This window comes from Ovis aries, chromosome 17 (assembly GCF_016772045.2).
Source record: "Ovis aries strain OAR_USU_Benz2616 breed Rambouillet chromosome 17, ARS-UI_Ramb_v3.0, whole genome shotgun sequence".
NCBI classification, from domain to species: domain Eukaryota; kingdom Metazoa; phylum Chordata; class Mammalia; order Artiodactyla; family Bovidae; genus Ovis; species Ovis aries.
In genome coordinates, this window is record NC_056070.1 from 31137911 (window position 1) to 31426268 (window position 288358).

Genomic DNA, 288358 nt, shown 5'->3' on the forward strand with positions numbered 1-288358 from the left:
TACAGTGATTTCTTTCTTAAATTCTTTTGGCTGTTTTGTGTCCTTTTCCATATGAATTTTAGGATCAGTTGGAATTTTGATATGTGATTCCTTAAATCTAAAAAGCCTATAGTTTTGGGAGTAGTGTCATTTTAACAGTGTTAAGATTTTTTTAATCCGTGAATATGGAAGCTCTTTCTACTTCTTTAGATTGTTTTTAATTTCTTTAAACAATGTGTTTTATAGTTTTAGTATACAAGTCATGCACATCTTAGGGTAGTTTTATTTCTAATTATTGTATTATTTTGGCAATTTCTTCAAACACCCAGAACCAAAAAACACAAAACCTTCCACTACTTCCCAAGGGGCTTTGTGTGTGTTGGGCTGTATGTGTCACCATCAACACACATCCAGGAAGTTTAAAATTGTGTCTGCATCTTCACTTTATGCTTCCTCAGAGCCTTAAGATTATCAAGAGATGACAGCTATGGCTTCCTCTAGTCTTTCCTATGAACTTATTATTGCTCAGTCTCTATGTCATGTCTGACTCTTTGTGACCCCATGGACTGCAGCATGCCAGGCTTTCCTGTCCTTCACTGTCTCCCAGAGTTTGCTCAAACTCTTGCCCACTGAGTCAGTGATGCCATCCAACTATCTCATCCTCTGTTGCCCTCTCCTCCTCCTGCCCTCAGTCTTTCCTAAAATCAGGGTCCTTTCCAATGAGTCAGCTCTTTGCATCAGGTGGCCAAAATATTGAGCATCAGTCCTTCCAATGAGTATTCAGGGTTGATTTCCTTTAGGATTGATTAGTTTGATCTCCTTATGGTCCAAGTGATTCTCAAGAGTCTTCTCCAGCACCGCAGTTTGAAAGTATCAATTCTTCAGCACTCAGCCATTTTTATGGTCCAGTTCCTACATCCATACATGACTACTAGAAAAACCAGAGCTTTGACTAGATGGATCGTTGTTAGTAAAGTGACGTCTCCTTTTTTATTAACTGTCTAGGTTTCTCATAGCTTTCCTAACAAGAAGCAAGTGTCTTTTAATTTCATGGCTATAGTCACATCTTCAGTGATTTTGGAGCCAAAGAAGTTAAAATCCATCACTGTTGGCATTTTTTACCCATCTATTTGCCATGAAGTGATGGGACCAGATGCCACAATCTTAGTTTATTGAATGTTGAATTTGAGCCAGGTTTTTCACTCTCCTCTTTCACCCTCATTAAGAGGCTCTTTAGTTCCTCTTTGCTTTCACTTTCTGGCATTTGAGTGGTGTCATCTGCATATCCTAAGGTTGTTGATATTTGTCCAGGCAGTCTTGATTCCAGTTGGTGCTTCATCCAGCCCAGCATTTCACATGATGCCCTCTGCATATAAGTTAGATAAGCAGGGTGACAACATGCAGCCTTGATGTACTTCTTTCCCAATTTTTGACAAGTTCTATGTCTGTTGCTTCTTGACCTTGATTAGATGTTTTTCTGGAACTCTCTTGCTTTTTCTGTGATACAGTGGATGTTGGCAATTTGATCTCTGGTTCCTCTGCCTTTTCTAAAAAAAACCCAGCTTGTACATCTGGAAGTTCTTGGTTAACCTACTCCTGAAGCCTAGCTTGAAGGATTTTGAGCAAAACCTTGCCAATGTGTGAAATGAGCACAGCTGTACGGTAGTTTGGACATTCTTTGGTACTGTCCTTCTTTGAGACTTGCAAACTGTGCAGTTATAAACATGTGCAGGAACTTTGAGATTCCCAGGAAAATTTTAAGGTTTTCAAAGTCCTTAAGGACACATCTTTCCCCAGCCTTTCATACAAAGCCTTTTTTTTTTTTTTCTAGGCTACTGTTTGCCTCAGCTGTTATCTATCACCTTGGGCAGCGGCACAATGTAAATATTTTTGACAAATTCTCTTGGAAGTAGCAATAGAAATAAGCTTTTAGAAATACACTAGTCAATTCTGGTAGGTGAAATAAAGACACACCTTTTATGCTGTTATTCTTGGGCACAGGTCAGAACAAATAATTAGTGATAATTTATGAATGAGGTCCATTCTGCTCTTTCAGGTACTGGGAATGTAGGCTGTGACTTTCACTCATTCCATTGAACTGGGGTGTGGGAGATGGGACTGGGGTAAGCTACAACTTCACTATTCTTGCCAAGAATCCACTTTTTTTTTTCTTCTTCCTTTTTTTTTTGTTTTTTTTTTTTTTTGAATAAGTGTTCCCATGGATTTCTTCAAGCCTTTGGTTAATTTTGAGTTCTGAAAAAGTTTATTCTGATGATCTTTGCCCATTTGAAAAAAAAATTGCTTTATGGATGGGCAGAATTTCCAGTTCCCTATTGTGCAGTTTTTGCTGATATGCTGACATCATTGTATGCTAATTTTTACTAAAAAAAGTTTTTACCCTTTTATTGATCAACAAATTTATAGTCTTCTTTTCTTAGTCTTTTATTAGTTGATGAAAGCTTTATTTTTGATAATCTATTTTGCAATAATGGCTCTTCTGATAATAAACTTTATAAATATGTTTGTGCAACCTCTGTTAATTCAGTGAACATTAATTGAATGCATGCTATATGTGAGGTGCATATCTTACTAGACATAGGATATAGACAAGTGAGCAACTCAAAGTTTAGTGAGGGCAGACAAGCATCTAAATTGTATGATCATTTATACACTTTCGCCATTAATTATAAACATCACATTTTTTCTAATATGAATATATTTACCCATTAAATAAGTCACTTAAATTAAAATAACAAGGTTAATTTAGCAACTGGGTATTTCTAATTTTGAAAGCACAGTCCTATTAAGGTATAGAACAAGGATTCTGAAAACCAGACATTCTCCTTGAGTTTGTTTAACTTGGACCAAGGACTTCCTTGCCTGAATGACATGCTTCATTCCAACTTTTAAACTGTCGACTGAGTTAAGATGTGTTGATGAATACTAATTTCTTTTACTAAAAGCTCTAACACTGAGACATGCCTGTTGTCTGCTTGTTCCATCAAATAATGAAAGGTCTTGGTGATTTCCTCCAATGTGTGGATGTTGGCACCTGGAGCTAATGGACATATTTCAGAGAACCCATGCTATAAACTACTCTGTTTTGCCATTTATTGATGGCCTCGAAGGTGCCTTTATTCTATTTCTGCTACACGTGTTTGATACTGTAGCCCCCTTTTGAGACCGTCTCAGGGATTATTTATAATGTACTGATGTTACCTTCTTAGTAGCTGCTATTTCTACACAGAAGCATGAGGTTTGTTGACACTTGTTTTACTGCTGAAACTTTATTTTTGGTGTCTGGTAGATCACTATGGAGTTTCACTCCTGAAACATTATGGCAGCCTGAGTGAAAAGTCATCCCATGCTCATTTTCCTGTGGGCCCTAAAGGTTCAAATAAGCACCTGAATAAGCTTTAGAGCTTGACAGACAATGCAGTTTCACAATGTTACTGCATTCTTGTTTCAACTGGCACTTTTAATATTCTTACAGTTTGTGGAGTTGATAACTTTCCTTTGCAGGAGTATTTAAAAAATAGGTCCAAAGTTATAGCATGAATGCAAATTTACAGAAGGGAGACATATTAAAGCATTTTTTCAAATTTAATTTTGGAACAGTGCTTTTTTAGCACTGCTGAGTATTTCCCAAGGCTGGCTCTCCTGTGACCTATCCACAGAAACAATGTGAGATGATGGGAAGCCTTCACTCTGCCCAATTTGCAGGGGGTGCTTTTTCCTTCAGCTTCTTCATGAAAAGCTCCAAGCTAAGGCACTTTGGGCAGCTTTGGTTCTTTTTCTTCTCTGCCCTTTAGACATCTCTGCACCATCTCCTTTCTAGTTTACAATAATCTAACTATTTTTAAATGGATGCATGCTAACTAATTTTTAATTTAAAGTACATCTTGGGGAACAAACATTAACAAAACTGTATTTCCATTCTTTGAGGCAAGCTGTGTTTGTAAAAATGTTTCTTTATTTATGGCTGTGTTGGGCCTCAGTTGCAGCATTCTGTCTTCTGTCTAGTTGTGGACGTGACACACTAGCTGCTCTGCAGCATGTGGGATCTTAGTTCCCAGACCAGGGATAGAACCCACGTCCCCTGAATTGGAAGGCAGACTCTTAACCACTGGGCCACCAGGGATGTCCCAAGTTGTGTTTTTTAATTAAAGCTTTTCCCCTATAAAATATGTATCTAAGACTGTTTTGTTGTTTCATTTTTCTTTGATTATAATACATTATAAAACAAGAAGGCTAGAGCTACATGTAAAATAACCCAAAATTTTGTAAAACCGAGGGTAAGAAGATGATATTTCTCATATATATACACACATACATATATATATATGTGTATGTAGTGTGTGTATGCATACATATAAATATACAGATTACTCATCAGTGCCTATATAGATACATTGATTGCATATAGACAGTATATATACATACGCATATATACTGTCTATTGTATGTCTCTTTGTATACATATTTATTTGTGTATATATATGTGTGTATACAGCTGGGAAAGATTGAAGGTGGGAGGAGAAGGGGACGACAGAGGATGAGATGGTTGGATGGCATCCCCGATTCAATGGATATGAGTTTGAGTAAACTCCAGGAGTTGGTGATGGACAGGGAGGCCTGGTGTGCTGCAGTTCATGGGGTTGCAAAGAGTCAGACATGACTGAGTGACTGAACTGACCTGAACTGATACACATATAAATATGTATACAAAGAGACATATACATTGGTATATGATATATATCCATATGTATATATGTATACGCACACACACACACACGGGTTTCCTAGGTGGCATAGTGGTAAAGTATCCCCCTGCCAATGCAGGAGACACAAGAGATGCAGGTTCAATCTTTGGGTCAGGAAGATCCCCTGGAGTAGGAAATTTTCCTCTGGAAAATTCCATTGACAGAGGAGCCTGGTGGGCTACAGTCCATGGGGTAGCAAAGAGTCAAACACAACTGAGCACATACACATACACCCACATATATGTGGTTATATATGTAAATATGTGTGTATATATATGTACATGAAAATGGCTAAAATTTAGAAACAGATAAGTAGAATATAATTTTTCTCATTTATTCGACATTTGTTTTTGATTCCTCAATGTATGCTAAGTTATGATGCTCAGCACTGAGATACAAAGTGGCAAATTAAAACTTGGTCTTATGTGTAATGACTACTTGTGTTTCTTTTTCTGAGAGATTCTTGTTACTCTTCTTGGCCTGTTTTTCATTGGGGATTGTTTATTCTTTAGTCATTGATTTGTATATCTTATTGTAAATGAACAGACATAGTCATTTATTTCTCATATATGCTACAGGCATTCTTCCAATCTGTCTTTTGCTTTGACATTTTCAATAAGAAAGCCTTGCGTTTCTTTGGGGGAGGGGACTTGGTCTTGCTTTCAGGTTACTTATACAGAGGAGGTTACAGATAGCTAACAGACAGTTATAAGAGCCTGTGAAAACTGCTGAGACAGCAAGCCGAGGGTACTAGAGGAGGAGTCTAAACCACCTGAGGAGGCCCAGAAGACTTCTCTGAGGAATTCCTGTCTACTGAGACCTGCAAGGTTGGATCATCCTTACTAGACAGAAGAAATGAGTGATGAGGAGGAGGTGAGGAGACAAACCAGAGTGGAAGGGACAGCATATCTGAAGGCCAAGAGACCAAGTGGAGAGAGGAAGCAGAAAGAGGGCATATATTTATATAGCTGGGGAAATAGGAATGGTCTTCATCAGGAAGATTTTCATAACTCATGTTAATGAGTTTTGAGTAGGAGAATGAGACGGTCACACTGAACATGTAGCAAAGAGCTGCACAATAGTGAGGTTGGAAATTCTAGAGTAATACAGTCATCAAGGAATTTTAAAACATGTCATTGATACTTAATAGCTCAGAATCATTTCTGATAAGTCTATAGGGCTTCCCTGGTGGGTCAGCCTATAAAGAATCTGCCTGCAATGCAGGAGACCTGGGTTCAATCCCTGGATTGGGAAGCTTCCCTAGAGAAGGGAATGGAAACCCACTCCAATATTCTTGCCTGGAGAATCCCCATGGACAGAGGAGCCTGGTGGGCTACAGTCAATGAAGTCACAAAGAGTCGGACATGACTGAGTGACTAACACTTTCACTTTCATGTAGGTTAGCAATAGTTTAACATCACTTAGGTTGATCTTGTTTTGTCCCGTAAATTATATAGTATGTGGTAGTGAAGATCCCTTAAAATTCCGGGTTGACTTTGCTATGAATGTTTTATCTTTGGTTGCTGCTGCTGCTAAATTTCTTCAGTCATGTCCGACTCTGTGCGACCCCATAGACGGAAGCCCACCAGGCTCCCCTTTCCCTGGGATTCTCCAGGCAAGAACACTGGAGTGGGTTGCCATTTCCTTCTCCAATGCAGGAAAGTGAAAAGTCAAAGTGAAGTCGCTCAGTCGTGTCCAACTCTTAGCAACCCCGTGGACTGCAGCCTACCAGGCTCCTCCATCCATGGGATTTTCCAGGCAAGAGTACTGGAGTGGGGTGCCATTGCCTTCTCCGTTATCTCTGGTTAGAGACAATATTAGTATTAATATCTTCTTGTTTCCTCTCTTAGTTTATAATGAGTAGCAATTAGGTAAACCTAGTAAATAGTAAGTTGTCAAAAGAAAACAGGAGAGAATTACAGACATGTGAATGTCCAATTAAGGAGGGAAATTCAGATTCTATGTATTTTGGAAAATCAAGTAAAAAAGAAAACCTGTTATGGGACAGGTCAAATTCCCTCCAAAAGAAAAAAAAAAAATCGTGAACATCATCAAGCCCCAAAGGGAGAAATATCTTGAGGATAAATAATGGTTAAATATTTGACAAAATGTGAAAAAAGTCCTAAAGTTGTTGATGGTCCAGAGGACATGTGCACCAGGATTTTCAAGATTCCTGGGATTGTCAATCTTATGCACCTCTTTGAGTTGGATCTGGCTCTTGAAGATCATATTAAAATACTTTCATATTTCCCTGGAAGAGTTATATATGAATTCATTAGCCTAGATTAGTTTGTCAGCTGAGTTGAATGTTGTCCAAGAGATGATAAAGTTGAAAAGAAACAGGAATTGGAGTACATATATTCTATGTGATAGAAGCAAGTTTGGGAAACTTGAAGATTTTAAAAAGTCAGGCGTAAGTGGGGAGCAACAACAGCAGTCTCACTATCTGGGGGCAGGAGGAGTTAAAACTTGGAGGTATGTTAAAGAGAAATTGAAGAAAAACTTGCATCTTGAAACTGGTAATTGTATATTGGGTCTAAGAGCAAATTTAATTAACAGAATTTTAACACAGTTACAACTATCTGGGGATATCTTACAATTAATTGCAATGAAATGAGTTTTAGCATTAAAGTTCAGAGAAACAGTTTCCTTGTCTTGCTGTTGTTTAGTCGCTCACTTGTGTCTGAGTATTTGCGACTCCACACATTGCAGCACACCAGGCTTCTCTGTCCTTCACCATCTCCCAGAGTTTGTTCAAACTGATGTCCATTGGTTGGTGATGCCATCCAACCATCTCATTCTCTGTCGTCCCCTTCTCCTGCCTTCAATCTTTCTCAGTGTTAGGGTCTTTTCTAATAAGTCAGCTTTTTGTATCAGATGGCCAAAGTATTGGAGTTTCAGCTTCAGCATCAATCCGTCCAGTGAATATTCAGGACTGATTTCCTTTAGGATTGATTGGGTTGATTTCCTTGTAGTCCAAGGGATTTTTAAGAGTCTTCTCTAACACCACAATTCAAAATCATGAGTTCTTTGGCACTCAGCCTTCTGTATGGCCCAACTTTCACATCTATACACGACTACTGGAAAACCCATAGCTTTGACTATACAAACCTTTGTTGGCAAAGTAATGTCTCTGTTTTTTAATGCGCTGTCTAAGTTGGTCATAGCTTTTCTTCCAGTGAGCAACTGTCTTTCACTTTCTTGGCTGCAGTCACCGTCTGCAGTGATTTTGGAGCCCAAGAAAGTAAAGTCTGTCACTGTTTCTATTGTTTCCCCATCTATTTGCCATGAAGTGATGGGAATGGATGTCATGATCTTCATTTTTTATTTTATTTTATTTTATTTTTTATCTTCATTTTTTAAATGTTGAGTTTTAAGCCAGCTTTTTCACTCTCCTTTTTCACCATCATCTAGAGGCTGTTTGGTTCCTCTTCACTTTCTGCCATAAGTTTGGCATCATCTGCATATCTGAGGTTATGATATTTCTACCAGCAATCTTGATTCAGTTTTTACCTCACTGAAGAAGAAATCACCAAGACTTGGAGTCTATTACATGCTCCAGCTTCTGACTGTTTTGGTACTTGATTAACATTGAGAAGCGAACAGCTAATAGATCATATAATCCAATGATGTCTATAATTCAGTAGGAGTGTCGTCACTGTCACTATGTTCCCTGGGGTTTCTGAATAGGTTGCTCATAAGGATAATGAGGAAATGTAACAATTGCTTTTTGAGGAACTCTTGCATTCTGTTCAGGAGCTTTTAGGAAAGGAGGGAGAGGGAGGCTAGTACTTAGGCCCTCCCTTCTCAAGCTGAAGAGGGCAGAGTCACTGTTTTAGTAACTAGGGTTCCATACAAGATTTCCTTGAAAAAAAAAAAAAAGCCATTTTTTATAAAGAAGAAGAAAAGTATGTAAATCCATTCTTCTTAGTTTACCTTGAAAAAACACTATGTACACAGAGGTTTAGCTCAGGGTTATACACAGATTAGAGCAAAATCAGGCAGTGAACTGGGATGCCTTATTTTCTAGTCCAATTTCTAGTCACAATTCGGTTCTACAATACAGTCAGTACACATGGGTATCCGCTTTTTAATTAACAAAATGTGTTAGATCACAGCTCAGAAAGCAGGCTTACTCAATCATTTATGCATACTTAATCATATATATCTTTTAATTTCCTAAATTCATGGCTAATGCTAACTGATATAGTGGATGACTTGTGATGCATTTGGTGATAAATTGAAAGTAAGCCTGGTGTTTTTCTTTTCTGGCATACCTAATTCTTATTTGTGGATTAATCACTGATCCTAATCAAGCAGCTTGAGATAGATTTACTTCTTCTAAGTAGAAACAGCTCTTCTTGGGATAATAATGGATATAGGACACATCCACATGCTTGGTCATATTTTTGAGTGTTTTGTGCTTATCTTCATGCATATTTTCCTGTGTATCTTATCAGTAGCATGGATTGAAATGAAATATTTTTGAGACAAAGGATTGCTTGGTAAGCTTGACAAGGGGTGCAACCACAGTTGTCTGGATAGGCCTTGTGGAGGTAAACATTCTTTTATTAGTTGGAAGTGTGCCCATTTTCAAATTTGTTTAAAAGGAAAAGGAAATTTTCTCCTCCCTGCTTATTCCATTTCTAAACATCTTGTAAAGACCTCTTTTTCATCTTTTATTACAGGACATTATGAGGATGGCAGAAATTAGACTTTCCTGGGCATTTACAAACCTAGTGTTTTGAAAGGTATATTACTTTTTCCACTGGAAATTAATGTAATGAGAAATGTTTTACTGATACTCTAAACTATAAAAACACAAACATGATTCGTGTGTGGCATTTCTATTTCAATGGAACCCTAGTTTCTGGGTAGATCATCCCTCCATGGCCCTGACACTGTGACCTCGGCCTTGCTAACTCACCAGTTTTTCTCCCTGGCTCACTTTTCTCCTAAATGGTCTTTATACCTTTGTTCCTTTTCAATCTGCCTTTACTTCTTATTTCTTTTCTCTAACAATTGTACTTCCTTATTTGCTTGTGTTTATATGAATAACTGACATTTTTCTTTGAGGTTTGCCTTGATATATTTCTATTCTTCCTGGATTCTTTTATGCTGAGGACTCCTAAATCAATATTCCTAACCACTGGAGGAGGAAATGGTAACCTACTCCAGTACTCTTGCCTGGAGAACCCCATGAATGGTATGAAAAGACAAAACGATATGACACCAGAAGATGAGTCCCCCAACTCTGAAGGTTTCCAATATTTTACTAGGAAAGAGTGGAGGGAAGTTACTAATAGCTCCAGAAGCAGTGAAGAGGCTTGGCTAAAGTAGAAATGGTGCTCATTTGTGGCTGTGTCTGGTGGTGAAAGTCAAGTCCGATGCTAAAAGAATAATATTTCCTAATATTTCATAGGAACCTAGAATGTAGGTCCATGAATCAAGGTCAAGCAGTAGATGGCAAGACTGAACATCGACATATTAGGAATCAGTGAACTGAAATGGATGGGAATGGGAAATTTTAATTCTATACGACTATAGGCAAGAATCCCTTTGAAGAAGTGGATTAACCCTCACAGTCAATGGAAGAGTCTGAAATACAGTACTTGGGTGCAGAGCCTCAAAAATGACAGTATAATGTCAGTTCATTTCCAAGGCAAATCATTCAACATCACAGTAATCCAAGTCTATGCCCCAACTAGTAATGCCAGAGAAGCAAGCTGAAGTTGGACAGTTTTGTGAAGATCTGTAACGCTTCTTAGAACTAACATCACAAAAGATGCCATTTTCATCATAGGGGATTGGAATGCAAAAATGTAGGAAGTCAAGAGATACTTGGAGTATCAGGCAAGATTGGCCTTGGACTACAAAATGAAGCAGAGCAAAGGCTAACAAAGTCTTGTAAAAAAATACTCTGGTCAAAGCAAACACCCTTTTCTAACAATACAAAAAATGACTCTACACATGGAATCACCAGATGGGCAACACTGAAATCAGATTGATTACGTTCTTTGCAGATGAAGATGGAAAAGCTTGGTACAATCATCAAAAAACAAGGCCAGGAGCTGGCTGTGGTTCAGATCATGAACTCCTTATTTCAAACTTCAGGCTTAGATTTAAGAGAGTAGGGCAAACCACTAAACCATTCAGGTATAACCTAAATCACATCCCTTATGATTATATAGTTGAGGTGATAAATAGATTCAAAGAATTAGATCTGATAGATAGACTGCCTGAAGAACTATGAACAGAAGTTTGGAACAGTGTACAGGAGGCAGTGACCAAAACCATCCCAAAGAAAAAGAAATGCAAGAAGGCAAAGTGGTTGTCTGAGGAGGCCTTACAAATATCTGAGAAAAGAAGAGAAGTGAAAGGCAAGGGGGAAAGGGAAAGATAGACCCCAGCTGAATACAGAGCTCCAAAGAATAGCAAGGAGAGATATGACAGCTTCTTAAATGAGCAATGCAAAGAATTAGAGGAAAATGATAGAATGAGAACATCTAGAGGTCTCTTCCAAGAAAACTGGATATATCAAGGGAATATTTTAGGCAAGGGTATGCATGATAAAGGACAGAAAAGGTAAGGACCTAACAGAAGCAGAAAAGATTAAGAAGAAATGGCAAGAATACACAAACTCTACAATAAAGGTCTTAATGACTCAATTAATCGCAATGATGTGGTCACTCACCTGGAGCTGGACATCCTGGAGTGGGAAGTCAATTGGACCTTAGGAAACATTACTATGAACAAAGCTAGTGAAGGTGACAGAATTCCATCTGAGCTATTTTAAATCCTAAAAGATGATGCTGTTAAAGCGCTACACTCAATATGCCAACAAATTTGGAAAACTCAGCAGTGGCCACAGGACTGGAAAAGGTCAGACCCAAAGAAGGGCAATGCCAAAGAATGTTCAAACTACTGCACAATTGCACTCATATCACATGCTAGCAAGGTTATGCTCAAAATCCTTCAAGCTAGGCTTCAGCAGTATCTGAACCAAGAACTTCCAGATGTACAACCTAGGTTTTTGAAAAGGCAAAGGAACCTGAGATCATATTGCCAACATTCATTGGATCATGGAGAAAGCAAGGGAGTTCTTGAAAAACATCTGCTCCTGCTGCTAAGTCACTTCAGTCGTGTCCAACTCTGTGCGACCCCATAGACGGCAGCCCACCAGGCTCCCCTGTCCCTGGGATTCTCCAGGCAAGAACACTGGAGTGGGTTGCCATTTCCTTCTCCAATACATGAAAGTGAAAAGTGAAAGTGAAGTCGCTCAGTCGTGTCCAACCCTCAGCGAGCCCATGGACTGCAGCCTTCCAGGCTACTATGTCCATGGGATTTTTCAGGCAAGAATACTGGAGTGAGTTGCCATTGCCTTCTACTTTTGCTTAATTGGCTATGCTAAAGCCTTTGTGTGGATCACAACATGTGGAAAATTGTTAAAGAGATGAGAATATCAGACCACCTAACCTGTCTCCTGGGAAGCCTGTATGTAGGTCAAGAAGTTAGAACCAGAACAACTGATTGGTTCAAAATTAAGAAGGGAGTATGATTAGGCTGTATTTTGTCGCTCTGCTTATTTAAATTATATGTAGAATATGTGCTTGCTAAGAGTATCGCATGGACTATAGCCTCCCAGGCTCCTCTGTCCATGGGATTTCCTAGGCAAGAATATTGGAGTGGATAGCCATTCCATTCTCCAGGCGATCTTCCCAACCCATGGATCAAATCCAGGTCACCTACATTGCAGGCAGATTCTTTACTATTTGAGCCATCAGGGAAGCCCAAGCATTATATGGATATTGTTAAATGGAATTTAAATTGCAAAAATAAATGCAGTTTCGTACTGATGCTATGTAAGATAATATAGTTATTCTTTGGAAATACACATTGAAATATTCAGGGGTAAATGACAATGGCATATGGAAAATACTCTTAAATGGTTTAAAAAGTTATGTTAATGTACACATGCATGTATATGCACATAACATATGTAGATGTATGTTTAATTGGGTGGATAGGTAGACAATGAAAAAGCAAATGAAGTAAAATATTAAATGTAGGTAAATACAGAAGCAGGGTATACGAGTATTCATTTTATCGTTTTTATCTTTGTCTAAGTTATGTCATTCCCATATGTGATGTCTGTGATTTATTATATGGGCCTCAAAGGGAAGACCTTTAAATGAGTAGATGTTTTTCACAGACTTCAAGAACTTTTTATTTATCTGCATGGTTTATTATTTTTATTTTTAACCTGACTTTCTCATAAATTAGTCTGTCCAAGATAATAAATAATAGTTGATTATACCCATATTAATTAAAAATTGATGATATTCAAAATATGTAAATTCTTAACAGTCGGGCACTGACTAATCACAACAGACACTTTGGATTGTAGTCATTTAGCTGACATGTGAGGTCAAAAGCTACCTGGAGCTGAAGTGGTGTGTGCTAGTGAAAAATTAGCTATGATATTCCTACTCTGAAGAAAGAATGAGAAAAATCTCATCTTTAAAGATAAGATAAAAGATAAAGATAAAAGAAAGTATGAAACTTAGCTGGTTAGATCACTTTAAGGACTTTGTTGATAACTTTATGTGGTTCTAAACTTACATTTTTTCCATGAAACTACTTTTCTTCTCCCCAAGTTGCTGCTTTTCTCTGTAGAAAACCAGGTTTGCTTGGCACTTCACCTGTGTTACCTTTTATATCAGGCATAAGAATATATGTTTTACAGATGAGGAAATTGAGTCAGAGAGAGGTAGATAAATAAAATGCTTTTAAATTTACAGGTTTTCTCAAGGTTAATACAGTAAATTCTATTCTAGAGGGTCTAGTTTTAATAAAGAATTTGGTCTATTTAATCTAATACTGTCTTAATTAAACAACACATTTATGCACATATAGTACATATACCAAATATATACACAAAATATATATGTAACATACACATATATTTATTTGCCATATATAAAGAAAATTCTCTCCAGCATAGTCTAAAAAATTTTTATTTTCATAAGCAGTGTATTAGGTCTATTTCCTGAAATCTTCTCCAATAACTTGGCAGTTTTGTTTTTGGGAGTTCTGTAATCTGATAGATGTGGTTTGGGAATTTTTCTTCAATACCTAAATATTTTCAGTACTAGATAGGACCTTCAAAATCACCTATTTCAAATCTTCATTTTCATGTAGAAAAATGAATCTCAGGACCGTTAAGTGATTTAGCTAAACTTTTAGAATCCATTACTTGACTCTCGCCCAGTCTTATTCCCATTCTAATATGCTACAACCAGTGATCAGTGATCTTATCTATATAAATTGCTTCATACACTTTTTCTAAGTTAAACTTTTTTCAAATCATTCAGTGCTAATTTTAATTTGAATTATTTGTCTGAGAAGCTATAATACAGAAAAATAGAAGTTGGTCTTTATGATTTAGATCAGCAGATTCTTTCAAGCAATTAAAATTGCTCCATAACCTGATTGAATGGCACTGTGCAATTAAATTATTTATTCATTGAATTGAAGCTTCACTATTTACAGTATGCATTACACTTTCTGAGATGTTCTTTAGTTTTGCATTATTAACATGGATAAAATTAAGTATTAATTTAGAACATTCTGTAAAGTATTTATAACATTCTATAATTTAGAAACCTGTGCCCTAACTCTAATGTTATCACTGTAGTGGATAATGACTTTGGAAGTAAAATTGAATTCGCTAGATTACTTTAGTAATTCAAATGTGGTTTTACTAAAACCATTAAATGTGCATGAAAACAACCTTTAAATGTGGATAATTTGAATACTTTCTTCACATTTTAAAATGTTAGTTTTGTTTTTCCCACTACCCTCCAATCGTTGTCTTTTAAAAAAAAAAAGCAATTAACTTTAGAATACATACTTGACATTACTCTAGGGACCTAATTCTGAAAAAGATTAGCCAGGATAATAGAAGAGGGATAGGGTAGTTTTGTATTTCCCATGAGCTGATGCTTGATTTTCCTCAGGTCTTCATTAGATTTACCTTATGCTTCTTGGCATCTGTGTTGGTGCTTATTTCCAAGATTTTATTAAGGTAGTTAATTATGCTGTTGTTTGTGGACTTTTAATCTGAATCTCATTATTTTTTCAATAACTGTTTACTCTGAATTTAGAATGCACAGCAGGAAAGCCAAATTAAAGGGGTCATTATAGAGCAAGAGGTGCAGAATGCATAAGAAGCTTTAAAAAATGAATTTGATATTAAAACAGTTTTTAAAACCCTTAAAAAATTCCCTCTCTCTCCCTGACTCTCTGTCTCTCTCCGTCTCTGTCTTTTATTTATTTTTTGACCTGGAGTTTATTTGTGTGCTTTAACCACACAGGAGATGATGTCAGATGACAGGAGAGTGTTATAATGTCTATATGAATTATCATAATGGGTTACAGACTTGATGGTCCGCCATGATCTCACCAAGGAAACGAGGTTAATACAGATTCATATGTTGGAAGCACACAATCTGGAGCTATACTAGTGAGTCAGAGAGTAGATATCTTAATTTGGGTTCCTACAATCTGCATATTTCTAAAATACTAATTCATCAATAAACTGCATTAGTTTCAGAAATTCACTGACAAAGAATTTTATATTTTAGGTGGTGAATAGGGAAGTTATCTCTTAATATACTTGAAAAATATCTCTCGTATTTTTTCATCTTTAAGCTAAGAAGTATTTATGAAGAGTTAAAGTTTTATTATCTTTATGTTTGCAGTTTTGAACCAATGACTCAATATGAGTCCTAATGGTGCAACAATGAGTACTAATTGAGTAGATAAAACCGAAAATTGTTATGATTGGTGGACAAATGGCATAAGTGTAAAGAAGGTTTCTGCTTCTTTCTCAGTACTTTACCCTGGACTCACAAGTTTAGATTTTAAGAAAAGATATCACTGTAGAAATTGCATTTAGAAGGTATCCTGTTCAATAATATTGTGTAATAGAGTAAAAATAGCTTTGCCAAAGTGGTAGGCAATCTAAAGTAGCTCAGTTAGAGAAAAAGACAAAGAGAATTTGCTCTTCCTTTCTCTGAGTATGAATTAGTCTGGACTCAATTAACAGCTACCTACCTACCCAACGTAAACTCAATTATAACATGCTATTAGGTGACTATCTTTTAATTTTTATGTCTTTAGTCATTTATACTTAAAATACTTTCAAGTTGAGTTTCCCATATGAAATGTTTTACTTTAAAACAGATAAGATAGTATAAAATGTATACTTTATATGATCAAATATATATGTTTAGAGCATGTATATTATTGTTGATATTGATTACATAATACTCACTCAATTAACAAGTGAGTATTTTGTGACTTATCATTAGTAGTCAAAACAATGATTTATCATTAGTCCCACATGATTATCTTAGCCTACGAAATTCAGATGTTTTCAGTTTTTAAACATTAACATGGACAACAGCTGGATGATGGAAAACACGTTCATGTTCCCCAAGACTGCTTTTCATGTGAACCATAAATAGAAAATCTTAAAACAGACAACTGAGGGTTCTAAGATTAGCCCAGCCTAAAGATAGAGATAACATATCAACATGAATTTCCCAAAGTAATTGAGCAAAAGAACACATGAAAAATGTAGGTTCTTTTACAGCCCTAACTCTAATATGTGCTATCCTTTTTTATCAGATGGAAACTAAAGCATAGGATTTGGATCTTGCATTTTCTTTTTAAGTTCTCTTTCCTCACCTTGTGCATCTTATCTTTGAAAAAATCTATCTCTGAGCAACAGTTAACTGATTTCACTTTCTCATTTACAGTGATTTCTAATTTATATAGTTTTACATATATGACATCCAACTTCATTAAACCACAGAAGAGAGAAATAGTCTTTTAGGCAAGAATGTTAGTGTATCTTGAACAGAAAAACTTAAAAGGACATAGTACACATTCTAATGACCCAGCAATCCCACTGCTGGGCATACACACCAAGGAAACCAGAATTGAAAGAGACACATGTACCCTAATGTTCATCGCAGCACTGTTTATAATAGCCAGGACATGGAAACAACCTAGATGTCCATCAGCAGATGAATGGATAAGAAAGCTGTGGTACATATACACAATGGAGTATTACTCAGCCGTTAAAAAGAATTCATTTGAATCAGTTCTGATGAGATGGATGAAACTGGAGCCGATTATACAGAGTGAAGTAAGCCAGAAAGAAAAACACCAATACAGTATACTAACACATATATATGGAATTTAGGAAGATGGCAATGACGACCCTGTATGCAAGACAGCAAAAAAGACACAGATGTGTATAACGGACTTTTGGACTCAGAGGGAGAGGGAGAGGGTGGGATGATTTGGGAGAATGGCATTCTAACATGTATACTATCATGTGAGAATTGAATCGCCAGTCTATGTCTGACGCAGGATACAGCATGCTTGGGGCTGGTGCATGGGGATGACCCAGAGAGATGTTATGGGGAGGGAGGTGGGAGGGGGGTTCACATTTGGGAATGCATGTAAGAATTAAAGATTTTAAAACTTAAAAAATAAAAAACTAAAAAAAAGAAAGAAAGAAACTGGAAAAAAAAAGAAATATATATGGTCTTCTTATTTATCTCAGAGGCTTGATACCTTATTTTTTTTGCCTGGTGTCTTATTATAATGTCTCCCAACCTGATGTAATAACCAACTATGATGCCTTTGTTTTTTGATAATAAGTTTTGTAAAACTTTCCAGATTAATGTCAAACCAACTTTTCTGATACACAATGAAAAGGTGCTTATTGGCCTATCTATATTCAAAAGCAGAGACATTACTTTGTCGACTAAGGTCCATCTATTCAAGGCTATGGTTTTTCCAGTAGTCATGTATGGATGTGAGAGTTGGACTGTGAAGAAAGCTGAGCACCGAAGAATTGATGCTTTTGAACTGTGGTGTTGGAGAAGATTCTTGAGAGTCCCTTGGACTACAAGGAGATCCAACCAGTCCATTCTGAAGGAGATCAGCCCTGGGATTTCTTTGGAAGGAATGATGCTAAAGCTGAAGCTCCAGTACTTTGGCCACCTCATGCGAAGAGTTGACTCACTGGAAAAGACTCTGCTGCTGGGAGGGATTGGGGGCAGGAGGAGAAGGGGACGACAGAGGATGAGATGGCTGGATGGCATCACTGACTTGATGGACATGAGTCTGAGTGAACTCCGGGAGTTGGTGATGGACAGGGAGGCCTGGCATGCTGCGATTCATGGGGTCAGAAAGAGTCGGACACGACTGAGTGACTGAACTGAACTGAACCTAATACTGCTATGTTCTAGTCAAATATCAAAATTGTAAATCTCATTTAACTATTTCCTTTTGGTTTTCTGAAATTAAGGAAAGTTTGCAACTACTAGTGAATAAAAATATTATTCTTTAGGCAGAAATATAGTATTTATGACTCTAACTGATGTAATTAAGAAAAGAATATAAAATACAGACATTAAAGAGGACTTCTAATAAGTCAAAGAAACATGAAACATAAAGGAAAGACAAAGAAGTGGGGTAAACAAAGGGCTAAATAGTGCACTAAGTAGAAAAATATATTTCTAAAATTTACATTGATATCATTAGATAAATCTTTTTAGAAATATTTGGAAAAAATCTCCAAAGCATAAAATATTACAAAACATAGTTAAGTATGATAAATTAGAGAGACTAGGCTAAAAATATGCCTATCAAGTTTAACAAATTTGACAATGATAGAAAATAGTTTAAATTTTTCTTTAAATAGGAATAATCTATTATTAAATAGAATCCATTTATCTGCTAATACAGGAGGCACCTAAAAATCACATTATTTAAATACTAATAAGAAAAAAAATTTATAAATTTAACTCAAATAAGAGTAGGGATTTTATATCAATTTTGAAACATAGAATTTAAGCTGAGAAAACTAAGTTTCATTTCATGTGAAAATCACTGATTACAATATATTAAAATTTATGGTGACTTATTACATCTTTTGTATAAAAGTCATAGCAGCAGGACAAAACATTGTTAAAAACCATAATAAATAGAATTTTAGATAGAAAATCTTAAACATTATTATTAGTATGTCAGACCAATTAGTCAGCAGGATCAGTAAAGAAATGGATAATCTGAGTACAGACAGAATAAAATGCATCACATTACACACTTTGCAAATATAGACTATGCTTTCTATTGTGTCCATTTAATATATATGTTGTTGATCTTTTTTGACAAATACAATTCCAATAAATACCATAAGAAAAAAGACAGGGTTCTGTTTTCTGATGAAAATATAATTGTGTGTGTGTGTGTGTGTGTGTGTGTGTGTGTGTGTGTGTGTGCACAGTCACTCAATCATGTCCAACTCTTTTGCGACCTCATGGACTGTAGCTTTCCAGGCTCCTCTGTCCATGCAGTTTTCCAGGCAAGAAAAATGGAGTGGGTAGCCATTCCCTTCTCCAGGGTATCTTCTTGAAGCTGGGAATGAACCCATGTCTCTCTGCATCTCCTGTGTTAGCAGGCAGATTCTTTACCACTGTGTCACCTGGAAAGATTTAATAAACATTAATTTAAGGTCAATAAAAATTAAATAGAAACAGTGACAGATTTTATTTTCTTGGGCTGAAAATTCACTGGGATGGTGACTGCAGACACAAAATTACAAGATGTTTGCTCCTTGGAAGAAAAGCTATGACAAACCTAGACAGCATATTAAAAAGCAGATACATCACATTGCCAGAAAAGGTCCGTATAGTCAAAGATATGTATGGATGTGAGAGTTGAACTATGAAGAAGGTTGAGCACTGAAGAATTAATGCTTTCAAATTATGGTGCTCAAGAAGACTCTTGAGAGTCCCTTGGACAGCAAGGAGATCCAACCAGTCAATCCTAAAGGATATCAACCCTGAATATTCATTGGAAGAACTGGTGCTAAAGCTGAAGCTCTAATACTTTGTCCACCTGATATGAACAGCCAGCTCATTGGAAAAGACTCTTTTGCTGGGAAAGACTGAGGGCAAGAAAAGTAGGGAGGCAACAGAGGATGAGATGGTTGGATGGCATCACTAACTCACTGGACATGAGTTTAAGCAGCTCCAAGAGAGCAAGCCTGGTATGCTACAGTCCATGGGATTGAAAAGAGTCAGACATGACTTGGTGACTGAGCAACAATTAATTAAATAAATTAAATAATTTAAAATTTTATAATAAAATATTAGATAAATCATCTGATAAAATTAATTCAGCTAAAATAATGACAACTATGAAATAATTCAGTTAAAATAATTACAACTATTGCATCAAAACAGCTAATATATTTATAGCAAAGTAATATAATTACCTTAAATAAAATTGATAATATGATAAAAAACTACAGAATTTGGATTTTTAAAAATTATACTTTTATGCTTTCATAAGTAAATATAGAATAGATATATGTGAGCCAAGCTTTAATATCAACATTTAATAAAGTATAAAATACTGTTAATCAAAAACTAGTAAAAATAATGAATATACATAAATTATAAATGAGACATTAATATATACATTATATTAATACATTATATTTAATAAATATATAATATAATATATTTATATATTTATATTATATTTTATAAATATATATTTTTATATATATTATATAATAAATACATTATATTTAATAAAATTATTTCCCATAGTCACACACTATTTATTTTATATTACAAAATTAATTATCAGAGAACTATTAAAAAAAAAACCCACAAACCCCATTTTTTCTTAGTATATTCTTGAAGCCAGAAAGGGAGAAATAAAGAGACAAACATTTGAACTGTTGAACATCTTTTTCTCTGTATAACTGAATATAAGGAAAATCTTACTCTTTTGGATTTCATGTACATCCTAGCATATTTTCTGATATTTATTGTCAAATATGGGGCTTCTCTCATAGCTCAATTGGTAAAGAATCTGCCTGTAATGAAGGAGACCCTGGTTCAGTTCCTGGGTTGGAAAGATCTGCTGGAGAAGGGATAGGCTACCCACTCCCCTATACTCGCGCTTCCTTTGTGGCTGAGCTAGTAAAGAAACTGCTTGCAATGCGGGAGATCTGGGTTCGATCCCTGGCTTGGGAAGATCCACTGGAGATGGGAAGGGCTACCCACTCCAGTATTCTGGCCTGGAGAATTCCATGGAGTATACAGTCCATGGGATCGCAAAGAGTCAGACGTGACTGTGTGACTTTCACTTTCATTGTCAAATATTTGAGGGAATCTATAGCATTTATCTGATGTAAACTGCTCTCCACTATAGATGGACAGGAATAATCATCATCTCCTTCATCTTAACTTCCATTTCTTTTTCCTCCAGTAATGTGAGTGTTTGTATTTACTTTATTAAAAGTTAACCTAGGAAACCCCAACAGGAGAAAGGGAAATAAGGCAAAGAACTGAAAGAATTCATGATACAGTGTATTAATGAGATGTTATCCTTGTGGGCAAATAAGGCTTTGACCTGTTGGAGATTGCTCATGTAAAGAACACTTCTGGAATCAGTCCCACTGAAGGAGAGTGGAAGCTGGGGCATTTATTCTTCAGTTCTCATTCATCAGCGACCAAGATTGCCAGGGTTGAGAGGCAGTTATGTCCCCAGCACTAGTGAACTGTCCTTTGTTGAGAGAAGACCCTGGATGAAGAGTCGCAGGTACAAGTACTAGATACTAGATCTGAGGGTTACAAGTAGAACACCTGTGGTAGGAGAGCTTCCTCCCCTCCTGCTTTAAAGAATCTTTTTACACAAAATTACTCTGATGAGGCAAGCAAATTGACATTAGTAGTACAATATCTGAGTCATAATGAAGTACTATAGATGGTAAGTGAAATATTATTCTTGGAAAGAAGGAACTGCTGAAGTTTTTAAAAATAGGAAAGAGATCAATAAAATATATACAGAAAGATTTTTTTGGACATACCTGAAAAAAAAATTCAAAACTGAGCAGACTTGTTAAAGTAGAAGATGGGATTAAATGAGAAATTTTTATAGTCTATTTATATGGAAAGCAATAAATAGATGTTTTTTCAAGTAAAACATTGTAAATTATTTCAAATTATACCTATGCTCAATTTTGGAATAGTGGTTTATAATGGAAATTTAAGAGACTTTGCATTTTTTAGGACAGGTATTTTAGAATATATATACGTGTGTGTATATATATATATAAGCATATTTAAAATATATACTTTAAATATATTTTTAATATGTATATTTTGAAAATATATATTTCTCCCCACTTGAGAAACTGAAGCATCTTTGTTAGAATATAGAATACACAAATAAGAAAATATCAATAGAAAATGCTTTTAAGTTCATTAATTGATTATTCAGTTTATAATTAAAATAAAGTTTTTAATTTTATGACATTTAATAATTTGAACATGAAAAGTGGCTGGTGAATATTTTTATTATTCAGTATGGAAAAACAACTTATATATTTGATTCAAACTTCTTGTTTCAATTAAGAAGTGCTATGCATTAGAAACCTTCAAAGCTATGCATTATTTTCACTTAAAATCAGTTACATTTATTTATGGTGGTTGAAGTAGACCCACATTTTAAAGGTGGGATATTCCTGACTATCACAGTTTTATCATGAGATTATTTTTAGGTGTGATTGGAAATCCTATGTTCTGTACTTCTTATAATTAGAATAATGCACCGATATATTTTTGTTCTATCCTCCCTCCCTCCTTTCCTCCCTTCCTTTCTTCATTTCTTCTATCCTCCCTTCTCTTTTTATGTGGGATTTTCTGTAATATTTAGGTCTATTTACTTTTCTTATTTCAAGTTCAGTGTAAATGGTTGTATATATTTTATGTAACACTGAGATTTTCACAGTGTAAACACACAACTTGTATAATTCCAAATTCTGGATTATTCTTTTTTTAACTCCATTTTTTTCCTTCTATTCAAAAAAGTGTATGGAAATTCAGTCAAGTAACAGTGACAATTAAAGAGAGAAAAAATTTCAAAATCCAGTTTCTTGTTGCTCAGGCTATTAGTCTCAAACTAGCTTTCAGTATTCATCAAATACTGTCAGCACTTTGATCTACAGTCTGTTCTAGAGGGAACTTCCTTGTTGCCTTACTGAGTGTTATTGCTCAGAATTCTGAAGGAATAAGTATCTGTTCATAATCACCCTCAAGATTTTGTTCATTTTTTATCTATCTTTCTTGAATGGTTATTGCTAATGGAAATTACCTTGATCTTTCCCAGCTTCACTTTTTCTTAGCTAGTTTTTTTTCCGCAGAAGGATGAGGCAGAGTGAATCAGGTGTCAAATAGACACTATTCAATTTTACTGTTATTAAAATAGTATTGAACTATATTCATATGAACAACTTTCATGTTTATGGATTCCTGATTAAGAATAAGAGAATTTGTGATTTTTTAAAAAAAATATGCTTACTCTGACAACACTAGATTTTTCTTCAGAAGAAAACTCATGTAAGCTCCTGAGCCTGGCTTAATTCAACACTTACTGTTCTAATTGGGCTATGTTTATCTTCTAATGACATCTGTTTTTTCATTTAAAAAATTTCAAGTTTCTGTAGGGTTTAGACTCAAACTCAGAATACTATGATACACAGAAATTAATATGTGCTTTCTTGAAGGAAATTATTCAAAGTTACCTGAAAGGAAGGCAATGATATTTTTGTTTTCATTTGTAACATAGGAAACCTCGATTTGAGGAAAACAAAAAGCAACAGCAACCACCTAAAATTCTATGTCCCTCTTCTTAGTAAGGCATGAAACACTGCTGATAATCAACCCAGGATCTAATCAGCCTATACAGCTTGAGAAAACTCCAGCTTCTGGGTTCCTTAACAGTAAACCAAATGCATCAGATTATCTGCTACTGAGACCCAAAATTCACCCTCCTCTAAGACTGTTATAATTGTCTACTATTTTCAAATCCCTGTTTTCCTCAGTCGATGTCTAAAATGTAAGCCTTTAGCCACTGATTTTTTATTTTTTTGCCACATCATAATGTCACCCATAATGGTTGTACCTCTTTACTCCTAATGAAATCCTTCATATATCCCCACTATGCTGGAATTGGTCTATAGCAGTCCTGTCCAATAGAAATATAATGTCAGCCCCATATACAATTTAAAATTTTCTAGTAGCTGCATTAAAAAAGTAAAAAAGAGAAACAAGTGAAAATAGTGTTAATAGTATTTTAACCTCTTGTATTCAGTATTACTATTTTATATGTATTGACAGATTATATATTACAGGTTGAATATATAATCGGTTTCCCAAGTGATGTTAGTGATAAAGAACCCGCCTGCCAATGCAGGAGACATCAGAGTGGCGGGTTCAGTCCCTGAGTTGGGAAGATCCTCTGGAGGAGGGCATGGCAACCCACTTTAGTATTCTTACCTGGAGAATTCCATGGACAGAGGAGCCTGGCAGGCTACAGTCAGTGGGGTTGCAAAGAGTCAGACATGACAGAAGTGACTTAGCATGCATACATATATGTAATACATATAAAAATAATTTTTAAAATATTGTATATTTTTCTATACTAAACCTTAGAAATCTGGTGTGTACTTTACACTTATATCATGTCAATTCCAAGCAGCCACATTTCAATGTTAAAGAGCTACATGTGGGTAATGGATACCATGTTGGACAGAGCAGCCATGAGGAACATGGCATTTATTCTCAATCTTTCTTTCTGTATTTCCTGGGTATCAAATTTGAAGGGATAAACTTACGTGACCCAGAGAAGCCTCAGCAGGAAACTGAACATAGGAGTGGGTCAGACATCTTTCTTGTGCAGTGGCAGCTGGCAAGCCGTGTTGAACATAGTGAGTGTGGTGGCTAGGCTCCACGTTTCCTGTGTGGTCACCTCCTCATGGGGGTGGGGCAGTGGGGCAATGGGCTGGGGGGAGTAGTGGCAGAACCGCCTGACTTTTTTTTCCACCTGGGGTCCTGCAGTTTTCTCTCAATGTCTAGTCATCTTTTCCTCATATCCTTTCTTTCTTTGAGTAATACGGTTTCAAGAGCTAGCACAGAAAACATCTCCTGAGCAACATTCCCTGACCTCATTCACTCTCTTACCCATGTACAATTACTTCTTCCCTGAGTACTTACCATACTATTTTATAGTCGCTTTTTAAATCTCTCTGTCTTACTGAAAGTGGGGATAGTCTTTTCACTATTGCTGTTTTTATTGTTAATAGTTGTTTAGTATCTGGCGCATTATAGGTTTTCAGTAAATGCTTACGAAATGAATGACTGAAGAATGGACAGAATAACAATGGTCAGAGTACATAGAGCTAAGGCTAGGACAATCCTGGGGCATGTGGTGCAAAGGGAGTTCTGCAGTGTGGGAGTTTTTGGCACTGGGCACAGCATTGGAGAGTTCTGACAAAACGTGGTCCACTGGAGAAGGGAATGGCAAACTACTTCAGTATTCTTGCCTTGAGGACCCCATGAACAGTATGAAAAGATAGACACTGAAAGATGAACTCTTCAGGTTGGAGGGTGCCCAGTATGCTACTGGAGATCAGTGGAGAAATAACTCCAGAAAGAATGTAGAGACACAACCAAAGCAAAAACAGCCCTAGCTATGGATGTGACTGGTGATTGAAGTAAAGTCCGATGTGGTAAAGAACAATATTGCATAGGAACATGGAATATTAGATCCATGAATTAAGGCAATTTGGAAGTAGTCAAACAGGAGATGGCAAGAGTGAACATTGACGTTTTAGGAATCAGTGAACTAAAATGGACTGGATGGATGAATTTAACTCGCATGACCATTAATATCTACTACTGTGGGAAAGAATCCCTTAGAAGAAATGGAATAACCCTCATAGTCAACAAAACAATCTAAAATGCAGTACTTGGATGCAATCTCAAAAACGACAGAATGATCCCTGTTTCCAAGGCAAGCCATTCAATATCAGAGTAATCCAAGTCTATGCCCCAATCAGTAATGCTGAAGAAGCTGAAGTTGAACAGTTCTATGAAGACCTACAAGACCTTGTAGAACTAACACTCAAAAAAGGTGTCCTTTTCATTATAGGGGACTGGAATGCAAAAGTAGGAAGTTAAGAGATACCTAGAGTAACAGGCAAATTTGGCCTTGGAGTACAAAATGAAGAAGGGCAAAGGCTAATAGAGTTTTGTCAAGAGAACACACTGGTCACAGAAAACACCCTCTTCCAACAACATAAGAGAAGACTCTACACATGGAAATCACCAGATGGTCAATACCGAAATCAGATTGATTATAATCTTTACAGTCAAAGATGGAGAAGCTTGATACAGTCAGCAAAATCAAGACCAGGAGCTGACTGTGACTCAGATTATGAACTCCTTATTGCCAAATTCAGACTTAAATCAAAAAAAGTAGGGAAAACCACTAGACTATGCAGGTATGACCTAAGTCAAATCCCTTATGATTATACAGTGGAAGTGACAAATAGATTCAAGGGATTAGATCTGACAGACATAGTGCCTGAAGAACTGTGAATGGAGGTTTGTGACATTGTATAGGAGGCAAGGGTCAAGATCATCCCTAAGAAAAAGAAATGCAAAAGGGCAAAGTGGTTGTCTGAGGAGGCCTTACAAATAGCTGTGAAAAGAAGAGAAGTTAAAACAAAGTAGAAAAGGAAAGATACCCATTTTAATACAGACTTCCAAAGAACAGCAAGAAGAGATAAGAAAGGCTTCCTCAGTGATCAATGCAAGGAAAAAGAGGAAAACAATAGAATGAGAAAGACTAGAGATCTCATCAAGAAACTTAGAGATACCAAGGGAACATTTCACGGAAAGATGGGCACAATAAAGGACAGAAATAGCATGGACCTCACAGAAGGAGAAGATAAGAAGAGATGGAAAAATACACAGATGAACTATACAAAAAAGATCTTCATGACTCAGATAACCATGATGGTGTGATCACTCACCTAGAGCCAGACATCCTGGAGTCAAGTGGGCCTTAGGAAGCATCACTACAAACAAAGCTAGTGGAAACGATGGAATTCCAGTTGAGCTATTTCAGCTTCTAAAAGATGATGCTGTGAAAGTACTGTGCTCAATATGCCAGCAAATTTGGAAAACCAACAGTGGCCACAGGACTGGAAAAGGTCAGTTTTCATTCCAATCCCAAAGAAAGGCAATGCAAAAGAATGCTCAAACTACTGCATGATTGCACTCATCTCACATGCTAGTAAAGTAATGCTCGAAATTCTCCAAGCCAGGCTTCAACAGTATGTGAACTGTGAAATTCCAGATGTCCAAGCTGGTTTTAGAAAAGGCAGAGGAACCAGAGATCAAATTGCCAACATCCGCTGGATCATTGAAAAAGCAAGAAAGTTCCAGAAAAACATCTACTTCTGCTTTATTGACTATGCCAAAGCCTTTCAGTGTGTAGATCACAACAAACTGTGGAAAATTCTTAAAGAGATGGGAATACCAGACCACCTGACCTGCCTCTTGAGAAATCTGTATGCAGGTCAAGAAGCACCAGTTAGAACCAGACATGGAACTACAAACTGGTTCCAAATCAGGAATGGAGTACATCAGTGATGTATATTGTCACCCTGCTTATTTAACTTATATGCAGAGTTCATCATGAGAAATGCTGGACTGGATGAAACAGAAGCTGAAATCAAGATTACCGGGAGAAATATCAATATCCTCAGATACGCAGATGACACCACCATTATGGCAGAAAGCAAAGAACTAAAGAGCCTCTTGATGAAAGTGAAAGAGGAGAGTGAAAAAGTTGGCTTAAAACTCAACATTCAAAAAACTAAGATCATGGCATCCGGTCCCATCACTTCATGGCAAATAGGGAAACCATGGAAACAGTGACAGACTTTATTTTGGGGGCTCCAAAATCACTGCACATGTTGACTGCAGCCATTAAATAAAAAGACACTTGCTCCTTGGAAGAAAAGTTATGACAAACCTAGAAAGAATATTAAAAGGCAGAGACAATACTTTGCCAACAAGGTCCATCTAGTCAAGGCTATGGTTTTTCCAATGGTCATGTATGGATGGGAGTGTTGGACTATGAAAAAAACTGAGTGTCAAAGAATTGATGCTTTTGAACTGTGGTGTTGGAGAAGACTCTTGAGAGTCCCTTGGACAGCAAGGAGGTCCAACCAGTCCATCCTAAAGAGATCAGTCCTGAATATTCATTTAAAGGCCTGATGCTGAGGCTGATACTCTGATACTTTGGCCATTGATGCGAAGAACTGACTCATTTGAAAAGGCTCTTATGCTGGGAAAGATTGAAGGTGGGAGGAGAGGATTGCTGCTTTAGTCAGCTTTTTGATTATATCCATTTTTTTTTCTTTAATTTGTTTCAAGTGGTGAACTCTGCTTTTCTTCTTTGGAAAATATAGGTTATTTTTCTTTGCAGCCCTCCTCCCTGTTTAACTGTGTAATAGAATTTGATTCTGTCATCATACTTCTGATCATAAAATTAGCACAGAATTCTTTTAGATACTCTAATATTTTATACTGAGAGCAACATGAGAAAATAAGATTTTAAAGAAGTTTAATGAAACCTATCTGTATTACTGATTAAAATATATTAATCAGCATATATTTTAATACACTATAATATCAACCTACATGGTGCTAATGCTAAAGAACCTGTCTGCCAATGCAGGAGGCTTAAAGACACCAATTTGATCCCTGGGTCAGGAAGATCCCTGGAGAAGGACATGACAGCCCACTCCAGTATTCTTGCTTAGAGAATCCCATGGACAAAAGAGCCCGATGGGCTACAGTCCATGGGGTTGCAAAGAGTTGGACATGACTGAAGAGACTTAGCATGCATGCATGAGCTCTGATAATTTTCACATGATTACAACATCTCTGTTGTTAAGGATTTCAGTCAGTACATTTGCAGAATTCCTTTTGATTAAGCAAGAGGACTTTCTTTTATTGCCCTATCCTCTCTGTCCAAACCTAGCAACATTTCTTGATCTTAGCATTAAAATTTTCTACACAGGCTTTTGTTGAGCAATGTGATCTGGATGATATTACTAGGTATTCTATGAAAGAGGGCATCCTTTGGGAATCTCAGTTGGGTAAATGCTCTAGCTTAGGTACTAAAATAATTTCAGAGTTTTTAGTATGTTGACATGGAAGGAAACTCTCTAAGATGAGAGAGTATTGAACATTTTATCAGCTGATTGAACTACAGAAGTGTTTTGCTTTTTGCTTTAACATTTTTGTTTTTATCTTTATTATGTTGAATGTTTTTGCTTTTAAAGTATTCAAGTTAAAGTATTGTTATGCTGCAAACACTTAATTTTCAATTATTTGAAAAGATACATTTCATATATACAAGAATACTAAATATAACTTTTAGTTTCCAGAATACTCAGGCAGTATTACCCCTCAATTCAAGAGTAATCTAAATATTACAGTTCTTCCAGGATCTGTTATATTTTTAAAAAGGAATTATATCATGGGGTTAAGTCTGATCTTTCTTTTGTAGAGAGGAAAAATGGTTTAGTCACACAACTCTACATTCTCTGCTACAGTGGAAGGAGGTGAAGAACCTGTAGCAGGAACTGGCTCTCTTAACATTTTAATTCTCCCCAAGATACAGCACCTTCTACTGTATTACACTGGTCTTTCATAGTAAAGCAGCAGCCACTTAGGTACTCTGCTAGAAATAAGTTTAAAATGAAATTAGCAGCAATATATCCAACCTTAAGAGTCCTGAGGGAGCAAATGTTAGGTTTCGCTAGGTTGCTAGGTTTTGAAGCAAAGGTTGCCTTCAACATCTTTGGAAGTACAAAGATCACAGAAAGCTACCACCAATAGAGTGGGCCACTCCCAACACCAAAGTTTATGCAGGAAGTCTCCCTACACTACAAAGAACCCATAGATCTACCATCTTCCTCTACCCACATGACTTCCCACAATGATCACAGAAATTAATGGTCATTTCTTATGTTTTGTCTTTAAAGTCATGTCTCATTGGCCATGTCAAAACAGACCTGCTGGCAAGTAAATCCATAAAATATTTGTGGGATTTAAGGCTCTGTAATCTAGGAGAGACCTTAGAAGGATGGAACTAGAACCTGAGTGACAACAACAAAAAATATCTAGTATACCTACACTGTAGGCAGCAAGTAGAAATGTATAAGGTGGCCGTTATATTGAGCAGTTAATATCCTTTCAGTGTTGGAGGAAAGGGAAAAATTACAAAGAAAAATGCTGTCCCTAATTCCACTAATTGGAGCAATCAGTTATCAGAAAAGATCATATACATTTTTGGTTCTTAAAGTATGGTTTGTGTTTCAGCAACAACAATGTCACTTGCAAGTTTTCGAAGTGAAAAATCTTGGGCCACCACAGACAAACTGAATTAGAAACTCTGGGAATGGAGCCTTGAAACCTGTGTTTTAATAAGCTCACTGGATATTTCTGACATACACTAAGTTTTGAGAATCATTGGTATAAAGTTTCTGAAGGGAGTATCCCATGAGTATGGCTTCCGTTCTTAAGAACGGTAAAGAATGCTTGAAGCTTTATAAACTCTTAGTAGAGGCTAAAATGCCTGAGATTCTGTCCAAGAATATCTGGATAGAGCTGAGAAATTTAAAAGGAAGCAAGCCAGCTGAACTTTCCATTTTGCAGAGTATTAGTGTAAGAGTAGGAAGAGTGGTGTCTGAATTACTGAAAATGAGCTGGCACTCACAACAAAAGACATTAAAAGGGATCAATGTAAGTGATTCTAGTTTTTATACACATACTCTGTGTAAAAACGGATAGGGTATGGGACATGGATATGGAGTAAGCCACCAGAATTACCAGTGTAGTTCCCTGGTCTTCTTCAAAATTCATGCATCCTGAGCAACAATTCAGAGCTTCAGGCAGCTTCTGTTCTGTGTTTGATCCCCTGTAAGTTTCTGCATTAACCCTTCATCCACTCATGAAAAGCACCTTGCACTGACGGATCATGGGGATGTGAAGACCTACCGGCTTTACAGCCACCATGAGGCTAATTATGGTAAAAGCAATGCTTTCTTTATTACTTCCAAAAAGTGATCTCTGTGTTTCCCCATCCTTAATTTTAAAAGCAGGAAGAAAGGAAAAAAAAAAAACACAAAAAACACCACCACCACCACCAATTATTGGTTAACAAAACTGAAGGAGTTTGAACTCTTACCATGCACAAAGTGAAAACAGGTTTTCAAACTGTCTTTTTTAATTTAAATATTGCTTCTGTATAAGAAGATTTTCCAAAGTCATCTAGCAGGTAGCTCAAGGGCAGAGTTAGTCTAGCAGCCATCCTTCCCTGGGGATTGAAAGGAATGACTTCTGAAACCAGCCATTTCTTAGCAAATCATATAAAAACCTCACTGGAGAATTTTGCTGCCAGGAGAGAGATTTTATGCATCCACTGATGAAACCTCTAAGACAATAAAGAGTGCCAGATGCATCCGATTTGAGTTTTAAAACTGCTGATGTCCACATTTAGCCTAAACATGCTTTATCCAATCTTGAAGAACTAACGTAGTGCTACATTCTTTCATGTGAGGTAATGTCGATTTGAAGAGATTTTCTTCTCCTGCTAATACAAATCAGAAGGGTGGCTGTCTGTATAAAGCAGAGAAAAACAAAAATAAAAATAAAACATCCTGATTAATAGTGGAAAGAGAAGGGTATATGTTTTGGTGGGGGGAGGTGGGTTGTAGTTTAAAAGGGAGGGAGTGAGGGAGAGAGAGGGAAAGAGAGATGCATAATACACATCTCCTGTTCTGAAAGAAATGAGAGTTAAGTCATTCAATATATTTGATTTTATGTCTAATCATCCTATAATTGAATATCTTCTATTAATCAGAGCCAAAGTAAAGAAAAGATATTAAAATTTTGTCATGGATCAGGCTTTTAAAAAGTAGCTCTTATTAAATTCTTATAAGTTTGGAAGTGATCAAACTCTTCTATGTCTTGATTGAGGCGCTGGTAGCATCCCTGCATGCATCTGTCAAAACTTACAGAACTGTGCTCTCAAATGGGTGAGTTTTACTGTACTAAATGTAATCTTAGTAAGAAAGTTGTTCTCCATGTTTTAGACTTCTGAGAGAGAAATCATTGTTCTGAGCATCTCTGAAGCTGTCAGTAAAGCAAATTAATTTTATAATTTGTTGAATTAAGTTATATAAGAAATATGTTTGAAATTAACACCAAGATCAAGTACATCAATCAGAAAAAAATTGCACTGGAAAAAACAATACTAGTAGTTTAACTTATCATGGGCTATAAATGGAATATTTTGATTTAACTTCCTTGAGTGTATTTTTCTTGTTCCTTCAAAAATCTAGATCCATCTTCATTTTTAAAAAGAGTCAGATGAGGTAACACTGGCAATCTTCATTGTGGAAAATTTTACACACTATTTAAATGCTCTATTTCTGTGACATGAACAACCAATTATTTTCTGTATATATATACACACAAATTTTCACATAGATGCCTAAGTAGGAGGAAATATGCATTGACCAGGTGATGAAAAATTATCTTATATTAGTTTCACTTTTATAATAAGCAATTAATGATTTTGGATTTTTTGTTTCTGCTTCCACAGTGTACTTCTTAAAGCATTTTAATAAAGTATATTTTTAAACTTGATTGTTAAAATGAGTTTTAACATGACTATTTCCAGTGTCTTTAAACTTTGGATTCCATCTCCACCCTCTCCCCTCCCAGCCAAGCCATTGCAACCTTCTAATGGGTCCCTTACTTTTCCTTGTTAAATCTTAACAACCTATTACTGGCTCTAGGCTGGCTGGCTTGCTGTAGAAATATATGCTGTTTTTGAATCCTAAGTGCTTAAGGGCTTTTGGGTCAGATAAGGGCCATGGGGTAGAGCCAAAGGAACTGGTAATGTTGGTACCTAAAAGAAATCTGAAATGAAGGCTTATTATGCAGAGAGTGATGAGGTGAGAAACCAGGAGGTTTGTGTGTAGCTTACTGTATTTGCTGTTTGACATGTCATTCTTTAAAAATAAAAACCCTTTTCACTTAAAAGGTATGAATTACATCATACAACCTACCCTTTCTCTCCCTTCCTTTTTACACACTTGTCCCAATGCATCAGTTGACCCAACTTAATGAATTTTCTTTATCCAATATTACTGACTTTTGCTCCTTTTTTTTTTTTCAAAATCCCCAAAAGAAGAAAATAAGAACAGTTTGTGATTGTCATGCCCATTGTTTTTAAAATTACCATTTTATTTAAAAGTAGATGAACCTTAAGGTCACTTTGAAATAAACTGTAGTTATGTTATCAAACTCAGGTCCGGCTGCTCACTACTGGAAAATCAATACTAGAGAGACAGGCAAATGTTGGTAAAAAAAAAAAAAGGAAAGTTGCTTTTAATCAGAATGCTGGCCATCTTGGGAGATGGTGTACTCTTTTTGGCAAAAAAACCAAAAATTCAACTTCGCCTTACAAGTTTTTGAAGGAAAAAGGGAAAGTAATCTGAGCTAATCATTTGAGATAGGTCAGACTCTTTTCTGTCTCCAGCCTTGTACAGTCTTGTGACTTCCTACTTTCTTTATTTAGATACTATCTTGTTCGTGCAGTTTGTCCACATTGTTAGGTTCTTCTTCCTTGACTCTTTTCTGGTTATAGCAAAGAACTGAAATTACAGACCATGATAGCTCATGCAGGCAAAATTCATTGAGTATACTGTAAGCAGTACTCTTTCTCAAGACATGAGAGGGGACCAACCCCTGCAGGAGTGGTCCTAGCCCATCTTGGCTTCCCTTTTAATATCCTTTATTCCCTCTCTTAGGCAGTTCCTGGAGCCTGATTGGTTGTGCCCTATGCAAATAAGGCATGAGCCTGAGGCCAATCCGGGAATGGGGTGTGCCAGGCTTGTTTTCCCTCAGGAAGTCTTCACTCAAGTTTGCGGTTTTCTTTACTTTTTTTTTTCTTTTTCTTTTCTTTGTTCAGTTCAGTTCAGTAGCTCAGTAGTGTCCGACTCTTTGCAACCCCATGAATCGCAGCACACCAGGCCTCCCTGTCCATCACCAACTCCTGGAGTTCACTCAGACTCACATCCATCGAGTCAGTGATGCCATCCAGCCTTCTCATCCTCTGTCGTCCCCTTCTCCTCCTGCCCCCAATCCCTCCCAGCATCAGAGTCTTTTCCAATGAGTCAACTCTTCGCATGAGGTGGCTAAAGTACTGGAGTTTCAACGTCAGCATCATTCCCTCCAAAGAAATCCCAGGGCCGATCTCCTTCAGAATGGACTGGTTGGATCTCCTTGCAGTCCAAGGGACTCTCAAGAGTCTTCTCCAACACCACATTTCAAAAGCATCAATTCTTTGGTGCTCAGCTTTCTTCACAGACCAACTCTCACATCCATATATGGCCACTGGAAAAACCATAGCCTTGACTAGACAGACCTTTGTTGGCAAAGTAATGTCTCTGCTTTTCTTTGTTGGCCCTCTGTATATGTGATCTCCTAGCTTCCGCTTCCTCTAACCACCATTTTGGACCCCTTTCTTCCTTTTTTAACTGCTTAACAATGTGATTACTGAAGAGGAAGCTATGGAAGTCATGTGTTAATTACTTACTCTTCATTTCTACTTCTTTGACCGATGGAAAGAATCAACAGGTTAGGCAAGATATTGTGTAATCAAAAGATCTGAAAGGTATGCTAAGGCCAAAGATGAGTAGATCATGGGGGTGCCTGATTTAAAAGTTAGTTACAAAATTGGCTTAAATTGATAAGAAACGGGGTTTCTTCCTTAGAGCAGTTTCCTGCAAAGTGCTGCTTATGGTTATACTGAAAAAAATTTCAGTGAAGAGATTAACTTTTATAAATCACCGTAACAGGTCAGTCATCCTTTTATTTGAAGAACTGTAACATTCTTAATATTCAATTTAACACCAAGCTCATCATACCAAAGTGACACTAATAGATAAGTTACATATAATAAAACTGTGGGCCATGTCCAATAAAGTTTGAAATAATTTCCAGTTAAGTTAGTAACAGACACCTTGAAAGAGGTGAGGACCTAGAATGGGTGGAGCTACCACTGAGAATTCTGGGAAGGTATTTGTACAGATAAATTCCCCTGGTAAAACTTCACATCTTACTATTGCTGCAACTACGCACTGAAGCAAATCCTGTGGTTCGGATACACTGAGTTCATTTTCCTCACTTCTGGCATTGTTTAGATTTGGTCATGCCCACTCTTTTCACAGTAAAACACTAGTGGAGCTGGTATAACTGACAAAGAGTTTACGGTGTTTGAGGAACTGGCAAGAAATGGAAGGCAGGCTGGATTATGAGTGTAAATGTGAAGAAAATGGTTGTACTTGGTAAGAATATCAGTTTATTGAGGATTGCTGGTAACTTGTATGGCTTCTTCAACTAATTAGAAGCAGAAAAGGAGGGCAGATTCCTTTTATGTTATGGTCATCCTAGAAAAGCAGAGGAGCCTCCCACTCAAAATTTGATTCATATTGAGACTGATGATGCTGTCTGAATACATATGAAAAGTATATAAAGAGTTTATTTCCTACAAAATTGAGGTTTCTGGGGAGAACAGGAGGAGAGAAGCCAGGCCTGGGTTTTAGCTGTGGTGCTTTGAGGGGTGGGGCTGGAGTGGCAGTAGGGGTTTGCGTGGTTTCAGTCTCCCTAGGGTGCTAAGGGGAAGCCAGGCTTTCTAATCAGCCTGGCAGATGTAGGGTGCAGGGGAATAGGGAGGGGTAAAGCTTAAAAGCTTTCAGCACTCAAACATCAAAAAATGGAATCAGACTCCTCATTATAACATAGGCTCCAAATTCCTGCAATTCTGGTCTTACCTCTTCCCTTGAGAAGGAAGTCCAGGGTTTATTTATTTATTTATTTATCCCCCTCCCCCATTATCTTTCATAACAAATTGCCTCAGCATTTTTGTGTTGTATTCAAAACTGAGGTCTATTAACTTGTTTATCTGCTAAAGGAAGGGAACTCTCATCTTCTCTTTAATGCATATATAGGCAGTTTCTGGCTTTCAGCACAGCCCTGCCTTGATAAGCTCCTTACAGAAATTGCCTTATTGTTTTTTGCTGAAGAGGAGGTCTAGAAAGAGAACTGATATCTTGACAGGCTCCATCTGCAAGAATAGAACCTCAGTGATTTTTACTGACCTCACAGTCATTGCTGCCAGTGTCAGCTGATTTGTGCAGGTCTAGTTGGCAATTCGCAAGGCATAAAATTAGAGGAGTCTTGGTGGAGAAGGAGAGAAGTTCATCAAATCTCACTCAGATTTTTGTGACTGAGGAGACCAGCAGCAATTCCATTAATGATAGAGATTAACATGCTCATGTAGAACAGCTTACAGCAATAACTTCTCAAGGTCCTTACTAGTTAACTTGCATGAGAACAGCTATGTATTTCAGGGCAAATGCTCACTCCAGCTCTCATCCTGTTTGTTAGAGCCCCTAAACCTCTAATGCTGCTGCTGCTAAGTCACTTCAGTCGTGTTCGACTCTGTGCGACCCCATAGATGGCAGCCCACCAAGCCCCCCTGTCCCTGAGATTCTCCAGGCCAGAACACTGGAGTGGGCTGCCATTTCCTCCAATGCATGAAAGTGAAAAGTGAAAGTGAAGTCGCTCAGTTGTGTCCGACCCTCATTGACTCCAGGGACTGCAGCCTTCCAGGCTCCGCCATCCATGGGATTTTCCAGGTAAGAGTACTGCAGTGGGGTGCCATTGCCTTCTCCAAAATCTCTAACAGATACTTACATAAAAGCCCATTGTTACATTTCTCAGTGTCAAAGGTTTTTACTCTCATCAGTGTGGAGAGCATACTGTCTATACTAGTGATTATATTTAAATACTTCTTCAGGATAATCTAGAAATCTTGGTTAAAACCAAAAGCCAGATGCTTCAGTTAATATGGAGAACACATCAAGCACCCTGCTTGTTTTGGTTGGTTATAGAGGTATGACATGATAAAGCCTGAGTGTGTTGTTACCTTGGGGTGCTACAGGATTTGAGGTCCTTCAAAGAGGATATTGAAAGGAACCCTGAATGTGCTACACGAACCAGGCTCCCTTTCTCTGTCTTCCAGTTGGGTTCAGCTCATGGATTGGCCAATGCTATGCTCCTCTACGTAAGGCCAGAGCCCTTGATGGAGGCTTCCGTCTCATATTCTCATAGCTACAAAGAAAGCTAAGGTTTCTTGGGTCCAGTAGCTGCTTGTCTTCCTTTGCTCTTTCAGACTTTGGGGTGGTGACTTCCACACAGTTTCTAGTCCCAATTTTTGGTTTCTTTGCCCTGCCTGCAGCTTTGTAAATAAACTCTTTATTAAAATTTCCCCAAGTACTCTGAATTTGCTTCTCTCTTCTCCTGGAGCATTGTCTGATTTCCTAAAATATAAGAAGGAGTCAGCCATGCAGAGTTAGGGGAAGGGCATACCAGGCAATGATGTCAGCAAGTATATTTGTATGAAACATAAACATGTAATGATGCAGATAGTTTTGACATAAAGGGGACAAATTAATTATAAGATATCCAGAGTTATTTTAGATGGGTGACTTATACAGCTCATTGTTGTTACACAAACTTTTTTTTTTTTTTTTTTTTTACCACCTGTTTAAGATGATGAACTAGATACCGCAGCTGTATTATGGATCCAGTTCAAATATTCCAATATTCATTGTTGAATTTGAGTCTGTCAACAGATCACATTCTTTTGATGCTGACTTATTGGGAGCAAAAGCAGTAGCATATTTTAATAGTGGGATCACTTAAAGAATTCCTTCCTTAGTGACAGTGCATGAATTGAGATGACTACTTAGAACTTTCCATCCCTTCATGCCCTCTCTCCATACACACACACAGAGACACACATCCACACATCCACACATCCACAAAACAAAGTTTCAGTTTATTCAAGTTTCAGCTTCATACTTGAAATTGTCTCTAACAAGGTCATATAGGTTCTTTGCTACAGGTTTTATACTTCAAAACATATTATCCTTAGCTTGGCATCTACTCTAATATTGCCTTTATAAGAACATTCTTTTCTGTTTTGGAGTAATATACTGCTTTGATATGATTAATGACAGCCCAATATTTCCTTCACTTTTTCAGTGGAAGAATATGGTTTTTCACAAAATGTCCTCATGCGATAAACAGATGCCAGAATTTTGTTCCATGCAAGTTTTCATTAGATATTAAATCAGAAATGAAAATGTAGTTTGGGGAAATAAAAGGGAGTCCTGTTTAGCTTTGATTTTCTCTGTTGGTCTTATTTTTACAGTGACTTTTATCAGCCCTCTTCTCTACCATGAAGCTTGGGAAAGTTTGGGCTATTTACATTGCTTTTCCTGTTTTCATTTGGCTGACATGCATTGTTAAGAAAATAAAAAGAAAGTCTTCTGTTAAAAGCCAAAGGCAAGAGAAAGAGAGAAACTGTCCTGAAATTTTAATCATGTTTTTTCTAGTCTAAATTTAAAAAAATTTATATTTAATCTTTTTTAGACCATACATCTCATTTTAAAAATAATTATCTTTCCATCAGAAAGTTTTGTTGATCACATATTAATTTTTCTTAACTTTTACTGGCTTAGATTTTTAAGAAAATTTTTCTTTTTTTCTATATTTATGACATATTTGTTTAGAATACAAATCTAAGAAAGTTTCTTCTGGTGAATTTTGATTCTTCTCTCACATTATATATACTTGTTCAATTTACAGTTTCTATTTAGTTTTGAGAATTTTATTTCTCCCTAATTAAATGTTTGAACAAAGAAGAGATGTGGTATTGAAGGCAGAATTGGATAAAGTACACAGAATTATGACATCTTGCATATAGAAAACTCTATTGTTAGTACAGAGACTAAAAGAACATTCTGAAATCTTATCAGGGAAATGTTTGATTTGTCCAATTGTGTTTTACTTATGACTGCTTTTGGGAAGGCTTAATAGGTAGAATTGTCTCCCAAAGATGTCTATACCCTAATTTATTTAACCCATGAATATGTAACATTACATGATAAAAGTAAGAAAGATTCAAACCTTGAGATGTTCTCTATTAGATTATATCTATCAATTATCAGTTAATCTTATTATATATTGGAAAGAGTTTGAAGGTAGTCATTTAAATATAGACCTCTCTGGAAAATCCTGAAATGCCAATATCATCTGAGTCATTAGTAGAAACACTGATACTTGGTGGATATAGATTCTAGATGACAAATATAAAATCAGTAAGTTTGTGATCCATGTATGTTGGGGTAGGTGTGAAACTGCCTTCAGTGTTGGGTAAGGTGTTAAGAGTATCCCTCAAGCTGGGTAGAACCAAGAGAGTTTTTACCCAAATTCCTGGGCTTGCTGGGGGTGGTGGATCAAACTAAGAAAACTAGTAGAATGGAGACTTGTCTTATGTCAGTAAATGTACTACTATCCACACACTTGCTCAAATCATAATTTAGAGATAATCCATGACTTGTTCCCAAGATATTTCTATCAACCTTCTGATACATATTATTCCACTCATTATATCTTTCCATACTCACTCAGTGGTACCATCCTACAAAAGGATACCTACAACTTATAATCCTCTTACTACTAAGTACTAACTCCAGTAATATATATGTGGGCTTCCCTGGTGGCTCAACTGGTAAAGAATCCGCCTGCGATGTGGGAGACCTGGGTTAGATCGCTGGGTTGGAAAGGTCCCCTGGAGAAGGGAAAGGCTACCCACTCCAGTATTCTGGCCTGGAGAATTCAATGGACTGTATAGACCATGGGGTCACATGACATGACAGAGTCAGACATGACTGAGTGACTTGCACTTTCACTTTCTTTTTTTCACAACACCCTGTAGCCACTGTTATTATTTTCTTTGCAATAATAAAGAATCTAAAGAAGTGACTTGCTCAAAATCACACAGGTTGTAAATACCAGAGAAGAGTTTTGTTAATCTCTTTCCATAGCCTGCACTCAACCACTCCATTACATTCTCTTCCAAGTCCAGGCTCAAGACCCCTTCACACTGCACTGAAACACCAATACCTTTGTCCTTCTGTGGACATTTATCTAGGAAAATGATGCTTCTTAACATCTCTGCTTAAGTTTAGGGAGTATTCTATTGTGTGAGAATTGGTTGGAGGCACTCCCCTCTGGTTTTCACTCAGAAAACAAGGGGACCAGCTTCGTCTTGTAACATCCTTTGTAAGTTTGAGTATGGACATATGACACAGTTTAGACCTTTGTTTGATAGCACTCAGGAGTTTGAATCTGAAGACATGATGCACAGAGGCAGAAAGAATAGGAGAAATGTTTATGACAACAGGGAAGCATCTAGAATCCAACAGATTATGAGAGTTTAGCATATGCATCACTGAATAATCAGTGGCAGTGACATTTGGGAAGGCATCCCTCCAGATTGTTTTTATCTTCATTTTTCTGTGCTTCCTGTTGTCCACCCTTTCTTGATTCCTGTTGGCTTTTATATCCAATCCTCCAGGCTTCTGGATGATTCTGTGGGTTACTTGACATTCTTCCAAACAGTTCCTTTCCTGTGTAAGTTAGTCAAAGTATGTTTCTAATGCTTGCAGCCAAGAACCTTCAGTCTTCCAACTTCTACTCTTGGTCTACTTGTGTTTTTTTCTCTTCTTGGCAGTTAGAATGGCCTTTAAAAACATTAATTGATATTATCTCCCCCATTAAAAACTCACAATTGCACTGAGAATAACATTCAAATTCTTTACTCAGGCTTACAGGCTTACAAAGTCAAATACTATTTACCTACAGACTTTTCTTATCTAACCATGTTCCAATAACTCTGTTTTTCAGAGGTGTTCTCTCTGGTTAGAAGGCTGCCCATCATATGGTTCAATAAATATATTCTGGATAAACTAGCATATAAATTAATAATTGAGCTTGTTATGTTTTAGCCTGCCTCTCCTTTCATCATATTTCTTCTTTCTTTCTATTAGCACACTTCTCATATGGAAGGAAAGTGGCCAGGTCCTCGTTCTCTTCCCATAAATGCAGGGTAAGCAGGTAGCATGGGTTTAGATATTCTGACTTGATGCCCAGACAAGGACATAGAGACAGGTAGAGGTCATATTTTAACCACTGGCAGGATCTGTATTGAAACCAGCCTCTTCTGTTGTATGGCTTTGCTATGTACGTTTTTTATTGCCTCACTTTGTCAGAAGTTCTTGGTACCTGTCAATTTCCCAAAGCTGATATTCCAGGTTCCTATTATTTCTGTGAGACTATGATATTTTTCCAATAAATTCATTTTTTTTTACTTAAAATATGTTGCTAACCTCCAAAAATGTCACTGATGATTATAGCTTGGTAACTTAGGTCTACATGGTGGGAAACAAAGCTCTGTCAAACTTAAAAGATAAGACCAAAATAAAACCGCAGTATGGTTGGTTGGATGTATGACTGGGGATATAGAGAAGTGAAATGCAATAAGTTTAGGAGATTTGGTTCGTTAATCAGGCTCATATTCTCAGATCGCCATTTTACATTTTTTTAAAGGGGATCTTATCTGTTGTACCTTCACCTTAGATAGTATCATGTCTATAGTAAGAGCAAATATTTTTCTCAAAAAAAAAATAGTTAAGTGGAATTTGCATTTACTAAACTGAGAGATAAGAATTTGTGTGGAGCCCTAGAGTTCTGTGTCATAAATTAAATGTGGAAATGAAATATTGTGGTGATATTGAAGTACCAATGAATGTCTAGTTACGTGTGGGCTGGAATGATGGCTTGCTCTAGGTGGAGTTCATTACAAACATAATCTAAGGATAGTGGCACAGCCATGCATCTCAAGGTAACAGGAAATCCTAATGATGCAGGGAAATTTCATTCAAATTTAACAACTCAAAATTGAATGGATTCTTTGTTGGGCCTCAAGCAAAAATGTCTAGCTGATTATTTTCGTAAAAGTTCAGTTATATTTATTAGAAGTGGGTTGGGAGTTCTGCTAGAGTGTTTACTTATGTTCATGATGCTAATGACTACATTTAGTTTATTTTGTTACTTTTTCTATGACCCATTCTTCAGGATCCATTCTTCATATGGCTGCCAAAGAGATCTTTTAAAAACAGAAATTAGATTATGTCACATTCTTCCTTAACCCTACAATGACTCCTATTGCATTTTCTGAAATCAGCCTCCTAACCATGCCCTAAAAGGACTGCCCATATCTGTTTCTGTACATTTTGCTTTCTAATATCCAATCACAGCAATATACATAAAATATATCAGGCTTATGCCTATTTTCCGTCCTTTGTCACTCACCATTATCTCTGTCTAGAATGCTGTTTCCTCAATGGGCTTTCCTTTGGCTGAGTTGTGCTTCCAAATGTCATCTCTTCAAACAGTACTTGTCCATGACTCTAAAATACTTCTTCCCCATTACTTTCTATGTTTTGCTGTGTTCTGCTTTGTTCACAGCACTTAACACTTCCTTAGGCTTGCTTTATTTGCTTGGTATCTTTCCCACTGAAATTTAAACTATTCACTAGGAAATCTATTTATTTCATTCACTGAGGCATTTCCTATATATAAAACAATGCCTAGGTGAGTGAGTAAGTAGTGTTTTATAGAAGATCTAGATGAAGATTAGTAAACGGTGCTCTACCTGTTGATAGGGTTGTGGATTTGCTACTGGGTGAGACCGCAGTAAAGTGGGAAGCCAGGAAGTGGGTGATGAAGAATAATGACTCCCTAAATTGGGCCCCCAAGTGGTTCTCTGAGATGTGTTCTCAGTTTGAGGGGAACTCCCTTTAATGAAAACAGTCTTTGAGGCACTAGTAGCCATGTAGCCTTCTGTCAGGCCTTTAGCTCCCATTACACTAAAGCACTTTGGGAGCATCCCATCACAACCCACACGCCTTGTTAGGAAGGCAGAGTAGCATGGAATTTAGCCAGTGCTAACCAGAGCTAGACACAGAGCTCAATTAGTTTGGCTTCTCTGCCAGATTTCACAGCCAAGTCAGTTCATCCTTTGGGCCTACTGTGAATATTTTTTGGTATTACACCGGCAGTGAAATATGATCCCAAGACAGTTCTTAAGTAAATAACTAAAATGCAGAGGCATGATAATCAATGAGATGAAGGAATAAAATGTAGAAGTGATTAACTAAGTAATTAGGTAGAGTCCTCACAGAAAGATATTTGAGCTTGAGTTTCAGGGTAAAGGATGAATAACATTTAACCAGGCAAAGGAGAAAGATCAAATAAAGGCATATGTTAAACATGAATAGAGGTGAGAAATTCATAGCGTGGATAACTGAGATTAGTTTGGCCTCACTAAATTATGAAAGAAGGATAGAAGTCAAGATATGATGGAGGTTGAGACTGGAAACCTCATGAGAGTCCAGATTATGAAGGAGCTTGAGGGTTAAGGAATTTCATAATCATTTTATAGTGGCACAAAACTAATGATGTCATTTATTTTGAGGAATAGCAAAGTCATTTTTGTATCTAAAGCAGGTACTTTTTAATAACATTCATTCAATACACGTATATTCAGCATTAGTACTTCCAATGAATATTCAGGACTCATTTTCTTTAGGATTGACTGATTTGATCTCCTTGCAATCCCAGGGACTCTCAAGAGTCTTCTCCAGCACCACAGTTCAAAAGCATCAATTCTTTGGTGCTCAGCCTTCTTTATGGTCCAATTCTCACATCCATACATGACTACTGGAAAAACTATAGCTTTGACTAGATGAACCTTTGTCAGCAAAGTAATGTCTCTGCTTTAAATGTGCTGTCTAAATTTGTCTTAACTTTTCTTCCAAGAAGCAAACGTCTTTTAATTTCATGCAGATAATCAGTTATTATCTGCAGTGGTTTTGGAGCCCAAGAAAATAAAATCTGTCATTATTTCCATTGTTTCCCCATATATTTGCCATGCAGTGATGGGACCGGATGCCATGATCTTAGTTTTTAGAATTTTGAGTTTTAAACCAGCCTTTTCACTCTTTCACCTTCATCAAGAGGATCTTTACTTCCACTTTGCTTTCTTCCATAAGTGTGGTATCATCTGCATATGTGAGGTTACTGATATTTCTCTGAGCAATCTTGATTCCAGCTTGTGCTTCATCCAGTCTGGGATTCCACATGATGTACTCTGAGTATAAGTTAAATAAGCAGGGTGACAATATACAGTCTTCACATACTCACTTCTCAGTTTTGAACCAGTCTGTTGTTCTATGTCCAGTTCTAACTGTTGCTTCACAACCTGCATACAGGTTTCTCAGGAGGCAGGTAAGGTGGTCTGATATTTCCATCTTTTGAAGAATTTTCCACAGTTTGTTGTGATCCACATAGTCAAAGGCTTTAACACAGTCAATGGAGAAGAAGTTGTTTTTTCTGGAATTCTCTTCCTTTTTCTATGATTCAATGGATGTTGACAATTTGATGTCTGGTTCCTCTTTCTTATCTAAATCCAGCTTGAACATCCAGAAGTTCTCAGTTCACATACTGTTGAAATCTAACTTGGAGAATTTTGAGCATTACTTCACTAGCGTGTGAGATGAGTGCAATTATGCAGTAGTTTGAACATTCTTGGGCATTGCTTTTCTTTGGGATTGGAATGAAAACTGACCCTTTCCAGTCCTGTGGCCACTGCTGAGTTTTCCAAATTTGCTGGCATATTGAGTGTAACACTTTCACAGCACCATCTTTGGGGATTTGAAATAGCTCAACTGGAATTCCATCACCTCTACTAGCTTTCTTCGTAGTGATGCTTCTTAAGGCCCAGTTGTCTTTGCACTCCAGGATGTCTGGCTCTAGGTGAGTAATCGTAACTCAGTGGTTATCTGGGTCAGTAAGATCTTTCTTGTTTAGCTCTTTTGTGTATTCTTACCACCTGTTCTAAATATCTTCTGCTTCTGTTAGGTCCATACCATTTCTGTCCTTTATTGTATATTGAAGATTATATAATAAAATAAATGGCATTATACTTTTTAAGTACTATAATAGATGGAACATGGATCCACTGGATAAATTAGGAATATTTTGGATGGAATGCTCAATAAAAGAAACCAGAGTCTATAACTGTGGAAGATTAAAGAGTTTCAAATTCTTTGCTACTAATTCCAGTTGTTTTTGTTTGTTTATTTGTTTTAAGGGGAGGGAATATGGATTGGTTGTTGCAAACTTCTGTCTTTTTTTCTTTTGTTTTTGACAACCCATTCCAGTATTCTTGCCTGGAGAATCCCATGGACAGAGGAGCCTGGTGGGCTACAGTTCACGGGGTCGCAAAGAGTTGGACACGACTGAGCGACTTCACTTTCACTTTCACTTTTGGTCTTCATTGCTACACGAAGGCTTTCTCCAGGTGCAGTGAGTGGGGCTTACTCTCTAGCTGTGGTGCAAGCACTTCTCACCGCACTGGCTTCTCTTGTCCTAGAGTAAGGCTGTAGGGCACGTGGCCTCTGGTAGTTGCAGGTCGTGAGCTCTAGATTACAGGCTCATTAGTTGTGGTGCACGGGCTTGTTTGCCCAGAGGCATGTGGGATCCTTCCAGGCCAGGGATGGAACCAATGTGCCCTGCATTTTGGGGTGGACTCCTAACCACTGGACCACCAGAGAAGCCCTATGTAGTTGTTTCTAATTTCTCTTCCCTTGAATTTGGGATGGCAATAGTGAAATATGATCAATAAGCTAAACAAGAAATGACCTTCTGGAACTTTGTAAGTAAAGTTATTGAAGCCTTTGCAGCTTTTGTCCAGGCCTTTTAAGATACTAGCTCTTAGAACTCTAGATGACATATAAGGCATTTGGTTACCCTTAGGACATCATGATGGAGAGACCATATTGAGGGAACATATACAGTGGCCCTAGATGACTGTTCTTTATGAACAGTTAACGCTTAGCCAGTCCCTAGCTGTCCTAGCCACCAGCTACTACAGTGAACCCAGCTCAGGTACGAGACAATGTAGAGTAGAAATGAGTAGTTACTTCCTAGCTGTCTCAAACTGCAAACTCGTGGGTTTTTCAAGCCACGTGAAATACCAGAGAGTCTATCCAAAGTGAGAAGGGGAGACAAATTCAAAGTTAAACTGTCTAAAGACAAATAGACATGGGATACAAGAATTGGAGGGAAAAGGAAGACTTCAGGGTAATTGCTACTGTGATCACTAGTTGTCTAATACTAGTTAGAAAGTTAGTTCAGATTAAGAACACAGTGTCAGAGAAAACAGCCATAGAAATATAGAACAATGCCAGCATAAATCTTCTAACTTACTATAGTGGATGAAAAACCAGAAGTTGACCAAAAATATGTGTAATCTCAGAGCAGAATAATAGAATAGAAAAAATTTAAATATTAGAATAGTAGAATTGAGTAACATTTATATATATGCAAAATTATAATTAACTTTAAAAAATAATTCACATAGAAGTAAAAATCCCTCATTTTTTCCTCTGTGAAAACAGATACTACTTTTTGAAATTAGTATTTATATGAAAAGTGAAAAGAGAATGGGATGAAATTGAATGACAATAGTTTAGAATATTGAGACATTGAAGTTGTATTAGGGTGACTGGGTTGTGAATAATATTTTTTTTCTTTTCTAGTAATTTTTCTTTACTGTATTGTTGCATTGTTGGTTTAATTTAAAAAGTTAAAGTATGGAAATTTTAAAAAAAGAAAAATTCAAATAAAATGGTTTATTTCCTGAGTATATAGTACATTTTCATTTTTCCTCTAGATAAAACTGTGTTTTCTTCACTGTTAATATTGGTATTGCCAAGTCTTGCTAGTTTTATTTTCTTTGGAAGACTTGTAAATATTCTATAAATATCCTGGTATTGCAAAATTGTCTTCAGTTTTCCTATTTTTATTTATGGAAATTCTTGTGAAATTTCACCAACAGCATTGTAGTGCCTATTACTGTTAAAATAAAGAGTACAAATATTCTATATGTCAACATTGATTATAATGTATATGTATATTTTTAAAATTCTTGACTATGTTTGCAATTTTGGGTGTAATCACTGATATCCATTGTATTCCTTGTTCTATTTTTAGGTTCACAGGATATAGTTAAAAATAAACAAACATCATGAAAAGAAAAACATTTTTATACCCTGTGATACTTTTGTGAAATATTGGATTGGCCAAAAAGTTAGTCCAGTATTTTCTGTACCATCTTCCAGAAAAATCTGAATGGACTTTTTGGCCAATCCATATATATTTGTGTGAAAGGAGAGAATAGGAAAGAAAAAAAAAGAAATAATAGATACAAAGGATAAATTTTGATAGTGATAAGTATTAAGTAGAAATAATTTTTGGCGGCATCTTATTGGCTAGCTAGGAAAATACAAATCTAATTTTTACCATACCTGCTTACTTTTCTCTTTGTTTTCCTTAAGGCATCTAATCCCTTTATTGATATCATGAAATCTGTCTCTTTTTAAAATCAGTACATCCATCATTAAACAGCATTATTAATGTCTCAACTCTAAAACTCATTATCATAGATGACTGCAAATGTTATTTGTAATACTAAGTAATGAAATAACAACACTGATTAGTATATAATACATAGTTTATATTGTATCTAAGATCTTGGATGTTTTGTTTCTAAAATACGGAAATTGGTCTCAAGAGTTTTTAACCCTCAACTTGATTATAAATATGCAAATAAGTACATAGCCACAATTATATGATTTAAAAGAAAATTGAGCAGGGACTTAAGCTAACTACTCTGGGCTCCTTTATTTATATTTTTGGTAGTTTGGACATTCAAAAAATTATTTGCTACTTGGGACTTCAGACATTTGCTCAAGCAGAATCAATATTATCTTATTTTGAAGTGTAACATCTGTTATATTATGTAGTTTATTCTTCCCCAAAACAAAAATCCATGACTGTTTTCAGCCTTGAAATATATTTCATTTTTCCTTCTATTTCATGTTTGGGTGTTTTGGCCTGTAAATTTAATCTTTGAAGTTTCAAGGTCTTGTTAAGTTTACTGGTATATGAGATCAAACATGCTTTGAAATGCTAAAGTTTTATACAGTCCAAAAAAGAGCATCAGTCAATCATTCATTTCTATGATGCCCTTTAATGGTATTATTAGTTACATGGATTTACCAGAACTTGGAAATTTACAATGACTATTTTTTTAGGTATTTTATGGTGAATTTTTATATGGAATAGAACCTTCTTCTCTGTTAAAGTCAAAGATGCCATTTTAAATTTACTTTACATTTAAAAAGTCACTCTCAGAACTTTCTGAATGGCAATATTACCCTTCTACACCTTTAATGTAATTATAAAAGTTTGCCTTTGACTCTCTAACAGTTGGATATTTGTGTTTAAATGTATTATATCAAAGTTTCCCTAGTAATTTAATAAATGTGAGCCCTTAAATGAGTATGAGTTGTATTTTTGCTAAAGAAAAAAAAATTAACTTAAAAGTGGGATGCCCTGCACATATGGAGAAGATTTTATTGACCCAGCATCAGTTGGCCATGTGTCTTTAGTTGTTTTTCCAATAATTGTAATGGATTTACACTCATTCACCCATACCCTTTCATCCATTTCTCATTGTGAAGAAGAGCATCCATGTGCAAGATGGCTGGAATAGAGAGTGCATGTGATAGTCACAGAACAAAGAGAGTTAAGATACAACAAATGTCTGTTCAGTGTTTACTTATATCAGACTTTAAGTGCATTTTTAATTGATTCTTTTAATTAAATTTCACATAGAGGACAATCAATCAGCTTGTTATTTGTATAGTAAAGTTTTAAAATGTTCTTTAAAAGAAAGACATTCAGAGCCTTTAAATATAATATATATATATTATTATTATTATTATGCCAAATTGCTTTAGTCGTGTACAACTCTGAAACCCCATGGACTGTAGTGCACCAAGCTCTCTGTCCATGGGATTCTCCAGGCAATAATAGTGGAGTGGGTTGCTATGCCCTCCTCCTAGAGGATATTCCCAACCCAGGAATCAAACCTGAGGTACCTATGGCTCCTGCATTGTAGGTGGGTTCTTTACCACTGGTGCCACCATATATATATATATGTTTGTGTGTGTGTGTATAGCCTACCTGAAGTAAAGAAGAAACCATTTCCAAATGTAAATATCCTTTCGAAAGGATATGTCAGGGCCTAAGGGAATCTTTGTATTGGGAAGAGGCCAACTGGATGGGTGTTATATGCAGTATAGCCATTCTACTACTAGAATCAACCAAGAAGAATGGAAAAATCAGGGCACAGAATCCAAGCTGCAGACCGCAAAACAGCCTATACATTCCAGACCGTGTTGAAACTTTCTGAAAATCTGTCATGTGAGGTCCTTTCTGGATGAGTAAGAATTTGCTAAATATTTTAGGGCTTGTTTTTTATTTGTTTATAATGTTAGTACATGATTACCCTAGGGAAGTTATTTCTATAATTATAACTCCTTGGAAAGAGGGCAGAAATCAAGATAGTTTATGCAAGTATCATGGTACTAGAGGAAAAATAGCAACATATTTGTCCTGCTCTGTCCATGCTGACTGTAAGAGCAATTCAGTCCCAAATGCCACTGTAATTTTTTTACTCTGAGTAAGATACAACAGATATGCTAAATAATTTACTTCCTCATACCACATATTAGCCTTGAAAAAAAGAAATGAAAGTGTTAGTTGCTCAATCATGTCCTATTCTTAGTGATGCCATGTAGCCCACCAAACTCTTCTGTCCTTGGAATTCTCCAGACAAGAATACTGGAGTGGGTAGCCATTTTCTTATCCAGGGGATCTTCCTGACCCAGGGATCGAACCTTGGTCTCCTGCACTGCAGGCAGATTCTGTACCATTGGAAACACCAGGGAAGCCCTACGGGCCTGTAATCCAATGAAGCTCACCTCTTCCCATTCAGATGGACCATCTGTGGGCAAGACAGACCAGTGAATGATGAGGTAGCCTTCTCTTCCCCCTAATTCTGATGACAGGAATTGGGAGAAAATTTAGTAAAACATTAGCCTTATTAGATTAATTAGAGTAAACTAATAAAATATTAATTTTATTATACTAAACACTAGTCTTATTAGATTAGAATAATAGTTATGAGTATTATTAGTCTGATAAGAATGACCTTCTGGTCACTTGTGTCACTGTTTATATATCATTGTAAAAATAGGAAATCATAAATAAACATCAAACCTATTGCCATGGCCTAGACATACCTTTTATAATATTTTAAAGTAATTTTTGTACAGCATGTTTTTTTTGTTTTAAGTAGTGAAGCTAGTTCTTTTTATTTTGCCTTTAAAATATATACTTTTCCCTGAGTTTTATAATTTTTCATTTTCTATAGCTGTATGGTATGCCATTGCATGAATATACTTGGTTAATTTTAATCTTTATTTTGAGATCACTTGTTTCTTAGTGTGAATATGTTTTTGACAAGCATTGTTGTGAGCAAATCTTTACATATGTTTGTGTGTGTGTGTGTCTGTGTATACCCCCGATAGACTCCTACAAGTTAATATACTTGGGTCAAAGTATAAGAAAATGTATGAGGTTGTTAATAAAAATTGCCAAATTGCTTTCCAAACCATTGATTCGACTTTCATTCCTTCAAGTAGTGTATGAAAGTGCCTGTTGAACAACACCCAGGGAAACACCTTGTTAAAAGTGTGATGCCTAAAGCAGGAGGGACAGGCTGAGGCACTAATGTTCACACATTCTGCTAAAAATAGATAGAAGCTTGAGACATTTTGGCATAGAAAGCTGGCCACTTCCAAATCCCTACAGCCAAGGCAGGCTGAGGCCTTCTAAAGCCAGCTTCTCTCTGGTTATGTGACCAGCTGTGCTTGGTCCAAGCCAGAAACTGAGTCACACCATCTGGGAGTAGCAGTGAGTGTTTAATAATGTGCTCCCTCAAAACTAATCGAGTCATTCGCGGATTGTTTCCATAGCACCTATGCATTATTAAGTAAACTTTGCCTAAGTATATCAGGCTCACACTCTTCTACATCAGCTAATGATGGACTGTTTTAGAATATTTTTCATGCGATGTCTTCCAGCCAGTTATTTAGAAGTTGTGGTTTCATTGTCTTTGTCTAGAGAGCTTACTTACTTATGTGGCTAATTATGTAAAGAGAAGGCATAAAAATGAGTGAGAATTAGAGATGGGAGTTCTGATAAACTATTATAATTAAATTTAGAATTTTAGTATTAAGTATCAAGAAGAACAAAATGCAACTTGATTAAAGATAAAATGCACATTAATTAGGCTAAAACTTATAACTTATGAAATGATTTGGACTTTGAGAAACAGTACTTTACTTTCTTTCAGAATAGCTTTGGTGGATATCTAGCCTTTTTGAGATGAGCGTTGAACTGAAGGAATATAAAGGAAAATAACACTACTAAGGGTAGGTATGAAATAGTATGAATATACTATTAAAATTGTGTCCAAAATGTATTAGTCTGTTAACAAAACCCAGTTATTTCATATAAGCCTATTGGTTGGCTTTCTTTCACTCTCCCATCACACTCTATTTCAATAACACATCATGCCTTGATGTAGGTGTACTACTCATGCGTAAGAGCCTATTGGAGAAGCATTCAGTTGCTTATGATTCTATTTCTTTGAAATTACTCCTTTGTAATTTTTTTTTATTTTGGTGGTGATACTTCATTTCTTCTGGGTTATACATTATTTGTGCTATATTGTTGTAATAAGGAATTAACATAACATTCATACTTTTTATTGTGGTGCTAATTTACTTCACACACACAAAAGTGATCAGTGAAGGACTTCTTATTGCTTGGTCTTCATTCTAGATTAAGCCTTCATCAAAGTACAAAATTCCTGGCAAAAGTTTAGTTTGGAGAAGATGCCTATCAAATTATATTCATGGGTTTAGAGATCAATTACTAATGTTAGAGAATTTAACTTTGTGAGTAATGTTTCAAAGTTATAATGTGATATGATTTTCTTTCTATTAAGTGCTAACAAAGGTACAGAATATTTTTTTCATATCCACTGTGTTATTTATAATCATTCCTTCTTTCTCCACTTATAGTTTTTTGTACTTTTCTTATTTTTCTCTTCTAACAGTAAAGTAACTAAATAACTAATAAAAATTTTTAATTGCTATTATATTGCTTTCAAGTAAAAAGTATATATTCATAATATTCTATTATTCTTATAGTCCAAGTAATAGCATATATGGCTGTTGCTGCTGCTGCTGCTGCTAAGTCGCTTTAGCCGTGCCCGACTCTGTGTGACCCCATAGACAGCATCCCGCCAGGCTCCCCCGACCCTGGGGTTCTCCAGGCAAGAACACTGGAGTGGGTTGCCATTTCCTTCTCCAACACATGAAAGTGAAAAGTGAAAGTGAAGTCGGTCAGTCATTTCCGACTTGTAGCGACCCCACAGACTGCAGTCTACCAGGCTCCTCCATCCACGGGCTTTTGCAGGCAAGAGTACTGGAGTGGGGTGCCATCAGCTTCTCTGATATGGCTGTTAAGAGTAATCGATAAGGTAGTTAAAAAGTAATTAAAATTTTATTTTCTCTATACTTCATTGTATATATTTCTGTGTTGCTCTATGCAGGAAGGAGAAAACCATAATGAGAGGTAATTCATTTTACATTGGGTGGAATACTCTTATCTCTGAGTTTCTAACAGTCTACTATATGAATATCAAGGACCCAAGTCATAATAAGTAGCATTCTACTATTGTTGATAGCATGCCAAGCTCTATGTTAAATATTTTAACATATTTTATTTTAACATATTAATATTTTAACACTTTCTTGTTTAATCTTCACAATGATTCTATGAAGTGAGTGGTAATACTTTAAAAAAGGAATTGATAGAAAAATTAATTAATAGTATTGGTTTGCAGTTATTTAAACAAAAGCAGTGATTTGGGCATTTATGTGTTTATCAACTTATATTTACCATGAATAAGCACAAAAATGTTTTCTAAGAACATTAAAAAATGTACTGAATATTTTCTGTACACCAGAGTCTTTCTACTTTGACCTAACATATGTTGCTAATCCTTGATTCAGGGTTCAACCATATTATTTGCTTTATAAAATGGCGTGTTAACAGCAAGCAGAGTTTCAAAGCATGCTTTTTTGATTAGGCTTACTCTTTCTTGTGCATTTGCTATTGCCACAAAAATATATGCCTATCTGAACCCCAAAATACCCATAGGCAGATTACAGACACCCCAGAAGCAACAGTGAGACCCCAACCTAAATCACTCTGTTCCCAGTATTGTGATTTGTGAGCTGTAATAATTTTGGATTGGTTTTTTCATCAGCGGTAACTAACTGATACAAAAGTCTAGAGATGAGTTCCTCATAGAACCTCCTAAAAAGGAAAAATGAGAGTTGCAAATATGAACTTTACATAGTACTTTTCTGTCACTAACACATTTTTTTGTCCTCTAAATGGTGAAGTGCACAAAACTGATTGATGTAATGGAGTTGTCTGAATGTAATTTCATTCCAGGTGAGAAACTGGTATCACATGTATTCAGTAATAAAAGTGTTACTGAAGTATTATAACTCTCAGAGATCAATATCTCCAGTTTTTGTTTTTGTTTTTTTCTCTCTCTCCAATCCCCTTGCTATACTTTAGCCATAGGGGTCATTTAAAACAACAAATCTTATCTTGTCAGTTTCCTGCTAAAAATCTTTCATTTTCTCTTTATATAAGGTCCAAAATTCTTAATATGGTAGACAGGGTCTTATCTATCTTGTACATCTTTTTCTAGCTTAATTTCATGTCATTCTAACTCCTGTTTTGCCTGCTATGTTTCTACCTTTTAAAAATTCTTTCTTACTAGCTATTGTCTCTTTGATCCCTGTGCCTTCGTGCACATGGTTCCCTCCACCTAGGACATGTACCATGTTATTTCTTGCCTAACTTAAAAATTATATTTTTCCATTTTCATCTTAGAAATCACTTCATTTAAGAAGTCTTCCCTTCTCTGATGGTGGAGTTAGGTAGTCCTTCATTTAGGACAGGATACTTCCTTTTACTTTCAGTTACACTGCAGGCAATTGTTTGTTCATGGAACCCTATGAGACCAAGTACCCTGCGTATTTGCTTATTGCATTCATAGGTGCTTACATGGGACCTGACAAGGTGAATGCCCTTCAAGTTCTTAATAAACATATGTGCTGTGCTGTGCTTAGTCGCTCAGTCTGTCAGACTCTTTGTGACCCCATGGACTGTAGCCCACCAGGCTCCTCTGTTCATGGGGATCCTCCAGGCAAGAATACTAGAGTGGGTTGCCATGCCCTCCTCCAGGGGATCTTCCCAACCCAGGGATCAAACCCAGGTCTCCCACATCGCAGGTCGATTCTTTACAGTCTGAGCCACCAGAGAAACCCTAATAAATTTCATTTAACTTAGATCAGTCTTTCTAAAGTAGGATTAGTAAAGACTGCAAAGTATGAACCACTTTCAGTCATGCTGGTAAAGTTAAGAGGTAGACTTTATGATCTGAATGTTCAGTTTCCTGAGGATACAGACATCACTAGGCAAACTTGGGACACTTTGATTCATTGAAGTATTTTACAACATTTTACATAAATTATTTTTGGATGAATTAGTCGTATTACTAATGAACCATATAAGCCAAGTGTTGTGTTGTATTCTTTAAGGATTGTCTCCATACTTACTGAATATTTTCCTGGCACACACATTAGGCACCAGTATAATCATTGTCAGCACTTTTTCTAGCTTGTTTTATTTTCATACGTCTGTATATTATTTTGTTGTTGGTATTTGTAGCAAATACTGTAGTAGAGCCAACTGCATTTCTATTTTATGTTTATTTTATATTGAGTTTGAAAAACCTTATGGAAAAGTTACATCTTAGTGTTTGTGGAAACAAATACATAACTGGTTTAAAGAGATCTTCCTATAAATAACTCTTTGAGGATCTATATGTGTGCGCATGCAAGATTTTTTCTTTCCTTATTTTTTAAAATTAATGAGGCAGTGTTTCACCTGAGGAGTTGGGATAGGGAGTAGAAAGAGTGTGTCCTTTGTTTTGTTTTTCCTGAGGAAGAGGGCTTGTATTAATACTGTCTCATGATGTTGCTGGTAATGAGTTATTGTTGAATAAAGGATGGGTGTAAAGCCCACTGGACCTGAATGCTTGGAATTTATTAATATAACACTGAGCTCTTTCTTTTCGTAGGGGTATGTGGGCATATAATTCAGACGCAAATGATCACAAAGGCTAATTTTGAGGGGCAAAGTAGAATTGCATATCCCATTTGCTTTGGCACATCGATTAAAAAGCCAGATGTTAAGAACAGATGTCAGGGAGCTATTTTTCATATGCCATGGTTTACAGTTATGAACTCTCCATTTATCACCTCAGATGGGAACAGTTAATTTGACAGGGAGTGCTTTGGTTATTAGCCAATTTCAACATGAGTCCTTGGTTTTTGAAATCTGATGTACAGATATGTGATAAAAGACTCACAATGGAAGCACTGTTAACTTGATTTTTATGCTTTAGAGTTTACCAGTGTATATGATGCTCTTCTGGTGAATGAACATAAATTCAGTATTGGCAAATAAATAATGTAAATGTTATGACTAAAATAGAGAATGGTTAATCCAAATGTAGATTCTAAATAAGCAAAAGTCAGACCTTATATGGGTGAATGGCATAGTGAGTTTTGCTTATTTGTTGTATTTGATTGTAATAACAGTACATTGAAATATTTCTGGCTATGTTTGTTTTAAAAATATTTTTGGTGTTGGTTTCAAAATTTTGCTCTATTATGAAGTAATTATGGTATAGAATGCCATATTTCAAATTATTTGTAAGCTTTGTTGATATAATAAGTATTTTAAACCAGCCATTTAATATAATCTATAAAACTTAAGCAACAGATAAAAATAGCATAATTATAATTTTGAAATGCATATGGATAATATTTGGAATATTAAAAATATGTCTACACATATCTTTATATTTTCACATCAACTTTATGAGTTAAATCATTATTTTTACTTTATTATTCCTAACACTAGGAAGGATGGAAATGGAATTTTAGTTTGTTTTTTTTTCCATTTTCTATACTGTCTTTTTTTCTTACTATATTTTACTCCCTCTTCTTCAATTCAGAAGTCAAAAAAATAATAGTTCAATCCAGGGGTTTAAAAATGTATGATTTGGCCTTTGGAGATCTGATCATATTCTAAACAATTTAACCCCTTTCCAACTTGTTACCTAAAGTGATGACTTTGATAAGTGCAATAGAAATTAGGTTAAATTGCACTTAACCAACTGCTAGATTAACTGAAGCTCTCCATTTTCTCTGTAACATACTGATTTGAGCCAATAGCACACTGAAATCTCTATTTCTGTTCATACCACATTAACTGTGTGCTGAGTATAAGTCAGTACTGTGTTTTCATGATTTTTTGTACTATTAATAGTTGCTTCTGTTATATTAGTTGAATATTATATAAGCCAGTGAAATATGAAAACTAACAAATAATTATTTATATGAGAATTAAGTGGAATGGTTTGAAATGTTAAATCAAGGTTAGCTGCAATAATATTGTGTACCTGAAAACTTATGATTATTGGGGGAGGGTGTTATATAATACTAGAACACTTTTGCATTCAATTTGATTTCCATTTACTTTTACAAATTCTAGTTTCTCTTTAAAATGGCAAGAGGAGATGGTGCCTTTTGCATATAACTGTAGTATGAGAAACGGTGGGCTGGAAGAAGCACAAGCTGGAATCAAGATTGCTGGGAGAAATATCAATAACCTCAGATATGCAGATGATACCACCCTTATGGCAGAAAGTGAAGAGGAGCTAAAAAGCCTCTTGATGAAAGTGAAAGAGGAGAGTGAAAAAGTTGGCTTAAAGCTCAGCATTCAGAAAACAAAGATCATGGCATCTGGTCCCATCACTTCATGGGAAATAGATGGGAAACAGTGGAAACAGTGTCAGACTTTCTTCTTTGGGGCTCCAAAATCACTGCAGATGGTGACTGCAGCCATGAAATGAAAAGACGCTTACTCCTTGGAAGAAAAGTTATGACCAACCTAGATAGTATATTGAAAAGCAGAGACATTACTTTGCCAACAAAGGTCTCTCTAGTCAAGGCTATGGTTTTTCCAGTGGTCATGTATGGATGTGAGAGTTGGACTGTGAAGAAAGCTGAGCACCGAAGAATTGATGCTTTTGAACTGTGGTGTTGGAGAAGATTCTTGAGAGTCCCTTGGACTTCAAGGAGATCCAACCCGTCCATTCTGAAGGAGATCAGCCCTGGGAGTTAAAGCTGAAACTTCAGTACTTTGGCCACCTCATGCGAAGAGTTGTCTCATTGAAAAAGACTCTGATGCTGGGAGGGATTGGGGGCAGGAGGAGAAGGGGACGATCGAGGATGAGATGGCTGGATGGCATCACTGACTCGAAGGACGTGAGTCTGAGTGAACTCCTGGAGTTGGTGATGGACAGGGAGGCCTGGCCTGCTGTGATTCATGGGGTCGCCAAGAGTCGGACACAACTGAGCGACTGAATTGAACTGAACTGTAGTAAGAAAAAGGATAATTTTATAAGTAACTGCAAGCTGTAGATCAATTCTTCAAGAAGGCCTTTTTTCCTACCATAGAACACTTCTGTGTTTCAAATTAAAATTAAATGTTTAAATTATGATTGTATTGCTTATGAATTCCAGATTTAGCTTCTTTTTATAATAATTTTACCAATGCCTGATCTCAAATATTCCAGATATGAGCAATTCTCTTATTTCTAAATACCTAATACTGACTTATTAAATACCTGTTGGCTAGCGGGTCCATATCTCAGTGATAGTCGTTCATGGAGCCCCAGAGTAGACTTGCAGAGGTTTCAAAAGTCCCCATGGACTGTAGCAACCAGGCTTCCCTGTCCATCACCAACTCCCAGAGTTTGCTCAAACTCATGTCCACTGAGTCGATGATGCCATTCAACCTTCTCATCCTCTGTCATCCCCTTCACATGCTGCCTTCAATCTTTCCCAGCATCATGATCTTTTCCAAGGAGTCAGTTCTTCATATCAGGCAGACAGTATTGGAGTTTCAGCTTTAGCATCAGTCCTTCCAGTGAATATTCAGGACTGATTTCCTTTAGGATAGACTGGTTAGATCTCCTTGCTGTCCAAGGGACTTTCAAGAGCCTTCTCCAACACCACAGTTCAAAAGCATAGATTCTTTGGTGCTCAGCTCTCTTTATAGTCCAACTCTCACATCCACATATGACTACTAGAAAAACCATAGCTTTGACTATGGTGGACTTTTGTCAGCAAAATAATGCCTCTGCATTTTAATATGCTGTCTAGGTTGGTCAAAGCTTTTCTTCCAAGAAACAAGTGTCTTTAAATTTCATGGCTGCAATCACCATCTGCAGTGATTTTGGAGCCCAAGAAAATAAAGTCTATCACTGTTTCCATTGTTTCCCCATCTATTTGCCATGAAGTGATGGGATCAGATGCCATGATCTTTGGTTTTTGAATGTTGAGTTTTAAGCCAACTTTTTCACTCTCCTCTTTCACTTTCATCAAGAGACTCGTTCTTCTTCACTTTCTGCCATAAGTGTGGTATCATCTGCATATCTGAGGTTATTGTTATTTCTCCTGGCAGTCTTGATTCCAACTTGTGCTTCACCCAGCCAGGCATTTCACATGATGTACTCTGCATATAAGTTAAATAAGCAGGGTGACAATATACAGCCTTGACGTACTCCTTTCCCAAGTTGGAACCAGTCTGTTGTTCCATATCCAGTTCCAACTGTTACTTCTTGCCCTGCATACAGATTTCTCAGGAGGCAGGTCAGGTAGTCTGGTATTCCCATCAAATGGAGAATTTTCCACAGTTTTCTGCAATCTTTTACACAGTCAAAGGCTTTGGCATAATCAGTGAAGCAGAAGCAGATATTTTTCTGGAGTTCTCTAGCTTTTTCGATGATTCAGCAGATGTTGGCAATTTGATCTGGTTCCCCTGCGTTTTCTAAATCCTGCTTGAACATCTGGAAGTTCATGGTTCACATACTGTTGAAGCCTTGCTTGGAGAATTTTGAGTGTTACATTGCTAGCATGTGAGATAAGTGCAATTGTGCAGTAGTTTGAACATTCTTGGCATTGCTTTCCTTTGGGATTAGAATGAAAACTAACCTTTTTCAGTCCTGTGGCCACTGCTGAGTTTTCCAAATTTGCTGGCATATTGAGTGCAGTACTTTCATAGCATCAGTTTTTAGGATTTGAAATGGCTATACTGGAATTCCATCACCTCCATTAGATTTGTTTATAATGATGCTTCTTAGGGCCCACTTGACTTTGCATTCCACGATGTCTGGTTCCAGGTGAATGATCACACCATTGTGGTTATCTGGGTCATTAAGATCTTCTTTGTATAGTTCTTCTGTGTATTCTTCCACATCTTCTTAATATCTTCTGCTTCTGTTAGATCCATTCCCTTTCTGTCCTTTATTGTGCCCATTTTTGCATGAAATGTTCCCTTGGTATCTCTAATTTTCTCAAAGACATCTCTTTTTTCCTTTCTATTGTTTTTCTTTTCTATTGCCTTTCCTATTCTATTGTTTTCCTCTATTTCATTGCATTGATCACTGGGGAAGTCTTTCTCATCTCTACTTGCTATTCTTTGGAACTCTGCTTTCAAATAGGCGTATCATTCCTTTCTCCTTTGCCTTTAGCTTCTCTTCTTTTTTCAGCAATTTGTAAGGCCTCCTTAGACAACCATTTTGCCTTTTTGCATTTCTTTTTCTTGGGGCTGGTCTTGATCACTGCCTACTATACAGTGTCACAAACCTCCGTCCATAGTTCTTCAGGCACTCTGTCAAATCTAGTCCCTTAAATCTTTCTCACTTCCACTGTATAATCATAAGGGATTTGATTTAGGTCATACCTGAATGATCTAGTGGTTTTCCCCACTTTCTTCAACTTAAGTCTAAATTTGGAAGAAAGGAGTTCATGGTCTGAGCCACTGTCACTCCTGGTCTTGTTTTTGCTGACAGTATAGAGCTTCTCCATCTTTGGCTGCAAAGAATATAATCAATCTGATTTTGATATTGACCATCTGGTGATGTCCATGTACAGAGTCTTTTCTTGTGTTGTTGGAAGAGGGTGTTTGCTATGCCCAGTGCATTCTCTTGGCAAAACTCTGTTATTAGCCTTTGCCCTGCTTCATTTTTGTATTCCAAGGCCAAATTTACCTGTTACTCCAGGTATCTCTTGACTTCCTACTTTTGCGTTCCAGTCCCCTATGATGAAAAAGACATCTTTTTGGGGTGTTAGTTCTACAAGGTCTAGTAGGTCTTCACAGAACCGTTCAATTTCAGCTTCTTCAGCCTTACTGGTTGGGACGTACACTTGGATTACTCTGATACTGAATGGCTTTCCTTAGAAATGAACAGAGATCATTCTGTTGTTTTTGAGATTGCATCCAAGTACTTCATTTTAGACTCTTTTGTTTACTATGATGGCTACTCCATTTCTTCTAAGGGATTCTTTCCCACTGTAGTAGATATAATGGTCATCTGAATGAAATTTGCCCCTTCCAGTCCATTTTAGTTCACTGATTCCTAAAATGTCAATGATCACTCTTGCCATCTCCTGTTTGACCACTTCTAATTTATCTCGATTCATGAGCCTAACATTGCAGGTTCCAATGCAATATCGCTCTTTACAGCACTGGAGCTTACATCCATCACCAGTCACATCCACAAGTGCTTTGGCTCCCCTCTCCATTCTTTCTGGAGTTATTTCTCCACTGATCTCCAGTAGCATATTGGGCACCTACCAACCTGAGGAGTTCATCTTTCAGTGTCCTATCTTTTTCCTTTCTAATACTGTTCATGGGGTTCTCAAGGCAAGAATACTGAAGTGGTTTGCGGTTCCCATCTTCAGTGGACCATGTTTTGTCAGACCTCTCCATCATGACCCATTTTTCTTGGGTGGCCCTAGATGGCATGGCTCGTAGTTTCATTGAGTTAGACACAGCTGTGATCCATGTGATCAGTTTGATTAGTTTTCTGTGATTCCAGCTTGTCATTAAAAAAATATATTTCACTCTCATATAAAAATTTCTTTAAACGTATTTTTCTGACTAAAGGGCTAAAAACCATTGGTTAGGATAAACACAGCAATAGTGAAATATTTTTACACACATTAATTTTGAAACTTAAATGCACACACAGTTATTTTATATCAACTCTGGTTAAATCCCCTGGGATATTTAATCTTCAGTTATACATCTAAACCTTCTCTTTTGGTCCTTCTAGCACCTAGTTATATGGCAGAAAAGTGCTTATTTTTGCATGCAGATATTAATGATGATTACTAGAGGCAATCTGCTGCTAAGTCACTTCGGTCATCTCCGACTCTGTGTGACCCCATAGATGGCAGCCCACGAGGCACCCCCGTCCCTGGGATTCTCCAGGCAAGCACACTGAAGTGGGTTGCCATTTCCTTCTCCAATGCATGAAAGTGAAAAGTGAAAGTGAAGTCGCTCAGTCATGTCGGACCCTCAGCAGCCCCATGGACTGCAGCCTACCAGGCTCCTCTGTCCATGGGATTTTCCAGGCAAGAGTACTGGAGTGGGATGCCATTGCCTTCTCCAGAGGCAATCTAGTAATGATTATTACTAGAATAATAATTTAGATTATTTTATTAATTTAAATTTGGCTCTGTTAAAAATACTATAATTTTATTTTATGATCCATATAAATATGACCTTGGAAGGGAAAGCGTATAACTTAAAATAAAATATAATACCTATCAGTTCTTAGGTTTTGTTTTTTCATCTGCAGTCCTACAAAACACATTCCATTCCCATCCACAAGTTAATTTCTTAAAGTTGTCTTAAGAATTTTATCTGCATGAAAATTTTCAGTTACTGTGAAGCAACTCGAAATTTCTCCAAAGATATTATGATTAAATCACCAGGAAAAGTCTTACATGCTTGGAATTTCAGAATGATTTGGACAAGCAGCCAAAATCTTTGTCATCAAATCTGTGGTTGCTAAGTATAGCTAGATAATTTAATGCTGTTTTTGTGCTTCACATTCCTCAATTCTGTGACAGAAAAATCAAGATTGTACACATATCTATGAGCATAGCTAATGAGGCCATATTGACTGAATTGACCCAAGATGAGAAGAGAGACTGTTTATCAAGAAAAATGCTGGGTTTTTTTCCTTAGAATTTTCTTGCTATTTATTTGTCTACTAATTTAATCAGAATGTTCAAACAGTGTGCAATTGGCCCTCTGTATCTGCAGGTTTCCCATCAGCGGTTTTAGCCAATCTTGGATCAAAAAATCTTTTTAAAAATCCAGAAAATTCCAAAAAGCAAAACTTGAATTTGTGTTTGCATGGCATTTGCATTGTATTTATAACTATTTCCATAGCATTTACATTGTGTTACATATTATAAGTCACTTCAGTCGTGTCTAACTCTTTGTAACCTTGTGGACCATAGCCCATCAGGCTCCTCTGTCCACAGGATTCTCCAAGCAAGAATACTGGAGTGGGTTGCCATACATTCTCCAGGGGATCTTCCTGACCCAGGGATCAAACTTGCATCTGTTAATCTCCTGTGTTAGGAAGTAGGTTCTTTATCGCTAGCACCACCTGGGGAGCTGTAGAGTTGCTTTAAGGTTTAAGGGAAGATGTGCATGGGTTATATGGAAACATTATACCATTTTATATAAGGGACTTGAGCATCCATGGATTTTGGTATCTGCAGGGGTTCCTAGAACCAATGTCCCTTAGATACAGAGCGATGACTATATATTCAAATTAAATCAGAATTCATTGAGAAGTTCACTTTTTTCTCTTCTTTTTAAAAACTCTATTATTAATATTACCATTCTCTCTTTTTTTTTGCTTTACAACTGTTTTATTTTTTCAATATAAATTTATTTATTTTGATTGGAGGTTGATTACTTTACAATATTGTATTGGTTTTGCCATACATCAACATGAATCTGCCTCAGGTATACATGTGTCCCCATCCTGAATCCCCCCCCCTCCCCATACCATCCCTCTGGGTCATCTCTCTTTTATTGCAGTTTTAGGGTTCACAGCAAAATTGAGTGAAAGGTACAGAGATTTCCCATCTATTCCCTGTTCCCACACAAGCACAGCCTCCTTTATTCTTAACATGCTTCACCAGAAGGTACATTTGTTATGACTGATGAAACTACATTGGTACCAGAAACAAATAGTTTAGGTTTTGAAACAATAAGTTCTGATGATCTATTGTGTACCTCATATATAAGTGGACTCTTTAAAATTTCTGAAAAATACATGTAGCGATCTTTGTACAGAGAGTCCTCTTCTGTTGAATTATTTCTGTTATTTAATTTGGGAAGATTGTAGATTCATAGGTTCAGTCACCATCTTAACTGGAAATTTCCATCAGGCGTTCTAGACATTTATCATATTTTAAGGTGTGTGTGCTTAGTTGCTCAGTTGTGTCCAACTCTTTCTGACCCCATGGACTTAGCCCACCAGGCTCCTTTGTCTATGGGATTCTCCAGGCAAGAATATTGGAGTGGGTATCTATTCCATTTCCAGGGTATCTTTCCAACCCAGGGATTAAACCTGGTCTCCTGCATTGTAGGCAGATTTCTTATCATCTGAGCCACCAAGGGGGTATGAGCGAATTTGAAAATGTATGCAAAGTAATGAAGAGGTTAAGGATATAGAGACTAGATTATATTTAATAATCAAATAAACTGAATGCATTTCCTTTTGGTAAAACTGCTTGTGAAGGCATGTCTTCAAATATGTGGAGTGGTGTCATTTCAAGTGCAGATTAGACTTAGTGTTTGAAACTCCAAATGGCTGAGGGAACTAAAAATGAAATAACTGAATAGGAAAACAGATTTTAGTGTAAAAATGACATTTTTAAAATTAAAATAATCCAAAAATTGAAATAATGCTGCATGAGATTGTGGTGTATTTCCTTTTGTGGTATGAGACCATACTTTGTTTAATTTCTATTCTTTTAAATTTTGTTAAGTGTGTTTTATGTCCCAGAATATGGTATATCTTGATGACAATTCTGTGTGAGATTAAGAAGAATTTAGATTCTGCTGTTAATGGAACCCCTGGTGGCTCAGTGGTAACAAATCTGCCTGCCAATGCAGGAGAAGTAAGTTCAATTGAAGATCCCCTGGAGAAGGAAATGGCAACCTACCCCAATATTCTTGCCTGGGAAATCCCATAGACAGAGGAGCCTGGCGGGCTACCGTCCATGGGATTGCAAAAGAATCAGACATGACTTAGTGGCTAAACAACAACATGGCAGTTTGATTGATAGTGATATTTAGATCCTCTTCATCCTTATTCATTCTCTGCCTGCTGAATCTGCCTGCTGAACACTACTGACAGAAGAGTGTTGAAGTCTTCAGTTGGAGTACTGCATTTGTCTACTTCTTATTTTAAAGCTCTAAGTTTTTGTCTCACATATTCTGATCACACTTTTTAGGTAGATGTAGGTATAAGATTGGTCTGTCTTCTTGATAAGGTGACCTCTTTGTCATTTTGTCATTCTAGTCTTTATTCTTGATAATGTGCCTTGTGTTGAAGTCAACTGTGTCTGAAATCAGTAGTTATTCCAACTTTCTTTTGATTAGTGTTATTGTGGCATATCTTTCTTTATACATTTATTTTTAACCTATTTAAAGTCATTTTTTGTTGGCAACATAGAGCTGGGTCTCACCTCTTAATCCACTCTGAAAAACTGTCTTTTAATTGGTGAATATAGATCATTCACATTTAAAATATTATTGACATATTTGGATTAATATCTATCATGTTTGTAACTGTCTTCTACTTGTGATCTTTGTACTTTGACTTTTTCCCTCCTCACTCTTTTTCTGTAGCTTTCATTTATATAATTTGATATAATTCCATTTTATTTTATAATATTTTATAGCATGTCAATTACATTTCCTTTTATAAAATTCTTAGGATTGCCCCAGAATTTGTAATATCCTTTTTTAAATAACCTTAACCAATTTAAAATTATACAATACCACTTCCTTGTGTTACAAATATCTTGTGAAAGAGTATTCCCATTTTCTCTCTTTTCTCCCAGTTTTTCCCTCCCATCCCTTGTGACATTACTGTTATTCATTTCATTTATCCAGATGCTATAATCACACAATACATTGTTACTATTTTTACTTTAAACAGAAAGTTGTTTTGATGATCTTTTAAAAATAAAAAGGGGCTTCCCTTGTGGCTCAGGTTGTAAAGAATCCACCTGCAATGCAAGAGACCTGGGTTCAATCTTAGGTTTGGAAGATCCCCTAGAGAAGGGAAAGGCTACCCACTCCAGTATTCCATGGAGAATTGCACGGACTATATAGTCCATGGCGTTGCAAAGAGTCAGATACAACTGAAAGCGACTTTCACTTTTTTTCTTTCTTTAAAAAAAAAAAAAAATTGAAGGATTTTATGTTACTTTCACTTATTCCTTCTCTAATGCTCATTTCTCTATATGTTAATAGATCTAATTTTCTTTCTCTATATCATTTTTATTTTCATGAAGACTTTCTAAAATATTTCTTGCAAGACAATTCTACTGGTGATGAATTAGCTTAACTTTTATTTGCAGACAAAAGTTTCATTTCTTCTTCAGTTTTGCAGGATAATTTTACTGGATGTAGAATTCTAGGTTGATGGCATATTTTTTTCAAACACTTAATTATTTCCTACTCTATTCGTACTTCCATGGTATGAGAAATATACTCTAATTCTAATGTTTGTTCCTCTATAGTGAAGATTTTTCCCCTTTTAGGCTTTTTTTCCCCAAGAATTCCTTTTTCTCTTTCTGATGTTTGAATATGATAAGCTTTTAGTTTTTTTGTTTTGTTTTTTGTACAGGAGTGGTGTTTATACCCTAGGTACTCTTTGATGTTTCTAGATCTGTGATTTGGTATCTGTTATTGATTTTGAAAAGCTCTCAGTAACTATTATTCGTGACCAGTCCTCAGAGATAGTATGGAACCAAATCAAAATTCGATACAAAAGTTGACTCTGATGATAAGACACACACACACACACACACACACACACACATGAGAAAGGAGACTATGACTTTTTTTTTTTTTTTCTCATATAATTAGGCTGTCTGGAAAGAGCAGGAGAACTCCCTAGCAGATGGTAGAATGGCTTGTAAGAGCTTGTGAAAGGGAAAGCCTTAGGATTTTTGTGGTGGTTGGGTGAGAGAGGCAGGATGAAGATTCCTGCTTGTGGTGCGAGTTTTCTACTAGCCCCGAAGGAAGGGACACATAGGCTTATTCAGATGTGGAGGAAAAGGCAAGAGAGGGAAGGTGAGGCTTAAAAGATGTCAGTTAGATTCATTATTACATTACTTCCAATATTTTTTTTTCTGGCCCATTCTCTCTTTTTCTGATATTCAATTGTGTTTATGTTACAACTTTTGAAATTGTCTATTTTGGAAGTTCTGTTGTGACTTCTTTTTTTTATTCTATTTTTTGTTTGTTTGTTTTTTTCTATCTATACTTCAGTTAAGAGATTTCTATTGACCTAGCTTCCCTGGTGGGTCAGCAGTAAAGAATCTTCCTGCCAACACAGGAGATGCAAGTTGTGAATTTGACCTCTGGGGCAGAAAGATCCCCGCAAGGAGGAAATGGTAAACCATTCTTGTCTGGGAAATCCCATGGACAGAGGAGCCTGAAGGGCTGCAGACCACAGGATTGCAAAGTGTTGGACAGACTGAGTAACTAAACAACAAACAGTCTTCACGATACCTAGTCCTTCCTGAGTTCTTCCTCAGTTAAGTCAACTCACTATCAAAAGCATTCTTCATTTCTGTTACAGTGTTTTGGATTTCTAGCAATTAAAAATTATTTCATAGAAGGATTTATTAATACAATGGGAAATATAGCTAATATTTTACAATAATATAAATAGAATATAACCTTTAAAATCTGTGAATCATTCTATTGTACACCTTTTCATACTGTAAAAAAATAGAGGAAAACAATAGAATGAGAAAGACAAGAGAGCTCTTCAAGAAAATTAGAGATACCAAGGGAATATTTCATGCAAAGATGGGCATAATAAAGGACAAAAGATATGGACCTAACAGAAGCAGAAGATATTAAGAAGAGGTGTGAAGAATACACAGAAGAACTATACAAAAAAGATCTTAATGACCCAGATAACCACAATGGTGTGATCACTCACCTGGAACCAGATATTCTGGAGTTTGAAGACAAGTCACTATGAGGAAAGCTAGTACATGCAATGGAATACTAGCTGAACTATCTCAGGTCCTAAAAGATGGTGCTGTGAAAGTGCTGCACACACTATGCCAGCAAATTTGGAATATTCAGCAGTGGCCAAAGGACTCGAAAAGTCAGTTTTCATTCCAATTCCAACGATGTGAATGGAAAGATGCTGATTTGTGTCCGACATTTGCAACCCTGTGGACTATAAAGTCCATGGAATTCTCCAGAGCAGAATACTGGAGTGGGTAGTCTTTCCCTTCTCCAGGACTATCCCAAATAAAGGCAATGCCAGAGAATGTTCTAACTACCACACAATTGTGATTGTCTCACATGCTAGCAAAGTAATGCTTAAAATTCTCCAAGCTAGGCTTCAACAGTACATGAACTGAGAAATTCCAGATGTTCCAACTGGATTTAGAAAAGGCAGAGGAACCACAGATCAAATTTCTAACATCTGATGGATCATAGGAAAAGCAAGAGAGTTCCAGAAAAAAAAAAACTTTTGCTTTATTGACTATCCCAAAGCCTTTGACTATGTGTATCGCAACAAACTGTGGAAAATTCTTAAAGAGATGGGAATACCAGACCACTGACCTGCCTCCTGAGAACTCTGTATGCAGGTTTAGGAGCAACAGTTAGAATTGAACATGGAACAATGGACTGGTTCTAAATTGGGAAAGGACTATGTCCTTTTGTATATTGTCACCCTGCTTATTTAACGTATATGCAGAGTACATCATGCAAAATGCCGGGCTGGATGAAGAAAAGGGGAATCAAGATTGCTGGGACAAATATCAATAACCTCAGATAGGCAGATGGCACCACCCTTATGGCAGTAAGCAAAGAGGAACTGAAGAGCCTCTTGATGAAGATGAAAGAGGAAAGTGAAAAAGCTGGCTTAAAACTCAACATTTAAAAAATGAAGTTCATAGAATCTGGTCCCATCACTTCATGACAAATAGCTGGGGAAACAATGGAAACAATGACAGACATCATTTTCTTGGGCTTCAAAACCACTTGGACAGTGACTCCAACCACGAAATTAAAAGACGCTTGCTCCTTGGAAGAAAAACTATGACCCAACTTAGACATCATATTAAGAAATGGAGATATTATTTTGCTGAAAAATGTCCATCTAGTGAAAACTATGGTTTTTCTAGTAGTCATGTAGCATGTAAGAGATGGACTATAAAGAAAGCTGAGTGCTGAAGAATTGATGATTTTGAACTGTGGTGTTGGAGAAGATTCTTGAGAGTCCCTTGGACTACAAGGAGATCAAAGCAGTCCATCCTGAAGGAAATCAGTCCTGAATATTCACTGGAAGGGCTAATGATGAAGCTGAAGCTGCAATACTTGGCAACCTAATGTGAAGAACTAACTCATTTGAAAAGACCCTGATCCTGGGAAGGATTGAAGCCAGGAGAAGAAGGGCATGACAGAGGATGAGATGGTTGGATGGCATCACCAACTTGATGGACTTGAGTTTGAGTAAGATGCAGGAATTTCTGATAGCCCTTAACATGTTAATCATAGTTGATTTAAATTTTCTATCTGATAATACCAACATCTGTAGTATTCTCTTACGTCTATTTCTGATAATCACCTTTCCTCTTCAAGCTCTATTTTTACTTGCTCTTAGGCATTTCTTACAATTTTGTTGTTGAAAGCTAGGCATGTTTTATTGCATAATAGGAGCTGAGCTAAACAGAACTTAAGTGTAGGAATTTATGTTACCCTGACTAGGAGTTAGACTTTGTTTAATGTTTGCTGTATTATACATGCTAGAGCTATTTATTATATGTTTCTAATATCATTGTTTCATCTACCTCTTGACTTTGGGCTTTCTTAAGCATTCCTTATCAGTGTGATTGAAGCTCCTCCGTCTTTAATCTACTATTTTTAAATTGGATTCCTATTGGCGTGGTAATGAAGTTTGGAGGAACAGGAGCATTCTTTAATCTTCCACCTGTGTAAAAATACTTTAGTATGCCTGTGTTTCAAGGCTGTGATCTTGGCAAGTGTTTCTTCAGTGATACAGCTTTAATCTCCTGACCCTCTTATATCAATTCTGATATCAGCTTTTCCAATCCATTTCTTTGAAGCCTCAATCCTGTTAATAAATATGTTTTCTTTTTTTCCTTAAGTGACTAGAGGGTGCTAGAGTGGGAGACTACCCCTTCTTTCACCTTTGAAAAGACTCCAAACAAATCTTTTTCTTTTAACAGTAGGCTTTTGTTATGAAGAAGACTCTGCATGTTTAACAATGATTGCTGCTGCTCCTGCTAAGTTGCTTCAGTCATGTCCGACTCTGTGCAACCCCATAGATGGTGCCCACTAGGCTCCGCTGTTCCTGGGATTCTCCAGGCAAGAACACTGGAGTGGGTTGCCATTTCATTCTCCAATGCATGAAAGTGAAAAGTGAAAGTGAAGTCGCTCAGTCTTGTCCAACTCTTCACGACCCCATGGACTACAGCCTACCAGGCTCCTCTGTCCATGGGATTTTCCAGGCAAGAGTACTGGAGTGGGTTGCCATTGTCTTCTCCATTAACAATGATTTTTCTTTCTTTTATCCCTACCAGAGCCACAAGGGGCCATTCTGAGATATTCACCTGGTTGGGTTCAGGGAGGTAAAGTGCATGAAATTGTGGAAGTTTCTCTAAGTCTGCAGTACCTAGGAGTTTGTTTACTCTCAAGCTAGTCCACATTTTTGTTGTTCAGTCTTTAAGTCATGTCTGACTCTTTGCAAACCCATGAACTATAGCACACCAGGGTTCCCCTGTCCTTCACTATCTCCCAGAGTTTGCTCAAATGTCTATATTGCATGCATTCTCTTGCATACTCTGGCTTCTTTCTTATCAGTGAACATTGGGGTACATGTGTCTCTTTCAAGAGTCAGTTCTTCACATCAGATGCCCAAAACATTGGAGCTTAAGTTCACCATCAGCCCTTCTAAAGAATATTCAGGGATGATTTCCTTTTGACTGCTTTGATCTCCTTGCAGTCCAAGGCACTCTGGAGAGTATTCTCCAACACCACAGTTCAGAAGCATCAGTTCTTTGGTGCTCAGCTTTCCTTATGATCCAACTGTCGCATCCATATATGACTACTGGAAAAACCATAGCTTTGGCTTTGTGGACCTTGGTTGAGAAAGTGATGTCTCTGCTTTTTAATACACTGTCCAGTTCAGTTCAGTTCAGTCACTCAGTCATGTCTGACTCTTTGCGACCCCATGAATTGCAGCACGCCAGTCCTCCCTGTCCATCACCAACTCCTGGAGTTCACTCAGACTCATGTCCATCGAGTCAGTGATGCCATCCAGCCATCTCATCCTCGGTCGTCCCCTTCTCCTCCTGCCCCCAAACCCTCCCAGGATCAGAGTCTTTTCCAATGAGTCAACTCTTCCCATGAGGTGGCCAAAGTACTGGAGTTTCAGCTTTAGCATCATTCCTTCCAAAGAACACCTAGGACCGATATCCTTTAGAATGGACTGGTTGGATCTTCTTGCAGTCCAAGGGACTCTCAGGAGTCTTCTGCGATACCACAGTTCAAAAGCATCAATTCTTCAGCACTCAGCCTTCTTCACAGTCCAACTCTCACATCCATACATGGCCACTGGAAAAAAACCATAGCCTTGACTTGATGGACCTTAGTCGGCAAAGTAAAATCTCTGCTTTTGAATATGCTATCTAGGTTGGTCATAACTTTCCTTCCAAGGAGTAAGCGTCTTTTAATTTCATGGCTGCTGTCACCATCTGTAGTGATTTTGGAGCCCCACAAAATAAAGTCTGATACTGTTTCCACTGTTTCCCCATCTATTTCCCATGAATTGATAGGACCAGATGCCATGATCTTCGTTTTCTGAATGTTGAGTTTTAAGCCAACTTTTTCACTCTCTTCTTTCACTTTCATCAAGAGGCCTTTTAGTTTCTCTTCACTTTCTGCCATAAGGGTGGTGTCATCTGTATATCTGAGGTTATTGATATTTCTCCCGGCAATCTTGATTCCAGCTTGTGCTTCTTCCAGCCCAGGGTTTCTCATGATATACTCTGCATAGAAGTTAAATAAGCAGGGTGACAATATACGCCTTGATATACTCCTTTTCCTATTTGGAACCAGTCTGTTGTTCCATGTCCAGTTCTAACTGTTGCTTCTTGACCTGCATATAGGTTTCTCAAGAGGCAGGTTAGGTGTTCTGGTATTCCCATCTCTTTCAGAATTTTCCACAGTTTATTGTGATCCACACAGTGAAAGGCTTTGGCATAGTCAATAAAGCAGAAAGAGATGTTTTTTGGAACTCTCTTGCTTTTTCTATGATCCAGCGGATGTTGGCAATTTGATCCCTGGTTCCTCTGCCTTTTCTACAACTAGCTTGATACACTGTCCAGATTTGTCATAGCTTTTCTTCCAAGGAGCAAGCCACAATTTTGTGGCTGTAGTCATCATCCATAGTGATTTTGGAGCCCAAGAAATAAAATCTGTCACTGCTTTTTCTTTTCCCTATCTATTTGCCATGTGTAATGGGACCAGATGCCATACTCTTAGATTTCGAATGTTGAATTTTAAGCCAGCTTTTTCATTCTCCTCTTTCACCTTCATCAAGAGGGTCTTTAGTTCCTCTTTACTTTCTGCTGTTAGAGTATTATCATCTGCACTGTCCTTTAGAAATTCATCAAAGTTACCAGTTAAGTGTTTCTGCTAGTTCATGACTCCAGAAGTTTCCACTCTAGGTACATTGATCTTGGTTGTGTCTCTCAGGATAATTTGTCTCTCCAAATTCTAGGGTAGCAATTTGCCCTACCGTCTAATTTATTTTTATTTTGGGCCTTGCTGTGTAGCATGTGGGATCTTATTTCCCCAACCAGGATTCAAACCCATGCCCCCTATAATGCAAGCACCTGGTCTTAACTACTAGACCACCAAGGAAGTCCCAACAACCTCATTTCTTGATGAAGTCCCAACAACCTCATTTCTTGGTAACTTCAAAAGTCATTGATCTTCTGTTTATCCAGCTTTTGTCGTTGTTGCATGAACAGGAGTGATGACTTCCAAGTTCTTTACAAATTGGAGCTAAAATCTGGTCCTTTGTTTTTAATGATCAGTAGAAGTTTAAGATTAAGGAAAGGTTTAAATTCATGTAGTTCATAAATAGTATTGGAAAATAGTAAAGATTGTCTTTCAGCCTCAGAATAATTGTGTCTGGTTTCTCTTCTGCCCTAATTCTCTTCATTGTTTCCTCATTCTCAGGTCTCCTCTTAAAAGTTACTTCCTCAGAAGTGCCAGGAAGGTATAAATTGGTTTAGGCATAGACTCTGTAGTTAACCTGCATATATTTGACATCTAGCTCCATCACTTACTAGAGGCTAACCTTCAGCATGTTATTTACCTGTTCTCTTCATTAATTCCCTCATTTGTGAAATATAAACAAGAAGAGATCTACCACATTAATAAGTTATTTAATTCTTTTGAATAATATGTGGTGCATAGTTAAACACTCTACAGGTGCTACATATGTTAAATGAGTGGCCTACAGTGAGGGTAACTTATTGTATGTCTCCATCATGACCTTCATTTCAGGTCTCACTTTGAATAATCAGGAAGTAATACCTTGTAAAGTGTAACAATTTATAGAACCATTAAATTGATGTCAGCCACCATACTTTTTATTCTGATTGTCATAATCTTGTGATATAGTTTGGGCAGACATTATCTTTCTCACTTTATAAGGACTTCATTATCTTGCCAAAATTCTATCAGGAGGTAGCTGAACTAGCACCTCAGTCTATGCCTTCCTTCTATATATAGTAATTATTCTATATCCTGTACACCTTGGCAGGTTTTAATGAGCTCTTAACCATATTCATGTTATAGTTTAATTGGTATCCCATTATATCCGAGAGAAAGTAATGAAAATAAGAATTAAAAATTACTTTCATTTTAGCCTTCAATTTTCCTTTAACACTCTGGGCAAAGCTGTGGTTTAATTAATCAATTAATTAAAGTTTTCTTTCTGCTGAAATGCACCTTAGAAATCTCAGCATTTATAAATGATGATACTTACATAGAAAATGCAAGTCTAACCAGTATTTCTGTTCACAACACCTAAGAAAACAAAGGTGACTATTTTGAAGGAAACTGAGTTGCTGTATAATTGTCCCAGTTTTCACTTCATCTTAAATTTGTGTATGCTACATAGAATCACTAAAGATTTCACAAGTATTACATTAGATTTAATACATAGCTACGGTGAATGTAATTACAGCTTTCTTTCCAGGCCTATGTTATTGTCAACAGTTTAAAATATTCTACATTTATGTCTACTTTTGTTACCAGATGCTTTGCTATGTTTATTTGCCATCAATCTATAAGTTAGCATCATTGATATTATGGATTTCCAACTTGATAATGAAGTAATTATTACATGGAAGAAGGAATAGGTTGTTAAATTGCAACCATGATCCAATGATTTTATTTTTTCATAAAGTCCTTCGTAATCTATTTTTATAACCTAAACTGCTTTAGATGTTTTAAGAGCAGGACATTGTGCTACTGTTCAGATTATTAACTCACCCTGGATGGGTCCTTTAATGTCACGCTACAAGAAGAACTTGTTCTTGATCCAGAGGGAACCAGAACACTGAGCCAAATCTGTAAGCCAAGAAGAAAATAGGGCCTATATCTTTGTCCTAATTCTGTCAAATTGGTCACACTTCTATTACACTTGAGAAGAGTTGACAAATTTGTAGTGCATTTTCCAAATGTCACACTTAGCTAAGAACAATTTATATCCTTTGGGTTTTCCAGTAAGGCATTCTACTCTACTTTAATATTTTTGGCTTCTCTATCTTGCCTAAACAAAAGGCTAGGAAAAGGGAAATTCATAGTTTTAACAATGAAAATGCTCAGTCGTTTTGCCAGCTCTTCTGGAGAACACACACTTTATTTCCCAGCTGTATGAATTATATACGTTTCATTTTACAATACACAGAAATTTTTTTCATAGCTGTATAAACAAACAAATTAAACTGCTATTCAGGCTTGCTGAATCAAGAACCATAGTTCTATATTATTTGCTGTCTTTTTTTCTTTTTTTAGCACTAGCTAAACACTTTCTTTTATTTCCATTTATAATGAAAAATTTTAAGAGAAAATTTTTTTTTTACGTTTTCTGTAAGATCTGATAATGTTTTACTTTTATTTTTCAATTAATTTTTGAGAACCATTTATAATTCTCTAAAGGATGGATGTATTCTCATACTTCATGAAATAGTAGATTTCAAAATAGGTTTCCAGGATTTCTAGGGTCATTGGGAAGTGCCTCAGGGTTACTGCGGGCTTCCCTGGTGGGCTCAGTGGTAAAGAACCCACGTGCCAATAGAGGAGACTTCGGCTCGATCCCTGGGTCGGGAAGATCTCCTGGAGAAGAGAATGACAACCCACTCTAGTATTCTTGCCTGGAGAATCCCATGGACAGAGGAGCCTGCTGGGCTACAGTCTATGGGGTCACAAAAAGCCTGACATAATTTAGCAACTAAACAACAGCAACAGGGAGGTGGAGAAAGAATTGTGGAGAGGAATAATGAGTTATGGGTTTTCCAGTCCTATCTCAACCTGAGTAGGTGGTGCTTTATAATATTTATTTTGTTACTAGAAAAAAAATAAGAATTCTGCTGCTAAAAAAGCAACACAAATTTGAAGTCCTCTATTTTTTTGCAGGTGATATTTGTTTTTAAATGTGATATGGAGGGTATACTGTGTCAGGAAACAACATTAAAAACAAGTGTGATGATTTACTCTCAGACTTTTAGAATTTTTAATAGGGAATAAAACTTTTAGGAAAATGTTAAGGGTGAAAAGAAGCATATTATTTCATATATTTTTATGTATGAGAGGATATAAGGACACTGGAATTTCTATTCTGCAAGAAAGCCTATGAACATCCAGTTGGTCATTGTTCTTATGAATTGTTGTCTGCCATATAGTGATACTTAAATAGCCATGTTGTTCCCTCAGTTCCCTCTATTCAACTCTAAATACCCAAAAGAAAACACCAGATTTTCATCTTAAATTACTAAAAATTGGAGCAACCATTGAATTACCATAGGTGACACTAAGAATTTTCCCCTCAAATAATTTTAGTTCAATATTTGAAAAGTATCTAAGAAATGTTACTTTGCTAGCAGATGATTTGTATTATAGAAGTATGGATAGGACCTCCATAATTGTCTTCTGTGGACAGGTTTCCTTTGCTTGTCTCTTTGCTCAAAACATTCTTTTGTCAAATTTCAACCTTTAACCTTAAATTTCATTTTACTGTGAGGCCTGCCAAATTCTCATCAAGGCAACAGAATATAGATACAAAGGAAGTATAAATTATTATCATTAATAATCTGTCCCATTCTTCCCCCACCTCATTTAAACTAATGGACCATATGTTGCCATTTTCTTTCAACTATATCCAAGAATATTTCAGAACAAAAGAGGAGAAGAGATTGTAAAATGTTATATGGCCACAACCTCACATTTATTTTCCAATTAAGACAAGGAAAATAATGATAACTGTGATACTTTTCATCTGTCTCCATGGAAGCATTTTTTTGATTAAAAATAGGGTAATCAAATTTTTGTTTTTTAAGGTTGCAAAGGAGAAGAATACTTTTGAAACTGTTTCAAGGATTTCTAAAATTTAAAGGACAAACATCAATATAACTTTGTCTATCCTTTACAGTGTAATTACAGCTGATTTTTTTTTCTTTTACTACATAATTGGCCAAGTTTTCATTTGTCTGTGAATCTTGTCATCATTTTATGTTTGTTATGAAGGCATATATAGTGTTGAATGTGTAGAATATGCTTTCCAGGCAGTAGGGAAAATAAAAGCAGCAGAATCATAGCAGTTGGATCTAGATCCTTTTCAGGAGGCAACAGGCGGTGGAGAGAAACTGAGCTGTAGCTTGTAGTAAAGAAGAATGGACTTGATTTGCATTTCTCTAATAATGAGTGATGTTGAGCATCTTTTCATGTGTTTGTTAGCCATCCGTATGTCTTCTTTGGAGAAATGTCTATTTAGTTCTTTGGCCCATTTTTGATTGGGTCGTTTATTTTTCTGGAGTTGAGCTGCAGAAGTTGCTTGTATATTTTGAGATTAGTTGTTTGTCAGTTGCTTCATTTGCTGTCTTTTCACCTTGCTTATATTTTCCTTTGTTGTGCAGAAGCTTTTAATTTTAATTAGATCCCATTTGTTTATTTTTGCTTTTATTTCCAGAATTCTGGGAGGTGGATCATAGAGGATCCACAATGAGGTACCACTTCACACCAGTCAGAATGGCTGCGATCCAAAAATCTGCAAGCAATAAATGCTGGCGAGGGTGTGGAGAAAAGGGAACCCTCCTACACTGTTGGTGGGAATGCAAACTAGTACAGCCACTATGGAAAACAGTGGAGATTCCTTAAAAATTGCAAATAGAACTACCTTATGAAAGAGACACATGTACCCCAATGTTCATCGCAGCACTGTTTATAATAGCCAGGACATGGAAACAACCTAGATGTCCATCAGCAGATGAATGGATAAGAAAGCTGTGGTACATATACACAATGGAGTATTACTCAGCCGTTAAAAGAATTCATTTGAATCAGTTCTGATGAGATGGATGAAACTGGAGCCGATTATACAGAGTGAAGAAAAACACCAATACAGTATACTAACACATATATATGGAATTTAGAAGATGGCAATGACGACCCTGTATGCAAGACAGGCAGTAGGACTCAGAGGGAGAGGGGTGGGATGATTTGGGAGAATGACATTCTAACATGTATACTATCATGTGAATTGAATCGCCAGTCTATGTCTGACGCAGGATGCAGCATGCTTGGGGCTGGTGCATGGGGATGACCAGAAAGATGTTATGGGGAGGGAGGTGGGAGGAGGTTCATGTTTGGGAATGCATGTAAGATTTAAAGATTTTAAAATTTAAAAATAAAAACTAAAAAAAATAAATAAATAAATAAAATAAAATAGAACATTAAAAAAAAAAAAAAAAAAGAAACATAAAGGGATATAGAAACTCTACCATGAAATATCAACAGTAGAATTACTGATGTATCCTCATAAATACCATTAAATCATGAATGAAATTTAAAAAAAAAAAAAAAAGAAGAATGGAAACTGATATAGGGATTTTGAGTGTCTTGAATCATATATCTCTGAAAGATTGGGGCAAAATCAAATAGACTCTTGAGGAAGAATTTAGCAAACATAAGGGCAAATATGATTGAGGCACAGAAATTAGGTTCAGAAAACTTCCCAAGGGTAAGCAGAAAGAGGTGGATTGCTCTGTGCCATGGTAGTGATGATGGCACCCCACTCCAGTATTCTTGCCTGGAAAATCCCATGGACAGAGAAGCCTGGTAGGCTGCAGTCCATGGGGTCGCTAAGAGTTGGATACGACTGAGCGACTTCACTTTCACTTAATCACTTTCATGCATTGGAGAAGGAAATGGCAGCCCACTTCAGTGTTCTTGCCTGGAGAATTCCAGGGACGGGGGAGCCTGGTGGGCTTCCGTCTATGGGGTCACACAGAGTCTGACACGACTGAAGTGACTTAGCAGCAGTCTATCCAAGAATTCAAGTCTTGCTGGCTCTAAGCTGGGAGATCAATACAACATGTCTTTCATAACAGGTTTCAGGAGCCTCATTGTGTTACTTTCATTGGAGAGGAGGTTCCCCAGATTTGGCAATGCTATGAGATGATGCTGAGGCATAGTCTTCAGTTCTCTCAGTCTTGGACTTTGGAGGATTGTTATGTGAGTTAGAATATCTGCAGAGTAATTAGGGGCAAAGCTAAAGAAATGCTTCACTTTTTTTTCATTTTCAGTTGCTCTTATGAAGTAACAGAGAGGTGTGGCCAGGATGGTGGAATAGGAAGACCCTGAGTCACCTCCTCCCATGGGCATACCAAATTTACAACCATTTACAGAGCAGATATCAATGAGAATAACCTGAAACCTAGATGAAAAGATTTCCCAGAACTAAAGACATGAAGAAGGAAACACAGTGAACTGGGTAGGAGAGACAGAGAATGTGGTTTAGTGAAAACACACACCTCCAGGTAGCTGACCCCCAAACATAAAGGTAATCACAATTACAGAGGTTCTCCCCAAGGAGCAAGGGGTCTGAGCCCTCATCATGCTCCCTAGTGCAGGTCACTGTCCTGGGAAGACAAGTTCCCAGAACATCTGGTTTTGGTGCCAGCAGGAATTACTTTCAGGAGAGCCAGAAGGCTGTAGGAAATAAGCTGCTCTTAACAGATGTGTACAAAATCTCATACACTCTCGAGTCCCAGCACAAAGGTAGTCATTTGAAAAGAGCTTGGGTCAGCCCCACTTGCTAATCTTGTTTAGCCTCCCAGAGAGACCCAAGGCACCTGGAACTCCCTCTGGGGACATAGATGGCCATGGCAACCATGTTGGGGAGCTTGTTCAACTGTGAGGACAGTGGCGATGGCAAGCACGTTTGGAGCCTTCTTTCTAGCTTATCGGGGCTTCCCTGGTGGTTCTGCCTGCAATGCGGGAGACCAGGGTTTGATCCCTGGGTTGGGAAGATCCCCTGGAGAAGGAAATGGCACCCCACTCCAGTACTCTTGCCTGGAAAATCCCATGGACTGAGGAGCTTGGCAGGCTACAGTCTATGGGGTCACAAAGAGTCAGACACAACTGAGCAACTTCACTTTCACTTTTTAGCTTATTAGTGCCGAAGGTCTTATCCATTTAACAGCAGGCCAGCACCATCCCCAGCCTCACCTGGGCCCCACAACCAGCCACCCTGGGGCTTTGTCCTGCTCATCAGTGGCCTGGCACCAGCCCTCGCCCCTCAGCACCCATAGCCAGTTGTCCTCAGGACCTGACTCTACCCACCAGTAGGCCAGCACCAGCACCAGCTTCCCTGGGCTGTGTATCCAGCTGACCCAGGACTCAGCACCACATACGAGTGGGCCTGCACTAGCCCTGGAACCCTTCGGCCCCTGCAGCCAGCAGCTCTAGGAATTGCTCCCATCCATTATTTTTCTCAATAAACATGGAACAAAAGCAATCTCAGGCATCAATGCTTATATCAGATAAAAAGTACTTTAAAACAGACTGTAACAAGAAGCATGGAAGGGCATTCCATAATGAGAAGAGGGTTGATCCAAAAAGACGGTATAACAATTGTAAATGTATATGTACCCTACATAGGAAGACATAAATATACACAGTAAATATTAACAAGCAGAAAGAAAGAAATTGACAACAGCACAATAGTAGTAGGGGAGTTGAATATTTCTCTTAAATCAGTGGATAGAGCAACCAAATAGAAAATCTGTAAGAAAATACTGGTCTTAAATGATAGTTTAGGCCAGATGAACTTAATAGATACATATAGACTCCTCCTTCCAAAAATAGCAGAATACACATTCTTTTCAAGTACATGTTGAACATTCCCCAGGATATAGCACATGCTAGGTCACCAAAAATGTCCCAGTAAATTTAAGATGGCTGAAATTATATCAAGTATCTTTTCTGACCACAAAGGTATAAGATCAGAAATCAACTATAAGGGAAAAAAAAAAAAAAGAAAAAGAAAAAACTGCAGAAAACACAAACATGTGGAGGCTAAGTGTTAGCTGCTCAGTCTTCCTGACTCCTTGTGGACTGTAGCCCACCAGGCTCCTCTGTCCATGGGATTCTCCAGGCAAGAATACTGGAATGGGTTGCCATGCTGTCCTCCAGGGGATCTTCCCAACCCAGGGATCAAACACACATCTTTCACATCTCCTTGCATTGGTGTTCTTTACCCTCTGAGCCAGCAGGGAAACCCTGTGGAGACTAAACAGCATGCTAAAAAACACTAATGGGTCACTTAAGAAATTTAAAAAAAAAATACCTGGAAGCAAATAAAAATGGAAATACACAATGCAGATCTTTGAAATGCAGTGAAAGCAGTTCTGAAAAGGAAGTTTATAGTAATACAAACTCACCTAAAGAAATAAGAATATTCTCAAGCAAACACCCTAGCTTTACACCTAATGCAACTAGAAAATTAAGAAATAAAACCCAAAGTTTATAGAAGGGAAGAAATAATAAAGACCAGAGCTGAAATAAGTGAAATAGAGACTTAAAAAGCAATAGGAAAGACAAGTGAAACAAAGAACTGACTCTTCAAATAGATAAACAAAATTGATAAACCTTTAGCCTGAGTTCTCAAGAAGACTTATCAAAGAATGAAGGGATGGAGCCAAAGCAAAAACAATACCCAGCTGTGGATGTGACTGGTGCTAGAAGCAAGGACCAATGCTGTAAGAGCAATATTGCATAGGAACCTGGAATGTCAGGTCCATGAATCAAGGCAAATTGGAAGTGGTCAAACAAGAGATGGCAAGAGTGAACGTCGACATTCTAGGAATCAGTGAACTAAAATGGACTGGAATGGGTGAATTTAACTCAGATGACCATTATATCTACTACTGTGGGCAGGAATCCCTTAGAAGAAATGGAGTAGCCATCATGGTCAAGAAAAGAGTCTGAAATGCAGAACTTGGATGCAATCTCAAAAAAGACAGAATGATCTCTGTTGGCAAACCATCCAATATCACAGTAATCCAAGTCTATGCCCCAACCAGTAACACTGAAGAAGCTGAAGTTGAACGGTTCTATGAAGACCTACAAAACCTTTTAGAACTAACACCCAAAAAAGATGTTCTTTTCATTATAGGGGACTGGAATGCAAAAGTAGGAAGTCAAGAAACACCTGGAGTAACAGGCAAATTTGGCCTTGGAATGCGGAATGAAGCAGGGCAATGTCTAATAGAGTTTTGCCAAGAAAATGCACTGGTCATAGCAAACACCCTCTTCCAACAAGACAAGAGAAGACTCTACACATGGACATCACCAGATGGTCAACACCAAAATCAGATTGATTATATTCTTTGCAGCCAAAGCTGGAGAAGCTCTATACAGTCAACAAAAACAAGACCAGGAGCTAACTGTGGCTCAGATCATGAACTCCTTATTACCAAATTCAGACTTAAATTGAAGAAAGTAGGGAAAACCATTCAGGCTAGACCATTCAGGTATGACCTAAATCAAATCCCTTATGATTATACAGTGGAAGTGAGAAATAGATTTAAGGGTCTAGATATGATAGATAGAGTGCCTGATGAAAAAGAAGAGAAGCAAAAAGCAAAGAGGAAAAGGAAAGATATAAGCATCTGAATGCAGAGTTCCAAAGAATAGCAAGAAGAGATAAGAAAGCCTTCTTCAGCAATCAATGCAAAGAAATAGAGGAAAACAACAGAATGGGAAAGACTAGAGATCTCTTCAAGAAAATTAGAGATACCAAGGGAACATTTCATGCAAAGATGGGCTTGATAAAGGACAGAAATGGTATGGACCTAACAGAAGCAGAAGAAGAGGTGGCAAGAATACACAGAAGAACTGTACAAAAAGATCTTCATGATCTAGATAATCACGATGGTGTGATCACTCATCTAGAGCCAGACATCCTGGAATGTGAAGTCAAGTGGGCCTTAGAAGGCATCACTATGAACAAAGCTAGTGGAGGTGATGGAATTCCAGTGGAGCTATTTCAAATCCTGAAAGATGATGCTGTGAAAGTGCTGCACTCAATATGCCAGCAAATTTGGAAAACTCAGCATTGGCCACAGGACTGGAAAAGGTCAGTTTTCATTCCAATCCCAAAGAAAGGCAATGCCAAAGAATGCTCAAACTACCACACAATTGCACTCATCTCACGTGCTAGTAAAGTAATGCTAAAAATTTCCAAGCCAGGGTTCAGCAATGCGTGAACCAAGAACTTCCTGATGTTCAAGCTGGTTTTAGAAAAGACAGAAGATCCGGAGATCGAATTGCCAACATCCGCTGGATCATCAAAAAAGCAAGAGAGTTCCAGAAAAACATCTATTTCTGCTTTATTGACTATGCCAAAGCCTTTGACTGTGTGGACCACAATAAACTGTGGAAAATTCTTCAAGAGATGGGAATACAGACCACCTGACCTGCCTCTTGAGAAATCTGTATGCAGGTCAGGAAGCAACAATTAGAACTGGACGTGGAACAACAGACTGGTTCCAAATAGGAAAAGGAGTACGTCAAGGCTGTATATTGTCACCCTGCTTATTTAACTTCTATGCAGAGTACATCATGAGAAACCCTGGACTGGAAGAAGCACAAGCTGGAATTAAGATTGCTGGGAGAAATATCAATAACCTCAGATATGCAGATGACACCACTCTAATGGCAGAAAGTGAAGTGGAACTAAAAAGCCTCTTGATGAAAGTGAAATAGAAGAGTGAAAAAGTTGGCTTAAAGCTCAACATTCAGAAAATGAAGATCATGGCATCTGGTCCCATCACTTCATGGCAAATAGATGGGGAAACAGTGGAAACAGTGTTGGACTTTATTTTTTGGGGCTCCAAAATCACTGAAGATGGTGACTGCAGCCATGAAATTAAAAGACGCTTACTCCTTGGAAGAAAAGTTATGACCAACCTAGATAGCATTTTCAAAAGCAGAGACATTACTTTGCCGGCTAAGGTCTGTCTAGTCTAGGCTATTGTTTTTCCAGTAGTCATGTATGGATTGATTTGGACTGTGAAGAAGGCTGAGCACCAAAGAATTGATGCTTTTTAACTGTGGTGTTGGAGAAGACTCTTGAGAGTCCCTTGGACTGCAAGGAGATCCAACCAGTCCATTCTGAAGGAGATCAGCCCTGGGATTTCCTTGGAAGGAATGATGCTAAAGCTGCAACTCCAGTACTTTGGCCACCTCATGAGAAGAGTTGACTCATTGGAAAAGACTCTGATGCTGGGAGGGATTGGGGGCAGGAGGAGAAGGGGACGACCGAGGATGAGATGGCTGGATGGCATCACTGACTCGAAGGACGTGAGTCTGAGTGAACTCCAGGAGTTGGTGATGGACAGGGAGGCCTGGCATGCTGCGATTCATGGGTTTGCAAAGAGTTGGCCATGACTGAGCGACTACTAGGCATAGATAATTAAAATCTGAAATTCAAGAAGATTAGTTACAACTGACATCACAAAAATACACAGAATCATGACAGTACTTTGAACAATTATACACCAATAGAATAGATAACCTAGAGGAAATGGATAAATTCCTAGAAATGTATTATTTTCCAAGATTGTATCAGAAAGAAATAGAAAGTGTGAAAAAAACCAGTTGTGAAATTGAACCAGTAATAGAAAAGACTCTCAACAAACAAAAATACAGGACCAGATGGCTTCACATGAGAATTCTGTCAAACAGTTATAGAAGAGTTAATGCCTATCCTTCTCAAAATTTTTCCAAAATTTGAAGAGGAAGGAATGCTTCTGAACCCATTGCCTGAGGCCAACATCACCCTGATGTTAAAAGCAGACAAAGACACCACATCATTTATAAAGACTTGCAAAAAGTAGATACAGAGGAAACATACCTCAAAATAATTATGGCTGTATATGACAAACCCACAGCCAGCACTATACTCAGCATTGAAAAGCTGTAACCATTTACTCTAAGATCAGAGACAAGAGAAGCACACTCGTTCTCACCACTTTTACTTGGCCATAGTACTGGAAGTCCTTGCTACAGCAATCAGGAAAAGGCAATGAAAGAAAACAAGCAAATGGGACTGTATCAAACTAAAGATTTTGCAAAGGAAACTATTAACAAAGGGAAAAGATAGACTATTGAATGCGAGTATACATTTGTAAATTATATTTCTGATAAGGGCTTAATATCCAAAATAATATAAAGAATGCAAACAACTCAACATCAAATAAACAAGCAACTTAAAAAAAAATTGGAAGAGGATCTGAGAAGATATTTTTCCAAAGAAGTTACACAGAACAGACACATGAAAAATGCTCAAAATCACTTCTTATCAGGGAACTGCAAGTCAAAACCACGATGAGATGCTATCCCACACCTGTTGGAATGGTTATCATTCCAGAAGCCAACAAATAACAAATGTGGTGAGGATGTGGAGAAAATAAAACTCTGGTGCACTGTTGGTGTGATTGTAAATTGGTACCATCACTATGGAAAATATTATGGATGTTCATCAAAAAGTTAAAAATAGAACAGCCATAAGATCCTGTGGTCATGTATGGATGTGAGAGTTGGACTGTGAAGAAGGCTGAGCACCAAAGAATTGATGCTTTTGAACTGTGGTGTTGGAGAAGACTCTTGAGAGTCCCTTGGACTGCAAGGAGATCCAACCAGTCCATTCTGAAGGAGATCAGCCCTGGGATTTCTTTGGAAGGAATGATGCTAAAGCTGCAACTCCAGTACTTTGGCCACCTCATGCGAAGAGTTGACTCATTGGAAAAGACCCTGAAGCTGGGAGGGATTGGGGGCAGGAGGAAAAGGGGACGACCGAGGATGAGATGGCTGGATGGCATCATGGACTCGATGGACATGAGTCTGAGTGAACTCCGGGGGTTGGTGATGGACAGGGAGGCCCGGCGTGCTGCGATTCATGGGGTCGCACTTAGTCGGACATGACTGAGTGACTGAACTGAACTGAACTGAAAGATCTAACATTTTCACTGGGGATATTTGCCCAAAGAAAACGAAAATCAATAAATGGAAAAGATATATGCACTCCAGTATTTATGGTAGCATTATTTACAATAGCCAAGATATGGAAGAAATCTGTTTCCATTATCAACTAAAAGGATAAAGAAAACATGTTATATATAAGAATATTACTCAGCTATAAAAGATTAATGAAATCTTGCCATTTGATACAACATGGATGGATCTAGAGGGTATTATGCTAAGTGAAATGAGTCAGAGAAAGGAAAATTTGATGGTAAAGAGTCTGCCTACCAGTGCAGGGGATGTGGGTCCAATCCCTGTGTCCGGAAGGTCCCCTGCAGGAGGGTATGGCAACCCACTCCAGTATTCTTGCCTGGGATATCCCATTAATATAGGAGCCCAGCAGGCTACAGTCCATGAGGTTGCAAAGAGTTGGACATGACTTAGGGACTGAACAACAGCATGATTTCACTTACATTGGAAATCTAAAAACACACAAACAAAAAATGTAAACAGACTAATAGGATAGATATAGAGAACAAATTGGTCATTGCCAAGAGAGGTGAGGGCTGGTGGGTGAAATCTGTGAAGCGGATTAAGAGCAGCTAACCTCCGTTTATATAATGAACAACTCATGAGGATGTAATAAATGACATACGGAACATGATCAGTAATATTTTAATAGCTTTGTATGGGGACATGGGCTTACTAGACTTGTTACTGAACCAAACTTGGGTCCATTTACCTAGGCTCAGCAAAGCCAACCTACTGATACTGGGTTATGGTAAAGGAAAGTGCAGTATTTATTGCAGGGCACCAAGCAAGGAGACCAGTCCTTCTCAAAAGGCCTGCAGGGAAGTTTTTAAGGCTTTCAGGGAAAGGTTTTTAAAGACAGAGTAAAGGAGGGGGGTTGTGAGATGTGTATCAGCTCATGAACATTCTTCTGATTGGTTGGTGGTGAGGTAATTGGGAGTCAACTTCTGGCTCCAAACCCTCTAGGGTCTATGTGTTGTGGGCAGCATACAGTTAACTTCTTCCACCTAGTAGGGGTTTCAGTATCTGCAAAACAACTCAAAGGACGTGGCTTAGAATATTATTTGTAGCCCTTGAGGGAGAAACTAAATGTCCTTGACTTTGCTTCATGATTATTTTGTCTTGCTTGAGTGTTTTCCTTTCTTCCTGCATTTTCTCAACTTCTTTGATTAAATGTATTCTTTGGAACTCGGGGAAGGCTAGGAGGCTACAGTTTTTCTACAGACAAAAGGCAGGTGGTGGACATACTTGGGGAGCAGGGCTATTCCGGGAAGGCCCCATAGAGTCCTACTAGATTACTGACTCATTGTGGTGGGTCATTTTAGAATGTATCCAAGTGTCAAATCATTATGTCGTATACCTGAAACTAACATAATACTGTACCTCAACTATACTTCAATAAAAAAGTATAAAATAGTGACATAATCTAGACATTTAGGTGCTAATAAAATAAGTTTATTTTTGCTTTGAAAATTGTTATTTATGACCCTGGATAAATTAGGATAGGAAAGAAATTTATATCTTTTCCTTCTTGCATTTATAGTATGAAAGCCATGGAGAAAGAATAATAGACTCTGAAATTGTAGGAAATTATATATTTGACAACTCATATTTTATGATCATGTTTCAACTTGTCTTCACTAGTTAAAATTAGCTATTATATATCAATTATATACTGGGTATCTTGCTAGATCTTAGCTAAAGAAAAATTAAAAACTGAGGTCTCTGTTATCAGAAACATTTATTTGAGAGGATTTTCTTAGTTTTCTCATACTTTTTTTCTGAATAAATGGGAATAAAAAAGGATAGGACAAGAGGGCTAAATGAAAGAAGGAAGAATTTCACAATCCATAACCTACTATTTGGTCTCCCTATTTCTTCTCTTGCTACCCTAATAATATTCTTCACATAGAAGATTTTGTGAAGTTTAGATCATATCATTCTGCTGCATAAAATACTCAAGAATCCCCATATGGCTTAAAGAATAAAACCCAACTCCCAACTTTGAATACCTTGTCTCAAACTTCCTCTCTAAGATTCAGATATATTCTTTCCTCTCTATATTTCTTGCCTAGCACCATCACACTAGCTCTCCTTTGACCTGAGAAGCTCCTGGCCTGGATCTTGCCATGGCCATCTCCTTCTTCAGTCAATCACCTCTCCAGAGAACATTCTCATGATCTTCAAATAGAAAGTCATTTTCCAGAATACAGTCATATTCTGTTTTCTTCATGTGAATTCTTACTACCAGAGATTAATTGTTCTACACATTTTTTTTACACATTTTTTATTACCTTTTACTCATAAGAATGTAAGTTTTATATGTTTGTTTTATTTACAACTGAATAGCCACATCTTAGAATAAGCTCTTATATAAGATTTTCATTAAAAATCCTCATGTAAATGTCCAAATAAAGAAAACAAGGTCAGGTAAAAAATATATTAAAAAAAAATCATCCAGTAGAATTTGCAAAAATGTTGTCCAAATACACATTTCATTTGTCTGGAAAATAAATAAAAATAAATCATTAAAAATACTGAACATTACATGCAAGAAAGAAATTTTGAAAAAAAATATTAAATTTGTTGGTTTATCCTAGTGAAAATTCCAGTGGTAAGACAAACTTCAAGCATGGTAAAATCCATGTACTCTAAGAACATTTTCATAATTCAGTTTCCCTGTATTCATATCCCCAGTCTGCTTTTGTTATGTTGGCTTGATATTCAGGCTGAATTTCTCCACCTGTTGGCTAGCATTACTTCAAGGCTTATTATCCTGTAAAGTAGTAACCTAAGCTGAAGGAGAACTTTTCTTTTTCCAAAATTTTCCATTAAAAAAAAAATCTAAGCTTAGGTATCATTGAACTGGCTTGGACCCTGTGATAATTCCTGACTTAAATCCTATGGAGTACATTGACCAAAGCCTTAAAGACATGTGTATGGGTGAGATTATCTGGAACAATATGGAATGAGGGTGGGATAAATTCTCAAAGGAAACAGGAATGTTGTCATATGTGAAAAGAGATGGATAAAAGTAGGCAAAAACGAAAAAGAAAAAAATTCACAAGACCAAAGCATGTGTTATTAATGTACTTATTACATAAAAACAATAGAGATTGTAATATTTGACTACTCTAATATGAATCAGGAAGTGGAGTAGGAGGGACAAAACCACTACTTTTTATTTCAGAGAGAGCAAAATATTTTATCGTTAATGTCTACTAGATTGATATGAATTTAGGAACTATTTGAGAAACTTTAAGTCATTGACAACTAAATTTATAAAATTAATGGCTATTTCTCAAGCTACTGATATACAATCTACATAATATATTAAATTCTATTAAATGTTCACTGGCCAATGTTGATTTTAATGATATAGTACTTTTATTTAAGTTGCTATTATATTGGCATGAAAATCATATATTATCAGGCAATATAAGAAAGAGAACATTTTTAATCCTGTGATAGGGATTATACAAATCCTTGAATTCTTTTCAGTAATGGTGTCTGAAGCATGTCTTATTCAGTATGAAAACTTCAATCTATAAACACTGTCTGCTTCCCAAGAGCACAGCTCAGAAAGAAATACAGAACATACTTAAAGGTGGGAAGATCTGCTGGAACATTTCAATTTCTGGAAACTAGCTGAGACCAAAATGGGAGAGGAGAGGGGGTGGAGGTAACTCCTTATAAAAAATGTCACAAAAAAATCCTGCACATATGATAAACTTATAATTGCAAGCAGAGAGATTTTAATTTTTTGCATTGCCATTACAAACTTATACAGAAATTTTCCTTCAAGTGTTAGATAATCAACTACTGTCAGGGGTGAATTGTATTCCAAGTTCTAACTCCGGTATCTCAGAATGTGACGATATTTGGAGAAAAGTTTTGTAAAGTGGTAACAAAGCTAAAGAGAGGTCAATAGGGTGAGCCCTAAACTAATATGGCCGGTGTCATAGTAAAAAAGGGAAGAAATTGGGACATACGTATCCTCACAGAGTATCCCTCTGAAGCCTGGGATAGGTCCTTCTCTCATAGCCTTCAGAAAATACCAATTTTAATAACACCTTCATTTTAGACTTTCAGCCTCTGAAAAATAAATAAGGACAATGAAGGAAGGCACATCATTTTTTTCTTAAAAAAATTAGAATTTGATATCAGATCTACATTTTATACTATTGTATACTATCTAAAATGTGTTGTGTTTGGTAATCTAGTAAATTACACATAATTCACAGTATGATATTCAAAATAATACATTTTATTATCCTTATAAATGCTGAATTAAATGAACATCTTTAATAGAGATAAATTGCAAGTATATGCATAATTCTTGAGAAATATGTCTCTAGTATTCTGTTCCATTTTGGGGGAAATGAACAAACACATTCTGTGATATCCTACATGTTAGTGTAGCTCCTTTATCAAACCTAAAGGAGTTGACTAGGTTGGCACCACCCTCTGAGGAACAGTGATTTGAAAGAGTTTAGTACTTTACTCGGAGAAGGCAATGGCACCCCACTCCAGTACTCTTGCCTGGCAAATCCCATGGACGGAGGAGCCTGGTAGTCTGCAGTCCATGGGGTCGCTAAGAGTCGGACATGACTGAGCGACTTCATTTTCCCTTCTCACTTTCATGCAGTGGATAAGGAAATGGCAACCCACTCCAGTGTTCTTGCCTGGAGAATCCCAGGGACAGGGGAACCTAGTGGGCTGCCATCTCTGGGGTCGCACAGAGTCGGACATGATTGAAGCTACTTAGCAGCAGCAGCAGCAGCAGTACTTTCCTAGTATATTCCCACTTTATTTCTTTTTTGAATAATACACTGACATCCATTTGCATGAAAGGCAATTGAAATTAATAATTTTTCTTTTAGTCACAGCCTCTGAAATTTACATTTACTGTAAAAACTATAAAATATAGATCCTAATTTTTCAGCCTGAGTGTAGTAGATAGTTACCAATTCATAATCATAGGCTAAGAGTACGGTGTAGTTTACAGTGTTTGATTTGTTTTATAAAGAAAGAACTAACGTTTGAGTGTTTGCTTATTAGTCTCTTTCATATTTATGCTTTTATTTACCATAAGAAGATAAAAAAAAAAAACTTTTCCTAAATGAGAAAGGGCTAACTTTTTGAGACATATAACAATTTCTTTGATTGCCCTTGATTATATAATAATTAGATTCAGGTTTAAACAAGGCATGCTAATTCAGATTAATATAAAAATCTCTGCATCATTTGCCTTACTCTGTTGATGTTGCACTCTTTCAAAAAAAATATTGTCTTTCAAACTTTACTCAGGGATTCATCATTTGTTTAAAATCAGTTGTCCCAAATTAGTTTTCATGCAATATATTAAAGTAGGAAACTAATCAGCCTGAAAAAACATCGTATGTACAGTGATTCTTTTTTGTACTGGGAAACAAACCATGTTCTGTATTTAGAAATTCTGAAAGAGACAGCAAGCCACATTTTACTTTACAAATGTACAAATTTGAAAATAGGTCATACATACTAATTATTCGAAAAAGTTCTTAATTGTACCCTATATATATTATGAAAAGCCAGGGTAAAATGTGTAAAATATTAACTGAATTTTCAGGATTGTCTGTTAAGGAGGTATGCTTAAGTGGTCTTCTTTTCTAAGATGTTTACATTTGTAAGTCATTATTTTTTAATTAAACTAAATCAGGCACATCTGTGTCCAGAATGCAATGAAAAGTCCGTATTTCATACCTCAGTCTCTGTACTGCTAATTCTAAGTGAAAAAAGTGCCCAGTACAATTTTGTCCTCAAAACAAAATACCAATTAAATAATCTGGAAAGTGTTACTGATGAGCTGGAGCCTGGTTTCTGTATTTAGTTTGAAGTAAAGCATGCTTTCGGAGAAGGCAATGGCAACTCACTCCAGTACTGTTGCCTGGAGAATCCCAGGGATGGGGGAGACTGGTGGGCTGCCATCTATGGGGTCGCACGGAGTCGGACACGACTGAAGCAACTTAGCAGCAGCAGCAAAGCATGCTTTATCCTTTCTCAATATTTTAAAGGTGAAAACTGCCAAGGAGTTTTTAATAAGAATAAAAATCATTGCATGAATGCTTAATTATGTATCACATTTAATTTACCTGTGCCTATATGTCCAGCATTGTTATCCACCATCTAGTCTGTTCATTGCAGTTTGAAAAACAAATGTAAGTATTAAGCTTGTAGGAGAGGACTGTGAGGTATCCTGGGTTTATTTAAGGAAAAAATTTCAGAACAGAAAAATAATTGCAAAAAAAATATCTATAGCTTGTAAAAAAAAAAAAAAATCATGACTCTTACCACATCAGAAAAAGCAGGACTGTAATGCTACTTAAAAAGTTAAAGGCTACAATCCTTTCTATTTGTTTTTGTTATTTCCTATGTTTATTTTTGTGGTTCACAGTCCATGTAAGCTGTGGATATAAAGGCATTAGAATAATTGAATGATAAAAATTTAGCCATTAGAAAATAACATTATATAAAGACTTATGTTGAAGTTTTTCTTCTTACATACATTTATTTTTCATGGAATGAATTATTAGGTTATATTGGCAACATTTACAAATTGTTCTTTTCAATCATCTTTTTTGTTTGTTTGTTTGTTTTAAGAAACAAGGATTTTTTCCATGGGTGGTAACTATTTTGCTCCTTAAGTTAGCTCATGTGTAATCATAGGGTAATTTGTGCTTTAAAATATCTTCATTCTTTATTTTCTTTCTACAAAATTAAAAGCCAGAAACTGCGATTTCAATTATTTATTTATTTTTTCTTTTCCAATACATTATTTAAAAAGTGAAGTTGAGTATTTTGTTGTGTTATTTTATATAGTTTATGACTGCTGTTGAATTTTATGTCTCCAGATTCCTTTTTGATTAACCACTTATTTGACCAAAAACATAAAATTAGACAAAACTTTTCTAGAGCATTTCTACTGCTGAATGTGTAAATATAGTCAGATAGTTTGAAAACTACTTGATCTTGTCATCACCAAATCTGAATAAGTTTTAAAATAGAGTGGAGAGCAAAAGGTATAAAGTTAGACTGTCTGGATTCAGATTCAGACACTAAAAATTACTAGCTTTTAAACATGGGTAAAATACCTAATTTTTTTAACCATCAGTTTTCATATGTAGAATATGGGAAAAATAATAGTGCCAAACTCATGGTTCCTCATGCAAAATGGCCATCAAACTTCCTGACAAGTAATGAGCACTCAAATGTTTTTATTTTTAAGTTCCTTCAAAGTTTTATTTAAATTAAATTTAATTCTTATCACCTTTATAGATGGATTTATTAATAAATCACATTATTTTTTGAGTTTTACTCATTCAGTGGTAATAAATAGTTGTTAATCTCTTATTGCCATTATCACATGCATTGTTTTACGAAGCAAAATGTAGAGATATTTTTCTATTCTGCATAACGGTAGAGTTCTTTACTTTTGGGTAGCCTAGGAGTTTTCTCAGTAAATATTGAAGACTCTAATGGATCCATAGACTTACTGTCATGAAAACACCAAATTGACCTTCAATATGAGTGAGAATTTTAGAAGAAAAATTCTACTGTATGATGTTTAATACAACAGCACCCTTTGTTAAAGTTTGGGTTAATATGGATTGCCTTTTTTTCCAAGTTAAATATATAAAATTTTAGAACTGTAATTTCACTTTTCATTCACACTTCCTTCCATGATGGTTTCATTATATTTCAATCTCATGTTAAATGAATAAATGTATTCAATTAGCTAGTACATTTATAGCATTTTTGTCACAATGATTCTGGATATTCCACATTCAAGGACATAAATTAATACAGAAAGCATTTTTCATTTTAAATTTAAGCAGTTGTTACATTTAGCCAGGTATGCTTTACTAATTTCCTTTTATTTCAGAAGAGAATTTTCTGAACAATTTTATACCATCTTTTAAAGACATTTTAAATGTAACAGAAATTTAATTAAATAGAGTGATACACAAGATTCACCATTAATGGTTTAATTACTTTTAGTTTAGGTATTAAACATTCTTTGTGAATCATTATATTTTTATAACTTTTTTCTGAGAGAAAAGTTGTCTATTTTGGAATATTGCATTGAAACTTACAGAAAGTCCCTTTCAAGAGCTTTCTGTACATCAGCTGTCTCTCTCTTCAGTTGTCCCAGTTCAATAATGACTTCAGTGTTAATGTCTGCTTCTGCTCTATTTAATACCTCAGTTTCTAAGCCCAAATGACTGAGTGAAAGTTAAATAAGACTGAAGGTTGTTAACTTTAATTGAGACAGGCGGGTAACTTTATTTTTGAGAGAAGTAATAATCCCTAAAATAGATATCATGATTATACACATATATGAGATGTACTATGCGCCACCAAAAATATATATGCAGAACCAGAGTTATAGGGGTTTGTCAGTGCTTGGAGAAAAATGTGTGTGTGTGAGAAACAGTATATATGTAACATTGTATACATATGTTTATGTGTAATGTATATATTAACACATATGCTTACATATATGTCATTGATGCCTTCATATGTATGTATATATCAATACAAGGGTGCATATATGTTTTTAAAATTATACAATGTATTTATATGTGAATATATATATACATAAAATATCTGTTTATTTGTAATAACCTGTAACTACATATATCTCATTAAAAAAAAAGAACAAAAGAGTAATTCTTCAATCAATCTATCTTAATCCAAAAGCCTACCTTCTACTTAAAGGCAAAATATTGAAAGGGTTTTCAAAAAGAGACAGGCATGCCTTTTGTCACCACCGCAGTTTGGCAGCAGACTGCAAGGGACATAAGTGCAATTACACTTTTTTATTTTCCAGCAATTTATACAACATATTCTAACTTAAGTCAAAATGATCTATTATTTTTAAACTCTTCCTTAAGGTAAAGTATGAATGCAAAAAATGTAACGAGTCCAGATGTCCAGAATGATACATTCTTGGAGAGTACCTGTCAAGTTCTCAGCAGTCTCCCTGGTGTTCTCTTCCAGGCACTACTCACCCCAGAGTTTATATGCTTCCCTGATTGTTAACAGTGTATATTAACTTTGCCAAAAGCAGCTACTCATTTAACTACGTTTACTTATTATAAGCGAAGATATGCTATAGTAATAAAGCAAATTCTTTGTCAAAGTCAGTAAGATTCTGCAAGTAGCTAACAAATAAACAAGAACTAGGTAAAGTTGGAAGCTGTGCTAAAATACGCTAAATGTTCTTATCACATATAATGGAAGGAAGATGCTGGTGAGATTCATCGTTGGCCTCACTGGTGATAATAGAACCTCAGACCTGGGAATATGGCCTCTTGGCCATGTTAGAAGCTTTATTCTTGACCCGCTTTGACATTGGTCATTGGGAGCTTGAAATAAGAAGCTCAAATGCTTAGCTTCAGATAGAGAAGATAGTCTTAAGGGTAATTGTGGAATCTGAATTGTAGCAGCAATTGCTGAAATCCTTTGTGTTTGGCTTTAGCCTTTGTAAATACAATATTCACCTTCACTTTCTCCCAAGGAACATGAATAGCCCTGCATAGGAATTGGTAAATGAGCCATGGAGAATGAGGATGGAATCAAATTGAGTGAAATAATTTCAGCGGCTGGGAACTCTTAATAGGCATGTAAACAAGAAGGGGTTTGTTGTGTGTGAATGCTCTCACAGAGGTGTGTGAACTCTTATCTCTTCATGCTGGCTGCATTTGGAGCGGTTCATGTTTAATTTGAAAGAGTCTCCTGATGGTTCAGTTCAATTTGAAACTGTGCTCAACCCATTATTTTATTATTCTTAGCTTAGCTTTAGAACAAAAGAAAACATTGTGAAGTAACAGTCCTTTCAAGTTGGTGGGTTGCATAGGACGCTCCATATCATTTTTCAAAGTATCACTAGACTATTTGAATATGTGGTTAAAGGGTTAGAGGTACTACATGTGATGCATTTTATTTGCATCAGACATGGAAAAAAAAAAAAGAGTAGAGGAATCATGCCTAAAATTTTCTATAAAGCATGTAGTTCTTTTGTTAATGGGTCTAGATCTTCCTTTTCTTTTCCCACCCCTTACAATGTCATTGTCTATATATCCTTATTTCTGTTTATTTGTTAGAAAAATCAACGAAGTTAGACCTTTGATATTTTTCCTACCAAATCTCATGTCTTAGGGTTATTTTTCATACCTCATTATAATTTTTCTATGCTTTTCTCTGCTTTTACCGAAGGAGTGTTACCCATTCAGAGATTTGCAATGCTTAGGGCACTTCTGTTTTATGTATGCTTAACAGAAGAGCATTTTAATGACATTAGGTAGTTTAAAAGTAACTGTTTCAGAATAAAAAATTACATAAAAATCTTCAGTGTCTATGATTTAAATGGCTATTATTATATTTTAACAGTTCATGTATCAATCAACATTATTAGAAAAAACCCCACAATTTTGGGGAAAAAAAAACATAATTTTTTGAAACAAAAAACCCTTTTCCTCCTATAATTAAATGAACACAAAAGGAATTTTAGGAAAGTACTACTTTAATGCCCTGTCAATTAAAAGTTATCCATTCCCTCCGAACAAATTAATGTTTTTAGTGATTTTAAATACGATAGAATTTAGCCCCAATTTTCCTGTGCTGTAAACAAACTCTTGACTGTTGCAAACATCTGACAAAATTAAGTTTAATGCTCACTTTGTTTTCATTATTCCCACTCTGTCTTGGACTCTGCTAAATGCTACAAAAGAAAGAAGCAGGAAAAGAAAAAAACAAACAAACAAAAAAAAACCCTGAACAAATAGTTTCAGTTAGTCAAATAAAATTGCTGAAAACAGTAAATATATGTATTAATATCAATATAAATTGAATAATACATATTGAAGCTATTCTTCTCTGGTTTACTAATTGTCATTTTGAACAAAATCGTCCAGTCATAGTTCATTATCAGCAAGAGTATTTAAGATAAAATGGCCTGGGAACCACAGAACATTTGTGTATGTGTGCAGAGTATTATAACATGGAATGAAAACATGGCTCTGGTTCTGTTTTTGGTGTAATTTTGTCCTTCCTTAGATGTCAAGCAGTCCCAATGATTCATTATCACAAAACCTTAGGAAAAATCATAGAGGACGCGTTTTTATCTATAGCTTCTAGGTGGGGAAATAAAATGCCCCAGTACAATTTAGTAATTTAATTCTGGCCAATAAAAGAAGTAAAAACAACATCTCTAAATGTCTCATGTCCTTTTTTTTTCCTTCTCAAAAGACATTTCCCCCAAACTAATTGTTATAGAAACATAAAGTACAAAGCCCGCACTGCTTTAGATAATTGGTTCTGTGGTGAAGATGTATCATTCCATAAAAGATAATTTAGTACAGATAAAATTAGGAACTAGTAAAGGCATTCCTGTATTATCCTTTCTTTTTTGAAGAGGGATGGACAAAATACAGTCCTAGGGCCAAATCTGGTCTGCTGCCTGTTTTTGTAAATAAAGTTTTGCTGGAACATAGCTATTCCTATTCATCTACATATTTACTAAGGCTGCTATCATATTTCAACTGTACAAGAGTTAAGGAGTTACAATAAAGATCACATGGCCTACAAAACCTAAAATGTTTACTGTACTATTTGGCCCTTTAGAGAAAAAGTTTTCAAACCTCTATTTTAGAAAATAAGTCTCATACTACATCCTTGATCATAGTGCTTAAGCACTATGAATGCTTAACTCTATTTTTACTTCTTTTTCAGTACCTAAATTCAAATAAAACTTTAATAACAATAGAATTAATATTTGTCTATATTTATCACTTGACGTGAAAGGTGATGCTGTGAAAGTGCTACACTCAATATGCCAGCAAATTTGGAAAACTCAGCAGTGGCCACAGGACTGGAAAAGGTCAGTTTTCATCCCGATCCCAAAGAAAGGCAATGCCAAAGAATGCTCAAACTACAGCACAATTATACTCATCTCACATGCTAGTAAAGTAATGCTCAAAATTCTCCAAGCCAGGCTTCAGCAATACGCGAACTGTGAACTTCCTGATGTTCAAGCTGGTTTTAGAAAAGGCAGAGGAACCAGAGATCAAATTTTCAACATCTGCTGGATCATTGAAAAAGCAAGAGAGCTCCAGAAAAACATCTATTTCTGCTTTATTGACTATGCCAAAGGCTTTGACTGTGTGGATCACAACAAACTGGAAATTCTTTAAGAGATGGGAATAACAGACCACCTGACCTGCCTCTTGAGAAACCTGTATGCAGGTCAGGAAGCAACAGTTAGAACTGGACATGGCACAACAGACTGGTTCCAAATAGGAAAAGGAGTACGTCAAGGCCGTATATTATCACCCTGCTTATTTAACTTATATGCAAAATACATCGTGAGAAACGCTAGGCTGGAAGAAGCACAAGCTGGAATCAAGATTGCTGGGAGAAATCTCAATAACCTCAGATATGCAGATGACACCACCCTTATGGCAGAAAGTGAAGAGGAGCTAAAAAGCCTCTTGATGAAAGTGAAAGAGGAGAGTGAAAAAGTTGGCTTCAAGCTTAACATTCAGAAAACGAATCTAAGACATACAGATGGCTAACAAACACATGAAAAGATGCTCAACATCACTCATTATCAGAGACATGCAAATCAAGACCACTATGAGATACCATTTCACACCAGTCAGAATGGCTGCAATCCAAAATTCTACAAGCAATAAATGCGGGAGAAGGTGTGGAGAAAAGGGAACCCTCTTACACTGTTGGTGGGAATGCAAACTAGTACAGTCACTATGGAGAACAGTGTGGAGATTCCTTAAAAAAACTGGAAATAGAACTTCCTTATGACCCAGCAATCCCACTGCTGGGCATACACACCGAGGAAACCAGAATTGAAAGAGACACGTGTACCCCAATGTTCATCTCAGCACTGTTTATAATAGCCAGGACATGGAAGCAACCTAGATGTCCATCAGCAGACGAATGGATAAGAAAGCTGTGGTACATATACACAATGGAGTATTACTACTACTACTACTACTAAGTCGCTTCAGTCATGTCCGACTCTGTGTGACCCCATAGACGGCAGCCCACCAGGCTGCCCCATCCCTGGGATTCCCCAGGCAAGAACACTGGAGTGGGTTGCCATGTCCTTCTCCAATGCATGAAAGTAAAAAGTGGAAGTGAAGTTGCTCAGTCATGTCCAACTCTTAGTGACCCCATGGACTGCAGCCTACCAGGCTCCTACATCCATGGGATTTTCCAGGCAAGAGTACTGGAGTGGGGTGCCATTGCCTTCTCCAAATGGAGTATTACTCAGCCATTAAAAAGAATATATTTGCATCTGTTCTAATGAGGTGGATGAAACTGGAGCCGATTATACAGAGTGAATTAAGCCAGAAAGAAAAATACCAATACAGTATACTAACATATATATATGGAATTTAGAAAGATGGTAACGATAACCCTGTATGCTAGACAGCAAAAGAGACACAGATGTATAGAACAGACTTTTGGACTCTGTGGGAGATGGAGAGGGTGGAATGATTTGGGAGAATGGCATTGAAACATGTATACTATCGTGTAAGAAATGAATTGCCCGTCTAGGTTCGATACAGGATACAGGATGCTTGGGGCTGGTGCACTGGGATGACCCAGAGAGATGATATGGGGAGAGAGGTCGGGGCAGGGGGGTTCAGGATTGGGAACTCATGTAAACCTGTGGTGGATTCATGTCAATGTATGGTGAAACCAATATAGTATTGTTAAGTAAAATAAAAAATAAATAAATAAGAAAGAAAACGAAGATCATGGCATCTGGTCCCATCACTTTGTGGGAAATAGATGGGAAAACAATGGAAACAGTGTCAGACTTTTATTTGGGGGGCTCCAAAATCACTGCAGATGGTGATTTCAGCCATGAAATTAAAAGACGCTTACTCATTGGAAGGAAAGTTATGACCAACCTAGACAGCATATTGAAAAGCAGAGACATTTCTTTGCCAACAAAGGTCCGTCTAGTCAAGGCTATGGTTTTTCCTGTGGTTATGTATGGATGTGAGAGTTGGACTGTGAAGAAAGCTGAGCACTGAAGAACTGATGCTTTTGAACTGTGGTGTTGGAGAAGACTCATGAGAGTCCCTTGGACTGCAAGGAGATCCAACCAGTCCATTCTAAAGGAGATCAGCCCTGAGTGTTCTTTGGAAGGAATGATGCTAAAGCTGAGACTCCAGTACTTTGGCCACCTCATGCGAAGAGTTGACTCATTGGAAAAGACACTGATGCTGGGAGGGATTGGGGGCAGGAGGAGAAGGGGATGACCAAGGATGAGATGGCTGGATGGCATCACCGACTCGATGGACGTGAGTTTGAGTGAACTCCGGGAGTTGGTGATGGACAGGGAGGCCTGGCGTGCTGCAATTCATGGGGTTGCAAAGAGCCGGACATGACTGAGTGACTGAATTATCACCTGACGTGTCTAATAATATACTACAATGGGGATGGTTTAAAGTGTTTAGTCTGTGGTAATTCATTGTTGTGTTACTGTAGTGCCGTTGTTAATTCATGTCTGACTCTTTGTGACCCCATGGAATGCAGCACGCCAGGCTCCTCTGTTCTACACTATCTCTGGGAGTTTGCTCAAATTCATGTCCATTGAGTTGGTGATGCTATCTAGCCATCCTCATCTTCTGCCACCCTCTTCTTTTGCTTTCTATCTTTTCTTATTAATTCATTATTGCAGTTTAAAAGTAATGGAATAGGTATTTCTATTTTGTTGATAAATACCTCCCTCCAGATTTACCTTGGGGCTTTCCTAATAGCTCAGTCGGTAAAGAATCCGCCTGCAATGCAGCAGACCCCGGTTTCTGAACTGGGAAAATCTGCTGGGGAAGGGATAGGCTACCCACTCCAGTACTCTTGGGCTTCCCTTGTGGCTCAGCTGGTAAAGAATCTGCCCATAATGTGGGAGACCTCGCTTCAATCCCTGGGTTGGGAAGATCCCCTGGAGAAGGGAACAGCTACCCACTCCAGGATTCTGGCTTGGAAAATTCCATGGGATCACAAAGAGTTGGACACAACTGAGCAACTTTCACTTTCAGATTTACCTTACTCTAAACTGTTGGGCTTCCCTTTTGGCTCAGACGGTAAGGCGTCTGCCTACACCACGGGAGACCCGGGTTCGAGCCCTGGGTCGGGAAGATCCTCTGGAGAAGGAAATGGCAACCCACTCCAGTACTCTTGCCTGGAAAAATCCCATGGATGGAGGAGCCCGGTAGGCTAGTGTCCATGGGGTCACAAAGAGTTGGACACGACTGAGGGACTTCACTACCCTTCACTAAACTGTCGGGAGTGTTTTGGTGTTTCTTGGGAAAATCTATTCCAGGGTGATTTCCTGTCCTATAACATGGATCTGTATTTCTAAAAGACTGTTCTTATTTTCACCCAGTTAGACAGGATTACCAAAACAAGGTAAAATGTATATATTTATTTTACATTTAAGGTGGAGAAGAAAATGTTGGAATGCATTTCAACTTTCTTTCTGCTGAAAGATTGATCAAAAAATCATCAGAATATTATGAAGAAAAACAAACATCATTTTAAAAATATTGCACATGGTCTGTTTTATTATAAGATAATTTCCTTAGGACAGGTGGCTGCCCATATCATCATTTAAAGTGAGACATGTTATGTACAAGCAAGCTGCTCTGTTCATCATTTAGGATATCAGAAAGGAGAGAAGTGGAAACCTGTGTACTGTAAATTTTCAAATATAGAAAAAAAATAGATGAATCAGAAATAAAGAATGTGATCATATAATAATCAATAACAGTTTATAATGACAATACTTTTTTCTTTATTCATTAAATTAACAATGAAGTCAAAGTAAGGTACATTATGAAGTTAAAATTGATTCTTGGGGCTTGAAAATTTTTATTGTGTTAAGAAAGGTACAAGTGTTTATAGGTACACTAGAGGTAATGGAACTACCCGAGAGCTAATGGAACTAGAAAAAAATCCATATATTTAGGGTGTGACACTACATGGCTGTCTAGTTTAGAACTGCTTTGTTATTAAGGAGCATGCAAAGGAAGTTAGAGATTCTATCCTAACAACATCTGGTTACTTGAAGGCTAATCAAAAGTTGGGTAGAACTTTCTGGAGAGTCTTCTTCCTCAATGCTCTACACCTGTGTTTACAGAGAACCTTGAGACAACTTCTCTTCCCATGGGGTATCAGAAGCATCATTTGGATGCTGTTCGTCTATTTTGTAAAGAGCATGTTATTCAAAATTTCCTAAGCCTGGGAAATTGTAAACTAACTAATCATAGTGTGAGTTCAGTATTTAATGTTAACTCAAAATCTAAGGCAAATTGCAAAAGTTCTTAATTAGAGCCAAATGTTGACAACACATCAAAAACTGAGAACAAAACTTTCTACCAACAGCAATTTCTTTAAAGAATTAGTATGCTTCCTCTGTTTGTATGTTTTGGAAGAAATGACAGTGTGACTGACTTTAAAGTTTTCATTCAGCAACGTTTTACTGACATGCACATGAGAATACAAATTAAAAACTCACACCAGGTGATTTGGTTTTTCTCATCTAATTAAAAATAAATTTTAATTTTTATAATAATAAAAAAGGCACAAATTATGGGAAAGTATAAGATAATAGAGCTTAATAAATTTTGAAAGAACAATATTATAAAATGTCATAAATGTTATCTTTTTTTAGGATATGGCTAACATCTCAATTTTGACAGCTTTTTAAAAACTAGTTTTCAATATTTGGGAAAATTAATCCATGAATGATATGAAACAATATTATTTTGTTGCTATGTGATGTGAAACAATATTATTATAAATATTTTGAAGATAATTTTATGTCCTGTTTATTGTAATTATTGATCAATAGCTGCATGTACTATTATGAAGTCAAGATTAGAGACTATAAGGCTATATGTACAAACTTTAAGAGTTATTTAAACAAAAACTTTTTAAAAGGAAATTTTACTTAATTACCGAAAGTAAATAAAGATTGTGTGAATAAACTAAGAAGGATTAATCACTGTTTCTGAAGTCAGGACACTCCTAAATCAAACTATATGTGATTCCTCTACAAGAAACTAGGTATCTAGTTTATCTTCCCAGAAAAATACTGAACAGTATCCTAAATTGAATCAAAATGCATGCAGGAGAGCCTAATCCGACTGAAAGTGTAAGATTTCCTTTATTTTTTAGCTATTACTTTTATTGTTGTAGATTTTTCAAAAACTCATAAGTACCACTACTAATGGTTTTAATTCTACTGGAAGGATAAAGAGTGAAAGGATATGGGCTTTGGAATTAAACATGTCCCAGTTTGATGCTTATCTCCAATCCATACCTGAGTGAATCCTATAAACTTTTCTTGGGTTAATTACCTTCAAAATGGGATACATTTTGCCCATCATAAGTAGTCATAGGGCTAAACTTGTGCAAAATGCTACTACTCATTGTTTGGTTGCTCAGGTAATTTGAAACTTGTAGGCATTATTATGAATAAAATGATTATATCCTACATTAAAATATTAGGTAGTCTTATAACTATACATAAGGTAAGAAGTAGTTTAAAACTAAAGGGTATTAAAACATTAAAATTAAAATTTCTCCTTATATATTTGATTATTTTGTTTTATAACAGAAACTATAAAGAAATGTTAAGCTACAGGGTAGGAGGAACAGAGTAACAGAAAAGTCTAGCAGAAAATTAATGCTATAAAATAATGTGTAAAACAGAATATCAAACTCTACAAGGCATATAGCAGTGAGCAAATGCCAAAAAATCCTGTCATCATGGAGCTAATATTCTGGTATATATTGCTTAAAATTCCTTTATGTTTTTAAAATGTGCTCAGTTGCTAAGTTGTGTCTGACTCTTTGTGACCCCATGGACTGCAGCCCACTAGGCTTCTCTGTCCAAAGGATTGCTCATATTACGGATTTAGATTTAATGACCATGAACTTTGGCATTTTCTCAATCTCAATCAATGGAACAATCTCATTACCCAAGACACCTGATATGATGCTTTGTACAAGTATGAGAAATCAGTCATCTCTTTAAGTAGCAAAGAAAAACTTAAAACATTTATTTTTAAAAAAGGAAAATTATAAATACAGTATTATTTATTAGGTTGGTTAAATTTTCAAGCTTCTCTAGCTGCTAAATGTCATTTTTATTGAGGCTTTAGTAAAACTTGAAAATGTCTCCTTTATATCTCAGCACACCTTTTTACATATGCATGCATATGAATATATGTAAATATGTATTTATATGTTATAAATATATTTTAAATACTTGCATATTTTGTATATTCTTAGAAACTTTCAGTTATACCATATTTTATATTGGTTTCATACAATTACTGAAGATGCTAAATAAAATCCTACCTACTCCTAATGTATTTATTTGACTCTGTCTCGTATCGTCTTTACCCCATTTTGTTAGGTTGCTACTTCTCATACCTTTTGTTAATATCTGTTGTTGCTATTCTTCAATCATTTTGAAAGTTTCAACAAATAACAATGCAAATTCATTTAGCTGAAAAAGCAAATCCTTATTCTGGGTTGTAAACTTTCATTATATTGAGTCAAATTTATCCAATCACTAGTGCAGTGTTTCAGAGAAATAGGAATGTGGTCTGTGTTTCCATGCTCATTTGTCTCATTTTAAAATCTGTCATTTGTTCCTTTGCAAAATGTTCATGTTAGATAAAGGCAGTTTCTAATGATGTAAAAATAGTGACCTGTTATGATTGCAGGATTTAGAAAATAGCAACACTATTGAGAAATAGTTTTGTTTGGCTCAAACCAGTGAAATAGACTGAGTTCTCCTTTTGTTGCTGTTGTTCAGTCACTAAGTTGTGTCCAACTCTTTGCGACCCCATGAACTGTAGCCCGCCAGTCTCCTCTGTCCTTTGCTATCTCCTGGAGTTCGCTCAGATTCATGTCTATAGTAGGTAATAATATCTGTCTCATCCTCTGCTGCCCTCTTCTCCTCTTGCCCTCAATCTTTCCCAGCATCAGGGTCATCAGCCTCTTTCCAAAGAGTTGACTCTTTGCATCTCGTGACCAAAAGTGGAGCTTCAGCTTTAGCAATAGTCCTTCCAATGAATATCCAGGGTTGATTTCCTTTAGGATTGACTGGTTCTCCATAGAATACATGAAACCTGATTTCAAATAGCTCAGTTTCTTTTCCTCAATTAAGGTAGCTCTCTGAAAAGGTGCTCTAATACGATTTTAAGTTGATTGAGCAAGTTAATTATATTATGATTCAGACGAGAAACTGTTAGAATTTCAAGTGTGTGTTTTGGGAAGGTTCTTGCTTCTAGAATAGTATTAATAATTTGAACCTGTTTTTGTATCTTTTTCCCTTCTTCATGCTGTAAGTCATATAATGATTACAATAAAGAAGGAAAACCAAAAACATTTTTAAAATGTCCATACCCCAAAGGACAGGTCATTGTAAAACTACAATCTAGAGATTGTAGTTATGGCTTTGCTATGTTTAGATTTGTATTTTTTTATATATTATAAAACACATACTTTAAAATTGGATTATATTTTAAAATTTAATGTAGTATTTTAAAATGTTAAAATGTATAGTGATTGTAATTTCTTTAACATCATTGGCAGTGGTTGCATAGTGGTCCACCATATAAATAGTTAATAATTAATTTGCCTTCCCTGTGGAACTTTGGTTTGTTTACAGTTTTTTGATAATACAAGCAATGCTAGGGAAAACACAATTTTATCTATGTCTTTGAACAAACCATGATTATTTACTTAGGATAAATTCTAAGAAATGGAAATATGTAGTCAAAGTTATATACACACTTTCAAAGTCCTCATATGAATTGCTTGGAAATTTGTACAAATTTAGATCCTGTCTGATATTTAACATACAGTTAGCAAGAGCCATCATTAACAGTAACTAGCTTTCCATTTTTATTATATAGTTTTAATATTTGTTAACTTGAAAATGACACATTTTAAATTGTATTCCTTTGGTTTTTAGTCATTTTAAACTTTTCTCCTACTTATTTTAGTCATTTTTATTTATTTTATGTAAAGTTTCTTTCATGTCCTTTGCTATTTTCTGTCTGTGACATTGATACTATTTACTTGATTTGCAAATCACTTGGAGAGTAAGAAAATAATATATTATCTGTCATTATTTTCTGTATATTTCTTCAAACTATGTTTATAGGCATGGCAACCCACTCCAGTATTCATGCCTGAGAAATCCTATGGACAGAGGGGCCTGACAAGCTATAATCTGTAAGATCAAAAGAGTTGGCCACGACTGAAGTGACAGCATGCATAATATATTTAAATATATAAGTAAAATATATCATTTTAATGTCTAATTTATACATTTCATGTTACCAGCTTTCTCACAAGAAGCTAATACAACAAAACTTATCTTAGAACAGTGTCTGGCAAAAAGTAAAAGGCTATTTATGGATTAGATATTACCATGATTCTAATTTTTATAATGGAGGAAGCTGTCAGACATATATTATTGGGTTAGTGCAAAAGTAATTTCAGTTTTACATTGTTGAACTTTGCTATTTGATATTGGAATATATTCTTAAATGCAGTTATGCTATACATCATTTTAATGAACATTTCTTGCTTTATGTTTTTTGCTAATGAATTATTCAGTTCAGTTCAGTCACTCAGTCATGTCTGAATCTTTGCGACCCCATGAACTGCAGCATGCCAGGCCTCCCTGTCCATCACCAACTCCCGGAGTCCACCCAAACCCATGTCCATTGAGTTGGGGATGCCATCCAACCATCTCATCCTCTGTTGTCCCCTTTTCCTCCTGCCCTCAATCTTTCCCAGCATCAGGGTCTTTTCAAATGAGTTAGTTCTTGGCATCAGGTGGCCAAATTATTGGAGTTTCAGCTGCTACATTGGTCCTTCCAAAGAATATTCAGGACTAATTTCCTTTAGAATTGACTGATTTGCTCTCTTTGCATTCCAAAGGACTCTCATGAGTCTTCTCCAACACCACTGTTCAAAAGCATCAATTCTTCAGCACTTGGCTTTCTTTATAGTCCAACTCTCACATCCATACATGACTACTGTTCATTACTTTGCTTTTTTAATCAACTGAGGATTCAGTCCTTTTTCTTCAGTTTTCAAGGCTTTCCTGATAGCTCAGTTGGTAAAGAATCCACCAGAAATGCAGGAGACCCAGGTGCAGATTCCTGGGTTGGGAAGATCTGCTGGAGAAGGGATAGGCTACCCACTACAATATTCTTAGGCTTCCCTTGTGGATTAGCTGGTAAAGAATTCGCCGGCAAAGCAGGAGACCAGGGTTTGATACCTGGGTTGGGATGATCCCCTGGAGAAGGGAAAGGCTATTCATCCTAGTATTCTGGCCTGGAGAATTCCATGAACTCTATAGTCCATGGGGATCGCAAAGGGTCGGACACAACTGAGTGACTTTCACTTTAACTTTCTTCACTTTTCAAGAGTCCTATATATATATCAGTCCTTTACTCATGACATATGTTGTAAATATTATTTTTCAGGTTGTCATTTTTCTTTTGACTTTACTTATGATATTTTCCATATGGTCAGGTTTTTTTTTTTTTAATATATTTGAATTTACCAATATGTATTTTACTGCTGATTTTTCCAAAATCAGCACTTCAAAGAAAAAAAGAAAATGTTTTCTTCTAGTAATTACAGTAAAAGTGAAACATACCTTATTAATAATATTATTGGTATTTGAATGTAACCCAGGACTGTCCCAATAAAATAAAGGTCTATAGTTGCTTGTTATAAGTATTATCTCATTTAAGCTATATAGTTAATATCTGCATCATTTACTTTATTTCTCATGTAAATTTATTTTTTCAATTTAAGTTTTACTTTATATTGGTATATATGATTTACAATGTTATAACACTTTTAGGTGTACAGCAAAATGGTTCATTTATGCATATACATTTATCTATTTTTTTCCAGATTCTTTTCCCATATAGGTTATTACAGAATATTCAGTACAGTTTCCTGTGCTATATGCAGGTCCTTGTTGATTACCTATTTTATATATAGTAGTGTAAATGTTAAATTCCAAATTCCTGATTTATTCATCCCCCCATGTTTCTACTTTGGTAGCCATAAATGTGTTTTTGAAGTCTGTGAGTGTGTTTCTGCCCTGTAAATAAGTTCATTTGAATCATCTTTTTAGCTTCCACATGTAAATGAGACCATATGGTATTTGTCTTTCTCTTTCTGACTTACTTCATTTACTATGATGATTTCTAGGTCCATCCATGTTCCTGCAGATGGCATTATTTCATTCCTTTTTATGGCTGAGTAATGCTACATTTTGAACTGTGGTGTTGGAGGAGACTCTTGAGAGTCCCTTGGACTGCACAGAGATCCAACCAGTCCATTCTGAAGGAGATCAGCCCTGGATTTCTTTGGAAGGAATGATGCTAAAGCTGAAACTCCAGTACTTTGGCCACCTCATGCGAAGAGTTGACTCATTGGAAAAGACTGTGATGCTGGGAGGGATTGGGGGCAGGAGGAGAAGGGGATGACCAAGGATGAGATGGCTGGATGGCATCATGGACTCGATGGACGTGAGTCTGAGTGAACTCTGGGAGTTGGTGGTGGACAGAGAGGCCTGGCGTGCTGCAATTCATGGGGTTGCAAAGAGTCGGACATGGCTGAGTGACTGAACTGAACTGAACTGAATACTCCATCATATATGTATATTACATCTTCTTTATCCATTTCTCTGTTGATGGACTTTTAGATTTCTTGAAAGTCTTGGCTATTGTAAATAGTTCTGGGAGTGAGATTGCTGTATTATACAATGGAGAAGATCCCCTGGAGAAAGGGGATGATAACCCCTCCAGCATTCTTGCCTGGAGAATCCCCATGGACAGAGGAGTCTGGTGGGCTACAGTCCATGGATCACAAAGAACTGGACATGACTGAAGTGACTTAACACACACACATGATAGTTCTATTCTTAGTTTTTTAAAGAAACCTCCATACTGTTCTTCATATTGATTGTAAGAATTTACATTCCCACCAACAATGTAGGAGGATTCCTTTTTATCCACACCCTCTCTAGCATTTATTTTTTGTAGATTTTTTGATGGTGGTCATTCTGACAGGTGTGAAGTGAAACTTTGTAGTTTTGATATATATTTCTCTAATAATTAGTGATGTTGAGCATCTTTTCATGAGTTTTTTGCCCATCTGTATGTCTTTTTTGAAGAGATGTCTAATTCAACTCCCTGCCCATTTTTTGATTCTTTTTTGTTTGTTTGTTTTTAATATTGAGCTGTGTGAACTGTTTACAAAGGAGATTAATCCCTTGTCAGTGGACCCTTCATTTGTAAATATTCTCTCCTACTCTGCAGGTTGTCTTTTTGTTTTGTTGATGGTTTCCTTTGCTATGCAAAATCTTTTACGTTTAATCAGATTCTGTTTATTTTTGTTTTTATTTTCACTACTTGAAGAGATGGTTCCAAAAACTTATTGCTGTGATTTATGTCAGAGAGTGTTCTGCCTATGTTCTCCTCTAAGAATTGTGTAGTTCCTGATCTTACATTTAGGCATTTATTACATTTTGAGTTTATTTTTGTGTATAATATCAGAGAACGTCCTAATTTCATTCTTTTACATGTAGCCATCCATGCCGTTGTTCCAGCACTACTTATTGAACAGTTGTCTTTTTTCTCTTGTGTAGTCTTCCCTCCTTTTTGTAGATTAATTGACCACAGGTACATGGGTTGATTTCCATGCTTTCTATCCTGTTCTGTTGATCTATATTTCTGTTTTTGTGTCAGTGTTATGCTGTTTTGATTACTGTGGCTTTGTAGTATAGTTTGAAGTCCAGGAGGCTGATTCTTCCAGCTTCATTTTTCTTTTTCAGTATTGCTTTGGCTGTTCAGGGTCTTTGTATTTCCTAAGAAATTAAAAAATAATTATTCTAACTTTGTGAAAAAATGCCATTGATAGTTTGATAAGGGTTGCATTGAATCTGTAGATTGCCTTGGGTAGTATAATCATTTTGACAATATTGATTCTTCTAATTCAAGAAAATGGTGTATCTTTCCATCTGCATCATTTTTCTTTTCTTTCATTGATGTCTTATAGTTTCTTTTTTAATACATGTCTTTTGCCTCCTTAGGTAGGTTTATTCCCAGGTATTTTATTCTTTTTGATGCAATTGTTTGTAATTTAGGTTAAAGCTATAGCTGTTCTATTTTCTCATTATAAATATTTTATTATGTTATCGAAGGCAGTGCAATGCAAGTAGGTTAAAGAATGCTGTATTTCCTGGTATTATCACATTGTGGGGCAAATGTATATTAAGCATGCTGCTGCTGCTGCTAAGTTGCTTCAGTCGTGTCCTACTCTGCGACCCCATAGACGGTAGCCCACCTGGCTCCCCTGTCCCTGGGATTCTCCAGGCAAGAACACTGGAGTGGGTTGCCATTTCCTTCTCCAAGGCATGAAAGTGAGAAGTGAAAGTGAAGTTGCTCAGTCATGTCCAACTCTTAGCGACCCCATGGACTGGAGCCCACCAGGTTCCTCTGCTCATGGGATTTTCCAGGCAAGAGTACTGGGTACCATTGCCTTCTCCGATATTAAGCATAGGCTGCCCCTTTAAAATTTCTCTGATTAAAGAATGTATCAGGTTTATTTATTCATACTACATAAGAGTTGTATTCCAGATCTTTATTTTTAATTAATCAATAATTAAAGTTCTATAAAGAAAAATGATTAATCATCTTTAATTATTCTATACTGCAGAAACTGTATTTACTTCTTGAAACTCTTCTATAGTTGTTGTCATCAGTTAAAAAAGAAGTACACACATCCACATTAGAACCAAATTAATTTCAGGGGGAGAAGAAAATTAATCCCACTATGAGTTTAATTTGTACTGTTTTACCTATGTAATTTCACTGAACCCTCCAGAGTGCTCAATATATCTCATATTACTATCCTTATTTATTAAGGGTAGATACTGAGACCTGACATTAACTAACCTGACTAATGCAGAAAGTTAGAAATGATGTGAATGAGGATATAAACTCAAGACTGCATCGCTGCAAAGAACTTGCTTTCCTATGATACTTTGTGGCCTCAAATAGAAAGCAAATTGCTAAGTTTTCTGGGAATTTCTCAGAGTGAACTATTTTTTACTTGTTTTACTGTCATATGTTAGCAGTATAGGTAGCTGTAAGCTCCTGTGACACCCAAATTTTCACTCTACTTCACACATGATTTAAAGATGAACCTCATATTCTCATGAATCAATGCACAAAAAAATCACAGAATATAAGTTCCAATGCAGTCATGATGATAATCTTTCCAGATCAGCTGTCAAGTGGTGTTGGATATTCCTATGTACAGGGGTATACACCGCCTTCATTTAGATTTCCCCTCCCCCATTTTGTTATCATCCTTACAAGGGATGTGTGTTCCTAGAACAAGGGATTTCTCTAAAGACTTCTTTCAGTAGGCCATTGAGGGATGGACTTGCTTCTTCTTGGGGTCTGAGAAATTAAAGGACATGCATGGCCTCAGGCCCTCATTTGAAAGCACTATCCATTCCTTATAAAATGACAAAAGAAGCAGCAAAACCAACCTTTTATTTTCCCACCTTGCACTTCAATCTATTTAGTAATACCATGACATTTCTATCAGGTTTTCTCCGTAAAACCCTTTCAGAACACAAATAAAAGAATGAATACAGGAGCTGAGCTTTCTCCCATTCAACTTTCAGCTCTGTTAGCTTTCAATACCAGAAATGTATTTAAAACTGGATAAGGTTTGTTAACTCTTATATACCACTGTCATTCATCCAGATAGAAAAGAAAGAAAAACAAAACAAAACAAAACTATATATGTGATAACATTTGCAATTCAAATTAAACTATTTCACTTTGAAAATATAGGGTGTTGAGGAAGCCAGAGAAGGAAGGACAGAATAAGGCTTTCTGTTTACCTTTGGTGATCATATTGTGGTCAGTGTTCAGAAAACTTTAGCTATATATTTTTGTATATTCTTTAGACAATATTGTAAAGAACTTTCTGATGAGGCTATACTTTATATTTGATTCTGAGAAGTTGACTGTTTTATAACACATCAACTTTTAGAAATTTATTTCTGAAACAAATTTAGATTTCTGAAGCCCGAAAGCCAAAGAAATAAAGCTGCTTCAAATTTTTCTGAAAAAAATAAAAATATATTTTAAGTCATATGTTGTAGGTCCCATCCATATTCCACATAACTTATTTCTGCAGAAAGGCAGACAAAGAGAACTGAATGGGTATAATTAGAATCTTTCACAATGGAACACAAAACAAACAACGAACAAGCTCTTTTAATAACGGTTAAGCTAAATTTCACTGCCTGTTACTCAGAATAATATTATTTTAATAATTCCATAAAAGGCTTAGTCCAGTAACTTTAGCTCACTTTAACTTGAAAAATAAACTCAACAGTTCTTTTTTTTTTTTTAATCACAGTGATACCGAAGTCCATTGGAATTATTTTAAATTGATTTTAAAGAACTTTGTATAATGAAATAGCACAAGAAATGTTTCTAGGTTCTATGCTGAAGTAGTGACTGCCTGGTATATCATAGGTCTTTAGGAAACAATGGAAGTAAAGAAAACAACATGAATTCAGCATTACTACATTTTAGAATGGCAGTAGGCTAGCTTCAGTGATTTACAGATGAATCAGATGCAGATAATAGAGAACAGCTTAGCATTGTTATGCTAACTCGCCTGAATCTAAGAACTATCTACCTGAACCCTAGTTCAGTTCAGTTCAGTTCAGTTGCTCAGTCATGGCCAACTCTTTGCGACCCCATGAATCCCAGCAGGCCAGACCTCCTTGTCCATCACCAACTCCCAGAGTTCACTCAGACTCATGTCCATTGAGTCGGTGATGCCATCCAGCCATCTCATCCTTTGTCATCCCCTTTTCCTCCTGCCCGCAATCCCTCCCAGCATCAGAGTCTTTTCCAGTGAGTCACTCTTCTCATGAGGTGGCCAAAGTACTGGATTTCAGTTTTAGCATCATTCCTTCCAAAGAACACCTAGGACTGATTTCCTTTAGAATGGACTAGTTGGATCTCCTTGCAGTCCAAGGGACTCTCAAGAGTCTTCTCCAACACCACAGTTCAAAAGCATCAGTTCTTCAGTGCTCAGCTTTCTTCACTGTCCAACTTTCACATCCATACATGACCACTGGAAAAACCATAGCCTTGACTAGATGGACCTTTGTTGGCAAAGTAATGTCTCTGCTTTTGAATATGCTATCTAGGTTGGTCATAACTTTCCTTCCAAACTTAATCCTGATCCATGTAAACCTTTTACATTTATTCAAATTCTCCACGTCCCATGAGATTGGGCTTCCTCTGGAATTAGTAGTGGCTGCTGCAGTGTCCAGAACTTGATTCAACTGTTTTCTGAGCCAGCACTGTTGCTCAGCTCACCCTAGCTCATTCTGTCTCTGTCCTTTCATCAGGACCCACACCTACTCCCTCTACACACCTGATCTGTAACCAACCATGTTTATGGTGCATGACCCATCCCAATTCAAGTTTTGATTTGCCTAGCTCCTGATATTTGAATCAGACAAAATGCATCAGATTCCTTTTCCCATGATTTTGGAGTTTGATCTGCAGACCCATAAGAGTCTTGGCTAAATGGATCTATGATCTGCATACTAAGAGAAACTATAGGACTTTCAACAACTAAGATCTCTGAAATGATTCTTGTTTCTCCCTTTTCTGAAGCTTACTATATCAGCTCTTCCTTGGATTCTGTGAGGTTACCCAATATCCTTTCAATAATTGTCCTAATTATACTACCACAAGTTAGTTTCTGGTATTTGCAACTGAATATTCATTGGAAGGACTGGTGTTGAAGCTGAAGTTTAATATGCTGGCCACCTAAAGTGAAGAGCTGACTCATTGGGAAAGATCCAGATGCTGGGAAAGATTGAAGGTAGGAGGAGAAGGGGACGACAGAGGATGAGATGGTTGGATGGCATCACCAACTCAATGGACATGAGTTTGAGTAAGCTCCAGGAGATGGTGATGGACAGGGAAGCCTGGTGTGCTGCAGTCCATGGGGTCATAAAGAGTCAAGAGTCGGACACTACTGAGCGACTGTACAATAATAACTTGCAACGGAAAGAGCCTCAGTAGAAATTGAGGTTAAATGTATTTAATAGGTTCCCTTGTACACCTCTTATTAATCTTAGTATCACAATATCATAAAAGATGCATACCTTTCAACACACTTTTTTGGCAATGCTTAAATGATTTATGTGTGTGTGTGTGTGTGTGTGTCTGTGTGTCTGTGTGTGTTAAGTTGCTTCAGTTGTGTCTGATTCTTTGCAACCCCATGGACTATAGCATGCTATGCTCCTCTGTCCATGGAATTCTCCAGGCAAGAATACTGTAGTGGGTAGCCATTCCTTCTCTAGGGTATCTTCCCAACCCAAGGATCAAACCTGGGTCTCCCACATTGCAGGCAGATTCTTTACCATCTGAGTCACCAAGGAATATATATATAGCCCCAAATGACATACATATTTTCAACAAAACTATGTCTAAGAAAATTATAGAAATACATTTAAATTCAGTTTCTAGACCATCATAGTCATGTGCAGACATTCTGAAAAGCATGTATAATGTCAAAAATGGGAATGTGAATCTTTGATGTAACTGGAACTAAAAGAGGTCATGACTACACAGAGTTACTTTAATTGTTCTGGAAGAAATGTTTAAGCACTTAATGTTCTAATACAATGCTACCTTAGTGATTTAGTTATATTTTAGAAACTGGTTGAAAGTGTTGATTGATGTTTAAATTATACATTTCCCATTTAATGGGGTCTTCCCTGGTGGCTCAGACCGTAAGGAAACTTCCTGGCATGTAGGAGACCTGGGTTTGATCCCTGGATTGGGAAGATTCCCCTGGAAAAGGGAATGGCTACTCACTGCAGCATTCTTGCCTGGGAAATCCCATAGACAGAGGAGCCCCCTACAGTCCAGGGAGTCACAAAGAGTCGGACATGACTGAAGCAACTTAGCACAAGACAATCTTCCATAAGACGATGTTGCAGCACCATTGGAGCGTCTTGATCCTGAACAGAACAATGATGGCACCACAGAATCTGTCAGAGAACAAGGATGAGGTGGACCAACTGCCTTCCAATATCTGCATGAGAACTGACTCCCCTCACCCCTGCACTCACCCAAGGAAAGTGACACCTGGCTCCTTGTTCATGGATGGAGTTTTGTTTTGTTTTTTTTTTTTTTTTTAATACATAGATAGGAAATGTTTGCTTTCAGTCTCCTAATTCTAATCTTTCAGTGATAGATCAACACTCAAAAATGTATACCTACTTATTTTTTGGCAGCAAAGTGTGATGTGAAAATACTTACCAGAATGAGAGAATGAGATTACTCAGGAATGCAGACTATTTGGCTCTTTGAGGCTAAAGTTCCTCATTTCTATTCAATTACAGGATTTCTTATTTTCTCAAAGCCCTTTCAGATATGACTGAATTACCATGCAGTCAGCAGTTCATATTTAGTCATACACTTGTATAAGTATTCTTACTTGAAAAGCATTCCTGATCATTCAACTCCTGGAATTATTTACCTCTTCTCCCAGACTATAAACCTGTAAACCTGTATGAAGAGACCCTGGCATATACTTCTGTATCCCTCACTGAAAAACTGGAAACAGAGAACAAAAACAAACAAAAATAATGGAAAATAGGTTTCCTGCCTTTTTTTTTTTTTTTTGGCTTCTAGTCAGAAATTGCTTACAAAATGAATAGGAAATCCCCATCCATAAATTTGCTTGCAGATACTGGAAGTTTCTGTCTGTCAATGAGATGACCCTGATGCACAGTTAAAAGTGGTGTTCTCCTCAAGGACAGTGAAGAACAGTATTATGGGGGTTCCAAGGAAACAAAGGAACTGAGACCTGACATAATGCAGGAGATGTTTGTCAGCAAAGCAAAGAGGCAAAGATTTGAGACTTAAGATTTTGGATCGCTACATAGAGATGACAGATAAAGTAGAATTGCAAAAATAAAATTCAGAGCAAAGAAAAATGTTTTGAGAAACAATTTGGATAGTCTTCATATTAAGATGGGACTAGGTCTTTGAAATCATGTGCTAACACATGTACGTGTGGTTTTCTTAAGAAATGATCAAGGCCTTTCATCAAACCCCTCCAACCTTCAGTTGAAAATTAAAAGAACCACAGCTCTATAGGAATGCATAGCTTAAATTGCAATTATTTTTAAAGAAGCTGTTAGTTTTACTTAAATTATGCTTTCTGTAAGAAATGGTCAAAAGAAAGCATAAGGTTATATTAGAAAATAATTTAACAAAATAATTTGACAAATGACAGTGATGTTTTAGTATTTTAATATACTTGTATATTCATTAGACAACTTTCTTAAGGAATCACATCAGTGATATAGTCACAGAAACAAAAAAGATTGCCCTCACTGAATTAAAACAGAATCAACTCATTTTCAAAGAGAGTGGTATTAAGCTCTAAAGCACTTAGGAAAAAGTGATTTCCATACCAAGAAGACTAGACCATAGGCTGACTGAAGGATTTTAGCATAGCTAAATTAAAAAAATAGAACAAATAAAAATTAAAAAGAGGATGTTTGTTTAGGAAGAGAGCCCTTAAAAAGGATTACAGTTATAAATATTGGTAGGGCTTATCCTTTCCTAACCTTGTCTGGGAAGAAGGTAGCTTGATCAAACCTAAGAACCAAATCTTTTTGTCCTGATGGTCTGTGGACCTAACAGAAAGACCTAGGCATGAGACTGTTTTAACCTCATGGCACTTAGCTTTTAAGTCATATTTCAGTCTTACATAGCCATGATTTATAATCATAAAACAGCATTTTGATTTTGATTTAACTTCCTGTGTAGCCTTATGAAATAGGATACCATATATCTTATCACTTGGACTGTTCAGCAAGTGATAAGTAAAGCCCCTTCTTCCTTTTCCCTTCTTGAGAGTTGGCTTGCCCAGAGAGAAAATATTGTTAGTCCTAATCATTTAGCTTGGGAAGATAGTGGTTTTTTAGCCTTGCTTATAAAAGGATGTACAGTTGTGGAGTTCAGTACTGAGAAATACTTGTCCACAGCAATAAAGCTCCTTTCGCAAAAAAACAGGTTGATCATACAGTTAGTAAGTTTAGATGTGGGTTGCCCATTTCTAAAACTCCAGTTTCAACATTTGTTATGTATGGACATCTTTATCTGTTTACAAGAAATATTTCCATCTACACCATTTTCCTCCTCTGGAAAAGTAAATAGTGCCTTTGAAGAAATATTTAAATGTAAATATACATAATGAAATTGTCAGTGAATATACATATGCTGTGCTGTGCTTAGTTGCATCTGACTCTCTGCGACTCCATGAAATTTAGCCCACCAGACTCCTTTGTCCATGGGGATTCTGCAGGCAAGAATTCTGGAGTGAGTTGCCATGCCCTCCTCCAGGGAATCTCCCTAACCCAGGGATTGAACCCAGGTCTCCCACATGCAGGCAGGTTCTTTACCATCTGAGCCATTAGGGAAGCCCAAGAATACTGGAGTGGGTAGCCTATCCCTTCTCCAGGGGATCTTCCCAACTGAGGAATCAAACCAGGATCTCCTACATTGCAGGTAGATTTTTTACCAGCTAAGATATGAGGAAAGGATGAATATACGTACACTTCTTGCTAAACGTGAAATGTGTAAAATTCAGAATATAGAAAATTATGTCTTATATATTTAATTTAGGGCTGATGCTTAGCAAAATCTGAGAACAAAGACAATCCTGGCTGGTTTTGATGGAAATCTTTTTGGAGTCTGTGATGTCTGAAGTTACTTTTAAAAATATTGCTTTATAATGAATTGAAAAAAGTCTTCTTTAATTGATGTCTTTCACATTATAGAATCTGATTTGCTTTAAAGAATATAATAATGCTCCCCTCCTCCAATATACAAACCATTGTTCTATGTAAAGAGAGAGTTTCCAACTCAAAATTTCAGCTAAAAGCCCACGTTTACACATACATCTCTCGTTTCCTGTTTCACATGTCCTTTATTTCCATAAGATAAGAATGACATTTCTCTAAGACTGATATGCTATGGCTGTGACTCTTTTATATAAAATTAAAATTTTCATTGGATGATTATATTGCTTGGAGGTTTTCAGTCATTATATTGTTTAAAGTAACAAAAGCATATAGTTACATTTTTCTCAAACATCACATTTGAAGATTGGTTTGTGCTCAGAGAAATAGTAGAAATTATAGTTAAAAAAATGAGAGATGATACGGAATGATAAATACTTACTCTCATATAAATGTGTAGTTTCTGATTATCCCACTCTTTAATGCCAGAGACATGTTTCAGTAGTGCAAATGAAAATGCTATTTTTAGTCCTTGTAGAATATGTATGTCAACTTATTTCCTTTCCACTGTAACAGATAATATAAACATAACTATTCTATAGTAACATCATATTATCTTGTGTGAGGCTGTGCAATATAAAACACTTTATAAGCATGTAAATTACCTCTCTAAATTACAAATAAGATAAATCAAAACACCATTAGATTATTAATAGTTCTGGGGAATGGGAGATGAATGCATAATGCTTTATAGTTTATCTGCCTACATTCTTTTCTTAAATTAACTTGCCAAGTTCCCAGAAGAATTTAATGAGTACTACTATTCTATAGACAGTGATCTATACATGGAAGGTATAGCTATGAAAAATGAAGTGAAAGTTATTTTTCTCATGGGCTTATGTTCTAAGGAAATATGGGCAGTTCAAGATACTTTAGATAAGGGAAAGTGGTATACATAAAATAAAACAGGTTAATAGAACTACTAAGCAGGTAAGCTCTTTTAGATATAATTAGGGAAAACCTTTCTGGGAAAGAGATATTTGGGCTGAGATCTGAATGAGGAAAGACAGGCAATTATGCAAAAGTCCCTGAGAAATGCTTCCCGGGCACAGAGAACAGGGAGTGTAAATGCTCTGAAGATAAACATCCTTATGGATGTGAGGAAATCAAAGACCAGTGAGTGATACGTAACAAATCAGGTAGATATGAGATCAAATAAATAAGCATAGACCAGGTCAAGGAAGAGAGCGTACACATTATAGATTTCCTATTTTATCTTGAGTCTCTTAAAGTAGAGCAGTGATATGTCTTAACGTATAGCTTTAAACTCTCATCCTGGACCCTGTGGGAAAAATTATTGCAGAGAAATCTATAAAAATGTGATATTAACAAAAAGAAATAATACGTATGTAAGAATAGACTTCCACTCTGCCCAAGATGGAGTAACAGAAATTGGATTTACCCATACATCTGAAAGAATGGAAAGAACTTGACAAAATATATGAAAAAAAAAAATGTTTTTAAGAGCTTGGACATGAAGTATTAAAGGGAAGTAATCCCTAAGAGAGAACGGGGTGAGCCCTATAATTGTCCATCTTGAATTCACAGCCTTGAGAGAGTTTGTAGGCTGCAGTGCAGAGAAGCAGATGGGGGCACAGACGATTTCATTAGTTGAGGTGACAGAGCTGGGACTTACGGTGAAAATGAGTTTGCCATAGATAGCAGGACAGAAGAGCTGAGGGAAGAAGAAAAAAAAAACTGCACAGAAGTCTGGAGGTCAGCACAATACTGATCAGTGTGTGTACAAGAGGAAGCTACCTAAGGCTGTAGCAAGAACCAACTCAAACGATTTGAAATAACAATATTCAGATCTCCTGGAGAATTAAGAATAGTGCCTATCATCATAGTCAGATTGGAAAACCTCATTGTTCATAGGGCACTGGGAAGACTGCTTGCAAAAAGCTTTGCCTCAGGTAGTAAGGGATTTATGTAGTAGTAAACATATATTTGTCATACATACATTTCTTGTATGTACGTGCTCAGTCGTGTCTGACTCTTTGCAACTGGCCTGGCTCCTCTGTCCATGGATTTCCCAGGCAAGAATACTGGAGTGAGTTACCATTTCCTCCTCCAGGGGATCTTCACAATTCAGGAATCAAACCCACGTCCCCTGTGTTGGCAGGCAGATCCTTTACCAATGAGCCACATAGGAAGCTAAGTTATTTTCTAGAGCTGCACTAATAAAGCACCACAGGCTGAGTAGCTGCAGTAAGAGAAGTGTATTGTCTCACAGTTCCAGTCGCTGGGAATCTGCGATCAAGGTGTTGACACAGTTGTTTCCTTCTGACGTTTGTGAAGGGGAGGTTTCACATCTCTCTCCTAACTCCTGGTGGCCCTGATACCTTGGCTTGTGGCAGCATAATTCCAATCTGTGTTCTAATATGACCATCTTATTCCTGTGTGTGTCTGTACAAACTTCCCCTTTTTATAATGACACCAGTCTTATTAGGGCCCACCCATGACCTCATCTGAAGCTGCTTAAATCTGCAATCACTGTATTTCCAAATAATGGTTAGGAATTTAGCAACTTCTTTTTTTTTTTTTTTTTTTGAGAGGACTCAATTTAACCCATAACACTTTTAGTAAAGGGTAATAATTAGCTTCAGAATAAATATTGCTGCAGTGTTACCTAATAAACTTTGAAATAAATATCAAAAGAATCAAATGGTTTCCAAGGAACAGTGTCCCAGAACAAAACTCAGAGATACATATAGGGAAATAGAAAATATGTAGCACCAAACAAGGTAACGGAGAAGGCAATGGCACCCCACTCCAGTATTCTTGCCTGGAAAATCCCATGGATGGAGGAGCCTGGTAGGCTGCAGTCCATGGGGTCTCTAGGAGTCGGACACAACTGAGCGACTTCACTTTCCCTTTTCACTTTCATGCATTGGAGAAGGAAATGGCAACCCACTCCAGTGTTCTTGCCTGGAGAATCCCAGGGACGGGGGAGCCTGGTGGGCTGCCTTCTATGGGGTCGCACAGAGTCGGACACGACTGAAGCGACTTAGCGGCGGCAGCAAACAAGGTAAAATTTCAATGTGTCTGGCATCCAATCCAAATTACCAGGCAAAAAGGCGGGAAAGTATGAACCACATTATGAAAAATATACTAATCATCTTATCCTCTGGATATTTGCTTTATTTATGGCATTTTGTTATTTAGTTTTGGGGCAGGAAGTACCCATTATTTAGCAGTACATTCTTAGTCCTAACTTTTGTATGATCACAATGCTTTGGGTAATCCTAGCTTGGTGCTTGCTCTTCTGTGCTTAGTCACAATCGCATCCGACTCTTTGTGACTCCATGGAATATAGCCCACCAGGGTCCTCTGTCCATGGCGATTCTCCAGGCAAGAATACTGGAGTGGATTGCCATGCCATCCTCCAGGGGATCTTCCCAACCCAGGGATTGAACCCAGGCCCCCACCATTGCAGGTGAAATTCTTACCATCTGAGCCACCAGGGAAGTCGAAGAATACTGGAGTGGGTAACCTATTAGCCTATCCCTTCTTCAGGGGAACTTCCCAACCCAGGAATCAAACCAAGATCTCCTGCTTTGCAGGAGGATTCTTTACCAGCTGAGCTACCCAGGAAGCCCAGCCCCATGCTTATGTTTGAGCCCAGTGCCACTGGGCTCCCCAGGTGGCACTAGTGGTAAGAACCTACCTGCCAATGCAGGAGATATAAGGGATGTGGGTTTGGATGATCCCTGGATTGGCAAGATCCCCTGGAGGAGGGCATGGCAACCCACTCCAGTATTCTTGCCTAGAGAATTCTATGGATAGAGGAGCCAGGCAGACTATAGTCCATAGGAATGCACATAGTTGGACATGACTGAAGCAACTTAGTGCGTGCGAGCAAACACACAGTGTTATTATTATATATCATATAGTGTAATCATGAAGACCATATGAGCAAAATGGATATTTGGTAAAATAACATGGAGAAAGTTATGATGTTATTCACTGTCTATCAGGATCTAGATAGGAGATAAAACTTTATGTTATATGAATATAAGTGATGATACCGTACAGCACTGATAATGTTATAGTAGTTTCAAAGAAAATCACTGATTTTTTATTTATATAATATGTATTTGTTTTTCATACTACAAAAACATTTATTTTAAAATATATGGAAAAGAAAGATTTAAATACCATGTAATTATATAAGTTGTATATTTAGAGTATTTTCATTTGATACTATGTCATGGGGATTATTCATGCCATTTAATTTTCTTTTAAAAAATAGTTTCAAATGGTTCCATAATATTTAGTTGTATAAGCTTTCCTAAAGTGTAAATATTTCTTTACTCTTGGGTCTCTTGTAATTTTGGAGAATAACTTCTCTTAAACAAGTATTTAGCTCTGAACAGAGCTATTGTGTACAAAGTACCAAATTTATAGTTCTTATGTGTTAAGAACTACACATACAGTTACAGCTACATATTTTGTGTTGGCAAATAACTTGGCAATAATTTTCTTGTGTATTTAACCAGTACAAAGCTAAAAAATTCCTATATATTAAAATTTTTAATATAATTCTAGAATATTTGGGAGAAAATTAAAAGTTAAAGATTAAAAAATAACAAACCATGAAGGAACCCATGCTCAAAAATTATAAAGGAATTTTTACTTCAAACCCTTGATGCTGAAATATTTATAATTTACTTCTGGACAATATATATATATAACTTAAAAGTTGTTTAAAAATTCATGAAAATTAATTAATACAATTATGTTTAACATCATCTCCTAAAAGATAATAAGCTGATCATTATCAGTAAAGAGAAATCTTGTACTCTTTGTTGTATGTACAAGAAGGTGAAAACAGAAGCTTTGAACCCGTAAGAAAATTTGATATTAAATATGTTGTTATTGTTGTTATTCAGTTGCTAAGTCGTGTCCGGCTCTGTCATCCCATGGACTGCAGATGCCAGGTTCCCCTGTCCTTCACTGTCTCCCAGAGTTTGCTCAGAGTCATGTCCATTGAGTCGGTGATATATACTAAATAGGACCTGGGCTTAATCTCAGATGTACCATTTTATTTTATGATGAATTGCTGGGCCCATCTGACAGTATGACTTGCAGGGCAGACTTTCCCATGGTCAAGCACGCCGTCTGTCCCAAGGATCAGTAGCTGTTTCTCACAAGGTTTACAGTTCTTCCCTACGGCCCTGCTCCAGATTCCCAGGGACCTACGTCGTGATCCTCTCGCTGCTGTTTGCCATAAGCTTCACACTGTGTCTCTCTCACCACTGATTCCGCCGCACAACAGGGTCTGCTCAGTTGTTTGTCCCAAGAGGCAGAGCAGCTTGCGCTGAGTCATGGGTCAGCACCAGCTGAGATTTGCCAGCCTCCATATCACCCAAGCCTGGAGCAGTCTTCCTTGGTGTGGAATGTGATATTTCAAGATCTAAAGAGACCTCCCAGGCACTGTGCTTTCCTTCTGTGCTAGGGGATATAAGATGCAGTAATTTGCTTCTTATTTTTAAGGTGATAACTGGGTAGGCCTTTGCCTATTACATCCCTAAATTTTCTCTAAATTTGGCATGCCTCTTGAATCTTCACAGGTCTTAACACACACTTAATGAAACACCATGTCTTGTCAAGCTGTCCAGGGTACTAGCTGTCTCTTGTTCTCTCCAATTGGCATGATCTCTTCAATACAGTGATTAATGTGGTACTCTGGGGTTTATGTGGTTCAGACCTCTTTGTATTACTTTGTGATAGAGGGCAGGAGGTTAACACAGCTCTGAGGAAAATGGTAAATGAATATTTTATTTATTCTACTTAAACATGAGTTGTTTCTGATTCTCTTTTTAATTGAAATGGAAAATAACCACGTTTACTAGATAAATATTCAAGTACCATGTAATTGGGGGCTTCCTTGGTGACTCAGTGGTAAAGAATCTGCCTGCCAGTGCAGGAGACCTGGGTTCAATCCTTGAGTCAAGAAGATCCCCTGGAGAAGAAAATGGCAACCCATGCCAGTATTCTTGCCTGGAGAATTCCATGAACAGAGGAGTCTGCTGGACTACAGTCCATGGGGTTGCAAAGAGTTGGACATGGCTTAGCAACTAAATAACAACAACAACCATGTAACTAAGGCCTTATTAATATGCCCTAGTGAGGAAATTATATTTGGCACAGTAGCAGTGATCAAGGACGTTACCTGATTCAACCTGCCTTAGTCTAAAATCATTCTTCAGAATGTTCTCAATTTTTCCACTGGCTATCAAATGCAAAGAAGATTGGGACCATCACCACTGAATTCTTTAGGTCATTAATAGCGGTGCTAACTTTTGCCACCCCACCCCTCTCAACCCCTGAGATGTAATGTTACTACCTTGGTTGGGGGCCGTTAAGTTTCATAGGTTCCCACTTGGCCTTACCTACTATGAATGCTCTTCCTTAGAGGCTAAAGATGCGGGGATCACTGTAACTGCTAAGTATAAGAATTCAAATTGTATACCTGAGCACTGGAGAAATGAACACTGAGTCACTCCCAGTTCTCCGTTGTGAGCTGGATTTAGCCAGGGCTTCATTTATTGTAAAGAGCCAATAAGCCCTGACTTTACTCAAGGGCCGTGATAAGGCCTTAATGTCGACTCAGACCTTGGTCCTCCGGCTATTTTGGTGTTCCTCCTACCTCAGTGCACAGTGAGCTGAGTAAATGGCCATCACTGCTTCTGAGGGAGGTGCTGGAGAATCACTGCAGCCCTGTAATAGCTGCAAGTTCCCTCTTCTAGGCACCGGCCACTTTGTTAGTCAATGGGTTCCAGATTTGAAAACTGGCTCAGGGAAATAGTAAGAGCTCGTTACTTTTTATTGGAGCAATTGCCCTCACGCCTCTGCTCCTGCATTTTTGCCTTTTTCAGTTATAGATGTTAAGCAGCACCCTTCTTGACAGCTCATCTGTTTTGCCCCCAGGGATGCTATGTCTATTAACCATATGTCTACAGCTCCCTGAGGATGACGCCCCCTCTGCTACTCTGCTGACCTCGCCTTGCAATTATTCTAAGTGCAGCCTCCTGGCTTCTGGTGATTAAACAGTGCCACCTGGCTTCTACGGGTGGGGGACGTTGTCCCCATGGAAGCTAATGAGCTCAGAGCCACAGCAGTTGCAAGTGTCTTCGGCCTCAGCCTGCAAAGGTGAGCTACTGGTGAACTTCTTAAGGATGCTGAGCATTGTCTGCAGAAGGAGGTGAATCTCCCTTGTCACCAGAGCAGGCCTTGTGTCCTTGGTGAATGGTGTGCCCTTGTGTCCCTACTCTGGAACCCTGCCTCAGTGGGTCTCCTTGTCTTTCCTGTGTCTCCATTCCACCATATCCACTGACCTCAGACTCTTTGTTTCCTTCTCTACCATACGTTAGGGTTACTCAGGCATTTTCCCTTTTCTGAGCATAGGCCTTTGCTTTCTCTAGGACTCTGAGAACCAGCATAATAGGGAGTTTGCTTCATTCATTAGTGCTCTCTCCAGGACCAGGGTGTTCAATCTTGTGTCATAAAAGTAGTCAGTCTAAGTGCATAAATTCTGGTTTGTCCGTCCTTACCTTTTAGCTCCCTTAAGCAAGCTCCATTATATTCCAACCCCGGGAGTGTTTTCCTGGCTCTTACTTGTTCAAGATAGTTAATTCTTCAAACTCCGGTTGCATAGTCTGTTTCATTACTTATGAGGCCCAGCACTTCTCCTGACAGATTGGGGAGGGCATCCAGAACAGGTAATAGGAGTGGCTCCTGAAGGGCTCACCTGTTATGTGGCAGGTTGTAGGGAGGATGCCCAGCAACATCGTAGTCCAGTGCAGTCGAAATGCTGGCTCTCATGAGGGGAGGGTGGGCTACCTCTGTAAACCTCGAGGCGTTTGTGGGGTCTGCAGCGCCAGCGTTCCCAGGTGCATACATCCCGACCTCCCAGCTCACAGTGCAGGGTCTCATATTTTTCCTTACTAACTCCTGAACCTGTGCATGGCATACTTACACTGGCTGAGTGCGTTAGACAATGAGAGAGTGGCAGGCAGAGGGAGAAGGAGGGATGGAAGAGAATGAGAGAGAGATTACACTATGACAAACTGACTTGCAGTTATGGAGGAAGAGAGGTCCCACCATCTGCTCTCTACTGGCTGGAGACCAAGCAAAATCAGTTGTTTAATTCAGACTCTGAAGGCCTGAGAACCAAGAAAGCTAAGGGCAGGAGATCAATGTCCCAACTGAAGCACTCTGGCAGAAAGGGGAGGATTCTGCCTTTCTCAAACTTTTGTTCTATTCAGGCTCTTAACAGTTTGGATAATGTTCACCCACATCCACATACAGTGGAGGGCCATCTACTCTACTCCTTCGACCAATTCAAATGCTAATCTCATCCAGAAATATCCTTAGAATCCCCAGAAATAATATTTAATGGGGTCACCTCCTAGCCAGTCAAGCTGACACGTCAAACTAACCATCGTGCTGAAGATTCAAGTCTTTGGACTCTAAAGTTTACAACTGTTTATTCAGCCTGCCTCTCAGCTATTTCTACTCCTCCACATAAAATCTTTAGCCAGTGAGATGACACTTTTTACCAGGGACTATCCATGCCCCAACTCACCAACCAGGATAGAACCCTCTTGTCTGCTGAGTGGGGAATGAGTCAGTTCCAAAATTCCATCTTAACTCTATGCTTTTTATTTTATAGAGAACTTTCATAAGTGCCTTCCATGATGTTTATATTAATATATCTACTATCCACATCTGTACACTTGTGCACTATTTCTGCCTTTTATGCTATAGGAACTCTCAGCGTCTCTAAGTAAAGCCAGTGGAAGTGTTAGTCGCTCAGTCATGTCCTGCTCTTTGTGACCCCATGGTCTGTAGCCTGCCAGGCTCCCCTGTCCATGGAATTCTCCAGGCAAGAATACTGGAGTGGGTTGCCATTCCCTTCTCCAGCGGATCTTCCTGATCCAGGGATCAAACCCGGATCTCCTGCATTGCAGGCAGATTCTTTACTGTCTGAGCCAGCAGGGAAGCCCCAGGTAAAACCAATCCCTCCACTTTTGCAATAGCTTCTATTCCCCCTCTCTTAAATATATTACTCCAGCAGTTTCCTCCTGTCTATACTGCATCATCAATTTGTCAATATATCTGCATTCATCATTTTCACTGCTTATACTGTTAACATTGCACTCAACCGCCATAATCACCCACACACACCACTGAGAAGCCTTTTAAAGGTTCTCCCTACTTATACCTTCCTTCCATCCCCAGCCTATTCTCAACACAACTGCCAGAAAGAATAATATTCAAGTCAGATCAAGTCCCTCTTTTGCTCAAAATTCCCCAGTAAGCTTCCATCTCAGCAACCAGTCTTACAATGCTCTCCAAGGCCATACATGTCCTGGTTGCTCATTCCAGCTCTGAGTTCATCTTCTAGTACATTTCCTCACTCCATTTCTGTTGCATTTTCTCTGCATATCCTTTAATATGCCAGGCATGTTTCACCTTAAACAATTAGCAATGACTCTTCCCTCTCCAGGGAGTATAATTGCCTCAGATATTTACGTGGCTAATATCCTCACTCCCCTCAAATATTTGTTCAAATGACACCTTTTCAAAGAGATATACTGACACTTCGTTTAGACCTCCTGTTCTCATTTTCTTCTTTCATCTTTTCCCTGTAAGACTTCTCATCTTCTAACATACCAGTGCTCTTTATTGATTTATTGCAACTATTTTTCTTTTACTGTCTCCTCTCCAGAGAATGCAATCTCTGAAGATGATGTTTAATATGAAATATGGATGTCAAGAAGAAAATACATTCCCAGTGGAAGTGCTAATGTCAAATCCTTAGGGAGAAATGGAGTAGCTGTTTCTGAGAAACCAAAGGAAGCTGAGCTTGATGGGAGTTTAGTAAGGGAAGGTTTACCCAGGGCTGAGGGGGGTACCTGGAAGGTGAGATTTTTCAGGGCTAAAATGAAGACAGTCTCAGGCAAGCCTTGGTCTTGGTACTGGGATAGGCAACATTCTAAGATATCCACCAAGATTCCTCCCCGTGGGCTACACTCAGCTTCTTTCCAATTAGTCAGTCAAGCGCAGAAGTTGCTGCTGTGAACTCCCTGATTGGTAGACCCTTAGAAAAGGGGCGTGTTCTAGAGGAAACGGAACTAATTAAACGGGCTCTTAAAAGAATACAGAGAGGATTTAAGTAGCACAGGCTCTCCGTCTGACCTGAAAGCAAGTCAGCGGCATTTTGTGAGCTTCCTCTTCAAGCAAGGGTCACATGAGTAGGAGCTTGGAGTGGAATAGCCACTGAGAGCGACCCCAAACACCAGCTCCAAGAAATGGGGACTTAGGCGCTACAACCACAGCGCTTAACTCTGCCAACCACTTAGATGAATTTGATGGAGGCCTGAGCTCCACATGAGAACACAGTCCCAGCCAACACCCCACTTTCAGTTTTGCAAGGCCCTGAACTGTGAACCTGGTTACGCCACACCAAGATTTCTGACCTGCAGAAACTGTGAGTTAATAAACAGATACTGCTTTCTATAGTGAAGTTTGTGGTAATTTGTTACACAGAAGTAAAAGAGTAGCCCAGTGTTCTGAAGCAAGAACTTTTTAAGATAAATTCAGACTGAAGGTAGGCTCTAGATCATGTAAGTCTTTTCTAAATTGGGAGGATGGAGTTTGTATTTTATTTTTAGTGCTGTAGAAAGACAAAAATTTAAATGGAGAGGTGCAAGTTTTTTTTTTTTAAACCTGAGATGTCTATGACCACTGGCTCCTTGAAAATAATACCTATGTGTCAGTCCCCTTAATCCTCACAGAGTTTATCTACCTCACTTTTGCAATATAAGTGTCTCAACAAAGTCCCCTTCAGTGGATCAATGTGATGTTCCACCAAACGTCCAAAGAGTTCTTAGCTCTCTGGACTATAACATACCACAGGAGAAGTAATGTAACCAGGGGCAAAACTGTAAATGAATTTTGTTTTCTGTTTCATGTAATTATAAACTTTGAGTGAGATTTTTTTGCTGGTGCTATAATAGATGGAAAGAATACATTCACCAAATCTGGCTACCCACCATATCCAAAGGGCTATTCATCTGCTCTAAAAAAGATACTGTACCTGGCAAGGTGGCTACAGTTGGAGTTTTACTTGGTTAAGTTTGTAGTGGTTTATTTTCAACCTACAGGATCTAATTTCTGTAGGAAATTAGATGAATGGTGAAATAGAGCTGTGTAAGAACCTACACTCCTGCATTTTTTTCCAGTTTGTAAAATTTATTTATTTGGCTGCTCCGGGTCTTAGTTGTGACACACAGGATCTTGGTTGCTAGGTGTGGAATCTTTGGGATCTTCAGCTGTGGCAAGTGAACTGTTAGTTGCAGGATGTGGGCCTAGTTCCCTCACCAGGGTTGAACCCTGACCCCCTGCATTGGGACCCTGGAGCCTTAACCACCCCACCGGACCACCAGGAAAGTCTATCCTGCATTTTTAAAATCCTCAAAGGAGATAGTTTCCATCACACTCTTCAAAGCAATAGTTTGTGAAGTACTCTAATGGCTCAGAAACGGCTACAGTTGGAGGAGTGGGTATGGCCAGCAGTTTCAGGTGCTGCCACTTGGCTTTCAGTTAACTGTTAATTGATCCCAGCTTTTTGTTATCTTCTCATAAAGCATACATTGAATTTAGATCATTGGATGCTGTTTTTCCTAAGCTTACAGTTTTCTCCATATGTTTCAAACAACTGGTAAATTGCTCATTCCTTTCCACTGGTGAATTATTCTATTTTACAAGTAGATTTTAAACACCTTGTACCAGGGAATATCCTATGCTTACCTCACCACAGGAGATGGGCTCCTGCATGCCAACTGGCGATGAGTGATCTAGCGCCAAGACTCCTCTCATGCCTGCTTTCTTGGACCACTCTTGACATCAGCTGTCATAGTTTCGATTTCTAGGAAGCAGACTGAGATGAAGTTAAATGTGCAGACATTTTCTAGGGAGAGTCCTAGAAATTAATACTTATGGAAGGGAGGTGAAAGCAGTAGAGTTGGGCAGAGGCAGAAGACGAGGAGTAACATGGGTCTGTAGCTTATCCTCATCACAGGGAGCTCTGAGCTACCCTTTACAATGTCCATCAAAGCAGATCTTATTGATTATCATAGGGTACTATGAGTACTTCCTAGGAAAGCTGAATTTTTTTCTTTTTGATGTTCACATCACTCATTTTTCATGAACAATCAGTTCAAACAGCTGGGCATTTTCATGCTTGCCTCAGCAGTCTCTGGGGACCTTGGCTAAAATGTTCTCTGCAGCTGAGGCTGTCCCTGAAGGGTTGTCTGCTGGTAGTAATCCCAGCATTCAGGGCAACAAATTCTTCCTTACAATGTGATTCAGGAACTGCATCTCTATGTCCATCAAATCCACTATTAATTATCATAGGTTTAACAGGAAGTACTTCCTGAGAGGGGAGAGTTGTGTTTTTCATGTTCACATCAGTTATTTTAATGAATAATTAGTACAAGAAGCAGACTAAGAATGACTCTCAGGTCTTCAGTCTAGCTTTCCCTTACAGACATCTCCACACCTTGGTCATTGCCATGGGGTCAGCGCTTCTGACCCGGTGTGAGGTGTGGAGATGTCTGTAAGGGACCCTGTGTGGTTCTCTGGGTGCTCTGTTATGCTCCTGGCAACTTCTGGTGACAGGTCCAATCCTCAGAGGCTACACAACCCCTGTACTTGAGGCCCCTGATGATTAGGAAGGCCCACCAGATGACTTTTGCGTAGAGAGCCCCACACTGCTCACTGATCACTTTTGTCCTGTGGTCCAGGAGGCGGGGAGAGCAGCATTGTACTTCTCCCCCTTCCTACTGTGCTGCTGCTGGTGTTGGGCATGAAGCTGAGTCTACACTTGGCATTTTGGAAGGGCTCCTCCCTGGTGCGGAGCTGCAGATGGTCAATCAGGTTCTCCTTTTAGCTGTAGCAGCCCCCACACTCAGGACACAGGAAGGGGTGCTCACTTATGTGCAAGTGAGTCTGGAGCCAGAGGCACGCATGCTCTTCCTGCACTCAGGGATACCAGCAGGGCCAGCGCCTCTTAAAGTCTGATGGGGCCTGGACACATGCCACCACTCCTGTGCACAGGGCCTCCCGGGCTCCACAGCCAGGTGCAGTAGCGAGGGAGGCAGGAGCTCCCAGTCTAACGGCTGCCAGGTTGGCTTTCTGCCATCCATGCCAGGAGGAGCGCCTCTTGGGGTCTGGGGTTCACACTGGTAGCTCTCAGCTGTAGAACTTGTCCTGAGGCAGAGGCATTTGGCAGGCATGTGGCTCTAACCCACAGATCCCTGTTTCCCATCATCCTCTGACACCATCTCCCGGTTGTCTTCTCAGGATTTCCCCTGTTTCTTGTAAAGTGTACATTTTGAGGGTTTGAACAACAACTGTTCACACTACCACCAGTATCTTTCTGTTGATTAACAGAAAGATTGAGTCTTTAATATCCTGAGCCTCTTTCTCTCCATCAAGAAAGGAAATAGTCTTCCCTTTTAGGGTCCAGGTCTTTAAAGGGGAAACACAGAGAAAGGATGGTTGCACTTTTTCAGGCACAAGTCTTCACCACACCCTCTCAACACTGACTCCCAGAGTGCATAGGTTCCATTTTAGCATATGCCTGTGTACTTGAGTGTGTGTTCCTGGGTGTGCGGGGTCAGCTGGTGTCACACTTCATACAACCATAGGTCATTTTGACATCCTGATTTTACCCACCCTTCAGCTGAACCAGATCTCTCCGGCTTCTCTCACTTGTCCCTTCTGCGGAGCTGACCCCATCTTGCCTGATTTGCAAACTGTTCTCCTCCCATCTCCCCAGGATGTACACATACCAATGAGTTCTATCATATTGGTTGCATATCTAAAGCCTGTTTTAGGTGTTTGTGTTTATTCTTTTTGCAATTTTATTAGGATACTTTGAAAATCAATACTTATCACCAGATACCTGAGTTATGCATTCCCCAATATTTTATGGCAGTTAAGAGTCCTAAAGATACTTTGGCACACAATAGACTTACTTTTTGAGTGCAGAGACAGGATCATAATAGGGAACTATTGCCTAACTTTTCAGATTAGGATATTACAATTTTCATCCACATGCTAGGCTAAAATGCATACAAAGTAATCTATCTCTAATGTAAATTATGTCTTCAAGAACTATTGCTTCATTATGAAATTGATAAAACCTTCAGTCAGATAAGATGAAAGCTCTCTGTTCTGTGCTTTGTGATCCACTCCCTCCTTTCATGCCCACGTATTTTCTGTGCCTTGCAGTGTGCCGTAACCCACCCTGGTTTGCCCCAGAATGGGATATTCGGACGTTTTTTATTAACTTCAAAAAAACCATTTTCCTGACAATGCCTACTTCAAGATTAGACTCTTAAGAACAAAATCTTTCTCACCTGAGTTTCTATTATAACAACATCTGTTGCTAATTTGCTAATGCAAATATCCCTGATGGACTTCAGGAGGATCTATGGCCTGCAGCTTCTTTGGCATTTCTCTTCAAGTGTGAAGTGGAAAAGGGTGCCTGGCATGGAGAAAATAACAGAAGTTTTCTTTTTTGAAGTTGTAATGATAAACCTCTATACAAATGAAATCTGTTTCTTTTATTAATATGTTTCTTGTTATTAATTCCATTTTAGAATTAACATAGTACTGATAATGGAATGCTATCTAACTATGAAAATAATTCACTATATATTAGTGCTCATCAAACCAGAGAGAAGAATTCTCTGGAGCATTTTTATAAATTGTAGATATCTTTTAAAAAATGATTTATTCATTTAAGTATTTTGGGCTGCACTTGGTCTTTGTTGCTTTGCACAGGCTTTTTCTAGTTGTGGCAGGCTTCCCACTGTGGTGGCGTCCCTTGTGGAACACAGGCTCTTGTGGGCTCAGTAGTCGTGGCTCATGGGCTTAGTTGCTCTGCAGCATGTGGGATCTTCCCAGACCAGGGATAGAACCTGTGTCCCTCACATTGTCAGGTGGATTCTTAACCACTCGACCACCAGGGACGTCCCAACTGTATCTTGAACCCACTTCTTAAGACTCCAATTTAGTAAGTTTGGGGGGGGAGAATCAAGGATTGACATTTCAAGCAACCATGCTAGATAATTCTGTTGTAAGTGGTGAGCAGTCCTTACTTAGAGTTATGACAAAAAGCTTTTGTGTTCATATGTTCATAAATTGGTGAAAATTGTTGGAAGGAGATGATAAACTAGAATTTGTGTTTAAAGATTATCCTAAAGTCCTCTGCATTGAAGTCACTGCCAGAAGTCAAGCCAGTGCTCTTTCCATCATCACTTCCTAACTAGTATGTTATCACATAGATGCACAGTTGGTGTGACAGAATTCAGGTTATAAAACCTTACTGGATTTAGTAAGTTTTACCCTGATGTTCATGAAAAAGCCAGATCTTTTGCACTGTAAATGTTTCCATGTGATTGTTGACATAAATATATTAGCATAGATTCTTAGTATTCTGAATGATGCTATGGTAGGCAGAAATATCATTACTTGTCTCTTTAAAAACCTTGCACTTGAATCTTGCTCTATACATTCTTTTGTAAACTCCAGGAGAGACAAATAAAAGTGCCTTGCCTGCAACAAGAAAGCTGGAGATAATAAATAGATATAAGTGTCCAAGAAAGTCAACCCAAATCTATTTGAACTGTGTATGTCATCTCTGGAGATTCTAAAGAATTTTTAAAAGAGGCAAAGACAACTTATCCCTCTTTTCAACTTATATCCTAGTAGATATTGTGGTTTCTCTGGATAGACATTGAAATATAGTATTAACATATGGTCCGTATGCATTTCTAATTAAAACATTCAATGTCAAGTACAGGAGACTCTTTTTTACATAAATTACTTTGCATTTTTCTTGGTTTTCCAAGCTGAGAATTTTTGGAAGATATCACTTGACTGTATACTTGCATTAGAGAATAATACTTTTGGCATGGAGTTGTTCTTATTGATGTCAGTTCTTGGCTTATATACTAAAACTGGGGAAGTCAAAATTGTTCAGCAGCAGTATATATGAACCTGGGAGAAAAAAATGTAGGCAGTAAACCATGCTGGCATGATAACAGAATACAGTAAACAAAGCACAGTGTAAGAATGTGTTTATTTAAAAAAAAACACAAAAAAACATTGCCCTCATAGAATTTAAAAAAAAATCATGAAGTCATCATAGATATAATATTAAATCTGATTGTTAATTTGTATATTTATAATTTGACTTAGAAAAAAAGTCACTTAATCTCCTTTTGAGTTAGTTGTGAATTCACAAGTTTTTATACTGCATCTTATTGTCACTTTTCAACCATGCTATCCCCAAGCAAAACGTACCAATAGAATGCTTATAACTGTATAGTTATTTCAGAAAAGTAGGCCTTTTTTCTGTTGTTTGTAACAATTTGGATAGAAAAAATGCTGTTGTGAATTTGAGTATAAATTGTAATGCAAATTTTAATCATTTTTAATAAAATCTCTTGTTTTACCCATCCATACCCCATACAGGAAGAAAAGAATGTGAGCTGAGAAAAGAGGGGCAAAATTTAGGAATGTGTTGAAGGATATCATCTGAAGCACAGAAGTGGAGAGAGAGATGGCAGGGTAGACAGGAAGGGGTGGGGTGAAGGATGGAGTGGAAATTCTGTCTCATTTATGGCTTAAAGTAAAATTGAATTTGAAATTTTAACTTTTTTAAGGTGTGTTGACATCTCCCAAATCAAAAAAGTCACAGTAAATTTTCTCCTGGACTTAATGGAGAGTAGAGATGCTTTTCCTAGCTCTGAATCTTGGCAAACAGGAACTTGATTCTTTTTCCTGTCACTTGGTTGTATTTGATCCTTTTTCCAGGGCTTAGCTTAAATGTCACTTTGTCAGTTCCTAGAGTCGGTAATGCTCTCCTATTCTAGAATTGAAGACGTGACATTTAATATATACTGCAGTTTAATTTTGCTTGCTTATATTTCATCATACTTCATTCAAATTGTTTAATGACTATCTTTCTACCTACACTGTAAGTTACAAGAAGAGGAGGAGCTTATCAGTTGTATTCAGAATGTAGCATTTTACTAAACAGAGGGAGTGGCCAATAAACATTTGTTATATTGTTTCTAGAGGGTGCTCTCCCATTAATTACATACCTTTTCTCACTGAAAACTTTTTCCTACTTGGTCCCAAATTTGATATATTACAGTGCTACAGTTTTCTTTCTTTCCTTTTTTGGCTTAGACCAGCTTGTCCCAAAAAATGTGTGTTACAAAAGCTAGTCTTAAAAGATATTATGGACAGACAAAATATCTAGGGTTAAATAGGTTTTAGAAATACTGTGTACTAATATTATTTTTTTAATAAAAAGTATACTTTAACATGTCAAAGGCTTTACATTCTGAGATAAAGATAACCACTTAACCTTATTTAACTTGCCATTTAATAGACAATATTGAGTTGACCAAAAAGTTCTTTCAGGTTTTTCTCTAAGATGTTAGGGAAAATCAGAATTAACTTAATTGGCCAACCCAATGGAATTTGCAGCCCTTTCTCTATGATTTTTTTATAACATCTTCCAGAAGAATCATGTCACAGAATGCGACTTGGGTGAAAGGTTGAGTTGGTTACAGCAGAATTTGTTTGTTGACTTACATCAAGGCTGTTTCCAGCACGTTATGAATATCCAGTAATTAAAACCAGGATTCTAAGGGCTTCCTTGATAGCTCAATTCATAATGAAGCCACCTGCAATTCAAGAGACCTGGGTTTGATCTCTGGGTTGGGAAGACCCCCTGGAGAAGGAAATGGGAACCCTCTCCAGTATTCTGCCCTAGAGAATTCTATGGGCTGAATAGTCCATGGGGTCGCAAAGAGTTGGATATGACTGAGAGACTTTCACATAACCTGGATTCTAGCCACATTTTCACTATATACTGGCTATATTACCTTGAACTTTTAAAACTCATGACCATTCCCTAAGGATAAATTTTTCACTTCTGCAACATTACCCGACCTGATACAGTGGGTTGAACTCTGTCCCCTCTCCCCTGCAACATATTTTATGTCTTAACTTGGAAAATCTCTGAATATGACCTTATTTGGAAATAGTCTTTCTAGATATAAGTGAGTTGAGCATCTAAAGATGGGACCGTCCTTCATTATCCACGTGGGTCCAAGATCCAAGAGGAAGAGGAGAAAATGCGGACTTGGAGGAGAATGTCATGTGTAAAAGAGAGTAGAAATTAGAGTTATACAGTCACAAGCCAGGAAAATATTTCTCTTATTTCATAGATGGGAAGAGAATTTGGTTATTAATGGTAGTGCTTCTGTTGGTATTAGTCATAGTGATACTAATTAGTAGCAGTTATTGCTTACTGTGGAGAAGGAAATGGCCACTCACTCCAGTATTCTTGTCTGGGAAATCCCATGGACAGAGGAGCCTGGCAGGCTACGGTCCAGGGGGTGGCAAGAGGCGGACACTACTTAGCAACTACACCTCCACTACCACTGCTTACTGAAAAGCTATGATATATATAAGATATACACTGTCCTAGGCCTTTATGTGTATTTTCACATTGAAGCCTTAATTTTCAACTAAGAACAGTAAAACTCAGGAGTTAAATAAAAAGTCCATAGTGACACCGATGGCCAGTTCTGGGACTGGAATTTGAACAGAAATCTTGCTAACTTTCTATTACATTGTGACATGTTTGTTTTATCCCAAATTTACTTCTAAAGGAAAATCTTGGTAGCTTATTATAGACTATTATTTTTAAAATAGTGTCATGCCGAGAGGGTCATGTGAGAGAAAGGTACTCATCTCTGGAAGGCAGAATGGTGGGGAGAAGAAGAATTAGAAGGACAAGGGTGGCCACACAAAGAGCCTGAGAGAGGACCAGGGAAAGAGAAGACCCCAAGTGTGCTGGTAAATGGCTAGGGAGTCTTGTCTTCTTTTCATGATGAAGATGCTCTCCACGATAACCGACAACTAATTGTTTTCATGACTCTATCTGCTGGGGGAAGGAAAGCTTTTTGCCACCATCAAATCCTAGACGAGAAACATCTCAACAGCTGTCATTCCTTTGAGATTTATTATTCCTTGTAATATAGACAGCTTGGAAGATCTGTCATATCCATGCATTTGCCACCACAAGATCACCCAGGCCTTTTCACTTTCTTAATTTTGACCATAAAACTTAAATTTGCTCAATAGTTTTCTCATTTTTTTATTCCTATCATGTTTATCCATTTTGCTTATTTAATTTTCATTTTCCTTTTAAATTTCTTAAGGTTGCACAGATCATTTAATATTAAATGACTTTTTTGTCTTAAATGCAAGTTTTTGCTTTTTAATTTTTGCTCATAATGAAATCTGTTTCCAAATTGTTGTGAAATTATGTGTAGTTCTTAAGAGGAAGAGGGGCGTTGTGTTTTATACAAATACATGCAATAACAAAAACATTTATTTAATATATCAGAGGAAAAAGTGTATGATGAACCAAAGTACAAATACTCAGTCTTGAATATTGAAATATCAGTGACAAAAATGCCTTATATTTGAGATGACAAGTTTGTTGCCTTTATACCTCTACTTGTAATTATAGGGATATAATTTAAGTTAAAAAATCAACTTAAAATTTATCACATGATAGAGTTTGGTGAAACCTTTCCTCTGCACTGGGATTTGTTGTAAAAGCCATCTTATTGGTCAACTATTTTTCTCTTGTTTCTGAGGAGTATGGCAGTTTTTTCTTTGCATACCATGATGAAAGACAAGTGCTTTGTATGGCATCCTTCATTGAACACAGTCATTTGTTGAAAATTGTGATAATGCGCTCCATGTGCATAAATCTATACCACTGTGCCTAGGTGCCTAGTAAAGGAATAACTGGGTATATTCAATGAGGGAAAATATTATCAAAGGTTTTTTTTTCCTTTAACTAAAAAATATTTCTGAGATGTGAAATTGCCTGCTGACCACTAACGAATTTTGACAATATTTTTAGTTACTGCATTTGGAAGAAAACCTGCCTCAGAGATATTATAAAACAAAACCCCATACATTGGCTTTGCACTGTTTTTAGCACTGAATGAAATTATTGACAGGGAAATAAGTTTTGTATTAATGTAGGAAAAAAACCCCTCTATTTTTCTCAGTTGAACTTCAGTGATCTCAGCAGTGTCTGTATGACAGTTTACATTTAAACTGGTTATGTGCGTCACTCTTTGCTCTGATAATGAAGACATAGAAATCTACACACAAATCTATATGGCTTTGAAGTCCTCTAAAAAAATTAGACTCACCCGAAATCTATTTACCCTGATAAATGTCTTTTTCCCTTTTCTGTTCCCTAAACAAATACCTTTAGATAATCAATTAGTTTCTTAGGCTTCAGTTGTGTCATATTTTCATAAAAGACTGTCTTAAGATGAATTATTCTTCAGACAGCTCCCAGCTGTGATGGTCTAGAAGACACAAGTGCAGATCGTTCAAAACACATTGTCAAGCAGACATCAAAGAAAAATGAAGAAAAGTTTATTTGTAGACTTTTCCCCCTTTCTTTACTTTCTCTCTTCCTTTCCCTCTATGAAACAGGCCAATTGAAGGGAAAAGTTCCCATGAATAATAACTTTAATAAAAAAATTCTCACTATTTACTCTATGTACTATTACATGATTTTTATCCATTACTTCCAACAGTGTGTAGCCTTTGACTCTGCATTTTGCCATTGGATATGCAATTAAAACAATTATAAGTAGTTTTGTCTCAATTATACCTGCTATAAATAGAAAATTCATTTCTGTCTTTTAGGAAGTTTTTAGCTGAGGAACACATTGTTGAAATAAAAATAATGGTTTTATTATTAGTACTGGTGATAATAGTGTTAGTAAACAAAGATAGTAGTGAACATATATAGAGTGCTTGTTGTTTTTTTGGTACCGTTAATGTTAGATATTTTATATGGGCAGATATTAGGTTGGTACAAAAGTAATTGCAGTTTCAAATGATTAATTTTAAATCATTATGACTAGGCTCAAATATATCTTTATTAATCAAAATGGGCTTCCCAGGTGATGCTAGTGGTAAAGCACCTGCCTGCCAATGCAGGAGACACAAGAGATTTGGGTTCAATCCCTGAATCAGGAAGATCCCTGGAGGAGGATGTGGCAGTTGACTCCAGTATTTTTTCCTGGACAATCCTGTGGAGAGAGGAGTCTGGTGGGCTCTAGTCCATAGGGTCACAAATAGCTGGACATGACTGAAATGACAGTGCACAGCACACACACACACAAGTAATTGCAGTTTCAGATCATGAATGTTAAGTCATTGTAACTAGGCTCAAATACATCTTTATTAATCAAAATAGGAACCACTTCAATCAATACTTTCTGCCATCAAGAAATAAGTTTGCTTATTCCTGTAGTGTCAGTATTTACGGTTTTGGATTTGATGAACTCTTGGACAGCATTTTCTGCCTCCTGCTGGTTGTGGAAGTGTTTTCCCTGCAAAAAGTTGTTGAGATGATTGAAGAAATGGTAATCAGTTGGCAAGAGGTCAGCTGAATATAGCAGATGAGGCAAAACTTCATAACCCAGTTACGGGTTATGACATGAGGTCAGCATTGTCATAGAGAGGAACTGGGCCCTTTCCGTTGACCAACGCTGGCTGCAGGTGTTGGAGTTTTCAGTGCATCTCATTGATTTGCTGAGCATACTGCTCCAGTTTTGCTGGGATTCAGAAAGCTGTACTGGATCAGACAGGCAGCAGACCACCACACAGTGACCACGATCATTTTTTAGGTGCAAGTTTAGCTTTGGGAAGTGCTTTGAAGCTTCTTCTCAGTCCAACCACTGAGCTGGTAATTGTCTGTTGTGGTATAAAGTCCACTTTTTGTTACATGTCACAATCTGATAGAGAAATGGTTCATTGTTGTTGCATAGAATAAGAGAAGACCACACTTCAAAAGGATGATTTATTTTTTGTTTGTTTTGATTTCTGGTCAGCTCATGAGACACCCACTTTTGAGCTTTGTGACCTTTCCAATTTGCTTCAGATGCCAAAGGACCATAGAATGTTCGACTTTGAGTTCTTCGGCAACTTCTCTTGTAGTGGTATGAGGATCAGTTTCAGTGGTGGCTCTCAACTGGCCATTGTCAGCCTCAGATGGCTGGCCAGTGTGCTTCTCATCTTCTGCGCTCTTTTGCAAAACTTCTCTAACTACCACTGTCATATAAATTCATTAGCAGTTCCTGGGCCAAATGTGTTGTTGATTTTGTGAGTTGTCTTTGCTGCTTTGAGCTCCAATAAGAAAATAACTAGAATTTGCTTTCTGTCTATCATCATTTCTATAGTCTAAAATATAAAATAAACAGCAAGTAATAAGTCATTAGCAAAAAAAAGCATAGAGCGAGAAATGCATATTATAGTGATGTATACCATAACCACATTTATTTAAGAATGTATTCCAGTATTAAACAGCAAAGTTCAACAGTGCAAAACCAGAATTACTTTTGTACCAACCTAATAACTAACGATTCTATGAAGACCTACAAGACCTTTTAGAACTAACACCCAAAAAAGATGTCCTTTTCATTATAGGGGAATGGAATGCAAAAGTAGGAAGTCAAGAAACACCTGGAGTAACAGGCAAATTTGGCCTTGGAATGAGGAATGAAGCTGGGCAAAGACTAATAGAGTTTTGCCAAGAAAATGCACTGGTCATAGCAAACACCTTCTTCCAACAACACAAGAGAAGACTACACATGGACATCACCAGATGGTCAACATCAAAATCACATTGATTATATTCTCTGCCCCCAAAGATGGAGAAGCTCTATACAGTCAGCAAAAACAAGACCAGGAGCTGACTGTGGCTCAGGTCATGAACTCCTTATTACCAAATTCAGACTTAAATTGAAGAAAGTAGGAAAACCGCTAGACCATTCAGGTATGACCTAAATCAAATCCCTTATGATTATACAGTGGAAGTGAGAAATAGATTTAAGGGCCTAGATCTGATAGATAGAGTGCCTGATGAACTATGGAATGAGGTTCGTGACATTGTACAGGAGACAGGGATCAAGACCATCCCCATGGAAAAGAAATGCAAAAAAGCAAAATGGCTGTCTGGGGAGGCCTTACAAATAGCTGTGGAAATAAGAGAGGCGAAAAGCAAAGGAGAAAAGGAAAGATATAAGCATCTGAATGTAGAATTCCAAGGACTAGCAAGAAAAGATAAGAAAGCCTTCTTCAGCGATCAATGCAAAGAAATAGAGGAAAACAACAGAATGGGAAAGACTAGAGATCTCTTCAAGAAAATTAGAGATACCAAGGGAACATTTCATGCAAAGATGGGCTCGATAAAGGACAGAAATGGTATGGACCTAACAGAAGCAGAAGATATTAAGAAGAGGTGGCGAGAATACACAGGAGAACTGTACAAAAAAGATCTTCATGACCTGGATAATCACGATAGTGTAATCACTCATCTAGAGCCAGACATCCTGGAATGTGAAGTCAAGTGGGCCTTAGAAAGCATCACTATGAACAAAGCTAGTGGATGTGATGGAATTCCAGTTGAGCTATTTCAAATCCTGAAAGATGATGCTATGAAAGTGCTGCACTCAATATGCCAGCAAATTTGGAAATCTCAGCAGTGGCTACAGAACTGGAAAAGGTCAGTTTTCATTCCAATCCCAAAGAAAGGCAATGCCAAAGAATGCTCAAACTACCGCACAGTATCTCACATTCTAGTAAAGTAATACTCAAAATTCTCCAAGCCAGGCTTCAGCAATACATGAACCGTGAACTTCCAGATGTTCTAGCTGATTTTAGAAAAGGCAGAAGAACCAGAGATCAAATTGTCAACATCCGCTGGATCATGGAAAAAGCAAGAGAGTTCCAGAAAAACATCTATTTCTGCTTTATTGACTATGCCAAAGCCTTTGACTGTGTGGATCACAAGAAACTGTGGAAAGTTCTAAAAGAGATGGGAATACCAGTCCACCTGACCTGCCTCTTGAGAAATCTGTATGCAGGTCAGGAAGCAACAGTTAGAACTGGACATGGAACAACAGACTGGTTCCAAATAGGAAAAGGGGTACATCAAGGCTGTATATTGTCACCTTGCTTATTTAACTTCTATGCAGAATACATCATGAGAAACACTTGGCTGGCAGAAGCACAAGCTGGAATCAAGATTGCTGGGAGAAATATCAATAACCTCAGCTATGCCGATGACACCACTCTTATGGCAGAAAGTGAAGAGGAACTAAAAAACCTCTTGATGAAAGTGCAAGAAGAGTGAACAAGTTGGCTTAAAGCTCAACATTGAGAAAACAAAGATCATGGCATCCGGTCCCATCTTTTCATGGGAAATAGATGGGGAAACAATGCCAAGCTTTATTTTGGGGGGCTCCAAAACCACTGCAGATGGTGATTGCAGCCATGAAATTAAAAGATGCTTACTACTTGGAAGAAAAGTTATGACCAACCTAGATAGCATATTCAAAAGCAGAGATAGTACTTCACCAACTAAGGTTCGTCTAGTCAAGGCTATGGTTTTTCCTGTCGTCATGTATGGATGTGAGAGTTGGACTGTGAAGAAAGCTGAGCGCCGAAGAATTGATGCTTTTGAACTGTGGTGTTGGAGAAGACTCTTGAGAGTCCCTTGAATTGCAAGGAGATCCAACCAGTCCATTCTGAAGGAGATCAGCCCTGGGATTTCTTTGGAAGGATGCTAAAGCTGAAACTCCAGTACTTTGGCCACCTCATGCGAAGAGTTGACTCATTGGAAAAGACTCTGCTGCTGGGAGGGATTGGGGGCAGGAGGAGAAGGGGACAACAGAGGATGAGATGGCTGGATGGCATCACTGACTTGGTGGACATGAATTTGAGTGAATTCCAGGAGTTGGTGATGGACAGGGAGGCCTGGCGTGCTGCGATTCATGGGGTCGCAAAGAGTCGGACACGACTGAGAAACTGAACTGAATAACTATTTTATCTATTTACAGAGTAAGAGTTTTGAGTTAGCATGGTTGAATACCTTGTTCAAGATTACATAGCACCTAAATTGCTTTGGAGTGCAAGGTCAAAATCACTAAGCTAGACAAAGCATAAAATTCATTTTCTACCATATCATCAATCTAAGACAGCCTCTATTAACACATCTAAAATCAGCCTCTGTGCATAAGGCCATTGTTAGTGCTGTGACAGAGTGGAGGCCATTGTGTTGATGAATCCAGTGGGCCCTCCAAAAAAAAGTCCCTATTCTAACAAACTGCTGTATCCAGTTAATCATGTGGTCAGAGACACCATTATTAAGACATCATTTAGTGTAATTACTGTTCTCTAGGCCACTTGTTTTAAGTTCAGATAACCCTTAGGATGGATATAGGTTAAGTAGTTACTAGTTATTAAAAATTTCCACATATTATAAAGATGAAACTAGTCACCATATATTGATCGCTTTCTATGCTCCAGACTCTCTGATAATCAGTATGAGCATACATGAACGTGTGTGAGGCTGTGATTTTTACATTTGTTTGTGCCTGTGTCTGTTAGTGTGTTTGCATTTTCTTTCGGTCTACAAAATAACCAGTTTATGGAGAAACAAAATTGAGGCTCAGTTTGTAAGTAATAAGCCAAAAGTTATTTGTTTGGCTCAGCAGAAAGAAAATATAACTTGGGAGTTAGATATAACTGAATTTTAGTATTTCTCTGCCAATTTCTATCTGGGAGCTTGTAGATGATGCTTAATATCTGTTTTCACATTAGTAAAATACAGATATTAAAATATAACTTAGGCTGTATAACATCTAAATGAGAAATGTACATAACGCTGCAAGTACCTTGACTACAAAGAGTAAACCGTCTTCTCGTATTGCCAAGTCCAACTAGTCTGCCTCCAAAAGGATGAGCCACTATGTTTATCTTCATAGTATACTGAGAAACTTTGTGAGAAAGGCTCACACCCAGATGGAAGACATGGTGTGTGCTTTAAACAAAGCTTGTTTAATTGTATCCAATTCTGCAACCCCATGGACTGTAGCCCTCTGTCCATGGGATTCTCTAGGCAAGAATACTGGAGTGGGTTGCCATGCCCTCCTCCAGGGAATCTTCCCCACCCAGGGGTCAAATCCGGGTCTGCTGCATTGCAGGCAGATTTTGTTTTAAACCATCTGAGCCACCAGGGAAACCCCAGAAGACATGGTGCTAACAGATTATTTCCTGGGTTGAGACGGAGCACTCTCTGAGCAGTGCAGCTCCTTCAGTGTCAAGTTGCTCCCGGGGACCCGTACACGTGTCTGAGGCCTACTCGCTTGCTTCCTTTATGCAACAGGACACGAAGACTGAAGACACCGTAGTTCAATGGCTCACACGTCACACTCACTGTGTATTTAGAAACATTGAAGTCATCTGATCATCTTCACCAAGAGCATCAACATCAAGTGAAATGGGCTTGATACATTCAGTGCTAATTTGAAAACTGTGTCAAAAGCACATTTTGCTGAAATGGAAATACTAATAAAACTGGGGACTCAGAAGGAGTCCATTATCCTCCTCACCAGGTTTGCGGAGAAATTGCTTCTCATTAGTTCCCATTCCCTGGTGGATTCAGGCTGTTTTTTTTACAACTGGGTTTAAACGAAGCGTCTAGGACTACCTGCCAAGGAGGAGCAGGCGCTTTGTTCAAGAGGCTTGCTCATCACATGAGGTAATGACACATCTGTTAGGACTGTCTGGGCCCAGATAGCAGATGCTGCTGCAAACTGAGTATCTGGAGAAACAACAACAAATATAAAGAGAAACCTACCCCCCTTCAGCACAGATTCACAGGCTGCTGCCAAAGATTTGTGGAGAGCTGTCTGTACGTCCTAAATGTGATGGGGAAGCTCTGATACATCACAGATCTCCTTGGCCGGTTAGATGGACTAGCTGAAAATAACTTTAAAAAAATATAACAGATTCCTTGCAGCACTAGAGCATTCAAAATGATATTCTCAACTGGTGGAACTTCTGGCAAATGGCACTCTTTGCTTTGTGGCTCTGTTCAACAGAAAAGGCTTTGTTCAGCATGATCCAGGCTCATGTTGAAGATAGCCAGAGATCATTCCACCTCTAGTCTTCACAGAGCTCACCATTCCGGACAGTTCAGGTTCCATTTCTGGGTTATTTTAAAACAGAGCACCCACCTAATTTTCATTGGGTTTTAGTCTGTCTCTCAGATTGATCATCTATGCAGCCATCCCTCCATCCCATAACAATGATCAGACCTTAAACTGGCTATTTAGGCTTGTTTTCAGTTTTTGGGAACAATAATTCAAAACGTAGACTTTAAAACGGGTAATGTAGCATGGTTGTACATTTTCCTTTCTGGTGGCTCTGACGGTAAAGAATCTGCCTGTAATGAAGGAGACATGGATTTGATCTCTTGGTTGGGGAGATTCCCTGGAGAAGGGAATGTCAATCCTTTCCAGTATTCTTGCCTGGGAAATCCCACGGACAGAGGAACCTGGCAGGCTACAGTCCATGGGGTCACAAAGAGTTAGACACGACTGAGCGACTAACACTTTCACATTTTTCTTGGGTAATAATGTAGCTAGTCAAAATAGGTTTTCATTAATGAGGACTATTTTCTGTACCCATAGAAAACAGGAAGAGAGACCTACTAGCTTTTTACCAGGCAGATGTTAGATTCTCAGTGTATAGGGTAGTTTAAAACTGTGTTTGCCCAGGTCACACCTGTTTTTGCCAGTTATTTCCTGGTATTTAGTTTATTACTTGCTCTAGATTTCTCAGTTTTTATAAAATATTTATTTGTATTAAAATAAACTTGAATGAGATTAGCAACACCCAGTATTTTTTATTATAGTTTAGACCGGTAGTATATGAGATGCAATGGCAGTAAACTGTTGTTTTAACATGTAGTTAGAGTCCCTATGCTCTACAGTATGCCTTTCTTCATTACATATCTTAGATATAGGATAGTGTGTGTATGGAATTTCTGCTACCGTAGGAAGATTGGAAAACCAGACTGGAAGCCAGCTTGGCCACCCATTAGTCCCCTGTGACACAAAGTGAGAAAAGAACAACCTGACATTATCACACACCACAGTCTTCCAGTGGCACAAGGCTATACTGTCTGTATCAAAGCAGAGGTGAGCCCTTTGTGGTCATTAAAAGTTCCTAGTGTAGAGGCTGAAGATTATATGCAGGGTGTAGGGGAAGGTGACTGGCATGAGCAAGGCCCCATCCAGATGTCTGTGGAGAAGAAGCCAGGATACCCATGGCCCAAGGATCCAAGATGAAGGACCTGGGCCTTTAAGACACTTGGTTTTAAACTTTAAAAGAATATAGTGTAAAGGCATTTATTGAGAGTATGAGTGTGTGCCATTGCCAAAGAGATCATGAAGCTGTAAGATTGGGAAACGAGAAATTATTGATTACATATGTATGAAATACGTGTCATAAATGGGAATTGAGCAGTTCTGTTGAGCTTACAGAGAATACTTTGCACATGCTTCCTATAGTCATGTAGCTGTACATTGAATAAGGTAGACCTTGAATTGTATCTATATGTGAGATCTATAATGAAACTTAGTAATGTGTTTTAATGTTGTAATACACCCTTTCCATAAGATGCAGAAAATCAAAAGTGCATGTTTAGTGAAAAATTTAATCAAAATTCAGTTATATGGAATTGGTAATGATCTGTATAACTTGATGTAGTTTTCACTGCCATCAATCAACAGATACATGGGCTGCATGGACAACATAAAAATCAGCATAGTGATGAGAAGGCATCAGCCAGTACTTTAAATGTCAGTAATTAATTTTAGAAGATCATGGCAGAAATTTGACATGGACTACTTGTAGAAGCTATATTTAAATAGCATTCTTTCTGTATGATCTTTGATGCATATCAAGTGACTATTTTTCTTAATTAGTTTTACTTTTTCTATTTAGTTTGTGTATGTGTGGAAATTGACTCAATGATTTTGGACTTATTAAAGAAAAACTTGCAAACAGATTGATATCTACATCGTCAGACTCTTCCAGTAGAAAACCAGATAATGAGTTCTCAATTCAGTCACTCAGTCGTGTCTAACTCTTTGTGATCCCATGGACTGCAGCACGCCAGGATTCCCTGTCCATCAACTACCAGAACTTGCTCAAATTTATATCCATGGAGTCAGTGTTTCCAACCATCTCATCCTGTTTTCCCCTTCTCCTCCTGCCTTCAATCTTTCCTAGCATCGGGTCTTTTCCAGTGAGTCAGCTCTTCGCATCAGGTGGCCAAAGTATTGGAGTTTCAGCTTCAGCATCAGTCCTTCCAGTGAATGTTCAGGACCAATTTCCTATAGAATTGACAGGTTTGATCTCCTTGCAGAGTCTTCTCCAACCCCACAGTTCAAAAGCATTAATTCTTCAACACTCAGCTTTCTTTATAGTCCAACTCTCAGATCCATACATGACTACTGGAAAAACCATAGCTTTGTCTAGACAGACCTTTTTGGCAATGACTTTGGTTTTTAATATAATAAGTTGGTCATAGCTTTTCTTTCAAGGAGCAAGTGTCTTTTAATTTCATGGCTGCAGCCACCACTGCAGTGATTTTGGAGCCTCCAAAATAAGAGTACGTAAATATAGACATGAAAGAGCATGATTCCATTGTTAGGAACCTCAAGAACTGAATCACTAATTTCTGATGATATACATAAATCAGAATAGTGTCTATCTCTAGTTTGAACAGGAATTTGACTAGAGAGAGGCAAAGGGAGTGATGGGCATATTCTGTATCTTGAGTTGGAGGAGAGTACATATGGTCTGTACAAATGTCAGTATTGAGCTGTACAATTAATACTTGCACATTTCCAATATGTAAATTACCTTTCATAGAAAATACTAAATGCTCAATAAGTGTTAGTTTTATTAAAATGCATACATATTATCTAACAAAATGACACTTGTTCTACTAGGTAGTAATGCATTTCAAAATAATACTAGTGGCAATATTAAAGACACATGGTGAAGCAACTTCGTATAATACAGGAATATATTACAAGGACTAACAATTCTCATTACAGTATTTTGTGATAGAAGATAAAAGTGGGTCTTGAAATTTTTACTACAGTGTGTGTGTGTATGCTCGTTCATTCAGTTGTATCAGACTCCTTGCGACCCCATGGTCTGTAGTCTGTCAGGCTCCTCTGTCCGTGGAATTCCAGGTAAGAATACTGAAGTGGGTTGACATTTCCTTCTCCAGAAGATCTACGCAACTCAAAGACTGAGCTCACATCTCTTATGCCTCCTCCACTGACAGGCAGATTCTTTACCACTGTGCCACCTGGGAAGCCCCTTCATGTGCATGGATTCATGCAGTTTTTATTTTTAAAAAGTTTTTGAATATAACTCTTGTTCAGTTGCTCAGTTGTGTCTGACTCTTTGTAACCCCATAGACTGCAGTGCACCAGGCTTCCCTGTCTTTCATTACGTCCCTGAGCGTGCTCAAACTCATGTCCATAGAGTCAGTGATGGCAATCAACCATCTCATTCTCAGTTGTCCCCTTCTCCTTCTGCCCTCAATCGTTCCCAGCATCAGGGTCTTTTCCAATGAATCAGCCCTTCACATCAGGTGGCCAAAGCATTGGCACTTAAGGTCCAACATCAGTCCTTCCAATGAATATTCTGGGTTTATTTCCTTTAGGATTGACTGGTTTGATCTCCTTGCTGTCCAAGGGACTCTTTAAGAGTCTTCTCTAGCACCACAGTTAGGAAGCATAACTATTTTATAAAACCATTATATTAAAATGTTGTTAATATTTCAAATATTGTAGTTGTTTCAATTATCCCCTTTTACTATCACAAGTGTCCTGATATTGGTAAGACATAATATAAAAAATAGTGATTATATAATCATTTGAAAATGCTACATTTGATAAGGCAGTCATTATTATGTATATTTTACTTGTGAGAAAATTTAGCCTCAGAGAAGAAAAATTATTTGCCAAAAGCTGTGCAGAACTTGATGTTAACTGTGGCAGAATTGGTGGGGAGGATTGAGTCTAAAATCTTTCCAGTCTCCCTTGATCACTCTGTGCCCTTTAAATCAAATGAGTTCTTGGTTGACTAATGTACTTAATAGGAAGCATTACTTTGGGAACCACAGTATACTATTCTTTACCCTTCTCTGCTGAGTTAGGAAGATGGCCAAATAGAATTATTTCATAAAACCTCATAGTCTAATGAAAAGAGAATGAATTTCAGTGTAATGAGTTTTGTGGTAGGGGATGTTAGTGGTAAAGAACCTGCCTTCCAATGCTGGAGACCCAGGAGAGAGGAGAGTTCAATCCCTGTGTCAGGAAAATCCCCTGGAGAAGGGCATGGCAACCCACTCCAGTATTCTTGCTGGAGAATCCCGTGGACTGAGGAATGTGATGGGCTGCAGTCCCTAGGGTGGCAAAGAGTCAGACACGACTTCATATACACTCACATACATGGACAGAGAGTATGGGTACACATAGAAAGAGTGGTTAATCTTCCTAGCAAATAAGGTTTAGGGGAGAAGTAATGATGAAGTAACATATTTTTCCACATGATTACTTTTTTACAGTGAAATATGACATAACAATTGAATATTTCATGGAACATATATGTACATTCAAATGAATACTTACTGAGAAAATACTTCCCTAATTACTGCTCAAGTTAACTTAAAAAAACTTAAAAGTCTTTAGGATCCCAACTCTTATACTAACTCTTGTAGAGATTGTTTTATTAAAAAAATAAGTTTAAAATCTAGGTATACATCACTAAAAATATGGGTTTCCTTTGCCAGTTTTCAAACATTTCATAGGTGGATAAAACATTGCTATAAATTTTGGGATAGGCCTATGGAAATAGCAGCATATTTTATCTTGCATACCTGGAACAATCTGGAGAGCAACAGAAGAATTTCTTCTACCACCTTCTGGTGAAAGTTGAGATGAGAGAAACGATTATTTCCATGAATTATCACTATTAACATCTATGAGGATTTGTTGGGACTAATCAACCCTGATAAAGAGACAACTTGTAGTATAGGTAATATGTACTCATGACTCAAAATAGATCATTGTATACTGGGGAGAAGTTCAGTAATTTAAACTTCCAAAGAACTGACTTCTATGAATTAGTTACATTGACCTTAATAACAGTAGCTGCTGCTGCTGCTGCTAAGTTGATTCAGTCATGTCCGACTCTGTGCAACCCCATAGACAGTAGCCCACCAGGCTCCCCCGTCCTGGGATTCTCCAGGCAGGAATACGGGAGTGGGTTGCCATTTCCTTCTCCAATGCATGAAAGGAAAAGTGAAAGTGAAGTTGCTCAGTCGTGTCCGACTCTTAGTGACCCCATGGACTGTAGCCTACCAGGCTCCTCCATCCATGGGATTTTCCAGGCGAGAGTACTGGAGTGGGGTGCCATTGCCTTCTCCATAATAACAGTAGTCACAGTGTTTATCAGTAATGCATGGAACATTTTTGGAGTGCTTTACCCTTTATAACTATATAAACCAGTATGGAACTTTCAGTGAAAGGAGGACATTTTCAGTCCTTGGTCTAAGTGTAGTTTTTCAGCAGGGAGAAGCAAACTGGATATCTTTTCTCTTTTTCTAGTAGGCAGCAGAGGCTTTGTTATTCTCTGAAAGTCTTACTTACAGGATGTAAACCCCTGGGAGGTCACTGAAGAAACACAGATGGAGAGGTAGTTAGCCAAGCCAGACCAAGTCAGAACAGAGTTAAAGCCATCAAAGTATACATTCAGAGTTCTCCATTAGCTTTTCAAAAGTTGAGAACACACACACTTAACCGACTAGATCCAAAACTTCAGATTGGCTTTGTTAGAGTTCATGTAACTACCTCATCCAGACTTTAGAAGAATATCCCTCAATTTGGTAAATATCCTGTCTATCAGATTCCTGCAGAATCGTATAAATTTTAATTGCAAAATACCATTATTAAAATTTCTCTGGAAGCCTGGAAAGACCCAAACTACAGTAGACAGATTGCCATATGTGTTAAAACATCTTTGTTAGAAATTAAGTATGTGAGTCTAAAAGATGAGGGGAAATGTAACCAGCCCATGAATAAATGTTATGCATGATGGCTAAGACAATGAATAATTTATATGGAGGTAGTTAAACAATTACTTGCATTTGAGTTTCTCATGTGTGCCTGGTTCACAAGGAAAAGACAAGATGCTGTAAAAGCCAGAAGATTAGCATGAAATGTTGTTTTACAAATCATTTGTTCTTTTGAAGACTTATTTTAGTCAGTGATGAAACATGCTATGAAACTTCTCTGGGGACATGAAGGGATTCTTGACACCTTCAGCAAAAAAATAAGATCTCCTGAACATCCAAACTTAATGTGGTTTCTTCTATGTTTCTTCTTTCATGTAAATGTTACACACACTAATTGGACACCTAAATGGGGAAGAAGTTCCATTCTCTTGAGAACATAATGTTCCTGCTACACAGCTGGTTCCCTTTGGACTTGAATTTCCTTGTGAAATCCCAACAGCCTTTTTCGTTTGTTTCCCACTGTGATCCAACTGAAATAATTGTGTCCAATAGTGGGTGAATTGAAAATCCCTATGCAGTTTTCCAAGCATGCCTGAGAACGAAAGGCAAAGCTAAAATATAATTTGAAATTAGTCTCTGGAATGCTTGCCTTTCTTTTATGTCTGAGAGCCTTGTCAGAATTTGGGAGCTCGCCTTTCTCTGTCACTTGTCTTCCTGTGCTTATTGTTTAATCAGCTGATTGGTAAACATCCGTCCTTATGTGCATTTCTAATTTCAGGCTGAATGTGTTCTTTTGAAACTTCAAAGTCTTGCCGTTACTGTCAGCATAATGCATTGGTTCGTTGATGGCTCATTTCTAACTCCTTAGCTTCACCACATTCCAACACACACTTTTGTACTTGCCACCATATACATTCAGTCCTACCAGATGTGTTCACGTATTCGAGTGATAACAGTCCTTGCAATGATCCTGTTAACATAGGGCAGTAATGAAATGATAAAACTTATAAAACATCTGCAGGGTGAAGTTTTATGTTTTATCATTTAAATCTTAAACTATGGATAACTTGGGTAATTTATATTTTGCTTTTGTCTGATACTTTTGCTTCTCTTCCTACTACTATTATTAGAAATACGTTGCTAAAGAATAGAGTCATATGATGATATTACCCCACTAGTGCAGAGCCAACAAATTACATACTCTGTCAGGAACTACCTTATTGGATGAGGAAAGGTGCTGTGAATTTGAGAGGCAGGAGTCATAACATTGGTTTGAATCCTGTTCTGGCATTTACCAGTGCCCACCTCATGTGTCTTAAGGCTAAAATGAAATAATCAATTCATACCCATTTTAGCAAGTACCTTAAATTTGGCTTTATCGCTTTAAGACCTATATTCAAGTGAGCATGGAGTCAAGCTAGCTTGTAACAGAAATAGTTGCTGTTTAAAATTTGCATTTGAATTCCTTTAGAGAAGATGTGTAAAATGGAGTCCAAGTGAACAATAAAACAAAAGCAAAACAAAAAAGCAAAACCAAAGACACTGCCTGTTGTTTTCCCTCAAATAATGTATTATTTATTGACCCAAATGCAAATCATTGTATTATTACTTTTAGAAACATCTAAACATTTTGTTGCTGTATTGAACAAGATCATAAATGAAAAGTTGCTGCTTAATAGATCTTAATAGGTATGACAAGAGATTGTTAAATTTTGTGAACAAGCCCTACCTCGGTGATATAACTGTTGTACTAACATTGCTAGCCTTCTTACTGAGGAGGTCAGTTCCTCAGAGAAAAAAATAACCCGCTCAAGATTGGATTTGGCAAAAGTATTTTAAGTGAAGTATATAGAGAGCAAGCAAGTAGGTAAATACTATCTTTGCTTGTTAATGCATGGGAACCCTAGGTGAATATCTAAGATATATTGTTGATGTTTTCTGTTTTTTGTTTGTTGATTTTCACCAAGCCTCATTTTGGAAAGAATTAAACCCAAATTGCAAAATGACTGAAAATCATAAAGGTTTTTAAATTGGTAATGTTAGAAAAAAAATAGGTGAATGATTAAATAGAAGCAAAGCGGGATTAGACAAAAGAAAAGTGCCATGAAGTCAGGAGTGAGGCATGAAGGTCACTGATGCCATCCAAAAAGAGAATAAAGGTTTTGCTTTTTCACAGGTCGTGTAATGGGGTTCTATTTTCATATCTTCCTGATGTTAGGTATGGGCAGATTAATTTGGAATGAACTAAAGAAATGAAATGTAAGAATTGCTGCCATTTCTTTCGAGAGAAAGCTCTGAGATCTGCCGAGTGTTTTTCTGCCCTTCCCTCTGTCGTAGTGACCAGCAACATTGTGAAACTGAGTGCTGTATCACTCTATTTCCAAAACAGTGTCCCGTGACAGATGTAGCATTAGTGGAAAATGTCCACCTGCTGCTTTATTTCAGTGTGATTTCGGATGGCTGGTTACCATAGCAAAGTCTAACTTAACTTTGGCTAATACATATGTTGTATACAAAATACATAGTGTGGAAGCCTCAATAACTTAATAGAGATGGTTTAAACAAACTTCTCTCTTTTCTACCCGACTTATCACCAGCAACTAGGTATATGTGGCTGTAGGAACACTAAGTGGTCCAATTCCACGTTTCCATCATTATGAGCTGCCTCTTAAAACCGCTTCTGGTAATGAGGAGGAAGACTTAGTTCCTCTAGAAACTGGCTATGAGATGAGTTTGAGCAAAAACAGTTGATTTTATAGTTTGTTTCAGAAGGCACTTGGGTGGAGTTGGGGAAGAGTAGCAGTTGACGACTGAAATCCAGTACGGGCCACAGTTGGACACAACTGTGCATGCAAACACAGGGTACCTTGTTGAGCAGGTTAACAGTATGAGCATTAAAGCAGCCACTTATCTGGGTTTTTCTGTGGAAAACATACTGAGTACAGTTCAAAGTTGTTCTTCTTGAGGGTTGTAGATCCCGGTGTATTCATCTACCAGTTTCTTTCTATAACTGGTTGAGAGTTTACCTCTTGACATCCTGGCCTACTCCTTGTGAAGACCGGAAAAGATCTATTGTCAGAAAGAGCCCTCAGTAGGGCCTTCAGGCAGTAGGCAGGTGATGACTTGAGTACTGACTAATCGTAGATTGGATACAGGCACGGCACCAAAGGTAGTATGTACTTCCGATAATATTTGTTTATCTCTAATATTTAGTAATGTCTTTTTTTTGGGGGGGAGGAGGTCACTTTTTTTTTTTTTAGTTTTTTATTTTTTAAATTTTAAAATCTTTAATTCTTACATGCGTTCCCAAACATGAACCCCCCTCCCACCTCTCTCCCCATAACATCTCTCTGGGTCATCCCTAATATCTTTTTTAATATAAATTTATTTATTTTAATTGGAGGTTAATTACTTTACAATATTGTATTGGTTTTGCCATACATCAACATGTATCTGCCACAGGTATACACATGTTCCCTATCCTGAACCCCCCTCCCTCTTCCCTCCCTGTACCATCCCTCTAGGTTGTCTCAGTGAACCAGCCCCAAGCATCCAGCATCATGCATTGAACCTGGACTGGTGACTCATTTCATATATGATATTATACATGTTTCAATGCCATTCTCCAAAATCATCCCACCCTCTCCCTCTCCCATAGAGTCCAAAGGACTGTTCTATACATCTGTGTCTCTTTTGCTGTCTCGCATACAGGGTTATTGTTACCTTCTTTCTAAATTCCATATATATGCATTAGTATACTGTATTGGTGTTTTTCTTTCTGGCTTACTTCACTCTGTATAATAGGTTCCAGTTTCATCCACCTCATTAGAACTAATTCAAATGTATTCTTCTTAATGGCTGAGTAATACTCCATTGTGTATATGTACCACAGCTTTCTTATCCATTCATCTGCTGATGGACATCTAGGTTGCTTCCATGTCCTGGCTGTTATAAACAGTGGTGCGATGAACATTGGGGTACACGTCTCTTTCAATTCTGGTTTCCTCGGTGTGTATGCCCAGCAGTGGGATTGCTGGATCATAAGGCAGTTCAATTTCCAGTTTTTTAAGGAATTGCCACACTGTTCTCCATAGTGGCTGGACTAGTTTGCATTCCCACCAACAGTGTAAGAGGGTTCCCCTTTCTCCACACCCTCTCCAGCATTTATTGCTTGTAGACTTTTGAATCGCAGCCATTCTGACTGGCGTGAAATGGTACCTCATTGTGGTTTTGATTTGCATTTCTCTGATAATGAGTGATGTTGAGCATCTTTTCATGTGTGTGTTAGCCATCTGTATGTCTTCTTTGGAGAAATGTCTGTTTGGTTCTTTGGCCCATTTTTTGATTGGGTCATTCATTTTTCTGGAATTGAGCTGGAGTTGCTTGTATATTTTTGAGATTAGTTGTTTGTCAGTTGCTTCACTTGCTATTATTTTCTCCCATTCAGAAGGCTGTCTTTTCACCTTGCTTATAGTTTCCTTTGTTGTGCAGAAACTTTTAATTAGGTCCCATTTGTTTATTTTTGCTTTTATTTCCAGTATTCTGGGAGGTGGATCATAGAGGATCCTGCTGTGATGTATGTCAGAGAGTGTTCTAACTAAACTGACACACTTTGAAAAATTGTGTTGTAACCATGACTTTCAGATTCTGGTCTGTGTGTGTGTGACTGGAAGATATAATTCTTTAGCCTGCCATTCAAGGCAGTTCACAATCTGGGCTCAGTCTTTCAACCACAAGTTTTCTTGTGTTATTTTATGTGTATTTTTGGTTCTAAATAACTAGTTATTTTTATCAAACCAGTTTAATTTATGACTATCATAATTAATTACTTAAAATGACCTCCCCATATTTGTCAGCCCACCTAAAGCCCACTGTTTTTTTTTTTTTTTTTTTAAGTCTCTTCCTCAAGTCAAAGTTTCTATGTCATGAATGTCCAGACCCACAGTTGACCTCTTTTATTTTCTGGAATTTGATTGTTTCATATTTATAGCACATTTGAGCATAACCTCTACAGGCATTTCTTATTACAAAAAATTTAAGACTCATTGTACCATGCCTTTGCATATGTTATTTAATACTATTAATAGTATAAGAATCACTATTTATTTGTTTTACAAAGATGCTTTCTGTCACTTCTATCAAACTTCCTTAATCCTAACCATCAACCTAATTTCATTTCCCCAAAGGAAACTTGCATCTTCTATGCCCACATCACACTTTCATATGTGCCTTTACTATAGTGATTCTCATTGTGTTTTGCTATCTCTCTGCATCATCATTGAACTGTGAGTCCTTGAAGAGTAGTAAGAAGGCTTTCTTTATCTACCACATCCAGGTACAATCTCTAAAATATAGACATCACCAGGTTTATTGAGAGCAATTCTTAAGTTGTTAAGGCCAGTCTTTGTTTCCTCAGTCTTAGAAGTTAGAAGTCTCCAACATGAATTCCCTTCCACTACCTTTCCTCTGTCTTAAACTCATGCCATGATCCTTTTATTCTTACTGTTCATGCCTTATGGAAAAATAATTCAGATGATTCCAAGGGCATTTTTTAAAATTTTACTGTAAATTCTCTTCCTTCCTGGCAACTATAGATTTTGGCCACATCATGAATATAGTGTCTTATATGTAAAAAGTACTCTTCCCAATGGATTATTTTCTGTTCTTTCCTCTAAACATTAAAATTATATTTATCTTTCATATACCAACATATATTTTATAGAACATGGGACTTGCATTCCTGTGCAGAGTTATTTCCAGTCTTTTTGTTTGTCTTATCTCAGATCAGTTCAGTTGATCAGCCATGTCCGACTGTTTGTGACCCAATGGACCGCAGTATGCCAGGCTTCTCTGTCCATCAAAAACTCCCGTAGCTTGCTCAAACTCCTGTCCATCCAGTTGGTGATGCCATCCAACCATCTCATTCTCTGTCATCTCCTCCTCCTGCCTTCAATCTTCCCCAGCATCAGGGTCTTTTCCAGTGAGTCAGTTCTTCACATCTGGTGGCCAGAATATTATAATTCAGCCTCGGCATCATTATTAAGGACTGATTTCCTTTAGGATTGACTGATTTGGTCTCCTAGTTCAAGGGACTCTCAAGAGCCCTCTCCAACACCACAGTTCCAAAGTGTCAATTCTTCAGTGCTCAGCTTTCTTTATAGTCCAACTCTCACATACATACATGACTACTGGAAAAACCACAGCTTTGACTAGATAGACTTTCACTGGCAAAGTAATTTCTCTACTTTTTAATATACTGGCCAGGTTGGTCATAGCTTTTCTTCCAAGGAGCAAGTGTCTTTTAATTTCATGGCTGCAGTCACCAATGCACAATGGTTTTGGAGCCCAAGAAAATAAAGTCTCTCACTGTTCCCATTGTTTCCCCATCTATATGACTTGAAGTGGTGGGACCAGATGTCATGATCTTAGTTTTCTGAATTTTGAGTTTTAAGCCAACTTTTTCACTCTCCTCTTTGACTTTCATCAAGAGGCTGTTTAGTTCTTCTTTGCTTTCTGCCGTAGAGGTTGTGTCATCTGCATATCTGAGGTTATTGATGTTTCTTCTGGCAATCTTGATTCCAGCTTGTTCTTCATCCAGCCTAGCATTTTGCATGATATACCCTGCATATAAGTTTAATAAGCAGGGTGACAATTACAGCCTTGACATATTCCTTTCCCTATTTGGAACAAGTCCGTTGTTTCATGTCCAGCTCTAACTGTTGCTTTTTGGCCTAAATACAGATTTCTCAGGAGGCAGGTAAGGTGGTCTGGTATTCCCATCTCTTGAATAATTTTCCACAGTTTGACAGCAGTGGCCTGCCACAGGGACAGGGGCTCTGAGTACAGCAGAACTGTGTGTGGTATAAGCCCTCTTGGAGGAGGTTGCCAGTAACCCCACCATAGAGCCATTCAACAAACAACCCACAAACTGCAGAACAATTATACCAAGTAAATTCTCCCATTGTTAAGAAAATATTAGGACCCACAATAGTTTTCCCAACCTGGGTATCTGGCAAAGGGACTGAGAATCCCCAGGGAATTTGACTTTGAAGGCCAGTGGGATTTGATTATGGAACTTACATAGAACTGGGGAAACAGACTCTTGGAGGGCTCAAATAAAACCTTGTACACACCCGGACCCATGAGAAAGGAGCAGTGTTCCCCCAAGAGAGTGAGCCAGACTTGCCTGTGAGTGTCCCAGAGTCTCTGGTGGAGGCATGGGTTGGTGGTAGCCTGCTACAGGGTTGAGGGTGCTGAATGTGGCAATGTGTGCATGGGACATTTGGAAGGAGGTCACCATTATCGTCATTACCTTCATCATAGTTGGTCTCAGGTCACATAACGGAGAGAACACAGACCCGCCCATCAACAGAAAATTGGGTTAAAAATTTACTGAGCATGGCCCCACCCATCAGAACAAGACCCAGTTTCCCCTTCAGTCAGTCTCTCCCATCAAGAAGCTTCCATAATTCTCTTATCCTTATCCCTCAGAGAGCAGACAGAATGAAAACTACAGTCACAGAAAATTAATCAAACTGATCCCATGGACCACAGCCTTGTGTAACTCAGTGGAACTATGAGCCATGCCATGTAGGGCCACCCAAAGTGGGTGGAAAGGTGGGACAAAATATGGTCCACTAGAGAAGGCAGTGGCTAACCACTTCAGCATTCTTGCCTTGAGAACACCATGAACAATATGAAAAGGCAAAAGATATGCTGAAAGATGAACTCCCCAGGTCAGTAGGTACCCAGTGTGCTACTGGAGAAGAGTGGAGAAATAACTCAAGAAATAATGAAAAGACAGAGCCAAAGTTAAAACAATGCCCAGTTGTGGATGTGACTGGTTATAGAAATAAAGTCTGATGCTGCAAAGAACAACACTGTATAGGAACCTGGTATGTTAGATTCATGAATCGAGGAATGTTGGAGGTGGTCAAACAGGAGATGACAAGAGTGAACATTGACATTTTAGGAATTGGTGAACTAAAATGGTCTGGAGTGGGCGAATTTAATTCAGATGACCATTGTATCTACTACTATGGGCGAGAATCCCTTAGAAGAAATGGAGTAACCTTCGTAGTCAACAAAAGAGCCTGAAATGCAATACTTAGGAGCAGTCTCAAAAATGACAGCATGATATCTGTTCATTTCCAAGGCAAGCCATTCAATACCACAGTAATCCAAGTCTGTGCCCTGACTAGTAGTGCTGAAGAAGATGAAGTTGAAAGGTTATATGAAGACCTAAAAGACCTTCTAGAACTAACACCCAAAAAAGATGTCCTTTTCATTATATGGGACTAGAATGCGAAAGCAGGAAGTCAAGAGATACCTGGAATAACAGGCAAATTTGGCCATGGAGTACAAATTGAAGCAGGGCAAAGGCTAACAGTTTCTCCAAGACAATGCACTGGCCGTAGCAAACACCCTCTTCAAACAACACAAAGAAGACTACACATGTACATCACCTGATGGTCAACACCAAAATTGATTGATTATATTCTTTGCAGCCAAAGATGGAGAAGCTCTTTACAGTCAACAAAAAGACCAGGAGCTGACTGTGGCTCAGATCATGAACTCCTTATTGCCAAATTCAGACTTAAATTGAAGAAAGTAGGGAAAACCACTAGACCATTCAGGTATAACCTAAATCAAATCCCTTACGATTATACAGTAAAAATGACAAATAGATTTAAGGGATTAGGTCTGATAGAGTGCCTGTAGAACTATGTACAGAGGTTCATAACATTGTACAAGAGGCAGTGATCAGGACCATCCTCAAAATAGAGAATGGATAAACCACAAAGTCCTACTGTTTAGCACAGGGAACTATATTTATATCCTGTTACAAATCACAATGGAAAAGAATGTGAAAAAGAATAGATAGGTAATTGAATCACTTTGCCGTATAGCAGAAATTTACACTACACTGTAAACAACTATATTTCAATAAAATATTTTTAAATGAAAAAAAAAGGCAAAATGGTTGTCTGTGGAGGCATTAAAAACAGATGAGAAAGGAAGAGAAGCTAAAGCCGAAGGAGAAAAGGAAAGATATACTCATTTGAATGCAGAGTTCCAAAAAATAGCAAGGACAGATAAGAAAACCTTCTTCAGTGATCAGTGCAAAGAAATAGAAGAAGATAGTAGAATGGGAAAGACTAGAGATCTCTTCAAGAAAATTACAGATACCAAGGGAACATTTCATGCAAAGATGGGCACAATAAAGGAGAGAAATGATATGGACCTTACAGAAGCAGAAGATATTAAGAAGAGCTGGAAAGAATACACAGAAGAACTATACAAAAGAGATCTTCATGACCCAGATAAACAGAATGGTGTGATCACTCACCTAGAGCCAGACATCCTGGGATGTGAAGTCAAGTGGGCCTTTGGAAGCATCACTCTGAACAAAACTAATGGAGGTAATGGAATTCCAGTTGAGCTATTTCAAATCCTGAAAGATGATGGGGTAAAAGTGCTGCACTCAATATGTCATCAAGTTTGGGAAATTCAGCAGTGGCCACAGGACTGAAAAATGTCAGTTTTCATTCCAATCCGAAAGAAAGGCAATGACAAAGAATGTTCAAACTACTGCACAATTGCACTCATCTCACATGCTAGCAAAGTAATGCTCAAAATTCTCCAATCCAGGTTTCAACAGTATGTGAACTGTGAACTTCCAAATGTTCAAGCTGGATTTAGAAAAGGCCTAGGAATCAGAGATTAAATTGTCAACATCCATTGGATCATTGCTAAAGCAAGAGCATTCCAGAAAAAACATCTGCTTTATTGACTTTGCCAAAGGCTTTGTGCAGATCACAACAAACTGGAAGATTCTGAAAGAGGTGAGAATACCAGACCACTTTACCTTCCTCCTGAGAAATCTGTATGCAGGTCAAGAAGCAACAGAACTATACACGGAACAACAGCCTGGTTCCACATCACAAAAGGAGTATGTCAAGGCTGTGTATTGTCACCCTGCTTATTTAGTTTATATGCAGAGTATATCATATGAAATGCTGGGCTGGATGAAGCACAAGCTGGAATCAAAGTTGGTGGGAAAAAAATATCAGTAACCTCAGATATGCAGATGTCACCACCCTTATGGCAAAACGCAAAGAAGAATAAACAGCCTCTTGGTCAAAGTGCAAGAGGAGAGTGAAAAAGTTGGTTTAAAACTCAACATTCAGAAAACGAAGATCATGGTATCCGGTCCCATCACTTCATGGCAAATAGATGGGGAAACAGTGGCAGACTTTATTTTCTTGGGCTCCAGAATCACTGTGCATGGTGACTGCAGCCTTGAATTTAAAAGACACTTGCTCCTTGGAAGAAAAGCTATGACCAACCTAGACAGCATATTAAAAAGCAGAGACATTACTTTGCCACCAAAAGTCCATCAAATCAAAGCTATGATTTCTCCAGTAGTCATGTATGGATGTGAGAGTTGGACTGTGAAGAAAGCTGAGCGCCGAAGAATTGATGCTTTTGAACTGTGGTGTTGGAGAAGACTCTTGAGTCCCTTGGACTTCAAGGAGATCCAACCAGTCCATCCTAAAGGAAATTAACCCTGAATATTTATTGGAAGGACTGATGCTGAAGCTGAAACTCCAATACTTTGGCCAGTTGATGTGAAGAACTGACTCATTGGAAAAGACCCTGATGATGGGAGAGATTGAAGGCAAGTTTAAAAGGGGACAACAGAAGATGAGATTGTTGGATTGCATCACTACCTCGATGGACATGAGTTTTAGTAAGGTCTGAGAGTCGGAGATGGACAGGGAAGCCTGGCTTGCTACAGTCCATGGAGTCTCAAAGAGCTGAACATAACAGAGCAAGGATTATAGCTATTAAACTAAATTTTTAATTTTGCATATTTTAAAATAATTTAAAGTTAATACCAATAGATATAATTTAAGTACTCAATGACTTCATGTGACTAATACCTTGCATATTGGACAGAGCAGATATAGAGAATTTCCATTATCACAGAAAATTCTATTAGCATTCAATGAGACCAATTTTCAAGTGACATTCCATAAATAAAAGATTTGCTTTTTTATATGAAATATGCATTTATCATTGAATATAGAACGCACTACTGCAGAATCATTTTCCAGAAACATAGTTTCGATGACTATGAAAACAAAATAGTAATTTTACATCAAATTTATTCCAAAAATAAATATTTGTATTTGTAGTTTTCTGTATGTGAAAGCACATTACTGAAAACCCAATTGTAAAAATTCTAAAATTTGTTTTTAAATGTGTATTCTGAAGTCGGGACTTCCCAAAGTTAAATTTTAGCACTAAAAATGGACAAATGTCAAGGATAAGACTGAAATAATTAAATTCAGTAAAAAGAAATACACACATAGTGGAAGGCAAACTTCACCAATAGAATTGTTTCCCAGAATGTTTCTGTAATTCTTGACTATTTGGAAAAAAAGTCTTACATAACAAACAGAACAAAATTTATCCTACCAGATGATATAGCTATAGTAATGTTTTTTAAATAAAAGAAGGCTTTATATTTCTTGAAGAATGACTTATATTATTGGGAATATCAGCCATTTGGAAAATCTGAAGTGTATGATAAATGATGCACATTCTTCAATTAAGTTTGGCATTGCACAAGACACATTGTATAATTGATGATTTTTTTTAGATTAAAACAAAATGTAAATATCAAACCTTAGTATACTGGGTATTCAGTTTTCCTTGGTATTAAGTTCAATAAATTCGATTATTTTAAACAACCTTTCACAAAAGATTGCATTATGCACTGTTGTCAGATCATATTCCTAGGTTTGCAAAATCCATTTCTACTAGACTACCTAGCTACTATGCAGGCTGCATAGATACCAAAACATTTGCTAATATTAATAGTTGAGTAAGTGACTAATTTTTTCTGTTTAACCCAAATTGGTGTACTGTTATATTAATAATTAATATTGGTCATCTACTTAATTTAAAATGTACTACTTATTGAAGTAGAAATATTACATGGGATTTTGGTGGAATAAGAATGAGAAGAATGAAGAGTCTCTACAGAGGGTTAAAAAATATACAACTTAAAGTAAATTAGATTCCTGGGTCAAGAAAATCCCCTGGAGAAGGAAATGGCAACCCACTCCAGTATGCTTGCCTGGGAAATCCCTTGGCAGTGAAGAGCCTGGTGGGTTACAGTCCATGGGATTTCAAAACAGACACGATTTAGTGACTAAACAACAACAACCTGTTACTATAATGGTTTAAAAGTTTATCTGTAAAAAACCATGTAGCTCATTTGTTTATATAGAATACATGCTAAATAAACCTAGTAGCTATTAATATTATTAAAATTTCTACTTCACTTAACCATTTGGTATTTATTGAATGTCTGTTGTATGCCAAACATTATGATACAGATACAGAAATGAAAATGTAAGGCTTCCTCTTTATCCCTTGACTCTAGGTTAGTAAAACTAGATTCAAGTCAGGGAATGTTTCTCTTTATGACTTCTGTATAATGATTATACTCTTTAGTTGTTCAGTGTCTGTCACATGTTAGCTATCTGATGAATGTTTAATCTTGCAGTACATACATTATTATTTGCTTTAATTTTTATATCCCAAGATGTGAATACCTCAAAGTCAACAGTTGTGTCTGATTCAGCACTGTTATTCTCAGTGCCCAGCACAATGGAAAGCCACATGGAAAAACCTCAATGTCTGTAAAGAGAGCTAAAATCTGACACAATGCAAAAGTACAAGCTGGAGACCTGATTTATAGATGAATTCAGTAGAGACCAGAACACCATAGGTGTCCAGGCCAAGCAGAGGTCTGAGGTATGAAGGAGATATACAGAACAGAAGAGTTAAACGCAGACCTCTGAAGCTACATTAGACTTTGGGTTTAGACTGCAATTCTACCAGCAACAAACACTTTGTGAACCAGGCAAGAGTCAGTGTTGCAGCCTTTCTACCTATAAAATGAAAACAATAGATGATAATTGTATTTGTATCATAGTTGTTGTATAGATCAAATAAATTAAATTATGTATAAGAATGTCTCACAAAAAGTGCAACTTTAGTTGGAAGAAGGATCTCAAACTAACATGAGTGTCTTGATAAAACCTTGCGGCTTTGTAAGCTCTTTATGTTACAGGTGTCTTGCCTTGTGGCTCAGTCAGTAAAGAGTCTGCCTGCAATGCAGGTGACCCAGGTTCAATCCCTGGGTCAGGAGGATCCCCTGGAGAAGGAAGTGGCAAGCCAGTCCAGTATTCTTGCCTGGAGAACTCCATAGGCAGAGGAGCCTGGTGGGCTGTAGTCCATGGGGTCACAAAGAGTCAGACATGACTGAGTGACTAACATTTTCAGTTCAGTCACTCAGTCATGTCCATCTCTTTGAGACCCCATGAACTGCAGCACGCCAGGCCTCCCTGTCCATCACCAACTCCCGGAGTTCACCCAAACCCATGTCCACTGAGTCGGTGATGCCATCCAACCATCTCATCCTCTGTTGTGCCCTTCTCCTCCTGCCCTCAATCTTTCCCAGCATCAGGGTCTTTTCAAATGAGTCAGCTCTTCGCATCAGGTGGCCCAAAGTATTGGAGTTTCAGCTTCAGCATCAGTCCTTCCAATGAACACCCAGGACTGATCTCCTTTAGAATGGACTGGTTGGATCTCCTTGTAGTCCAAGGGACTCTCAAGAGTCTTCTCCAACACCACAGTTGAAAAGCATCAATTCTTCGGCATTCAGCTTTGTCTATAGTCCAACTCTCACATCCATACATGACTACTGGAGAAACCATAGCCTTGACTAGACAGACCTTTGTTGGCAAAGTAATGTCTCTGCTTTTCAATATGCTATCTAGATTGGTTATAACTTTTCTTCCAAAGAGTAAGCGTCTTTTAATTTCATGGCTGCGGTCACCATCTGCAGTGATTTTGGAGCCCAGAAAAATAAAGTCAGCCACTGTTTTCCCACCTATTTGCCATGAAGTGATGAGACTGGATGCCACGATCTTAGTTTCACTTTCACTTTTATGTTACAGATGATTTATTTTTATAGAGAAACTGTAAATGCTAGGATAGACTGTTTCATTCCCCAGACCTTCACACTTCTGTCTCATGATTTTGTGTGCAAAGGTGTTTTGGTTGAAAATAGGAGATCAGTTGAAACTAGCTTAAACATAGCAACAAAGAAATATACTTTGAAGATGTAGAGTTTTTGTTTATAGTTTTTAGGTGGAATTCAAGTACAGAAGTTCAACTGGGCATAATTGGCAGAAAGTAGAGCCAAGAACAAAGCACCCACATGGAATGTAAGATGTACACCCTGTGACTCTCCTCTCTGCCTATCTCTATTTCTGTCTCTCCCTCCATTGCTGCTTAATTTTCTCTCTGCAGGTGAGTTTCTCTGTTACTTGGTTTATGAGGCAGAAAATGGATGTCCCCAAATCCCAAGTTTTCATATCTCCACCATTCTAACAACAAGCCTGTTAGATAATCCACTTGAACTTGCTGGCTGTCTAATCTCCCATGAATGAGTAGCCAATCCATCTTTCAGGACCAGAAATAGCCTTGTAAGAGGTTTGAACTAATTACCCAAAATATGATATAATTTCATATTAAAGTGGCTTTACTTCTTAACTGACAACCTTAGTTGTTTATTATGAAGTTGTAGCCTCTCTATCATATTATCAGTAGAGGAATGGCTCTGGGCATTTGACAGGGACATTTAAGAACATAATATTTTGGTATTTAAGCTCCTAATGCAGGTAAATGTGGGCCAGGGCACATCAACTATCTGGTTCTATATTCATTTTGAGATATATTTTTCATTTGTTTGTACCTAACCTCTGAAACTTACCAAAAGGTACTTGAATGGAGGAGGCTAATATGTTAAAGGAGAGGATGGACTTACTCAATATAATATTTCTGCTGAAGATTTTTCAGAAGTTTTTCTTCTAATGTTCAGTCTTATTCTCCCAAACATGCTGGCTTGAGTTAGTTTGCTTCCACTGTTTTTCCTTTATGTAAATGAAAAACCATTAATCAGTGATTAGACAACCTTGGCTAAATTTAGCTGAGTTCCACATTTTTTAGGTCAATATTCAACAGCACATGCATACCATAGGAGGCTTCATTGGAGAACAGATCAGATCTCTTTGCTTATTAACTTTAGGTGCTGCCTATTTTGAAACTGGGCAAAGATTTCTATTCCAAGCTATTTTAAATAAAAATATATTTCTTTAGCCCTTCTGTCTATTAAATGTAACTTTTAACCATTTACTACCTGAATCTGGAGAGCAGGCCATAAAACATTAAATATGAGAAAGCTGAGAAGTGTAACACGCAATAAATGCCTGAAGGTAGGACCTCAAACTGGGTGCATGTAAAGCTTTTATTTCTTTATATAAGGTTTACATGAACCTTACTACTACTGTACTACTGTATAAATCTTTACTTTTAAAGTAGACTGTCATTTTCAAGGAGAAAACGCTTGACTGTTCAAAGCAAAACATTTTACCTTGAGAATAATTCAGTAGTACCACAATAAGGACTATATAAGCTTCAAACCATCCATTCCTTCCCAAATCACAACTAAAGTGTCATAAATATTTTCAAAAATTATACAATGTTTGTTATTTTTGTTTAAGAAATTATCTTAAAGGTAATAGAAGCTGATCAGTTTAATATGTGTGTATAGAAATAGTAAAATTATCTGAAGGATACAAGATATATCCTCTTGTATATTATTTTGTAAGACCGAACTTGTTATACTGTTTTATGGTTTACTACATGTGTTGAAACATAATTTCAGTCTTATTTCATATAAATTCATTGTTTTATCTTCTACTTGTAAAGGAGGAACCTGTGACTCAGTTCAGTTCAGTCGCTCAGTCGTGTCTGACTCTTTGCGACCCCATGAAGAGAGGAAAAACGACTTACAGGAAACCACACAGACAATGAGAACGTCTCCAGACACCAAACTTGCTTAACTTGATTAAACAGTGCCAGGCTGTTTTAAGTGACAAAAAGAACACTACATTATCATCGTTATATTGCTGTCTGAAAGGATTTTAACACCAGCTAAAGTCTTGTATGATGTTTTCATAAAGCTTGTAGTGCTTCTAGCGATGGTAACAGTGCTGAGGAAACACTAACTGGTAGGATAACAGAAAAAACCATGTGCCATCACGTACCACCTAAAATACATGCTGGAACATGCAGAAAACTACAGAAAAAGCAAGAAACAAAAATACCCCAAACCCCCAAACAAAACCAGTGTAGGTGTGTGTTAGAAAATGGATGCTATTTGATGTACTGGAATTAATTGTGCACAAATTTGAATTGAAAACATAAAGTTTTTCAAAGGAAATACTTTCTAAGTTTGGAATGACAATATTATTTCATGTGATTCAGGTGAAATGTATTTATAAAAATCTTCTAGTACACACAATGAACTAAATATAGATGAAGGAAAGATTCACAATAAGAAAAATCATCCCAAATCGGGCTTTCCTTTTTTTGTACACTGTGTACAACTTAGGACAGTCAAGTATGGTTTTCTATCACATATATAGTCGAAAAATGCTATAGATTTGGATTTTCCCCTCTGATTCTTAATTTCTTTGACTACACTGAAAAGATTTATCAAATAAGATTTGTAGAATCAAACCTTTTATGAACTGCAAAGCACTATACAAATAAATGGCGACTATTTTCAGTTAACTGTGACTTGGAGAAAGATTAGAAATTAAGTTTTCTGATGACCTCAGAAATTTACCATCATAATCGCATGAATAATTATAGGAATTGTTATTTATTTTGAGTCCACTAAGCGTTCTTGTTTTTAGTCTTAAGGAGACTGGGTGTTTTGTTTTGTTTTTCAATTGCCAGTCAAAAAATATTGCAACAAGTAAAATTAAAGCAAACAGATGTATATCATGATGTTTACATAATTAGGTTAATTTAAAAATGTGTATACCTATTTAAAATTAAAATATTGCAAGCTATTATTAAAAATCCATTAACGATACTGATTTCTCTAATATGTTAAACAAAAGCTTTTTAGTGATTCTTCAACATTATCATCATCTATGCAGAATTCACTTATACATCTATTTTACTTTTAGCTTTTACTAAACATGAATGGGTTTGTACATTTTCATGCACAGTGGTCTAATTTTTTTCTTTAAACAGCATTTAAACTAGATAGCTTACCCAGTAAATGTCATATCTGATTTTGTTGATTAGGGAAAACTAACTTTTCTTGAGTAAATTTGCTAGTCATTAACAAAACGTACCAGTACAAATTATAGTGTTTATTGCATTTGCGTTATGCATAGATTATCCAAAGCTCTGGCTTGATTCCAAGCAACTAATCACATATTCTTTAATACTTTCCTTTAAATTCATAGCAGACTGGGTGATAGTAGCAAGGGATAGGATCTAGCAGGCAACTGGGACCTGCACAATTAAGTCATTGAGATTAGATGGAACTGTGTCAGGTCGTGGCTTTAAAATTCTACACAGAACAGAAACTCAGGGTCTAAATTTTACATTGTAATCATTAAAAAAAATAAAAATTTCCCGCAGCTAATCAGAAAGTGCCTTACTGTATCAGGTGCTCAATAAATAACTTGTGGAACAAACTGGCTTGGCTCATCAACACCAAACCAAATTTACTCTTACTAGATAGCCCCCCTGAAGTGCCCACTAGATGGCAGTCCTGTACAGAGATGGTGTTACAATTTGCTGGGTAGAAAAATTGCTTTTGTGCCAAAACCTGTTCTTTTCATAGCAACAACAAAACCTTAAATGATGTAAAATTAAAACCACTTCAATTTTTTTGTTTTGATTTGAAGGTCAGTTTTGGCAATTATAAAATTATAGTCAACCTGGAAAATAGTACAACTCTTGAGTTTAGGTCATTTGCATGAAATCATTACATGTTGGAACACATCTAGGGATAGAGAAGGTGTGAGAAAAGCAACCACTGATAGAACTTTCCCATTCATCACGGCACAGCTACATAGGGGGGTTGTAGCTGCTTTAAAGCCGACCTCACCAGAAGTAGTATGTGGAGTGCGATGCTTACAATGAATGATAACCAGTGTCCATGACCGAGGGAAGCACAGACAAGTGAGATTGAACAGAATACCATAATTCACTTATATTATCCAATAAATCTTGATAAGATTTTAATCCTAGTATGTGGCATTGTAGTTAGAGTCTATCATAGCTGAAGTTGAGGAACCATTTATAGATATAAGGTTGTTTGTGCCCCATTCTTATTAAAATTTAACATTCTAAAAATAGTAAAATATGAAAAAAGAACCAGTTTTGGAATAAGGTAGACATGTGATAGTCAAAAATTTAATATTAGTCATTTCATAGTCTAATGGTCTTCTGAAGGTTAATAATTGGTTACTTTCAAAATTTGTCATAATCTTAGGAAGAAATATTTGGTGCTATTTAGAGAATTTTTAAAATTATTTCAAATGAAAATAATATTTAACTGTCCTTGTAATTTTCAAATAAGGTACAATTTCTGTAGATAATTTATGTCCTAATCTAGCAACAATGATATTTTTTTTAAAACACAGAAAAATTTCTCTCTGTTTTAGCGTATCCCAAGTAAAACTTGTTTTTATCATTTACGTATGGCTTCAAAGCATCTTATTTCATTACCTTATTAAATTAGGAAAATGAATTTAAATTTTCAGGGCAATTCTCGTATAGATTGCATATGAAATTATAGTGACTAAGTGTAATTATAGATATTTATAATTTAAAATTCAAAGATCTTGCTTTTTAAAGGCCAAATCAATATAACTGGTCCATGGCTATATATATTCCCCTTTCCATGTATTGGGGAAGTAAATCATAGACTTTTCCTTTCTACCATTTGAAAAAACAGAATATGTAACTTAATATTTAGAAATTATGGTATTTTGGTTTCTCTATTATCAATGTTTTCCTTTCTCAAAGTATAATACTGTAATATATTTTAGCAGAGTTAATCTGTTAAAATGAAAATAAAGTAATTATGGAGACACTGATTTTGAAAAAATTAAAATTTATTAAATATTTTTACTGTTCCAAGCCACTTAATATTTTTATTTACTTTTGATTTTTTAGATAATTGAATTTTTAAAAAATTGAAATGCAATTGATATCCAATTGTATAAGTCTAAGGTGCATGATGTGGTTTTATATATTCGCATATTACAATATGCCACTGTAATGTTAGCTAAGACCGCTATCACTCCACATAATTAATATTTCTTTTTGATGGCAAGAACATTTAAGATCTAATCTCTTAGCAACTTTGAAGTGTATAATACTGTAGTTATATAATCATATTGCAGTGCATTAGAAACCCAGAATTACTCCTCTTCTGACTGCAAGTGTGTATCCTTTAACCAACATCATCTCTTATTTCTACCATCTCAAAGCCCCTGGCAAGCACCATTTTATTCTGTCTCTGAGTTCAGCTTTTTCTGGCTACACATGTAAGTGATATCATACAGTATTAGTCTTTCTCTGACTTACCGCATTTAGAATAATGCCCTCAAGATCCATTTATGTTGTTGCAGATGGGAAGATTTCTTTCTCAATGCTAAATAATATTCATATTCACATATATATATCACATCTTATTTATTCCTTCATCTGTTGATGGATACATAGGTTGTTTCCATATCTTGGCCTTTGTGAATGATGCTGAAATGAACTTGGAGATGCACATATCTTTTCAGTACAATGTTGTCATTTCCTTTGGTTATATGCTGTGAAGTGTGATTGCTGGATCACGTGGTAATTTTACTTTTAATTTTTTGAGTAGTCTCAATATTGTTGACCAAAGTGGATGAACCAATTTACATTTCCACCAATAGTTCACAAGGATTACCTTTTCTCTGCATCCTCGTTAACACTTGTGTTCTTTGTCTGGTTTTGATATAAGAGTGATAGTGGCATAGAATGAGCTTGGAAGTGTTCCTTCCTCTGCAGGTTTTTGGAATAGTTTCAGCAGGATAGGTATTAACTTTTCTATAAATGTTTGATAGAATATTCCTGTGAAGCCACCTATTCCTGAATTTTTATTTGTTGGAAGTTTCTGAATCATAGACTCAATTTTAGTACTTGTAACTGGTCTATTCATATTTTCTGTTTCCTCTGATTCAGTCTTGGGAGATCATACCTTTCTAAGAATTTGTCCATTTCTTCCAGGTTGTTCATTTTATTGGCACATAGTTGCTTATAGTATTCTCTTATGGTCCATTTTATTTCTGTGATGTCAGTTCTAAGTCCTTTTCTAATTCCTCATCTTATTGATTTGGGCATTTTCCTTCTTTTTCTAGCTACTTTAGGTGTGCGGTTAGGTTGTTTATTTGAGATTCTTCTGTCTTGATAAAATTTTGGAAGGTACAGATATATGCATTTTCAAAATGTAAGCACCTATATAATCCAGATTTCTGTATTTATTGTATGTAAATTCCACATAAAATTAAAAGCTTTAAAGAGCCTCTTGTTGAAGGTGAAAGGGGAGAGTGAAAAAGTTGACTTACAAGTTCAACATTCAGAAAACTAAGATCATGGCATCTGGTCCCATCACTTCATGGTAAATAGGTGGGGAAACAATGGCTGACTTTATTTTTCTAGGCTCCAAAATCACTGCAGATGGTGACTGCAGCCATGAAATTAAAAGATGCTTACTCTTTGGAAGGAAAGTTATGACCAACCTAGACAGCATATTTAAAAACAGAGACATTACTTTGCCAGCAAAGGTCCGTCTAGTCAAGGCTGTAGTTTTTCCTGTGGTCATGTATGAATGTGAGAATTAAATTATAAAGACAGCTGAGCACTGAAGAATTGATGCTTTTGAACTGTGGTGTTGGAGAAGACTCTTGAGAGTCCCTTGGGGTGCAAGGAGATCCAACTAGTCCAACTAGAGGAGATCAGTCCTGGGTGTTCATTGGAAGGACTGATGTTGAAGCTGAAGCACCAATACTTTGGCCACCTGATGTGAAGAACTGACTCACTTGAAAAGACCCTGATGCTGGGAAAGATTGAGGGCAGAAGGAGAAGGGGATGACAGAGGATGAGATGGTTCGATGGCATCATTGACTCAATGGACGTGAGTTTGAGTGAACTCCGGGAGTTGGTGATGGACAGGGAGGCCTGGCGTGCTGCAGTTCATGGGGTTGCAAAGAGTCGGATACGATTGAGTGACTGAACTGAAATAATATTGAATTATAACTAATAACATGCATAATGAAATATTCAGAGTCAAGCTACATATACCTGCAGTTTACTTTGCATCAAAAAGTAAAATTGATAAATAAATGGACAGATGGAAAAAGAACGTGTGATGAAACAAATATAGTAACATGTTAATGACAGAACGCATTGTTGTTGTTCAGTTGCTAAGTTGTGTTGGACTCTTTGCAACCCAATGGGCTGCAGTGTGCCAGACTTCACCGTCCTTCACTATCTCCTGGACAGAACGTTGATGACAAATCTAAGAATGTTCCCTCCAAGATTCTTTGGACTTTCTCGTGTGTTGGAAATTGTTTCATAAGGGAATGTTAAATATATTGTTTGAATATATATATATGTATATATATATATATATAGTACAGAAAAATATGGCAAAACAGAGTAAGAGATAAAATGCCAAGAACCAAGAAGGAAGGAACCAGACAACCAAAGATTTCCTGACATGCTTCTTTTAAAATATTTCACAGATCTCTGAAGTGAAAATTAGTCAAGACTCAGGGGAAAATTTGTGGGTGTTTGAGGGTGTTTGCAGTAATACCATTGAACATCTGCAAAAATATTTTCTATTCGCTGTACACCATTCAGATACTGTTTCAATGGACAAGACAACTTGGAAAAGGTAGTATGAACCAAGCTGTGTGAAGGGAAATTCTTGACCCATAAATGCTTTAGTCTCTTCTGAATACAATGTGTTTAAATAATTCTACTTACCGTATTTCTGAATGTGTTGGTACAGTGTAATGCATATGTTTCCATCTGGAATTTTCCATCTGCACTATGAAAAAGTGGCCAAAAGAGATGACTCATACTATCTCATATAACAAATAATAAAACATATTTTACATATTTATTTCTTTTATTTGAATATCCCAGAATATCTTACGTGCAATAACATTTTTATGTGTACAGAAACTTGAATAATTAGAGGTTTTCAGTTCTAGAAAAGATTACCTGATTGTGAGTCCTGGCTATACACTTACTAGCTAAGAATCTTTGTACACATTCAGTTCTCTTGCTTATAAAATGTATGTGATAATAGTAGTAATCTCCTAGAATTGTTTTGAGGATTAAATACGCATTTATAATAGAGCTTGACACATGGTGAGTCCTCAGTGATGTTAGCCAGAACTCTTAAGCCTAGGCTTATAGTTAGAAAAACTGATAGGGTAATTCCTTGCTAGTCAGAGATCAATAGGACATGAAACAACACACCTAGAATTCTAGTTCTGCTGCCTGTGCTCACCTTGGAAAGTAGTATATTAAAACATGATCTGCAAGATCTTGAAAAGTGAATAAATAAAAGCTAGTTTAGTGTCAAGTTGCTTAAAGGGTTCCCAAAGGAGTTCTAAAACACAGCTTTTGGAAAGAATTCCAAGACCCCCTCCATGGCATGGTTCACCAACTGCTTTGAGATAGAGCTTAAATTTCACTGTGTCCTTTACAATCTCTAGGTTTTCTTGCTCTGAGGCAACCTGTAGAACAATTGTATGGGAAAAAAGTTCCAAAAGAGAAAAACTGATGAGAAATAATGAGTGGATAAAAAATTAGTTTAACAGCATGAATGTGTTATATAATATAGTTTGTGTTCTTTATAAGTACACCACATTATAAGACATTGTTTCCTTAGATTAAAATGTTATTTAACACAAGTGTATTCTACCTGTTGAGATTTGTTCATTATTAGTATAGTTCCTGAGGTACTGTTATTGCTGTCAGGAAAAGTTCTAATGTTACTTTTCCCTGTGCATAAAATACTGTTGCATACCATATTTCTTAGCAAGAGCTAATCCATACCCATCTCATAAATGTAGGCAGCTGTCTTTAAAATTTCTCTGGAAAGAATAAGCAAAAGAAGATTGGAAATGATAAAATCTTGACTTATGCAATCATTAACGTTAGATCCCGTGTTGGTCCAACACTGTCTTCAACTTATCTGGGTCACAGATGCCTGGACTAGAGTCTTCCTGAACTCCTTCTTTTGGACTTGAATTTCAGACTCAGTTTCTTGGGGCACATATTCCAAAGGGTTTTAACACAGAAAACTAATAGACCCTGTGTTGCTGAATGATTTACTCTTTTGTTATTAATAGTTACAAATTATATTGTAGTTCTTTATTTTTCCCCATATTGGGTCTGGCTTATCATTTTTGGATATTGAAGGAATATCTGTTTCAGTTATTAATATAAAAAACATTTTAAGGCATTAAGACTTTCTATTTTACAACATAAATGCACTAGGAAAGAAAATGTCATGAGTTCTTGGGTACATCACTAATCATCTAATTGAATGTTAATGGAGAAAGGAAGAAGCCTAGGGGTCAATACTGAAAACATTTTCATCCATTTATTTCTGTCATTCAAATAAATTCTGGTAATGATATGCATCAAAAAGTTGCAGTCATAATTAGCTTCTATGAAGATACCTTGGTGTCCATCACATTCCCAAGGAACCTCAGCCTCCAGTGTGTTACATAAATGATTATCTAAATAATGTGACAGCCTAGACACATGACACCTGCAGCCACTCATTTTTTTTTTAACACAAGTATATGGAATTTATTTTTTTCCATTTGATACACAAATAGCAAAATATTTATTTAATATAGAAGTGGTAGAGTGGTAGATCTCTCCTATATATTTTTTTAATTTTTATTTTTACTTTATTTTACTTTACAATACTGTATTGGTTTTGCCATACATTGACATGAATCCACCACGGGTGTACATGAGCTCCCAGACATGAACCCCCCTCCCACCTCCCACCCCACACCATCCCTCTGGATCATCCCTGTGCACCAGCCCCAAGCATCTCATATCCTGCATCAAACATAGACTGGTGATTCGTTTCCTACATGACACTATAAGCCACTCTTTAAAAATTTTTTACAATAAAAGAGTCTTTGATCTCTCTCACATACCATTAAAGAGTTTGGAAATAAAACTCCTGAAGGACACAACAGTTTCTTTCATATGTCTCTTCCTTAGGCTAATGAAATAATGATATAATTCATAACAATACACCGAGTTTACAAAAAAAATTGATAACTCTTTGCTCTTAAGTAACTGTGAAATTAAGATGAGGCTCTTTGCGTCAACTTGTAAATCAAACACAGCTCCGCAAGGTTCAGTGCATTAATTGGACAAGAAATCGGCCTGTGCTCCTTGTTAACATACCACGAACTGAAATCTTATCCAATCATGTAGAATCTGTGAGAGGGAGGAACAATTCCAACAGTAAATTGAATATATAAAAGAAGTTTCAAAGGTGTTTGTCAGGATCAGAAAGGTAGTCGGTGTTGTTGCCAGAATGTGTTGGGTCTAAGAGATCCAGTGTAGTTTCACTAATTAAACATGGTTTTCTCTAATTGTATACTTCCCGTGAGATGGAAACCAGAAAGTCGCCTACAGACTTCCCTCAATAAGTAGGGCCATAAAGGGGGAAGACACAGCATACTAAGTAGGAGAGACAGGTTAAAAGAGAAGCTACAAGGGAAGAGAAGATGTTTTCATCTTAATGAGTGGAATGTGGAGTTTGAGAATGGGAAGCAGATTGAGTTACAGGACCCACGAACCTTTGGGTAGAATTCTATAGAGAACATTCTGAGAACCAGTGATAGAAGAGGACATGTTAAGGAACTCTCAATCAGTGATATCTTATCTTGGTTTTAGGACCCACTAACATTTCTTCTTATGTGTATAAGAAATTTGAAAAAAAAAAAAAAAAACCCAAAACTTAAACATAGGCTATATAATTTGTCAGTTCCTTCAGAAGAAATAGAAGTTACATTTAGCCTTATTTAAGGAGATTTGGGGAGGGATAAGGGAAACAATAAAGGATGTTGAAACATCAAGGAAATAGCAACTGTGGAAAGACTAAAATGACAATACAAGGAAACAGGTTACAAGAGCCTCTGAAAGCTCAAGTAGTTTAAGGGAACCCTTGTGATCTCTTTTATCTCATGCTCTCTTATCCTCTGCCAAAACCTTCCTTGACTGAACCCAGCTAGCAGTCCAAGGGCGATGAAACTGAGAAGTAGATTTCAAGTTAATCTCCTCATCTCAAGTCATAGAATAGGCTAAAAACCAAAGGTGGGGGATGAATTGGGGGGAAATGAAGAATTAAATGCTACAGTAATAGAGAACAAAAGGGATCAATGTGGATAGAAACAAATCAGTTCTAAATTTTAGGATCCTCAAATATGTTAAAAGTCACAACTCCTTCCTGTGGAAGGAGTATTATAAGCTAAGGCTGACTGAAAATATTTTCCTCTCTAAGTTTTTAAAATAGAGATAGTTATTTCTCCAGCAAAAATGGATTTATTGGGGATAAACAAATAGTTGCCACTTGGGGTCTGCAATCATGGTAAGCCATGTGCAAGCCCCCAGCAAAAATGGAGAGAAGAATTCTTTTATAGAGGGAAGAAGGGAGCTGGGAGGACTAGAGAAAATAGACATCAAGACTTTTCATTTGCTGACTTGGGACACTCTCTCCTTGGCTGAGCTTTTACCAGGCAAGAAGAGGGAATTTTCTTCTTCCTGTTGGGTTCTGCCACCTTCACAGGGCATGAGAGCTCTCCATTTCTGGTCTCCAAACTCCATTTAATTGATGCTTCTGTTTATTATTTTGTACAAGGTTTGACCTGTGAGAGTTCGGAAAGGTTGCCTTAGGGATTATTATCAGAATGCCAGTTTCTTCTGGGCTTTCCTGGTGGCTCAGACAGTAAAGAATTTGCCTGCAATATGGGAGACTTGGGTTCAATCGCTGGTTTGGGAAGATCCACTGGAGGGAGGACATGACTACCCACTCCAGTATTCTTGCCTGGAGAATTCCCATGGACAGAGGAGCCTGTCAGGCTACAATCCATAGGGTCGCAAAGAGGCAGACGTGACTGAGTGGCTAAGCACAGAGCACAGTTTCTTCTAGAGACTAATGGAGTATGGTTTGAGAATCAGATATATTTGGAAATCTTAGTATATTTAGAATATATTCTAGAGAACACTGAGAAGACATAAAAATCTCTCTTTAACAACTTGCCTGGAAGCAACAAGGTTGAAATTTTTAGTTGATAAGTGTTCTTTTGCACTGCTTTGATATTTATGTGAAACTAATTGTTTCTTTTCTTTTTTTTAAACAACAGATAAACGGTTTAGAAATCTCTCTGGCTATTCTCTTTGACCTGCCCAAGATAGACAACTAAAGATCTTTTGGAAATTGGGTGTATATTATAGGATGTTTTATAGACCAAACATCTCCCAAATTTGTCTTTGAATTGTCAGTAGAATCTCAGTTTGGCTTTGTTAGGACAGTCCTTGATAGGTCCATGGGGGTTGTGGATGCTGAAGCTGGGAGAGAAACAGGCTTGAAAGAGTTATCAACAAACTAGGAAAGGAAATTCCGTAGTTTAAGACATTTTAAATCTTAATCTGAGTTTTCCTTCAAGGATGTATATATATTTGAGTGTAATAAAACAAAAATGTTCATCTCCCCTTGTTCCTAGCACAAAGCTTCCAAAAGTTCTGGAATTTTCTGAGTGATAAAGGTTAATAAAAATATATATATATATATGTATGTATGTATATGTATGCTAATGAGATGACTGGTGGCTAGCGGCTCTAGATAGCTTTGTGGTCAGCAGAAAGACCAAGAAATCCATGAGTGGACTGGAGCTTTCAGCTCTCTCCCCAGGGAGAAAAGGACTAAAATTGAGGGTAACTGATGGATAATAATTTGGCTAACTTTGCCTATATAGCGAAACCTCCATAAAACATCTAAATGTTAAGACTCAGGGTGTTTCTGAGGTGCTGAGCACATCAAGAGTGATCTCTCTGAGAGAACCTAAGAATTTCACACTACCTCCCACCTATAAACCTAAGAGGCAAGGGACTTTGATTTTCCACTGGATCTCTAGAAATTAGAAAAATGTTTATGTATCCAAAACTCAATACACATTTGTAGAAGTAATGAATGAAGCTCAACAATGATATGTAGACTGACAGAAAAACAAAATCCTTATTATATTCCTATAGAAGCCAAAGAGACAGCTTTCAAGTCTCTCTAGTCACTAAACTTCTAGTATTTATCAATTAGAGGTAATAATCTGAAATAGTCACTTGGAAATCCCACCTTTCCATACACTAATACATTTCTAGTGAGGGGTTGTTAGACATGTTTTATGTTGGATAAACCATATTCCACAAAATCTCCTGAAGGAAGGAGATGATATGACTGAGAGACTGGAGCTACCTCCAGAGGTTGCACCCTTAGCAGCCAACATTTCTATAATCCTAAATTTATCCTTGCTTATTTACCAAGGCCAGGGAGTGGTGAAAAAGTATTCTGAAAGCACAGAATACTTGAATCTGGTGCTACTGTGAGAGGAAAAAAATCTTTGAAAGTAAGGCTTTCTTCCAGAGCATAAAAGTTGACTATGAAAATGACGTTCTCTCTCTAATGAGCTAGAATAAAATATTGCATAACTAAGGACTAAAAACAGGATGTAAAAAGCAGTTGATGTTAGGACAACATATTTTGAAATATTAGACAAGGATTAGATACTTGATCAAAATAGGGTAAATTTTATTTAATCGTCAGTGGTAATCAGGGATGCTAATATAGAGTATAAGAATAGCAACTGGTACATTAAGAACATCTGAGTGGCCTAACCAAGTGATCCACTAGGAAATGAAGCAGAGTAACCTAGGCTTATAATACATATGCATCCATTTTTTTTTAGGGTATATAGGATGGTATTGGGACGTGGTGGTCTCTCATACCAAACATTCTGTAACTGGGCAATATACTCTAGAAAGAAGTAAGGTCCCTTGGTACATCTAGAACCTTTCAATGTGAATTCATAGAGCTGCAATTATGGTGTGATACTTCACTTTTTTGAATCACCTCTCAAACATATTCTAACCATGTGGAAGGGGGCTAAAAACCTTCAGTTTAGTTCAGTTACTCAGTCATGTCCGACTCTTTGTGACCCCATGGACTGCAGCACACCAGGCCTCCCTGTCCGTTGCCAACTCCTGGAGTTTACTCAAACTCATGTCCATTAAGTCGGTGATGCTATCCAACGATCTCATCCTCTGTCATCCCCTTCTCCTCCCGCCTTTAATCTTTCCCAGCATCAGGGTCTTCTCAAATGAGTCGGCTCTTTGCATCATGTGGCCAAAGTACTGGAGTTTCAGCTTCAACATCAGTCCTTCCAATGAACACCCAGGACTGATCTCCTTTAGGATGGACTAGTTGGATCTCCTTGCAGTCCAAGGGACTCTCAAGAGTCTTCTCCAACACCACAGACTTAAACTTTGGAAAATATTTTTGTCTTTTGTTTCTTGGCAGCTGTGAAACTATCCAGGGGCTTCCTACGTGGCGTTAGTGGTAAAGAACCTGCCTGCCAATGCAGGAGATGTAAGAGATGTGGGTTCGATCCCTGGTTTGGGAAGATCCCCTGGAAGAGAAAATGGCACCCCACTGCCGTATTCTTGCCAGGAAAATCCCAAAGGCAGAGGAGCCTAGCAGATTACAGTCCATGGGATTGCAAAATAGTTGGACATGACTGAGGGTCTGAGCATGTAATAAAGTATCTAGGATTGCAAAACTCATAACAGTCAAAATACCAGAGATCTCAGATAATATGTGATGAAAAGATGGATGTGTGTTAACCGGTGGAGCACGAAAGAGAAATCCATGAGTAGATGGCTTAGTCATGGTGAAATAGTCAAGGAGGAATTAATGCATCCTAAAGATACTAGGAGACTTTTAAGTGTCAGACCTCTCAACTATGTAGAGTGGAATGATGCATGAGACTAAAGAAAAGTACATTATCTTTGGAAAATCTATATGAGAAATCATTACCCACCCCAACTTTTGCTTGCAGACTGCCCCTCAGACCAAAAAAAAAATTTTTTTTAAGTGGAATAAAGAGAAACTAAATCCAAAGAGAGATGCTTCTCCATTTAAAATTATGAACACTTTGGTAAAATCTAGTGTAATTGCTTAATGGCCAATGTATAACTTCAATCTTCTTCTATTTAGGAATCTAGAAAAAATGAGGGCAGATTCTTACTTCCAGGGCTAAGAAATGTCCAACAGCAAACAAGCCAAAATTATTTACACACACTTATTTTTACTGATTGGTTATTACATATAAATCAACAACTTAGGATAACCACTTTTTGAAGAATTAGGAACATAAGAGAATGATCAAAATAAAGAAGTAGGGAAGATATGATCCAGAGGAAGCAGATATTTTGGAGGAGACTATTCAGATAGCAACAAAAAGAACAACAGAGGTCCTACAAATATTAAAGGTTCTCTAGTTAGTCTCAGTGGTATTTTATGAGAGATTCTCACTTTAAAAATAGTATCTTATAAAGAGAATATCAGAGAATTAGAGAAGTTTAATAGAAATTAAACAAATGAATGTTGCAGTTAAAACAAGCAACTGAAAATAGTCCACAGCAGTAAGAAAAGACTATTTGACATATCATGACTTTATAAAATGTAGAATGAAAGACAAGTTTTGTAAATATGAAAAAAATATAAAATGTAGACATTAGTAGTTCAAGAAGTCCAAGAGCAAGAGTTTCAAGAAAAGAATAAATAAAATGGAAAATGATGCATCATTTTACACTTCCACCAGTTGAAAAAGCATTCCAAATTTCCGCAAACTCATTCCAATTTGTTTTTTCATCTTTATGATAATCATTCTGACAGATGTGAGGTAATATCTCACTGTGGATTTGATTTTCCTGATAATTCATAATGTTAAATACCTTTTCATATACCTTTCGGTCACTTACGTATCTTCTTCAGAGAAATGTCTGTTCGGATCCTTTGCACAATTTTAATTGTTGATTTTTTTGCTGTTGCAGGGGTTCCATATGTATTTTTCATATTAACCCCTTCCCAGATATATGGTTTGTGAATATTTTCTCCCATCCTATAAATTCCCTTTTCACTCTATTAGTTGTTTCCTTTGCTTTAAGGAAGTTTTTCAGTTTGATGCAGTCCCACTTGCCTGTTTTTGCTTTTCTTGCCTGTAGTGTGGTTACATATCCACGATTTCATACATGGCTAGACCAGTGTTGTAAAGCTTTCCCCCCAGTGTTTTCTTCTTGGAGTTTTGCAGTTTGAGGGCCTTACTTTGCATCTTTAATCCACTTTGAGTTGATCTTTGTATGTGGAGTGAGAAAAGTCCAATTTCATTCTTTTACATGTGGATGTCCAGTTTTCCCAGCACCATCGGTGGAAAGACTGCCCTTTCCCTCATATGGATTATTGGCATCCTTGCTGAAGATCAGTTGACCCATATACACACATAGCTTTATTTCTGGGCCTTTAGTTCTGTTCCATTGGTCTGTGTATCTATCTGTGAAAAGTGAAAATTCCTCAGTCATGTCCAACTCTTTGTGACCCTATGGACTAGACGGTCCATGGAATTCTCCAGGCCAGAATACTGGAGTGGGTAGCCTTTCCCTTCTCCAGGAGATCTTGCCAACCCAGGGATTGAACCCTGGTCTCCCGCATTGCAGGCGGATTCTTTACCAGCTGAGCCACAAGCCCAAGAATACTGGAGTGGGTAGCCTATCCCTTCTCCAGGGGATCTTCCCGACCCAGGAGTCGAACCAGGGTCGCCTGCATTGCAGGCAGATTCTTTACCAACTGAGCTATCAGGGAAGCCCTGATAGTTACTGTACCTTTGTAGTTAGTTACTATAGCTTTGTAATATAAACTGAAATCAGGAATCATGACACCTCCAGTTTTCTTCTTTTATTTTTTTAGGTTTTTTTTTTTTTCCTCTATTTTTGTTAAAACACCACTGGAGTTTTGATGGGAATAGTATAGAATCTATAGATTTCTTTGGGCAGTATGTGTGTTTTAACAACATTAAGTCTTTCAACCAATGAATGTGGTACGTCTTTTTGTTTATTTGTGTCCTTAATTTGCTTCATTAATATATTTAGTATTCAACACACAAGTCTTTCACTCCTTGGTTATTTATTCTGGAGTACTATGTGAGTTTTTTGATACTATTATGGTGTTTCCTTCATTTCCTTTTTGAGTAATTGTTGTATGTAGAAACACAAACAGTTTTCATATAATTTGTATCCTGAGCCATTACTGAATTTATGCTAACAGTATTTTTGGTGGAGTCTGTAGGGTTTTCTATTTATAAAATTATGTCACCTACAGAGATCATTTTACTTCTTCCTTTTTAATTTGGGTACCTTTTACTTCTTTTTCTTGCCTAATTGTTCTGGCACAGATTTGCATTTGTTCTTTTGAAATACTACAGATAATTTTATGTGTTATGTCAAATTTAGCGGTAGCAGATTTTTAGAAAGCGTCTATATGAAATAACAATGCACTTTAAATCAGGGAAAGAAAAAAATAGAAATCCAAAACTTCTTTCAGTTTATTCAAAATAAAAATAACATAGAATTATGAAAATATAGGTTTACCATTTATACTTTTAAGTGCATAAAATTTTTGACTACATGAACATATTTTAAAGGAAAAAGTATCTTGCAATTAAGTTTGCAAAGTTTTTTTTAATAATTTTTCTCATTAACTAGTTATTTATTGATGCTTCTTGTATTTTTTCCTTTAAACATTTGGCGATAGATAACTATCCAATAAAATTGTGCGGTATTTGCCCAAGAATTATATAAATTAATAATGGTAACAACAGAATGAATAGAGGTGTTCATATTGAGAAAATGAATCATGAACAGTCTTATCACAGAACTAATACAGGTATGCCGAGAATCTTCTTATATGCCTGCAGATGCTTCTAACATGGATGGAAATAATATTGAAAACATTTGATTTTAGTTGTTTGAAAAAAGATACTGAGGATGGAGAGACAGACTATGAGTGTTAAGTATAGACTGAACCCAGTCACCATGAAGACTCCACAGTATACCGTCTTCCTTTATCCGTTTGTGATGCTGGATAGTGTTCATGTGTACAGCATTGTGACTAAGTTATCAACATAGATTATATTACTTAGGTATTATTTGAAACTTAATCCTGATCCATGTAAACCTTTTACATGTATTCAAATTCTCCACGTCCCACGAGATTGGGCTTCCTCTGGAATTAGTAGTGGCTGCTGCAGTGTCCAGAACTTGATTCAACTGTTTTCTGAGCCAGCACTGTTGCTCAGCTCACCCTAGCTCATTCTGTCTCTGTCCTTTCATCAGGACCCACACCTACTCCCTCTACACACCTGAAGTCACACCGTGCTTCTCCAGGCTGTAGCTGCACCTTGTCTGATTACCTGTGAAACCTCATAGTCGACCTGGACCAGGCCCTTCCCCATTTGTGGGCATCGCCCATGTTGTTCAAAACAGAAAAAAGAGAAAAAAAATCCTCCGATGCTAAGTTAAATGTATTAAGCAACCTTATTGTGGTAATAGTTTTGCAATGTATATTTTCTCTGCAGTTATCTTAACATCCAGAGCATATAATATAAGGATTAGAGCTTTCTCCCAGACTCAAATTTATAAATTCTCAATTGGTTTGTGAGGCCAATAGAGATACTTTCTGTTTAGTTTAGTTTCTGGGAAGACTTTACAAGTCACTGGTCATCTGATCAAATGCAATCATATTCTTCATCTTCTTCAGCTCTTGTACTCCTCAATTCTGGCCTTTGAGAGAGACCAAAACTCAGCATAGCTTTTTACGTCATCTTTTTCTCCTTTGTCCTTTTGGTAGTATATGTATCCTCTGGCACAGAAACCTTCATGACATTAAACTGAAATAGATACTTTTTTCATATTTTAAAACAAAGATAGGATTATTCTTCTAGATTTTCTTTGGCTTTTTTTCAATCTAAAAGAAGGAAAAAAGGATGAAGTGACTATGTAAGATGTGTTTTTACTAAAGCCTTAAAACCATTAATGATGTTTTCATCAAGTCGAAAGAGATCATTTTTACCCTAACTGATGAAAATGCTGGAAAGAGTTCTCTTACATTTCCTCTATGCAGCATGTTTAAACATTTGTTTTTTGTTTGTTTTTATGTTATTGTTCACACACAATGTATGACTATAGAGTAGGTTTCCAATTAAGTTCTAGTGAAAATTAGCCCCTTAAGACTCTCAGAAACTGTCAAAGTGACAAAGCATGTTCTTCAGGGTATGCTTCATCAGAAGCTTGTTACTATTATCAGGAGTGTATAAATGTTAGCACAGAGCACACGCTTGGATTTATAGTATTGAAAAATATATGACTAGTTCAGGTTTATGATGGTGGGAAGTATGGTCTAACAGTTATATCAAATGAGTCGTGTGTTACCATGATATCTGGCTAGTGACTTGGAGACTGTGGACATAGCAGTGGGCTGTATTTGCCCAGGTACTTTGCAGAAAAGATTTCACCCATCTTTATAACATCCTTTTAATAGAAGGATATTTGGAGAAGAGGGAAGATTGCTAGTTTCTTAGCAAATCAGTAGAGTGTGGGAGGGGTCGAATCGGGTCTTTCCAAACCTTGATTTAGAATTGCGTGTATTCCAGGTGACCCATCATTGCAGCACAGCTTTGTCCCTGACTGTAACACGTGCGTGGAGACTGTTTATCACACACTTTGGAATTCTTCAAAAGATTGTACCAAGCCTGAATACTGCCAAAGGCCCCAGGCGTTGGCAAAAGATCTTTCCATTTGTTCCCCCATATGTGATATTTTGTGTGTGCGTGTATCTCGGTATGTGTAAAACTGGAAAATTTTGTTTATGGGACTTTTAATATGTGTGCATAGTTTTGAGCAAAGTATTTTGCATTCCGGTATTTAGAACAGCCTGTAAATATTCAAATAGATATAAAAATTTGAAGTTTATGAAAAATTGATCCAAATATCACAGCTACCATTTAAAGAGAATCAAATTCACAACCTTTAGGATGAAGGGCGGCACCTTCTCTCCCAGTGGTTATCTCTTGAAGAACCTAGACACGTTCAGGCGAAACATGGGAAAAGAAACATTACAATACACAACCTTAGACACAGGCTCCTTAAGTAGCACTAAGCAATAACTTCAGCATTCATTCAGTTATTTTCAGCTCATACAATTTACAAACTACAGTGAGACTAAGTCATCCAACTTTTAGATCTTAAGCGCTTCAGGATATAGAAATAGTAAAACATCATTGTTTTTCATTAATCAGATTATGAAAAATTAAAAATATTTGACAGTTTGATTACTTTTCAGGCATTTCATATGATGTCCCTCAATGGGGAGTTATCTGATTTTTTTTTTCCCCTCATGATTAGGCTGGTATTATAGGTTTGGGGCTTCCCAGCTGGTGTCGGTGGTGAAGAGCTTGCCAATGCAGGAGACATAAGAGATGTGGGTTTGATCCGTGGGGTGGGAAGATCTAGCGGAGGGCACGGCGACCACTCCAGTATTCTTGCCTGGAGAATCCCCCATGGACAGAGGAGCCCGACAGGCTCCAGTCCATGTGGTCACAAAGAGTCAGACATGATTGGAGCAGCTTTTCATGCATGCAGGCATGGGTTTGAGGTGAGACAAGAGAAGTAAAATGCTATTCTCATCACATCATATCAAAGGTACATACTATCAATATGACTTATCACGGTTTATGTTACTTTTCGTCAGATAATTTGAAGTAGTTGTCAAGTTATAAAACAATAAACTTTTTCTTTTTTTCCCTCTCTTCCTTCTCGTAGTCCTGGATGAAGCCCATGTTGAAAGGGTAGGGAGTTATGGTCTTCTTATTTGATGGTAGGAGGTCTACATAAATTATTAAGAATTCTATAAGGGAGATTTGTTTATTTTCCCCAATTTATTGACTCAAGTTTTTATATATCTTTAAAGACTGAAGACAAAAACAAAGTCTGAGAAATTCTCATAGCTAAGAGTTGCCTAAGAAAACAAGACAACTAAATGTGATGTAATACTCTGGAACAGAAAAAACACATTAGGGAAAAATCATGAAAATATAAATAAAATATGAATTTTAGTTAATGATAATGCAAAGTATCAACTCATTAATTGATTTAATTAAACAACCAGTATACTATTCTAATATATTAATTAGATGTTAATATTAGGGAAAACTGGGTAAATCCTTATATTATTTTTTGCAAGAGTTCTATAAATTTAAAGCTCTTCTAAATTTTAATGACTTGTTGTATTAAAAATACTACCCATCCCCCACACAGAAAAATATTACATAATTTGTTCAGGAATTATCAGTCTGGGAATCAAATCCGCACAGTTTTAGTGGAAATATGAAGTGGCACTCTCTGTCAGTAACTATTGAAATGTTAGTGTACACATATTCTTTGATTCTTCAACTCATTTCTAGGAATCTATTCAATAGAAATGAAAGCAAAATGGAAGTACGTCACTTACAAAATGAAAGTGTGTCATTGCTGCATTTTTTTGTGATAGTCATTATACAAAAAACCCATAATAACTTAACTTACCTACATATTCAAAAGGTATCATCATTGAGGAAATTGTAATACTTGTCCATAGAATAGCCATTATAAAGAAGTTCTCTCTCTCTCTATATATATATATAAGCTATATTTTCCAGAGAATATATATAGAAAAAATATATAATGAAAAATACATGCATATACATATATACATATCTCTTGTTTTTAAATAAATAAGAATATGTTATATATGTATAGAATCATGCACATTGAACTATTAACAGAAATTACTTTAAAAGAATATAATTGTAGTGGGGAATATTAACTTTTATATTTCCCTCTCTTGTTGGAACAGATACAACCTCATTTATTCCTTTTGTAATAAATATACAGCTTTTCTTTGTAGAATCAAAGGATATATTTATAAAAATATACATTATTTTTGTAGTAGTTGCGCTCCAGTTCATTAATGTTATTAATCAAACTCAGTTCAAGTTCTTATAATTTCATTAATTAGAAATTATAAATCAAGAGCTACTACCTAAATTTAAGAGACTTAGATGTCATTTAGTTATGAATGTTTTCACCCATTTAATGGTTCTCATAATATGAGCTGCCTGTGTTGTTCTACTTCTTTGTCCAGGATTGAAAGATAAATAAAATATTCCTTATGTTTTCCAGGCTCATTGTGTACCTGGGGAAGTAGCTGACTGACTAAGGGCTTCCCAGTGGCTCAGACAGTAAAGAAACTACCTGCAGGGTGGGAAACCTGGGTTTGATCCCTTCGTCATGAAAGTGCCCTGGAGAAGGGAATGGCTAGTATTCTTGCCTAGAGAATCCCATGGACAGAGGAACCTGGTGAGCTATAGTCCTTGGGATCCCAAAGAGTTGGACATGAATGAGCAACTAATACTTTCATTTCCACTTTTTCACTGACTAATAGACCAATGTAGTAAACAACTTTACCTTTAAAGGCTTCTTACATAATTTCCTATCTTTACCATTGTGTGTTGAAAATGAAGTGGGATGAGAGAGGTAAGGAAGCAGCAGAAAAATCTTTGAAGCTAACAGATGCTGGTTCATGAGGTTTAAGGAAAGATTGTATCTTCATAAAGTACAAGAGGAAATATCTAGTGCTTATGTAGAAACTGCAGTGAATTATCCAGATCTGGTCACAATAATCAATGATTGTGTCTGAACTAAACATTTTCAATGTAGAGGAAATTGCCTTATAGTGAACTAAAATACCATCCAGAAGTTTCAAAGTAAAGAAGAAAAGTCAGTGCCTAGCTTCAAAGCTTTAGAGGACAGCCTGACTCTCTTGTTGGGGGCTCAATTAGCTGGTGACTGGTTGAAGCCAGTGCTTATTTACCATTCTGAAAATCCTAGGGCCCTTAAGCATAATGCTGAATCAACTCTTCCTGTGCTTTATGAATGGAACAATAAAGAACATTAACATCTGTTTACCGCATGGGTTACTGAATATTTTCTGCCTAGTGTTAAGACCTACTGCTCAGGAAAAAAAAAAAAAAAAAAAAACCCTTGAAAATATTGCTACTCTTTGACCATGCACCTGGTCAAGAGTGCTGAGGGAGACGTACCACAGATTCATGTGGGTTTTGTGCCTGACAGCACAACATCCATTCTGCAGCACACAGATCAAAGAGTCATTGCGACAGTCAAGTCTTAGTACCTGAAAAATACATTTCGTAAGGCTCTCGTTGCTGTAGATAGAATTCCTCTGATAGATCTGGGCAGTTCGTTCAGCAATTTTAAAGGTAATATCTTAAATTTATGCAGATGAAGCCATCTGAAGTTGTAATCATTTCTTCAGCTGTGCCAAATATCCTACCTTGGGAACTGCCTATTTGTGGCAAGCATATGTCTTAAAGATGATCTCTGTGAGCTAGATAGATGCTTTTATATGATTTTTAAAATTTTTGTTGAAGTATGATTGCTTTACAATATTAGTTTCTGTGAAGTTAGTTTCTGTTAGTACACTGAAGTGAATCACCCATTCATATACATGTTTCTCCTCTTTTTTGGATTTTCTTCCCATTTAGATCACCACAGAACATTGAGTAGAGTTCCCTGTGCTATCCATTAGGCTCTCATCAGTTATTTATCTTATACATAGTAGTATATGCATGGTGATCCCAGTCTTCCAATTCATCCCACACTCCTTCCCTACCTTAGTGTCCATATATTTGTTCTTTATATCTGTGTCTATTTCTACTTTGCAAATAGGTTCATCTGCATCATTTTTCTAGATTCCACATATGCGCTTTAATATATGATATATTTTTTCTCTTTCTGACTTACTTCACTCAGTATGATACTCTCTAGGTCCATCTACATCTCTGCAAATGGCACAATTCCATTCCTTTTTCTAAGTGATATACCATGGCACATATGTACCGCATCTTCATTATCCATTCAGACATAACTAAGTACTCATGCATCCCAACTTTTACCTTTAGTACACACCCCAAACTTTAGCAGTCACTACTGTGATTGGTCAGTAACCATCAACATGGAAGCAAGATCCTGAGTCCGGAAAAAGATTAGGACTCACTGAATGCTCATAAGATGGTTAGCATTTTTTTTTAGTAACAGGCTATTTTTAAATTATTTTTAGCAGTAGACTTTTTAAATTATGTTATATACATTGCCTTTATAAACATAATACTATCACAACACAGCAGACAATCAGTTCAGTCCAGTCACTCAGTCGTGTCCAGCTCTTTGCGACCCCATGAATCACAGCGCACCAGGCCTCCCTGTCTATTACCCACTCCCAGAGTTCACTCAGATTCACGTCCCTCGAGTCAGTGATGCCATCCAACCATCTCATCCTCTGTTGTCCCCTTCTCCTCCTGCTCCCAATCCCTCCCAGCATCAGAATCTTTTCCAGTGAGTCAGCTCTTCACATGAGGTGGCCAAAGTACTAGAGTTTCAGCCTCAGCATCATTCCATCTAATGAACACCCAGGACTGATCTCCTTTAGAATGATCTGGTTGGATCTCCTTGTAGTCCAAGGGACTCTCAAGAGTCTTCTCCAACACCACAGTTCGAAAGCATCAATTCTCCAGTGCTTGGTTTTCTTTGCAGTCCAACTCTCACATCCATACATGACCACTGGAAAAACCGTAGCCTTGACTAGACAGACCTCTGTTGGCAAAGCAATATCTCTGCTTTTGAATATGCTATCTAAGTTGGTCATAATTTTCCTTCCAAAGAGTAAGTGTCTTTTAATTTCATGGCTACAGTCACCATCTGCAGTGATTTTGGAACCCCCCAAAATAAAGTCTGACACTGTTTCCACTGTTTTCCCATCTGTTTCCCATGAAGTGATGGGACCAGATGCCATGATCTTCGTTTTCTGAATGTTGAGCTTTAAGCCAACTTTTTCACTCTCCTCTTCACTTTCATCAAGAGGCTTTTTAGTTCCTCATCACTTTTTGTCATAGGGGTGGTATAATCTGCATATCTGAAGTTATTGATATTTCTCCCGGCAATCTTGATTCCAGCTTGTGCTTCTTCCAGCCCAACATTTCTCATGATGTACTCTGCATAGAAGTTAAATAAACAGGGTGACAATATTCAGCGTTTACATACTCCTTTTCCTCTTTGGAACCAGTCAGTTTTTCCATGTCCAGTTCTAACTGTTGCTTCCTGAGCTGCATACAGGCTTCTTAAGAGGCAGGTCAGATGGTCTGGTATTCCCATCTCTTTCAGAATTTTCCACAGTTTCTTGTGATCCACACAGTCAAAGGCTCTGGCATAGTCAATAAAGCAGAAATAGATGTTTTTTCTGGAACTTTCTTGCTTTCTCAATGATCCAGTGGATGTTGGCAATTTGATCTTTGGTTCCTCTGCCTTTCCTAAAACCAGCTTGAACATCTGGAAGTTCATGGTGGCTTGGAGAATTTTGAGCATTACTTTGTTAGCATGTGAGATGAGTGCAATTGTGTGGTAGTTTGAGCATTCTTTGCAATTGCCTTTCTTTGGGATTGGGATGAAAACTGACCTTTTCCAGTCTTGTGGCCACTGCTGAGTGTTCCAAATTTGCTGGCATATTTGAATTCAGCACTTTCACAGCATCATCTTTCAGGATTGATATAGCTCAACTGGGATTCCATCACCTCCACTAGCTTTTTCATAGTGATGCTTTCTAAGGCCCACTTGACTTCACATTCCAAGATGTCTGGCTCTATGTGAGTGATCACACCACCATGATTATCTGGGTTGTGAAGATCTTTTTTGTACAGTGTGTTCTTGCCATCTCTTAATATCTTCTGTTTCTGTTAGGTCCATATCATTTCTGTCCTTTATCAAGCTCATCTTTGCTTGAAAGATGCATTATATTTACTACTGTGGGCAGGAGAGGAATCCCTTATATGAAATGGAGTAGCCATCATGGTCAACAAGAGAGTCCAAAATTCAGTACCTGGATGCAGTCTCAAAAATGACAGAATGATCTTTGTTTGTTTCCAAGGCAAACCATTCAATATCACAGTAATCCAAGCCTATGCCCCAACCAGTAACACTGAAGAAACTGAAGTTGAATGGATCTCTGAAGACAAGACCTTTTAGAACTAACACCCAAAAAAGATGTCCTTTTCATTATAGGGGACTGGAATGCAAAAGTAGGAAGTCAAGAAACGCCTGGAGTAACAGGCAAATTTGGCCTTGGAATACGGAATGAAGCAGGCCAAAGGCTAATAGGGTTTTGCCAAGAGAATGCACTGGTCATAGCAAACACCTTCTTCCAACAACACAAGAGAGGACTACACATGGACATCACCAGATGGTCAATACCGAAATCAGATTGATTATATTCTCTGCAGGCAAAGATGGAGAAGCTCTATACAGTCAACAAAAACAAGACTGGGAGCTAACTGTGGCTCAAAATTATTGCCAAATTCAGACTTAAATTGAAGAAAGTAGGAAAAACCAATAGACCATTCAGATATGACCTAAATCAAATCCCTAATTATATACAGTGGATATGAGAAATAGATTTAAGGGACTAGATCTGATAGATAGAGTGCCTGATGAACAATGGTCAGAGGTTCGTGACATTGTACAAGAGACAGGGATCAAGACCATCCCCATGGAAAAGAAATGCAAAGGAGCAAAATGACTGTCTGAGGAGGCCTTACAAATAGCTGTGAAAAGAAGAGAAGCAAAAGCAAAGGAGAAAGGAAAGATATTCCCATTTGAATGCAGAGTTCCAAAGAATAGCAAAGAGAAATAAGAAAGCCTTCCTCAGCGATCAATGCAAAGAAATAGCGGAAAACAATAGTAGACTATATATATTGTAATTATAGCTTTTATATGCACTGGGAAAGCAAAACGTTCATAAGACTCGCTTTAGTGCAGTATTGACTTTATTGTTGTGGTCTGGAGCTGTCCCACATCTTCAAGGTACATAATTAGGAAAAATCCGATGATAGTTGTAGATGGTGTATATAACATACAATTAGAAGATGTATATGTGTAAGTCCTTTGTTATCTAGAAACCAGCTAAGCAGGACATAAATTATCTTTGTGTCTAATATGGATAAGGATAGTTATGCAGACATTAATATGTGTATTTACATACACAGACATCTCTTTACAAAAGAGATACAACTTTGGAAAAATAAACCTGTGTAGCAGAGATTCGTTGGTCAGTGTACATTAAGCCTCATACTCTTAAGAAAGACTGTGAGATGTGACAAATGATAACTCTCAGGTACTGTAAGACATCCCAAACGCCAAAGGGCTTGCTGAGCTGTCTTTACTTAAATAGGAGAGAAAGCAACTGTGACTTTAAATATTTTATAAAAACCATCTTGTTATAAATAATTAATCAAAACCCTAAGTCCTTGAACAAAATTACGTGTAATTTTGCATTTTAAATTATAGACTCTTAGTATTAAAGTCATTACAAATAAACACAGTATTTCTTCTCACAGAAAAATAAATGGTTTAACAATCTAACCTAATATTGTTAGAAGCAAAAAATTTTATATTTACAGTAATTAGTCAATTATCTAACTGTTCTAATATTTAATAAATAAAAATAGCTGATTTCTATTCCTTAAAAGCAAAGCGAACATATATAAATTGAAAAAGGGAGCACAAGTGGTTAATCTCAGGTCAAAAAATTTAATATTTGTTATCACAAATGGACAATGCCTACTTGTTGTATTTTCACAACGTACCTGGTTACATTATATATGACATTAAGATGTTTTTTTATATACATTATAAACATTAATGAGAACTACATAAAATGATTATAATTTAAATGTCACTTGATCTACTAGAGACATTATCAAATTTTCATGAATGAAACTCAAGAATAGAAATTGTTTTATGTGCTCACATCAGGGTGTCTCTTTCAACTGTTACAGTGGCTAATGATGGGAATAATAATAAAAAAGTAATTTATGTTCTTGAACTCTTTTTCCATAAATTTATTCTATTTCTCACCAAATCATCTGATTTAGCAGTAATTTTATAGACAGATAAATGAGAGAGAAAAATCTTGTGTATATAATTATTTAAGTCACAGATTTTACACAAATTTGTCCTTAGTATCTCTGAGTGTTGTAAAACATATATGTAGTCAGCTTTCCCCAGTTACAATATAGGAGATCAACACTGATTTCTCTTTTTAGAAAAATCCCTCTAGAAACCTTTCCAAGCCCATTCTCTTGTCAGCCATCTACCTTCATTCCCACAGAGGCTTAAGGATAATAGTTCAGAATTGTAATTCATCCAGCAGAAGTGGAGTCCAGCAGCAACTGAGGTTTAGAGACCTAACTGGATCTCAAGGTCATTTCCTTTGTATTGCTTTTGTGCTTTGATTTCCTAACGTGGGTGGTCCAGGTGTTTTTCTTGTTGATCGGTGTGAACACTGCCTTATTATAATCACATCTTGCCTAGCACACTGGTACTTGACTTCTTACAATGCAGTGCATTTAGTTGTTAATTCTACCTAAACTTCATGCTTCCTTGGTGCACTGGGGTTGGTGTGCTACATAGCCCAGTGCTACTCTGAGTGTGTCAATGATAAGAATGTACTGGTAGGCAGTGCAGTATGGATTGCAGACATTCATGGACAAATTAGCTAAACTAGTATTGTTTTGATTGCTTGTTTTAATGCTAGAGAAAGTTGAACAGTGCTGTATAACATTATATATACATGTTATAAATCTTTATCTAAATTATATGCGTTAATTAGATATTAGGTATATATATTAATTAGATATAGGGCTTATATCTAATTTATAACTTATGACAAGTCTGCTGTTAAGTTATTCAGAGCAGTCTCTGAATATCTTTAGCTTTCCTGTCTTAAAAAAGTCAATGAATTGAGAAAGAATAGTGTGTTATGGTACATAATGTGTATTTTACTATTTTTATGCATAGTGAAAATGCACGTCATTGGAAGAAAAATAGAATATTTTGAAAAGTGGAAGAACTCTACAAAATAAGTTTTTTGTATACCACCAGACTTGGAAGCAGAATTGTCAGGAAAATGAAGGGAAATTAGCATTTAGAACAATAGAATGCTAGTTAGGTTTTTTTTTTTTTTTTTTTTTTTTTGTGCAGATAGAAAGGAATGGGAAAAACTAGAGGAGAGTATAATTGTGCTTAGTTTAACTTAACCAGTTAGCCAAGACTTTTTGCAACTAACTCTTTTATAGCTATGACATCTTTATGCAGCTGTCCTTTTCTCTTTCTGACTTGGCTGCTTTTGTGCACATTTCAAATGTTTTTGATCAAATGCATATATAGCCCAATTTTTTTTTTTTTCCTGAAAGCAGTGTCCCTTGATTAGGCAAAAACCTAAAGTTTGGCTTTCATCAGAAATAAAGATGTGGGGACAGGGGTCGGAGGATGATTGATAGTAAGCAGGATGCTGGCTGTATCTTTAACAGTTTGAAAGGGATTTGAAGGGAGATGGCATGACCAGTAAAAGCCCGTTAGCTGGTTAAGAAAACTGCCATCTGCACAGTGGAAAGACTGGTAAAATACCAACGAGTTCATGTGTAGAATTGGTTATAATAGTTACTCCTTTTTTTTCTCACTTGGATGAAGTAAAAATTGAAGTTCATACACAAACCCCATGGCCCTGTCTCCTTCAATGCTGGCAGTGACCTGCACAGATAGGATTTCACGTTCACACACATAGAAGGGCTGGTCTCCCCTATTATCTTAGTGCTTCATGGTTATGATCTAAGACCTTTTGCCTCTCCCACAACATAAACCTTTCTTCTTTGAAAAAAAGAATAAAAAAGAGCTGAGCTAGTGGGGATAGAATATATTACCTCATTCTATGCAATGGCTCGAGATTAACTAGACCACTGAATAATCTCATTTAGCTAAACAGGCATGTAGCTCAAATTGGATCATTCTGTTTTGTTCAGCACAGGAAAAAATAAGAAATAAAACACATTAAAATAAAACACAAGTAGCATTAATTGGAATAGTCATTGTTAAAGCAATTTTACCAGGATAATCCAACAACATTTTTGCTTAAACTTGGGACTCTGGCAGTAGAGAGAAAAGGAATTTTGTTTGTGAATTTGAATTTTCTACATCATCCATTTGATTGATATATATGATTAAATTTTATAAGGTATTCATAATGTTTATATATGATGATTGAATATTTGTACAAAATGGCAAAAAGAAGGGAGTTTAATAGTTATTTCTTGTAAATACTACAATATTCTATCTTCATATGTAAATTGGTGATAAACATTATATTCTTAATGGAAAAATGCAGGCTTTCTATTTCAGTGGGCCATTGGAAAGGGCATTTGAGATAACATGTGTAGATAACAAGTTATCAACTTGCTTGCTGATTTTCTTTCATTTACAAAATGTACATTGTTAGGCTCTTCCTTGTAAAGACTGGTATTTATCCCAGGAAGAGTTTATTCTAGCAAGATAAAATATAGCCAGGTATTCAGAAGTTAGTTTGTGGAATATAGGATTGATATGGGAATGTTATAAAGGAGAAAATTTACCTTCCCACTTGAAAAACACATCCTTGAGCCTTTAGAGAGAAATTATCCCATAGTGCTCTAAATGAATGTATATTTCAAATAAATTTTACATTTTAGAAATGTCATTGAATAACACAATTCATCGTTTTGCTTTTATACTTCAAAAGAGTTTTACTGCTTTTTCTTTAACTTGAGCATTTGACTTCAAGGAAAGTTTTGTCATCTTTTTATCTACCTGTATATATTTTTCATCCTTCCATCTACTGGTCTTACATCACCCCACCTCTCCCTCCTCTCTCTCTCTCAACTATCTACTTTCCTACCTATAATACATCTATTGATCTGCCTTTTATTTATCTACACACCTACTTAAATTAATAGATGTATTCATAGATATTTATTTTGGACTTGTTTTGGAATGTTTGGTTAATCATAGTTTCTAGTTCTTAGGACATTGTTGTTAGAGATTTATGCAAGGCCTTCCATTGTTTCTGTCTTTCTTTCAGCCTATTCTTTCTTCCTTTTCTACTTACTGCCTTCTCTTCTAACCAACCCCTCTACTCACATTCCTCTCCCGCCATATAAGTAATCATTCTGTCACACTTGATATGCATAATTTATTTACATGTTCTTTTGTATTATGTGTATATGCATTTAATTTACATAATTGGTATTGTTATAAACTTATCCTATTTCTTTCCCACCAAGCACCATTTTTTAAGGAGGTATTAATGTGTCCATGTTTAGATCTAGTCTTTTTCTAACTGCTGCACAGTATTACATCATGTTCAAGTACCACATTTTTATTGTCCGCTCCTCCCAGTGATGAACACCTGGATTGCATTCAAGTCACTTCTACTAAAAACAATACTGGGGTGAACATTCATATATAGTTTCTCACACTTAGGCGAGGATTACTCTGGGATATACATCCAGGATATGACTTTATCTAGATCATAGTATATACCCGCACTGAATTTAAGTTAAAACTGTCATGTTACTCTTTGGAATGGGTGAGTCACATCATTGTGGGCTATAAACTCCCACAAGCAGTTTACGAGATATTTTTATATCTCCACTTTCCCAGCAACTTTCGCACTATTTAGTTTTCTAGTATTATTCACCAGAGTAAGTACAAATCAGGTCTGTGTCTTAGTGGCCATCCTTGAGTCTCTCTCCTGTGAAGTACTTGTTCACATTGTTTCCCCACTATTTTTAGTGATTTTGCCTTGTATTTTTACTGTGGATTAGCAACAGTTCTTTGTATATTCTAGACATTAGATCTTTGTTGGTATTAAGTACTGCAGGTGTTTTCTGTAGATAATAAACAATTGGTCCATTAGCTTTATTCATCATATCTTTTGTTGACACAGAGCCTCCATTAGATGCTTTAGAACCCATGAGCTTTTCATCTTTGCAACCTTTTGTTAACCTCTAATAACTTTATAGATTTATCTTTTGCAATTAGATCTTTGCTTCTTTGGGGTGTACCTTGCACCCTATAAAGTGGGATAGAAACCCAGTTTTATTTTCTCCATATAGTAAGCCAGTTTTCATACATCATCAACTAATACTCAGTTGTTGGACCATTGATCCATGTCTTATTTAAAACCCATGACTTTCTTTTTCCCAGAAAACCTATAAGTTAGAAGGCAATGAAGTGACATTTATAAAGCACTGAAAGGAAAAATACATGTATACTATTAAGTCAGAATTCTATGCCCAGGGAAAATATCTTCCAGAAATAAGGATGGGAAGATATTTTCAGACAGATACTAGTTTATTGCTAGAAGAATATTCTATAAGAAAAGTTTAAAATTTCTTTAAGTCCTTACACTACTTGTGAATCTGTATAAATATTGCTTAAAAGCAGATATCAGCCACTAAATTTTCTTACAGAGAATGGTAAGTTGCTAGAGGTGATAAAGTGGAATCATAAATACTGCTCAGTTAATCCAAAAGGAAAATAGAAATAAAGGGAAAAAGAACAGATGAAACAAATAAAAAACAACTATCAAGATGGTAGATCTTAACGAACTATGTTGATAATGATATTAAATATTAATTGCCTAAACATACCTATTAAAGACATTTCAGATTGTTTTAAAATAAGAGGAGATCAGACTTTGATTTATATAAGAAATCATCTTCAAATGTGAAGATATAGATAGGATAAAAGTTGAGAGCATAGCAAAATAGCATATATGTAAGCCTTAAACAGAAGTTGAGTACTATTTAATATTAGATAGATAAAATAGATTTTAGAACAAAGTATAATGTCAGGGATAAATAGAATTACTGAATAATGAAAAGGGGTCAATTTTCCAAGAAGACATGATGATTTAAGTGGTTTGAACCTAACCACAGAGTTTCAAAATACATTGAAAGATAAAAATGAAAAACAAATTAACAAATGTACAGTTATAGTTAGAAACATCAACATTCCACCATCACTAATTGATCCTACAAGAATATAGAAAATCAGTATATAGAGGATTTGAGCAGCATAATCAACCGCTGTAGATTCAAATACTTATAGCAACTCCACAACCAGCAGGTCGGGCATGCTGCAGTTCGTGGGGTCGCAAGGAGTTGGACACAACTGAGTAACTGAACTGACACAATCAACATAACAGAAAACACATTATTCTCAAATGCACATAGAATTTTCACCAAGATAGGTAATATTCTGGGTTGTGAAACAAATCTTAAATTTGAAAGAATGAAAGGATACAAAGGTATGCTCACAGCTGATAATTAAATTTGATTACATATCAGTGACAAATTCCTGTGGTATCAGTATCTGAAAAATTCCTGGATATTTGGAGACTAAAATAGTATATTTCTAATTAGTATATAGATCAAAGAGGAAACCTCAAGGGAAATAAACAAAGATATACACACACTAAATTGAATGAAAATTCAGTGCATTAAAATATATGTGATGCAGTTAAAATAGAGCAAGACCACAGATCAATAATTGAAGCTTCCACTTTAAAAACTGCCTTGCTTAATTTTCAAATGGATGAGATCTTCTAACTTTCTTTTGTTTCCTCATTGAATTCCATGATGTTTAGAGAGCATAATCTGTGTAATTTAAGTATAATGATTATTTTGAGATCTGTGTTATGACTCAGTATACATGCAAATATGTTGTAAATCTATATGCATTTGAAAATAACATTTACTTTTATTGGATTATCTGTCTACTAGATCAAGTACATTAATCTTATTTAACTATTCTATATACTTAGTGATTTATTACCTACTTGTTCTTCCATTTAACAAATGGTTTATTAAATGCCTAAGATTGTATGTTTATTTCTTCTTTGACACTATTTTTGGGTCATCCACGCTACTAAATGCATGCATTTTTCCCTTCAAATTCTAAATTAGACTTTTGTTTTTAGATAGATTGTTGTTGTTATTTAGTTGCTAAATCATGCAACTCTTTTGCCAACTCATGTGTTGTAACCCACCAGGCTTCTCTATCCATGGAATTTCTGAGGCAAGAATACTGGAGCGCGTTGCCATTTCCTTCTCCATGGAATCTTCCTGACTCTAGGATCAAACCCACGTCTCCTGCATTGGCAGGTGGTCTTTACCGCCGAGCCACCTGGGAAGCCTTAGATGGATACTCAGTTTCTTTTACTTGTTCCTCAAAACCATTCTGCCTTCATGGTTTTGATTTATTTATGTTTTTCTGTGATTAATTTTTAAGTAGGGAGGCAGCAACCCAAACTAATTTTCCATTTGTCAGGGGCTAGAAGCCAGGTCCATAAGTTTCATTTTAACACATCTTCTAAGAACTCATTATCAACTATGATTGTGTACACACGCACACACACATGCATGGACACGCGCCCGCTTTCTGGTGGACTTACCAGTAAAAAATTTGCCTGCACATGCAGGAGACATGGATTGATCCCTGGGTCAGGAAGATCCTCTAGTGAAGGAAATGGCAACCCACTCCAGTATTCTTGCCTGGAAAGTCCCATGGACTGAAGAGCCTGGTGGGCTACAGTCAATGGGGTCATAAAGACTCAAATGCAACTGAGTGACTAAATAACAGAATCTATATACACACTCAATATAATTGTGTGTACACAAACACACATATTAGAAGTATTGACATTGAGTTTCAGGTGTATTAGTTGCTGTTCTGACTTTTTTGGTACACAAAACTTCAACTTTTTTTTTTTTTTTTTTAAACTTCAACTTTTTAACCCATATGTAGTGTCCTGCTGAATGTTTTTGTAGGAAAGCTAGCAAAATATAGGACTGAATTTTCAAAGGCTATTACTTGAGCTTGTGATTGGCCCAATGCCTTTCCATAAGTAGATGTTTCCTTGGATTGTAAAGCAGTAATTGGACACTGGAGAGCTGTTATTTGTTGGGCCTCTGAGTAAATTTTGTTTTAATGCAAAGCCAAAGTGGAGGGCTGGTAAGGGGTATCTGGAAATGTGGCTCAGTATATCTGAATATAGTGGTTTTGTATGGAAAACACATTTCCTTTGCAATAGGGCATAGCATCTAAAAAGTTGGCAATCTGTCTAATCCTTGGTATCTCTGGATAATGTCATAATCAGAGATAAAGGCACATAAGTGCATTAACATCTCCAAAGCTGTGTACCATTTCTTACCCTTTTTTGCTTATTTTTCTGATATTTTATTGTACAAAATTATACTGTAATTTAAAACCCATATTTAAGAGAAGTAATTTAGGGAATATCTTACTAGTCATGGACTTTATGAGAACCCTTTTAAGACAAACTAAGCTACTAACTGAGTAGTTTAGCATGGAAAGTTTTATGTGTAGTAACTGCTTCCCCTGCCCTGATAGAATAGTATGGAAATATCACAAAACGATTTGTGAAGAGTGATGCTGAGGTCAGTTCACTGTAGTGTGTTCATTTCTGGATGCTTGATGGTAAATTTTAGGGACCTGAGAAACAATGTCTGAGAAGAGTTGACATTAGAAGTAGTAAGTGAGAAGGTTAGTGTCTTGGAAATGTTTCAACAGGACAATTTCTAGATAAAGTCTAGGGAGAGAAACACCTTGTATAACTTGTTTTCTTTTCAATTATGGTGTATTACAAGATAGCTCAGTTGCTAAAGAATCAACCTGCAATGCAGGAGACCCCGGTTCAATTCCTAGGTTGGGAAGATCCACTGGAGAAGGGGTAGATTACCCACTTCAGTATTCTTGGTCTTCCCTTGTGGCTCAGATGGTAAAGAATCCACCTGCAATGTGGGAGACCTGAATTTGATCCCTGGGTTGGGAAGATCCCCTGGAGAAAGGAATGGCTACCCACTCCAGTATTCTGGCCTGGAGAATTCCATGCACTGTCCAGTCTATGGGTTCGCCAAGAGTAGGACACAACTGAGCGACTTTCACTTCTGCAAGATATTGAATATAGTTCCCTGTGCTATACAAGTAGGACCTTTTTGTTTAACTATTATATATAGTAATTTGTATCTTCTCGGCTTCCCAGGTGGTGCTAGTGGTAAAGAACCCTCCTGCCAGCAGGAGATATAAGAGACATGGGTTTAATCCCTGGGTCAGAAAGATTCCCTGGAGGAAGTTATGGCAACCTACTCCAGTATTCTTGCCTGGAGAATCCCATGGACAGACAAGCCTGGCAGGCTATGGTCCATAATGTCACAAAGAGTCAGACACTGATAAAGCAACTTAACACACACACACATCTATTCAACCCAACCTAGTGTTTTTTTTCATGTATAAACTATTGATACCCAAATATGTAAATATATATATTTGATTAATTTTTAATGTGATTTCATGATTGATTTTAATTTGCAGAGGCATTTAAAAGTATTAGATCATTTAACCATTTGGCAAGAGTTATTTATACATATGTATTTAGCAACATCAACCTATCTCTTACAAACAACCTTAATTTTAAAATAAGAGTCAAAAATAACACTGTGTGTATGTGTGTGTGTGTAACAGTTGGTTTAGGCACATGTACAACTAAGTAAGGTATGCTGCTGCTGCTGCTGCTGCTGCTGCTGCTAAGTCACTTCAGTAGTGTCTGACTCTGTGTGACCAAATAGACGGCAGCCCTCCATGCTCCTCTGTCCCTGGGATTCTCCAGGAAAGAATACTGCAGTGGTTGCCATTTCCTTCTCCAATGCATGCATGCATGCTAAGTTGCTTACGTCGTGTCTGACTCTGTGTGACCCTATGGACAGCAGCCCACCAGGCTCCTCTGCCTATGGAATTCTCCAGGCAAGAATACTGGAGTGGGTTGCCATTTCCTTCTCCCAAGTAAGGTATAGGATTGTTAATTCTCAGTCTCTCAGTATTAATAGGCAACTCAACGCTTGTTAGTCCTGTTGGTTATGTACTTGGTTACATGTTCCTTTGCTTTGGCTTATTGTTCCTTCCTTATCTTGCAATGGCTCTTTTGAAGACCTTAACTTATTTCGTCCCTGATGGCAGAATGTGAGCTTTCAGACTAACTCTGAATTTTCCTAGTGTCCCATAATTTAGTATACATTTCTTTACTCATTCCCAGAAGTAGTTTTGTTTCGTATCTATTGCTCCTGACTCCACTGGATTCAAGGGGTTAACTTACCTGGATTTGTGCTCTGTGTGTGTTCTCAATGCAGTGTTTTCCTTTTGATCAAGTTCCTGTTAGATAAATTTCATATTTATAGACCCTATTCTGAAGCCTGTCTTTGGATCAGTGATTGTGCTGAAAGAGCAGATTTTGCTGCTGAATTAGCTAAACGAACTAAAGTTCTTAATGGTAAAAAGTCGGTTACTCTAGCCTTATACTTAATAATGTGGTAATTCTGATTATTATGACTTTATCTTTCTAGTTGGGTCTCAAGTTCTATTTTGATCTGACAGTTTACTCCAAAACATTGTGGAAGGATTATAATTTACCTTTTTTGTATTTATCATGCAGGTGTGTGTGTATGCTTGTATCACACATGTGTGGTGGTGGTGTTTAGTCACTAAGTTATGTCCAAGTCGTGTGACCCTGTGGACTGTAGCCAGCCAGAGTTCTCTGTCCATGGGATTTCCCAGGCAAGAATACTGGAGTGGATTGCTATTTTCTTCTCCTGGGGATCTTCCTGACTCAAAGATCAAACCAGGTTTCCTGCATTGCAGGCATCTTTGTGTTTCTTGTGTGTGTATGTGTCTGTGGGGTGCCATACACTCACACATTTCTAGAACTATATCATTAAAGATTCCTCACAAAAATAATTGGTACCTTTTAATGTGCTTTTCATGTTTACTTGAAAAAAATGTACCTCATTATATTTTGGGCAGATAGGAATTTTCTATATTTCTTAAAACATATTTGTGATTGAAAAAGCATCCAGATAATAATAATTCTTTATTTTTTCTTTTCTTCTCTCTCCTACTTGTCTGACCGCCAGGATTTTCAGGTTAAATGCATGCTGCTGAGGTTTCTTTGCTGTTCAGTTTTTAGAATACATTAATTTGTTTTCATCTTTAGGATTTGCGCATCACTAGCAAAGGACAGCAGTAGACTCATCTGCAATATTGTTACTTCAGTATCGATCTTTTTTGAAAGAGTAGACATAATTGTTGTTCAGGCCTCCTTTGGGAAATTACTGAAAACTCTCTTTTATTTCTTGACATTGACTAGTGAACGATATGTTTTTCATTGTTTATTTCAGTTCTTTTTGTTTAAACCTAGACTCTCTCCAAAAGGGATAAGGGGTTATATGCTTAATAAATGTGTCAAATATGCTTATTTCAGATCATAAAATATTTCTATATAAACTTACCACTGATATCTGCCAGAAATCTATGCAGTTTCTGCTGGACTGGACATAAAAGACAGCCAAGTAAAATAAGGATCAACTGCCCAATAGATAGGACCATGTTATGTGTAGTATGATTCTCTAGAGGTTACTGTAATCACCCCTCCCCCCCCCCCACTTTCATACATGTTGGCTGGAGGGAGAGAAAAATTGATACTTTTCCATTTGAACCTTAATATGGTATTAATAAGGAGGGTTGGAGAGGAAGGATAGAGACATTTTTAGTCTGTTAATCTTAGATTCTAAGAATGCAGTTCTGCACTCCCTCACATAGTTTGTGCACACACGCTCAGTAATGTCTTGACTCTTTGCAACCCCTTGGATTGTAGCTCACAAGGCTCCTCCATCCACGGAATTTCCCAGGCAAGAATACTGGAATGGGTTGCCATTTCCTTCACTGAGGGATCTTGCTGACCCAGGAATTGAACTCACATCTGCTGCGTCTTCTGCATGGGCAGGCGATATCTTTACAACTGAGCCACTTGGGAAGCCGTTCAATTCATTTCAGCTCAATTCAGTCACTCAGTCATGTCTGACTTTTTGTGACCCCATGGACTGCAACAGGCCAGGTTTCCCTGTACATCACCAACTCCTGGACCTTGCTCAAACTCATGTCATTGAGTTGGTGATGCCATCAAACCATCTCATCCTCTGTTGTCCCCTTTTAAACTTGCCTTCAATTTTTCCCAGCATCAGGGTCTTTTGCAATGTGTCAATTTTTCGCTTCAGGTGGCCAAAGTATTGGAGTTTCAGCTTCAGCATCAGTCCTTCTGATGAATATTCAGAACTGATTTCCTTTAGGATGGACTGGTTGGATCTCCTTGCTGTCCATGACACTCTGAAGAGTCTTCAACACCACAGTTCAAAAGCATCAATTCTTCAGTGCTCAGCTTGCCTTATAGTCCAGGTCTCACATCCATACATGACGACTGGAAAAAACATAGCTTTGACTAGATGGACCTCTGTAGGCAAAGTAATGTCTCTGCTTTTTAATATGCTGTCTAGGTTGGTCATAACTTTTGTTCCAAGGAGCAAGCTTCTTTTAATTTCATGGCTGCAGTCACCACCCGCAGTGATTATGGAGCCCCCCCAAATAAAGTCTGTCCCTGTTTCCATTGTTTCCCCATCTATTTGCCAAGAAGCAATGGAGCCAGATTCCATGATTTTCATTTTTTGAATGTTGAGTTTTAAGCCAGTTTTTCACTCTCCTCTTTCACTTTCATCAAGAGGCTTTTTAGTTCTTCTTAGCATTCTGCCATAAGGGTGGTGTCATCCGTGTATCTGAGGTTATTGATACTTCTCCCAGAAATCTTGATTCCAGCCTGTGCTCTATCCAGCCTGGCATTTTGCATGATGTACTCTGCATATAAGTTAAATAACTAGGGTGACAACATACAGCCTTGACATGCTCCTTTCCCAATTTGGAACCAGTCTGTTGTTCCATGTTCAGTCCTAACTGTTGCTTCTTGACCTGCATACCAATTTCTCAGGAGGCAGGTAAGGCAAGGAATGCCTGAGGCAGGCATTCCCATCTCTTTAAGAAATTTCCACATTTTATTGTGATCCACACAATCAAAGGCTTTGGTGTAGTCAATAAAGCAGAAATAGATGTTTTTCTGGAACTCTCTTGCTTTTTCAGTGACCTAATGGGTCTCGGCAATTTGATCTCTGGTTCCTCTGCCTTTTCTAAAAGGCAGCTTAAACATCTGGAAGTTCATGGTTCATGTGCCGTTGAAGCCTGGCTTGGAAAATTTTGAACATTTCTTTGCTAGCATGTGAAATGAGTGCAATTGTGTGGTAGTTTGAACATTCTTTGGCATTGCCTTTCTTTGGGATTGAAGTGAAAACTGTCCTTTTCCAGTTCTGTGGCCACTGCTGTTTTCCAAATTTGCTGGCATGTTGAGTGTAGCACTTTAACAGCATCATCTTTAAGGATTTAAAATAGCTCAACTGGAATTCCATCACCTCGCCTGGCTTTGTTCATAGTGATGCTTTCTGAGGCCCACTTGACTTCTCATTCCAGGCTATTTGACTCTAGATGAGTGATCACAGCATTGTGATTATCTGGGTCAGGAAGATCTTTTTTTGAATAGTTCTTCTGAGTATTCTGGCCACTTCATCTTAATATCTTCTGCTTCTGTTAGGTGCATAACATTGCTGTCCTTTGTTGTGCCCATCTTTGCATGAAATGTTCCCTTGGTATCTCTAATTTTCTTGAAGAGAAAATTAGTCTTTCCAACTCTGTTGTTTTCCTCTATTTCTTTGCCTTGATCACTTAGTAAGACTTTGTTATCTCTTCTTGCTGTTCTTTGAACTCTGCATTCAGATGGGGAAGCCGTTGGTTTAGGACAACTAATACAGTCATTCCAATTGAACAAGATGTGAGTGCATGTGTGTATGTGTCTGTGATAGAAGATGTACAGCACTTGTTTTTAGGTATTAGACATATGGACAACAGTTGTTTTGCTTTCCATTTTTCAGTGTATGTGTACTGAAATATTTTGAGTATTGAAATTTCAATATATTAAATTACTTATTTATATTTGTATATGTATTTTATAATCAGAAAAATAGTGAACACATTTTTATTTTATTTTTTTTTCTTTTTTTCTTTTAGTTTTTTATTTTTAAATTTTAAAATCTTTAATTCTTACATGCATTCCCAAACATGAACCCCCTCCCACCTCCCTCCCATAACATCTTTCTGGGTCATCCACATGCACCAGCCCCAAGCATGCTGCATCCTGCGTCAGACATAGACTGGCGATTCAATTCACATGATAGTATACATGTTAGAATGTCATTCTCCCAAAATCATCCCATCTTCCTAAATTCCACTGTATTGGTGTTTTCTTTCTGGCTTACTTCACTCAAATGAATTCTTTTAACGGCTGAGTAATACTCCATTGTGTATATGTACCACAGCTTTCTTATCCATTCATCTGCTGATGGACATCTAGGTTGTTTCCATGTCCTGGCTATTATAAAACAGTGCTGCGATGAACATTGGGGTACATGTGTCTCTTTCAATTCTGGTTTCCTCGGTGTGTATGCCCAGAAGTGGGATTGCTGGGTCATAAGGTAGTTCTATTTGCAATTTTTAAGGAATCTCCACACTGTTCTCCATAGTGGCTGTACTAGTTTGCATTCCCACCAACAGTGTAGGAGGTTCCTTTCTCCACCCCTCCAGCATTTATTGCTTGCAGATTTTGGATCGCAGCCATTCTGACTGGTGTGAAGTGGTACCTCATTGTGGTTTTGATTTGCATTTCTCTAATAATGAGTGATGTTGAGCATCTTTTCATGTGTTTGTTAGCCATCCGTAGAGCTAATCAATGAATATAGTAAAGTTGCAGGATATAAAATCAACACACAGAAATCCCTTGCATTCCTATACACGAATAATGAGAAAGTAGAAAAGAAATTAAGGAAACAATTCCATTCACCATTGCAACGAAAAGAATAAAATACTTAGGAATATATCTACCTAAAGAAACTAAAGACCTATATATAGAAAACTATAAAACACTGATGAAAGAAATCAAAGAGGACACTAATAGATGGAGAAATATACCATGTTCATGGATTGGAAGAATCAATATAGTGAAAATGAGTATACTACCCAAAGCAATTTACAAATTCAATGCAATCCCTATCAAGCTGTACAGAACTAGAACAAATAATTTCAAGATTTGTATGGAAATACAAAAAACCTCGAATAGCCAAAGCAATCTTGAGAAGAAGAATGGAACTGGAGGAATCAACTTGCCTGACTTCAGGCTCTATTACAAAGCCACAGTCATCAAGACAGTATGGTACTGGCACAAAGACAGACATATAGATCAATGGAACAAAATAGAAAGCCCAGAGATAAATCCACACATATGGACACCTTATCTTTGACAAAGGAGGCAAGAATATACAATGGAGTAAGACAACCTCTTTAACAAGTGGTGCTGGGAAAACTGGTCAACCACTTGTAAAAGAATGAAACTAGATCACTTTCTAACACCGTACACAAAATAAACTCAAAATGGATTAAAGATCTAAATGTAAGATCAGAAACTATAAAACTCCTAGAGGAGAACATAGGCAAAACACTCTCAGACATAAATCACAGCAGGATCCTCTATGATCCACCTCCCAGAATGCTGGAAATAAAAGCAAAAATAAACAAATGGGATCTAATTAAAATTAAAAGCTTCTGCACAACAAAGGAAAATATAAGCAAGGTGAAAAGACAGCCTTCTGAATGGGAGAAAATGAAGCAACTGACAAACAACTAATCTCAAAAATATACAAGCAACTTATGCAGCTCAATTCCAGAAAAATAAACGACCCAATCAAAAAATGGGCCAAAGAACTAAATAGACATTTCTCCAAAGTGAACACATTTTTAAAACTAGAAAAAGAAATTCATATTTGAAGGCATCAGAAATATAAGTAATTCAAAGTAATGTCCATCCTAAAAGAAATCAGTCCTGAATATTCATTGGAAGGACTGATACTGGAGACTAAACTCTAGTACTTTAGCCACCTGATGCAAAGAACTGATTCATTGGAAAAAAAACCTGATGCTGAGAATGATGAGGGTAGGAGAAGGGAATGACAGAAGATGAGATGGTTGGAGGGTATCACTGAATCAATGGACATGAGTTTGAGTAAACTCCAGGAGTTGATGATGGACAGGGAGGCCTGGTGTGCTGTAGTTCATGGGGTCGCAGAGTTGGACATGACTGAGCAACTGAACTGAAAATAATGTCTTTGTTCGTGTCACTGCTTTCACTCTATGTAGGCACCTGTGTGAAAAATACATCAGCTTACCATAAACTTAATCTGAAATTTGGATAAAAAATTTTGAAGAAGTATAGAACTGTAATTAAAATAGGAATATGCCTATTGGTCTCATAAGTCCAAACCTTACCTAAATAATTACCCCTTTATAAATGCCTCTTCTCACTAATCTACATTTGTTACATTACCTAATAGCTTTCCTATGAAAACTGCATGTTCTTTAGGAGAGAGACACATCTTTTTTTTTTTTTTAATTTTCCATGAGCCTGGTGTATGAAAGACCCTCAAGAAATATTTGCTGAACAAATAATTTCAGTGAATGGATGCATGCAAGTCTACCTTTTCTAGCACTGTACAGAATTTTCTCATAGAAGTATAAATTCCTCAAGTGAGTGATAGTGGATCTTGTGAAAATTTCAGTCTTCAGGCCAGTGCTCTGTTTATTTTAAATACTCAATAAATGTCTGTCAACTGTACTTCCCAGACAGTTAAACAGAAAAGTCTATGGAGTGAGACATGGCCACCCAGAGCACTGGAATCACAATTGCATTGCCTCCCAAGTAGCAGAAAACTGAACTCCATCTATTGTACTTGACTTCAGCTGCACTTTGATGTGTGCATCGCAGCCTGAAAAATTCTTACAACTAAACATAGTGTTTTGGTAAATTTCTGGCTTTTGATGATTTACCAAGAATTTTTAAAGTAAGGTGGCCATTGTCTCTGAAATTATTGCTTCAGAAAATAGTAAGCTTCAATAAGCTAGAAAATGTAACATGTCAGTAGGAGACTTTATTTTCACTATATTCTTACAGAAGTGCTTTATCTCTTACATATTGCATAAAGATCAAGGCTGCTGCTGGTGGTAAGTCACTTCAGTCGTGTCTGACTCTGTGCGACCCCATAGACGGCAGCCCACCAGGTTCTCCCGTCCGTGGGATTCTCCAGGAGGCTATGCAGTTTCGTCAGGGTTACACAATTTGTCTTTAGCAAAAACAGTTCTCCAGCCTAAGTGTATCAGCTCTAAACTAGGCCCCTTCACTAATTTACTGAAAAAATCTTGCTATTATAGTCATTCTGAAAATGCCTGGTAAGCAGCAGCCAATTATATTCCGCAGTCATTTCTTGCTTCTGTCTCCTGCTTTGGGTGTTATCAACCCTCAGTGATAAGAGGTAAACACACTCTGTAAAAACAAAAAGCAGGGTCTCAGAAGTACAAACTTGAATCTTATCAATATTGTAAATCCGTTTCACATCTATACATGTTGTTGTTCAGTTACCCAGGCATGTCCAACTCTTTGTGACCCCATAGACAGCTGCATACTAGACCCAACTGTCCCTCACCATCTCCTGAGATTTGCCCAAGTTATGTCCATTGCATCCGTGATGCCATCCAGCCATCTTATCCTCTGACACCCTCTTCTCCTTCTGCCCTCAATCTTTCCCAGCATCAGGGATTTTTCCAATGAGTCAGCTGTTCACATCAGATGATTAAAATACTGTAGTTTCAACTTCAGCATCAATCCTTCCAACAAGTATTAAGGGTTGATTTCTCTTAAGATTGACTGGCTTGATCTCCTTGCTGTCTAAGGGACTCTCAGAAGTCTTCTCCAGCACCCTAGTTTGAAGGCAGCAAGTTTTTGGCAATCCACCTTCTTTATGGTTCAGCCCTCAAAAGCATCCGTGACCCCTGAGAAGACCATAGTCTTGACTATAAGGACCTTTGTTGGCAGAGGTCTGCTTTTCAACACACTGCCTAGATTTGTCATAGTCTATACACAGCGGCTCTATGTGTATTGAATATGTATTTATCTGTATGTATGTATATATATTCACATATGTATATGTGAATATAAAAATCATTACTGTTGAAGTCTTACTTCATTTTTGATTGATAAGGAAGCAATTGTTATGATATCATGATAATTACCAAAACTGAGTAACTGTGTGGATAGATTTTTATATTTCAAGCTTTCTTAGAAAGATTACCCCAAATTATATTGGTGCCGTTCAGTCACTAAATCATGTTTGACTCTTTTGCAACCCCATAGGTTGTAGCCCATCAGGCCCCTCTGTCCATGGGATTTTCCAGGCAAGACTACTGGAGTGGATTTCCATTTGCTTCTTTAGCGAATCTTCCTGACTCAGGGATCAAACCCACATCTCCTGCACTGGAAGGTGGATTCTTTATCACTGAGCCATCAGGGAAGCCCTACCCCAAGTTATCTTCACATTAATAGGGAAGGAATAGTAATCTGAGAAACAACCTAAGAAGTGTACCTTTTATAAGTGTGGCTTATAGTGTTTGTATTTTATAATATCTCATGAGTCATCCATCATGCAAATGTATAAAACCTTTTAGTTTTGTTTGCTTGAAATTTTCATTTTCTCTTGGAGATATTCAATGTGAAATTCTAGTTAAGTCAAAATAAAGCTTCTTATGTAATTGCATGCTATATTTGTAAAGAATGAACTCAACATTTTAATTTCCTGATATATAAGACCAGGTACCATATAAAACAATCTGCATATCAGTATTAATAATCACATGCATAGGATGATTTGTAAGATCTTTCATGAAAACCTGTCAATATTTTTGTTAATAATTTTAATAATTTTATTAAAGTAAGTATACATATGAATGTCTGAATTACTGACATATTGGAAAGGATTGAGGCCAAAGGACCTAGGTGAGGCCCTGTGCCATTGAGCTAAATAAATATTACCATCTAATTGGGACTAGCTTGGTTTTCTTGTTAATATTATGCCAGATTCATACAGTTGTCCCCAGTGTTTCTCAGAATTCAGTCTCCCTGCCCAGACTTAAAGGAACAGAACTTAATATAAAGCTATGAAAAACTAATGCAGGACATCTGAAGACATTTTACAAGACTTTAGCCAGATTGGGCTGTAAAAAATTTGGTAAAATTTAAAGTATTGGGGATGAATTGAATCTAGGAAAAGTTAAAATTTAAAAGTCTAGACTGTATATCATTGTAGCTAAGTAAGAAAATTTCAGGAGAAATTAAAGACATCTGTAGTTTTTCCAAGAGCCTTAAATAATATTGATAAAATAATATAGGCTAACTTTCCATTCCTAAAACTCAACAATTGACTTCTAAAATCTAAATGAAGACAGAAAATTTTGTTTGTTTGTTTGTTTTCCTGGAACCTATAACCTGTTAACAGTGAAGTATTAAAGTTCAGTGATAGTTGCTATGTTTAAAAAAAAATTCTGATTTTCTAATGCTTGTCGGAATGCAAAAGTTCAGTGCGTTATTCAGAATGATGTTAAGACATTTCTGAAGGCTGAAAAGCATAGAAAGAATGTGATACCTCTCCCCTCCCATCTATAATATATTTGAGGGTAATGCTAGGATGGAAAGAAAAATGGATGAGATATTTAGTAAAGTAGCATCAACCTAACTCTGAACTTCTCAGATCTCTGAAACATTCAGGTAATGATATCAAAAAGGGTTGTAAACCAAGTTTCCTTAGCTTCTCTATTTATATTTCTTTTGCATGATATATAAGATTATTTCTTATTTGAGCCCATCCCCTGATATTTCACCTACCTCGCCATAGGCAACCACTTTCTGTTCACTGATTTTATCATAGATACTATGTTTCCATCTTGCCTGGACTGATAGTCCCTTTGCAATGAATTCCCTTCTAGTATTGCTACACTTCAAAGCTTCTATTGGAATCCTCACCCTTCAAGTCCCGTTTCAAATACTGGTGCCCATACAGCTTCTCTACTGCCCTCAACTACATTAGTGACATGTGTCTCTGTGCACCTGTACTGTTTCAAATGATTCAATGATTCTATTTCAATGAATAGGGTGTTTATTCACCTGTTTTTCTTTTTAACTTTTCAATTATAGTATTATATCAAATTCTTTATTTTTTATCTGTCTGTCATTCTCTAGTGCCAAGAACATACTAGGTCCTGAGTAAGCAATCCTACTTAGGTGTAGTCTGCTTTAGTAGAAAGTACGATATAAGAATACTTGTTTTATGCTGGGTATACACACCGAGGAAACCAAGATTGAAAAAGACACATGTATCCCAATGTTCATTGCAGTACTGTTTACAATAGCTAGGACATGGAAGCAACCTAGATTTCCATCAGCAGATGAATGGATAAGGAAGTTGTGGTACATATACACAGTGGAGTATTACTCAGCTGTATAAAAGAACACATTTGAGTCAATTCTAATGAGGTGGATGACACTAGAGCCTATTATACAGAGTGAAATAAGCCAGAAAGAGAAACACCAATACAGTATATTAACACATATATATTGAACTTAGATGGTAAGATGACCCTATATGCAAGACAGTAAAAGAGACACAGATGTAAAGAATAGACTTTTGAAATATGTGGGAGAAGATGAGGGTGGGATGATATGAGAGAATAGCATTGAAACCACAAGTAAAACAGATGACCAGTGCAAATTTGATGCATGAAGCAGGGCACCCAAAGCTGGTGCCCTGAGGGATGGGGTGGGGAAGGAGGTGGGAGGGGGGTTCAGGATGGTGGGACACATGTACACCCATGGCTGATTCATGTCCATCTATGGCAAAAGCCACCACAGTATTGTAAAGTAATTGGCCTCAAATTAAAATAAAGAAATTAATTTAAAAAATACTTGTTTTTAGAAAAGCTATTACATTACAGTTCTAAGACTGCTTTCTTCTAATCCTTCTACTGCTATACCATAGAAGAATTTGGAGACTTGCAATTTACTGGATGTGTTAGTATGTAATTTCTATCACATTTATAATAATTCTAGTCAGTGCATAGTTTTCCTTTTTAGATATTTAATGATAGATATGTGCATAATGTTTGACAATTTAGCTCTTTATAATTCACATGGAATTTAGTACTGTTAAGTAAACTGGCAAAGTTGTCAAAGAAATTATTTTACTTGCATCTGAATCTGTATATCTGGTTAAGATTTAAATTAAACCCATTCTTGTAGTTCTCCTTGGAGTGTAATAGTTTGTTATGTGTCCCTTCAAATGTTACTTAGTGACTTCCGTTCAATGGATTTAACATCACACAAGTAGTGGCCTAATACTCAAATTCACACATTAATAAATGCACACCTTCACTTATTTAATCTACTGTTTTCCTAAATACTCAAGTTGAGGTGTTTTGTTTTACATTGCATCTGGGTTAAGAATTCTATCCATCAGGCATTTGGTTAACTAGAGTTGTCACTCACCCTGTCACACAGGGTTTAGGGGAAAGTTAGAGACTTGAGAAAGCATTCTTCTTCTTTTTTTTTTTTAACTTTATTTTACTTTACAATGCTGTATTTTTTTTTAAGTTTTACTTTATTTTACTTTACAATACTGTATTGGGTTTGCCATACATTGACATGAAACCGCCACGGGTGTACATGAGTTCCCAATCATGAATCCCCCTCCCACCTCCCACCCCATAGCATCTCTCTGGATCATCCCCGTGCCCCAGCCCCAAGCATCCTATATCCTGTATCGAACCTAGGCTGGCGATTTGTTTCTTACATGATAGTATACATGTTTCAATGCCATTCTCCCAAATCATCCCACCCTCTCCCTCTCCCTCAGAGTCCAAAAGTCCATTCTACACATCTGTGTCTCTTTTGCTGTCTCGCATACAGGGTCATCATTACCATCTTTCTAAATTCCATATATATGTGTTAGTATACGGTATTGGTGTTTTACTTTCTGGCTTACTTCACTCTGTATAATCGGCTCCAGTTTCATCCATCTCATTAGAACTGATTCAAATGTATTCTTTTTAATGGCTGAGTAATACTCCATTGTGTATATGTACCACAGCTTTCTTATCCATTCATCTGCTCATGGACATCTAGGTTGCTTCCATGTCCTGGCTATTATAAACAGTGCTGCGATGAACATTGGGGTACACCTGTCTCTTTCAATTCTGGTTTCCTTGGTGTGTATGCCCAGCAGTGGGATTGCTGGGTCATAAGGCAGTTCAATTTCCAGTTTTTTAAGGAATCTCCACACTGTTCTCCATAGTGGCTGGACTAGTTTGCATTCTTTACAAAAGTAAGTTTTCATAAGTTTTGACATTTGTATATTTTCAAGTGTATTACATTGTCATTGAGTAGCATTGCCCATGTATTTAGTCACAAGCTCCATACACAAGTTGATGTCTCAGGCCACATTTAAGGAAGATGAAAAGGGAAGTATTCTGTAGTAAGTAAGTTTTAGGAAACTGTAAGTTAAAAAAAAATACTTTTGTTCATCGTTATTATCAATGCAGGACTTCCAGATATTTTAATTCACTGTGGATTTCCAAAGGAGTTGATATAGTGTGAAGTGTATTTATTTGCTCATGAAATGTTTTTGAGGAACACCTTAAGTAACTGCTATGGTAAACAGATCTTGTCTCTCCCAATACATTTTGGGAACATTGGTAAAAATCAATTGTCCTACTTTATTACTTTATATTTCTTTGCCTTCTTCCTCTTCTTTCCCCCCTCCCACCCCCTTAGCCTTCTTCCTTTTCTTCCTCCTCCTCCTCATTCATTCAGAGAAATTAAGTTACCCATCAGATTAGGAGAGAATCAAATTCCCTTTTGAAATAGCTGTATGTGCGTACATTGGTACATGTTTAATTTCAGTCCTTTGGGTTTGAGTATATCTGTGTGATTTGTTTTGTATTCCTGAAATATTTTATATAATGGGAACTCAGAAATGCTGCTGATTGTCAGAAAAAATATGCCCAGTCTGGAAAATGTAACTACACATGCAGAGAAGTCATCATATAATGTTTCAAGAGTGAGATGTCTAAAGCTGTTTTTTTTTTTTTTTTCAGTTAAAAAATTGATTTAGATTTGGTTAAATTCCACTTAAATAGTTACCTTTATTTTCATTCTCGTGTTTTTTTTCTAGGGGAGTGAGGATGGGAAACATCTTATGATTCCATGGAAGAATAATCATTGGATTAATGTCTAAGAGATCTATGTTACATGAACAATACTTTATAAGGATTATTTGTCAAGCATAATTTAGCTAATAAGTATATGATCATGTGCTAGTCACTTACATTTTCGTGACCTCAGTTTTTTCATACTAAAATGAAGTGACTTAGTTCCATGGAATATAGCATGTTTTTTCTGGTCCTCTTCTCTGATACTAGAACCTAAAACTGGGAATGCTTTTGTGTTATGAGAAGACATGAAAGTCAGTGTTTGTTCAGCAATTGTAGAAGTAATATCTTAAATTTATACAGGATAAGCCATCTGAAGTTATAATTATTTCTTCAGCTTTGCAAAATATCCTACTTTGGGAACTGCCTATTTGTGGGCAAGTGTATGCCGTAAAGTTGGTCTCCATGACAGATTTTTTTTTTAAATTTTTATTGGAGTATAGTTGCTTTACAGTGTTGTTAGTTTCTGCAGTTAGTTTCTGTTAGTACAGTGAAATGAATCACCTGTATGTATACATATATCCCCTCTTTTTTGGATTTCCTTCCCGTTTAGATCACCGCAGAATTTTAAGTAGGGTTCCCTGTGCTATACCTTGTGTTCTTGTTAGTTACTTCTTTTATACATAGTACCCTTGGACTGCAAGGAGGTCCAACCAGTCCATCCTAAAGAAGATCAGTCCTGGGTGTTCTTTGGAAGGACTCATGCTAAAGCTGAAACTCCAGTACTTTGGCCACCTCATGGGAAGAGTTGACTCATTGGAAAAGACCCTGATGCTGGGAGGGATTGGGGGCAGGAGGAGAAGGGGACGACAGAGGATGAGATGGCTGGATGGCATCACCGACTCAATGCACATGAGTTTGGGTGAACTCCAGGAGTTGGTGATGGATAGGGAGGCCTGGCGTGCTGCGGTTCATGAGGTTGCAAAGAGTTGGACACGACTGAGTTACTGAACTGAGTGTATATATGTTGATCCTAATCTCCTAAATTATTCCATATCCCTTTCCCCCCTTGATGTCCATACATTTGTCCTCTATGTCTGTGTCTCTTTCTGCTTTGCAAATAGGTTATCTATACCATTTTTCTAGATTCCACATATGTGTATTAATGTATGATATTTGTTTTTCTCTTTCTGACTTGCTTCACTCTGTATAACAGTCTCTCAGTCCATCCAACTCTCTGTAAAAGGCAAAATTCCATTCCTTTTTTTTTGACTAAGTAATAGTCCATGGCATACATGTACCACGTCTTTATTTTCTGTTTCACTGGTGATGGACATTTAGGTTGCTTCCATGTCCTGGCTACTGTAGATAGTGTTGCAGTGAATATTGGGGTATATGTATCTTTTGGAATTATGGTTTCTCCAGATATCTTCCCCAGAGTGGGATGCCTGGGTCATCTACATGCCTGTGGTTCTATATTTAGTTTTTTAGGAACCTCCATACTGTTCTCCATAGCGGCTGTATCAATATACATTCCCACTAACAGTGTAGAAGGATTCCCTTTTCTCTACATCCTCTCCAGCATTTACTGTTTGTGGATTTTTTGACAAAGTCTTTTCTGACTGGTGTGAGGTAATAGCTCATTGTTGTTCTGATCTGCATCTCTCTAGTAATTAATGATCTTGAGTGTCTTTTCATGTGTTTGTTCCCCATCTGTATGTCTTCTTTGGAGAAAGGTCTACTTAGGTCTTCTGTTCATTTTTGATTAAGTTGTTTGCATTCTTGATATTGAGTTGTATGAGCAATTTATATATTTTGGGGCTTAATTCTCTGTCATTTGCTTCGTTTGCAAATAATTTCTCCGATTCTGAGGGTTTGGGTCTGGCTTATGGTTTCCTTTGCTGTGTAAAAGCTTTTATGTTTAATTAGATCTCATTTATTTATTTTTGTTTTTATTTTCATTACTTTAGGAGATGGGTCAAAACAGATCTTGCTGCTATTATGTCGAAGTGTTCCTCCTATGTTTTCCTCTGAGATTGTTTTGCTGTCCATTCTTACATTTAGGTATTTAATTCATTTGAGTTCATGTTTGTGGATGGTGTTAGATAGTGTTCTAAAGTTTGAGAAACGGTTCAAATTAGTTAAGGTGTAGATAAGTAGGTGTTTGCGTGTGAGTATGTGTGTTTGTGTGCGTTTTAATTTGCACTGTCTTCTAAATATTTAGTGACATATAAAGAGCATGTTAGTAGAAGCCTGGATACCTGACTTCTGTGACTGGCCCAGCTTGTTGGCTCTTTGACTTGGAGCAAGTCATTTCAACTCACAGCCAGTTTTATAAAACTCATGTGTATAAAAGTTGAATCCAGTACATTTCATATTCCTTCCAGCACTATAAATCTATACATATTTGAGAAACATGCTCTTCCCTTTCCCAAAACTGGTATAACAATACCTATTTCACAAGTCATCTTTGGCAAAAATCCTTAAAATTCTCAAAAGACTGACACCCTATATAATGGGATAAAAGAAATAAATAGTATTTATAGAGCATTACATTTTCTGTTCCAGATTTATCTTCTGGATGATTACTGAGCAAATAACTTCTTCTATTATCAGCATACTTTGTGGTTTCTGCAGTGGTACTGCTTACCATGCTTGTTCCTTGGATTGTTATGGCAAATGAGCATCAGGATTTTTCCTGGGCTTAGAGAAAGCTGCCAAGTGACTGGAAATGAACCCAGCTTGGGAATATTAAGCCAGCATGTGAAAGGACACTTTTAGTACCTTTCAGTGTAATTAGTTTTTATTTCATTCTCTTATTATAAAATAAACTCATTAATATAAACCTCTAGAAAGAGTAGTAAAATTAGTTCAAGGATATTGTTTTCACCCCAGGTTGCTTCATTTTACAAAGACCTAAGTTAATAAATTGAAGATGTGAAAGGAGGTTCCAATGGCCATATTTCTTAGTGTGCCATGGACTCCAAATGAGGGGCTGGAAGGAGCTGAATGCCTCAGGTCCTTTGGAGTTACCAGCAGGTGTAGACCATCAGTGGCAATCTAAGGAATGCAAGTCACATATGAAAATAAACAATAAATGTAACCCATTCATGAGGAATTAAAAACAATGTACGCAGATGATCTCTGTACACTCTCATGATCCCAGAGAAATAAATAGAGGAATACGAAAGTTTTAAAAAGATGCTGGTTTGCTTCTATCACTGTTCTCAGGAATGGATGCTACCTCCCTTGTATCCCAATGTTTCTTCCTTGGATCATTCCATCCAGTAGAAATGCTATTTCTGTCTCGTCCCTACCTTTTTAAGAATAGACTGAGAATTATGAACTATCATTGTTTTGTTTCCTTTAAAGCAGGATGAATATGCAGTCATTCAAGACACTCTCTTATCTCAATCTGAATGCTTGCATGTCATGTAAGACCCCCTCTTCCTGTCTCCCATGGTATACACTATACTCATTGCTTGCTCTACCCATCCATCCTGATCCCAGGGTTCTGGGAGTCATCACAGTTTCTCTTGTCATGTATTTGCATATGTTGATCTGTCTCCATGTATAATGCCTTCATGTTCTCTAATTTAAATATCAAAAATCACCGTTACCTGACCTCTTTTGGCTCTTATCAGAAGAGATAAAATATATGTATATGTTTATTACAACTTTCATCAAACAACATTATTAATTCTTGATTATCAGCTAATCTAGTTGGGATTCTCTGGTTCAGAAGGTAAAAGTTCTGCCTGCAGTGCAAGAGACTTGGGTTCGATCCTTGGGTCAGGAGGATGAAATGGAAACCCACTCCAGTATTCTTGCCTGGAGAATTCCATGGACAGAGGATCTTTGCGGGCTACAGTTCATGGGCTGGCAAAGAGTCAGGGAGGACTGAGTGACTAATATACACACATAACTTAAAATATTAGCAGTCACTAATTTCTTCATCTGTTTTTTCTTAATTCAGTTGTGAGCTCCATAAAGGTCAGAATTCTGTCTTTAACATTTTTATTTTTTGTACCTAACACAGTGCCCTGGTATGAGGGACATTCATACTCAATAATGGAGTAAGTTTAGTGAATAATACTTAGACTTTTATACTTAGACCTTTATACAAGGCATATATTTGATAAAAAGTAAATGACACTGAGTTCTGGTCCTGTGGTTTGTTTTTCCTATCATTGTTATTAATAACCTTTGTTTTAGAATTGGAGAAAACATATTGAGGATGCCATTAAAAATTGCTTGACTCAGAGATTTTGAGGTAGGATTACCCAGGATTGTTTTTCCTGTGTGCTTAGAATACTTTCAACATGTTCTTCTGGGAAGAAGACCTAAAATGGGATCAAAATACATATAACACTAGGAGGGATCCCTTTTAAAGATGAAGTTGGTGATTACCTGAACATCACTATAAAATTCTATTACTGGTTTGGATGCTTCCACGGATGAGAATAAAAAACACATGACAACCAGAAGCTTTGTGAATGCACCCCACTTTGGGAGTATGGAATTGGAATATGAAAACACAGATCTCTGAATATCAAGGTCATGGACAGCTGGGGGCGATTTCCTTTATGGCTTCTGTGTGTCTCGTGTTAACACACACCATGTAGTCAGTGAACGATTAAGAGAGGTACACAGTTATTGGCTCTGTTTAAAAAATGCCTGTTACGGGGTTCAGTGAATGTGCTAAATCTATATACAGTTCCTGTAGGAAAATATTCTAGGTTTGGTTTTTTAAAGGAAATAAAAAGTGCAATGCAATCTGCTTCACATAACCCTCTGCAATGAACAATAAAATGGCTGTAATGTAGATAATTTCTTCCCATATGGAAAAAATATCAGTATTTGTGTAGCCTTGTGCTAGTTGAAAGTTTCTGCTCAAGCTGTTTATTTAAAATTTATATGCTGCTTTGGAAGATGTTGGATGATACCAAGCAGAGTAATTATTTTTGTTTTTAAATATCTGGCCTTATACTGTAATGTTTTCTTTAAATATGATACAAACAAGCACATTTTTCAGTGTTTTGATACATAATATATCTTCATATGTGTGTGTGTGTATGTATATGGCAACCCACTGCAGTATTCTTGCCAGGAGAATCTCATGGACAGAGGAGCCTGGTGGGCTGCAGTTCATGGGGTCACAGAGAGTCAGACATGGCTGAGGTGACTGAGTGTGTGTGTGTGTGTGTGTGTGTGTGTGTGTGTGTAGGTAATATAATTTTCAGAGCTTATAAAATCTGTGGAAACCATATTCCTTCTACCTGTACAAAGAGGAAAACGAGAATGGTGTCTAGTAGAACTATGTTTCCCAGAGTGTTGAACCAAAGAAAATCTACAGAATAGGTGATATGGCACACAGTATGGAATAAAGCATTTAGTCAACAAACATGATCTAACAATATAGCTTGTAAGCTTAACTTTCCTAAATGTGATTGAAACCTAGATTTAAAAAAACAATCTGTTACTGATGTGGCAGGTTAACATGAAATGTATTTTCTATGCTTGGTTTTAAGGTAAATTTTTTTTTCAGAATTAAGAAATGTTATATTGGATATCTGGAGTATCATTTCTATAAGTCAGTCTGTTTTCTGACTTTTGGATTCCAAAAGTCCAGCAATATTTTAAATGTTAGCAATTTGTTGAACATTTAGTATGTGCTAGGCATCTACTGCTCTAAGTGCTGTGGTATTACTTAGAGAAATGATTTCTGGTGCTGTAAAAAGCAGTTGGCAAATTTAAGTAACTTAAGACAGCAGAGGTGTATTTTTCATTCATGTCATGGTTTAACTGGGTTTTCAGGAGGCAATCTTTAACACGGTGATCTGAGATGCTAGCTCTTTCCAGCTCTCCTGGAAATGGGCAAAAAGCAAAATGAGAGAGCAAAGATCATGCTAAACATATTATGGCATGACCTGGCAGGGGCATTCAGTTCAGTTCAGTCACTCAGTTGTGTCCAACTCTTTGCGACCCATGGACTGCAGCATGCCAGGCCTCCCTGTCCATTACCAACTCCCAGAGTTTACTCAGACTTGTCCATTGAGTCACTGATGCCATCCAACCATCTCATCCTCTGTCGTCCCCTTCTCCTCCCGCCTTCAATATTTCCTAGCATCAGGGTCTTTTCCAATGAGTCAGTTCTTCACATCAGGTGGCCAAAGTATTGGAGTTTCAGCTTCAGCATCAGTCCTTCCGATGAATATTCAAGACTGATTTCCGTTAGGATGGAAGGGGCGTAGGTCACTTTAAATCATACTCCTCCGGCAGGAGCACAATGGTGTTGCCCCAACCTAAATCAAAGGGAACTTGGGAGATGTGACATTCTTCAGAGCCTTTGAAGCAAAGTAAGGTTGGTGAATATCAAGCTTGTCTGTGCCACACTGACATGTATTTGTTTGATTCTCACAACTCAGGTATTATTACTATGCCTGTTTCACAGATGAGAACACTGACCCATACAGAATTTCAGGCACATCCCAAGTTCCACAAAGAAACAACGGCGGGGCTGAGAGTTAAAGCCAGGAAAATTGTTTCCAATGTCAAATTTCTAATTACTGTGGACCTGAAGTTCAAGTTAAATGTCACTGAAAACTTAAATCACTTTTATTTACCAGACGTTATTTTATACTCTTGTCAAATTCAAGAGGGAAATAACTGGCTTCTTCAACAGATTATTTCTGGGCTGCTTATTGCTTTATGACTACTCCCAATCTTTTGTGTGTGGGTATATATGTATATAAACGTGTGTGTGTATATGCATTTTGAAATATTTTTTTTTTCAGTTGCTGAGTTTTATCTCAGAGTTGTCATTATCAGTTACCTTAGACATCACTGAAGTATCTAATTAACACAATGACCAGGCATTCTGATAGATTATTTCAGATTGAAAGAACCTTGGGAGGTGGGTTAGCACTAATAGAATTTTAGAAACAAACTGATACAACACTTCCTAACAGCACACACAAAAATAAACTCAAAATGGATTAAAGGCTCAAATATAAGGCCAGAAACCATAAAGCTCTAAGAGTACACTTTTTACCATAAAACACAGCAAGGTCCTCTTTGACCACCTTCTAGGGTAATGGAAATAAAAACAAATGGACCTAATGAAACTTAAAAGCCTTGGCACAGCAAGGGAAACAATAAACAAGATTAAAAGACAACCCTCAGAATGGGAGAAAAATAATTGCAGATGAAACAACTGATAAAGGATTAACCTCCGAAATATAGAAGCAGCTCAAACAGTTCAATATCAGAAAAAAAAAACAAACAGCCCAATCAAAAAATGGGCAGAAGACCTAAACAAACATTTCTCTGAAGAAGACGTACAAATGAGCAACACTAGAAAAGATGCTCAACATCACTCATTATTAGAGAAATGCAAGTCAAAACTACAATGTAGTATTACCTTATACCAGTCAGAATGGCCATCATTAAAACATTTACAAACAATAAATGCTGGAGGATATAGAGAAAGGGGAACCCTCTTGCACTTTTGCTGGGAATGTAAATTGATGCAGCCCCTATGGAGAACAACATGGAGATTCCTTAAAAAACTAGGAATAAAAGTACCATATGACCCTGCAGTCCCACTACTGGACATATAAGCTGAGAAAACCAAAACTGAAAAAAGACACATGTACCCCAATATTCCTAGCAGCACTTTTTTCCATAGCTAGAACTTGGAAGCAAGCTGCATGCCCATCAGCAGATGGATGGATAGAGAAGGTGCGGTACATATACACAGTGGAACAGTAGCCATTAAAAAGACTGGGCTTGAGTTCATTCTGGTGAGGTGGATGAATCTAGAGCCTGTTGTACAGAGTGAAGTAAGCCAAAGAGAAAAACACATATTGTATATTAATACTTACATGGAATCTAAAAACATGGTACTGATGACCCTGTTTGCGGGGAAGGATTGGAGAAGCAGATGTAGAGAATGGACTTGTAAATACAGAAGGAGGAATGAGAATGGGATGAATGGAGAAAGTGGTATCAATGTATGTACCCTACCAAGTGTAAAACAGATAGCGGGTGAGAAGGTGCTGTATAACAGAGAGCCCAGCCTGGCTCTCTTCCCTGTGATGAACTAGATGGGTGGGAAGGGGAAAGGGGAGTGAGGCTCAAGAGGGAGATGGCATATGTATAATTAAAGCTGATTTGCATTGTACACAGTGGAAGTGAGAAATAGATTTAAGGGACTAGATCTGATAGAATGCCTGATGAACTATGGACGGAGGTTCATGACATTGTACAAGGGACAGGGATCAAAACCATTCCCATGGAAAAGAAATGCAAAAAAGGAAAAATGGCTGTCTGAGGAGGCCTTACAAATAGCTGTGAAAAGAAGAGAAGCAAAAAGCAAAGGAGAAAAAGAAAGATACACCCATTTGAACGCAGAGTTCCAAAGAACAGCAAGGAGAGACAAGAAAGCCTTCCTCAATGATCAATGCAAAGAAACAGAGGAAAATAACAGAATGGGAAAGACTAGAGATCTCTTCCAAAAAATTAGAGATACCAAGGGAACATTTCATGTGAAGATGGGCTTGATAAAGGACAGAAATGGTATGGACCTAATGGAAGCAGAAGATATTAAGAAGAGGTGGCAAGAATACACAGAAGAAATGTGTAAAAAAAATCTTCACAACTCAGATAATCATGATGGTGTGATCACTCACTTAGAGCCAGACATCCTGGAATGTGAAGTCAAGTGGGCCTTAGAAAGCATCACTATGAACAAAGCTAGTGGAGGTGATGGAATTCCAGTTGAGCTATTTCAAATCCTGGAAGATGATGTTGTGAAAGTGCTGCACTCAATATGCCAGCAAATTTGGAAAACTCAGCAGTGGCCACAAGGCTGGAAAAGGTCAGTTTTCATTCCAGTCCCAAAGAAAGGCAATGCCAAAGAATGCTCAAACTACTGCACAATTGCACTCATCTCACAGGCTAGTAAAGTAATGCTCAAAATTCTCCAAGCCAGGCTTCAGCAATTCGTGAACCGTGAACTTCCAGATGTTCAAGCTGATTTTAGAAAAGGCAGAGGAACCAGAGATCAATTGCCAATATCGGCTGGATCATTGAAAAAGCAAGAGAGTTCCAGAAAAACATCTATTTCTGCTTTATGGACTATGCCAAAGCCTTGACTGTGTCGATCACAAGAAACTGGAAAATTCTGAAAGTGATGGGAACACCAGAGCACCTGACCTGCCTCTTGAGAAATCTGTAGGCAGGTCAGGAAGCAACAGTTAGAACTGGACATGGAACAACAGACTGGTTCCAGATAGGAAAAGGAGTACATCAAGGCTGTATGCTGTCACCCTGCTTATTTAACTTATATGCAGAGTACATCATGAGAAACGCTGGACTGGAAGAAGCATAAGCTGGAATCAAGATTGCTGGGAGAAATATCAATAACCTCAGATATGCAGATGATACCACCCTTATGTCAGAAAGTGAAGAGGAGCTAAAATGCCTCTTGATGAAAGTGAAAGAGGAGAGTGAACAAGTTGGCTTAAAGCTCAACATTCAGAAAACGAAGATCATGGCATCTGGTCCCATTACTTCATGGGAAATAGACGGGGAAACAATGGAAATAGTGGCTGACTTTATATTTGGGGCTCCAAAATCATGGCAGATGGTGATTGCAGCCATGAAATTAAAAGACGCTTACTCCTTGGAAGGAAATTTATGACCAACCTAAAAGCAGAGACATTACTTTGCCAACAAAGTTCCATCTAGTCAAGGCTACGGTTTTTCCAGTGGTCATGTATGGATGTGAGAGTTGGACTGTGAAGAAAGCTGAGCACCGAAGAATTTAGGCTTTTGAACTGTGGTGTTGGAGAAGACTCTTGAGAGTCCCTTGGACTGCAAGGAGATCCAACCAGTCCATCCTAAAGGAGATCAGTCCTGGATGTTCTTTGGAAGGACTGATGCTGAAGCTGAAACTCCAATACTTTGGCCACCTCATGTGAAGAGTTGACTCATTGGAAAAGACCCTGATGCTGGGAGGGATTGGGGGCAGGAGGAGAAGGGGACGACAGAGGATGAGGTGGCTGGATGGCATCACGACTCAATGCACATGTGTTTGTGTAATCTCCGGGAGTTGGTGATGGACAGGGAGGCCTGGTGTGCTGCGATTCATGGGGTCATAAAGAGTCGGACACGACTGAGCGACTGAACTGAACTGATGGTAAAAACTATCACAACATTGTAAAACAATTTTTCTCCAATTAAAAAATAAGTTTATAAGAAATTAATATTATGGTTACCAAAGAGGAAATGTTGGAGGAGGGTATGAATCAGCAGTTTGGGATTAACATACTTGAGCTACTATGTAAAAGATAAAAAGAAACAGTAAGAACCTACCATATAGCACAGGGAACTCTACTCAACGTTCTATGATGACCTATGTGAGAAAAGAATCTGTGAAACAATGGGCATATGTCTACGTATAATGCATCTCTTTGCTGTACCTGAAATTAGCAACATTGTAAGTCAGCTCTGCTACAATAAAACTAAAATTTTAAACAAACATAAAATGAGGTTAAGTAATTGGTCCAAGTGACATCACTAAGGGTACTGCTACTTAGTCTCTTACTCTGGAATCTGTGCTTTTCAACATTTTGATGACATTTTATAAACATTTATTGTTATATGTTTATGTGTGAAAGAGTCGTGATGAGACTGAAATTTTGCCGTTTGCATTGTAGACCACATCAATCTTTCCTCTATTTCTGCTATTAGTTTTTTTTTTTTAAACCCAATTTCGTGGGTTCCTTTCAGGTAGTTGGCTAATATGTTGGCACCTGTGGTCTGTAAATTTAATATGAACAGAAATGTAGTGTTCTCACAAGTTTTGTGTAATCCTTTCATGATAGAATCCAGTTGGCTAGCAACTTCACTCTTCTGGGAAAGTCCGTGATTCACTTTCTCCTGCATCTTCATCTCTGAATGCTCTGGGGATTGATTCAACCAGCTTTTAAAAATGGTGAGGTAATTCCATCTTTAAAAATAACACATAAATGTAAAGAATATGCAAGTTACTACCAATTTCAAAGACCTAAAAGTAGTCAGAATATGGTAGACCATTGAGCTCGTAGATTTTTGAGTTCGCCTTTTACCTTTCACAGGTTTGGTCCCTGCCTTTTGTGGATAGACACCTCTAGTGAGTGCCTGTTTGGATCTTCCCCAGTGCCTTCATGTTTGTAGGAACGATTGTCAATAATTTATAATTGTCATTGATAAGATGAGTTCAACCAACTACTCTGCCATCATTCCTCTCCCCTTTGGGAAACCCTGTCTTCCCTTAGTTTTTGGAACCTACACTCTGAAGCCATCTCCTGTTTCCCCTGAACCTCCTTAGTGCTTCATTTCCATTTAAAGTTACTCAGGGATTGACCTTGGGTCCACTTCATGCCTCTTTTTGCACTTCCTCATTGTATTCTCTTCTCCTTTCATGGCTTCAAACGTCATCCCTGCATGGATGGCTTCCAAATTTATATTGCTAAGCCTTACTCCCCTCAAGACTTCCAGAACAGTATATTCAAGTGACATCCTCAACGTATTAAACACCCAGTTCCTAATCTTTTTCCCAAGTTTTCTCCGCCTCCAATTTTCTGTACCTTGATAACCAGCACTACCAGCATTCAGGCCAGAAACCTGGGTATCAGCCTTTCTATTCTACTATCTCATGCCTCACATTGAATGTAGCTGGAAATCATCAAGAGGCTCTCCTTTTTCTTTATACATCTGTACCCTCCAGCAATATTTTTTCCATACTGTAGATGAAATGATCTTCTAGAAACAAAAATCTGATCATGCCCATACACTGCTTAAAACCCTTTGAAGGCTTTGGAAGTACTTAGAATAAGGATGAACAAGAGAACGTGGCAGTCAAGACCCCACATTATTTGGCCCCTTGTTAATCCTAGAACTTGATCTCATGCCACTGCCTCCTTCCCTTTCTATCACACTGGTGTTTGCAGAGTTTCAAAATGTGCTATGGTTTTCCAGCACTGGCCATTCACACATGCTTTGCTTCTGTCTAGAAGAAACATCCTAGTTCCTACATATTGCATCAGTCTCAGGTATCAGTATAAATGCTGCTTCTTCAGAGACATTTTTGTAGTGAACATAAATCCCAGGCCAAAACACAGTTCATTTTTGGTTTTAGCAGGCAGATGACTTGGCTGAACTGAAATTCCAAATTGTGCTCAGTGGGCAGCAGCTGAAATCGATGGTCCCTTCTCTCGCCTCAGCTGGGCTGTCTGGACCGTGCCAGTGCGTGTGTGGTTCAGGGAGCAACCAGAAACGTGGCCTTGGTGTCTCTCCTGGATCCCCCCATCCCATTTGCAGGTGCTGTCATAGCCCCGAAGCCTTTGCTCTGATTCCTCAAGCCAGGAAGAGGTCAGGCTTCTATCAAGGATTTGGTCTTCACAGAGGTGAATGCGACTCCCCTCGGGAGGAAAGTTATAAACACGGGAATCTCAGTAAATGCTGTTCATTTCCTTCTGCCAGTGTGTTTGCTGCTCACCCATTTCTGCCTGCTTTTCCTTTGTATCCAGGTGTGTGTGTGTGTTGTGTGTAAATGCACATTTTATTCAGTGCTTATCATTGCTTTCTGTGGGAAGGTTTGTCTGATGTGAGGCCTTCCAGAAGCACAACTTGTGTTCACACAACTGAAAATATTGAGTGCTGACTGTGTGTAACATACTCTGTTAAGTGGTAGCAATCGAACAGGATTTATGTTTTGTTTTGGGAGAGAGACATTCAATAATTAATCAAATAATTAATGAAAATTGTCAAAAGGGATATGAAAATGAGTTTCAAGGGAATATTAAATGGTGTATCAGGAAAACTGTTTCCCAGTTGAAATAGAATAGGATTATAGAGGACTGAAGTATCGTCTAATATTTGAGAGTTCTTAAAAGATAACTACTCACAGAGGTGAGAGTCAGCTGTAGTGGAGAAAGCATTATATGCAAAAAGAACATTGGAATGGAATTACTGAACCATGAAGGAACCTTTGAAAGAATTTCGGTATGACCAGTGTTTAAAGAGTGAGGAGAGAATAGTTAGTGTGATACAGTTTGTTTTAGACAAAAAAAAATAGAATGTCATTGAAACATTTTAAGTAGGAAAATCATTTGATCAGGCTTTTAGATCCATTGCAAAAATTATGCTTGAATTTATAGCTTCTAAACCTTTAATGCAAAGGTTTATGATACTATAGAGTGAAATTGTAAACCGTACTTTCAATTGTCCTTATAGAGCAAGCATTTTTCCCGCCTAATTAATTTGTATGAACATTTTATCAAGTTCATAGCATTCCAGTGAAAGTATTCACTGTAACCTTTTCAACTATTTTCTAAAGTTTTATTTGATTCTTTACAGATTAGCCAGTTCAGAGATGCTGCTGTGAATATCTTTGTACAACAGTCTTCCTTGCATTTAGAAAGCTAAATGGTTAAGGCCATTTTATTATATACATTGAGAATTTGAAGATAAAGTTGCTTTGTAAAATAACATTGATGAAAATATTTAAGCATGGAGTAACTGAACTAAAGTTTTTTAATAATTTGCTTTAAACAAAACATCATATATTTATAAGTTTTATGTCAAGCATCCTTGTAAATGATTGAATGAATCAAAATGTCACTGATATCAGAATATTTCCATCATAGATCACCCTGTTTCTAAGGAGGAATCTTTCAGGATGCCACAAGCTGCTTTATGAGCATTAAGTGTTCCCTAACATGATGACATTTTTGATTATATTCACGCAAATTGCTTGAAAAGCTCCAAGTACCTTAATTACTTTGCAGCTGCAATACTTTCAAACTTGTTTGAAGATGTTCCAGGAAAAGTGCACTTTCTGTCTGATTTAGAGAAGTATCCCAAGTGAAAACCATGGTTTGGCTTTCTTTTTGTTAAATCTGTTCATGAATGAAAACTACAGCTGAGGGTGATTATAAAGAGACTACTAGAAACTTAAAGAGACAGTAAGTGTTCAAGTGATCAAGCAATGACTGAAAGCATTAAACTAACTGTTCCTTTATCTTTTGTTTCATTAAATAAATGATCTATTTTTCATTCTGTAGCTCATATAATAATACTTTGTCCACTTTCTTACCAGATTGTCACCTGCATCTATGTAGGTATAAAACCGGTTTAACAGAGCTTCTGGGCAAATATATGATGGATCCAATTCTTAGAGCTTCCTGTCTGTAGTCTGTAGGTAATGCTGCAGTCATTTTGGATTAGTGATAAACGGTCATGAAATTGGAAACAGGTTTCTCCAGCCTTTCACAAGAATCTGAAAAAAACATAAATACATGCACCCAGAAAGTGTGAGTCCAACTCAAACATCATAAAATAATACACAGTGCATGCTTAACGGCATGCAGGACCATATGAACCTATTAAATGACATCGCCTGATGCCAAAGTCAAGTATGGTTTCAACATTCAAATGTGTAGAAATTTGGAGCAGTCTTAGCACTGATGACATTGCATTATGTTTACCCTTGTGATAACAGGAAAACATGTTTTTATACTCTTTTCATCTCTTTCCCTCAGCACAGTTAATATGTGATGTTTTCCAATTTATTACCCTTGGAGATATTCATTATAAAATGACAACAGCAGCAACAATAATGGGGTTAAGCATTTAAAATGTGTCAGAAAGTTTCCAAATATTACTTCATTTAATTTTCACAACCACTCTATGAAGTAGGTAAAATCACTGTTAACCCCATTTTGTGGTGGAGAAAGCTGAGTCTCTGAATTATTACATGACTAACCCATAGTCACAGAACAGATAAATGGTGATGACTGATATAAGATAGCTTATTCAAGAGTAAGGTGCTATTGACTCCGAAAGTCCTACACTGGACAACTCCCTTATACTGAGAATACTAGGCTTTTCTTGGTTTCCTTCTATAGAAGTTAGATTCCACTTCTACTTCTAGAATGAAGCATACAGGCACAAATAGCCGCCTAGTAGATCTCTGAAGGTACTTTCTAAGGTGTGAGGCCCTGTTCCCTCGCTTTTTGCCGCAGACAGACAGTACTGTTGTTTCTTAAAGCTCTAAGCTACTCAACTCATAGAAGCACCGCCATCTCAGAAGATTTACAAACAGAGTCACAGCAGTCTTCAACTTTGTGGGGAAGCCCTGTGATCTCTTTATTCAGGAGAGGCTGACATGTTGGAAGGACAACAAATTAATACTTAGACTCTGTAACCCTCCACAACATCTAATTTAAAGAGAGCCCCTTCTGTGTTATTCTACTTAGTCATCCAAGCAGAAAACAGGTCCAGCAGGGAGCCTCCCTGGGAATGGCTATCAGGATGTTTGCCTTTGGTTTCACTTCTTTCTTGTTCTTATTAGGGAAATTGGAGAATAAGGAGCAGAGACATTTAGGATTTTGTGAGGTAAAACATGTGAATTTTAAGACTGACAGACTTTAGGCACATACTCAAATTTGGGAGTAATTGCTCTGTACACTCGGGTTTGATCATTACAGAAAAATCTTTAATTCCCACCATCACCTCTTGTGAGGTCCTAGGCAAAATTTCCTTCATTTCCATAAAGAGATAGAAAGAGGTATGAATGATTTGATGCCTAAATGGTCATATCACAGGTTTGGAATAAGCATCTATAAATATATGGTTTCAGGGGTGTAAAGGAAGCCCCCTTCCTAGCTTCTTAGCTTCATCTCTCACCTGCTCACAGAGATCATAAATTATTAAAGTTAATTGCAGAGTCGTTCCTTTGATTTAAGGCTCTTTGTCCAGGGTTAAAATTCAGATGCACCTGGGAATGACAACACACTCAGCTTTATAAATCACGGTGTGATGAGTTAACCAGATCTTTTCATGAAAGTATGTTTTGATAGAGCAGGACACTACACTGAGGCAGAGAGTGTGAGCACAAGAGAGAACGAGGGGCTGGGGGAGGGATATGCTTGGAAGGTTTGGGAAAGGCTCCAGGAGTTCACGAGGATCTCAGCTTCATGTGCTTACTCTGAGTGATAAGGTCACTGTAATGGCAGAGACGTTGAAGGGAGCCTAACTAGAGCTCTGGCCCTTCGCAGCTGCCAGTCTGGAAAATATGACATACAGCAGGTCACGTTAACATTGTGCGCAACAAGCAGCATTGAGAATAGGAAGCTTGAAATAGTCCCTCCCATAGGGCTTCCCTGGTGGCTCAGATGGTAAAGCGGCTGTCTGCAATGCAGGAGACGCAAGTTCGATCCCTGGGTTGGGAAGATACCCTGGAGAAGGAAATGGCAGCCCACTCCAGTATTCTTGCCTGGAATAATCCCATGGACGGTGGAGCCTGGTAGGCTACTGTCCATGGGGTCGCAAAGAGGAGGACATGACTGAGCAACTTCACTTCATACAGGATAGACCCTCCTAAATCTTCAACTGGTTTGAGCAGGATTCTGTGTATCTCATCAAAAATAGTTAGAGGGCAGACACTTCTGAAGCTATAAATCCATGTTCAGTTCAGTTCACTTCAGTCGCTCAGTCGTGTCCGACTCTTTGCGACCCCATGAATCGCAGCACGCCAGGCCTCCCTGTGTGCTCATCGCCAGCTCCCGGAGTTCACTCAGACTCCTGTCCATAGAGTTGATGATGCCATCCAGCCATCTCATCCTCTGTCATCCCCTTCTCCTCCTGCCCCCAATCCCTCCCAACAGCAGAGTCTTTTCCAATGAGTCAACTCTTCGCATGAGGTGGCCAAAGTACTGGAGTTTTAGCTTTAGCATCATTCCTTCCAAAGAAATCTCAGGGCTTATCTCCTTCAGAATGGACTGGTTGGATCTCCTTGCAGTCCAAGGCACTCTCAAGAGTCTTCTCCAACACCACAGTTCATGACCAGAGCACAAATGAGTAACAATTCCTTATGACCATAGGCCCTCATATCGGTTCTCTGTTTTTGAGATTTTTTCAGGCAATGATAGATCCCGGTTAGCACACTAATCACCACCCCCAGATGATATGATCTAATACCAATAAGTAGCTCCTTTTATCATAACATCCCTCAACTTTGACTTTGAATCTAAGACGAATCACAGTCCAAATATTTTTGAGAGTGAAGATTTTGTTGGTGATGATTAAAACAAACAAAAATCATGGCTACTATTTTAGCACAAGGGTTTGTTCTTTTTTTTTTTTTTTGTATTCCTGAAATATAAAAATGTGAGTCTCTGAAGCCTCTTTCTATAGAAACTGTTTTGGTGCATATGAATTGTCCATATACAGCCAGCTTGTGCTTACTGAAGTAGTCGTAAATTTGAATTTCCTCACTCACAGTCTCATAAAATCTCAGAATGATACTACACTCATGTAAGAATCAATATATAATATTTTGTTATGCAACAGAAAGCAGTAAAATTAAAGAGAGACATGACTGAGCATTGTGCTTGAAACTAAATTGAGTCATTGACTTGAGAGAAAACTTGAGGAAAAGTAGACAAATTCATTCAGTTCAGTTCAGTCACTCAGTCGTGTCCGACTCTTTGCGACCCCATGAATCGCAGCACGCCAGGCCTCCCTGTCCATCACCAACTCTCTGAGTTCACTCAGACTCACGTCCATCGAGTCAGTGATGCCATCTAGCCATCTCATCCTCTGTCATCCCCTTCTCCTCCTGCCCCCAATCCCTCCCAGCGTCAGAGTCTTTTCCAATGAGTCAACTCTTCACATGAGGTGGCCAAAGTACTGGAGTTTCAGCTTTAGCATCATTCCTTTTAAAGAAATCCCAGGGTTGATCTCCTTCAGAATGGACTGGTTGGATCTCCTTGCAGTCCAAGGGACTCTCAAGAGTCTTCTCCAACACCACAGTTCAAAAGCGTCAATTCTTTGGCGCTCAGCCTTCTTCACAGTCCGTTTGAGGCTAATTTTTATGCTCATGCATGATAGAGCAGTGCTTACTACAAGAGGAAATGGTGAAAACATGGGCTGGCCTGAGGAGTATTGTAGAAAAATATGAGGAATGCTGACTCCTGGTTTACTGTTGCCAGTAGCAGAAGAATTTTATTTGTAGTAACTCACATTGCAGAACCAAAGCCTAGCTTGATTTTATACCCAAAGCTCTTTCCTGTACGAATATGAATCTGGCATCCAGGTTGTCCATGCCTGTCTTCTACTATGTGACTTCTGGGGTAACAGAGAGACCAAAAATCAGGGGAGTGGGTTTATCTGAAGATACATTGCCTATCCTATGAAAGAGCACATACGAACCTTAAAGTCTCTTTCACAAGGTTCAGTAAAAATAATTCACATCAGTCAATGGGTTAATAAGCTGTTTGTATTATTTTTGTTTAATTTTCCTTCAAGATCTTAAAAAATACATACAACTTGTTTATAGGTATTGATAACTGCATTTTGTTCTTTTGTATAAAATATGGTTAAGCTAATATTTTGGCTATAAAATATGAATAAGGGCTCTGCTTCACAAATGTATCAGTCATTCAGAAGTTGCTATCATGGAAAAGCAGTTTAAGGAAAAATGTAAGTAAGCATGATTTTAAAATTAAATATATTTTAATTTTTAATCTTGCTGCTTGACAAATAGTTTTATTAGAATTGTATGTGTTAATAGAACCTTTGCATAATAGGATGTAAAACTTGAGAAGTCTGTGTAAATGATTATTCACCATTATTTTTTTAAAACTGGTCAATAGACTGTATCTAAAGCTTCTGTGGTTTGTATAATGTTTAACTTTCACTTTAAACTACAAAGAATAAAATGCAATCAAAACAGAAAAACTTAAATATGAAATATATTTGCTAAACATTATTTATGACTAATTAAATTACTTAAGGTCATTTTGAGCTTGGTAGTCTCCTAATTCCTTTCCCAAATAATATCCTATTTGAGGCCTTCATATAAGGCAGCCATCTTCTTAATCTAAAGAAGATAATAGTGACAACATTTCAAAATGTTGCACTAGTATTAATATATGAGGTTTGGGAATACCAAGAGGAAATTGAGAATTGGCAGTATGAAGACCTGAATATAGGCCATCTAACCTTACTTATTAAAAGCATTTTGATTTTGAACAGATTTTTGTATATGTAGCTATATATCATGAAAAATATTTGTATTAAGGTAATATTTAGTGTAAATCCGCCTACGATGTGGGAGATCTGGGTTTGATCCCAGGGATGGTAAGAAACCCTGGAGAAGGGAATGGCTACCCACTCCAGTATTTTGGCCTGGAGAATTCCAAGGACTGTATATAGTCCACGGGGTTGCAAAAAGTCAGACACGACTGAGTGACTTTCACTTTCATCTCATGGTATAAACTTGTTTATTAAAGTATAAATTAAAATGATATACATGTATGATTTAATAATGCATATATATATATACACCTGTGCATATATTTATATACATGTATATACATCAGTATATTCTGTGTATACATATTTATATCTATTTAATCTATCTACAGGAAGTATATGGATGGATATAATATCCTAGTATAAAGGTTTTAGCATTAAGAATAAAGTCTGCACTGTGATAAGCAGCATTCTTCATAATTTAAAATCACTAAACATTATTCAGGATATTATTTCAGAGAATTGAGTGAACAGAGATATGGGACTGTCAACTCATTTATTCAGAAAACTTAATTTCAAGATGCAGTAATCTTATGCCGATATTTTAAAATACAGCATAACTAGCTTTTAGTAAAGAAAACTCCTTTTTATTTATGGTAACCTATCTATTATTGCCAAGTGAAAAAGAACTGCTGTCATCAATTACAGTTGAATGCATTACACTCTGAATGTATCTTTAAGATCTAGTTGCCTTGGCATGTGAACAAATATATTTAAAAGGAAAATTGGCTTGTTTGAAGGGCGGAGCAACTTTGCTCTAAAGAACTCATGATACTGTCTTAGGATTTTGCATGTAAAAGAAATCAAAGAAAGAAGCACATGGGACACACTGCTAGAAGCACTAATATTTGCTTAACCTTAAAACTGACTTTGGAAAGAACAACTTCCTAGGGAATACGGGACCCTTGAAATAAATGAGCCAATATGTTCAGGAAGAAGCTGTGTGACAGGCGTTCCATAGCTTTGACCTCAAATGTAAACAGGAGGCCAAAGAGCCCCCTGGTGAGCCTGGAACCCAAACTTACCCAAGTCAACAAGTTTGCCATGTTCACATTCAGAGAGGGCAACGGATAGTGGAGACCCTGAAAAGCAAATGAAGGAGGAATGGAACTTGAACCTTGTTACAGGAGTATGCTTCTAAGAAGGAATGCTCTTCTCCAGTGGTTTAAAAAAAAAAAAAAATTAATCCATCTGTGGGAATAAGAGCCATAAAGGAACGCACTTAAGCATGAAGGAGCGTCAATTTGTATTTCTACTCATCTCCTAGGTCTACTTGGGATTCTGAGACTTGGCGAAAGGTATGGTGTCATCTTGGTGGGCTGAAGTGGAGATTTACACACTCTGTCTCAGCCAGCTTTCAAGTTATATTTGTGCAGTCTGGCTTCTCACCAAGGCTGCTCCTCAGCCTCTGCAGGTTAAAGGCTACAGTGAGGCACTTGGTGCATCAGCCAACAGCGCGAGAGAGGATTATCATCATGGGGAGGGGTTACTGATGGACAGATGCTTTTTCTGTCTTTCCGCATGCTTTGGTAAACTGAACATTTAACTTCCTTTGTTTTGAGTTATGTAATCCCTCAGGAGATTTAGCTGGTGGAATTTTAACCCTTACTACCACAGCAGGCTCTCAGCTAACCTCCAATTTTCTCTAAAGAAAAAAATAGTTTTATAAGCTTCTTTAGGAAAGGTTAGCTATGGGTCACTGCAAATGGCCGAGTAACACTGTGCCAGTGAATGACACGTCATGAGTGATTATGGAAGAACTAAAAAGGAAACTAATTGTTGGTCCAATTTTGTGTATCAAAAAAATCATCTGTTTCTAATGTATGCTAAATATATATATATATATTTTCTAATTCAAATTATATTGAAAAGGGAAAGATAGATACTGAAGCACATTTGCATCAAAAAGAACCAACACTTGGGGGTCTGTACTGTAAAAAGAAATAACTCCATAAAGAATGAAGGGATGGAGCCAAAGAAAAAACAATACGCAGCTGTGGAGGTAACTGGTGATAGAAGCAAGGTCTGATGCTGTAAAGAGCAATACTGCATAGGAACCTGGAATGTCAGGTCCATGAATCAAGGCAAATTGGAAGTGGTCAAACAAGAGATGGCAAGAGTGAACGTCGACATTCTAGGAATCAGCAAACTAAAATGGACTAGAATGGGTAAATTTAACTCAGATGACCATTATATCTACTACTGTGGGCAGGAATCCCTCAGAAGAAATGGAGTAGCCATCATGGTCAACAAAAGAGTCTGAAATGCAGAACTTGGATGCAATTTCAAAAATGACAGAATGATCTCTGTTCGTCTCCAAGGCAAACCATTCAATATCACGGTAATCAAAGTCTATGCCCCAACCAGTAACGCTGAAGAAGCTGAAGTTGAATGGTTCTATGAAGACCTACAAGACCTTTTAGAACAAACACCCAAAAAAGATGTCCTTTTCATTATAGGGGACTGGAATGCAAAAGTAGGAAGTCAAGAAACACCTGGAGTAACAGGCAAATTTGGCCTTGGAATGTGGAATGAAAAAGGGCAAAGACTAATAGAGTTTTGCCAAGATAATGCCCTCTTCCAACAGCACAAGAGAAGACTCTACACATGGACATCACCAGATGGTCAACACCAAAATCAGATTGATTATATTCTTTGCAGCCAAAGATGGAGAAGCTCTTTACAGTCAACAAAAAAAGACTAGACACTGACTGTGGCTCAGATCATGAGCTCCTTATTACCAAATTCAGACTTAAATTGAAGAAAATAGGGAAAACCGCTAGACCATTTAGATATGACCTAAATCAAGTCCCTTATCATTATAGAGTGGAAGTGAGAAATAGATTTAAGGGCCTAGATCTGATAGAGTACCTGATGAGCTATGGACGGACGTTCATGACATTGTACAGGAGACAAGGATCAAGACCATCCCCATGGAAAAGAAATGCAAAAAAGCAAAATGGCTGTCTGGGGAGGCCTTACAAATAGCTGTGAAAAGAAGAGAGGCAAAAAGCAAAGGAGAAAAGGAAAGATATAAGCATCTGAATGCAGAGTTCCAAAGAATAGCAAGAAGAGATAAGAAAGCCTTCTTCAGTGATCAATGCAAAGAAATAGAGGAAAATAGGAAAGGCTAGAGATCTCTTCAAGAAAATTAGAGATACCAAGGGAACATTTCATGCAAAGATGGGCTCAGTAAAGAACAGAAATGGTCTAGACCTAACAGAAGCAGAAGATATTAAGAAGAGGTGGCAAGAATACATGGAAGAACTGTACAAAAAAGATCTTCATGACCCAGATAATCATGATGGTGTGATCACTCATCTAGAGCCAGACATCCTGGAATGTGAGGTCAAGTGGGCCTTAGAAAGCATCACTACAAACAAAGCTAGTGGAGGTGATGGAATTTCAGTGGAGCTATTTCAAATCCTGAAAGATGATGTTGTGAAAGTGCTGCACTCAATATGCCAGCAAATTTGGAAAACTCAGCAGTGGCCACAGGACTGGAAAAGGTCAGTTTTCATTCCAATCCCAAAGAAAGGCAATGCCAAAGAATGCTCAAACTACCGCACACTTGCACTCATCTCACATGCTAGTAAAGTAATGCTGAAAACTCTCCAAGCCAGGCTTCAGCAATACATGAACTGTGAATTTCCTGATATTCAAGCTGGTTTTAGAAAGGCAGAGGAACCAGAGATCAAATTACCAACATCTGCTGGATCGTGGAAAAAGCAAGAGAGTCCCAGAAAAACATCTATTTCTGCTTTATTGACTATGCCAAAGCCTTTGACTGTGTGGATCACAAGAAACTGTGGAAAATTCTGAAAGAGATGGGAATACAGACCACCTGACCTGCCTCTTGAGAAATCTGAATGCAGGTCAGGAAGCAGTAGTTAGAACTGGACATGGAACAACAGACTGGTTCCAAATAGGAAAAGGAGTACGTCAAGGCTGTATATTGTCACCCTGCTTATTTAACTTCTATGCAGAGTACATCATGAGAAACGCTGGTCTGGAAGAAACACAAGCTGGAATCAAGATTGCTGGGAGAAATATCAATAACCTCAGATATGCAGATGACACCACCCTTATGGCAGAAAGTAAAGAGGAACTAAAAAGCCTCTTAATGAAAGTGAAAGAGGAGAGTGAAAAAGTTGGCTTAAAGCTCAATATTCAGAAAACCAAGATCATGGTATCTGGTCCCATCACTTCATGGGAAATAGGTGGGGAAACAGTGGAAACAGTGTCAGACTTTATTTTGGGGGGCTCCAAAATCACTGCAGATGGTGACTGCAGCCATGAAATTAAAAGACGCTTACTCCTTGGAAGAAAAGTTATGACCAAACTAGATAGCATATTAAAAAGCAGAGACATTACTTTGCCAACAAAGTTTCGTCTAGTCAAGGCTATGGTTTTTCTTGTGGTCATGTATGGATATGAGAGTTGGACTGTGAAGAAGGCTGAGTGGCAAAGAACTGATGCTTTTGAACTGTGGTGTTAGAGAATACTCTTGAGAGTCCCTTGGACTGCAAGAAGATCCAACCAGTCCATTCTGAAGGAGATCAGCCCTGGGATTTCTTTGGAGGGAATGATGCTAAAGCTGAAACTCCAGTACTTTGGCCACCTCATGCGAAGAGTTGACTCATTGGAAAAGACTCTGATGTGCTGGGAGGGATTGGGGACAGGAGGAGAAGGGGATGACAGAGGATGAGATGGCTGGATGGCATCACTGACTCGATGGACGTGAGTCTGAGTGAACTCTGGGAGTTGGTGATGGACAGGGAGGCCTGGCGTGCTGCGATTCATGGGGTCGCAAAGAGTTGGACACGACTGAGCAACTGAACTGTAAAAATGTATTCATTGATGAAAATTACAAGAATTTACATTGTTTGGGAAATTGCATGAACATTTCTACTAAATATTATAAATATTTGTAAGGTGTTAGTAATAATGCCATATTACAACTAAGGTTGCAAAATTCTCAAATTAGGAATGCCTGTTTAATATTCTCCAAACCATGTTACTTAAGCTGGAGAAACCCATGTTTTTATCCTCCATAACTGCTATTAATGATTGAATTTTGTATATTGATTGAATTATGTATGTATAGGCAACTCATTACCTTAAGATGCTTTTGGAGGACCAAATAAACCAGGAATGATGTAGTTTTACTATTATTATTTACAACAGAGTTCAATGGAGTGAAAGGTTAGAACCCTGTAATCCTTTAACTCTGTTAATCATATTAGCCTTACAAGAGAAACACTGGTCAAGCATTGACTCAGGTCAGCAAACAGCCTAATGTATTTATCATCTTTGGGTAGCCTTTAATTTATGCTTTTTTTTCTGGCATAATAACACCATTTATTCTTTTATTCTTCCATTATTCATCATTTTTTAAATTACTTTACAATATTGTATTGGTTTTGCCATACATCAACATGCATCCTCCATAGGTATACACGTGTTAAATGGAATATGAGTTGCTTCTTTCTAGGATCCTGACATATTTTGCAATTAGAAAATATTAGTCAACCATGCACATAAAGCTCTTAAGTGCTTTATTTTCTGTGTTAATATAAGGTAATTAAACTGTGGTTTTTGTGTAGTTTACGTCTGATTGTATATATAGCTTTTGGGACTTCCCAGGTGGTCCAGTGAACTTCCCTGGTAGCTCAGCTGGTAAAGAATCTGCCTGCAATGCAGGAAGCCCTGGTTGGATTCCTGGGTCAGGAATTTTCCCTGGAGAAGGAATAGGCTGCCCATTCCAGTATTCTTGGGCTTCTCTGGTGGCTCAGATAGTAAAGAATCTGCCTGCAATGTGGGAGACCTAGGTTTGATCCCTGGATTGGGATGATCCCCAGAGGCATGGCAACCCACTCCAGTATTCTTGCCTGGAGAATCCCCATGGACTGAGGAGCCTGGTGGGATATATTCCATGGGGCCAGTCGCAAAGAGTCGGACACAGCTAAGCACGTACACGCATGTATATATAGCTTACTGTTTATTTCCTTAAACATACTCTACCATGTTATAGTTATTGTTAATGTTCCTCATTTGCATAGCATGGATGTCAATTTATCTTTAACCTCTATGGCTAGAAGCAGACTAAACTCTGGATTCTGTGCAATGAGGAATCTTGTATCTTTTTCCATGACTGTATGTATAGCAATTTGCCAGTGTTAGCACACATGCTCAGTCACTTTAGTCACGTCCAACTCTTTGCGACCCTGAGGACTATAGCCTGCCAGGCTCCTCTGTCCATGGGATTCTCCAGGCAAGAACACTGGACTGGGTTGCCATTTCCTTCTCCAGGGTTTAGTACATGTATGCATCACAATTTTGTTCAATGAAGGGATAAACCAAGAGCCACAATTTTGTTCTCTAATTTTGTTTTCTGTTTCAATCTACTCTAATAAGCATCTGAGATATAAATATGCTAATTACCTTGTCAGATATAAATATGATACCTACCCTTCTTTCGCGGTGGGTTTGCTGTGTCTTTCCAGATAATCTGATATCTTAAGGTCAGATTTCTATGTTTGAATCATGAGCTCAATCAGCTGAATGAACTGAGAAAATTTATTTACTCACCCTTCATCTCAAATTATGATAATAATAAAACATACTAAGGCTATTGTGAGGATTAAATGAATTCATGCATACAAATCCTTTAACACAATGGCACTCAGTAAATGACAAATATGTGCCCTTACTAATGTTACTGTTGCCATTATATTTGTATCAGAATTAATTTTAGGATTAATATTATGTTCATGGAATAAATTTTTGCTACTTATATCAGCTTTTTTCCCCAAAAATGGGGTCTGATGACTCCATATTATGAGAAGTCTGCCAAAATGATTTTCCTCTACTAAATTTTCACAAATTATTCAAGATTAAGTTTGTAGTACAAGATGCAGCCATTTTTATGATGAGTTATCTTTTGTAAACTTATCCTATCTTCCTTGGTTCCTCAAAGTTACCTCCTATAGCATGATTAAAGTAGTGTTGCTTAGCAGGACCATGTTTAAATTGTTATGGAAGAAACCAACTTTTTATTATGGAAATTGGAAGTAATATTTGAGCACATGTACTGGCAAAGCCTTTTATTCCTCTGTTATTTTATTTTATTTTTTATAACCAGTTCACTTTTCTGTTTGAATATAAACATTATCACTAAAAGTCCATTTAAGAAGGGGTACAAGGGGTACTTTATAACTTTCAAAATATACTTTGATGGTAATTTTCCCAGCTGTGCAAATAAGAATAGACTTATTTCCTCGGGTGATAAAAATAATTCAGGAGAGAGGAATAAGTGAATCATAGACTGTTAGAGCTGGAAACAGCCTTACATATAATCTTGGGCAGAGATGGCAGCTACAGGGCACCATTGCCTCATGTAGTACAAGCCCATGCCCATGACATTCATCTATAGTGAGTCTTGAGAATCTGTTCACGAGCCCAGATGGATTTGTTCTCAGACTCTTTCTCAGGCCATTGTCTCAGACATTCATCCACAATCAGTTGATTAAAGTTGCTACTCAAAATGAAACCTGTTTTCTATCCTTGAGTCCCAGTCGATCTTTCTGTTTACAAGATGTGACTTTGAAAACCCAAGGCTCTTTTTGACTCTTTCCATGTTGCAAATTATTTGTAGTAATTTATTATTTATAAATCATTATTTGTAGTCTACAGGTTTTCTGATGCTGAATTCTGTATTCTTTCTTTTCCAATACCTGGGAAAAATAATCATGTGTGAAGAAAATTGAGTGACTAGAAATAGATAAAAAGTGTCTGTAATCTTCTTTAATTCTTGTAAATTAATTTCCGGGAAACTCAAAGTACTTCAGGATAGATAGATAATGCGGTGGGAATGCATTTAGCTGGAGGAAATGATGGTATAACCACAAGCGTGCGAGGAAGCTTTCGTAAATATGAGAAGGGACTATGTCCAGTTAATGATTCAGATGGAAAACTGACAGGCCTTATTATTTTTGAGATCTGCTTGAAATACTGCCCCTGGTATCAGGTTTTACTACCAATCCCACATGTAAGGAAGATTGTAAAAAGTTTCACAAATATTTGGAAAGCTCTCATCAAACTTGATCCAAACTTTGTTAAGCATTTCATCAATGTAGGTTTATTTTCACAGTTTAATATAAAACTAGTAGTTTGCAATTTTTTTTTAAGACTTGAAAATGTGCATAGAATCAGTCCAGGTCAACTAAGTTTTGCCTTTACAGAGTGTGTTAGATGTGTTAAACTCCAAACATTTGCTAGTTTCTAAAACATTTAATTTCTTTGAAATTATATTTCCATATACACAGAGTAAACATATTGCACATTTTTTTTCTCACACACACATACAAGTTGAGACATGCTTACAGATTTTTCTAAAAAGGAGTATAAGCCATCAGAAATGCTTTGCTTCATCCTCTTGTCAGTCCTGAGTTCCTGAGTTTAATTCTGCTTCCTGAAATGGGGAGTCACTCTATCAATTAATGTGTGGAGATCAGTCAACTTATGATAGCAAGCAAACCAAGTGCTAAAGTGTAGGAGACATTTTAAGAAAAAAGGAAAACAGATTGGTGGTAGCTAGTGATGTGCATGATGAAATACCAGAAATTACACTTGAGACCACAGAATAGGAGAGGTTGGGAGTGGTTAAATGTTTGATAATACGGAAATATATAAATAGTCCAGGCTTTTGCCAATTTCAACAAATAATCTATAAGGTCCAGGACACATTCTGACTTCAAAAGTGAGTTCAGGCATTTCTTTTAGTGAACTCAGACATCGGCCATAACTACAGAATGATGTAATAGTAAAAAAAAAAATATGCAAGTTGCCATTTGCAGATATGGTTGTGAGGATGTGTGTTTAAAATGACTTGGTAGAGGTTACAGTCAATGCAAATTCTATCTTTCATTGGATTTCAAAACCTAGTATAAGCTTTGCCTGTTTCTAATTCTGGATTTTTTTCTCTTGTCATATCACTTGGAACTCTTTTCTAAGGTATAGGTTTTCATGCACATCTGAACATAGTTACCTAGAGATAAACGAGGTATCATCTCAAGACAGTTGTCAATTGGTATCTCGGAAACAACAATAAGTAAAAATCTATGCAATTGCTTCACTGCATATCAACACTGTTGCAGAGTTTTCTAAGGCTTCTTTTGAGAAAGTCCAGAAATATTGCAGAGCAAATGGTCAGAAGAACAAAATTCCTCATGACTTATTATATGAAAATACACACTAGATTTAATACATGTTGTTTCTTATTCTTTATTGAAGCTCACATTTTATCATGTGTGTGTATATGTATGTGCATGCTAAGTAACTTCAGTTGTGTCTGGCTTTTTGCAACTCTGTGGACTAGGGCCTTCCAGACTCCTCTGTCCATGAGATTCTCAAGGAAAGAATACTGGAGTGGGTTGCCATGCGTTGTTCTAGAATACTAGAGACAAGAATACTAGAGTATGTAGCCATTCCCTTCTCCAGGGGATCTTCCTGACTCAGGGACTGAACCTGGATTTCCTGCATTGCAGGCAGATTCTTTACTGTATGAACTACCAGGAAAGCCACTATATCTATAGATATTATATATGTAAATAATATATATATAATACATATAAATGTGCATATAGTCTAAGATACATCAGAATATGTATAAAATGTATATAACATATATAAATATATATGTCCTTCAGCTAATCTTGGTTGAGACTACTCATTAATTTTACAAGGTGGACAACTGTAATATTTTCTTTTTGACAATTTAAAACAGTTTTGATCCACACTAGAAATTTTTAATCTACTGGTGTTCAGTTTACCTCCCATACAATATCATTTCATACTTAATTCTACATAAGGGACTGAATATTGTGGAATTAGACTAAAGGAATTTCAGATCATTCTTGTTTGCTCTTTTTTTGTTGTTGGTGAAATTTGTTACCTTTAAAAATATTGCTTTAAATTTTGTAGTTCCAGAAAGTAGCAGGACATCTTATAATACTATTTTAGCAGTGTAGAGTCAGGTATACTACTTAGTATGAACTGATCTCAGAGACCACCCTTCTGTTTTAATAAAACTAGCTGTGAGAAATTCTGAAATCATATTGACTGTGAACATCTATATATTCTTTAGGGAAACATTTTTCTTTTGTTTTTTTCCTTTGGGGAAACTACCTTGCCCTAAGCTCTGAATTCTTTGAAGAAAAGGATTCAGCCTTATTGACATATACTTTACATATAACATTGTCATAAGTTTAAGGTGCACAGTGAATTGATTTGATACATTTATATATGGAAATTGATCACTATCATAGCATTATCAAACACCTCTATCATAACACATAATTATCTTTACTTCCATGTGGTCATATTTAAGATATATTTTCAAGTATATAATGCAGTATTATGAACTATGATCCCTAGAATTTATTAATTTTGATGGATTTTTGTACCCTTTGACCAATATGTCCCCATTTTCTCCAGTTGCCATTCCCTGGTAAATACCTTTCTACACTCTATCTCTGAATTCACTCTTTTACTTTCTACATAGAAGTGATACCATACAATATTAGCGTTTCTCTGTATTTCACTTAGCAAATGCTCTCAAGTTTCATGCAAGTCATTGCAAATGGCAAGATGTCCTTCTTTCTCATGGCTGAATAACATTCTGTTATAATCATACTATACACACACACACATATGTAAAATCACACCTTTATTCCTTTGGCTCTGGTGGAAGTCTAGCTTGTTTTCATATCTTAGCTATTGTGAATAATGCTTCAATGAATGTAGGAGTGTGAATATGTCTGTAAGATCATAATTTCAGTTCCCTTAGGTTTACAGCCAAAAGTGGGATTCCCATATCATATGGTAGTTTTTTTTTTTCTCCTTTGGAAGAATGTTTATGTTTTTGCCTATAGTGGTGAGGGCTTTCTAGGTGGTTCAATGGTAAAGATTCTGCCTGCCAATGCAGAAGACTTAAAAGACATGGATTCAATCCCTGGGTCGAGAAGATCCCTTGGAGGAGGGCATGGGAACCCACTCCAGTATTCTTACCTGGAGAATCCCGTGGACAGAGGAACCTGGAAGGCTATAGTCCATAGGATCTCAAAGCCTTGGGCATGTCTGAGTGACTGAGCGCTTAAATAGTGGCTGTACAAACTGTTGTCGTTCAATGGCTCAGTTGTGTCTGACTCTGCAACCCCAGGGACTGCAGCACGCTGGGTTTCCTTGTCCTTCACAATGTCCTGGAGTTTGCTCAAGCTCATTTCCATTGAGGTGATGATGCCATCCAACCATCTCATTCTTTGTTGCCCCCTTCTCCTCATGTCCTCAATCTTTCTCAGCATCAGGGTCTTTTCCAATGATCAGCACTTTGTATTGGAGGTGTCCAATGTATTGGAGCTTCAGTTTTGCAATGAATATTCAGGATTGATTTCCTTTAGGATTGACTGCCTTGATATCCTTGCTGTCAAAGGGAGTGTCAAGAGTCTTCTCCAGCACTGTAGGTTGAAAGCATCAATTCTTTGGTGTTCCGCCCTCTTTATGGTCCAACTCTCACATCTGTACATAACTACTGGAAAATCCATAGCTTTGACTATACAAAGCCTTGCTGGCAAATCCATGTCTCTGCTTTTTAATACACTGTCTACATTCTCATGAACAGTGTACAAGGGTTCCCTTTTCTTCAGTTTCCAGCATTTTTATCTCTTCTCTTTTTGATGCTAGCCATTCCAACAAGTGTGAAATATCTCATTGTGGTTTTGACTTGCTTTCTCTGATGATTAGTAATGTGGAGCATCTTTTCATGTACCTGTTGGCCATTTGTCTGTGTCTTCTTTGGAAAAATTGTATATTTCCTTTTCCCTTAAAAAAAATCAAGTTTATTTATTTTGCTGTTGAGTTGTATGCTTTCTTTGTACATTTTGCACACTAAAGTGAAAGTGGAAGTCACTCAGTCATGTCCAACACTTTGTAAACCCTAAGCTCTTATTAAATATATGGCTTGTAAATATTTTCTCTGATCCTGAAGGGTGCCATTATATTTCTTTTGCTGTGCAGAAGCTTTTTAGTCCAATGTCATCCCAGTTAATCAGTTTTGTTTTTTTTTTGTTTGTGCTTTCAGTGTCCTGCCCAGGAAATCACTACCAAGGTTAAGTTCCTAAATGCTTTCTTCTAGTTTAATGGTTTCAGGGCTTTAAGTCTTTAATACATTTCACATTCATTTCTGTAAGTGATATAAGAGATTCCTGATTTCATCTTTTGTCATGTGGTTTTCTGGTTTTCCAGCACCATTTATTGAAGACACCATCCTCTCCTTATTGAGTAGTTTTATCTCCCTTGTCAAATACTACTTGAGTTCAGTTCAGTCACTCAATCATGTCTAACACTTTGTGACCCCATGGACTGCAGCACACCAGGCTTCCCTGTGCATTGCCGACTCCCAGAGCCTACTCAAACTTATGCCATCAAGTCAGTGATGCCATCCAACCATCTCATCCTCTGTCATTCCCTTCTCCTCCCACCTTCAATCTTTCCCAGCATCAGGGTCCTTTCAAACGAATGAGTCAGCTCTTTGTATCAGGTGGCCAAAGTACTGGAGTTTCAGCTTCAGCATCAGTCCTTCCAATGAACACCCAGGACTGATCTCCTTTAGGATGGACTGGTTGGATCTCCTTGCAGTCCAAACTCTCAAGAGTCTTCTCCAACACTGCAATTCAAAAGCATAAAGTTCTTCAGCGCTCAGCATTCTTCATAGTCCAACTGTCTCATCCATACGTGACTACTGGAAAGACCATAGGTCTGACTAGACAGACCATTGTTGGAAAAGTAATGGCTCGTCTTTGTAATATGCTGTCTAGGTTGGTCATAGCTTTCCTTCTAAGGAGTAAGCATCTTTTAATTTCCTGGCTGCAGTCACCATCTGCAGTGATTTTGGAGCCCAGAAAATAAAGTCTGCCACTTTATTCATTTTTTCTCCATCCATTTGCCATGGAGTGATCGGACTGGATGCCATGATCTTCATTTTCTGAATGTTGAGTTTTAAGCCAGCTTTTTCACTGTCCTCTTTCACTTTCATCAAGAAGCTCTTTAGTTTCTCTTCACTTTCTGCCATAAGGGTGGTGTCATCTGCATATCTGAGGTTATTGATATTTCTCCTGCCAATCTTGATTTCAGCTTGTGCTCCATCCACCCCAGCATTTCTCATGATGTACTCTGCATATAAGTTAAATAAGCAGGGTGACAATATACAGCCTTGACATACTCCTTTCCCAATTAGGAATCAGTCTGTTGTTCCTTGTCCAGTTCTAACTGTTGCTTGACCTGCATACAGATTCCTGAGAAGGCAGGTAAGGGGGTCTGGTATTCCCATCTCCTTAAGAATTTTCCTAAAAAAAAAAAAAAAGAATTTTCCACAGTTTGTTGTGATCTACAGGTCAGAGGCTTTGGCGTAATCGGTAAAGGAGAAGTAGATGTTTTTCTGGATTCTCTTGCTTTTTCTATGATCCAACAGATGCTGGTAATTTAATCTCTGGTTCCTCTGCCTTTTCTAAATGCAACTTGAACATCTGGAAGTTCATAGTTCATGTACTGTTGAAGCCTGGAGAGTTTTGAGCACTACTTTGCTAGTGTGTGAGATGAATGCAATTGTGTGGTAGTGTGAACATTCTTTGCCATTGCCCTTCTTTGAGATTGGAATGAAAACTGACCTTTCCCAGTCCTTTGGCCCCTGCTGAGCTTTCCAAATTTGCTGGCATATTGAGTGCAACACTTTAACAGCATCATCTTTAAGGATTTGAAATTACTTGAATAAGTTGTATACCTGGGCTCATCATTGTGTTACATTAATTTGAGTGTCTATGTTTATACCAACAATTACCATACTATCTTGAATATTATAGCTTTGTAGTAAAGCCTGAAATCAGGAAGTGTGAGGCATGATGATGTTGACCTTGTTATTGTTTTTCAGGATTACTTGAGCTATTCAGGGTCTTTCACATATGAACTTTAAGGTTGTCTTTTCCATCTCTGGAAAACACCATTGGAATCTTACTAGGTTGTGCATCAATAGATGGGTTTGGGTAAGATGAATATTTTAAAAATATCAACTTTTCCAAACCGTGAACATGGAATATCTTTCCATTTGTGTCACCTTCAGTGTCTTTTATGAAAGTCTTGTAATACAGCTCTTTCATCTCCCTGGTTAAATTTATTCTTAAGTGTTTTATTATTTTTTATACTACTGTAAATGGGGTCATTATATTTATTTCTGTTTTAGATATTTTGTTATATAGAAACGAAACTGTGTTCTGTATGTTTATTTTGTATCCTGAGACCACTAAATCTGTCCATTAGTTCTAGTAGTTTTTGGTGGAGCCTTTATTATTATTTCTATATTAGATTATATCACCTGAAAACAAAGACAATTTTATTCCCTCCTTTCCTATTTGGATCCATTTATTTCTTTTCTTGTCTATTTTCTGGCTAGGACATCCAACACACTGTTTAATTGAAGTGGTGACAGTCAACATGCTTGTATTTTTCTGATGTTAGAGAAAAAGTTTTCAGCCTTTCACCATTGAATATTATGTTGACTATGGGTTTATCATATATGACCTACATTGTCTGAAGATACATGCTGTGTATACTCAGTTTGTTGAATGTTTTATCTCAAAAAGGATATGGTATTTATCAAAAGTTTTTTATGCCTCTGTTAGATGAATGTATGATTTTTTTCATACTTAATTCCATTAATGTATTGTATCACATTTATTAATCTGCTTATATATTAACATCCTTGCCTCCCATGGACAGATCCTATTTGATGGTGGTGAGTGATCCATGTAATATGCTGTTAACTTTGGGTTGCTAATACTTTGTTTATAATTTTTGCATGTATATGTATCAGGGATATTATTTTATAATTTTCCTTTCTTATATTCTTATCTGGCTTTGGTATCAGGATTATGCTGGCCTTGTAGAACGAGTTTGGGAGTACGTCCTCCTCTTCAATGTTTTCGAAGACTTTGAGAAGGATTGATGTTATTTCTTCTTTAAAATACCTGGTAGAATTCACCAGTGAACTCATCTGGTCCTAGGCTTTTCTGTGTTGGGAAAATTTTTCTTTAACTGATTCATTCTCCTTACTCATTCGTGATCTCTTCAGAGTTTCTATTTCTTCATTATACAATCTTGGTAAGTTGTATGCTTCTAGGAATGTATCTGTTTCTTCCAGGTCATCCAGTTTATCAGCATATAATTGTTTATGGTGATCCTTTGCATTTGTGTGGTATCAGTTTTAATGTCTCCTCTTTCATTTATTTTTAATTAACCTTTTTATTTTATACTCTAGTATAACTGATTAGAAATGTGGTAGTTTCAGGTGGACAGCAAAGGGGCTCAGCTGTACACAAACATGTATCTTTTCTTCCCCAAATTCCCTGCAATCCAGGCTTCTCCATAAAACTAAACAGAGTTCCTTGTGCTATAGTGTAGGTCCTTATTGGTTTTCCATTTTAAATATAGCAGTGTCCTGACTTTAAGTCTTCCCACTTTTTCTTAGTTAAGTGTTTGTCCTTTTTATTTATTAAAAAAAAATTATAGTTTCACTTTTCCATTGGTTTTCTGGTCTCTTTTTCACTTATTTCCACTCTGATCTTTGCCATTTCCTTACTTCTGCTAACTTTGGCCCTAGTGCATCCTTCTCTAGTTCTTTGAGATATAATGTGAGGTAGTTTATTTGAGTTCTCTCTTGCTTCTTAATGTCGGTGTTTATCACAAAACTCTCCCCTCTTGGAACTGCTTTACAGTGTCCTGTAGGCTTTGATATAGGACAAAGTGTAATTGTACTTACACTTTCATTGCTTCAAAACATTTCTTGATTTTCCTTTTGATTTCTCCTTTACCCATTACTCCTTCAGGATGTTGTTTAATCTCCACTATTTGTAAATCTTCCAGCTTTTGTTCTGTTGTTTATTTCTACTTTAATACCATTGTGGTCAGGAAAGATACTTGGCATGATTTCAGTGTCTTAAATTTGCTACTGCTTATTTTGTAACCAGTCATGTGATCTATCCTGGAGCATGTTTTGTGTGCAGTTGAAAAGAAAGTGTATTCTACCGTTGTTGGATGGAATTTTTTGTTCATGTATGTAACTAACATTTAATCTAAAAATGTGGTCACATCCATTATTTCCTTCTTTATGTCTGGATGATCTATCTGTGGTTGGAAGTGGAATACAGAAAGTCCCTAGTTAGTGTACTGTTTTCTATACCTCCCTTCAGATCTGTTGGATGTGGAATTGCATATATGTGATTGTTATGTCTTGATAAATAAAGCCTATATATAGCTTGATAAATAAAACCCATATATATGGGCTTGGTGGCTCAGACAGTAAAGAATCTGCCTGCAGTGCAGGAGACCCAGCTTCTATCCCTAGGTTGAGAAGGTACCCTAGAGAAGGGAATGGTAACCCACTCCAGTGTCTTGCCTGGGAAATCCCATGGACAGAGGAGCCTACAGGCTACAGTTAGTAGGGTCACAAAAGAGTGGGATGTGACAGAGTGGCTAACACTTTCATTTTTCATCATGATGACCTTTTTTTTTCTCTTGTCACTGTTTTTGCTTTAAGTCTGTTTCATCTGCTCTAAGTATAGCTACCTACGCTGTCTTTTGGGTTCAACTTGCCTGGCATGAAATATGTTTTTGTTGTCCTTTCACTTGGAGCCTATATATGTAACTTAAAGCTGTAGTGTTTCTCTTGTACACAGTGTGGCATAAAATTGGGTCTTTTTTTTTTTAATCCATATACTATTTAAAAAATAGTATACTCTGTACCTTTTTATTGGGGAATTCAGTCCATTAAATTTAGAGTGATCTTTTTTATAGGAAGGGACTTCCTTTTTTTTCCTCTTTGCTCCTTTAACTGGGTCAGGAGCCAGTTGCAGATACATTCATAATGATGAGAACTTGGGCACGTGGCTAGGGACTTTCCCAGTGGTGCTAATGGTAAAGACTCTGCCTGCTAATGCTGGAGACGCAAGACACTGGGTTTGACCCCTGCCTGGAGAATCCCATGGACAGAGAAGCCTAACAGGCTACAGTCCATGGATTCACACAGAGTTGGACATGACTAGGCATGCACACAGGGCACGTGATAAGGGCAGGGGCCGACGCTGGGCTCTTTGGCAGCTGCAGAGCCCCTGGATGTCAGTGTGCTTGCCTGTGGCTGTGTACTCTTCACTCAGTGTGCACGCATTAGTGGGGTAGGTTGGGGACATGCACAGCTGGAAGGCTTGGCTACAGGTTGTTGTGATGATGCTGGTTGATAACAGAAGGTGGGCTCTGCTCTGGCCTGCAAGCAGCAGTCGGGACCCTATCTACTGATGTGCTCGCTCACTGCTTTTCTCTCTCCCCTTGTGTGTGCATACTGCTGTGGATGTCAATGCCAGGCGTCAGACTAGTGGGTTTAGTTGCATAGCTGGAGGGGTTAGCCACAAATATGGGCACAGTGGTGGGAGTCAGCTGGGATGTTCCAGACTGGTTTCTTGCGCTTACACAACTGCAGAAGCTTGAGCTGGCTGCAAGTGGGGCTCCTTGGCTTTGCTGAGGTTAGGGAGAGACTCAGGCAGCTGGTGTTAGTGATAGCAAATACCTGTGGGGAGAAAGCTGGAGAGATCACGGGGGTCCATGGCAGCTGTGCTGGCTGTTGGCTTCATCCATGGCAAAATCTGCCGAGTTTGTTACAGAGGCAGTCTCTGTGAACTGTGATCAGTTCTGCTGCGCGTCTGCTAATAATACTCTCTGCTTTTCTTCCCTGTTCCAAGCTGGCTCAATATGTCTCAGCTTTGCCAATCTGTTTGAGGTGAAACCAGACTGGGATCTTGTGCGGTGCTCAGTGAGGGTGGGGAAGCCAAGTCGTTCACCTCATTCTTCGTTTCCTGGCAAAAGGAGCTCCTAGCTGGGGTGTACTTTCTTGGTGCTGAACAATACATTTCTGGGGGATGGGATGATCCAGGCAAAGCAGTCATCTTCCTTTTTTCTTGTACATTTATTCTCAGGTTTGTTTGTTTGTTTCACAGGGTTGCTAATCCTTCCTAAGTGGGCTCCAGAGGTCTTTTGGAGCTATTTTTTTGTCCATGGATATTGGTCCGATTGTTGATCTTTGTGGGGGCACGTGGAAGCTGGGTTTTTCAATGTTGCTTTTTGCTCACCCTCCAAACTAATCCAAGAGATTAAGTTTTGAAATACTTTTATAACTCCTTTGAAATTTTATATCTCTTAAATTTCATATAACCACTCAAGATTTTAAGTTAAGACTTTCATAAAATGATAATTAAAGCAGAATAAAACGGTTTCATAAGTATGAGTTCCCTTAGGTTTTATTTTGGAGAGAACTTGAGTCATAATTACTGGTAGGGAAATGTGTCTTGGAAAAGACAGAAGTAAGGAAATTCAGTTATGCCTCCATGATTCATATAGCTTTGGCTTGAACTATCTGCCTCATGGAACTGAATGGGTTTCTTTAGAAACTTGCTAATAGAATTTATCCTTACAAGTTTTGATTTATAAACTACTTTAAGTGAAAATGCCTTATTTGCTTTTCCAAATATAAGTTTCTAGTAGATTTAAGAACAAGAAAAAATTAGACAAAAATCCTATCTATCTTTTTGCCATGATGATTAAAATAGTGCCTTGTAGTTACTCTCAATCTTATCTTCTTTGACAGTGATTAATTTAGTTAAATCATTTGACTGAGAACTAGGAAATCAGGTTTAATTAATGCCATTCTGACTCTGAAGGAGACCTATTTATTATTTAGTATTCTGAATAGATATCAAGATAGTTTTGGTTAATTTATTCCATGATTTTGTATTGGTTACCTACCATGTGCCAAATGTTCTTCTAGGGAATGTGGAATCAACACAACAACAAACAAATAATAAAATAAAAGTGCTTATATTTCTGCCCCTGTAGGTTTTAAGGTAAGTCACATAGGGGAGTTATAGGAATTTTGTAATGGCAATTGTGTTTCTATGTTTAAATTTGCCTTTCAAATTTTTCTCACATTCATCTCATCCATTCCTTTTCTACTCTTAGTAATTGAGTTCTCACCTTCAATTTAGTTGTCATCAAAATTATAAAATATTTTAATATAAATTGTTTTTTATATGTTAAAATTAGTTACCACTATGTTCCAGAATACCCCTTCTAAATCATGAATTTAATCATGTCTATCCATTACTCAGGGCTTCCCTGGTGGCTCGAGTGGTGAAGAATCTGCCTGCAATGAGGGATACCCAGGTTTCATTCCTGGGTCAGGAAGATCTTGAAGAAAGGAATGGCTACCCACTCCAGTATGCTTGCCTGGAGAATTTCCATGGACTGACGAGCCTGGTGGGCTACAGTCCATGGGGTCGCAAAGAGTCAGACATAACTGAATGACTAACACTTTCATTTTCACCCTTACTCAAAAATCCTTGCTTATCTTTGCCCATAGAGGAGACCTACATTCCTCATGATAGCATAGAGGATCTTCTATGGTTTTAAACTAGGGTGCTCTAGTGGACACACTGTTTACCCTCAAGCACTATTCTAGAAACCAGAGATAAAAAATTGCCAACATCCGTTGGATCACTGAAAAAGCAAGAAAGTTCCAGGAAAACATCTACTTCTGCTTTATTGACTATGCCAAAGCCTTTGACTGTGTGGAGCACCACAAACTGTGGAAAATTCTGAAAGAGATGGGGATACCAGTCCACCTGACCCACCTCTTGAGAAATCTGTATGCAGGTTAGGAAGCAACAGTCAGAACTGGACATGGAACAAGACTGGTTCCAAATAGGAAAAGGAGTACGTTAAGGCTGTATGTCACCCTGCTTATTTAACTTATATGCAGAGTACATAATGAGAAATGCTTGGTTGGATGATGCACAAGCTGGAATCAAGATTGGTGGGAGAAATAGGAATAACCTCAGATATACAGATAACACCACCCTTATGGCAGGAAGTGAAGAATTAAAGAGCTTTTTGATGAAAGTGAAAGAGGAGAGTGAAAAAGTTGGCTTAAAACTCAACATTCAAAAAACTAAGATCATGGCATCTGGTCTCATCACTTCATGTTAAATAGATGGAGGAACAGTGAGAGACTATTTTGGGGGGCTCCAAAATCACTGCAGATAGTGACTACAGCCATGAAATTAAAAGACTCTTCCTCCTTGGAAGAAAAGTTATGACCAACCTAGACACATATTTAAAAGCAGAGACATTACTTTACCAACAAAGTTCCATCTAGACAAGGCTATGGTTTTTCTAGTAGTCATGTATGGATGTGAGAGTTGGACTGGGAAAAAAGCTGAGCACTGAAGAATTGATGCTTTCGAACTGTGGTGTTGGAGAAGACTCTTGAGAGTCCCTTGGACTGCAAGGAGATCCAACCAGTCTATCCTAAAGGAAATCAGTCCTGAATATTCATTGGAAGGACTGATGTTGAAGCTGAAACTCCAATACTTTGGCCACCTGATGAGAATAACTGAATCTTTTGAAAAGACCCTGACGCTGGGAAAGTTTGAAGGTGGGAGGAGAAGGGAATGATAGAGGATGAGATGGTTGGATGCCATCACTGACTCAATGGGCATGAGTTTGAGTGGACTCCGGGAGTTGGTGATGGACAGGGAGGCCTGGCGTGCGTGCTGCAGTGCATGGGGTCGCAAGGAGTTGGACATGACTGAGCAACTGAACTGAACCATTCTAGACCAGCATAAATGATATTCCCCTGTATATCTTGAGTCTTTCTGCCTCCATATTTCTTCTTTTTTTCCTTTTTTGCATATATTTTCTCATCTCTGATTTGTCTGTATTTGTCCTTTGCTCATAGCTCAGTTAGTAAGGAATCCACTCAAACTCATGCCCATTGAGTCGGTGATGGTTAGGGTTAGGGTTAGTGCAGGAAACCCAGTTTCAATTCCTGGGTTGGAAGGATTCCCTGGAGAAGGAAATGGCATCCCACTTCAGTATTCTTGCCTGGGAAATCTCATAAACAGAGAAGCCTGGAGGGCTACAGTCCCATGGGGTTGCAAGAGTCAGACACAACTCAGTGATTAATCCACCACCACTTTTCCTTCAGTTTCCAGCAATGTCTTTGATCCTATTTTCTAATTTGTTAAAGTTACTAGCATACATGTAACTCTTCTTTCACTGAATATGAAATTCTGGGAATAATAGTTTTTGTTTTTTTCCAAATTTCCCAATATTTCTCAGTAGTTGCAATAAACAGTGTAATACATAATTAATATTTGATAATTTGACTATGATGAGAGAAGAAGAGAGCAGTACAAAGTCTGAAAGTATGTGCTGTGGTGCCACAAAAGCAAACAAGGAAGGCTTTGAATCTGAGCAAAAGAGCAAGTCACTAGGCAACTTGGCATCTATGGTATCTGAAAGGAGAAATGACATTAAGAAAGTGAGGAAAGGACACAAGCATTCGTTGCATGCTTCACTCTTTCCTTCACACAGAATAAATAGACAGTCAATTACCGGTATATTTGAATGCCTTCTGTAGTTTTTCCCTAGATGATTTAAGTTTATAGGAACAAGACTGTCAGCCTGTATTTTGTGAACCCAGTGTCTATACAATAAATACTTACATGGTACTAATGATATAAAAATAATGTATTTTTTTAAATCAAGCCACTTCTTTTTTGGTGATTAGGTTATTTGGGGGAGAAGGCAATGGCACCCCTCTCCAGTACTCCTGCCTGGAGAATCCCATGGACAGAGGAGCCTGGTGGGCTGCAGTCCATGTGGTTGCTGAGGGTCGGACACGACTGAGCAACTTCACTTTCACTTTTCACTTTCATGCACTGGAGAAGGAAATGGCAGCCCACTCTAGTGTTCTTGCCTGGAGAATCCCAGGGACGGGGAAGCCTGTTGGGCTGCCGTCTATGGGATCACACAGAGTCGGACACGACTGAAGTGACTTAGCAGCAGCAGCAGGTTATTTGGTGATATACTCAGTGCTTATCTGTTTCACTTGAACAAATTAGTTTCTAAAGTTCCTTGTGAGAACTTACTGTCAGACTTTTTCCAGCATTTAAAACTTCATATTTATTTTTTTAACCTCATTTTAATTCACTGTAATGCAACACACACACACAGACACACACTTTTTTGTTTCTCATTAAAAAATGCAGTATAAATTCTACCTGTATTATGGTCAGGAAACAGGCCAGATGAAAAGTTTTACAAAGTATTTAAAATTTTTAAATGATGAATAAATTTTAGAAATGAATGTTTTCTTATCACAGCAAAAACTTTGGGATACTAATCCTAACACACGTATTCCTTGCTTTGAGATACCTATTCAACTTTTCCCAGTCAGTGAATGATGATTAGGAATGAGATACAAATCACATGTACATATTGAACAGGACTGGAGGGAAGGAGAAATGGTGAGCCATTAGAGGATGAGTTGACCAAGTAGGAGTCAGGGAGCCCTCAATGGTACCATCCAAGTCTCTAAATGGTGTCGTTCTCTCAGATGTCTTCCAGGAATCCTCCAAGGGCCTGATCATGGTGAAGGCAGGCGTACGAGTCTCGTTTGTTAAAAATGTAGTGTTTCCAGTTAGCCACTGTCGTCTCCAAGCATGAGGTTCTGTTATAAATATGACAGACCATAATGATACATTTCTTTCTGCCCACTTTCCTGGCTTAAACAATTAAGCAGAATACCAGCAGTATCTGTATACACAGGAGAGCACCTTCACACATGGTTGCTCATGCCAAATCCTTCCTGAGGGAGGCATACTAATATTTCAAAATCTCCCTACTGTGCCAGCCATCAGCATCACATCTCATTCTAAGTTATCTTTGTGAGCATATATTAGTAAATTATCTCAAAATGTTCTCTTCTGCTTTGTATTGTTTAACTCAGTGAAACTCATTAAAATGAAGTTCTATATTTTTAATCTCAAGTATTGATTATTAAGTTGCATAATTTGGACATTTCCTCCAGTCTGAGGGTTTTTTTTTTTCCCCCACACATTTTACATTTATAATCATTACTTTTTTGTCATTTCCCCACCTTATGTCTCTACTGTGGGAGTTCATTCCTTTTCATGTCCTCATTCAACTGTAAACAAAGAAATTTTTTGCTAATCAGCTGAACAGATTCCCATTGTTTCTGTTTTTTATTTTTTATTTTTTGCCTCTGCCCTCTCAAATATTTGTTTTAAAGGTTAAACATTACATTCTAGAAACATCTTGAGCAGATAGAAATATCCATGATGTGTAGTCATTCAGATCTGGTATTGGAACATTAACACTGAGAAATTAAGCATGTGAGAGTCAGGAAATTCCGAAGTTAAAATTCCCATAGCAACATTAATTTATCTACATGAGAAAGATATAGAATTAAAAGTCCTCCATGGTGTCCTTAGCAGAGAACGCTATAAAGTGTATGTACATTTTTATAACTAAAGATATGCTGTGTGATACTCTGCATTTTGCACACTTTACAATTTCACCATAATTATGCCTAATTAAATGAGTGGAAATACTGTGACATATTGCACTCAATGTCATGCACTGACTTAATTCTAACGTATACCTGATTTAGAAATGCTTTTCTACTTTCATTTCAATATCAACCTCTCAACTCATCTAATCATTATGTAAAATTTACCCACACAAAGCGTGTAACTTAGATGGAGATTTGGCTAGCTTATCAAGCCATCTGTTCATATTTATCTAAGTAGTGCATCCATAGACAAATTTGCTATAGCTGTTTTTCCTTTGAAAAGATTACAGGCGTTCAAAAATGGTCTAATACTTATTTAAAGTAAAAATACTCTTTCAAAAAACTTAATATTTGTCTTTGAAAATTTGTGCAATAAGATGTTTCTGGTTGCTTTCTCCTCCTTGAATGTTTTATTAATATATAATATGACATATGTAAATATTTGTGCTTCCCTGGTGGCTCAGACAGTAAAGAAACCGCCCTAATGCAGGAGACCTGGGTTCGATCCGTGGGTTGGAAAGGTCCCCTGGAGAAGGATATAGCAACCCACTCCAGTATTCTTGCCTGGAGAATCCCCATGGACAGAGGAGCTTGGTGGTCTAGTCTATGGCATTGCAAAGAGTCAGACATAACTGAGTGACTAACCACACACACACACAAGTATTTATACCTATTTATACCTATATATCAATATATATGTATTTCTAGGTATAAAATTTATTATTTAATTTATTAATCATTATATTCACATGTATCATTTGTTATGTAAATTTATGCCTATGGAGGAGCCTGGTAGGCTGCAGTCCATTGGGTCACTAGAAGTCAGACATGACTGAGCAACTTCACTTTCACTTTTCACTTTCATGCATTGGAGAAGGAAATGGCAACCCACTCCAGTGTTCTCGCCTGGAGAATCCCAGGGATGGGGGAGCCTGGTGGGCTGCCATCTATGGGGTCGCACAGAGTTGGACACGACTGAAGTGACTTAGCAGCATGTATAATATATGGGCCTTCCTTGGTGGCTCAGATGGTGAAGAATCTGCCTGCAATCCAGGAGACCAGGGTTTGATCTCTGGGTTCGGAGGATCCCCTGGAGAGGGAAATGGCTATCCACTCCAGTATTCTTGCCTGGACATTCCATGCATGGACTGAGGAGCCTGGGTGGGCTATAGTCCATGGGATTGAAAAGAGTCAGACACAGCTGAGTGACTAACACATTCATATATAATATGCATATTCCCAAGGCTGTGGTACAGCTAACATGTTCTTTTTTTTTTTTTTAAGGAATTTGAAAAATATGCACTGAATGCTCTTCAATGAGTTTTACTTGGCTTCTTAAACAAGAACTTTTGTTTCTTCAGAAAGGTAAACACTACAAGTTCTTCCAAGTCTTAAAATTCATTCTGTGCTTACAAATCTTTATAGTTTAACAGATATGTTTCAGTTCCTTATGTCACTGTCAGAATTTTCTAATGGGATATACTAGTTTTCATTCTTCACACTTAGTCTTATTTTGTTCGTTTCAAATTTTACTCAAGACTTGGTAAAAAAAAATATCAAAAAATTGCATTTGTTTATAAATGCACACCTTTTCTTCATTCATCTTTATTGACCTATTGACTTAGTATGATTTGGTTTTAAATAAAGTGGATCATCATGATAAAAGGTAGGTCATTTCATCACTCATATCCTTTTCTCCATCTTAAGTTATTCATGATCAAAATCAAATGTTCTTGCCTGCTTTTACATCTCCTTATAAATTTTATTATTTTGTTATTTCTTTAAAATTATTTTCAGATTTTAATTTGAAATGTTAAATTTATAAATTAGCTTGATGAGATCAGATATTTCTATAGCACTTAATATTTCTAGCTAAGATCAGAATATATTTATTCCTTTGCTATTTAAATTTTTTCTGTTAGAATTTGTAACTTTCTTCCTTTGTTCTCACTCAATCCTCATGAAGTTTATATCTGAATAGAAGATAAATGCTTGCTACAGCTAGTGAAAACTGATGTTTTTCAATATTTTCAATTGCTCCTATATAAGGATGATATTTAATTATATTAGTCAAATACTCATGTTCTTTTTAAAGCCATTTCATTAATTCATTTAGGTTTTGTTTTGAATTTAGCTTGTTAGTCTTCTTGTGATAGAGGCTATTTTTGAAGGAATTATTATCAAAATACCGTAGTGTTGTTATACTATTTTTAAAATGAAGCTGTAGAACAGAGGGAAACATTCACTGGGTTTGCTAAAACTCCATACTTATAGTGAGTCAAAGAAAGCAAATAGCAGAGTGGTATCAATATTAGAGTGTTGTTGCTAATACATTTTCCATTATTAATACATATGAAATGTTATTTTATGGTATAGAATAGAAATTGGAAAATAGTCGATTTCATGCTTTTTTGCATACCCGTGAACATACTGCACACATTTGTAGAAGTTATAGCAAATCATCTTTAGGGTTGTAGATTTTGGACCTTATTTTAATGTTGTAACATAAATAGTACTTAAAATTGAATCTTTGTGAAAAGCATGAAAGTAGAAAAATTAGAATGCTAAAGAAGGTACGTTGCTTTCCCTAGAGATTATATATACATAATATGAGGCTTATCATAAGGTTAACATGAGTCATAACATGAGGTTAGCTTAACGTTTGGGTGACATTTTCTCTAAATGTTAAAATTACTCTTAATTTTTTTTTTATTTTGTTTGATTGGTTTTTGTTTTGGTCAGGGAAGGTAATGATTCTTACCTATTTTATTGCTTATTATGTAACCTGTTTTACTGACCAGTTTTTGATAAATTTTTTGTCACATTTACAAAGTTAAATTGCAGAGCACCCTAGTGATCTATATATCTTCTTAAGTTGTGTGATTTTTCTCTTGATTATGCTTCACAATTGTCTGCTATTTGACATGCATAGTAAAAGTAAAAGTAAAAAGTAATTTTATGTACCAAACTTTGTAGATGATGCATTATTAAAACTCTGAAATTTGTTACCTTTATCTAGAGTATTTAGTTTGTCTGAACAGCAAATGAAATTACTGGGATACCATGATCCTTTGGAGGTTTGGTCTTCAATTTTTGAGGCATAGGTGTGTCCTTAATCATAGATCATATCCCTTAGCCAAGAAATATGTGTCTGCTTCATAAGACACAGATATTACAAAGTTTCAGTGGAAAATGGGATGTGCTTCCTAAGCTATTCTAACTCAGTAGGACTCCAAATTATGTCTTTCCAGCTCCTCATGTTGGTTAAATTTTCTATTCCAGCTAGTTAACCCTCTAAATATTGCTTTATTTGAATTTTCTTGGATTGTTGTCTTATACACAAGCATTTTGGAAATCACCAAGAATTGAATGATAGTTACTGAAAATGTGTGGCCTCTCCTCAACTGTGGCTTCCTCTAGCCATCCAGGCAGTCCAGAATTCTGACTTCTGAAGCCTTAGCTTTTTAAGGCCGCCATTTGTTTGCTTGGGAGTTGACCCTCACATTGCCTATAAACTGAGTAATGCCCTTTGTGAAAAATCTGTTTAGATGTTGACCTCACCAACTGTGCAGCATTTTTTTGTTTATTTTTGAGTTGTTTTCTGTTTAATGACTGTCTGCCTCTGGTGACTTTCTAGCAACTTCAGTTATTTTTTTTCTTATTTGTTTCTCTCCCTGCCACTACTCTAAGTTTAGGATGATTATTGATAAGTAATTATTTCTTCTTAAAAGTACTATTACGTTTTTGTTTAGTTGATTGAAAAATCTCACATCTTCTGAAGATGAACAGTTAAGACCTCTATCTTTTTTCTCCTCAATTATTTCTTATCCAGCCAGCACTAGATTTAAAATTTGTATCCTGATGTTTTTCTCTCGTGTTATTGTCTATAGTAAATGTACCCTATCCAGTCACCCTTTATCAGGCTAATTTTACCATTCTCTATTTGATGATATATGCTGCCTGCAGACAGTTCACAGTTTACAGTTTCTTTCTCTTTGAGAGAACTGTGCTCAGTCACCTTACCTGGAAAACCACATTTCTCCTCTGGGAAAACTACAGATAATGACTGACTGAGGCAAGGGTTACAAAAGGCCCCTTTCATTAAGGTGGGGGCAGTTTTGCCATATAATTTATTCTCCATAGCCCTAGTGTTATGTTCCAAAAGCTCAACTTTCTCGAGAAAGCATAGTAGCTCTTTATCCTCCCTTATCCTGTTTTCCTCATTAAATTAATAGGGTTTCTTATCACTCCCTGAAAATCACTTGTGCGTAATCTCTCTGTCAGGTCTTGTTTCTATGGAAGCCAAAATACATGACATTGACTTTCCTTAAACATTTATAATTCTTGTGCATTAATTCTGTAAGAGAAAGCACTGAATAATGGACTGAGAATTCTGTACACTCGAAATGGACTTGTCAATTAGCAGGGTTGAACTGTTGATACTTCATACCCTAATATAGGATCTGGAGTGACTACTAAAAGGTAAGCTGTCTTTAAACATTGGAATTATTGTTCCACTGTATATAGTTGTGATGTAGTAGATGTAGTGATTTTTTTTCCCCCCAGTATCTACAATGTGCCTTAGCTCATTTGTTTCTTTTCTTTTTAAAAAATGTATTCTATTTGGTAATCATTGAACATCCTTTAAACTATAAACATGTTTTTCTCCAAATTCTGGAAGTTTTTCATCTTTAATCATTCAATATTTTTTTCTGTTTTATCCACTCTCTTCCTGGGATCCAATACCCAATTAATGAAACTCTGTTCATATATATATATATTTAGACATATACAGTTGTGCTTGAGGTATTAGTGACCAGTAGAGGTGCTGTGTCAAGCCTTTGGGTGACACTTGTATTTCAGATACAGCAATGCTAATGTCATCTTCTGTAAAGAATATTCTCCTTTGGGGAAAAAATTAAAAACAGAAAAACCAACAAATTTTCTTGCTACTGGGCTTTAGTAGAAACTGAACAGTTAAACACTGACTGCCAAGTTCCTATGAGATCTGAGAGACTCATCATGAAACGCATGTGGTTTGACCCACAAAACCATACAGTTGGATGTGCCTATGGGTGACATATATGAGGTCTGGCTTGAGTAGAACCTGAAGCCATTATATCCTGTGAGCAAGTGTGTTCCCTACTTTGTTCCCTACCATCTTTCTTCTTGATTTACTGGTTGTCTTTCAGTGCAGAGCTGTACCTTAATGGCAAGTTTCCCTATGACTAATTCACTGAAACGAAACCAAAAAAAAGGCAATTATGGTTTAGTGGTGGTTCTAAACAATAATGCTGGATCCACCCTAAGTTGCAAAAGTCTAGCACTATTGCCTCAAGGATGGCGTAAAAGATGTAGTGAAAGAAAATTCTTAGAATGGCAGAACTTTTAGAAATGTACCTGCTGTTTCTGTGTAATGAGAGAAGGCCAGAGATGCAGATTTTCAGTGATTTATTGTCAGTGGATAATGATTTGGCTGAATGTTTAGAGATAATTTTGAAAATTGATGACAAGATAGACTTGAGGAAGTTGACTATGGATGGTCTTTTTCAGGTAGGGAGAGTAGAAGTATTTTTTATTGTATTCTATTAAACAATACTTGCCAGAGAAAATTCAGCTAAAAAGAATCTTAGTAATCAGGTAGTTAAAATGACCTGTCCCATGGATGTCAGTCAGTCTGCCTCTTTCCTCAGCCTCCCTTGTTCTTGCATAATAGTCTCTTTAATAGCTTATTACTTGAGCTTATCCCATGGGCCCAGTAACATGGACTTTTACCCAAGGCCAAAAATAATAATATAAAAAAAGACTCTGGACATTGTGAGTGCTCATTTGCCAACAAGAGAGTCCAACATTGACTCAATGATATATCAGGTCAATGACACTGGAACACCTCAATAGTAATAGGAACAGTGCCCTGTTCTCATTAAAACAGAAAATTACTATGGATATGGACATACTTTTCCTTCTAATAATACTTCGAACAAAATTACCCATCATTTCCATAATGTCTTGTTTATCATCATAGTAATCCACAGAGCACTGCTTCTGAGCAGCAAACTTACTTAAAAGCAAATGAATTTTAGAAATGGGCTTATGCTCCTGTAATTCTCTGGTTTATGTTTCTCATCACATGAAGTAGCTGGACTAATAGAATTATTTAATGGCCTCTTAAAAACTCATATATGACTTCAGGGAAAAACAGTACTTTGTTTGGTTGTAATAATGTCCTTTAAAATGTGGCATAGCCTCTGATCAAGCAACCAATATTTTGCACTCGGCAGTCTTTCATAACCAGGGATCATGGTATGGCACAAGTGAGTGCTTCTGTCACTTACTCCTGAAGAGTCTATAACAGAAATTTTGTTTCCTGTGTCTGTACATTTGGGCTTCGCTAAGTTTTAAGTCTTAATTTTCAAGGTAGAACTGTGTTCATAGAGACAAAGCTATGGTTCTACTAAATTAGAAGGTGAAACTTCCACCCAGCTACCTTGGGTTAATCATGCCACTGAACTAACAGCAGAAAAGAGAGTTATTTTCTGGAAGAAGTGGTCCTGAATATCAAGGTTAAAATGAGTTGTTTATGTCCACAATTTAATTCATAGTGACAGGAAAGAGTATATCTTACATATCTTACCTTCTGGGGAACTTCTGTATCATGTGGTAAATTTCAATAGGAAAATGAAACACCTAGATACAGACAATACTGTTGCTAGCACAGACCCATCAGGAATAATGGTTTGGATAGATGAACGAAGCAACGAACTGTGAGTAGATAGGTGTTTGCTGAGGGCAAAGTGAAGAAGACTGTTTTTAAATAGCAGCTATGACCACCTAACTAGTTGTAGTGAAATATGCTTTAGTAGTTCTGTTTTTTCTTTGCTTAGATTTGAATGCATGTGTGTGTGTGTGTGTGTATTACTCAGTTCCCCTTTTTTTCATTTCATATCATTCCCTGTCTACATTAGATGTATTTACAGCACTTAACCTTATATCACAGTATTTGAGTTATAGAAATCAATGGAGGAATATGACTCAACTAGAAGAACATGGATAAAGTGAGACTCTATGTATCTCTTTCACCTAAGCATTAGCATACCATTTCTGTAAGACAGAATTGCATAATTGTAAGCAAAAGCATAATTTTGGTGATATATTTTTGGGAAAGTATAAATGGTTACATATAAGAACACCAGGTTGGCATGTAGATGATGTGGTGTGGACTAGAGTAGGCCAAAAGGGAAGCATGCATGAAGGTTGGAATTTAGAAGAAAAGCAGTAGCGGCTATTCTCAGATGAGTGTGTGGTCACAGACAGACTTCTGTGGGTGCAATTTGTCTTCTGCTCATTGCCTAGTTTGTTTTCCCTAATACTGGCCAAGGCCCCGCACCATATGACTGACTGTGGATTCACAGAGACAGGAGTTTACCATAAGCTGCTCTCATCTCCCATTTACATCTCCAATTTAGTCCCTGGATGTATGTAGTATGTTGGATTTGCCTGCAAACTGCTGCCTTACCACCGGTGCTAGCTAGCACTTCAGGCAGATTTATCAGTAATGCTTTGTTTCCTTAAACATCAAATTCTAGAATTTCACTTGCCACAATTGCACTCATCTATATGCAGCTCAGGAAGCAACAGTTAGAACTGGACATGGAACAACAGACTGGTTCCAAATAGGAAAAGGAGTACATCAAGGCTGTGTATTGTCACCCTGCTTATTTAACTTATATGCAGAGTACATCATGAGAAGCGCTGGGCTGGAAGAAGCACAAGCTGGAATCAAGATTGCCAGGAGAAATATCAGTAACCTCAGATATGCAGATGACACCACCCTTATGGCAGAAAGTGAAGAGGAACTAAAAAGCCTCTTGATGAAAGTGAAAGAGGAGAGTGGAAAAGGTTGGCTTAAAGCTCAACATTCAGAAAACGAAGATCATGGCATCTGGTCCCATCACTTCATGGGAAATGGGGAAACAGTAGAAACAGTGTTAGACTTTATTTTTGGGGGCTCCAAAATCACTGCAGATGGTGACTGCAGCCATGAAATTAAAAGATGCTTACTCCTTGGAAGAAAAGTTATGACCAACCTAGATAGCATGTTGAAAAGCAGAGACATTACTTTGCCGACTAAGGTCCATCTAGTCAAGGCTATGGTTTTTGGTCTTTTCTAGTGAGGCAGTTCTTCACATCAGGTGGCCAAAGTATTGGAGTTTCAGCTTCAGCATCAGTCTTTCCAATTAATATTCAGGACTGATCTTCAGAATGGACTGGTTGGATCTCCTTGCAGTCCAAGGGACTCTCAAGAGTCTTCTCCAACACCACAGTTCAAAAGCATCAATTCTTCGGTGCTCAGCTTTCTTTATAGTCCAACTCTCACATTCATGCATGACTACTGGGAAAACCATAGATTTGACTAGATGGACCTTTCTTGGCAAAATAATGGCTCTTCTTTTTAATATGCTGTGTAGGTTGATCATAGTTTTTCTTTCAAGGAACAAGTGTCTTTTAATTACATGGCTGCAGTCACCATCTGAAGTGATTTTGAGCCCCTCAAATAAAGTCTCTCACTGTTTCCCCATCTATTTGCCATGAAGTGATGGGACCAGATGACATCATCTTCATTTTCTGAATGTTGAGTTTTAAGCTAGCTTTTTCACTTTCCTCTTTCACTTTCATCAAGAGGCTTTTTAGTTCTTCTTTTTCTGCCATAAGTGTAGTGTCATCTGCTATCTGAGGTTGTTGATATTTCTCCCCCCAATCTTGTTTCCAGCTTGTGTTTCATCCACCCAGCATTTCACATGATGTACTATGCATATAAGTTAAATAAGCAGGGTGACAATATACAGCCTTGATGTACTCCTTTCCCAATTTGGAACCAGTCTGTTGTTCCATGTCCAGTTCTAACTGTTGCTTCTTGACCTGCACACAGATTTCTCAGGAGGCAGGTCAGGTGGTCTGGGATTTCCATCTCTTTAAGAATTTTCCACAGTTTCTTGTGATCTACATGGTTAAAGGCTTTGTTATAGTCAATTAAGCAGAAATAGATGTTTTTCTGGAACTCTCTGGCTTTTTTGATGATCCAGCGGATATTGGTAATTTGATCTCTGGTTCCTTTGCCTTTTCTAAATCCAGCTTGAACATCTGGAATTTCACAGTTCATGTAATGTTGAAGCCTGGCTTGGAGAATTTTGAGAATTACTTTGCTAATGTGTGAGATGAGTGCAATTGTGCTGTAGTTTGTGCATTCTTTGGCATTGGAATGTAGTTTGTGCTTTCTTTGGGATTGGAATGAAAACTGACCTTTTCCAGTCCTGTGGCCACTGCTGAGTTTTCCAAATTTTCTGGCATATTGTGCGCACCACTTTAACAGTATGTTCTAGAGTTCAGTAATAAATTATTGAAATACTCCAACTTTTGTTTCATAAAATCTTTACAAATACGTCTGTCCATGTATGATATTTAGCAGTGGTACTTAAAGAAGCATTTGAAATTGCCTAGATACTTTATAAAGAATAACAAATTGGCTTGAAACTGAAGTTAGTAAAATTGCCTATATGATAGTTATATACTCTTTTGAGCTTTTTATTAATGGTTTTATTTTTTCTCAATAATACAATTCAGTATGTCATGATACAAATAAGACTGAGCTAAAGACCTGCATTTGCTAGAATATGATACATTTCAATAATTACTAAAGTAATGATAGTATTAAAGCAGTGTTGCTTTTTCCAGAGAAAAGTATTCTACAAACAGTATAAGCATAATAGCTTCTAAAGTTAAAAATGAACTTGAAATTTTGAACTCATTGTCTTAAAATTACCTTTAGCTCTGGCATGATATAACTTTCTAAAAGCAATTTCTAAGATAAATTTAGAAGCAGAGCAAGAGATTCAAATATGTACTTTTGTGTACTTGCTGAGATTGAGCTTCTGCTTCAGTTGAAGAGACATTCTAAAATGACCATCTATCATTTATCAGCCATTATAACTCAGTGGTTTGTGTTTTTAAAACTCCAAATTCCAGTAATTTGATAAATTTGGAATCCAAGTGTTTCTGTCAACTCTGAAACTTTCTGTTTGCAAACATGTTCCTCACAAAGTAAAGGATAAATCTGCCTAATAGTTGTTTGGGTACATATTAGTAATACTGAAAAGCCTGCTTAAAGTTTGTGCAAAGGTGGAGTCATATAGTTTTTATAACTGAAAAGACTTCCCCAAATTATCTTGAAAGAAAAACTGCAAAAAATATCTTGGCTTCATCTTTAATTAAAGTGAAGCCTTTTCCCATGGGACAAACACCTCATTAAAACACATTTCCAAACCACTTATAATGATTCTTTGACAATTTGGATATCCCAGGTGCTTTTCAGCTTGTTGGGGAATCTACTGATTGGTGATCACTTTGAAGACAGTTCAGGCTTAAGTTGATTTAGAGTCCAGGGGAAAAAAAAAACAACTCCCAAGTGAACAGAATACCTTCAGGACTTTTTGGAGTTTTGAAGTGCTGGAAGGAACTGCCAGGACAGGCAGGAGAAATGAATTCCAGTACAAATATGCAGTTAATCATTTGTGTGATCTTATTCCCCCCAAACTCCATTTGCTTTATTTATTTCATTGGAAAACTAAGTATGTGTGGAAATAGGGATGTGGAAGAGATGACAAGATTCTCTCTCAAATAACTTTTAAGAAACTCTTAATCACATCATTCTGGTATTATGTGTTTATGAATTTACTGGTTCCCAGGATTATGTCAAATAAAATACCTGAATTACCATGGGTTTTCATGCCTGTCCTTTATTTAGATATTCTCTTTTGAAAAATCTAATCCTGCACTTCCCCCTCTCTCTACACACACACAGACATACTCTTTTATTTTTTTTTTTTTATCCTATTGTGAATTACTTCTTTACGTCCTTCGCATATTTTTTCTATGGGGACAGAAATGTCTTCTCAATATTTTACAGGAGTTTTAAAAAATATTTGAGATATTAATCCTGATCTACAAAGGAAACTTCCCTTCTTTTTCACTCTGTAAACTGATTCAAGACATTTTCCACGTGAATGTTTATCATTTTAAGGAGTCAAGCCTATCATCCTTTCGTGACTTTTCTACCTGAGATGTTATACTTTAAAAGTTATACTTTAAAAAGTTCTTCTTCAGCCTCAAAATAACTAAAACATCTATATGTTAATCTAGTATGCATATGGTATAATTTTTACATTTAAGCTATTGACTGATCTAGAATGATTTTTTTTTTATTTTTATTTTTTAAATTTTAAAATCTTTAATTCTTACATGCATTCCCAAACATGAACCCCCCTCCCACCTCCCTCCCCATAACATCTTTCTGGGTCATCCCCATGCACCAGCCCCAAGCATGCTGCATCCTGCGTCAGACATAGACTGGCGATTCAATTCACATGATAGTATACATGTTAGAATGTCATTCTCCCAAATCATCCCACCCTCTCCCTCTCCCTCTGAGTCCAAAAGTCCGTTATACACATCTGTGTCTCTTTCCCTGTCTTGCATACAGGGTCGTCATTGCCATCTTCCTAAATTCCATATATATGTGTTAGTATACTGTATTGGTGTTTTTCTTTCTGGCTTACTTCACTCTGTATAATCGGCTCCAGTTTCATCCATCTCATCAGAACTGATTCAAATGAATTCTTTTTAACTGCTGAGTAATACTCCATTGTGTATATGTACCAAAGCTTTCTTATCCATTCATCTGTTGATGGACATCTAGGTTGTTTCCATGTCCTGGCTATTATAAACAGTGCTGCGATGAACATTGGGGTACATGTGTCTCTTTCAATTCTGGTTTCCTCGGTGTGTATGCCCAGAAGTGGGATTGCTGGGTCATAAGGTAGTTCTATTTGCAATTTTTTAAGGAATCTCCACACTGTTCTCCATAGTGGCTGTACTAGTTTGCATTCCCACCAACAGTATAGGAGGGTTCCCTTTTCTCCACACCCGCTCCAGCATTTATTGCTTGCAGATTTTTGGATCACAGACATTCTGACTGGTGTGAAGTGGTACCTCATTGTGGTTTTGATTTGCATTTCTCTAATAATGAGTGATGTTGAGCATCTTTTCATGTGTTTGTTAGCCATCCGTATGTCTTCTTTGGAGAAATGTCGATTTAGTTCTTTGGCCCATTTTTTGATTGGGTCGTTTATTTTTCTGGAGTTGAGCTGCAGAAGTTGCTTGTATATTTTTGAGATTAGTTGTTTGTCAGTTGCTTCATTTGCTATTATTTTCTCCCATTCAGAAGGCTGTCTTTTCACCTTGCTTATATTTCCCTTTGTTGTGCAGAAGCTTTTAATTTTAATTAGATCCCATTTGTTTATTTTTGCTTTTAAAGTTGCAGGATATAAAATCAACACACAGAAATTCCTTGCATTCCTATACACGAATAATGAGAAAGTAGAAAAAGAAATTAAGGAAACAATTCCATTCACCATTGCAACGAAAAGAATAAAATACTTAGGAATATATCTACCTAAAGAAACTAAAGACCTATATATAGAAAACTATAAAACACTGATGAAAGAAATCAAAGAGGACACTAATAGATGGAGAAATATACCATGTTCATGGATTGGAAGAATCAATATAGTGAAAATGAGTATACTACCCAAAGCAATTTACAAATTCAATGCAATCCCTATCAAGCTACCAGCCACATTTTTCACAGAACTAGAACAAATAATTTCAAGATTTGTATGGAAATACAAAAAACCTCGAATAGCCAAAGCAATCTTGAGAAAGAAGAATGGAACTGGAGGAATCAACTTGCCTGACTTCAGGCTCTACTACAAAGCCACAGTCATCAAGACAGTATGGTACTGGCACAAAGACAGACATATAGATCAATGGAACAAAATAGAAAGCCCAGAGATAAATCCACACACATATGGACACCTTATCTTTGACAAAGGAGGCAAGAATATACAATGGAGTAAAGACAATCTCTTTAACAAGTGGTGCTGGGAAAACTGGTCAACCACTTGTAAAAGAATGAAACTAGATCACTTTCTGACATACTCTTTTAAAAACAATACCTAGAGAGAATTTCTTAATTCCATCCCACCGTGAATGTAGTATGAAACCTCAGGTCATCTGTCCATAGGGGCATAATCTGGAACTGGAAAACAATGTTACAAACTCGTGTCATTGTGTATTCCTGATTTCTTCTGTTTTCTTATTTCTTTTCTGTTTCTTTGGCTGTTTGTTTTGGTGAAGAGGTGGCACATTGTTCTTAACATTTTCTTTGCAACTTTTAGAATTGCTGACCTAACCTGGCTTTATCTCAGGCTACCCCTGGACCTCTTTCTTAAAGAACACTTTGACTCATCTGATTCCAGGTTTATACACATTTTCAAAGAAGTAACTCATAAATTCTCTCTTTGTGGTCCCTTTATTGATACTTCAGGATAGCTCTAACTTTTCTGTAATACCTTTAATACATAAGTAATGTTATAAAAAATATTTGTAAAATTCTGTCAGAGGAAAATATGTACTACAATGTGGGATTCTGAGACAAATCGTAAACAGGCAAGAGTTGGCAAATGCGTTGTTCGTCCTTTCTTTCACATTCCTCAACTGTTTTAAGAATGAGTGATTTTAGTTTTTATTCTGAGCTGTCTTGTATCAGATCACTGTCAGTCCGTCTTTTTCCCCAGGACATACCTAAGGCTGGATGCATATATTGATCATCCCTGCCTCAATTTGACTCCATCTTCTTATGTGTTTTTGCTTAGAATCTCTGATTTTTTTCTACGGAAATCACACTAACAACAACAGCAACATGAACTATTCATTATGATATCTGATTTTAAAAATTATATTTTTACAATGTTTTTTGAAACACATTTTACACAAAAGGAACAATACCTGTCTAACTCTACATATGATAAAAATTACTCAGATAAATAAAAACATCTCAAAATTTTCACTCTTTACAGTTCCTCATTTTAAGGTGATGTTGTAAACTAAGACATCAGAGGAACTAGAAATTCCTGACAATAATGAAGCAGTGTGGAGAAATGAAAAAGAGCAAGATTTTAGCCAGATTTCAAGGTTTGTATGTAGAGCTCATCTTTCACTAGCTGTGTGTCCTTGGAAAAATCATACATCTTTTCTGCATATTGCAACTTACTTATCTTTAAAAATGAATGGGTTACTAAATTTATCTGTGCCTTAAATTTACTTTGAAAGTAAACTAAAAACTGTATGTGATTTATTTAAAGTCTAACACATTGCACACACTCACTAAATAGTATTTGATATTGTATTTTAAAATCTTTGTGATGAAAGTAGCTGGGAATATTTGGAAATAATTGGAAAATAATAAATCAGCAAATTCTAGCAACTCTTTACTCTTGATCATGTGTTTGATTCAAAAGAATAAATATCTTCAAGCAGCAATATATACACTAAGTGTTATACTGGAGTACCTTTCTTTGCCTTGGTTCTAAGTATCTCTGTTTTAAACTTTGCATTGTTTTGTCTAATTTACTCAGGCCACATAAAAAGCTCTCTTTCTGATATAGATAAATCAGTCTATCTAACCAGTTATCTTTTCAATGTAAATTGTAAAATAAACATAACTAAAATGATGACAATAGCCAAATATGAATTCTTATTGTTATTATAGCAACATGGTATTATATAATAACCAAAGTCTTTGAAACATTTTATGTAAGCTTTATATATCAACTACTTAGTCTTTAAAGCGTCTACAAACCAGGATCTTAAGTTCCAACTTATGATGCACCCACGTATTGCCCAATTAGCTCACATCTGATCGCTCTAAATTGGAATTCTCCTTTTAAGTTTCTTCCTCTTTTCCTCCCCACCATTCTTGAAAACTGACAATTTTTTTTTTCTTTTTATGAGAGTAGTCAAGAAACAGACTCCTTAGAATTCTGGGCTATATTTGAGCTCAGGGAGATCAATGCTAAGTCCCAATTAATCCAATTGTGATCAAATACATCATAGACTTTATGAAGTATTCTGCTTCAAAGCACATTATTCATTATGTCATTCTCTTCCTTCAAACTTCTTGACTCAAGTGAATATTATTATTAAGAGATATTCTGCTTTCAATTAACCTTTTCTCGTAAGGTTAATAGAAAATTTGTGAATTAAAATATATATCTGAAAAATTACTAGTATGAAAGAAGAAATACTGATTACAAAGCATACAGTAAATCTCAAAGAAAATATGATGACTAGTCTGTTTAAAAATACATTTACTCAAGATTTTCTGTATAAGGAGAATTTTAATTTCTGATGAAAAGATAAGTGTTTTCCTTTCTCCCCTAGGAAAGAAACTTGAAAATTTATACATAAACTACCTTTAGAAATTTTCTTTAGATGCAAGGGAAACATTCTGATGTTTAAACATTTTTGTATGTTTGTATCTAAAATGTCAAGTGACATATAAAAGAAGCCTATTATAAATAAAACCTAAATGTTGATAGATATGGCATTTGGAGTGTCATATTGAGACTATGTTATAAAAATAAGCTAAGTTTAATTTTGAAGTTGTTTTATAAATTAAAATTGACTTTAGGGTGATAGTTTTGATTTCATTTAAAAGAGGAAAGAATAACCTTTAAGTTGTGATTATAGAACTGTAAATGAAGAATTTAGTAGAAAGCGTATATTAGAAAAGAACTAATTCCCCTGGAGAAGGAAATGGCAACCCACTCCACTTGCCTGGAGAATCCCACGGACAGAGGAGCCTGGCAGGCTATAATCCATAGGGTTGCGGAGTTAAACGTGATGACAGGACTTGACATGCATGCATGCCGTGCTGACCTAAGAAGGCCTTGCACCTGCTCTCCCATTTCCTGCTATTGAGACCTTGAAATGAGCACTTAAGTTTTTCTCAGTCTCTTAATCTATCAGTTAAAATAGTGATACCAAGTTACCTCTAAATTTAGCTTGAGTGTTAATAAAACAAGAACTAAAAACTTCTGTGAAGTAAAAAAGTCAGTAACCTTGTTACTTTATTGTTAACACAGTCCGTCAAGCAGCGCTGTTTCCACAAGGCCTTCATGCAAATAATAAGACATTAAATATACAATGCATGTTCCCCATATATTTTTTAATTTGCTTGCAAGTTTCCTTATTTTGTATTTTTCGCCTCCTAAATGAGTGATACTTCCTCAAAATAAATCCCAACAGTGACCAACATATCACATAAAGCACATTATTAAAATGTGAGAAAATATGGAAAAAATAGGAATAAAAGGCAGTAATTGTCAACACTCTGGCTGTGAATAATCTTTTAGATGTCTGACAGTCAAGGTAAAATGGGATCTTTAATGTTGCTATGCTCTCATTATAAAAGAGGAAACAAACTAATTTCCCAGGGAAGAAAAATCCTTTCTTGATATTAAGTGCAGTAGAAGCTTCCCACTGTGATACTCAAGAGAGAGCACCAAGAGACATAGTAGATAGTTTCCGCTCAGTTGTATAACCATGTAGAAGTGTGTAGCAAATAGCTGGCATTTTAGCTGATATTTTTAGCTGATATTTCAATGATATTTTAAGATAATGTGTGAGGCTAAGTTTTACTCAAAACGATATCACATGAAATTCAGGTAATGTGGCCTAAGAATGTGACAGAATTGCTGATGCCCAAATAATCTTTCAAATAAAACTAAAGTTGTTACAGGAATCAAAACAAGTAATATCCCTTTTGTCATCTCCCTAAATAATTCTCATAGCCCAGATTTGATAATCATATAGCACTGTTTGCTAAAGGCCAAAAGAACTGTGCTGATGATATAAGATTATTTCCTAAACTTGAAAAACCCAAAGTTGGAATTCTAGCTTGGAAAATTTAGAAGTATAACTCTATTGTGCATGGAATGGAAGATTATTTCATCTTACTTTAGGAGTAGACTCAGAAAAACTGCAACCAATGTAATAATTTTGCTGAAGAAATAGATTTCTAACTCTTCTAGTGCTTTAAAAATGTACATCAGAAGCTCCCCAAGTCCTCATTACAAAACTTGCAAGGATTATTTCTCCTCAAAAAATACATAGGGAAAATACTTTCAGTCACCTACCATAGCCGAAGGGATTCTCCTAGGGAGGGTTTAGCCTTCATGTTACCCTCTTCTTCTCCTCTTAGCAAAGGGTCAATAGTTGATTAGTCAGGCCTGAGACCTGATGTGAAGTTTTAGACTTCAGGATCAAATCTTATATTATGGGAAAAATTTAACATGAAAATTTAGGGACCATATTTAAGAAAAAAAAAAAGGGGGTTAACTTTCCTTTAGAGCACAAGCCAACCTTTTCTGGACTTCCCAGGTGGTTCCGTGGACACAGGTTCGATTCCTTGATTGGGAAGATCCCCTAGAAAAGGAAATAGCAACTCACTCCAGTATTCTTGCCTAGAAAATCCTGTCAACAGAGGAGCCTTGTGGTCCATGGAATCACAAAGAATTGAATATGACTTAGCAAGTAAACAACAACAATCTTTTCTACCACCAGATATGAGATTTAGAATCTGAGTACACTTGCAGTCATTTCTTAGCTCATTTACATGTTAATATAGTTTTGTCACATTTTGAACATTGCTTAGATATTGAGTCAAAATGAGGAAAAAAATGAATGGTAGATTATGAACTTCAGAGTAAACAAATTTCTTTTGCTGTTTACTCTGCTAACTTTTCTTGATCCCACTAGAAGTTCAGTGAAAAATCCCAAATACTTCCCATAGGATACTAAGACATGCTTAGATAGAAATATGAGGTGTTAAGAACTGTGTACAGGTTATGAAGTGTACAATAATTCAAATATGAGGAGATATAAATTCTTTCAAATATTATAGCAAATATGGGCAAACTTTTCTGTAAAGGGGTAATTGCAAATGTTCATATTTTGGGGGCCATGAGGTCTTTGTCCTAACTACTCACCTTTGAAATTGTAGGGCAAAAGTAATCATACATAATATGTGAAGAAATGGTCATGGTGCAACAGCAGCCCACTCCAGTACTCTTTTCTGGAAAATCCCATGGACAGAGGAGCCTGGTGGGCTGTAGTCCATGGGGTCGCTAAGAGTTGGGCACGACTGAGCGACTTCACTTTCACTTTTCGCTGTCATGCATTGGAGAAGGAAATGGCAACCCACTCCAGTGTTCTTGCCTGGAGAATCCCAGGGATGGGGGAGCCTGGTGGGCTGCTGTCTGGGGTAGCACAGAGTCGAACACGACTGACGCGACTTAGCAGCAGCAGCAGTGTTGTAATAAAATTTGCTTTGTACAAGCAGGTGGTGGCTGGATTTGAGTCATATTTTGATGACACCTGATAAAGAGTATCATCAGATTGCCCTGTTTTGCCAGCTTGCTTTGGGCTTTGCTTTTGTTCTTTTTAGTTTTCTATTCTTACTGCTAGGTGATACCCTTTTTGTCTAGCAAGACCTACTCATATCAGACACAGGTGGCTCAATGGTAAAGAATCTGCTTGCCAAGCTGGAAACCTGTTTTCTTGATAACTGTGTCCAAAAGATCCCCTGGAGTAGGAAACAGCAACCCACTCCAGTATTCTTGCCTGGGAAATCCCATGGACAGAAGATCCTGGTGGGCTACAGTCCATGGGATCACAGAGAGTTGGACACAACTTAGAGACTAAAACAAAACAAACTCATATCAGATAGTAACTAACGAACCCAAGGAAATACCTTTTCCTTAGGGATTAAAAGGTGACAAAGAGGAGGGAAAAAAAAAAAAACAACAGAGGGGTGGAACTTTGCAGTTGGACCCTTAGACAAGTTGTGATATCCTTACATTAGGTTCCCATCATTAAAAACCAAAAAGAGACCCTGTATGCTGTAGTATTGGGTCTTCTTTATCTTCTTTTATTCTTATTTAAAATAGCTTTATTGAAATATAATTTATGTATCTTTGTCTATCCTTTTGAAATGTACACCTTAGTAGGGTTTTTTTTTTTAGTATTTTCACAGAATTATGCAACCATGCCTCTTGCTAATTTTAGAAATCCTTAAAAGAAACAATTGTATTTATCTTTTTTATACTTTTGAAATTATATCATAGACAGATGATACTTCAATTTTATTAAGCACTTATTTTACTTAATCCCTATTCACCATTGTGTTGAAGTTTAGGATTAATAAAAGTCTGAGAAAGTTAATATGTGAAAATTCACGTGCTTGCGATTGTGTTTTTTTAAACTTAGGTTTTGAATGCACTAATAATAGATATTTTAAGTCCTGACCATGTACTATTGTGTACTTCAAAAATTATTTGCAATGTTGTTCTTAATTCTCACTGATGATGGCAGATTTTTCAGGCATAGCTTTAGAATTGACAGCTCACACTGCTTGATAATTGACTAACTCTTATGGATTATTTTTCTTAATGAATACATGGATCACACATTAAAATATGTAAGCACATGATTTCTAACACTAGTTTGTTCTTGCAGAGCTCACTAAAAGGCCTCAGGGAAAGTGCAAGAGTATTAAGCCATTGTATAAAGATAAAGGGAAAGGAGTGTTTTTTTTTTTTTTTTTTTAAGCCTCAATGCTCCCAAGGGGCAGGACACCACATTCACTCTGGCAGCAAATCTCCCGTAATCACTGACTATCCACTGGGCCCTGTGCCAGTCTTACTGGAGACTCACAGCCAGTTAGGAACATAGACACCCAAACACAAATGTGTGCAGCCGCTACAAATGGGAAAGGTCCAGAGGGGAACAGATGAGGAGGATATCTTACTGGGACCTGGGGTGGTCTCAGAGAAGACCTCCCAGAGGACATGATCTCTAAGATCTCTGAGACATGAAGAAGGAACAGGGGCTAACCAGATGAGGGAAGAATACTCCAGACAGACAGACCAATCCGTGCACGAGTATAGATGTAAGAGAGCTCGGCAAGCTATGGGAATGGCTTAACTGAGTATAGTACGATAGTAGCTAGATGAAGCTGGAGAGGCAGGCAAAGGTCAGAACAAGTGAAGCCTTATAGGCCATGCCAAGGATAGAAAATGAAATATCAAGCAGCTACCTGTGCTGTTTATGAATTTAAAAAATAAAATCCATGTAACATTTTGCTTTTAATCCAAGCACTTGAATGCTTTTTTCAATTTTACATCACCAAACTCAATAAATTCTCTGGGCTGAAATAACAAAAATAATTAGAAAAAAAATCAAGTTTCTTTCTGCTTCTTTCAAGCAGATAAAATCAACTATTATATATGTGTGTGTGTGGGTATGTGTGTATCAATAGACACTGATCTGATGAAATGAGACCCATTTCGGAAAAATTGAGGAGGTCAACTCATACATTTGAAAAAATTAAGGGGAAATCAAATAAATGATGTTCATGTCTGTTTTGATTACCATCCATCTCAATGATCTAGCTATCATATAGATGAGTTTCCACTGCTTAATCATTCTAGTCTAAAATTCCCTCCCTCCTTTTTAAAATCTAAGAATAACTGTTCTTCACGGCTCATTCCAACAGCTAAATAGGTCTTTTTTCTTGCCCAGCTAAATCTCTGCAGTATCTACAATATTGTACCATATCCAACGTTCTAGGACTATCTTTATCATTTGTTTTTAAAAATGATCATTAATGTTAGGAATAGTCCTCTTGGTAGTTTTACTTTATTTTAAATGTATGCTAAACTTTCTAAATTAAGTTATAAACTTGCTTATAATTTAAAGCATTTCTTTGTGTCCTGGTGGCTCAAATGGTAAAGAGTCCACCCACAATGAGAGAGATGGGTTCAGTTCCTGGGTTGGGAAGATCCGCTGAAGAAAGTGGCAACCCACTCGAGTACTCTTGCCTGGAGAATTCTGTGGACAGAGGAGCCTGGTGGGCTGCAGTCCATGGCGTTGCAAAGAGTTGGACATGACTGAGCAACTGATTTTCACTTTTTTTTTTTCACCCTAGCCTGTGTAAAAGGATCGTTGAATCTTTTCTGAGGACTACAATTTAAATAAAATTTGGTAGCATTCAGTAATATTTTAAATGACTAAAAATGTTAATTAATATTGAACCACAGTCATAACATTATGATTAATCATTTAAATAATCTTCCCTGAGGATTCACTAATTGTTTGAATTGTTTCCCCTCAAGTGACTAAATAAATCCCAGATAGCATTAAGGCATACCTCCGTGATATTGAAGGTTTGTTTTCAGACCATTGCAATAAAGCAATTGTAGTAGGACAGTATTGACACAAATGTTTTGGCTCCCCAGTACATATAAAATTTATTTTTAAACTATATTTTATTGTATTATGGTATGCAATAGCATTATGTCTAAAAAACAATGTATATACCTTAAAATACTTTATTAAAAATGTTAGTCATAATCTGACACTGGAAGGTTACCCCAAACTTTCAATGTCTTTAAAAAATGCTAATTCTGCGAAGTGCAATAAAATAAGAAATGCCTATATATGAATTCATTACTTATATCAACTTATATACTATTACTAATGTCCACATTTATGTCAAAAACATCTATCAGTAAGGAGAAAAAAAACTTCATGAAAGGTCTAACTTGGATGAGGAAATTAATATGGATTTGATAAATTACTTTGTATTCACAGTTTTCTGATTACTTAATTACAAGAGGCATATCCAGTAAATTACTAACACAATAGTTCCATTCTGAAGGATAAAATGAATCATTATGGTGGCATTGAGAGGACATGACCACCTGTTGACCCATAAGTTGGCCCCAGGCTGTCAGAGGCTACTTACCCATTCCCCTGTCCTTGGAATGTGTCTTCTGCCCACCATTTCCACAATGGGAATCATTTTCAAGGACACAACCTTGAAAGAATATTATGATGTTGAGACCATCTGGACCAAATACGTGACTGAACTTAGTTAAAGCCTCTATCAATTTTGAAGATTTTGACAGGTGGGTGCAGAGATCTACTTGTCTTATGGTTGCCAAGTCAAGCCTTGAGTATAAGTTTCCTCCTTTGCTAAACCTGCCACCACCTATCAATCTAGAGTGATCCTCCTCTTTCTTCCATCTCTTCTTGACCTCTGAGTATGAAGGCCAATTTCAGATTTCCTTTGGGAAACAAACTCCCATGGTTGTAAGCCATCAGTATTTTCATCAAATGTCTGAATCCCTTGCCCTTTTGGGAGCCAAGGTTAGCTTGGGAAGGTTGGAGACCCTGACTGTGTTTAATCTCAGGCATAGGGATGAAATTAATTTTACTGGTACCATATGGGATACCAAGATTCATAGAGTAGGATAAGTAAAATCTATTTTAAAAATTGAATTTTTAAAATTTCAAATTAGTCCACACTCAGAATAAGTAGCAAGAGGAAAAGATCTGGATTGAAGTCACAGAACCTGAAATGTATAGCTAGGAGTGGACAGTGTCAGAAAGGAAGCAGTTTGAATTTAAAAATATATGAGAATTCTACAGTGTTTGGAATGACTGCTCTGAGTATTTTGTTTTATTCTAACTATAAATAGGAATGAATAGGGAAAAAATGTCTCTCAAATAAGCTAATTGAATGAATATATTATCTGTAATGAATTCAGAAATCCAAATGAAATTTAATACTGACATATATCCAAATTCTTATTTTTGTGCCAGTTTCGAGCAGTTTGCATTTTAGTCTCTGATTTCATTTATGTCTCTCATTTGTAAATTTCAAGTCGTGTAACTAATGACCATACATGCAGGGTAATCACTGTACAATGATTTAATCTTCATGACAAGTTTATAAAGATTGTTGAATGAGAATGAAAATCTAAAAGCTAATATGCATTGGTGAAGAAATAAAATACAGATGCTGTGTTTATATTTTTATGGTATAGAAACAACAGTAAGATATTATAGCCTCTTCTTAAGAAAATTTGACACTGAATATGTGGCTTGAAACAAGCTAAAGGAAATAGTTTCAGTCCATGATTATCAAGGGGAGGGATTTAGGTTTGCAGATTAACTTCAACATAAGGAATTGAAGTAAAGTGACAAGTGAGGATTTTTTATGATAAACAGACCATCTGTTGAATGAATTGTGCAAGATCATTAAAAGAATGAAGTGAACTAAACTGTTCATGTCAAAGTTCCCTTATGGAATTAAGAAAATAAGTTATTTATATGTATATATATGTATATATACAATTATATATAATATATAAATCAGTGACATATTTTAAGGTTTAATCTATGACATGAGGACTCAGTGGATAGCAGTAGAAATCTGACTTGTTACATCCTGTTTACCTTTATTGTTCCTTTTTTCCTTTGTTTTAAATTTAAAATATAGTTGTCATATAATATTATGAGGGTTTCAACCTTACTGCATAGTGATTTGATATTTGATTTGACACATTGTGAAATAATCAGCATAAATTTAATAACCATTTATCTGCATATTGTTACTACAATATTATTGACCATACTCCATGCGCTGTATATTATATTTCTCTGACTTATTTACTATATAACTGTAGCTTTGTATCTATTTATCTCCTGTACATATTTCCCCATCCCCCTATACCCTCCACTCAACCAACCATTTGATTTTTCTCTGTATCTCTGAGACGGTCTTTATTTTTGTTTGTTTTCTTTTACATTCTACGTGTTAGATCACATGATATTTGTCTTTGTCTGACTCCTTTCACTTAGCATAATACCTTCTATATCAATCTATGTTATTGTAAATGGCAAGATTTTGTGCTTTGTGACTGAGTAATATTCCATTATATAAACTATATCTTCTTTATTTGTCTATTAAGTTGGTTTAGTATCTTGACTGTTAAAAAAAAAAACTGCAGTGAGCATTGATGTGCAAATATCTTTTCAGATTAGTGTTTTTTGTTTTCTCTAGGTAAATAGCTAGAAATGAAATTATTAGATCATATGACAGTTCTATTTTTTAGCATTGAGGACTCTCCATTCTATTTTCCATAGTGGCTGCACTAATTTAGAATTCCCCCTATACTGCCCAGAAAAATCATAAAAATGCCTAGTTCCCTGACCAGGGATCAAACCCATGCCCCCTGAATTCGGAGTGCAGAGTCCTAACTACTGGACCACTAGGGAAGTCCCTAGGGGAGTGTTTTTTTTTTTTTTTTTAATCCTGATTTAATTTAAAACTGGTAATTGCTGTATTCATGCTTTCTATTTCTTCCTTGTTCATTCTTCAGAGATTATATGTTTCTAGGAGCTTGTCTATTTCTTCTAGGTTTTCCATTTTATTGGCATATAATTGTTAGTAGTAATCTCTTAGGATCCTTTGTATTGGGTTGGCCAAAATTTTCATTTGAGATTTTTGTAAGATGTCCAACCCAATAGTTCTTTTGAGCCAACTCAAAACTTCTGTAGTGTTTTTTAACATTCTTTCATTCCAATTTTATTTATTTGAATCCTCTTTTATAACATTTCTTGATTAGTCTAGCTAAAGATTTATTAATTTATATTTTCAAAAATAGCTCTTTGATTTTTTAATTAAAAAAAAACTATTTCATTTATTTCTGCTCTGATCTTTATTATTTCTTACCTCTAACTAATGTTGGGTTTTCCTTGTTCTTTTTTAGTTTCTTTAAATAATTTTTTTTATTTTAGTTTTTCTTTGTTTCCTGAGGTAATCTTGTATGCATATAAGCTTACATCTTAGAACTACTTCTCCTGGATCCTGTAGGTTTTGGATCGCTGTGTTTCTGATTTCATTTGTCTCCAAGTTTTCTGTTTATTTTTATTGTTTTTTACTTTTCCTCTTTGATTTCTCCAGTGACCCATTGATTCTTCACATATCCTGGAAAATATTCTGTGCACTTGAAAAAAGTGCACAGTATTCTGATCTGATGCTTTTGGATAAATATTAATATATATGTGTATATATATACATACATATATATATATATACATACATACATATATATACATATATATATATATATATATATATATATATAAAAATCTGGTCTAGTGTGTCATTTAAGGCCAGTGTTTCCTTATCCTTACTGATTTTCTGACTGAATTATCTTTCCATTGATGTAAATGGGACATTGAAGTCCACTACTATGATCATGTTACTGTCAGTTACTCCGTGTTTGTTAATATTTGCATTATGTATTTAGGAACTCCTGTGTTTTGTGCATACATAATTGTTATTTATCCTTGTTGGGTATCATCATGTAATATCCTTCTTTGTCTCTTGCTACGGTCTCTGTTTTAAAGTCTGTTTTGCTGTTCTTTGTTGTCTGTTGTGTCACTACCCTGGTTTTCTTTTTTATTTCCATTTACATGGAATACTTTTTTCCATCTTCTCACTTTCAGTCTGTGTCTTTAGAACTGAAGTTAGCCTCTTGTAGTCAGGATATATATGGAACTTGTTTTTAGGGAATCTTTTTTTTCTTTCTTTTTTGCATTCAGTAGCTCTGTATCTTTTGATTGGAGCATTTAGTCCACTCACAGTTACAGAAATCATTGATAGGTGTGTACTTATTACCAACTTGTTTGTAAGTTTCATGATTTGCTTTCCTTTCTGTTATTTTTCTCTCTTTCCTTGGGATTTGGTGAGCCAAATTAGAACGTTTATAGCTTTGGAATCAGGAGGACTTAAACTTGACTCTTGCCACTGCTTCTTATTCACTAAGTGCTTCATTTTCCACCTATACTGTGGATGTGACGATGCTTATTTCATAGGGCTACTGCATAAATTAAATGTTACAGCTTATATAGAGTTTAGCTTACTGCTTTTTGCATGGTGAGCATTCAACAATGATGATTCATATTTTTCAAGGATAGCAATAAAAATGATAGTAATACCTTGATTACCTTTTAGATTCAAGTGTAATACTTTGATTTGAGGGGGGCCTAGGGGAATGGTTAAAGAATAGATGGAAAGCTTTCTCAGAACATCTCATTTATATGATTGCTCATTCATTAAGATATCTCTGTTATTACTATATTGCATTGCTGTGCTGTGATTAATCGCTCAGTCATGTGCGACTCTTTGTGACCCTATGGACTGTAGCTTGTGCTGTGATTAATCGCTCAGTCATGTCCAACTCTTTGTGACCCTATGGACTGTAGTTTTCCAGACTCCTCTGTCCATGGGGAATCTCCAGGCAAGAATACTGGAGTGGGTTGCTGTGTCCTCCTGCAGAGGTTCTTCCCAAACCAAGGATAGAACCCAGGTCTCCCACATTGCAGGCAGATTCTTTATTGTCTGAGCCACCATTATGTTATATTTATTATAATGTGATACAGTATTATTATTGCCAATTATGTGTTACATTCTTATTATATAAAAGTAAAATAAAGAATTTTTATTATTTCCTTAATCTCCAATATATGCTTTTAGGGAAATATGAGATCAAAACTTACATATCCTAAATAGATACTAGTTGTAGGTATCTGAACTCCATTCCTGAAAGTTGTGAGACCCCCAGGTTTCTAGTTTTTAGCAATAGGCCATGATTCTCTACCACAGTCCATCAATCTTGGGTTTTTCAGTGCTGGTGAGAATGCTCAGAACCATGTTTCTTCTCCTCTAAGAGTGTAAAAAAATAGAGAGTAAAAAGATATGAGATTTCCTATTTGGATATTAGTCCATATTATGCTTTTTGGATTGAATGGGAAACCTAGGTCATGATGGATCCTTTCTATTTCAGTGAATTTTGACTCAGTCTAGATATATTATAGATAGATAGATAGATAGATAGATAGATAGATAGATAGATAGATAGATAGATAGATTTTATTTTTTTTTGCTGTTATTGAAGAGGCTAATGCTATGAGGATAAACTGACTTTACAGTTTAAGGCTAATAATATATTTTACTGAGGTTGAAAACATTGAAAATCTAAAGCTCATAATTCACAGCTGCACTGATGAGGTTCTTCCAGGTGAGTGGGAATGAAAAAGAAGACAAGTAATTGAAACAATGAGATAAGGAAAGGAAAAGAAAGAGTAATGAATCCAATGATGACAAGTATGACAGAAGTCTGACAGCATAGGAGTCAGCAAGTAACCCTCTTGTTAAAATTTGTATCTGTGGTGGACAGAGAAATCTGCAAGAGGATTTTTTTTTTTTTAAGAGAAAGATGAGATTGGATTTAGTTGCTAAATTGATGTTATTATTTGAATTTCAAATATAAATATATCAACTCAGGAGGGAGTAAATATTTGAGACTCATCATCTTGATAAGTAGTTACGAGATAAATGCTTCTTCTGCGATCACCTTTAGAGTCCTGCAGTTAAACTAGTGATTTGGATTAGGTTTGAAGGGATAATAAAATATAATCAGCAGTTATCTCAATCTTTATACAATTCTTTCATATCTTGCATATTGTAAGTTGTGAAATTCTAAAAATAGGCTAGATAAAGAATTAGTCTGGTAAATATTTGGTGTGCAGGATAATTTGCTTTTCCTTTTGTATCTCTCTGCTTCACTTGTATTTTCTAAGCAAAGAACATTAGCATTATAATCACCACTTAAGGCTTTAAGCTGAAAACATTTTATTGGTTGACTGAATTTACCATCCATTAGGAATGTCCACATCTGGTCAGATGGGGAGTTCAATGTTTGCATTCCCTTGTCCACACTGCTGAGTTCAGATACTTTACTGGCTAGGTTACAAACCTTTGTTTTTTTTTATAGCTACTCGATGTACAGGCTTATATAGCATATACCTCCCTGAAGCAGTTTCATTCTCATACCATCTGGTAATGAGAGGGTCATTTACACTACATAAAACTGTGGCATCTGGAAAGGAAAAATAATGTGATAACATCAGTCTACTACCAGGAATGACCATATTCTATGTTGGGCAAATTATTTAATACTAAAAATGAGATTTAGAAGAACCAATATTCAGTAAAAATTGTGAACAAGTAATACCAGCAAATTTTTCAGTGGTTTCAACATATACACTTTTTTATGGAAAAAATTCAAATAATTAAAAGCTGTGTATTTTCGTGAGATATAAGGCAAACATTTGGAGGGTAAAGGAAATGAGTTTGGAGTGGATGTCAACATTACTCTATAGCATAAAATTGAAGATTGTGACAGGACCCCGCCACCCCCACACCTGTAGATCTTGATCAAACTATATGAAAGGCAAGCAGCAGTTCTCGAGTTTAGAGGATCCGTTATGAAGGTATCTGGCGATTATGTTTTCCAGGGAAGAATAAGAGATGCACTCACACACTTAGGGCCCTCTCACTGTGCTTGCTATGTGCCGGGCAGTAGACTAAGCGCTGAGGGCACAGTTCTGATCATAGGTTGTTGTCCTTCTTACCTCCTAGTGAAGGAGGAACAAAGTGATGTAGGTGCTACAACAGAAACAGAATGGAGTGATGAGGTAGAGGATGACAGTGGAATGATAGGGGAGGTGCCGTGGATGCGGTGAGATGGCTCAGAAGACAAATAGGTGCAGGACAGGCCTCTATTAGGAAGTGACTGTAAAATGACATCTGATCGAACACTAGGAGATGGACATGCAAATCGTCTGGACTTTGCGAGAGAAAATACTGAACAACAGTTATGGAAAAGATTAGAAAGTACCAAAGGAAAGAAACTGAACAATGAAAGGCTGGTATAAAATCAGACCCTCGGACAAAGAAAAGGAAGAGTTTAGTACTGGGACACTGTGGCCATCTTAGGAGAATTTTTTTTTTTAATCACTCTAACAAACCCTGTCTCTGTGATATGTAATTTTTGTAATATATATGTATATGTATTTAATTTAAAAAAAATGTTTTCAATACAAAATCTCTTGTTACTCCGGTGAGTCACTCCAAGCCATGGATTGCTCTATATTTAATAGCTTCCTCAGTTTTCAGGGTCAAGTGGAATAGTGATTCTCCCTAGCAGCCCACTCATGGGGAAGAGAGAATGTGGAAAATACTGGTGAGATTTTTGGTAATAATGGTTGGAGAGAGGCTTCTTTAGTGGTCTAAGGCCAGGGATGAAATGCATAAAATAGTTCTACCTAACAAGTAATTTTCTCACAGACAGCACAACTTATGAGTATTTGGTGGCCAAAGTTTATCTCAAGTGTAAGTGTCTGTACATCTGTACGCAGTAACACTGAAAACAAAAGTGACAGGAACTTTCACAAAGAATCTTGTGATTTAGGAGAAAACTGGCATGCAGATAGAAGGCTAGTTTAAATAAATGTATGTTTTTGATGCTACTAGACAATTTTAATTCATTCAGAGTATAACGTCTAATCAGTCAGTAAGTGCATAATTGTGATGCCCTAGTAAAGGAATGCTCAAAATTCTCCAAGCCAGGCTTCAGCAATACCTGAACCGTGAACTTCCAGAAGTTCAAGCTAGTTTTAGAAAAGGCAGAGGAACCAGAGATCAAATTGCCAACATCTGCTGGATCATGGAAAAGCAAGAGAATTCCAGAAAAACATCTATTTCTGCTTTATTGACTATGCCAAAGCCTTTGACTGTGTGGATCACAATAAACTGTGGAAAATTCTTCAAGAGATGGGAATACCAGACCACCTGACCTGCCTATTGAGAAGCCTGTATGCAGCTCAAGAAGCAACAGTTAGAACTGGACATGGAACAGACTGGTTCCAAATAGGAAAAGGAGTACATCAAGGCTGTATATTGTCACCCTGCTTATTTAACTTCTGTGCAGAGTACATCATGAGAAATGCTGGGCTGGATGAGACACAAGCTGGAATCAAGATAGATGGGAGAAATATCAATAACCTCAGATATGCAGACGATACCACCCTTACGGCAGAAAGTGAAGAAGAACTAAAAAGCCTCTTGATGAAAGTGAAAGAGGAGAGTGAAAAAGTTGGCTTAAATCTCACCATTCGGAAAACTAAGATCATGGCATCTGGTCCCATCACTTCATGGGAAATAGATGGGGAAACAGTGGAGAGAGTGTCAGACTTTATTTTTGGGGGCTCCAAAATCACTACAAATGGTGATTGCAGCCATGAAATGAAAAGACGCTTACTCCTTGGAAGGAAAGTTATGACCAACTTAGCATATTCAAAAGCAGAGACATTGCTTTGCAGTTCAGTCGCTCCATCTAGTCAAGGCTATGGTTTTTCCAGTGGTCATGTATGGATGTGAGAGTTGGACTGTGAAGAAAGCTGAGCGCTGAGCTCTTGAACTGTGGTGTTGGAGAAGACTCTTGAGAGTCCCTTGGACTGCAAGGAGATCCATCCAGTCCATTCTAAAGGAGATCAGTCCTGGGTGTACTTTGGAGGGAATGATGCTAAAGCTGAAACTCCAGTACTTTGGCCACCTCATGAGAAGAGTTGACTCATTGGGAAAGACTCTGATGCTGGGAGGGATTGGGGCAGGAGGAGAAGGGGACGACTGAGGATGAGATGGCTGGATGGCATCACTGACTCAATGCACATGAATTTGAGTGAACTCTGGAAGTTGGTGATGGATAGGGAGGCCTGGCGTGCTGTGATTCATGAGTCGCAAAGAGTCGTATACGACTGAGCAACTGAACTGAAATGAACTGAACATTAACAGTAAATAAACTAGAAAGGGAGATCGTATTGATTTGTAAATAATTTGCTAAATATTTTTGTAATTTACTTTTAAGAATACATTAAAAATTTTACTGACATGATATTGGTAGTTCACATCTTGTTGTGTTTTCACTTTCTAGTCATTAATATGGCATTTTGACTTGATGCATTTTCCCCTTTTCTCTTTCTCTTATCATAGACAAGTAAAATAAAATTATAATCTCTTAATAAAAGTTTATACTTAATCCACACTTAACCTTTTATTTTCTCTTAATCATATTCAGAATAACTTCTGAGTTTTGTCACCTACATAAAAATATAATAATAAATAATAAATTGTTGAAACTGTTCTATTTTGTTACTTGGACTTTGAGTCATACCAGAAGATTTATTTATAAAGGCTTATTTTATCTCCGAACCTCATTTCAGGATGGTAAATGGGGAAAGCATAAAATTATTTATTGGTAAAAAAGAGTTTGATTTTTGATGGAATTAGAAAATTAGAAAGGAAATAGAGTCATGTTTGGAAAATACACATTTGAAATGTGTTAGGTAAATACATTAAAAAAAAAAAAAGATACATTTTGGACTTGTCCTTGGGAAGCTGCAAGCAGATTACCAATTAGTTGAAACTTCAGCATATTTTAATAAAAATTATTTAAAAGAGTACCTAATTCTGGCTGGAAGAAAGTTCATATTAGATAAAAGATTTTTCCCAAAATTTTATGAATGATACTAGAAATTTAATATCCATGTAATTAATGTAATTTTACTTATTTAAATGGTGACAGGGGGAGTATTCCTCATCCTTTATATTCGCTTTTAAACCTTAATTGCACATAGTTTGTAAAATAAATATTTTAACTTTGAATTATCCAGACATCAAGTTCTAGATGCAGATTAGAGGTGGAATTTTCTAATTTATTTGCATGGAATCCTAAATAACCATTTTCAAAAATAGGTGATTACTAATATTAACTCCCTTCATCCTTGTATGTGATTTATATTTCTATTGTATGGAAAACTCTATTTGGGAATGTATAAAGGTAACCCAACAATGGGGATGAAAATCTGGAATGCTACAGG